We start from the raw sequence: 222,331 nt of genomic DNA, 5'->3' as shown, positions 1-222,331 counted from the left end.
AGTTTCACCATTTGTAAGGTGGTACTATGACCTACTCTCATTGCTTTGTAGAATTTTGAAGATCAAATGACATATTCTATGTGAATGTGCTGTACAAACTAAGAAATTGTTAGCACAAGAGTATTAGTGTATCATATTGCCCGGCAGAGCAGACGTGAAAGTATTGAACTGATTATAATCATCTCCATTACTAGGAAGGACGGAACTTCAGGCAAATGTCTCTGTGCTTCCCAGACTTCCTATCAGAGTGTCTGTACTGCAGAAGCACATATAAAATGGTATTAATCCTAAAAACTCAGTCTAAGGTTTGTTTTATTCTGTACTTTAGGACCTCTGGGCACTGGAGTGGGAGGAAAACCTGATGGAATAGGGAAATTATTCTTTCAGCATTTTAAGTCTTCTTTCCTCAAGCCAATGTCTCAGGTTGGCCACAGATACCTCTAGGCGTTGCTTAGTTCTGCTGGTCACACAAAGACCAAAGTTCTGAGATAAGCACCAATGATTAGACCAGCGCTATCCTCCAGCACAGAAGGAAGAGTCGTTGTCTGCAGGACCAAGAGTGAAGGAAAAGTGAATGCTCCTGTGATCTGCTCTAAGTCAAATTTCTTGGCTCACAAAAGGGATCCTCTGCCAGTCCTTTTACACCTGCCCCACAAGGGACCCACATTTTCCAAAGTTCTTTCACACTAAGGGAATGACACTGCTATTTCATGGAGCCTTCACTTCCTGTTAAGATATGCAGGGGCTGAATGCCTCTCCCAAACTGTGTCGGGACTCCTGCTGACTTCATGCTAAAGCTCACCCCCATTCAGACTTCCAAAGGGCATGCTCTCTGCCTGCCTCCAGAGAAGGGCCCTTCTTTGCAAAGCCTGTTTTTAAAAGTCTTAAAGTCTGTAGATGGACAAAGGTCCGTCTAGTCAAGGCTATGGTTTTTCCAGTGGTTATGTATGGATGTGAGAGTTGTACTGTGAAGAAAGCTGATCGCTGAAAAAGTGATGCTTTTGAACTGTGGTGCTGGAGAAGACTCTTGGGAGTCCCTTGGACTGCAAGGAGATCCAACCAGTCCATTCTAAAGGAGATCAATCATGGGTTTTCATTGGAAGGACTGATGCTGAAGCTGAAACTGCAATACTGTGGCCACCTCATGCGACGAGTTGACTCACTGGAAAAGACTCTGATGCTGGGAAGGATTGGGAGCGGGAGGAGAAGGGGATGACAGAGAATGAGATGGCTGGATGGCATCACCGACTCGATGGACATGAGTTGAGTGAACTCCGGGAGTTGGTGATGGACAGGGAGGCCTGGCGTGCTGTGATTCATGGGGTCACAAAGAGTCGGACATGACTGAGCGACTGAACTGAACTGAACTGAAAGTCTGTAGACTCCATATAAAGTCCCAAATCATAAAGTCCAGAATAGTTCATCCAGAACTTGGAATTAAGAGTTGGTCTTAAGTCCCAGTTCCAATGTGTTTGTGTATGTGTTAGTTGTGTTGACTCTTTGTGACCCCATGGACTGAAGCCTGCCAGGCTCCTCTGTCCATGGAATCTCCAGGCAAGAATACTAGAGTGGGTTGCCATGTTCTTCTCAGGGGATCTTCCAAACCCAGGGATCAAAGCCATGTCTCCTGTATTGCAGTCAGATTCTTTTAGGACCTTTCTCTTTACAACTTTCTCAGAGGACTGCAGAGATTTAAATGAGATAATGTACCTAAAAAGTGCCTTAGAAATTTTTAGAGAAAATTTATTTTCCCTGAATTTTTAGAATTATCATCAGCTCCAACAGACTGTGTAAAAGATATAAAAGCCTTAACTTCTGGCAGGATAGGGCTGTTATGGAAGAGACCTCAGCTACTGGCTGGCACAGTACCAAGTGAGGATCCGAAAGCCTAGTTCATATTCCTCCTGGAGCCAAAGACTGATTTAAATTACTTTTCATTCCACTGGCTGACATAACTCTAATAACATGTTTGAGAACTCAGAGCACTGGTTAACAACTGAAAAGAGTAGCTCTCTGGGGCTCTTTCCTGCCTCCAGGCCTGCCTTCACATATGCTATTTCTCAGAATTCTCAGGGTGCTCTTCACTTGAGCTCCTTCCTCTGCATCCTGCAAACCTCACTTCAAATACCATTTCTTCCTCAAGAAAACCTTCGAGTCACCAGACAAGGTCTCACTCACAAAGCAACTTCTAACTCTCCTTTATACCGTGTGTGCATGCTCAGTTGCTTCAGTCATGTCCGACTCTTTGAGACCCTATGGACTGTAGCCCGCCAGAATTCTCTGTCCAAGGGGATTCTCCAGGCAAGAATACTGGAGTGGGTTGCCATGCTCTCCAGGGGAATCTTCCTGACCCAGGGCTTGAACCTGTCTGTGTCTCTTATGTCTCATGCATTAGGAGGTGGGTTACATACCACTGGTGCCATCTGGGAAGCCCTTCCTTTAAACCACTTTATCCAATTGTGATTATAACTGTGCAAGTCCTGCAATGTGTATATATGCTCTGAGAGGGCAAGGTTCACATCTGTCTGAATCCTTCCATATCCTTGTGCCTTGGATAAAGACAATAAAATGTGCTGAATGAGGCCAGAGCTTTGTGCTTCTTCAATCTTGTTAAGAGCTCTTGTGGCAATGAACATAAAGCATATAAAGAAAACTAATTTAGTGCTGCAGAAAGGGTTCTGGATGGAGGAATGCTTCCTTTGGCAGATTTCTCCAATAAAAAAGAATTTATGGGCTTAATTAAATCATCAAGATTCTTTTCAGAGAAGCAGGAATGGTCAAGGATTGAGCTTGCCCTGAATTATTCACTGTATTCAAGTGGAGCAGCTCTTCTGGGAAGAGCATTTAACATCAACAAGGAAATCAACACAACTTCCTATGTAAACGGACAACGGTCCTTTCTTTCTCTTTGATTGGGAGGACCCAGGAGACAGTTTCCAAGTGTGGAAACTACCTTAGGCAAAACCATACTTTGCTTAGGCAAGACGAAATTCTTCTATATCAACCACACTTTTTCCTCAGTTGTTACTATTTGCTTTTCTAATGCCTTCCTGCCCCTACCTTAAGATAAATTTAAATCAATGTTCAGCTTCATCTAAGAGAAATATCCTTTTTGTTCCCACCTTATCCTGATTTTTGGAAAAAAGGCTTTGCTCCCCCAAAAGTATGACTTCAGACAACAGCTCCAAAATCTGTGTGTGGTTATGTGTGAAAGTATGTGTGTGACAGACCCCCTCTCTTCCCTCTAAAATCACATTTGCTCACCCTCCTTACCCCACTGGCTCTGGGTGGCCAAGTGTTGGTAGATTTGGTTGCCTTAAAGACAAACAAGAAATAGGGCCTGATTTTCATAAAATGCATTACCAAGAAGGAGCCTCAAGTAAGCTTCAAAATCTGTGTTAATAATAATAAATGTCTGTCTGTAAACACAAATGACTGTGATAAGGAGATTATCTCATGGCCAAGCAGTGCTGCCTGGACCAGATTTCCTGGGTCAAGAAACAGCAGGACTACAGCATTTAATCATCAGACAAGTGGCCAGAGTTAGAACTTCCTTACAGCCTCCTATCACTGGGACCTTCTCAAATTTCACTGGGCTGGTTCTTATTAGGGTGACTCTGGGGAGCTTTGGCTTCAGGGATCCTTTTTTATTATCCTTTAGTTATCATTAGTCATTTTGGGTTTCGACAATTTCTGCACGATGTAGGCTTCTTTTCCTCCCTGTAAAAGAAGAGGCAACTCATCGATTCAGTAGCTGGAAAAGTGAATTTCCTGTGGAATGACAGGAATTACACAGAAGCAAGCAATTTTATTTTCCTCAAATGTAGCAATAATTTTAATCTGTACATACATAAAACAAACAGTGCAATTATAAAACCTTGAAGGTGACATGCATACTTTAAGGTGCAGTTGGGGATGGGGGAGGATGTTAGCATCTCCAATTTTCCTTACCATTTTTTTTTTATTTTAGTTCCTTATGCAAAAAGCACTGAGTCAGGAAACTTCATCTGGAATGCTGAAGTTAAAGGTGAACTTCCTGAAGTCTGCACATCTAAGTATCACAAACAAAACGGAAATGACCTCCTAGAACAGTTTGAGAGGGAATAGAGTAATATGGCTGGGCTTTCAAGCTGGGAATGAATGAAATCAGGGATGCATTTTTCTGAAAAACTAAAAGAATGTTTGTAACTGAGTGTCCTGTTTCTGTTTCATTGTTGCTACCCACTTGAGCCCTTCCATCAATCTTTTTATTCAGTATAGGTTCCGAATAGATGCTGTTCAATGTTACTCGTAACTAAGGGTGATGAGATGCAGAAAAGAGGACCTGGGAAAATGGCTTCTTCCTTGATGTCTGAGTCCGTGCTCCTCTTCCATTGTTAGTTGTTATGGCCTTTTCTCTGCCATGGAAGCAGAGGTAGCTGGTGCACAATGTCAGATGTTGTCATCGTTCACAGGCAGTAAAGGTGAGGGACGGGGGGTCTACCTTTGCTTCTTCCACAATCCCTTTTTCAGTCTTTCCTGGCCTTTCAGTTGGAACTTCAAGAACTAGAAAGTCAGTTCACTGGGTCCTTGACTCCGAGGCCAGGATGAGACAAGACGTGGTAGAGTGACAAGACACAAAGGGAAGATGCAGTGCCAATAGCCTCGGAGCAGGATAGAGAGATTTATATTTGCACTGATGAGAATTCAAATTCCCAAAGTCAATCTAAAAAAAAAAGAAGAAGGTTTTTCCTTTGAGTATTACTTTTTTCTCTGTACAAGTGGTCTGTGCACTTCTGGTGAGAATTCCTTGCACCACTCTCAAGTCAGCTGATCCCAGGGACACGCCGGGGCAGGAGGCGCTAGATTCGTTTGGAACGGCTCTTTCTGGCAGTGACATTTTGATTTGAAACCCAAAGTAAATACATATGTGGCGCCATGGTTATTAAAATAATGAAATATTACTAGTCAAAGGTAACTGCAATTCGATCAATGTTATATTTCCACACACAGAAATTTAGAAAAATCAAAAGTATGATAATAAAAACCATAAAATTAAACAGAAGAAAATCAATTTCTATAAGAAATCAAATATATTTACAGTGAGATTTAAAGGGAAAAATAAGCTACTTGATTCATAAATTTAATTTTATTTTAAATAACTTTAGCTAACCTCAGCTGTTAATACAATTAAAGCAGAAAGAACAGGCTGCCTTTTTTTTCTTCCAGATTTAAATCAGAGGATTGTATCTACAATAACTGACATAACTCACTTCTTGTCCTTCACCCATCTCATCAAAAATTATTGCATTTTCCCCCAAAATTATTTTTTTTTTTGGATTCCTCTGTGAATATATTCATTTCGTCCTCGTTCCTGGAGGCATCTTGGTTTAAATCCATCTTTAAAAAAAGGAGAGGGGTACATATGTGGAAACAAAATATTCTCTCGAAGCCAACAGATACAGAGTTGCTAGAAGAAGCTGATTGTACACACAAGCTGCCTGGTTGGGAAGGGGAGGGCTGTTGATTCAGACGTGTGACAGCCTTTGGTGGACGAACACAGGCCAAGCCCCACCGGGCCCTTCTTCCCTGGCAGGGTCAGGACTGAGCTAGCTGAAGTGGAGCTGCATCTTCCCCTTAGAACTCATCCTTCTGGTTCTCCTCCAAAAGTCTTCATCCAGATAAGAAGCCAATGACTGATTACAAAAATAAGAATAATTCAATTTGGCTCAAGAGAGAGATTGTCCAACTGTTCTGCCTTGTTATTTTATCAATATCCAAGGCCTTTACAAAGGAATAAACAAAAACATCTCTCAATCTCCCAACAAAAGTGAACTTTTTTCTTTTTTTTTCTTTTTATTTTGCTCCAAATGCTAGGACCTGAAGAATGGCTGCAGATTGAGATATCAAAAATCTCAGAAAAATATATAATATATTTGTATATCTCTGTAGGTCTATTATTTAAATTTCACATTCCTTTAAAAGTGGTTATTCAGTCAGTAGCTGCTGAAGGAGGCTCTTCTGCTGGGCCTGGGGGGTCTGTGGTCCTGCCGTGGGTTTTTGAGTTCCCAGTGGACCAGGCTGGTTCAGGTAAGGGTCCCCGCCTACCAGATTCACTGTACACTGGACGTCAGCAAACACCTGAACCTGTTGCACCTGCTGGAACACAAATAAAAGATGTGTTTAGACAGAAGGGTCTGCCCCCCCGGCTTATGAGTGGGTACTACTTGAAGTGGAAACTCACTAGAGCATTCCTCTAGTCTGTAGTCACCACAGAGAAGAACTCTTCTGTCTTCTTGTCCTACAAAAAGAAAATCGCTGCACTCATTTTGCTCAGGGTTCTGGAAAGTTCACACTTTAAAAATAAAATCAAAATTGGAATGGTCAAGCCTCCTACAGGGTTGCCATCAATACTGAAAATGAGCATCATTGCTAACATTGCCAAGATTGGGAAAAGCCCAGTTTCAGTCTGGGTATCCAGTGGTGGGTTTAAAAAATAGGTATATTATTTGGAAAACTGGTTATAAAAGCATTCTATGGATGACTTTAGGAGGGTAAAAAAAACCTTATGATGTTAGAAAATTAAGGGCTTTAACCCAGTATTAGCAAAATAAAAACCACCACAACTCAGTAACAGGACATGAGTATTATCAAAATTAATGTCCAGAGGATTTGTGTAGTATCTAATACACTATTACATAGCTATCTTACATATTACCTTTAGAATTACGGCAAAATATTAGTAGAACAATTTTATACTTAACTTATTTTTCCTGACAGACAGTCCATCCAAACGCATGAGCTGAAAATAACGCTAAACTACTAGCTGAGAACAGTGTGAATTTTCCCTTTAACTATCAGGTTGGCCAAAAAGTTCATTCCGGTTTTTCCATAAGAGCTTAATACTTTCAGTAATAATGCACGTATTCCTTTAAAAAGTCTAAGGTTACATAGTTTCAACATTTTCTATCAGGAAAACAAAGCCAGAGTTAGTCTTTACCAACCAGCCTTATTATTAGAAAGTCACTTGTAGAACTGATGAGGTCAGTATCACACTGTGAATGTTCCAGACCAACAGTGGAGATGCCTTCTAAGGCATCCAATGCACCTATCTGTCTCCACAGTTGGCAAACTTGTGCGTGTTTAATGGGTTCAGCAAGTATTTTAGATTAGTGATAGATTTTTTTGGGGGGTCTTTCATCACTAAATTCATGCCAATCATACTCAGCATTTCTGAAAACTTTTCTATCCTAATTGAATAAAAGCTGCTTTCCATCAACCTTAACAGGCCAACTGTCAAATCTCCCGACCGTCCAATTTCTGCATCAGTCTAATGCCTGACGTTCTCTCCTCACGATTCACTTGATTCACTCTCACCTCTACTCCACTCTCGTGGATGATGCTGGTGGTTCCTGAGCCGAGTGTTTTTAGCGTCTGATGGATTAAATCTCCATGTTCATTAGTGTCGTTTCTCTCTCATCCTCCTCTTTACCCCAGTTTCCCAAACTTTGCTTCTTGTTCCCATAGGCTCCCATTTGGCTTTCTTCTTTTTCGGGGCTCTTCCCTGCGTACCTAACATACACCAGCTCTCTGTCTGAGTCTGTTCTGTAGCTGCCTCTGTGCCCTCCACCCACCTTTGTCCTCTGTAATTTCTCATTCCTACTCTTTTCCCTCTAGAGCTCCAACCTTGGCCTTCATCTCTTTCTGTGTTAACAATTCCCCTGTGTTCCTGTTCTCTCCTTTTCCCCATCCCAGCTCTCCGAATGCAGACAGCCCTGAATCTTCCCCTAGTTCTTCTCTCCTTTTTCTTTCCTTTCTCCTTTTCTGTACAACTATCTTTATACTTCTATCTAACTCACTCCCCACCTTTCGTCTGGCAAGTACTAAAACATTAGAGCAAACAGATTTCATGATAAGCCACTATAGAAAGAAGATTTTGCTACTGAGACTTAACATAAACACAAATTACAGTGCATTTAGGCAATGGCTGATTTAAAAAAAAAAAAACACAGAATTTTGTTTATATGTTTCAACATATGAAATACATAAGGTGTTTGTGCCTCTAAACTCAAAAAAATTATTGATAAAGGCATAATAAAACAAACGTGAGAAAATTCTGCTCCTTTAAAAAGAATGCTATATTAAAAAAGATCACTTATTTAGAACTTGTAAAAATTGAAAAGATTAAACCAAACTCCCAAAAGTACATATTTCAGCATTTTTGAATTATTACTTAATCATGGTGCCTCAGACCAGATCTCAAAGGACTTCCGATACTGCTATACCTTCACAGACAGGCAAAGCAATACAAAAAACAAAGCTTATGATTTGCCAGGTGAGAGGGGTAATGTGAGAGCTGAGTCCCAATCTCTTAAGATCTTCTGATGCAGTTTCTACTTCAATTCAAATACTGTCCCAGGACTTAGGAACTTTGAAACTCAGTTGTTTTGTCTTAAGTAATTTGTTGAGTCATCCCAGTATACGTCTCTGTAAGTATGAGACTTTTAAAAAACTTCTAGTGAATGAAGACCTCAATTCCCCAGCACAAAAGCCTCTCTTCACACAGCACACAGGACTCAGATCCTATTTCCTGAGGCTCCAACTATGAACACAGTTCCCTAACTGGTTTTCCTCTTTCAGAGCTGGTTGCCTAGTGCTCCTGCTCTTCCCCTTCTCCCCTTTAAGATGAAGCCTAAACTAGGTCTTTCATCACTGTTCCTCTTCAGGAATGATGCTCCATTCGCAGGACTGAATTTGAATCCCTTAAGAATTTAGCATTCAAGGCCCTTGGAAATTTGCCCCAACCTACTTTCCCACTTTTAGTTCCCATGAATTCTTATTACAAACCCTTTATTCTCAGAGGATGTGGGTTCCCAGGACTATGCTGATATTACTGTTTCCCTGTCTCTGTGCCCTCTAACTTCCAGTCCCCTGGACTTTCAAGCTCACCTCCTTCCCCAGCCTCCAAAACCCACAGTACCATTCTATTCACTTGCTCTGCTAACTGTCCTTCAAGGTTCAGTTCAGTCCCATCTCCCATATAAATGCTCTTCTGACACAATGTCTCCTTTCTTTAAATGCTTATAGGTCTTGTTACTTGTAATCAATTTGCGTTTGCCTTCTTTGGTTATGTAATAATTCATGTGCATGTCTGTATGTTTTATCAGGCCCTAAGTGGTACGGCAAAAAGAGCATGAACTTTGGTGTTAGAAAGACTTGGGTTTGAACCTCAGCTCTGCCACTTTCTTTTCTGTGAATTATATAGTCAAATCTCAGGTTCAGTTTCTTCATCTGTGCAAGAAAAAAGGGAAACTGACTCCTTCGTAGGGTTATAGTGATGCTCACATGAGATGAAGCACACAGTGCCTAACACAATGCCTGGCAAATCATAAGCTTTCTTTCCTCATGTCTTAACCACAGTTCACCTAATAAGCAAACATGTCTCATGTTTCTTTGTTCATGTTTCTGCCACCTTTGCATAAGGCCTATATACTTTTTAAAAATCTTAATTTATGTTAATATAGGAAAGTGGCCACCCCTGTTATTTGTATTGTTCTGAAACAAACTTCTAAAATCAGGCAGAGTACACAATATGCATTCCGTTTTGTCTGAATTTATTGAGCTCTTCTGAGGTATTTTGATTACACACAAGTTTTAGCAATGTGTTTACTTACAAATAGAAATTAGTGATCACCATTTGTGATCCCTTATCCTGACAAACATTCTGAAAGCTTAACTCATTTAACCCTCTCATAATCCTATGAGCAGGTTAGTTCTGCTGGTTACACGGCAACTCAGGAAAGTTCCCTAAAACGCCCAGGATGACATGGCTAAGAGCAGAGCCAGGACTCACACCCAGCTCTGACTCTCAAGGTCATATTCTCAACCATGATGCTATACAAAGTTTCCTGTGTATCTAGATAAAATTTGACAGCTCTGGGCTTAGAATTGTCTTACTGACCTGGGTTCCATCTGCTTCTGTTTTGAGAAGGTCAGTGGATGAGAGCTGGTTGCAGTAGAGGCCTGTGTGTCTCAGTGCTGGATCATTTATCTATTAAAGGAAGTACAAAACCAAATTACAAGCTAGTTGTTTAAGCTGAAGACCAAATTCCTCAATGAGGAACAATCTCACTGACAGAAAAGTAATGGGAAGAGAGCAGGAATAACAAGCTTAGCAATTTACTGTGCTGTCAGAAGTCAGGACAGTGGTTCCCTTCGTAGGAGTAGAGAGAGATGTAAGGGAGTGTGTAAGGGGAGAACCTCTGCGGTGCTGCTGGTAATGTTCTATTTCTTGATCTAGGTGACAGTTATAAAGGCGTGTTCAGTGTATGAAAATTCATCTAGTTGTATACTCTTCTTTATATTCTTATACATGATAACTTTAATACAAAGTTAATTCAACACTCACAAAAGTTAATTAGCAAAACACATTCACCGCCAGGTAAGATTCAGGAACAGGGATCAGATTTATCCTCTGCCTGAATCAACTAAAAAATTGGACAAAAACATATGAAACAAACACATTCAAGACCTTGGACAAAGGCAATGAAGGAAAGTTGTTCCTAAGGATTGGGAAACAATTGAGGTGAGTCCTACCATGACCCTCGCTTACAGAGAATTTGAGGACAGTATGAGGACAAGGAACCAGACAATGCCTGGAAGTCTCACTGAGATGAGAAGATACAGCTAGAATTCATAGGGCAGAATATCAGATGAGAGAGTGCACAGAGAGAAAACCCCAAAGATCTGCAGAGTCCCCTCAAGTCTGCAACTTAGTACTGATCAGTTGATTCCATTAATGATTAATGGATCTTAGGGAACTCCCCAAAGCAGAGGAAAGATTAATCTGAAAAGATGTACATGGAATAATTCTCAAAGATCACAGAGTTGGGAATAGGTCCTGATCCCACCAGCCAGAGTGAAAAACATCATAATTCAGGTAGTATCAAGTAGTGTACTAGAATGGCTTTGCTTCAGTGGTAGGGTAAAATTAGCCCTACATTAAATATTGTTCTAGTTCTACTAAACAAAAAAGCAAGACTTGAAAAAATTCAAACTGTTTATTTCCAGGTAATTTAAACATTTCCCAAAAGAAATCTCAATATTTATAGGAACATAAACAAGGTAAAATTCGCATGTCTGGCATCCAATAAAAAATTACCAGGTGTGCAAAGTAGCAGACTCTGACATAATCATACCAATGTTTTCTTACGTCAGTCTTCCAAGATAACAGAATAAAAAGCAAAAATAAACAAAAAGGAGTTAATCAAATTATAAGCTTTTGTACAGTAAAGGAAACTATAAACAAAATTAAAAGACAACCTATGGACTGGAAGAAAAATGTCTGCAAATGATGTAATTGACAAAGGCTTAATTTCCAAAATATACAAACAGCTTATACAAGTCAATAACAAAAAAAACAAACAACCAAATCGAAAAATGGACAGAAGACCTAAACAGACATTTCTCGAAAGAAGACATACAGATGGCCAACAGTTACATGAAAAGATGTTCATCAGTGCTGATGATTAGAAAAATGCAAATCAAAACTACAATGAGGGGACTTCCCTGGCATTCCAGTGGTTAAGACTCTGTTCTTCCACTGCAGAGGGCACAAATTGGATCCCTGATCAGGGAACTAAGATTCTGCATGCCACATACCACAGCCAAAACCCCCCCAGAAACAAAAAAAACAACTATAATGAAGTACCACCTCACACAGGTCAGAACGGCCATCATTAAGAAGTCTACAAATAATAAATGCTGAAGAGGGTGTGCACAGAAAAGAGAACCCTCTTGCACTGTTGGTGGGAACATAAATTGGTAGAGAATAGATTTGTGGTTGTTAAGGGGGTGAGGTGGTAGGAGAGAGAAGGACTGGGAGTTTGGGATTAGCAGATGCAAATTACTATACATAGGATGGATAAACAACAAGGTCTTACTGTATAGCACAGGAAATTATATTAAATAAACTGTGATAAACCATAATGGAAAAAAAAAAGAAAGTAGCAAGAAAATGATCCACAATTTAGCGAAAAAAAAAAAAAATCAGTCAGCTGGAACCAACTCCCAAATAATGCAAATGCTAGAAGTGACAAGACTATTAACAATTACAATAACCATATTCCACATATTCAAGAAAACAGTGTTAAGACTGAACAAGTTAGAGATATGGAAGATATAAAAGGCGTTCAAAGTGAACTTCTAGAGATGAAAATAGCAACGTCTGAGATAAAAAATACACTAGATAAAATTGACAGATCAGGTATTGCAAAAGAAAAAAATAGTGAATCTGACATTATAGCAATACAATTTATCCAAAATGAAACACATAAAAAAAAAAAAATGACTGGTCTCATATGCCCTTAAAAATCTCCAAACCCAGAGAATCAGTGAGCTGTGGGGTAACTTCAGATGGCCTACAATATGTGTAATTAAAGTCTCTGAAGGAGAGAAGGGGGGTGGTGACAGAAAAAAAACAGCTGAAGAAATAATGGCCAATACTTTCCCAGATTTGATGAAAATTATATACCTGTGAATCAAGATTACTGAACCCCAACCCAAGCATAGAACTATGAATAAAATCACACTAAGGCATATCATAATCAAATTATCTAAAACCAGTGGTAAAGAGAGTAACTCTTAGAAGCACCTAGAGACGGAAAAACATCAATCGTGTCCAAAGGAACAAAGATAAAAGTGATAGCAGATACCTCATCAGAAATACAGTGGAGCAATGTCTTTAAAGTATTGAAAACTACCAACCTAGAATTCAGGGAAAAGAATTTTCAAAGATGAAGGTGAAACAACATCTTTTCAGACACATTAAAGCTGAAAGAATTCACCACCAGCAGACCTGTACTATAAAAAATGTTAAATGAAGATCTTCTGGTGGAAGGAAAATGATACCAGATGGAAATTTAGATCTACAGCAAGAAGTGAAGAACACTGGAAATAACTACATGAGGAAATATAAAAATTACCTACTTAAACCTTAAAAAATATAAATGTTTAAAAGTTTTTAAGTAAAAAATACTAACAACATATTGTAGGGTATATAATATATATATGGTAATGTTCTGACATGACAGACATGATATGTATGACAACAATAGCATAGTAAGGGAGAAATGGAAATAAACTGTTGTGAGATTTTTGTATTTATATGAGGTGATATAATTGCATTTGAAGGCAGATGATGACAAAGATGTATACTATAAACTCTAAAGCAACCACTAAAACAACAGGAATTATTTATAGCTAATAAAGCAACAAAGGAGTTACACTAAAAAAGGCAAGATGGGACAAAGAAAACAAATAAGATGAAAGATTTAAATCTTCAGTATCAACATCAGTAATCACATTAAATATAAATGGTCTAGCTACTCCAGGTAAAAGGCAGAGATTGTCAAACTGCATAAAAAAGCAAGACCCAACTATATAAGAAATACATTTTAAATGTAATATTCTTTTACCTAATTCATTATATTTTTCATTACTTTGTCTTAATATATGAGAGACAATGAATAATTCTAATAACCAAAAACATAATAACAAGGACAAGAAACAATACTATTTAGTTCTTATATTCTGTTATAACATCACTAGATTGTTGGTATTTTTTTTTCCCTGCTAACTTCTCTGGACAATGGGATTTTTTTTTAAAAAAATCAAACCAAAAAGGAATTCTAAAGAAAAGGTAATTAGTGTTTACATGTTTTTATGACTTGCTATAAATTATGGCTATATGGCTATAGCATAGTCACCACAGTCTACTTTGTGGTTGCTAATAGAATAGTAATTACAGAGAGTTACCCAAAGATCTTCTTAAATATCACTTTGAATTTAATCATTCATTCCTTAAAAATCTTTAGGAGACTCCAAGATAACTGGACATTTAGATAGCCTGCAACACCTCCTAAAAAGTTTACTATATAAATTCTGCTCTAACTAGAATATATACATCCCCTCAACATTCATTAGATTTTTCATCTTGAATATTCTTTTCTATTTCTTCCTTTAGGCAAATTTTCGATGAAGACTTTTCTAATCAGACCCTTTGTCTTTTAAATCCTCTGTGGGTAACTGTATATACCCCTAATCTGACAGAAATATATCTCCTACAAAACTGTTTTGTCCTATTATTCAACTAACCTTTTGCTCAGGTTGTACCTTCCCAACTTGTTAATACCGTCTCCCACAGAGCTAACTTTGTATATAGTAAGTACTGAGTTTGTTGAATTGAAAGGCAAAAATGAAGAAAATATGTATTATACATGTATTATTTTATAATAAATCTAAAACAATAAAATCTCATGAGACTTAAATTTTACATGATCTGTCAAAATTATCTTCATAAATAGTAATTATAAAAAGATAGGGAAAGAAAAAGAAATTTGGTTACTTTGGGCAAGTATGAACATAACTGATTTTCTCTGGAATAATGAACTGCAATGTGGTGTGACATAGAGCCGGGTGTGTGTGGGTAGCAAGCGTGCCAGCTGCGCCACTTACCTGCTCAGGGCACACAGTGTTCATTCCTGGCATCTGCAAAGAGCTCATCTGCATCTGGCCCATCATTGGGTTCATGTTCTGAACATTTGTGTTTCCACCTGCCATGGACACCGTGATGCTCATGTTGTTGTACACTCCTGGCTGTGCAGGCGTGGGCTGGTTCTGTATAGCTTGACTGAATACACTGTTAACTCAAAAAGAATCTCAATTACATCCACTGATCATGAATATGGGGATAATATGACCGGACTCTATCTAAATTATCAGATATAGGATTCCAAAGAAAATATTTTACATTCTTAACTGATATGTAAGACTTTATATTATACAATATATAAAAACTAAGAACCATTCAGATGCACTCTGAACTCCACCCAAGGGGTTTAATAACTAAAAAGACCTCATTTTGTTACAATTATCTGGCCCAGTATCAGAGTTGTTAAGCTTCAATTATCTGAATAACCAAGAAGGTTTTCCACTTAAGTAAATCTTGCAGATAACTGAAGTTTACCAATTTAATCATCAAAATCATTCTAAAATTTATTACATCATTTTATCTTCTTAAACAGAGAATATCCTTTTTAAGCAAAGTCCCTTGCATATGTATCAATCTTCAATAAATATGCACTGAATAAATTAACAAAGGAATGAATGATTCAAAGGTAGTATTCTTATACTGTGATTGGGTATATATCCTTAGACTTAAAACTTGAGGGGAGTGATGGTATTTTGTTTCATTTATTCCTTGTCTCTAGTTAACAAGTGACACACAGCAGCAGGCACTCAGTAATATATCATGAATGAATAACTGGGGACATGGGTTATTAGTGCTGTCAACTGATAAAGTTCAGAATGCTTTCATTGGTAGATTTTACTGTATTTATGAGGCTTCCCAGGTGACGCCAGTGGTAAAGGGCCTGTCAATGCAGGAGACATAGAGACGAGGGTTTGATCCCTGGGTCAGGAAGATTCCCTGGAGAAGGCCACAGCAACCTATTCCGGTATTCTTGCTTGAGAATCCCACGGACAGAGGAGCCCTGCTGGCAGGCTACAGCCCACAGGGTTGCAAAGAGTCGGACATGATTGAAGCAACTTGACACGCACGCATTGCGTCTATACCAATGTTTTTTGCAGTGTAGCCCAGAGAAAATCTGCAAGAGAATTCCCTGGTCTTCACTGAAAATTGAGACTCTCAGGCCTCATCCCTTCCTAGTGAATCATATTTTCTGGGGGTAGGTATGGAAAAGCATTTCTAACAACTTCAGTTCAGTTCAGTTGCTCAGTCATGTCCGACTCTTTGTGATCCCATGAACCGCAGCACGCCAGGTCTCCCTGTCCATCACCAACTCCTGCAGTCTACCCAAACCCATGTCCATTGAGTCAAAAATGCATATTAAAATTTGAAAGCCTTTATTCAGTGTCCTACTGCTTATTGTCACTTCTCAAGTTTTCAGCTTCTGGCCTCTTTCAATATGTTATAAACTAAGAGGAAATCAGAAGTGTATAACCAGATATTTTTATTTGGAAAACAAAATGCTTTTGAAGATTTCAATGGTCTTCTCAGATCTGAAGATAGCTTCATGTCTTTTCTAGGAAGCAAGATACAAGAGCAATAATTACGGTTTTCAGAGTGCCTGTTTTACAGACTTCCTTCTTCACCACCAATGTTGAGACTGTTGTTACACCAAGGATCTCAATGTGTTAAACCAGTTTCTGTTAGTAGGCAGAAGAGTACAGAATAAACTCCAAGTAAGTAGAATTTGAAACTTTATATCTGAATGATATAGTGATACAGATAAACACATCTAAAGGAAAATAATATGAATTTTCTTTTTTATGTGTGTCTTTGTGTCTTTGCTAAGTTCTACAAAACACCAAATGTTTTATGATTATCTATCAATTTTTAAACAATAAGCTGCTGGTAAAATTCCACCCATTTTAATATTAATTCTAAAGAATTTGATTTAAAAAATTATTGATTCCATCAATGGCTTTTCTATTCCTTGCTAGCTCTTTGGAGGAAAGCAGGATGTACTGACATTTATAGCTTCCGGTAAATTAAGGTAATCATACTGAAATTCACAGGCTGAGAAACAGCCTATTCGTCATGTCTAAAGAAAAGAAGTGAATTTTCCCTAAGTAATTATAAAACACAAATGCTCGAAGAAAATTATATGCCTAGGAAATGGTCAATAATGCATCTGTGGACCATTAGTGTCTGCAGTGTGTATGCTTGTCAGACAGTGTCCCCACAACTAAAGGTTAGGAAAAAAAACCTATTAGTCTACTGCCCATTTTCTAATGAGAACATTTCTGCCTTAGACAGTGCTCATTTGTCAACTGATACATAAATCACCACTGTGGAGGCGCAGAGCTATGTAAGTTAATGCATGCAGAAGCTTCAAGGACTGCAGTGATGTCATACTTAGTGAAAAAGGTTTAGGATTTAATTTCTTTTCAAATTTCTATTTGTGACTATATATTAGCTTAAGTTCTTTCAAACTAAGCCTGCCAATAGTTCCATTTTGGGTTCTTCCCTCATAGAAAGAAGACCAAGCCCTTTCGCAGCATTAATCACTGTTCCACGGCCTGGAATGGATTGTGGGGTTCACTGGCACCTTAGGCCCAATGCATGGAGGACCCTTTCCTCACACTTTCCTGGACCCTTCCCCCCACCTAATCCCTGACTAGACTCATGGCAGTTACCACAGTTTCCTTAAGCTAGCACCAGGTATTTGGCAGCCCCTAAATTGGAAAAGGTGTATGTCAAGGTTGTATATTGTCACCTTGCTTATTTAACTTATATGCAGAGTACATCATGAGGAACGCTGGGCTGGAAGAAGCACAAGCTGGAATCAAGATTGCCAGGAGAAATATCAATAACCTCAGATATGCAGATGACACTACCCTTATGGCAGAAAGTGAAGAGGAACTCAAAAGCCTCTTGATGAAAGTGAAAGAGGAGAGTGAAAAGGTTGGCTTGAAGCTCAACATTCAGAAAACAAAGATCATGGCATCTGGTCCCATCACTTCATGGGAAATAGATGGAAAAACAGTGGAAACAGTGTCAGACTTTATTTTTTTGGGCTCCAAAATCACTACAGATGCTGATTGCAGCCATGAAATTAAAAGACGCTTGCTCCTTGGAAGGAAAGTTATGACCAACCTTGATAGTATATTAAAAAGCAGAGACATTACTTTGCCGACCAAGGTCCGTCTAGTCAAGGCAATGGTTTTTCCCGTGGTCATGTATGGATGTGAGAGTTGGACTGTGAAGAAGGCTGACTGCCGAAGAATCGATGCTTTTGAACTGTGGTGTTGGAGAAGACTCTTGAGAGTCCCTTATACTGCAAGGAGATCCAACCAGTCCATTCTGGAGGAGATCAATCCTGGATGTTCATTGGAGGGACTGATGCTAAAGCTGAAACTGCAATACTTTGGCCACCTCATGCGACGAGTTGACTCACTGGAAAAGACTCTGATGCTGGGAAAGGTTGGGGGCGGGAGGAGAAGGGGACGACGGAGAATGAGATGGCTGGATGGCATCACGGACTCTGTGGACATGAGTTTGAGTGAACTCCGGGAGTTGGTGATGGACAGGGAGGCCTGGCGTGCTGTGATTCATGGGGTCGCGGAGAGTCGGACACGACTGAGCGACTGAACTGAACTGAACTGAACTGAAATTGCGGGGTGGGGGTGGGGCGGTGAGGGGAGAGATGACAAAGTCAGCCTAAAGTAAGTGTCATAGATATTACAGGTATTAACAAACAGGGAGGAAGGAGTTCTGGGTCAAATAAGTCTGAGAAACAAAGGGTTAAACCACAGGACTTTATCTTTAAAATACTAATAAGGCCTGAGACTCTCCTTTGTGACTAGAGTTACACAGAAACACTGCCCTAGTGCCTGGACAAATAGGTTTGTTTAACCCTTTGTTTCTCTTGCCACCAAAGAGATAAAGAAAAAGATTCACTGTTAGTTATACTGTCTCCAAACTGTATCACATCATTCTGCTTAGTGAGTTTTTGTTTCATGTTTTATTTCTCTCTGACCTACTCCTGTCACTAACTACACTCTAGGTAAATTGACAACAAGGGCTGTTTCCCCCAGTTTCTTGTGGTATCTTGCACTGTGCAAAAGAGACAGTGAGTGATCACAAACTATACGCTGCCTGTGTTGACTAATAAGCTTTTATATATGAACTAAATAAGCAAGTATGAATGTTTGAAAAGTTAGTGATAACTATTTTCTTTCTCAAATGATTTGAGAAAGTCAAAGTTCACAGAAACAGTTAAAGTACAACAAAAACTCAAGTCTATATTTGAATGTGAACCCAAAATATGACCAAGGAACAGGAAATCTGCACTGATTTCTTCAACAAATGTATATTAAGGGCTCATGTGTCTTAAAGGACGGGCATACAGAAGTAAACAGAAACAAAGTCCTTGCTCTTCTGAGGTTTATATTTCAGTTGGAGGAGACATATCATAAAGAGACTAACACACAATATGTCAGATGTTAAGTATAATAAAGAGATATAAAGAAGGAAATGGAGGGACCAAACAGTGGGAAATGGCGTTTAGAAATGATGGTAAGGGAAGTCTAAAATGGTGACATTCAATATCTATGTCTAATAAGGTGAGACTTGAAGCATGAGAGAGAAAACCATGTGGCTACTGAGAGAAGAAGATTCCAGCAGAGGGATTTAAAAATGCAAAGGCCTGAGTATGCAATGTACTTGGCACATCTGAGGAACAGAAGAATAAATAGAAGCCACTACGGCAGAGTGAGTGATGAGAATACAGATGAGGTCAGAGAGGTACCCAGGAGCAAGATTATGCAGGGTGTCACAGGCCCTACATTGTATTTTGAATAGGCTGGCACGTTTGAAGTAAAGGACTGATATCTTACCTTACGTTTTAAAAGCATCACAATGTGAAGACGAAACTGTAGTGGAGCAAGGGTGGAAGCAGGAAGACAGGAGGTCACTGCAGTGGTCCAGAAAAAGGATGATGCTGGCTTGCGCAGAAGTGTACAAGTGGGACAGGTAAAGAGTAAGAGCTGAGAAGAAGCTGATGTGATTTGCTGATGGATGTGGGATGTGACAGAAAGAAAAAAGGTTTTCTTCTGAATAACTGGAAGAATGGAACTGTTTACTGAGATGTGAAAAAAGTATAAGTCGAGCAGGTTTGGGGAAGAATATTACTTTAGTTACTGTCATGTTAAGTTTGAGATGCCTATTAGACTTCTAAGTGGAGCTGTCCATTAGGCTGCTGTATATATGGTATAGTGTTTAGGACAGAAATCTGGGCCAGAGACCTAAATCTGGGAATCATAAACATAGAGATAGGCATGTATTATCAGTAAGATTGGAAGATATAATCAAGGGAGGAAGTAGATATGAGGAAGAGGTCCTACAATGAGCTCTGAGGCCCTAAAGCGGAGGTCCGAGAGATGAGGAAGACCCAGCAGAAGAGACTGAGAATTAGGCGGAGAGTCACCCTTCTCAAGAGAGAAAGCTGTTCCACAAACTAAATGAAGAAAGAGCTTCAAGAAAGACTAAGTGCTCGAATACATCAAGTGCTATCAATGCTCACTGCATTTGGCACTCTAAAGGACAGTAGGGACTTTGATAAGAATACTTTTGGTGGAATGGTTGGGATGAAAGCCTGACAGATTCAATAGGGAATGGAAAGAGAGGAAGGAATTTAACTGCAAAGGTGAGCAGATCTGTCACCATTACTGCGTTTTTTTCCCCTCAAGGCACATTTAAATGATCAGGCGTAGGTATGGAGCAAGCATTTAGTTAGATTCCGTTAGGGAACATTTTGCTAGGCATAAGTGCAACGGAGGGAGAGCTGGGCAAGAGGACTGAGAACGCCTGTTGGGGAGTAATTATAATCATGGGCCATGGAACCTAAAGTGAGTTCAAGAAGCTGGGATTAGAACACACTAGGAGACTAAGTTCTTGCACATCACACAGACAGTTCTATTTCTACCTAGCTGACACCAGTCCTCACGGAGAGCTACACAGTTCTCTAACAGGAAGTTTCCTCTCTCACCTTTCAATGAACTTTGAGAGAATATGGTCTTAAGTTTTCAACATTAATTACCTTACTTATTATGTTGTCAGATCAAACGGCTTCCCTGTCATTTAGAACCAAGACACACCCAAATTAAAACCCTTATAAAACTCAAGTGATGTGTGAAAAGTTTAGCAGCCACAATTTGGGAGGAAAATGACTTTAGTAAGATAATTCTAAGTAAAATGGGTAAAATGAGGCCACTGAAAATCTAGAGATTCAAAAAGCCAGATAAGGCAGAATGACCTTAGAAGACTTAAAACCTTTGCTGTTGCTATGAAATCCTTCAAACATACCAAGAGTGAAACTCACATGCCCATTATTCAGCTCTAGTGAACGCTAATATTTTGCCATTCTTGCTTTAGATTTTTAACTGTTTTTACAAAGACTGATTTTTTAAAAAGTACTCATCCCTACCTCTGTCCCAGGGAAGCTCTGTTACTCATAGGAGTCGAGCGTGTTCTTTAATTTGCACTGGGGAGTGGGACAAAAAGATTTGGGGCCACTACAGTACTTTTCTGTACTAAAAACATGCATATCTGCTTTAAAATTGACTTTAAACTTAAAGGACTTAAAAGACGCTATTTGTCAACAAAAAATTCAGTTCTTTGAATCTGCAAATGGATAGAAGCTAATAATCTTCTATTTGGATTCTGAAGGCGTATCTGTTCTTACGTGCTGTGGAGTATCGGGATGCTCATATACAAAAGCTGCCCCCTTACTTGTTGTTTCCCATTGCTCCTTGCTGCCAGGCCTTCATGTCTGGTGACTGGTAGCCAGAAGTGGGCGGAGTCTGCTGGAGCAGAGAGCTCTGAGGAGGAGGGATTGGCATCGGCACCATGGAGTTCCCAGGGCTTAGAGATGGAGCAAAGTTGGCCTCACCTTGGGGAACCATTCCTACAAATCGACACAAAATTAATTTATGTGAATACACTACACATTTATCAACACCATAAAAAAACAATCCAGAAGGCTCTGTCATAACACAGGTAGAAACAGCCTGTTCAACAGAGTAAGGAAAAGATTTTAGTCTGTCAAGAACAAAACAGGAAATTTTAGTATAAACAGATAAATAAACATGTAAAAGAGATCTGGAAGAACATTTCCATTCACTAAGATATTGATCTGGGTACATGATTACACATGATTTTCTTTTCTGTTCTTTTCTGACTACATGAATTTTTAAGTATCAAAAACAAATCTGAGCGCACACATTTCTTTTGTAATAAAAAATAAGTAGAAAGGCTATGGCAGATGTTCACGAAATTTTGATAAACATCTCATGACATATGTAAGTCAAATCATTATGCTGTACACCTTAAACTCATACAGTGTTCTATGTCACTTGTATCTCAAACTGGAAGAAAAAAATGACTAAGTCCTGGCGATGTAATGTATAGCATAGTGACTATAGTTAATAATACTGCAATGTATATCTGAAAGTAGCTAAGAGAGTAGATCTTGGAAGTTTTCATCATGAGAAAAAAATTTGTAACTATGTACAGTAATGGAGGTTAACTGGACTTACTGGGGTGATCATTTTGCAACACACATAAATATATATCAAATCATCATGTTGTACACCTGAAACTAATACAATGCTCTGTCAATTATATATCAATAAAAAAAATTTTTTAAAGATTAAAAAATAAGTTGAAGAGGAAAAGAGGTAAAAAAAACCCAAGTATGAAATGAAAAGTGAGAAAGTTTTGTTATCTCCTTCTCCTCAGTTGTCTTTATGGGCTCTTCTTCCCTTTCCTCTTTTTGTTTTTCCCCAAGCTTTACTGAGACGCAATATATTTAGCGGGCTTCACTCAGCTGGCAAAGAATCTGCCTGCAAGCAGGAGACCCCGGTTTAATTCCTGGGTTGGGATGATCCCCTGGAGAAGGGATAGGCTACACTCCAGTCTTATTGGGCCTCCCTGGTGGCTCAGTTGGTAAAGAATCCGCCTGCAATGTGGGAGACCTGGGTTCGATCCCTGGCTTGGGAAGATTCCCTGGAGGAGGGCATGGCAACCCATTCTAGTATTCTTGCCTGGAGAATCCCCATGGACAGAGGAGCCTGGCAGGTTACAGTTCATGGGGTCACAAAGAGTCGGACATGACTGAGTAACTAAGCACACACACACATAATCTATATAGCATCAAATTCACTTATTGAATTGCATAAGTCAATGAGTTTTAGTAAAATTATTGAGTTGTACAACCATCACCACCATCCAGCTTAGATATTTTTATCACATCTTAAATTTCCCTGTGCTTGTTTGTGGTGAATGCCCATACCCACCTCTAGCCTCAGGCAACTATTGATCTGCTTTCTGTCCCTACAGGTTTGCCTTTCATTGGAAACCATTCATATACCTGAGGTCTTTTGTACCTGGCATCTTTCACTCAGTATTAATGTTTCTGAGGTTCAACCATTCTGTGGCATCAATTAGTAGTTTGTTCCTTTTTATTCAGGATAGTGCTATTAGCAGCCATTGATATAACTGTTGAAAATCAACTGACCATAAAAGTAAAGGTTTATAACTGGACTTTTTATTGTTACAGTAATCTATATGTTTCTTGTTGTTCAGTCGCTAAGTCGTGGGCAGCTCTTTGTGACCCCATGGACTGCAGCACACCAGACTTCCCTGTCCTTCACTAACTCCTAAAGTGTGCTCAAATTCATGTCCACTGAGTTGGTGATGTGATCTAACCATCTCATCCTCTGCAGCCCTCTTCTTTTGATCTGTATGTCTATACTCCTTCTAATACTACACTGTCTTGATTGTTGTATCGTTATAATAACTTTTGAAACTGGTAGTCATCCAACTTTGTTCTGAACCTGCAAAACTCTTGTGGCTACTCTAGGTCCTTTACATTTCCACATAAATTTTAGCAGAAGCTTGTCAGTTTCTCAAAAAAGCATCTTGATATTCAGATAAGGATAGTGTAATTATAAGATCAATTTACAATAAATTACTATCTTTTCAATTTTTTCCTCTCTGATTTCACTACATATAGTTTTCTATTGTTATATCTTCAAGTTCACTAACTTTTTATTTTATAATGTCTAATCTGCTGCTTATCCTGTCCAGTATATTTTTCATCTCACACACTGTAGTTTTTATCTCCAGAAGTTTGACTTTGGTTTTATTTATATGTTTCATACCTTTAGTTAACATGTTTAAGACTTCCTCTAGATTCATGAACATACAGAATGTATACTTTATAACTTTTAATTCTGTCACCTGTGTAATTTCTGGGTTGGTTTTGATGACTGATTTTTCTTCTTGCTATTGGTTTTATTTTCCTGTATCTTTGCATGCCTGATAATTAAAAAAACAAAATCAGCTTCCAGGGTTTGTGAATTTTACCTTGTTAGGTGCTAGATTTTAAAAAATCCTTTAAACTTAAATTTTTGACCTTTGTCTGGGTCATGGGTAGGTTATATGGTAACAGTTTTAATTCTTTTGGGTACTGGGCCTAAAGTGACAACAGCAAAGTTTAGTCTGGTGCTTATTCTGACTTGCTACTGAGGTACAAACATTTCTGAGTATTTTACTTGACACTCATGAATTTTGAGGTTTTCTATTCTGGTTGGTGGAAAGAGGAACTGGCCCTGTGTGAACTCTGAAGATTTTCCTTCAGTTCTTTTTGGGTGGTTTTCCCTGGCCTTGATTTGTGTACACACACACACAAACACTGATCAGTTCTCAACTGAGGACCTGAGCAGGACCTACTGTATATCCCCGTGGTTCTCTCTCTTTGTGGCTTTCTTCTCTGTGGTACTGTTTTACTCTAGCTGCCGTGGCTTTCCCAGACTCTAAGTGCTACTACCTCAACTATGGGAAACCACTGGCTTCTGTTGGATCTCCCCTTCCTACAGCACAGCCTGGACAATTTCTACAACTATTGTTCAATTTTTGGTTTGTTTCAGAGAGAAGGGTAAAGCTTGTCCCTATTACTCCATGACCAAAAGTGGAAGCTGACAACAATTTAAAAAAGAAAAAATGAGCTGCTTCTTATGTTTTCTGTTACATTAACACTTTGTGCTTTTTTCTTTTTTTCCTGACCAAATATTTCATAGTTAAATACTACTGAGGTAGAGAAAGTTATAAAGGTGCAGAAAGAAAGAATATCACAATGTGATTACCCATAATTTAGTATAATTCATTCAAATCTTCCTCTATGAAGTCTTGCATAATTTGGTGGACTGCTTCTTTCCCTTATCATTATTCCATAAGTATGTTTCTATGCCCTTAAATGTCTCCTTGTAAACATAATTATAGGTTCCTGTATAATATTTTGTGTTCTGTCATTATTAATACAAAGACTTCTCTCTTTGTTTGGTTAATCTGGCCAGAGATGTAGTTACTTTATTCACTGTTGCTTTTTATAGGCTACAATTTTAAAAAAGTATTTTAAATTTTCTGTGAAAGTTTAGTCAACTTTGGACTTTCTGAATTTTTTCTTTCACTAAATGTTTAGTTACTTGTCTTCTTGGTAAAATATAAAGCTCCATATTTTTTCCTTGTTGCTTCCTCTATATATAATCTCTGGTAAATAATTCTTGACTTAGAATATATATAGAAATTATTATTTTCATTTATGACTCTAGAGGGTGGGTTTTCCACACCTATCATCTTCATTTTTATATCGACTGTCTGATTAATTATACATTTTAAATTTTTAACTATTCTAGTTATGATCCTTAAAAAATATTTATCTGTTCCTAATGCATTTTTAATTTTATTTATGCTAAAATAATTTCTTTCAGGAAAAATATTTATGTGAGGGGAGAGATGCTTAACATATTGTGAATATTATTCTGTGGGATCAAAGATAAACAATAAATAAGACTGTAAGTACGTTAGCAAGTTTTTTGACATTTTTTTTTTCTGGCCTCATTTCACATTCTAACTGCCCATGTTTTCTTTATCAGATGACCTAGTTTTAGTAGAAAGAACCAATCCAGTGAATAATAAACTTGGAGGGGTAGAGTTCTGGTCCCAGTTCTGTCACTACACTGGACCTTGGGTTTCATGGACCAGACATCTTGTTCCTTCTAGTTTAAAAATCCTACAATTCTATCTTTGATTATGTTAAGTCTCCCTGATGGAGCGTAAACAGCACCACAGCCATCTGGCAGCAGCAACTAGAATTAGGATTTATTTTTCCCTTGAAAGACTCATTGAGCATCTGCTTTCCCCACCAGACCACTGTGCTAAGCACCTGAGAAACCAAGATTTCAAAGGTCACACTTAGCTCACTCAAGGAAGTGTGAGCTGTTTAAAAAGAAAGGCAGCTGATAAACAAGTAGCTATAAGACAGGGTGGTGAATGCTTATGATTGGGAGTGTCAGGGAGGGTTTCCTAAAGGAGATACCTCTGAGGGGAAGGAGGAACAGGAGTGAGCCAGATGAGGGAAGGACATTTTAGACAAAGGATACACAAAAGTCTAGAAGAGAGAGCAAGGTATGTATTCTTTCTTGAAACTTGAGAGGTTTGTTAAGGTGGAATATGGAGACATGGAGGGAAGGGGAAATGCAGCTGATGAATCTAGCTCTGGCCAAGTTTGGGTCCTGGTGGAAAATTCAAGTATGTCTGTCCAGCAGGCAGCAGTACACATGAGCTGAGTGATTTGGTTTAGAGATAGAGAGTCACTGGCATAAAGAAGTCACTGAAGCCACAGGAGTAGATGAGGTCACTCAGAAGTGAGCGCAAGTAGCACTGTTTACTATAGTTCACAGAAAAGGGAGCTCTGGATTGGCTCTAAAGAGTCCATGAAATAGGTACAAAAGTTTCTTTTTAAATTTCCCTCATATTTTCTTTGGATATTACCACAGGAGATAATATATTTTAAATTTCTAATCCTGTTCTTATGCACTCATTCTTATGGCACAATAGTCTAGAAACATTTTCTGTTTTCAGAAATAAAAGAAAGCATGCTCTGTCATTATTACCTACGTTCCTTCATTTACTTTGGGCCTATATTAAGCTGTGGGATTCCCTTGTGGCTCAGTTGTAAAGAACCTGCCTGTCAATGTAGGAGACATGGGTTTGTCCCTGGGTCAGGAAGATACCCTGGAGAAGGAAAAGGCAACCCATTCTTGCCTGGGAAATCCCATGGACAGAGGAGCCTGGCAGGCCACAATTCATGGGGTCTCAAAAGCGTCAGGCATGACTTAGCAACTAAACAACAATAAACATTAAGTTGAAAGATGCCAAGACAAAGGCCTAAAGCAAAACTAATTTAATCATCCTTTGGTTTTACTATCATTGATTAACACAGGGGTCAGCAAACTTTTTCTGCAAAGGGCTCAGATAGTAAAGATTTTCAGTTTTGCAGGTCATAACGTTTCTGTAAGAACTACTTAACTCTAATGTGTGAAGTCAGCTACAGACCATATGTAAACTAATGAGCATGGCTGTGTTCCAATAAAACTTTATTTAGAAAAACATGTGGTGGGTTTTGTTTTTCTGTTTTTGGAGAAGGCTTGATTTGAAAGGGTTAAAATTTCTCCAGAACTTGAATTTGTACCAACATAAAACCTGGTCTTGAAGCTTTCTACCAGCTTGCTAATCACCTTAGAGCAAGTTTATAACTTAGAGCAATACAAAATATTTACAATATTGCACCTTTAAATGTTCTTATGCTCTCCAGAAAAATAAAAAATTTTTCCTCTGTGCTTTTGTTTTTTCCATGGAAGACCTGAAAGCTCTGCCATTTCATTTCAAAATGCAACTGGATGAAACTGTTACTCTCTCCACTGTACCTAGCTTCTGGGGTTTGTTTGTAGTACAAACACTAACTTTATTTTTGTTTTAAATCTTATTTTGTCAAGAGCATTTTTTGTCAATCAAAAGTTGGACTGGAAGAAAAATCCAGGTACCAGATAGAGCACTTACAATGGGTAGTAACACATCTGGTTACACTGCCTGGAGAAGGAAGTTCCACCCGCTCATTATCTCCATCACTGTGTTCTATATAGAATTTGCAAGAGATCAAAGACGCGATTCACAACCCTGAGGGAAATCATGTCAGCTTCAGAGGAAAAGGGGTTTTGGATCACCACCTTTCCAGGTGGCTTTGTCAAGAAATAGGAGCAGGGGACTTCCCTGGTGGCCCAGCAGCTAAGACTGTGCGCCCACTTCAGGGGGCCTGGGTTTGATCCCTGGTCAGGGAACCAGATCCTGCATGCTGTAACTAAGACCCAGTACAGCCAAATAAATATTTTTTAAAAAAGAAACCGGAGCAGGATAGAAGTCCTCCTTTCTTGGCTTTCCAGAGATGAAGCATTAAAGAGTATAACTGAAAATTTACAGAACTACTGTTTTTTTTCTAATTAGTTAATTTTTAATTAAAGTATAGTTGTATAATTCTATATAAGTTTCAGGTGTACAACACAGGATTCACAATTTTAAAAGGTTATATATTTATAATCATGATAAAACACTGACTAAATTCCCTGTGATGTACAAGATATCCTTGTAGCTTATTTTATACATAGTAGCTTTTGCCTTGCCCCTAACTTGCCCCTTCCTCCTTCCCTCTCCCCCCTGGTAATCACTAAGGGTTTCTACATATGGATTTGGTTTTTCATTGTTGTTCTTATTATATTCATTAATTTATTTTTTTAGATTCCATATGTAACTGATATATCACACAATATTTGTCTTTCTCTGATTTATTGCACTTAGCAAAATATCCTCCAAGTCCATCCATGTTGCAAATGGCAAAATTTCATTATATTTTTTATTGCCAAGTAGTCCACTGTATACATATACCATGTCCTCATCATCCATTCATTTGTTGATGGACATTTAGGTTGTTTCAATATCTTGGCTATTGAAAATAATGTTGCTATGAACACTGGAGTGCATGTATCTTTTCAAATTAGTGTTTTCTTTTTTTCCAGATAATAGATACCCAGTAGGGGAACTGCTGGGTCACATGGTAGTTTTTAGTTTTTTGAGAAGTACAGTAAATACCTTATTTTTTAAAAAGAGAGTTTTACTGGGGAATTTATTAATGTTTGGCTTATCTGTAGCTATTTTTTCCCCAATAAATGAAATAAATCTTTTGATTTAAAGCTCTACAATCAGTATCAAAAATGCTACTAAGAATCTATTTGCTGTTTTGGCTAAATTGTCATTTTAGAAGAGCAGTGGGGAAACTACATAAGACTTCTAATGCTGCCCCACCGGTGACTCTGAGAGACCCCAGCATGCTGGGAGGAGGAGACTGGTCCCTCACCCACTCTGGCCCTCCCTGTAGGATGAGAAACTTCTGTGGGGCACAGAACCAGCCGCAGGAATGGGGACGGGCTGCTCTCAGCCTAGCCCTCAGAACCTCTGGGGCCGACAGAAGCTCTTGGTTTCTTCAATAGGACAGTTTTATCACGTGGATTTTGTTTGATTGTTAGAGACATTCCTGGGTACAGGCTGGTCAGCTACAATTAAAGTTGACTCTTTCTCAGTAAAAAAAAAAAAAAAAAAGACTTCTAATGCTGGAGGAAGTACTTCCGTAGGCTGGAATAAGGTGAAGGAATCACATCAAATTCTTTGCATAGAGAAATCAAAAGATACAAGAAAAGAAAAAAAAAAAGACACAGGAAAACACAACTCTTCTGAAAGCCACTTCTGTTCAGACAGACAATCTTATAATTAAGATATGGATTTATAATCCTTTTCTTGCCCACACATATAGTGTAAGGGATATAAACCAGCCAAAGATGACTTCATTGTCTTGAGGACAAAGAAACTGATGTGGCTTAATTTTGATTAAAATGTCTTAGAGAATTCTGATGCTCTTTGACACATATCTCCCCAGATACTTAATTTAACAGTCAAAAGAATTTCAGCACTTGTTGCCACCAGAATAAAAAGTCTAAATTGATTTGGCTGTCAAAGTTTATAAGCATATTGCCATGTGAAAAAATCTCTATATAGCTTCAACATTTTATTCAAAGTCAAATAGCAGACTTCTCATTGAAATTCATTTTGAAGCAGGATGAAAATTCACTTTTTCTTTCATTTATAAAATAAATGGATTTATTTCAGTTTTTCACAGAAACTTGCCATTATTTTAGCATCAAAGTTTAGTTAAACCTGGTCGATTAATCAAATGTGTTTTATTGCCATGACTAACTAGAATCTCCAAGTGATAGAAAAATTAAAAAAAGATATCATAACCTACGACAAAGGAGTGCTTTCGAATTGTGGTGTTGGAGAAGACTCTTGAGAGTTCCCTGGACTGAAAGGAGAGCAAACAAGTCAATCCTAAAGGAAATCAATCCTGAATATTCACTGGAAGGACTGATTCTGAAGCTGAAACTCCAATACTTTGGCCACTGATGTGAAGAGCTGACTCATTTGAAAAGACCCTGATGCTGGGAAAGATTGAAGGCAGGAGAAGGGGATGACAGAGGATGAGACGGTTAGATGGCATCTCCGACTTAATGGACATGAGTTTGAGTAGTCTCCGGGAGACGAAGGAGAGGGAGGCCTGGCGTGCTGCAGTCCATGGGTCGCAAAGAGTCGGACACAACTGAGTGACTGAACAACAACAACAGGACGAAGGAAATAGGAGAAAGATAGTGCAAATAAAAAATTAAAAAAAGAACAAAGCTTTTGGAAGCCAAAAAGTTGCCTGATATTTCAGAGGAAGAGCTTACAACCTAAGCAGCTAAGAGTGGAGACACCAATGAGAGGTCTGAAATAATCTGTGAAGACTGACAATCCCTATGTAAACTATCAAAACCAAAATTCCAAGATAATAAAAACTCTGTATTAAATTTTGAGCCTATGTATTTATACCCACTGTCTGACATAGACATCATTATATTCTTACAGGGATCCATGAGAGAAAGCAAGACAGTAAAAATGTGTTTTGCAGACAAAATGTTAAAAATTTCAGTGTTAGACAGGTCCACTCAACCATTCGGTAGCAGGAGCTAAGCCTAGAGCTTGGATCTCCTGACCCCTGTGTCAGTGCCTTGCGGGTGAAAGCCCCAGTCCTAACCTCTAGGCCGCCAGGGAACTCCCTCAGCATCTTTCCTCTTCAGCAAACGGCCTCAATATCAGTGAACTGAAAACACACGTGAAGAGAGAGATCTGAGTCTGATGTGGTACAGTCCTCCTTTCATATCCCTGGGGGACGGGTTCCAGGACCCTCATAGATACAAAAATCCACGGACGTTCAAGTACCTTAGATAAAATGGGGAAATAGAACTAATGTGCATCCCTCCATAAATCATCTCTAGACCACTTTTGATACCTAATACAATGTAAATGCTATGTAAAAACAATATAAATAGTTCCCAGGGTGCAGGGAATTCAAGTTTTGCTTTGAGGAGCTTTCTGGAATTTTGTTGTTGTTGTTGGGGGTGGATATTTTCCACTGGGGTTGGTTGAATGCACAGATACGAAATCTATGGCGACCAAGTGCCAACTGTACAGACAAAAACAACATAAAGGTGTAAATCCTCATACCTGATCCTGGGTACTGGAAGACGTTCTGCTGCATCTGAGGACTGATTCCAGTGCCAAACTGCCCACCCATGTTTCCTGTCATGCCTCTGTTCACCATGCTGCTGCGGTTGGCCAAGGGCACCTCGGGATTTGCTGCCAGTTGTGAAAAAGGGCTGGTAGAGGCAGGTGGGGTTCCTGGATTTGTACCATAGTTTGGCGGGTAGGGGAATTGCTGCGGAGCACCCTGAGGAAGACGGGGGTTCCCCATTTGAACTGGCAGTCCAGATGAGGGAGGGAGGTTGTTCCCAAAGCTTTGTTGCCTCATGAGCATGGCTCTTTGCTGCTGTATTAGCTGCCTCTGTCGATGCTGTTGACTATACAACTCTCGCTGGCGCTGTGCCAACATCTGGGCATTCAGGGGTGGCTAAAAAAGAGAGAAAAAAAATCTTCCCTTAGTAACATTATTATGATTACCCCTTACCTTGGAAAGCTTACAGGATAAAGCCTACTAGCTTGGAGCAACAGAATATGCAGCAATTAACAGTGTACAAGGCAAACTAAAACAGAAAAGGAAGAAAACCTCTTAAATAACATCCACAGAAGAGAAAATGAATTAAGTACATTTTACATATTAAAGTCAAACAGGACTGAGAAAAGTCAAATAAAACATATATTGATTAGTACTATAATATAGGCCATGAAACCAGTTAAGAGAAACATGAAAACCATAAAGAAGAGAGAGAAAATGTGCTTGCTGATTTCTATCTTATCTGGCATTAAGTTCGGAGAAGGCAATGGCAAGCCACTCCAGTACTCTTGCCTAGAAAATCCCATGGATGGAGGAGCCTGGTAGGCTGCAGTCTGTGGGGTCACTGAGGGTCGGACACGACTGAGCGACTTCACTTTCACTTTTCACTTTCACACATTGGAGAAGGAAATGGCAACCCACTCCACTGTTCTTGCCTGGAGAATCCCAGGGACGGGGGACCGTGGTGGGCTTCTGTCTATGGGGTCACACAGAGTCGGACACGACTGAAGTGACCTAGCAGCAACCTAGCAGGCATTAAGTTATTAGGGGACTTCTTTTCATTTCTACAGAATTCACCACATTTCTAGTATGGAGAATAGTAGTTTTCTCTTTTCTCATGGAGATCATTTATTCCACTTTACTTAAATGAATAAAATGTGATTATAGGTGATTTCAACTTTCATTATACTTTTATGTATTTTCCAAATTATCTACAATGAATGTACATTATCTTTATAATTAGGAAAACCTAAAAATACCATTAGAAAAGGAAGAATCAGAATTCTAGGATCCAAGGCCAAACAAATGATCACTTAAAAAGAAAATCTTTAAATAGAAACAAAATAATACGCAGAAATAAATGAACCCTGGTATTTTATAGCATTGTTGCAGTATGAGACTGCTCCAGGCATTAGAGTAAGTGTTTTAATAGCTATAATATTATGAATGATGAAAGAAGTGGTAAAATTAGTTTGAAGTCTCCTTTTGGGTTAACTTGCAAAGCAACATGGCATGTCAACAAAGCCTTCCTCAGAAAATGTCCATTCAGGTTGAGGAGCTGATTAAAGCATACAGTTTCATAAAAATGAAACTTGCCAACCAGAAGTAGCCCAATATGGAAGAAACTGACATATGACTTCTTAACAGAAGTTGTCTTTATGTGAATTCCAACAGTGGGGTCTTGTTTCCTTATGACCGATTTCCCCTTGCATCAACTAACCACTGAGACTTTTAAGGCAGAGAAACCCAAGTCTGGATCCATGGAGAAGCCAATATCTGCTGCTTAACAGGAGCTTCTATCAATATTTATCCTTTTGGTTAGTATTTGCCCTCAATCCAACTAGGTCCATTTTATAGAGAAAAGTTTGTCTGAATCCTTTCTAAAATACCTCATCTCCCCAGTTTTTGAGTTCTTGGTTGGGAAACTAAAAAAAAAAAAAAAAAAAAGTGGTTGAGGGAATTCCCTGGCGGTCCAGGGGCTGGGACTAAGTGTTTTCACTACTGTGGGCCAAAGTTCAGTCCCTGGAGAACTAAGATCCCACAAGCCACGTGGTGCAGCCAAAAAAAAAAGTGGTTGAAGCAAAAATATTAAAGTATGTGCAGAAGTAAGGAGGAAAGACTATATCACACTTAGAAGGCTGGTTCTTTTTATGTTTCAACAGCTATGAGCTCACACACAGGATTGTTAAAAATTGGAAAATGCTGATGCTCAGACTGAACAGAGAACACAAGGCAGTTAAGATAACTAAGCAATGTGACTGGGCTTTGATCAGGTTTCAGGTACTGTGCACACAGTTTCATATTCTTGGCTTCTTATTATTGATACTATTCAGGACAGCAATAAGAGTTTTCGACTTAGTCACCTGGTATCTAATAGCAATGACAACAATAACAATAAAACGAAACAAAAACCCCTCAGCTTTAGATCAAATATCAGCAGGGGGTATCATAAGCTGATTATAAATTCATTCTAAAAGAAAGCTACAGTACAAACATCATTAAGAGGTAAGTTCACAGACCATTTCAAAAACACCTAAGTCAACACTCTAAGAAACACAACTTGGGTTAGAGAAGTACTAACAATGCCTGGTTTTCTCACATTACCTGAGGTGTAATTTGCTGCTGCATGCCTGATCTCATATTGATGCCAACAGGAGCGTTTGCTGCAAATTGGTTCAAGATAGCTTGCCGATTTTGGTGTATCAGCTAGAGAAAAATAGAACAATGAGATAAACTTCTACACACAAACATATAGCATGGCCCTTTAGAGTAACATAAACTTTTTATTGATCATGAAGAGGGTTTAGTACTGCAAGTTTAGTAAGATTATTTCCCACATTTGCCAAAAGGTGGCAATTCCTAACATTTATCAAATACTTTCTGCCTACAACACTTTAAATATGGCAGAGCATTTAAAAGTAGAATACACACACAACATAAATATATATACAAGTACATACATGTATGTACATGCACATATGCCTATATGCATATATTATAGGTGCATGTATTCTATTTTTATGCTCTTCCATATTTAGTGTTCTGCAGTATTTATGCACACAAATATGCTTATCATGCTTTCTTTTTGTAATTTTTAAAACTCTTTATCTTGTATTGGGGTATAGTCAATTTTGGGGGGGGGCTCCAAAATCACTGCAGATGGTGACTGAAGTCATGAAATTAATAAAAGATGCTTGCTCCTTGGAAGAAAAGCTATGACCAACCTAGATAGCATATTAAAAAGCAGAGACATTACTTTATCAATAAAGGTCCGTCTAGTCAAAGCTATGGTTTTCCAGTAGTCAAGTATGGATATGAGAGCTGGACTTATAAAGAAAGCTGAGTGCCAAAGAATTGATGCTTTTGAACTCTGGTGTTGGAGAAGACTCTTGAGAGTCCCTTGGATTGCAAAGAGATCCAACCAGTCAATCCTAAAGGAAATCAGTCCTGAATATTCATTGGAAGGACTGATGCTGAAGCTGAAACTCCAATACTTTGGCCACCTGATGTGAAGAACTGACTCATTGGAAAAGACCCTGATGCTGGGAAAGATTGAAGGCAGGAGGAGAAGGGGACAACAGAGGATGAGATGGTTGGATGGCACCATGGACGTAATGGACATGAGTTTGAGTAGGCTCCGGGAGTTGGTGATGGACAAGAAGGCCTGATGTGTTGCAGTTCATGGGGTCTCAAAGAGTCAGACATGACTGAGCAACTGAACTGAACTGATAGTTAATTAACAATGCTGTGATAGTTTTACGTGAAGAGTAAAGGGATTCAGCCATACCTATATATCCCCCAAACTCCCATCACATCTAGGCTGCCATATAACAAGTTCCATGTGCTATACAGTAGGTCCTTGTTGGTTATCTATTTTATATCATGCTTTTAAAAACTCATTAATATTTAGTTATTTCAGACATTATGTGCAATAATGGAGAAAAAAGAAACATCAGCCTTGGTCTTAAAGGGTTGTGAGTAAAAAAGTACATATACATAGGGAACACTCTCTAAAGGTCTGGAAGATGAATGGAAAAGTTGAGGTACTTCTGACTTGGAGGGTTCCTGTCTGATGGGCACGTATTTGGGAAAAATCCAATGTGATTTCATTAGCTGGAGAGAATTATGTAAGAAACAAATGGTCTGAGAAAATGGACTATTTATTTAACTAGAAGAAGTAATTATACTTTAGACCAGCATTTCCCAAATTGGTGTTCTAAAGAACATTGTTCTGCAGGATATTAATAGATGTGCCAGGAAAATAGCATGCTGTGCTGTATTAAGCATTGGAAATAATGGGTTACACAAGGTGAAACAGATTTCTTTAGTGTAGTAATTCTATGAGCCTTCAATTGGCTAAAGCACGTTGTAGAGCTCCAAGAAGGGGATAAACTATGCAATTCATTTATTGTGAACCTTTTTTTCTGACATATAGCCATTTATTATTATTTCCTAGAACAATCTTCTATGGTACACTAGTTTGAAAGATACTGTCTATATCAGGCTCAGGATTCCATATCAGAGGTATGCCTTACCTTTAGCAGGTAATGAAACCTTTAGCAGGTAATGAAACCTTTAGCAGGTAATGAAACAAGCATCCTTAGAAAGAGTATTTCCTGATAAACAATCTACTGCTTCAAGGATTACTTGCTCAATAATTTGATATGAATAAACTGGTTAGGGAGATAATAGTAACAATAATGTCAACTTTGTTTTGTGTTGATATAGTGCTTTAAAATTTATAAATTTCTTATAAAATAGTCAACCTATCAATATATTTTAATATCATTATATTTAATAAATTTTAATATACTATTTACAAACTAGAAAATCTCTGAAAGTTTTATAAGAGAATCCAAAGAGCTGAGAATAGTGATTAAATCTCTCATCTCTAACAAGTTCAATTCTTAACTCTGATTTCGTTCGTTTTTTGACTCCAATTAGATTAAAAAACAAAACAACTTGGCAGGAGAAGCCCAATATAATATAAATATTACAATTATAACTCTCAGGCACTGTGGAATAGGATAAAACATTCAGAATCACATCAAAAATAAAGATAACCAATATTATGGCTCTAAAAGTCAAAGAGGCTCTTAAAAGTATGAAAATCTACATACTTCTTAAACTCATGTCAGATCTTAGACATAAGTTTAAATTAACCATTAGTTTCACAAAGATTTATCAAAAAACTTGGCATATGCAGGATACTAAATAAAATTTGAAGCCTACAAAAGTAAGTAAATTTCTGTTTTCTGGGAATTCTCTGTTGAGTGGCAGAGGTCAATACAAAACAGTGCAATGCACAAGTTATAGGATGAATATATAGAGAGATGTACAGCAGCATGGGGCAGCAACTAACTCAGCCTAGGACATGAAGGCAGGGACCAAGAGCATGAGTGAGCTCAATGGGACCTTGAAAGATGAGAATGTCAGGTGGCAAAGAGGGTAGTACACTCAAGGCAGAAGGAACAGCAAGTCTAAAAACAGAAGACACAGGGAATGAAAACAGGTGAAGAAAAGGAACATTGCCACAAGTGTGGGAGTTGGGATTCCAAACTAACAGCTTTATATATTCTTTGCATTGTGAGATAACGTGAAAATGAAATGGCTGGGGACAGAGGAAAAATGAGAAAACAATGATAAAAATGAAAAAACAATCTTAGAAAAATAAATCAAAACCCTATAAAATAAATAGGTAATTTTTAGAAGTAGAAGGAACTGTTCTAAGAGCAATCTAAAAGCACTTTCTGTTAAATAAAAATGATCTATTCCTACACTCAGAAAAACTCTTCTTTTCCCCTTCCCTTGACTATCTGTGTGTACAACCTAACGCTGTGTACAACAACTTAACTCTGACCTGCCTCTTCTTTCTGATTACTAAAATTTTACCCATTTTCCAGCAACTTCTTCCAAGGAAGTTCTCCTAAAAGGATCACCATGTCCTTAATCTCACCTGAAATCTTAATTTTTGTTAGTTAGGGAGTTGGGAGGAGAGAGGTTGATAATCGTTAGAGCTGGTAACACATATTCAAAAGCCTATAAAGGTCTCGTTAACAGGCTTGTTGTATTACTAAAGGAGCTGTATATGGGGCTTGTGGTAAGTGGAAAAACACAAACCCAGCCTATGTGTATAAAATGCACACATATGCATGCACACACACACGATTCAGGCTTGCTGTCACTTTGTCTGTCTGAATGGATTTTTTTTTCCCCAATGCCTTAGCAAGAAGTCCTCCTACAGTAAACCAAAAAGATGATTATCTTGTCAAGAGGTTCTCAACCAGGGGTATTCTGCCCGATAAAGGAGAGTTGGCAATACATGAAGACATTTTTGGTTATCACAACTTGGGGAGGGGCTGCTCTTAGTATCTGGTGGGTAGAGGCTCGGGATGCTGCTAAACATCCCCCAGTGCACAAGAAGCACCCCCTTAACAAGAATTATCCAGTTTCAAAATACTAATAGTGACGAGGCTGAGAATCCTGATTCAGTCACCATGTAAATTATTGCCAAGACAAAGATTTCCTTAAGGAAGCTTATTCTTTTATCAAGCAGTTTTTTATTGCCACAAAGCTTTGTTTCTCATCTAGAATTAAAAAAAACTAAAACAAAAAACCTCTTTCTGAACCACAGTTGGTTTAATCTGCAGATGTGGAACCTGAAGATAAAGAGGGCTGACTAAGTTTTGAATACCCCAAGCTGATGATAAGCTCTGAAAACTGCCTCTATCTCTTATTCTTTGCATTCCTCTCAGGACCTGGTACAGTCACCATAAACATGTTCTGTGAAAAATTAAATATAGGGGAGCTGGTAAGTATTTCTTATTCCTGTGCTGTCTGATGATGAATGACAAGTTATAACAAGAAGTAGTTTATCTTAATAATACTCAGAACATATTATTAATACTATACCCTCGCTTTCTCTTTTTTCCTTCTCTTCCCTTAATTTCTCTTTGTGTCTTTTATTTCACACTAGCATTTAAAAATTATTCCTTATTAGTCTACCATTAAAAGTTTTTCACCTTATGCCATCTCTTTCTTTCTCCCTTTCATCATCTTCCTCTTTTTAAGTGGCATGGAAGCACATTTTATATTATTTGTTATATTTACTGAATATAATTTCATAATAATAGCGAGTATTTACTAAATGGGACTACATGCCAAGCACTCTGTTAAGAGCTTTATATTCAAGCTCTACATCTATTAATGGCTTCCCTGGTGGCTCAGGGATAAAGAATCTGCCTGCCGCCTGTAATGCAGGGGGACGTGAATTTGACCCCTGGGTTGGGAAGATACCCTGGAGGAAGAAATGGCAATCCACTCCAGTATTCTTGCCTGGAAAATCCCATTGACACAGGGGCCTGGCGGGCTATGATCCATGGGGTCGAAAAAGAGTGGGACATGACTTAGAGAATAAACAACAACATCTCATTTAATCCACATACCACCTAAGAAGTAAAGGAATTATTTCTTAGATTCTTTTTAAAGATGAGAAATCATAGGCTTTAATAGAGTAAATAATTTTACTATGGACCCACCTCACGTAAGGTTAGAACTAGGACTTGAAACGAGAGCTAACTCTATCATGCTGCCACTCTAATAAATTTAGCTCCTTCTTCCTCTTCCTTCCTCTATTAGTAAGTCTCCAGAGAACTTCTTTAAATGTTTTTTTAAAAATCCAAAGCAAAACAGACATATGGCTGCTGCTGCTAAGTCACTTCAGTCGTGTCCGACTCTGTGTGACCCCATAGACGGAAGCCCACCAGGCTCCCCCTTCCCTGGGATTCTCCAGGCAAGAACACCGGAGTGGGTTGCCATTTCCTTCTCCAATGTGTGAAAGTGAAAAGTGAAAGTGAAGTCGCTCAGTCGTGTCCGACCCTAAGCGACCCCACGGACTGCAGCCTACCAGGCTCCTCCATCCATGGGATTTTCTAGGCAAGAGTACTGGAGTGGCTTGCCATTGCCTTCAAATACAAAAGAGTAATAACAACAGAAGCAACAACCTACATTCCCGGTCCCATTTCCCAGAGGAGAGTTTTAACCATTTGGGTTTCTAGTTCTTAATGATTACCCTTATAACTGCTGCTTATAAAGTCCTAAATATTTATGTCATTACACCTGCACATTATTTGTCATGAGAGAAAATATTTATCAGCAGTATCTCTTGATGCTCTACTTTAGAAATTAAGCTGTGCTTCAATTTTATTAATTTAGTAATTATACGAGATGCTCATCCTAAATATTTTTTAATCTCAAAAAATGGAAGTAAATTGCTTTTAAACTCTTGGTACTAAAGGACTTTGTTATGAGCCAGCAGTCTTTAATTGAATGAGTCTCCCTTACTCTTATCAGAGCAGACTAAGGATGACTTTTTGTGTCATAAAGGGTCTGGGAATGGACTTAACACCTTTAGTGCACTGGGTTGGCCAAAAAGTTCATTTGAATTTTTCCACAACATCCTATGGAAAACCCACAACAACCTTTTGGTTAATCCAATAGCACTTGGGCTGTCTTGTTACACAGAGCTATTAGCACATCCCTTTAAAAAGGATCACCTGTTGAACAAGGGTACTCACCTGCTGTTGTCCTTGCAATCGTTGTTGAAGTTGAAGTCTAAGTTGGTTGGGTGCAGCTGGAGGTCTGTTTAGCGTTTGCCTGGGCTGCATGCCCATGCCAGGTGAAAAAGCACCTCGAGGAGGTGTTACTTGAACAGGCATAGTTCCCAGTGAAGGTTTTTGCCTGACCATGCCTTGGAAAGGACTAGAGAGATTGGCAGTAGGCGAAGGAGAAGAATAAGGCTGGGAATAAAGGTTGGGTCTTTCTTCCATCATCAACGGTGGTGTTGCTTGCTGCGGTGGAAATCTCTCTGATAATACATCTAATCCACCTCCCTGTTGGAAAATAAGCCAGAACATTTTACAAATACATTTCTGCCAATGAATGACAAGCTTCTCTATACAATTTTGGATCTGAGATCATATGAAGCTCTCCAGAAGTTTGTTATTAATACTCAAAGGAATCACTTATGAAAGTTGCTTCTGAAATGGAGTAACAGATTAACTGGGATGTTTAAAATCTCAGTAAAGAGAGATGAAAATATGGTTAAAATAAAGGCCCTAAATCAATGAAATAAAGCTAAATGGTTTGAAAAGAACCTCACTGCAAAGCCTAAGAACCAACAAATGTTAAATTGAATAGACTACCATGAGAAGTAGATTCCTAAAGGAGGGATTAATTTTTTTATGTCAAATATAGAATTCATGTTTTTATCTTGTCTGAAAAAAAATTCATAGCTGACCTAACAGAATGCCATAGATAGATGGCTTTCGAACTTTTTGACTGTTACTTATTGAAAGAAATACAATTTAAATTATGACCTACTGTTTGTGTATGTAACTGAAAACAGAGTTTCATGAAACATAACTTTCCCTTTTTCTGCATTCTGACAGTCTTTATTCTACATTATTCTATCCATTAAAAAAAATGCTAGTCATGATGCACTAAACTGATTTTTTAACTCCAAAGTCTGAAAAATACTAACCCAGAAGTTGGAATGTCATGGAACAAATAGGCTGAAGTCTAGAATGAATGAAGGATAAATTAAGTCCTAAAATAAGAAGTAATAATATAAAATCTCGATTCTGTTCTAGGGAGAGCTTCTAAGATTATGTTCCACAGTAAAAGGCTTTAACTCTGTAACTATTATGACAGGTTTTTTGTTTTAAAAGCCCATTATTTAACTATTATATATTTTGATAACTTTCACAAGGGTAAATTATAAAATAACTACCATACAGAGAGAGTCATACAGAAAAGTCTTGCTTAAAAATAATTTTCTAGCTTTTCAGGGCTGCATCATCTAAAAAATGCCAACTGTAGTAAATACCTGAACAAGTTTGTCAATTCCCAAAGCTCTGTCTAGTTCAGCTAGCTCAGTTTCATCTTTTCCACTGAGGAAGGATACCAGCTGTTCAAGAAGGGCCTTCTCATCATTTCTTCCTTCAACTGTTGTTGGTGGACAGAGAAGTTCATCTAATTGTGAACTAATACACTGTCTGAAGAATCAAAAGATAAGAAAAATAAAGACTGATATAGCAAATAAGTATTCAACCTTAAGAATACAAATATACATACACATATATGCAAATCTAATTCTAGGAAATTGCTGAGATTTGTTTAAAACCAATTCTTATGCAATGAAATTTTCTATACTTAATGTGCAGATATTTATGAACATTCGGTATGCAGCTTGAATATATTTTTCATTATTTTGTCAATCACTGAACTTTGTTTCCACATTCTTCATGTAAGCTTACAGAAATAGCCTGAAAAATTAACCAAACATAGTTAAGAGAAAATAATTTTTAATAGAAGTAAAAAATAAAAACCAAAATCTAAAAAAAATCATTTAATCTAAATAAAATTTTATACTATTTATTCTATTTATATTCTATAGGTGCAATTAATTATTGATAATTGAACCATAATGAGAACAGTACATATTATATATATTACTTAACTTTCAAAGATGATCAAATCATGCTGATAACGTGACGAAATCAAACTAGAAAAATGCTCAGTGTTAACCAACAAATTGTTGATTACATGTAGGAAATACATAGTCTAATCCAATTGATCCAATTGCTGCATAAAGCTTAAAGATATATAGAAAATTACACTAGTACTAATACTACTTCTACCATGATAAAGATTCTTCTTTGGGGAAAGTAAACAAGGCTAGAGGTCATAATTAAGGCTTCACACTCAATGCTACCTAGTCATCCTTTGGTTGCTATATATGAGATGTACTGTATGTGTTGGAATAGAGCTACCTGTGTGGATTAAGAAATCAAATTCTATTCAAGTGGGGATACTAAGCAGATGTAGAAAGTATCTTCCCTTCTTATATATTCTTGCTCCAAACGAAGAGAAAAGCTGAACAAAATAATTATACAACTAAGAACTCAAGAGCAATAGAGTTATTGTGCTGAGGCCAATTCATCTACCAGTCCCAGAAATTTTATGGTAATCAATCAAAGCAAAGTAAGAGATGAAAAATAAAGCTGCATACTATATCAATCTCTAGGTAATTAAAATATACACTAGTCTTGTAGTCATGCAGTAAATAAATCTATTTGATTTGGTGTCCTCCCCCATCCTTTTCATTAAACCTTCACCTTCCATTAATATCTATAAAACACCAATACAAACTGGAATCTAGTTTGGGAAAAGCAATTCTTTGCTGTAGAAGATGGTATCTGTTACTTGATAATATACAAAATGTACTACTCACTCTTCTGGCTTATTCTGATTTACAGCTGTCACTGTATTATTTGTCCATGGAATCTGATCACCAGTTCCTGGTTGTCCAAACTGGTTATCAATTGCTTCTAATTCCAGTTCAGGTAATCCTGGTTAAAGAAGGAAAGGTTAGAAGTCAGGATGTATTAAAACAGAAGAGAAGATGATAATATTTTTCAGAAGTAATATATTATATAGTAGAGTGAGATTTCCCCTATAAAATACTACCTCAATGATACAAAGGTCACTTATTCAGAAATTTATTCTATCTAGACTGTGACATAATAACAGGTAAATGAGAAAGTGAGAAAAGTTCTTTGAATCAAAGAGAATCTGGACTTCTCTGGTTGTCCAGTGGCTAAGACTCCATGCTCCCAATGTGTGGGGCCCAGGTTTGATCCCTGGTTGGGGAACTAGATCCCACATGCCACAGCTTAGACCCAGCACAACCAAATAAATAAATAAGTAAACAAAATACATACAAAGAAAATGTGATGTTAAAGGTTTTTATACATTACCATAAAAGAATCACTTAGAACTTCTTCAGAAATTACTGATTTTAAAGACGATCATAACAATTTCAGTTAACTGCTTTTTCAGTCTATACCCTATTTCAGTTCAGTTGTTCAGTCGTGTCCGACTCTTTGCGACCCCATGAATCTCAGTACACCAGGCCTCCCTGTCCATCACCAACTCCCAGAGTTCACCCAAACTCATGTGCATCGAGTCGGTGATGCCATCCAGCCATCTCATCCTCTGTTGTCCCCTTCTCCTCCTGCCCCCAATCCCTCCCAGCAGACAATATGCTATAAGCAGGGGCAGTGCTACTGTCATGAAATGTTTGAGAGATGCAAGTGAAAGATAAAATATGCTCTATAAAAGGCAGAATCAGAAGCTAAAGTGCACTGCAAACTGGGGCCATTTAGTAAATGGACAAAACTCTACCGTGGTTAACTGAGAATTTAGCTGTACAATAATGGTATGATAATTGTTGTCTATAATGATGACAAATGAAAAAAATGAGGCTGAACTTTGCTTTATGGTGTAGTGGTAAAGAATTCGCCTGCCAGTACAAGAGATACAGGAGATGAAGGCTTGATCCTTGGGGCGGGAAGATCTTCTGGAGTAGAAATGGCAACCCACTCTAGTATTCTTGCCTGGAGAATGCCATGGACAGAGAGCCTGGTGGGCTATAGTCCCTGGGGTTGCAAAGAGTCGGGCACAACTGAGCAGAGCACTACAGTACAATGGAACATGGCAGTATGTACAATTTTTTTGAAAGCTTTGATTACTTCTGTACTACTTTTATTAGGGAAAAAACTGTAAAGAACCTAAATTCCAGAAATTTATTGATTAATGGATTATGGTATAGATATTTATAACATGCTGATAAATGAAAAATGAAAAAAGTATAATCCAAGACATTATATTCAGGATGAGTCTATTCTTATAACAGAATATTATAAAATTTCTATATATTAATAGAAAAAATCTGGTAAGCTATATATTCTTGGTAGATTTTAGGTTGTGAGACTAAGGATTACTTTATTTTCTTTTAGTGTTTCTGATGGCTATTTGTAATCTTGAAAAGGATAAAGTTTATATGTTGATGCCCTAACCCCTAGTACTTCAGAATGTCATTAAATTTGGGGACAAGGCTTTGAGTGAAGTGATTAAGAGTTGTCAGGGTGGCTCTACTTCAAACACTTCAATATAACTGGTGTTATAAGAAGAGGTGATTAGGACACAGATGACTCAGACAGAGAGATGACCATGAGGACACAGCAAGAAGGAAGCTATCTGCAAGCCAGTGAGAGAGGCGTCAGAAGACAGCAAACCTACTGACCCTCCTCAACCTGAACTTCCGTCCTTCAGCTTGTGAGAAAATACACGTCTATTGTTTAAGTCACTGGTCTGTGGTATTTTATTATTATGGCAGCCTTAGTAAACTAACAAAAACTAAAAATACCTTAGTGGCTTAAGAAAATATACAATTAGGTAGAATTCCTCATTTTAATGAATGGAGATAAGTAGATTTAAGGATGCCCCTCAAACTTATTTAATGCTGCATACTGATCATTATTAACTGCATAAATCATGTTAGGCTCACTTAATCTAACTTGACTACATATTGAAATATATTCAATATTTAGTATGAATGAAATATAGGAGTGCACATAAAAGCACATTCACTGCTAAATACAAAAAATTATAGCTTGCAATTAAACTTGTCTTCTCTAGCATGACAAATGATACAGAAATCAAATTCAGTATGATTCTGGGGGAAAAAAAGCAAAAAAATACCAAACAACAACAATAAAAGGTGAAGGGAAAGTAATCACTTAATTCTTCTCATTATTTCAATCAGAAAGTTGATCAGAGAAGATTATCTGAAGTTGTCCCTTTGCTCTGCTCCACACAATAATTCCTGTCTTATTCCATTTTAGAAATCTAACGTAAACAAAATCATTATATTTAAGAGTTAAAGAAAATTTACATGGCTGTCTACCATCAAGACTTAGTATCACAGAATAGTTTGACTCAGTAACAGGACATAGTATCTCACAGTAGTCGTGATGGGAAAAAAGGTTAAGAAAACAAGTTGGATAAAATGTTTTCAAAATAAAGTAAGATTATTGTGCTAAATTTGGTGACTAGGGGAAAAAAACCCAATCAATCACTGATTCAATTAAAAGTTTTGTTTGCATTGGCTATATACTTAAAAGAAGTTGGTTTTTATCCTAAAAGTCACTTTAACATTTTAGGACTTCCTTTAGAAACTGACTTCTTTAAAAAAAAAATTTGATTTGCTGGAATGTTGTACAAAATACACAATTTGTCTCTCTTTATCCAGGGAAAAAACCTACTCCTTTTGGTCATGTTTGTGTCTCTGTTGCAAACATGAGTAAGTATGTATATTTCTTACACAAGATAGGCATAGTGAGTTTTAAAGGGACACATTATTGTGTTTACTAGTCTCTGCTGGAGAGAGGCAGCTGACGTGGGGGTAGAAAACAAGCTATTAGGGACTCCTGATCAAGCTGTTAATTTTTTTAATAACCTGTGCAAAGGGCTCAGCATCATATTTTCTCCATTTTAAATACGGTTAAAATAAAATCTTATATCCCCATTAGCCAAAGTGATTTCAGCTAAAAAAAACAAACAAACACTTATATTATTAAAAATTTTAAAAACTTCTTCTGCACACAAAGTAGAAAGCACTGTTAAATCAAGAGGGTGGCTTTTGCACATTTTACTCCACTAAGAGTTGATTCAGCATCTAGTGATTCTGATGTCCACAGTTAATTTTCTTCAGCTGTTAGTAAAGAGACTGTGGTTCAGTTTTGTGTTACATTTGGCTGTTAACTATGCACAGCAGCTATAGTGTTTTCTTCGACTGATTTCTCTACTATACAAAAAGAACTATAAATCAGTAAGATAAAAACTGAATAACCCAGTAGATAACAGGTCACAAAAAAGCACTGAAAAGTGATCAACCTAATTTCACAATGAAAGAAATACATATTAAAACTACACTGAGATACTTAAAAAACTCATCAGACTGGCAAAGATGAGAAAGTGCATAATTCAAACTATTAGAAAGGATGTGTAGAAAGAAGAACATTATCACAGTGTAAACAGGCATAAGAAAGGCCACTTGGCAAAATCCATCTATGCTTTGATCCAGCAATTCCGTTCAGAATTTACAGTTCAGATATACTCTGAGATGTAGTCAACTATCTGTACTATGTAAGATTATTAATTAAAGTCCTGCAGTAGCAAAAGATGCCTACCAATAGTCACAACACACTAAACACAACCTCAAAAACAGGGAACTAAAAATGGATTTTTAAAAATATTGAAAATGTTTTATGTGAAACATTTAGGGTTATGCAACACTCAGTGTATAACAGATTAATAAAATTAAAAAAAATTTTAAACCTCAGAATGTGTATGTTCACAGAACAAAAAAATGAGCAGGAGGTCATTCATTCACTTCAGTAGTGTTGCCAGTGTTCAAATATTTTTGGAATTCTTCTAGAACTGTCTTATCTAGTATACAAGCCCTTCAAGAAAATACTTCTAACTACATCTAACTTTGATTCTGTTTTTTTTTTAAAAGTATTATTCTTTTTGGATCAACAAATTTGGCTCCAAATTACTTCACAAAACTTCAAAAGTCAAACCTTTAAAATATAGGAATTTGAAGATGGACAAAAAGACATGGCAGAGGTTTTGAAGGTACTGCTAAGGAGAAGGCAATGGCAAGCCACTCCAGTACTATTGCCTAGAAAATCCCATGGATGGAGGAGCCTGGTAGGCTGCAGTCCGTGGGGTCGCTAAGGGTCGGACACGACTGAGCGACTTCACTTTCACTTTTCACTTTCCACTTTCACACATTGGAGAAGGAAATGGCAACCCACTCCAGTGTTCTTGCCTGGAGAATCCCAGGGACGGGGGAGCCTGGTGGGCTTCTGTCTATGGGGTCACACAGAGTCGGACACGACTGAAGTGACTTAGCAGCAGCAGCAGCAGCAGCAGCTAAGAGAGCACATTATATGTTTTGATCAAGATCTTCCTAAATTCTTTTAATGTGCTCTTATAGTACATTTCTAACAAAATTATTTAAGTCACGTGGTCACACTGCATGGGAGTGTGTGTGTGTGCCTATAAACAATGTGTTTTGAAACCAGGCAGGCTGAAATTTAAATTCTGGTTCTGCGTACACTAACTGGATAACTTTGGGCAAGTTTTTGTCTGTGTGTGTGTGTGTTTTCTTTCTTTGGACCTTAGTTTTCTTGTTCATAAGTAGATCTACGGAAAACTTTTGGTTCAATGTGACAGATTTACCATCTCTATTTTATTCTACACCCAAAATTTTCATGGAAATAAAGGAAACTGAAAGGGGACAATAAATCTACAGCTGAAGGAGAGGTAAAAGAAGTAACATGGTAGCTGGCTAGAACAATGAAAACAAAACAGATGGAAAGATAAAACTGATGGAGAAGTTCACCTAAACTGAAAAACTTACATTAGGACAAAAGGGGAGATTTTCCAAAAGAGGGAGTTTACTCAGAGGGACACCAGAACAACTCCAGGCTCAGTGGTCATTTGAGCAAGTAAAGGAACAGGCCACGGGTGATTGCTGGGATAATTAAAGGACAACTGAACAGCTGTTACCAGGCCCTGCTCTGAGTGCAGCTGACTCTGGCGTCTGCCCATGGGATTAAAGTGGTGAGGACATGACTAAGTGTGGGAGTTCTGCCCAGGGAATCTCCAAAGTGGGTGCGAGGGCTGCCATGAGGGATTTCCCTCTCACCAGCCCCCACTCCTTCACAACAACAACTGAACATCAGGGCTTCTATAATCAGAACCTACATTCACTGCCAGAGCAAAAGGGCCTCTCACTTTAGCTGAAGAGATACTCTAGCTACCGCGGTGTTTCATTCTAGGTCTTTTTCAGCACAGACAGCCCCAGTTCACCAAACCATTCAAGAAAAGTCCACAGCAGGAAGGAAAGATGGCAAATTTAACAAAGAAACAAACTTTGAAGAAAAAAGGATTGTTACAAAAAATGGATGAACCCTAAAGTATGCCAAATTTATCAATACACAGATTTAAAAGTCTATCATATATATAAAAGGCAACAGACTTCTATGAAAAAAATTTCCACACACATGATTGCTACAATTTAAAGAACTCAATAGATTGACTGAGGAGCAGGATGGATATGGTTGAAGATTCAGTTTTGATCTGGAAAACCTGGCCTGGAGACTCTCTCAGAATATAGTGCAAATGGGCAAGGGCAAGGTAAGTGTGACAGAAAAGATAAGTGACATGGCAGATAGATCCAGGAGTTCTAATAGGTGGTGAATAGTTCAACTGTCCTATGCGAGACCTTTGGGTACAAAGTTAAGACGTGGAATCAGCCATCTGATAATGGAGTCTGGCTCATGTCAAAGGTAGTGGTGGACAGTGTAGAGGCTAGAGGTGGCAGAGACTCAGAGGCTATTCTCTTCCCTTTGTGAGTTATTATATTTTTGTCCTCATCTTCTTTTTTCTTTCTCCAGTCCTTTGTTCTCTTTTCCTTTCTTTCCTCCTTGTTTCTTTCTTGTTTGCATGGAAACACGGTCTGCAACGATCACCTTCTCCTCATTTACCTCATTTCACACCTCTGTTTCTGGCTTTCAGCAACACTGCAGCACAAGGTTTAACAGATTCTGGCCTCAGTTCAGTCAGTTCAGTCACTCAGTCTGAATGGAATGACAACCTACTCACATCAGTTCAGTCACTCAGTCGTGTCCGATTCTCTGCAACCCCATGGATTGCAGCACGCCAGGCTTTCCTGTCCATCACCACCTCCCAGAGGTTACTCAAACTCATATCCATCAAATCAATGATGCCATCCAACCATCTCATGCTCTGTTGTCCCCTTCTCCTCCCACCTTCAATCTTTCCCAGCATCAGGGTCTTTTCCGATGAGTTGATTCTTCACATCAGGTGGCCAAAGTATTGAAGTTTCAGCTTCAGCATCAGTCCTTCAAATGAATATTCAAGACTGATCTCCTTTAGGATGGACTGGCTGGATCTCCTTGCAGTCCAAGAGACTCCGAGAGTCTTCTCTAACACCACAGTTAAAAAGCATCAATCTTCAGTGCTCAGCTTTCTTTATAGTCCAACTCTCACATCCATACATGACTACTGGAAAAACGATAGCTTTGACTAGACAGACCTTTGTTGGCAAAGTAATGTCTCTGCCTTTTAATAAGCTATCTAGGTTTGTCATAGCTTTTCTTCCAAGGAGCAAGCGTCTGGCCTATTTACAAACTTTTCCACGTGGTGCTAGTGGTAAAGAATCAGCCTAACAATGCAGGAGAGGCAAGAGACGCAGGTTCAATCCCTGGGTTGAGAAGATCCCCTAGAGGAGAAAATGACAACCTATTCCAGTATTCTTGCCTAGAAAATGCCACAGAGAGAAGAGCCTGGTGGGTTACAGTCCATGGTGTCTCAAAGAGTTGGACATGACTGACTGACTAAGCACATGTACATAAAGCTGTATTCAGGGGAGGAAATCTCAAGAGAGAAAAAAGAGCTATCTGACTCAAGACAGATTATGAATGAAAAACATTCCACTTTCACAGACTGGAGAGCTAGAAGACACTTTCTATTTTTATTAACTTTAATTTTCATCAAATTAGCACATATACAAAACTTTAAAGTCAGAACCAAAAGGTCTACGAATAAGAGTAGTTTTCTGTCTTGCCCCTTCTGACCCTTTGATTACTCCCCTTTCAACAGAGACAACCATTCACAACTTGTTTGTTTTCTTTGATATCTAATTATTTCTAAAATATCTCCATTTTAAGTTTCTGACTCCCCATCACGATAGATGGGGTTTCAGTTCTCTCACATCTACCACTCTTACTACCTCTTATGCTCTCAATTCCCTAACAGAGATCACTGCTTTTTTAAAAATAAAATGTTAATATTTAGATTCTTCAGTTCATTTCAGTTCAGTTGCTCAGTCGTGACCGACTCTTTGCAACCCCATTAATCACAGCATGCCAGGCCTCCCTGTCCATCACCAACTCCCGGAGTTCACTCAAACTCATGTCCATCGAGTCGGTGATGCCATCCAGCCATCTCATTCTCTGTTGTCCCCTTCTCCTCCTGCCCTCAATCCCTCCCAGCATCAGTCTTTTCCATTGAGTCAACTCTTCGCATGAGGTGGCCAAAGTATTGCAGTTTCAGCTTTAGCATCAGTCCTTCCAATGAACACCCAGGATCGATCTCCTTCAGAATGGACTGGTTCTTAGGACTATGCAAATATTACTTACTGCTAAGTCATATTGTATACAAACATCCCTTCTTATATCATGCTTTCATTTTTCTTAACAGTTTATTTTTTTCATTTTCCTACTTTTCTAGGAGGCTTTTTCAGATGCTTCAACATTTTTGACATAAATCTATCAATAATCTTTTCTATAAACTCAGAGAGAAATTTCATTTCTCCCCTGGAGGCTGTCTTTTCAGAAGACTCAGGCCTGCTACTCCAATTTACATGTGTTGTTCTCTAATCTGGCTGATCACCTATCATTCCTGGACTTCTTTTCATATCCTCTGTTCCCTGGACCCTGTAAGCCTCTCTTTTTTGGTTTTCTCCATTTGTTGAAGTATGGGTTGGCGAAAAAGTTTGTCAGAAAATCCGAATGAACTTTTTGGCCAATCCAATATATCCTCAAGGGCCTTAACTAGAGAAGGTAAACATACTATGCAAGTATTTGTGCCCTTTTATATTCAAAAATGTCTTTATTTCAGATTTCACAACTACTGGAAGTTGGATGCCAGGTCAGAAATCATTCTAATGTCTGGTATTTCTAAAGTAAATTTTATTAATATAGAGTTTACAATATGCACTGACTTTCAGTGTACAGTTTAATGGTGGCTCAGAGGTTAAAGTGTCTGCCTCCAATGCGGGAGATCCGGGTTCAATCCCTAGGTTGGGAAGATTCCTGGAGAAGGAAATGGCAACCCACTCCAGTACTGTTGCCTGGAGAATCCCACGGACAGAGGAGCCTGGTAGGCTACAGTCCACGGGGTTGCAAAGAGTCGGACACAACTGAGCAACTTCACTTTCACCTGATACATAATCTTCCACCTCAATCAGGAAAACAGAATATTTCTATCACCTTTAAAAATTCCCTCAAGCTCCTTGGCTATCAATCTTCCCTACTTTTACCCCACCACTGGCAACCAATGATCTTTACTTTATTCATTCATCATATTTTTGAGAATAATTCATGCCCTGTACTAACAGTCCCTTCCTTTTCACTACTGAGCAGTATTTCATTTTATAAATGAGCCATTTCCTTGTCGATGAACATTCAAATTGTTTCCAGTTTGAGACTATCATGAATAAAGCTATGTGAACATTTGTGGTCAAGTTTTTGATGAACACATGCTTTCATTTGGCTCTGTCTCCAATAACTAAGAGTTGAATTGCTGGGTCACATGGTAAAAGCATGTTTAAGAGAAATGGCTGAACAATTTTCCAAATTTGTTTTACCCTTTTCCATTGCTACCAACAAAGTTCAAGCTGCCCCACATCTTTGCCATCATTTTGTTTTGTCAGTTTTTAAAATGTTGGATATTTCAATGAGTATGTAGCAGTACTGCATTATAGTTTTAATTCACGTTTCCTTGATAATTAAAAACACTGACCATCTTCTTATGTGCTTACTTGCAACTTTCAGATCTTCTTTTATGAAGTATATTTCAAAATTCTTTGCCCATTTTTTTAGATTAGGCTGTTTCCCCTATTATTAACATCTTACATTAGTGTGGTATATTTGCTAGAATTGATTAATATTGGCACATTTTCATTAAATAAAGCCCACAGTTTACATTAGGGTTCCCTCTTTGCATTGCTCATTCTAGCGGTTTTGATAAATGTAAAATAACATGTATCCACCATTACAGTATCATACAGAATAGTTTCACTGCTCTAAAAATTACCCATGTTCCACCGATTTATCCTTCTCCCTGGCAATCACTACTCTTTTTACTGTCTCTAGTTTTGCCTTTTCCAAAATGCCATGCAGTTAGAATCTTAAAGTATGTAACCTTTTCAGGTTGGTTTCTTTCACTCAGCAATATGCATTTAAGGTTTCTCCATGTCTTTCTGTGGCTTGATACCTTCCAAGTTTTGGTCATTACAATTCACTGTATACAATTCACATCTCTCTGCAAGCTTTTAGAATCTTTATCTCTGATGTTTTAGAATTACATGATAATAAGTTTTAGTACAGGTCTTTTGTGTATGTATGTGTATGTGTGCTGAATACTTGTTGAATCATTTCACTCTGAAGAATTATGTCCTTCAGTCCCTGAAAATTGTTTTTTTTTTTTTGGTTTGAAAATATCTTCTTTTCCATTTTCCCCCCTCATGCATACTGCATGCTAAGTCACTTCAGTCGTGTCTGACTCTGTGCAACCCTATGGCCTACAGCCCTCTAGGCTTCTCTCTCCATGGGATTCTCCAGGGATTGAACTCGCTTCTCTTGTGTCTCCTGCACTGGCAGGCAGGTTCTTTACCATTAGTGCCACCTGGAAAGCTCCTTTCCCCCCTCACTGTTTCTGAAATTTTTGTCAATTCTATTGGCCCTCATAGGTCAACCTAACTTTTTCTTGCCTACTTTCTATTTGTCTTTTGCTTTCTCTGAAAGATTGTCTCAGTCTTATTTTCTAATATTTCTCTTGAAATTTAAAAATTTTGGATATCTAATTTCCAAAAGTCCTTTCTTGCTTTTGTCTTTTTTTTCTTCTGATGCTATTCACGGATGACGTATCTTTTCAAAAATTGTTAGTCCATACACTCATTATATATTTCCACTGTATACTCTTTTTGTCTGGTTAATTTGCTCTCTTTTATGTTACAGGCTTCAAGTCCTGATGGTCTTTGGCTGTGTTTGTTCTAAACAGATACAGTATTCTAAAACACTGACTGGTTGGGTTCTGTGTAAGGCTTGTGCCTGCTTGTAGCCTTCACTGTTGGACCCTTATTACTGTTACTTTATTTATTTTTATTTTTTGGTAATGTCATTTGGCATGTGGGATCTTAGTTCTCTGAGCAGGGGTCGAACCTGTGCCCCCTGCATTGGAAGCACAAAGTCTTAACTACCGGACCACCAGGTAAGTCCCACTGTTGGATATTTAAAATGGCAGCATGACCTTTGCACTTTAGGGATTTCCCCATAAATACCCACATCCCAACATCTTCTTTTGGCCATGTGGTATCTCTAAAGATAACTCCTCCTGTTTCCCACATCAGAAGGGGAAGGACCAGGATCGAACCAATGAATTCACAAACTCTTATTTTATCTCCTTTTAGCCTTGTATCTCATTGTTTTCCCACCTGTACCTGATATACCAGAGTCTGGCGTCTAATTTCAATTAGAAGACTTCTGAAATCATTTCATCTAATTCTTATTTTATAATAATCAAAGAGCTGACTCATTGCAAAAGACCCTGATGCTAGGAAAGATCGAAGGCAGGAGGTAAAGAGGACGACAGAGGACGAGACAGTTAGATGGCATCACTGACTCAATGGACATGAGTTTGAGCAAGCTCCAGGAGATAGTGAAGGACAGGGAAGCCTGGTGTGTTGCAGTTTGTGGGGTCACAAAGAGTCGGGCATCACTTAAGCAACTGAACAACAGCAAATCCTTATTTTGTAGATAAAGAGAATGAGGCTCAGAAAATTCATTTGCTGAAGGTATAACTGTTATTAATAATAAATGGGAAAGGTGAGACTTCAACCTAGGCTCCTGTTCTCATCTCCTGTTCTGGTCAGCTGACAAGCTGCTTCCCGAAATGTCAGAGATGATTTGAGATTTTTCTTTCCAAATGCCTAGAAATCTTGGTAAGTTTTCAGGAATTGTGTCATGATAGCTAAAAGCTGAGGTATGACTGAAATAAACAAGCCCCATATCTGGTCCCATGAGAAGAGGGACAGGCAAATTTTGAAAGTGAGCTGGTTAGCTTCCTTTACTTTCAAGGTCACACAATGGAATTATCACCACTATTTTTTTCAACTTCAAATGTGACAGGTGAAAATAATCTGATAGCTCTGTCTTCATGAACTGGAAATATACTATTCAAAATGTCTCTTAAGTAGGAAAATATTAACATGGACAAGAGCAGTCATGACCTATTTCAACACAGTTGACTCCAAGAAAAACTCATTCTGTGGGGTAACACATATTACCTGACAAAAGGAATTCCATAATCAAGAAAAATTTGGTAAATGTTGGGTTAAAGAAATATTTAATTTAAATTTAAATCATAAGATAGGCAACAAGGATGTATTATACAACATGGGGGAATACAGCCAATATTCTATAATAATTGTAAATGGAGTGTAAACTTTAAAAAATGTGTAATTTTTTAAGAATTAAAAAAGAAACTGGCATGAAGATAAAGCAAAAAAAAAAACTAAACTAGTTTCTCTAACACAGGACTTCATAAAATCTCTAATATACACTAAGGAATGGTATATATGTCATGAAGCATTTACCCAGTGTATGTCAGCACAAAATACTTTTCTTCACAATTTATGGAACTAGTGTTCAAGAAAGACACTTTGGAAACATAATCTGACCCAACATTATACTTCTGAAAGTCCTACTATGGAAGGGTTCGGTAAGAACATAAAATTACTCTTCTTAATATCAACTGCTCACCTTAAAATTACCTATCAAAAAGTAGAGGCTATACTATAACTTAAAATTCATATATCTAAAATCAACTATATACTACTTACTGTGGCATTAATGAAAAGATACTTCGCTCCCAATAAACAAAAGGTCTGTGCAATAATTATGAGAGACAAAGCTCTAATCCATATCATCATTAAACATTTAAAATGAAGTTCTGTCCCCAACACATACTGTTCAGCCTGGAAGTGGGCCTGGCAGTGGTGGACTGAAGTGCAGATGGCAGGATCTCTGATTTGATGGCCACATTGGTGACTGCACCATCCATCCTCTCTGTCTCACATAAGCCTGGCAACTGTGGTGCTTTCTCCAGCGTGGGTAGTAACTGATCAAACTGGTCAAGGTCAGCTGTAAACTAAGAACGGAAACCAAAGTTAGAGGAAACACATTCTACACTTTCACCTGAAAGAAAGTAGAAAACAAGTTGTTCCTTTAAAAAACATGAATTGAGTGTGACTATGAGAGAATGAAGAAAGAAATAATTAGCAAGACTGGGGCCTCAATGAAATAGCATGCCCTAACACTGGAACAACATGTGGAAGTTTATGGCACTGATATACTGCAGGATGTAACACAACATACACACGGTGCTTATCTATTATATTTTGGTATAAAATGTACACACTGGAAAAAGATTGAACTGGAAAGAGATATCGAGAGTACTGTGTTATGACAATAACATCATGAGTGATTTTTTCCTGTCATATTTTTCAAAATTTTATAAAATGGCTTACTTTATGAAGGAGTAAAAAATACAATTACATTGACATATTTTTTAAAAATAATTTCTTAAAGTTTGTGAAATTTTTTTTAATGAATATTAACTTCAAATATCCCAGAAAGGTCACTTCCCATTTAAAGACTTAACAGAGTAGGAAAAGTATTTTCTATTATAGGTAGGGAGTTCCTACATCTGTCTGTGGCTAGGCACAGGAGAAAATTGACATTTCACAACATTATTCCACGATGGTTATCTTAAGATAATTCATAAACATAAAATGTCTAGTTGTTTGGGTTTTATTACTTAATTCAACTAAAATTTCTTCCTAGATTGTAGAATTATATGTACATATTTTTTTAAACGTCTGGCTTCTTTCACATTACATTTCTGAAGTTTAGACATGCTGTTCTGGTAGTAGTAGTTCATTTTATTTCTGTTGCTGAATAGTATCCCATTGTATGAATATGCTACAATATATATTTATCAATTCTAGTGATGGATTTGGGAATTTTTCTGGTTTTGGGCTAATATAAGTAAAACTACTATGACTATTTTTAAACACATCTTTTGTGGCATGTGCAAAAGTACTAATCAAAAAGGAAAAAATTGACAATTTGGAGTCTACATTAAAATGAAGAACTTCATCAAAAAGCACCATTAACAGAGAAAAAAGGCAAAGCACAGTATAGACAAGACATCTGTAAATATATAACCAATAAATGACTCACCCAAAATGTGTAAAGTACTCTTACACATCAATAGGCAAAATACAACATACTGGGGAAATGGGCAAAACACTTCGACGAACTATTTACAAAAGAAAACATCCAAATGACCAATAAATATTTATTGTGTGCTAAGTCACTTCAATAGTGTACAACCATTTGTAACCCTATGGACTGTAGTCGACCAGGCTCCACTGTCCATGGGATTTTCCAGGCAAGAATACTGGAGTGGGTTGCCATGCCCTCCTCCAGGGGATCTTCCCGAACCAGGGATCAAACCTACATGTCTCTGTCTCCTGCAATGGCAGGAGGGTTCTTTACTAGCGCCACCTGGGAAACCCAGATATTTATTAGGGAAAGGCAGATTAAAACTATGAAATATCACTACACAGATCCCAGAATGGCTAAAAGTTAAAAAGATAGACAACACCAAGTATTAATAAGGACATGGAACAACTAGAAGGAATTCTCATACCCTGGAAAAGCTGGCATTATCTGCTAAAGATGAACACACACATATTTTATGATCTTGTAATTCCACCCCTCAGGTATAAACTTAGCAGAAGTGCATGTATGTACACCAAAACAGATGTGCCAAGATAGTATACAATGGCATTTTCTTATAAAGCTGTTAGTTTTGAAGTCAATTTTAAAGACTGACAATTTTAATGTAGTTATTTAAAGCTATTATTCAGCTTAGAAACATGACATTAGTTTAGCTGTACCAAGAAACATAGGACAACCTTCTCAAACAGTACATGTGTAAAGAAATAACCAAAACAGTCTTATAACAAATAGTAAATAGAGACAATACAGAGACTCTGAGCATTCGAGGAAAAGAATGTCTAACTAGAGCTACTGGGGGAAGCTTTACAGAAATGATTGTGTATTGTGTGTGAATGATTGTGAACTGTGTTTAAAGGATGAGCAAAAGTTCAGCAGACATAGAAAGGAGGGCAAGGCAGAAGATGCTTAGAAGAGACACGGCTTATCCCAGGAATAGGAAGGGCTTCCATGTACCTAGAATGTAGTATGCCTGAGAGAAGAGAGAGGCTTCTGGGAGATGAGGGCAGAAAATAAAGCTGACTCAAGAAACTCTAGGATCTATACATACTAAGTGTGAATTTGGTTTCACAAGGAAGAATCTTATTAATAAACTGCTTTGTAAATACATTTTCAGCTATTTCATGGATGTCTATACTCTGTCTAAATAATGTGTAAGCTTCTAGCGGGAAGGAATCACATTTTCTGCTTTTCTTAAATTCCTTCAGAATCTACTGCAATTATTCAATAAATGAAGCTGCCTATTACTTTTCACCACCCGCTGCTGCTGCTGCTAAGTCATTTCAATCGTGTCCAACTCTGTGTGACCCCATAGACGGAAGCCCACCAGGCTCCCCCTTCCCTGGGATTCTCCAGGCAAGAACACTGGAGTGGGTTGCCATTTCCTTCTCCAATGTGTTAAAGTGAAAAGTGAAAGTAAAGTCGCTCAGTCGTGTCTGACCCTTAGCGACCCCACGGACTGCAGCCTACCAGGCTCCTCCATCCATGGGATTTTCTAGGCAAGAGTACTGGAGTGGCCCAGCCTAAATACAGAAGTTCCTGATCCATAACAATTTACACAAAGGTTTACCTGTATTTACTTCTGTTTCAGAGCATGTTATATACCGTACTATCCGGAATACTCAAAGTCTCCATCTGATGGGGGCTGGGGGTTGAGAGTGGTTAGAGTGAGAAGGAAAATTACTTCAGAAAATGTTTCAAAGGAAATTAAATAGCAAAGCAAGCCAGACTAGGCACCCGTGTCCACCTCCTCACACTTCTCTCTCATTTCATTTACATCGGAAGTTCCCAAACTTAGTTACCTATCAGAGTTCTCTGGGAAGTCTTTAAAATACAAGTTTCTGAGCTCTATTCTGGAAGAGCTGGATTTAATAGGTGGAGAGATGAGAGGAGCGGGCAGGGAAAGTATTTTTTCTAAAATCTCCAAAGATGTGAACTCTGATTTTATCGAAAGAAACATCTACTTTCTTAGAATGCCACACTAAATATTGTAGCCCTTCAAAGTTCCAAAGAGAACTTTTGAGGGCATCCTGTGGGTTTTCAACCACTGATACTAATTTTTTAATATGTGCCCAACAGATAGGGCAAAACGTAGCCTGAATTCAAATATAGTCTATGCATGGAACAAAAGAAAAGAAAAGAAAAAAAAATAACTAGGAATGCTCATTCTATAAAGTAAAGAATTACCTACCTGGCTCTGTGACTCCAGTTTAATTTCCTCAGGAGCAGGTTTGGTCATGGGGGCTGGGTTTGTGTTACAAGGATCCATCTGTTCTTTCTTTTCCACCTTCACCTTTACATCATCCAGGCTCAGGTTCGGAGTGGATCTTAAGTCTTTCTCATCTTTATCTAAAAGGTAGCGTAGGAGCTGATGGTCTTTTGATTCTTTTTTCTTGGAAGCATCCAGTTCCAGTTTTACACTGGAATTTCCCTGGACCTGTCCAGTCACTGACACAGAAGTAGATGCACTGTCCTTCTTATCAGGCTCCACTGACAAAGTTGTGATATCTGAGGGACTACCCTCCTGTAAGAGACGGTGTAGGATTTTGTGCCGCTCGGTCAGTGAACTATGAGAGGAGGGGCAAGAACCACTTGAAGAGTTAGTAGAGGCAGAGGTGGAAGTGCCTGTGCAAGACAGCACCTCTTTGCAACTTGTGTCTATATCAGCATGCCGTAACTGCTGCTCTGCAGTCGTTGTCAAAAGCTGCACTAGTTTGTGACTGGTTTGAGAGTATTTATTGTCTCCATCTGAGAGTCTGTCATTGTTATGTAGAAGCCCAGAATCCAGAGGTTTGCTGTCATTAGAGCTGTTGTCAGACTGAATCATTTCATTTAAAATGGATGCAATCTCTTTGTTATCTTTGGATTCAGCTTTTGCTGGTTGTATATTTAATCTGCTAGGTGAATTCTGTGAGCTCATCTGCCTGAGGACTGGAGAACTGGCAGAGAAGCCAACAGAGTTATTGGGTCCTTCATTCATACTCTGTAAAGGTGTTACTGGGATGTTTGAATAGGATCGGTTACTATTATTACAGGCAGTACTTGTCATGCTAACGGGGGAGCTTAATGTCGGAATATTAGCAGGAAAGGAATTGTTTGGCATCCTGGGCCTTGTTGCCAATCCAGAACTAACTTGTCTCCTTGGAGACATGAACTGTGCAAGGGATATTCCTGTACCTTCCATAGGGGAATTATTGAGGTTTAAAGGGGGATTAGTGCTCTGGGAACTGGCCTGTCCCTGGTTTAAGGCAACACTGGCTACAATCTGATTTCCAGGTGAGCATCCAAAACTCCCCTGGCTGTTGCTAGAATTGCTATGACTGCTGCTATGAAGGTCTGAGCTCTGTTGGCGGTTTACTCTGGTGGGTACCATGTTGCTGCTAGATGGTGGCAATGTAGATGAACGGGCCACACCGTGAGCTGGAGAGATACTGGGATTGACGGAAGGGTTTACCCGGGGCACTGACATTCCAGCATTAGTGTCATCTTGAGGAGAAAGACCACTGTGTTCCCTAGAGAGGGGAAAAGACATTCAGACATCTTCACTGGTTTCCATTATAATATTTTATGAAGCACATTATAAAACAAGACCATTAACCTCAATAATGTTGCAAACTATCAAGTAAAAAGCTTCTGTGTTAAACTAAAGAAAACAGTGAACTGTTAGTACCATGGTGAAATGTTAGAACACTTCATGGGAAAATACTGTTTAGGATACTGCACATTTGATAATGGTTAAATGCGCAAGAAATCTTTCCTGGCCTTGGAAAACTTCCAATATATGTACTTTAAAACTTTATAAAATTTAATACAAATAATTAACACTACATCAGACTTTTGGTGGAAAGAGAAACTTCCCACACTTCTGGTTACAAAGTATTTACTCATGACTCCCTTCATTATAGCTTTTAAGTACCTCAACTCCAAAGAGGAAGACTGGGTAAGGAAAATACTGTGTCACTGATGTAAAAATTAAAAAGGGTGACATGCAGACATAGCAGATGTTTTGAAAGAGAAATCACAATATGAAAAAAAGAACTGTGCTAATTCCACTCACAAGCATAAATTAAACTAAAATTAGAAAAAGCAGAATACTGAATTCAGATTTTCATCAAGTTCTTTTACTCAAATCCATAATTACGACAACAGATTTGTGACTGGTATTACCATGTTCCAATAAGCAAATATATCAGATGAGGGAAAGATGAAGTGAGGGAAAATGTTTTTGTTTAATGCTAAATTTTAAATAGTTGTAAATGTAGAGTCTTGAATAATTCATAGGATAAAAGAATGGTTTCATGAATTTACCATATATAATAGTGTAAAACACATTTTGAGAGGAGAACAAATTACAGGCAGTGACATTCAAATATCTCAAGTTGATAGTTAAATAATTTGTAGCTTGAGAAACTGTCAACTTGAACTCAGGAGCCACTGAGTTTTGCCTTAATGAAAATAAAGCACTTTTAAAATTAAAAATAACAATACTAATAAACTTGAATCTTTTATAAGACCATAAGTTTATAGATGGAAAGCTGGAAAGTTTTAGCCACAATTTTGGTTTTTACCCCTAAAGCATATATTCAGCCACACCTTTCCTTTCTCCCTTTTTGAACAACAAAGCTATTGTTAGGCGACAAAACTATAAAACTCAGTATGGATATATTGATTATATTCTCATCATGCTAGTTAAATGCCTAATGTAAAACTGGTTTTCTAGCCATCAAGAGTATAAAACTTTCTTCTCTAAGAAGAGATATGTGAACTGACTTATTTCATATGAAACTCTCCAAATAAGTAGTACCTGTCGATGATATGAATTCCCATGATGAAAGGTTGCATGTCTGGACTTTGAGGATAGCAAAGTTTACACTTGGTGTGGGCGCTAAGCATTGTCCCATCATTCAATATGAATCTATAGGATGGGCTGGAGGCAGTGCCACGAGTCATCACTGTTTCAAACAAAAGAGAAACCTAGTTAAAATGCTGACACTTACACTTCGGGCAGAGGAGAGTTACCAAGCCTTATTTCTACCTAGAACCTCATTTAAATGTCCTTCCAATTGCTACCTGGTCAGACTCAAAGTATGGTTCAGATAAAGCAGATATCTGAGGGGGAAAATGATTCAGGATGAAATATACAGTCTGAAGACAAGTTTTAATTCAGTTCTACTTGAATGGATGCCTCCTCACAGAAGTTGTGATTATGAAGAAACCACAAACCACAAAAAAGTCAACCTAATCTTTCCCTATAATGGGGCAGCTTCTTAAATTTATTAAGTGTTCATTAAAAAGACCAAGAAGTAACTTTCTCCCCTCTCCTTTTCAGTATTATCTCTAACAACCTTTTCCACCCCTTTGCTGCTAAGTCACTTCAGTCGTGTCCGACTCTGTGTGACCCCATAGACGGAAGCCCACCAGGCTCCCCGGTCCCTGGGATTCTCCAGGCAAGAACACTGGAGTGGGCTGCCATTTCCTTCTCCAACCCCTTTAGCTGGCTGATTTTTAAAAACAGCTTTATTGAGATATCAACAAAGCACAAAATTCACAAAGTTTTGATTAGTTTGAAGAACTCTTTAACTGAAATTCAAATTTAATTTTTCACTCAGGAATGCGAATCAATAAGATCCACCCCGACAAATTATTATAGTCATATATGTTATTTTTGAATTTAGTTTACTGCTAAGTAAATTAATAATAAAGGCTCTGATTACTAATACAGAATAAAACCTAGGTTAAGGCAATTGAATCACTATATACACAACACAAGTTACTTTTGTCTTAAAGCTTTATAAACAGCAGATGAAACTCTAACTCTTTTATTGGTAAATATTTATGAAATACGTAAAGGCTATACCAGACTACTAAATAAGAAAATGTCATCAGTGTTTCAGTAATACAATAGAATTCTTTTTTTAAGGAAGATTTAATAGGTAGATTCAGCTATACCAAGGTTAAAAACCATATCCACTTAAATACAAGAATTACTACCACAAATGACTAGTATAATTTAGCCTGTAATAAGTGTTAGTCCTATTTTTCAAAGACATTTTAGAAAGCTTCAATCACACTTAAAAGACATATGAAAAAGACAAAAAGACCAACTGATAATTTTTGAAGCTACATATTACTTTAGGCAATGAGAAGACAGGCTCTATTTTACTGTCTTGGTTGGCCACTTCATGCGACGAGTTGACTCACTGGAGAAGACTCTGATGCTGGGAAGGATTGCGGGCAGGAGGAGACGGGGACAACAGAGAATGAGATGGCTGGATGGTATCACCGACTCGATGGACATGAGTTTGAGTGAACTCCGGGAGTTGGTGATGGACAGGGAGGCCTGGCGTGCTGTGATTCATGGTGTCGCAAAGAGTCGGACACGACTGAGCGACTGAACTGAACTGAACTGAATTTGGAAGATGCTAAATTAATGAAACTTCCAAAATTGAGGAATCTCTACTAACTTAATACAGGAAAATTATTACAAGTTTTTTTTTTCTTTTTACAGTTTAAGTTTTGAAGTTAAATGGTTTATTTTGGATAATAATGTACAGAATAAGAATCAGCAAAAGGAAAGCAGCACAGAAAAGAATAAAAGCCTAGGAATCAGATTTAGGTATGAACTCTGACTCTCTCATTTACAAGTTTAGGACTTAATAATACAAATTAACCTTTGTCCAGTATCACTAAATGTAGCCAGTTTACTGTGAGATAATACCTAGCAAGGAGCCTGGTACATAGCAGGTACTGAATGAATATTTCCTGAATAAATACCAAAGAAAAAACAAACAACAAATACGTAGCTTCCAAAGTACTTGTGTCCTGAGTCACACTCATATTCGGCCAATACCAAGATACCTCTTATACTACTAGCTTCAACTCTGTATAGCAATCTATAATTTTGAATTAAGATGTGAGTATTGGAGCCATAGGGCTTCTCTGGTGGCTCACACAGTAAAGAATCCGCCTACAATGCAGGAGACTTAGGTTTGATCCCCAGGTAGGGAAGATCCCCTGAAGAAGGAATAGATTAAGAATAGGTGGCAAGAATACACTAAAAAACTATACAAAAAAGGCTTTAATGACCCAGATAACCACAATAGTGTGGTCACTCACCTAGAGCCAGACATCCTGGAGTGTGAAGTCAAGTGGGCCTTAGGAACCATTACCTAAAACAAAGCTAGTAGAGGTGATGGAATTCCAGCTGAGCTATTTCAAATCCTAAAAGTTGGTGCTGTAAAAGTGCTACACACAATGTCAGTAAATTTGGAAAACTCAGCAGTGGACACAGGACTGGAAAAGTTTAGTTTTCATTTCAATCCCAAAGAATGGTAATGCCAAAGAATGTTCAAACTACTGTACAACTGCACTCATTTCACATGCCAGCGAGGTAATGCTCAAAATCCTTCAAGCTAGACTTCAATAGTACATGAACCAAGAACTTCATGTTGGTACAAGTTGGATTTAGAAAAGGCAGAGGAACCAGAGATCAAATTGCTAACATTTGTTAGACCAAAGAGAAAGCAACAGAATTCCAGAAAAACATCTATTTCTGCTTCATTGATGATGCCAAACCTCTGACTATGTGTATCACAACAAACTGTGGAAAATTCTTTAAGAGATGGGAATACCAGACCACCTTATCTGCCTCCTGAGACCTGTATGAAGGTCAAGAAGCAACAGTAAGAACTGGACATGGAACAACAGACTGGTTCAAAATTGAGAAAGGAGTTTTCAAGGCTATTATATTGTGACCTCACAAATTTAACTTATATGCAGAATACATCATGCAAAATGTTGGACTGGATGAATCACAAGCAGGAATCAAGATTGCCAGGAGAAATATCAACAACCTCAGATATATTACATAAACCTCAGATGATACCACTCATTAGGCAGAAGAGAACTAAAGAGCCTCTCAATAAGAGTGAAAGAGGAGAATGAAAAAAACTGGCTTAAAACTCAACATTCAAAAGAGCATAAGATCACAGCATCCAGTCTCATTACTTCATGGCAAATAAAAGGGGACACAGTGGAAACAGTGACAGACTTTATTTTCCTGGGCTCCAAAATCACTGCAGATTGTGACTGCTGCCATGAAATTAAAAGAGGCTTGCTTCTTGGAAGGAAACCCATGACCAACCTAGACAGCATATTAAAAAGCAGAGATATCACTTTGCCAACAAAGGTCCATATAGTCAAAGCTATAGTTTTTCTGGTAATCATGTACAGATGTGAGAGTTGAACCATAAAGAAAGCTGAGTGCTGAAGAATTGATGCTTTTGAATTGTGGTGCTGGAGAAGAGTCTTGGGAGTCCGTTGGACAGCAAGGAGATCAAACCAGTCAATCCTAAAGGAAATCAACCCTGAATATGCGCTGGAAGGACTAATGCTGAAGCTGAAGTACTTTGGCCACCTGATGTTAAGAGCCAACTCACTGCAAAAGACTGTTTCTGGGAAAGATTGAGGGCAGGAGGAGAAGGGACAACCGAGGATGAGATGGTTGGATGGCATATCCATACAATGGACCTAAGTTTGAGCAAACTCCAGGAAAGAGTGAAGGACTTGGAGTCCTGGCATTTTGTAGTCCACGGGGTCACCAAGAGTTGGACATGTCTTAACAACTGAGCAACAACGAGAGCCGTAATTCTTTACAGGACTGATTGGTTAAAGTATTGCTCTACACACCAAATTTTCTCCATAAAGGAAGACTAAGGAATGGACAAAACTATTTGAAATTTCATTTGATCATAGATCCTGATCTTGTTTTCTGATTTAGCTTTGTCAGGTTTTGATCCTTGACCCCTGAGTCTATTTCTAAAAGTTTTAGAATACTTAGTGAGGAGGGATGATACTGATGTGGTATTACTGACACCCCAGAAATTCTTCAAAGAACATAGAAACTGGTTTAACAACTGTCCCAAATGAATGCTATCAGGCACCTTAGGGAAGCATTTAACCTAGACGTTTTTCTAAAAGAATGATTCTGAATTGAACTGAACTTAGGAAGCTTTTCGAAACGATATAGCTACATGAACTTCCTCCCAGTTTAGGAAGTTCCTCAGGTGACCCTGATACCCATCAAGCACCCCTCACCTCCCAGTCTCAGTGGTGAGGTTTATCCTGCAAGATCCCACATACTGTTTCACTGAAATGTGTTTTCAATTTTTGACTATGGAAAATAAAATGGTCAACACTCTTTAAAAGCAGTCTGTGAGCTGTCTCTGTCAAAAGCAGCTGAAAAACTAAACTAACAACTTAAGTTTTTAATGCATATTAGGATTTTATACCAGCTGCTGCCTTTAAAAAGTAAGCTAAAGGCAGGAAAAAAGACAGATGGAGGACCAATTTTCTTGCCTAAATATCAGATATGCAGATGATACCACCATTATGGCAGAAAGTGAAGAACTAAAGAGCCTCTTGATGGAAGTGAAAGAGAAGAGTGAAAAAGTTGGCTTAAAGCTCAACATACAGAAAACTAAGATCATGGCATCTGTTCCCATCACTTCATGGCAAATAGATGGGGAAACAGTAGAAACAGTGGCCGACTTTATTTTTGGGGGCTCCAAAATCACTGCAGATGGTGACTGTAGCCATGAAATTAAAAGATGCTTACTCCTTGGAAGGAAAATTATGACCAACCTAGACAGCATATTAAAAAGCAGAGACATTACTTTGTCAACAAAGGTCCATCCAGTCAAGGATACGGTTTTTCCAGTGGTTATGTGAGAGTTGGACTATAAAGAAAGCTGTGCACTGAAGAATTGATGCTTTTGAACTGAGGTGTTGGAGAAGACTCTTGAGAGTCCCTGGGATTGCAAGACGATCCAACCAGCCCATTCTAAAGGAAATCAGTCCTGGGTGTTCATTGGAAGGACTGACGTGGAAGCTGAAACTCCAATATTTTGGCCACCTGATGCGAAGAGCTGACTCATTTGAAAAGACCTTGATGTCGGGAAAGATTGAGGGCAGGAGGAGAATGGGACAACAGAGGATGAGATGGTTAGATGGCATCACTGACTCAATGGACATGAGTTTGGGTAAACTCCAGGAGTTGGTAATGGACAGGGAGGCCTGGCGTGCTGCGGTTCATGGAGTAGGATACGACTGAGTGCCTGAACTGAACTGATAGAGGTTTTACATTTTAAAAGTTTTACAGAAAATCAAGGATACAGTGGCATAAGATTATGCCACCAAAGAACTATTAGTGATAGTTCTTTACACTATCCCTAGTGGAAAGGCAGCAAGGAAACTGCAAAGGCTATTTACATCTCTCTCCATTCTTAGTAGACCAGCAGTTCTCCAACTTGATGTATTTAAGCATCACTTTCAGAGCTTGTTTAAAATACCTGGGCCCTCACCTGAGATTTTAATTCAGTAGGTCAACATCTTTAACAGGTGATTCCCATGTAACTATTTCATGGACCACGTTTTTCTTACCAGGTTAGATACTGCTGAACACACATATAAGAAAAAGATGCGCTCAGTTCATAAATGCCATTTGGCAAGTTGTCCAGAATCTCCGTAACACTAGAGTCAGAGTCATGTGAATTCTGGGCAATTTAACTCTAAGAAAAAAGTCATTTCTATTGAGAATTTTTTTTTTTTCTTAAAAAAGTAGAAGAAAAGGACATTAAGACATGACTAATGGAGAAGAGGTGTTGAATTGTATTTTTTTACATTTCTCTCTAAATTGTTCCACTTCATATGTTAATGATTACTTATTACACTTTAATCAATCTATTTTATAGAGAATTCCAATGGTTTAGAAACACATGCTTTAAACCATGGCTCAATCACATATATGGGAAGCCTAGGCATTTGGACAATGAGACAATAATCTAGACCTGCTTTGCCTTGGTTATAATGTATACAAATTATAGGCAAGTAAAATTAAAAGTCTTTTAAGTAAGCCTTGGAAGGTTTAACCTATAAAGTTAAGGTAAAAATCAAACAGAAGAAAATCATATACCTCAGCACTTGAGGGAGTAAGTGGAGGCAGTGCTCTGAATCTCCTACTTTCACAAAAGTCAAGTGCTATAGATAGAGGGAGTCACAAAGTTTGCAACCAGTGGATGGCAACAGTTGCTTTCTGTAATTGTTTCCAAACTCAACTGTACTTCAGGATTGCCTGGGGAACTTCTTGGTCATATCCATTGAAACACCATCTTTGGGGATGGTAAAAGTAAGAGGCCCACTGAAGAACCATTAGTCTGTACAAAGCTGTTCCAAAAGTAGACAGACTAGTAAGATTCATACAGATGGCTTTCTGAAAAAAAAAAAAATCAACCTGCTTCCTTCACATACCATTAGGAAGCAGCTGACCTAAAACGTAATGGATGAGAAATCATTTGTAAACTGAAGAAACCTAATATAACGGGAAAATGTTAAAATTAAGAAAAGTGGTGGAATAATGAAAAATATTTTTTAAATTGTTTTTCAGAAATAGTCATACAAAGAGTTTCTTCCCAGAGAAATTATTTACTTAGAGATCAGAGAATAAATTACAATGGGAAAGGTATATTAGGCTCCCATAATTTCATGACAATATTTTAAATATATCAAAACTCCCTATCTTTGAATCTTTATAAATTTTCTGGCCTTAACTCTCAGCTAATTTTCCCTATCTTTCCTAAAATACTGTTAAGATCCTTAAGGGTGGGAATATGCTTGTTTCATATTCCCATAGTATTTACTATGACATAGCAGTTGTTCAATTATTAATAATTTCATATGACATAATTTTAACTTGAAACTCCCATATGAGTCAGGAGATCAGTTCAGTTCAGTTCAGTTGCTCAGTCGTGTCCGACTCTTTGCAACCCCATGAATCACAGCACGCCAGGCCTCCCTGTCCATCACCAACTCCCGGAGTTCACTCAAACTCATGTCCATTGAGTCAGTGATGTCATCCAGCCATCTCATTCTCTGTCATCCCCGTCTCCTCCCACCCCCAATCCCTCCTAGCATCAGAGTCTTTTCCAGTGAGTCAACTCGTCGCGTGAGGTGGCCAAAGTATTGGAGTTTCAGCTTTGGCATCAGTCCTTCCAATGAACACCCAGGATTGATCTCCTTTAGGTACTGTAACGGTCATGAAATACAGATCTACATGCATGATATAGATCTGTACTATCTAAAAGCCCTCTGACATGCCTGTTCTGCTGGGAGTGATTTTCTAAAAGCCAGACAAAAATAGCACTTCCTCTCTAAAGCCATCCCTGATTCTCAAGTCAGAATTAATTTTTTTCTTCTTTGGTTTTATCTTTATTATTATCGCACAGGCCACATAGATCTTTAAAACAGTCATATATCCTCCCAATACAATAGATTTTGAGCTCCTGGAAGCCAAAACCCTGCTTTACCATCCTTGTATCCCTGGCACCTTACATAGTGTTCTATGTATGTGAAGAAATCGATATATGTCTGCTGAATGAATGAATGAATGAGTGAGTGACCACCACATGATACCCTGTTCTTTAAAATGTGCATCCCAAAATTCAGTATCCACTCATGAATTACTTTGCTTACCCATTTCTTCCTTTCCTAAAACTGATTATTGCAAAAACTAATTTGCAATACTTGATAAGAAAATACTTATCAACCCATAGATTGTATATATGTTGCTGCTGCTGCTGCTGCTAAGTCGCTTCAGTCGTGTCCGACTCTGTGCGACCCCACAGACGGAAGCCCACCAGGCTCCCCCGTCCCTGGGATTCTCCAGGCAAGAACAGTGGAGTGGGTTGCCATTTCCTTCTACTCAATATTAATAAAGATAAAGTTTAATGAAAATAGCTGAGAGAAAAAAACCTTACCTTCTTGAAATAGTTGTCTGGCATAAGATGGCTCTCTGCCTTGAGGTTGGAAAAAAGCATAAATGCACTTTCTCACTAAATCTTCCCAGCCAGTTCTGCCAGCAGCTCTCAGGGAACTAGTATCAATAGAGATGATTTTACCTATACAAAGAATGAAAGCTTACATGTATGACAGCCTCCGGATATGTCATTCACATTTCAAGACTATCAATTGCATTTAAAAATATTCTGCTGCCTCTCAAGTGCTTAATGGACAAATGCACTAAAAAGCACTATTAATTTTTATTACATACAGTAACAGAGTATATCAGTGACATGAAAATACAAAATTGTTTTGGCCTTGGAGTGTGTTGTATCATATCATAAAATTCAATACCAAGCACGTATTAAAGTCATACCATAAAGACCCAAAGCTATGGATACTAATGTAGGTCAAACTTTTCTGGGTTGCTCTTTGGATCCCGCTATCTATATACTAATGACTTATTGCGGATGGAGAGGCAGAGATGAACTATATTATTTTGGTTTAAATTAATTTCCAGTAATTAGGTGAAGAGACTATGAGAAAGTAAGCAAGTCTTTCCTTTTCTACCTCCTCTTGAGCTGTAGACAATATTACACTTGAGAGTAAACAAAGACTGAAGACATAAAAAAGTTAAATCAGAAAAAGATAAGTGAGAACATTAAGATCTGCTAGGCTATCTGCAAACAGAACATATGCTTTATAAAATTTAGTGGTGATTTGATACTGTTATCACATTTAAACAAGTTTCCTGAATGATTATGGAAAAATTAAGGCAAATTATTCCTTAATTGGGGGCCATTTAATCCAGTTGGTGATTTTTCAGATCAGTTTTATTTTCTATAAATCTTGTATTCATATAAGATAATATAGGGGAGATATATACATATATGTGTATGTGTGTTATATTATTAAGGTGAGACCTACAAAGCCTCATCCAATTTCAGAACTTGAATATTACCAAGGTCATCAATATCATTCCATTAAGTGTGTACTCCACACTTGCCACATCCCTCTGTCTTTATATTCTCCTGTCAATCTAGGCTGTTTCCAGTTTTCTGTCATTACAATCAATACTACTATGAATATCTTTCACATTTTCCATAGTGAATGAGGTACATAAGTAGGAATAGAACTGTTGAGTCATAGGTTACATGAATGTTCAATTTTATATTAAACTGTCTCCCACAAACTTTTATAAGCGTTAATCCAACATCCTCTCCATCATTTGGTTCTGTTGGGCTTCTTTATTTTTTATAATTAGCAGGTGAAAAGTGGTTATGGTCTAACTTTTGTATTTCCCTGATTGATAAGGCTGAATGTTTTTCATGTTTATTCACCTCTCAAGTTTCCTCTTCTGTGAACGCCTGGTTGTCTTTTCTTCCTCTTCACATTTTTCACACAATCAACTCAAATCTACTGTACTGTTTGTGCCTCTTTAACTCATCCCTTCTTCACATATTTCTCTTGGTTTGTTTGGAAATAAAATATTTATTAGACCTCTATAAAGTAGGGTCTAGAATCTAATATACCCAAGTGTGTCAGATCAGGTTGTCACCCAAGTCTTGGCATAAATGCAGAAAGAAAATAAATAAAATTTTAAATGAGGGAATTCTTGTTATTTTAGAACAGTTTGGGGACAGCCTGGTGAACACTGTGATTGAAATTATAGATAATTTTGGACTTCCAAAGAGTTTCAGTCACTCAGTTTTTGTCTCATCACCTCAGGGACTAAGAATTGGTTATAGCAGAGAATCCACTGTTATATAATCTTCAAATGCAATAATACTCCTCATATGCAGTGACAAAGGGAGGCCTGTGTGTTTGTGCTTATGTGTTCAAGTTCAGTATTAGGCCACAAGAGATCAAGGAAGTCTATAATTGTGGAACTAGAGGGTAGAAAGTAATTAAATTATCAATAATGGCAACAAATGATCAGTAATGTGATGAGTATCTTAGGAGGGAATTATAAATTGGCTGACTTAGAATACTTCTGCTTGCTAGAGCAAAGTTTAACTAACAAACCAACCAAACCACTGTTCAACATTTCCAGGGAGAAAACTTATTTTTTTTAAGGGACAAGAACCACTTCATGTAGAATTGGAAGTACTGCTAAAATTTAAGGAATTAAATATCTAATACTTTTTATAACTAGTTTATGATTTTTTATCTAAATCAACCCCATGATATAATGCTAATTTTATATTTTAAGAATACTTCATATTATTTTGGTATCTTTATATTTTCTTTATACTTTATATTTTCTCTGGTATTTTTTGTGTCGTAACTGTGTACAGAAATGCCCTTTTAATAGTGCACTGGTGGAAGAAAACACAATATAAAGAAAGAATCCTATTTTAGGGCCTAAAGATATCTGTTCTCAGTAATTAGTTGCCTGATTTTGGAAAAGTCACCATTCCCTCATGTGTAAAATGGACAGGCTGGATTCTATAATCTCTGAGGTTCCCTCTAGATTTATAATTACTTCATCATTCAGAGCTTTTAAATTTTTACAGATTTATTCTAAAATCAGGCATATTAAGATTTTAATGCTGGGTCCTTGGTCAGAAACAAAACTTCCAGTTATATCATTGTTCCTATGGAAAAATACAGTTTTCTTTAAAACAATCTAATTTAGGATTCAGTTTATAGAAATACAAAAGAAGAAAAGCTGAACTATATTGTTCCTAAATTATCCTCATAATTTTTAGGCCTCCCCTGTCTTCCACATTTATTCTGTGGACTATCACCCCTTTCCTCCAGCAGGTTTTTATTCTGCTATCTCTCAAGCCCTCTTTGGTTTTACTGACACAAAAGACCAGCTATAATTTTTTAACAGACCCTATTTTTCCTTCATGCAATAATATTTTTGGTTTTTCAATAAGGGTTTATTAAATTTTTCCAGTGTTGTTCACTGGTAGAAAGTAATGCCTACATGCTAGACTCAAAAAGGGAAAGGAAAGGTATGCAAATTGATCATTACTACACTTAGATGCTGTATATCTAAGCTCCCAGACATTCTCTTCGCTGTATTCTATTGTCTGTGCCAATGTATCCCACCTACTACTCTTCAGTAAAAGCAGTTGGGAGTTTACCTTTAAAAACCAAGAATAAAGCATACAACATAGGAATATTAGATTTCTGGGGCTAAAACAATAAATATTGTAAGAGGATCTTATAAACAATGGCAAAGTAAAAAAGTAAGCGCTCACAAAGAATAAAATTTAGTAGAAATAATTTTTAAAATCTTGGTCTGCTATAAAAACCTATCTGTAGTATCTATCTCTATTTTAAAACCAGAGTGGTGAGTGATACACATACAATTCTCACTGATGAAAGCCTAACAAAGTGACAGAGTGACAAAGTGAAGATAGGATTAAACAATATAGGGGAATTCCCTGGTGGTCCAGTGGTTAAGGCTCCATGCTTCCACTGCAGGGGGTGCAGGCTTGATCACGGGTGGGGGAACTAAGATCCCGAGCATGCCACAAGCCACAGCCAAAAACATTTTTTTAATTAAAAATTAAAAAAATATATTAAACAGCATATGAGAAATTCTTTATATTAAACAAAAGTAACAATTTGTTTTTGCTGAACATCAAATCTGAAGGTCTTTAAAAAGAAGGGCTTATTTCAGGCACTCACTCACTCTGTGGCTGCCTCCTGTCCTCCTTTCAGTTCTAACAGACGTCTCTGTGTTAGAACTTTCTGCAGCTCTGTTTCCTCAATCAGGAGCACTCATTCTGCACCATGACCCTTCCTCAATGCACCTTTCCAACACTCTTACGTGGCACAGTTGGCATCCTTTGGGGCTTAATTGTGTGGTATCAGCTTGACAAGCTTTATGTTAATCAGCTGATTTTTAAAACAGGACCTCCCTATTAGCTTCTCTTATACCACTTACACCTTTTCCATCAAAAAAGTACAAATCTGTATCGTATCATTGCTTTTTGCTCAACCATGTATACCCAGAGCAATCATACAAATGACAGGCACTTTCAGGCATTTGATCAGTATGTGCTAAATCCATTTAAAGGAAAAGAATAAAGGAAAAAAGAAACAGATACATTTATGCACAATATTAAAACCACCCTTTTGTATCTATTTGTAAGCAAATATATTAATATCGACACTGCCAATTTCTTTTCATGAATTTGAAGAAGTAATTTATCATCAACAAATAGAGATATGTGAATAATTATAAAATAATTTCCTCTCCAGCACCTTCCCATAACAATGATGACAGTATCTAAAATGCACAATATCAAGACCACATCTGAAATGTTTTCTGCAGAGGACTAGTGAACAGCAGCTGAACAGCAGAGAAGAGAGGGACACAATTAGTTTTAAGGGGATAGTCACATTCATTAATGCTGAAAGAACATTCTGAACTTTGCAGCTAGTACCTGTAGTATCTTGCTTGGTCATAAAGGATTCTACACCCGTAATAGCTGGAGGCCGAGGTAATCGCCGTGCAATACAAATCAAACATGACTGGAAATCTGCCCAAAACAAGAAGGGGAAATTGAAGGAAAAAAGGACAGAAAGTGGTTCACATCTATTACCTACCATTAACGGTTTTTGTAAAAACAATACATGTTGTAAGATCTGACAAAATACTGGAGTGACTCTGATCTAACAGTATAATATCAGAATTAAAACTGCTTGCAACCAAACACTAGCAGCTCCAGAAAGAGGTCTAGTTGGAATCAATTATCCCTTCCCATGAATGTTCTTAGATAAACTAGAGGAGACAGAAGCATCTCAAGTACTTGGCGGATAACAATTTGAAGAAGTAGTTTTGGCTAGATTCAAGCAACACAGTGGTTTTTAAAATATAAGTTCATAATTTCCTATATCCATTAGGGCTACAAAGATTATTCCTATAACCACTAAGCAGATCACAAACTATCATATGAAAAACAAAAAACATTTAACTGTTTCTGAAGAAGCATTATTTTGCCCTTGACAGAAGACTTTTACGTTCTTAGGACCTGTAATTTTCTTGAATGTCCCACTTCCATTTTTGTGAGAGGCTGCATACAGTGTCACACAGCTAAACATGAATTTGAATCATGTAAGACAGGCCTGCATGTATATTCTGTAAAAAGTCCCAAGCTGACTGCTGTACCCTTTCCCTGGTAGGACCCACTACAGACAAGCCTTTTTGCATCTGACTGACTTCTCCACAGCTTCCTTCCCTGTTCCTTACTCCACCAATTTGTGGTGTTCTTAACTTAGTTCAGTTTAAGCATGCATGGAAAACTCATCCACTGAAACGTATTTAACTAATACCATGTTCATACCCTGTTCCTATTAGAGCTTCAGCTGTGTTTTCATCTGCTCATAAGCTTTCTCCTTATAAATTACCTTGTATGGCCTCAAAAGTGCTAGCTCTATTCTCCAGTGTTCCATATACGCTAAGCTTGAAACTTTCTAAAAATCAGAGCTGTTCAACAGCCTGCTGCATCTGGTACATTTCCAACTGGCAGCAGTGAGTTACAGCTCTTATTTCTAGGCAGCAAGTTGGTTTGAATGTGACATTTTAGTGGGAATGTCAGCTACAACTGAGAATTTGGGGGTATTTTAAAGGGGGGTAGTTCTAGATGTTAACAATTTTTTTCTTAAGTATTAAGAAATATATTAGCAAATTGAAGAACCACTAAGATATATAATATAGTAACCAAAAATATTATCTGAAGAAGGCAGTTTATAATCAATTTCCTTTCTGTTTCTAAAACCATGGGGAAAGCGATCGAACACCTTAAAACCACCCTCTGTTTTACCTTCTCCATCCTCCTGAATCGATTTCGGCTGTGACACAGTGAAACACTGCATCACTTCATACCGCTGGCAAGCTTCCTGGTTCTCAGGGCCAGGCTCATCTGGACGGTGAATTAGCATCCTGCAGTTAAAGGTATGGCTGTTTCGGCGTGTTGCTTCTTGAGGCCAAGGAACTCCATTCACTGTGAAAGAAAAACTGATTATATGCCTGTGAAGGAGATGAAAAGGTACAAACTCTGAATATACAAATGACATACCTTTACTCATCTGCTTAATTAGACACTCAGATTAAAAGACAGACCCCTTCAGATCTAACATTATCCTGAGGCAAAAAGAGACTTACCTTCCTTTGCAAATCTAATCCTTTTACCAATTAGAGAAATGTAAAATTTGCAAGAAACTGTATAGGATTTCCTCCCTCAAAGATAAGGCCTTACAAATACCCTAATTCATTAACAGACAAAGACAAAATTAAAAATTAATAGCTTCAAGCTTTTTGCTCAGAATTTTATAACAGTTAGTTAATAAGCTTTTCCACTTGCTTCCTGCTATACTCTGGCATTGAAAAAAAAAAAAAGATTGACAATCATAGGTCTTACTAAGCAAGAATTTTAACCTGGAAGGCATGGATGCTTAAGGGATGGCTTGAGAGTATGTTGTATGTTCCTCCTTCTGGTTGGAGGAATCAAAGTTTTTCAAATGTGCCTGTCACTCAAAAAAAATATTTAGAATAGACAGAGACCAACCTTGGTTTTTAAATCATTTTTTCTTGCTCTTTATTTTATTTGCACAATCTGCATGCTACAATGCCTTAAATATAGCAGATAATCATTTTACTTCATTAAAATGATTGCTAAAACAGAAATGTTACTGGATTCAGTGTAAGAAAACTGAATTCCATTGTAGAGCAGATATTTAAACATGTCAAGTGAGAATCACTGTGTAGCGAGTCACTACTTTCCAGTTACAATATTATATTCAAGCCATGGTGACAGACAGGGTTTTTCAGGCTGTTCTCTCACCATTCCCAACAGTTTTCTTACCATAGCCTTGCTGTTGATTCTCCTTCCTTTTTACTGTCTCATCACTCTACAACAGTTAGAGGAAATCACAGAAATAAACCTATACTGCAGTAAGGAGTCTTGGTTCTTCGAACTAGCTGTGAGGTTTGGGTTAATAACTTAATCTTTGCCTCATGTTTAAAATAAAAGAATCCACTATATTATCTCTCAAGTCACTCACACTCCACATTAAAACCCCTTGATAACTCAAGTATCAAACTAGTGATTTTAATAGTAACAATCATTTCAGGCTTCCAGTAAACACATACTATCTTTTCAAAAAAGAAATAACACTTCCATTTCATCAAGTGAACAACACAGAAAATAAAGAGCTATGGATAACATTTTATTTTCATGTTTGATTTAGTTATACAGGATTTCTAGCCAAGACTCTCCCCCCAACTTCTGGAGCGCCTACAGGTTAAGGAGCAGGTACATGGCTTACTGAATAGAACCAAGGCTGGAAGTCAGCCCTATCTAACCTCTCAGCTAGCCTCCTCTGGCAGTGAACAGCCCATCCAACCACTGCATGGAACTCCAACCATGCTTGGAACTCCTGAGTTGAAACCACTTACATCAAAAAATGTTCATTTTAATAAGTATGTAATATGAACAGTATTCCCTCCTCCCTCCTTCCTCTTTTCTCTGAGCAAGGTGGTAGGATAAATTACATACATTTGTCTCTTCCTTAGACATAATTAAAATTCAAAACAAAAAGAATTTCAAGCAGAAGCTTCTTGTGGCAAGACGACTAACTGTTCTGCTTCCTAACTCTGTCACAGAATTATGGCAAAATCTAGAGGAAGAGGATAAAAGGAATGTTCTCTATCAGCAATTTGATGATGTTCCTCCTTCATATTTAATCTCAGGCTGAAATTAAATTTTAAAATATTTAAAATATATATGACATAGAATAATACCATATATTACAAACACAATAATAATTATACTCTATTGAGGGGAAGCTATAGAGAGCGCATATTCTTTTTAAAAAAACACATTCCTTTTACCTAGTGATTTTGGTAGCAGATTCTTCACAAATTCTGCATGATCACCCACATGCAATATGCTGTAGACACTAGTATTCATTAATTCCTCCTGATTGTAACCCAAGTAGCTGGTCACATTTTCTGACACAAATACAATCCTCCCTTCACAGTTCACAACAAAGAAAAATCCATCCAAAGCCTGTAAAGAAAAAAAAAAAAGGAGTAAGAGGTCGTGAGGTTAAAAAGAGAAGAAAAATACTCAAATATGTTTCTCTATTGAAAAAGATATTAGAAATATTTGTCAAGTTTAAAAAAAAGGGTACTGAATAGAAGATTTAATATTGCATGTTCTCTGTGGAGGGAACAGGATTTTAAAACAGACTGTACACTTATGTTTCATGTAGGCATGAATGAATATGTCAAACTTCTTCCTCAGAAAGAAATTTTATGGCAGTAATGTGAAGTAAGTGACTGACCCATTCAGTCATAAACATCTCTAAACTGTGGGTTAAGACCTGGTGTCTACCCTCAAGGAACTTGTGGTACAGTGGAAAGACATAAGCCCAATAAAATGCCAGTGAGAAATGCAGTATGAAAGACAAACACAGACTATTCTGTGAGTATAAAGAAGGATGCTTATTTGGGGTCAAGGTGGGAGGCAGAGGAAGGCTCCTTACAAGCCCTGAGCTGAGTTAGAAAAGGCACAGTGGAGGAAAGGAAGAGGAATGAGGGAAGAACATTCTAGGCAGAGGAGAGAGCATGGCACATAATGGAACAGAAAAGCAGTTTGGAGCTGCTGGAGCACGGCACAAGACAGGCAGTGAGTCTGGAGAGGCGGACAGGAGTCAAGTCACAGAGGGCTTTCTATGCATGGAGATGGAGCCCAGGAGCTCCAAAAGATGTACATGCCCCAAGGGGAACATAATATCCACAGAGGTGTGGCAAAAAAGTCAGAATCTCTATGTATAGAAAAATCTAAAACAGAAGGAAGAAATTATGCTTTATTAACATATCGACACCCTGGTGCCTCACTCTGTCCGTATCAATATCTGAGAGAGGATCCAGAATGGAGATGATGACAGTGGTACCTTATTTATAATGCTTCTGCTGATTGCAACATGTTGCAGTTTACTTGTTAAAAGCAACAAGAACAAGTCCTTTAAAAAGCAGAATATTTACAGAATTTTGTAACAAGACGTAACCACCCTTGGTATTACACATGATTTGCTGGTTGCTTGTGGCAAAAGACTTAACAAAGCTGTCTAATAATGTTGATGAGCTAGTCATTTTTCTTTTTTTAAAAAAGGGAAGTGTCCCAAGTTTGCTGACCTTTTCTATGATGATGCGTGATAATGATAATGTCTACCCAGCAGGTATTTTCCAAATAATATACACACTTAATTTTGTTCCTTCAGGGTAAAGATGAAATTTTAACAATGAAAATAAACTGCTTTCAAAATGACATGTTATAGAGACAGTATGTGAAAATGGATGTTTTGAAATGTTACCACAGTTATCATTTTGTTGCTGAAAATGATGTAAATCACTTATAAAAATTATCTTCTCAGTTTAAACATTTAGAAACAAAACCTTTTCACTGCTCAAGTCTTCCAGGTTTGGTGGGCTTTAAAAACACATTTTTTAAAAAAGGAGAAGGCAACACCTTCTGATTAGTTTGGAGAATCACTATCTGAGATTTTTAAAAAATGGAATTTAGGGAATTCCTTGCTGGTCCAGTGGTTAGGACTCAGCACTTTCACTGCTGGGGCGTGGGTTCAAGCCTCACCAAAGATGCCTCAAGCTGCATAGTGTGGCCAAAAAAAAAAAAAGACGAAATTCGAAGAAAAACTTATGGTGGTAGGTAGAATTTCAAAATGAGTAACGTGACTCAGAAACTCATCCAATGATACATTTTTCCATTTGTATCTACCTCATTTTTATGAGGTGTCTTGAATTTTCAGGTGATTATTTAAGCCAAATACTGAAATAAACCGAACTTGAAACTACATCTTAAAATCACTGCATTCCAAAGCATTCAATCAAGATTTTAAAAAATAATGAAGCACAGCATTGTTCTCATGAAAAATACTGCTAATATCTTCTTTAACAAGAACAAAAAGAAATAAAACTATTTTTATTCCACCTGACTGTTGTGACTATTTTTCACTTAGTTCATAATGCAAAGAGGAAAGGGATGTGATTAATAATCTAAAAATCTCAACACTAGACAAACCTTTCACTAATCTATTTTGGATTTAGATGAGCACAAGAAGGCACTCTCATATCCAATTGTTTTCTTAAAGTCAGAGTAGCTATAGATTAGATCAGAGTAGATCATAACAGGTGATCAATATATGTATTTTTTCTTAAAGTTTATGTGAAAATAGAGATAACTGAAATACAAACGTATCATTTTCTTGGAAGAGCTAAAAGATTTTTTAAAATGTTCACAGCTATTAACTGAATCAGTGTAAATACAATTTAACTTTTATTTTTTTTCTTTTTGGCCTCTTAAAAGAGTTTAATAAAAAAACAATTTGGGCTTCCCAGGAGGCACAGTGATAAAGAACCTGCTTGCCAATGCAGGAAGTGTAGAAGATGTGGGTTCAATACCTGGGTCAAAGGGACCGAAGAAAGATCCCCTGGAGGAGGAAATGCCAACCCACTCCAGAATTCTTGCCTGAAAAATTCCATGGAGAGAGAAGCCTGGCAGCCTATGGTCCAAGAGGTCACAAAGAATCGGACACGACTGAGCACACACGCATGCACAGGTACAACAAAGTATCTCAGAGCAAGAAACAGGATTGATAAAGAAAGCAGGCAAGTAAAAAACCTTGGCTATTTCATGGCAAATCATTTCCAAGGGACACACTACCCAGCTTCCAAATCACCACCTTATTTTTCTGTCTAGCTTTCAGGGTGTCCTTCTAGGACACTACCTACCTACCGACCCTGTCTAATTTCAAAGTCAGTAAGCTTCTCCCTTGCTTTTTTCACTCTCCAGATCTATCTCTAGGTCTGGAAGTTACTACCCTTTGTCTTCAGCGGGGCTGGGAGAGACTGAGACCCACTTTTGGGCTCATCTCTGCCCATTGTGTTGACTGGCCAGTCGTGGGCACAGAGGTGGTGTGTGCAGACAAACCTCAAGCACTAGCAAGGTCCAGAGAGATTCACCTGGACTACACAGTGCAATTATTTTTAAGGCATTTGTGAAACCCAAAGGACTTTTAAAAGCTCTCCTTCCTTGCAATAGGTCTGTAGTCCTTGCAGGCTCCTGTTTTCACACTTTCTGGGACTTCTCCAGGCTATCCCATTGACTGCACCTGACCTCACTGCCAGCTGGGAAGTTATTCTAGTAGCTGGCCTCTGGAATATTCAGTTGGTCAGCCTTACAGGGAATACAGAACTTTCACCAGGTCCCTGCTTGGCCTCGGTTACATGGACTCGTTTCCTCTAAGAAGTCTGGAGCATCATGTTTCTTTTGAGCTTCCCCAGAAAAGACTGGCTTGGAAACAGGTCGACAAAGGCTACCCCATGGCTGCAGAGATGTCCTGCTGACCTTCTCCTGAGATGCAGACAGCCTATCCTGGGCTGGATATGTGTATTTTTTTTTCATTGTTTTCTAAATTAAAATAAAATATATACTTGAAATTTTAAAAAATATGACAATTAAGTAGATAGTATAAGATCTGCCAAAATCCTATTCCCAAGAGATTGGTAACATTTCAAGGAATCCTTTGAAACTATTCCTATGAAAATATAAACATTTTTAATTTCTAAAAGTGTATCTAATTAATATAACCTGCTAATTCTTCTTCTTATTCTATAAGCTTCCTTCATGTGTTGTGCATATAATTACTTTCCAAGTACGCTGCTGGGAAGGAATCTTCCTATTTCTCCAAGTTCTCACAGCTTGGATGACACTGAGCTACATACAGGGGATGATAACAAATGCCACTCCATTCAGTATAGCATCATCAGTTGGAAGAGTTTTTTTTCTCTTCCCAGGATATCAGCCTTTGAAGAGGACCACCCTGTGTCTCAACGCAAGGTTCGCACTGGCCAGGGCTTCTCACAGGGCCCTCACTTTAAATGATTACACAAGCTTCCCTGAGTATCACTAAGTGTCAGTCACTGGACAAAGTTCTGGGAATAAAACACACATTCTCAACAATTTTATAGTCTCTGAGGGAAAAAGACAAGTACACATAGTCACAGTGTAGTACAATAGAGGCGTTGACAAAGGTTACGGGCAGATTCCAAATGGGCAAAGGAATGGTTGTTGTGGGTAAAGTTTCCTGGGAGGAGGCTCAATGACACCTGAGCCAAGGCCTGAAGGACACAGAGCAAACATTCAAACAGAGGAAACGGCTCAGAGGTTAAAAAAAAAAAAATCACCTTGTACACACTTGTCATATTTGTGTTATACCTAACAATAAAAAGTTATTTTTTTTTTAAGCTTCCAAGTAAAGCACCATTACCCCCCCAACACACACACACCAAAAGCCATGGGGATTATTTTGAAAGTAGTGTTTCTAAGCAGGAGAGTGACATGATCTGCTTTAACAAAGATCCTTCTGGCAGTGGGTGTAGTATGTGGACTGGAAGTAGGCAGACAAACTGCACAAACTGCAATGCTATTGTGATACTCCAGGTCAAATGCAAGCCTGGATCAAGGCAATGGCAATGGAAGTGACAGAAGATAAATCTACAGATGCAGAACAAACAGCATCTGGGGACCTCTAGCAGCTGTGGAAATAAGCACAAGGGGTGATCCTTCATTAATGACTTCAGGGTTCTGGTAGATATGTGCCTTTCCTAGACAAAGGGGACTCAAGGGGGGAAAAAACCAAGTTTTTAATTTTTTGACTTTTTTTAAAAATAGGAGATATGGGGATCGATTATAAACTTAGCTTTAGGAATGTCATGTTTTGAAATGACTGAGGAACTTTCTGATGGAGATGCTGAAAAGGCAATAAGATATAATGAAAGGGAAGCTGTCAAAAGAGAACTGGGCTAAAGATATACCTGTGTGACTTACAGGTACATATCGTATCATTTGGTTTTTGCTTATTTGTTCTTAACTTTAATTACCTTTTCCCCTTTCACAGAATGTATGATTTCCTTTGAGAAGTTACTTCTTCCCCATTTAGTAAAGTCTCATGGGATTCTTAATCAGGCCATTGGGAAACTTCCTCCCTAAATGTGAACCTTGAGAAGAATTACAATCAGAATGTACATGGCTGGAACACATTCATTCTGGCAGCAGGGCACTGTCCAGAGGGGTCTTTCAAAGAGACCATTTGTATAGTTTCTGCTTTCTAGCCTCCTTAAGATGCCTTGATGATTTAGTTGCTAGGTTGTGTCCAAATCTTCTGTGAACACATTAGACTGTAGTTCACCAGGCTCCTCTGACCATGGGGTTTTCCAGGCAAGAATACTATAGTGGGATGCCATTTCCTTCTCTAGGGGAATCTTCCCAACCGAGGGATTGAACCCGGGTCTCTTGCACGGCATGTGGAGTCTTTACCAACTGAGGTACCAAGGAAGACCAAGATGCCTTGGTTTCACCTTATTTCTAAGCATGGTTCTGTGTATCGAAATAGCAACCCAATGAATCACATTTGGTTAAGTGAAAGTTGCTTAGTCGTGCTGGACTCTTTGCAACCCCCTTGGACTATGCAGTCCATGGAATTCTCCAGGCCAGAATCCTGGAGTGCGTAGCCTTTCCCTTCTCAAGGGGATATTCCCAACCCAGGGATCGAACCCAGGTCTCCCGCATTGCAGGCAGATTCTTTACCAGCTGAGCTATGAGGAAAGCCCACATTTGCTTAACTTAGTCAGAATTGGCGTCTGCTGTTTCAAATCAGAAAGCCCTCATTGGTATTTTAACAGACACACACACATACAAAAACATCATATAGACAAAGATACAGATGTTGATAAAATGGTCCAGGAAATGTGCACAGAATAAAAAACAAAAGGAAAAGAGCCAAAAGAACCTGGGGGAAGCTAACATTGAAGAGGCAGATCAAGAAAGAGGGTCAAAGCTATGGTTTTTCCAGTAGTCATGTATGGATGTGAGAGTTGGACCATAAAGAAAACTGAGCTTTTGAACTGTGGTGTTGGAGAAGACTCTTGAGAGTCCCTTGGACTGCAAGGAGATCAAACCAGTCCATCCTAAAGGAGATCAGTCCTGAATACTCATTGGAAGGACTTATGCTGAAGCTGAAACTCCAATACTTTGGCCACCTGATATGACAAACTGATTCATAAGAAAAGACCCTGATGCTGGGAAAGATTGAAGGCAGGAGGAGAAGGGGACGACAGAGAATGAGATGGCTGGATGGCATCACCGACTCAATGGACATGAGTTTGAGCAAGCTCTGGCAGTTGGTAATGGACAGGGAAGCCTGGCATGCTGCAGCCCATGGGGTCGCGAAGAGTCAGACACGACTGAGTGACTGAATTGAACTGAACTACAAGAAAAAGAAACCTGAGAAAATAAGGCTGAGCAGCCAGAGAGAAAAAGAGATGGTTTTATAAAAGAGGATTATGAAGAAGTTTTATAAAAGAGGGAATGCTGAGAATATTCTCAAATTAGTGGTGTTGGTAGAGGGAATTCTATTTACTATAAAAACAGAGGATTAGTTTGGGTAATAGGAAAAAATGTATAAAGGAGTTAGAAAAGTAAGAGACCTATACAAGTCTGAGTTGTTAGCAAGACTTCACCAGAAAGAAGGACCTTGAGGTGGGACAGGAAAGAAGAATTTATATTATATATATAAATACATGTATGATTTAAATATACATATTTATAGCTATGTACATGTATGTACATAATAAATATAGATATATAAAAAATAAAATTAGGCCGAGAGATAGAAAAGCCTAATTTGTGGGGAATAAGTGTATATATACACACGTTTGTTTTTAAACATTCATGCATGGCAGGGAGCACTTAAGGTGACGAACCTGCTTGGAAACAAAACATTTGTGTTGAGAACGGAGGGAATAAAGATTAGATGTGAAAATTATACAGCAACTACAAAGTAATTCAAGATTAAAAGTTCTTCATTTTAAAAAGTGTGACAGAGAGTTGTTAAAATAGTAAGTTCCCTTACAATGGTCACATAAATCGTTTAAAAATTCTTAGTCAGAAAACATCTACTATAACAAAGCGAGGCATCCCTTATTCGAAGTAAAATCCCACAGCAGAACTGGACTTCCCTGGTGGCTCAGGTGGTAAAGAATCCGCCTGCAATCTGGGAGACCTGGGTTCGATCCCTGGGTTGGGAAGATCCCCTGGAGGAGGGAATGGCAACCCACTCCAGTATTCTTGCCTGGAGAATCCCCATGGACAGAGAAGCCTGGCGGGCTACAGTCCATGGAGTTGCAACTAAGCAACTAAGCACACAGCACAGTACAATTAGCACTAGCTAGCTAAATAATTCCAAAAGTTTTATTTCCCCAACTAGTCCTAACTACCATAAAAAAACAGCAAAGACAGTTTTCTTTAGTTTTCCACGTGACCATTAGAATGCCTTTATGAAAATTTCTCATGTCCATTCCTCGCATTTGATTCTGAAATAATAACAACTGTCAAAATAATTTATAAGATAAAATAATCATTAAAAGTTATTTAAAATTTTACTTTGTTTTATAATTTATTAATTGGATGTAAAATGTAAGGAAGATAAAGAAAAAAATCAGATTGGCTAGAACAAAGATTCTGATCACTTTCTGAGTCAATGAGAACACCTACCTCTAAAAGAAGAGGCCCCAGGGATTCCTTTTCTATCACTCCTTGACTGCTCGATGAGATGTCTGACTTCTGTACTTCATCATCAGTTGTTGATTTCTCTGCAACAAAGAAACAAAAAGTCACACATCTGAAAGGAGCTCATTTCCACAATGTCAAGTTTATGAAGACAAAAATTCACCTAATTTCAGATTCAAATAACATTTACTCATTATCTAGGCACTTTCACATTTAATCTTAATTATACTCATTTTGCAGATGATAAAATGGAGGTTCACAAAGGTGAAGTAATCTTATAGCTAATAAGTGGCAGCAGGAAGATTTGAATTTTCTAACCTATCAAGTACAGTGTTTCAACAAATAGAAAAAATAAATATATAACCTTTAAAAAAAAAAAGTCTACACCAAAAGTTTTTTTTTTTTAAAGGGCAAATTGTAAAAGAATAATTATTCCCATATTTTTCTTTTTCCTTTTCTGAGCTGATCAATTGCCACTGAAGAGACAGTGAAGATATGACTCTGTGAGTCTGCATGAACTTTCATCTTCATGTCATGATGATCTGACTGATAAAACAACAGCTGCTAAATAATTTGGAATTCTTCTCTGTGGAGATATTGAAAAGTCCAACCATTGTCTTAAAGTAGCAAGAATACTTATATAAAAGTTTCCAATCTGTCAGACTGGTTAGCTCAACAAAAAACCAAATATGGTATTACTGAATACAGAGATTCATTTTTTCACTTTAAAATATAAAATATTTCAAATACTACAAAAAATACACAAAGTGACATAGCTACATTCACAGAGCCATCATTCATTTTTCACAGATGTAAACATTTGCTTCAGGTCTTTCTTTTTTAAATAAATAAAATGCTACAAACAGAACTACACCTCTACCACCATTATACCTCTGTCCCTTTCCAGAAGTAACGTGTTCTGAAGGCAGTACAACCATTTCTAAGCATGTTTTCATACTTCAACTACATATGTATGATCTTACAAATACAGTACTGTTTTGTGTCTAATGTTTATATAAAAAAATACAGACTTTTTCAACTTATTTTTCCACTCAATATTACGTTTGAGATTTAACTATACTGATACTTATAAATTTGATATATTCATTTGAACTGCTGCATGAATAACCCACAGTTGACTTCCTTGTCCTCTACTGGCAAGCCTTTTGACTACTACAAACAGTGCTATAATAAACTATTTTTTGTATTTTCTCTTTGGCATATTTGTGACAGCTTCTTTAGGGTAAATACTAGAAGTGAAATTGCTGGATTGCAGGTCCTGTATATTTTCAACATTACCTAAGTTTGACAAATTACTCTCCAAAGAGGCTGTACTACCAGAAACATACAAGTGTTACTGTTTTTCTGTATGTTGATACTTGATATCAACACAGTTTTTAATTTTGGGGAACCTAAGATTGCTGGGAGAAATATTAATAACCTCAGATATGCAGAGGACACCACCCTTATGGCAGAAAGTGAAGAGAAACTAAAAAGCCTCTTGATGAAAATCAAAGAGGAGAGTGAAAAGGTTGGCTTGAAGCTCAACATTCAGAAAACAAAGATCATGGCATCTGGTCCCATCACTTCATGGGAAATAGATGGAAAAACAGTGGAAACAGTGTCAGACTTTATTTTTTTGGGCTCCAGAATCACTGCAGATGCTGATTGCAGCCATGAAATTAAAAGACGCTTTACTCCTTGGAAGGAAAGTTATGACCAACCTAGATAGTATATTAAAAAGCAGAGACATTACTTTGACAACCAAGGTCTGTCTAGTCAAGGCTATGGTTTTTCCCGTGGTCATGTATGGATGTGAGAGTTGGACTGTGAAGAAAGCTGATCGCCGGAATTGATGCTTTTGAACTGTGGTGTTGGAGAAGACTCTTGAGAGTCCCTTGAACTGCAAGAAGATCCAACCAGTCCATTCTAAAGGAGATCAATCCTGGGTGTTCACTGGAAGGACTGATGCTAAAGCTGAAACTGCAATACTTTGGCCACCTCATGCGACGAGTTGACTCACTGGAAAAGACTCTGATGCTGGGAAAGGTTGGGGGCGGGAGGAGATGGGGACGACAGAGAATGAGATGGCTGGATGGCATCACCGATTTTATTCTGTGGACATGAGTTTGAGTGAACTCCGAGAGTTGGTGATGGACAGGGAGTCCTGGAGTGCTGTGATTCATGGGGTCGCAGAGAGTCAGACACGACTGAGCGACTGAACTGAACTGAACTGAATGGGCGTAAAACATTATCTCATTTAGTATTTATAATACGGCTTTATTATGCTATGATTCACACAGCACACTATTCAGGCATTTAAAACATACGATTCAATGGTTTTTAGTATATTCACAGAGTCGTGCAACCACCATTACAATAAATTTTAGAACACTTTCATCACTCCCAAAAGAAATCCCACACCCTTAAGCAGTTATTCCCCATTTCCCAACATTCCCAAGCCCAAGACAACCACCAATCTATTTTCTATTTCTACAGATTTGCCTAGTTTGGACATTTTATATAAATGGAATCATATAATATGTAGTCCTTTGTGCCTGGCTTCTTTTGCTTAGCATAATGTTTTCAAGATTCATCGATGTTGAAGCATTTATCAGTACTTCACTCTTTTTACTGCTAAATAATATTCCAATGTACAGGTACACCTTATTTTATTTACCCATTGATCAGTTGATAGATATATAATTTGCTTCCACTTACTATTTATGAATAATGCTGTTATGAACCTTTCTGTATAAGTTCTCAATTATCTTTGTTATATACCTACAAGTGGACTTGCTGAGCTACATGATTATTCTACCTTTTTAATATTTTGAGAAACTTCTAGACTGTTTTCCAAAGTGGATGCACAATTTTACACTCTCACCAGCACTGTATGAGGGTTCCAACTTCTCCCATCCTTACCAACACTTGCTGCTATCTGTCTTTTTGACTCTAGCCACCCTAGCAGTGTTAAGTGGTATTTGTATTGTAGTTTTGATTTGTATTTTTCTGATGGCTAATGAGTATGTTTTTCCTGTGCCTCCTGGTCATTTGTATGTTTTCTTTAGAGAAATTTCTATCCAGAGCCTTTGCCCATTTATTAATTGGGTTTCCTTGGTGGCTCAGAGGGTAAAGCATCTGCCTGCAATGCGGAAGACCCAGGTTCAATCCCTTGGTCGGGAAGATTCCCTACAGAAGAAAATGGCAACCCACTCCAGTATCTTGCCTGGAGAATCCCATGGACGGAGGAGCTTGGTAGGCCCCAGTCCAAGGGGTTGCAAAGAATTGGACACAACTGAGCGACTTCACTTAATTGGGTTATTTATTTTTAAATTATTATAGCATGGGAGTTTCTTATCTAGTTCTAAGATACACTTCCTTCATCATTTTGTGTATTTGTAACATTAAGACAGGTTTCTGTGTTGTTGTTGTTGTTTTTAAAAAAGAAACAGTTCCAAAAAAACATAAACTTTCAAAGCCAAGTACATTAAGCAACTATGCATGAAAAGCAAAACATAAAATTTTAGGCAAAACTTAAGGCAGGAGTGGCTAAAAGTGGCTATATCAACCAGCCTAAGGCATGTGAACAAAAGTGACATGCAATTTCTGAGTCTTGTCCTTAAAGAGAAAGAAGCATACCTTCCAGTTTTCCTTCCCCTTCTTGTCGTCTGGGACGTGCAAAGATGAGTCAAGTTTGACATGGGTAAGGGCAATACCCTAGGAGTGGCACAGCCCAAAAGATGGAAGGAATCTGAACCTCTGACACACACCTAGACTATCTTGTTAAAGCCACTGTACAAAATGCTTGTTGCTTCAAATGCTTGTTGCATTTGAAGTGCTAGTTACAAGAAAATCAAATACCTTCAATGTATAAATGCTATTAAGTTTTTAAAGGACTGAGGAGTATAAGTAAGTTTGTTTAAAGAAATTTAGTCTGTTCAACTTGAAAAAAATAAATAAATAAAATTGGAGAAAAAAAAAAAAAGCCACTGTACACTGGGTTTCTTGAAATAATAGCCTTGCCTGTATCCTAACTAATACATTCTTTATTTTTCAATAACATGATTATTTGCTATATCCTGATTGTGTCCATGTTAGATAATCTACTAACATGCTATCATAAAAAGCAAGAACTTAATTTACTTACTTCAACCATCCAGACACACACTTCCCCTCTTTCCATCCTCCTAATATAGTTACAATAATTTTTAGAGTAGTCAGTATTTAATATCTTTGTTATTATGGCTACATACAGTCCACAAATGAGTCAAGGCATGTACTATAATTTACAATTCTTATGTTTTATGTTTTAGTTTTTCTGTGAAGTCTGACTAATCTCTAAACTCTCCACCGGACTGAAAAGTTCCTCTCAATTTGCTCAGTCATCATATATTTCTATGAGTCCCATTTTTTTTTCCCATGGAAATATTCCTCCTGGAGTCCTCTATTTGCCTCCTCCAATTGGGACTGGCTAATTCTTTAGTCCGCTGCTCAACTGTAACCCTTGGTTTCCTCTTACCTTTCTTCTGTTATGATTCCATGGTTTCCCTGGGTTAAGATCCAATGCCTTTCTTTCTTGGTTTACTACCTTGGTCTTGACAGATATTTCTTTTTAATTTTTATTTTTTGGTTGCACCATGCAGCATGTGGGATCTTAGTTCCCTGACCAGGGATTGAGCCCACACTCCCTGCACTGGAAGTAGAGCCTTAACCACTGAACTGCCAGGGAAGCCCTTGATAGATATTTCTGAAAAAAGTACATAGGAGATAACGTTTTTGAGCCTTTAAATGTCTGAAAATTGTCTCTATTTTGTACCCATACTTCATTTGGATGAACGCATGATTCTAGGTCCAGGATTCTCATTTTCAGTGTTGTTATTTAGAAATATGGATCCTTCTGAAAGTAATTCAGTTATGTGTCTGTTTTTTACCTTTCTCTTGTTTTTTCTCTCTGGTGTCTAGAAATTGTGTATTGGTGTGAGGCCTTCTTTCTTTTTTAGTCATTGTGCTGCACATGACATGTATGCTTTCCATCTGGAAACCCATACCCTCTAATTCTGAGAATTTTTTTGTTTTTATATTACTTCTTATAATTTCTTCCCTTCTAGTTGGCCTGTTTTTTTCTTCCCCTGGGACTAATGATATGTTCTACCTCTTATCTTTCTCTTGCTTTCCTTTGCTTGCCTTTTTATCTTACTTTCTAAGGGATTTCTTCAAATTGTCTTTCAACATTTTATCTTTTTATTCAACAAATACTCACTGAAAGCCTACTATCTGCCCAGGAACTGCTTTAGGTATTAAGGACACAGTGGTGAACAAACAAAAACCTTTGCTCTCATGAAGCTCCAGTGAGGGTAGGCAGACAATAAAAAAACAAAATGTATAATATGTTAGATGTAACAAATACTGTGGGGAAAATAAACCAAGGAAGATGTAGAAAGGTGTTTATGTGTATATGCACACATATGTATGTGTTAGATAGGTTAGTGAGGGACAAGTTCACTTAGAAAAAATATTTGAACCACGACATAAAAGGGATACAGAAGTAAGCTTTATGTACATCCAGGGAAGAGCATTCCAGACACAGAGAACAGCAAGTGCAGAGACCTGAGGCAAATATGTGCCTGGAATGGCTGCAGGCGACACAATGAGGAGGCAAAAAGTAGAAAACAAGGTAACGGGGTAAAGTTTTTATCAGCAATCCTGATTTTAAGTTCCAAAAGTTACTTATTTTGAATGATTCATTTTATAGCATTTTATAGATGATATATCCTCCCTTTTGTCGGTAAAAGACTGTTGGATGGCTTTACATTTTTCTTTTGCTCCCTGTATCATTGCTGCTTCCTCTGAGTTCCTTTCTTTCCCTTTTGTTTGCTTCCTTTATTCTCTTTTATATTACAGACTTTTCTCAAATACCTGGATTTTTATTCATATTAAAGAGTAAGGTACTAAAATCCTGACTGGCAGCTGTGTGAAGGGTGTGGACAAAGCAAGGAGCTGACTTTTTCATTTGGGGAACTATGCTGGGAGAAATATCAATAACCTCAGATATGCAGATGACACTACCCTTATGGCAGAAAGTGAAGAGGAACTCAAAAGCCTCTTGATGAAAGTGAAAGAGGAGAGTGAAAAGGTTGGCTTGAAGCTCAACATTCAGAAAACAAAGATCATGGCATCTGGTCCCATCACTTCATGGGAAATAGATGGAAAAACAGTGGAAACAGTGTCAGACTTTATTTTTTTGGGCTCCAAAATCACTGCAGATGCTGATTGCAGCCATGAAATAAAAAGACGCTTACTCCTTGGAAGGAAAGTTATGACCAACCTTGATAATATATTAAAAAGCAGAGACATTACTTTGCCAACCAAGGTCCGTCTAGTCAAGGCAATGGTTTTTCCCGTGGTCATGTATGGATGTGAGAGTTGGACTCTGAGGAAGGCTGATCGCCGAAGAATCGATGCTTTTGAACTGTGGTGTTGGAGAAGACTCTTGAGAGTCCCTTATACTGCAAGGAGATCCAACCAGTCCATTCTAAAGGAGATCAGTCCTGGATGTTCATTGGAGGGACTGATGCTAAAGCTGAAACTGCAATACTTTGGCCACCTCATGCGACGAGTTGACTCACTGGAAAAGACTCTGATGCTGGGAAAGGTTGGGGGCGGGAGGAGAAGGGGACGACGGAGAATGAGATGGCTGGATGGCATCACCGACTCTGTGGACATGAGTTTGAGTGTACTCCGGGAGTTGGTGATGGACAGGGAAGCCTGGCGTGCTGTGATTCATGGGGTCGCGGAGAGTCGGACACGACTGAGCGACTGAACTGAACTGAACTGAACCAGTGTCAGTGCCTATATGTCCTTCCCTTAGGACTACTCCATTTCCCCATCTTCGGAATCCTCCCATCTTCGGCTGAGGGAGGATGAGCCAGCCTGTCAGAGTGTCCACATCCAGCAGGGAAGGGGCCATACAGCCTCTGGGTGGCTCTCCCCTCTGAAGGAGAGAATACCAGTGTCTCTTGTCTGCTGAATCAATGGTCACTAGACTACCCAGCCCCTAAAATCGTAAAATCCTATCACTTTAACCATTTTAAAACAGACTATTTGTTCAGTCTTTTCATATTGCTGCTCAAAGAGTGAAGTTCTTTGGGGTCTATTCCTTCTGTTTGTTGTCTGTGTTCTTACTCACTGCAGATGATTTCTTGTGTTATGTAAGTTTAGAGCACACAATCTCCCTCAGGAGCACTTTTTCCTCTGGCAATCTGATGGGGTGTGGTATGATGATGTTCCTTGAAAGTGCTTTGCCTTTGTTTCTGGTGAGCAACCCAGGGGTTGTATGGTGTGAGGTCCCCAGTAAATACAAATAGTATAAACATGAGCCATAAAAATAAATCAGGGTTTTCTCAGAGCTTCCCTGGTGGCTCAGACAGTAAAGAGTCTGCCTGCAGTGTGGGAGACCTGGGTTTGATCCCTGGGTTGGGAAGATCCCCTGGAGAAGGAAATGGCAACCCACTCCAGTATTCTTGCCTGGAAAATCCCATGGATGGAGGAGCCTGGCAGGCTGCAGTCCCTGGGGTTGCAGAGTTGGACAAGGCTGAGCAACTTCACTTCACTTCTTCACTTTCTCAGGGAAGGCCGTTCCCCCCAAACACAGCCCAGAGATAAGCTTAAATTCAGGTGGAGGGGCTCTCCTACCTCTGAGCTGCTGTCTTTCAACGCTATGCAGAGCCTTGGGTCCAACACCACAACGTGTATCTCCTGACTTAATCCCATATGATTGCTATTGTTGAGTCACTAAGTTTTATCTGACTCTTCTGAGTTTCAAAAGTTTCAAGGCAACCAGTTCTCAAGATAACAAGCCACTTTGTGGTAAAAGAAGGGTCTCAGATTCACATTCTAAAATAAATAGCATCTACACGAAACTGCTTCTTTAATAAAATTACAAAATTAATTCCATTTCTTAATAATAAAAAGTAAAATCACATATTGTAAATGTCTTAATAACAAAGAACACAGCCAGAGGGTTTTTCTGTTTATTTTCCTACCTTGTTCCATTCTCTTCATTAGTTGTATCTGATCGACTGTCTTCTTCAATATCTTGCATTTGTCTGGTTTTACACTTAAGCTGTCAATGTCACTGATGTTGGCAGACAGTAACTCAGCTAGCTCTTCCAAATATTTATTTTCTTGCTCCCTGCGCCTCTTTTCAGTGCTGTTACACAAAGAAAATCCAGTTACTGTACATTTCTACCACTATATTTCCTTCTCTGATCAAGTATCTGATATTTACATATTTATAGCGATTCCTATTTTCATCTAGAATGTAAAGCCAGATTTAGAAAAAAATCTAAATTTGTATTTGAAAAACATACTACAAAATACCAAAGAGAAGAAAACAATTCTGGCTAAAATACATAAAGAGAATGACTGCTATCACAGATGTATTCCTCAATGATATATATACACTGAATCTTTCAAATAACCAGTAAATACTAGATAGTAAAAGAGGCAGATAGTACATATACTAGTTGCATTTGAAATTATTAGGCATTCTAAATAATAATTCCCTAAAAATAGAAAATCTGAATTTTCAAATCAGTTTGTTGTAAATTAAGCAGGCTGACTACCCAGATTTCAAAGAAATTATAATTGGAAATCTGATAAAATCTTGATTCCTATAATAATCAGACCATTACTTGATCCCTATCAAAAGGAAAAAAAAAATTCTTCCAAAAAGTAAAATAAAAAGAATAGTAAATCATTAATTAGAAACAGAGGTACAAAGAACAATGTCTCTCATATACTGCTTTGTTGTAAAGAAATAGAGAAAAAAAATCTGCTTATAAGCTCTCACTATATAGTAAAATAAAATCAAACTCAATTTACCTTAAAGAAAAATAATTAGAATAAAGGATAACCGTGGAAACAACTAGCATTTTACATTCACTCAAATGTAGTAAGTGAATATTGTCCATTTCTGTTTTCTCGTTCTTACCCCTTGTTTATTTAACCAAGTCATCAGGCACTTAATTAACACATACAAACACAATAAAGCACTACTTTAAGTGAAATTTTCTATTATCAAACTAATATAGAAAGAAAATTTGCTTACAAGTAGCTCTCAGTTTTATAAGCATCAATCAAAATCATTTGATTCCATATAAAAATGGTATTAAAAAAAGAGGTAAAAGAGGGAAAAACCAGTTGCCAAATAATTCTTAACTGGCAACAATTAAACTATCACGTACTTTTCATAATTTAAAAAACTATAAAAGCAATAGCATTTACATAACAGCATGGTTAAGTTGAAAAGAACCAAGTTAACAAAGGTCAAATGTATTTATCTACATAAGACAAAACACTACAAAATGGTACACATCCCAAAATAAAACCAAATTTTAAAACTAGAACAATAACACATTCTCTCTTTAACTTGTAAATCCTTCATTAAGGAATTAATACTATTTTACTCAGTAAGACTTTATCTTACAATGTTCAGAGGCAAGTATGTACAGTGAGATATTTTGACAAATTTCACAACAAGGTATTGAAAATGAGGCATGAAGAAAATGAATAACATAACACACACACACACACAGAGGGTTTTAGAGAATTTCACAAGGTATTGAAAACGAGGCGTGAAGAAAATGAATAACATTAACACACACATACTCTCTCACACACACAGGGTTTTAGAGAATCCAGCTCTGTAAACTAATAATATTTTGAAGGACATTTGATTTTACCTTAGAGAAACTAATTGACACTAGGTTTACTTAGCAGACTCAGTCTAAAGTATGACTTACTTAAATCTCTTGGTCTAAATACCAACTGGAATAAATTGGACTCATTTCGTGGAACTCCCAAATCTGTTTTTAACATTAAGTTTTATGTAAAACTGAAGTTCTGGAAACCACAGTTGAGTAAAGGAAAAATAAAAGTAATAGAATTGGGGAGGATCAGACAGAGAGATGATAAAGGAAGCAAGAAGCTAAAAGTAATGAAATGGTAAGGTGTCTATAAAATGAGCTAAGAAAGAGACTAGGAAAATCACCATGAAATGAAATAACTAATAAGAAGAGAAAATGAGAACAGATTTTTTTCAAATAACGTGAAAAACTGAAGGAATGGTGGAGATGACAAAAAGAAATTCTACCTTAACAGAAAAGACATCTTCATTACTTTGGGCCACCTACATTTCTCCTCTCACTAACCCACTTTACTTCCACTGATACTATGCTGCTGCTAAGTCACTTCAGTCGTGTCCGACTCTGTGTGACCCCATAGACGGCAGCCCACCAGGCTTCCCCGTCCCTGGGATTCTTCAGGCAAGAACACTGGAGTGGGTTGCCATTTCCTTCTCCAATGTGTGAAAGTAAAAAGTGAAAGTGAAGTCGCTCAGTCGTGTCCGACCCTTAGCGACCCCATGGACTACAGCCTACCAGGCTCCTCCATCCATGGGATTTTCTAGGCAAGAGTACTGGAGTGGCTTGCCGTTGCCTTCTCCGATGCACATGCTAGTTAATGCTACTACAAGTTAACTGCTCAAGTATCGTATCTTTTTTTTTTTAACCTCATTAGCTTTTTCAGCAAATGCTCCCATACTTCTATCATGTGCCAGATAACCAAGTACTGTGTCCTGACAAACCAGGAGTAAATCAGATGTAGCCTCCAATAAGTGGGAGAACAAAGAAGCTATTTTGTGACAAATTTATACTACTATAGAAGCACACAGAGAAGGCACCTAGATCTGGAGAATGAGATGTTTCTTATGGCAGAAAGTGAAGAGGAACTAAAAAGCCTCTTGATGAAAGTGAAAGAGGAGAGTGAAAAGGCTGGCTTGAAGCTCAACATTCAGAAAACAAAGATCATGGCATCTGGTCCCATCACTTCATGGGAAATAGATGGGGAAACAGTGGAAGCAGTGTCAGACTTTATTTTTTTGGGCTCCAAAATCACTGCAGATGATGACTGCAGTCATGAAATTAAAAGACGCTTACTCCCTGGAAGGAAAGTTATGACCAACCTAGATAGTATATTAAAAAACAGAGACATTACTTTGCCAACAAAGGTCCGTCTAGTCAAGGCTATGGTTTTTCCCGTGGTCATGTATGGATGTGAGAGTTGGACTGTGAAGAAAGCTGATCACCGAAGAATTGATGCTTTTGAACTGTGGTGCTGGAGAAGACTCCTGAGAGTCCCTTGGACTGCAGGGAGATCCAACCAATCCATTCTAAAGGAGATCAATCCTGGGTGCTCATTGGAAGGACTGATGCTAAAACTGAAACTCCAATACTTTGGCCACCTCATGCGAAGAGTTGACTCACTGGAAAAGACTGATGCTGGGAAGGATTGGGGGCAGGAGGAGAAGGGGACGACAGAGAATGAGATGGCTGGATGGCATCACCGACTCGATGGACATGAGTTTGAGTGAACTCCGGGAGTTGGTGATGTACAGGGAGGCCTGGCGTGCTGTGATTCATGGGGTAGCAAAGAGTCGGACACGACTGAGCGGCTGAACTGAACTGAAACCTAATGGTAGGGAGAGACTTGTTTCCTAAAAGGAAAAAACAGCTTTTTCAAAGGTAAAAGTGAGAGTAAAAATAAGTAGCTCAAGATAGTTGAACTATAGATGATTAGAAACAAAAGGGCAGGATCTGAGGTCCAGTCAGTTGAGCACAGGAGACTGCTTACAAACACAAGTTCAAACTTCCTCTGTCATTTACTAAGTAACCCTGGACAAGTTACTTAACAGCAATTTAACTTCTCTAAGCTTCCATTTCTTTATCTGTAAAATAGGAATAATGACATTAATTACCTCCTAGGGATTTGTGAGGATTAAAAAAGATGATATTATACATAGAAATGTTCTGCGGAGTTCCTGCCACATACCGTTAGCTCAACAAATATTATCTATTATCATCACTTTGATTATGATTATTTATTTTCAGGGTAAAGGAGAGCCCAGAAGGGTTTAAAAAAGAGAATGAGTGGCATGTCTAGATTTGTAAGCTCCTTGAAGACAGGAAACATATTTCACACTTACATCCTTCAAACATCAAGCACATGGTGCTGGCTGAATAGTAGGTATTTAATAAAGCACTTGCTGAATTGTTAATGTTAAATAAGCACTGCCCACAGCTGCTGTTGCTGCTGCTGCTAAGTCACTTCAGTAGTGTCCGACTCTGTGTGACCCCATAGACGGAAGCCCACCAGGCTCCCCCGTCCCTGGGATTCTCCAGGCAAGAACACTGGAGTGGGTTGCCATTTCCTTCTCCAATGTGTGAAAGTGAAAAGTGAAAGTGCTACCCATCATTTAAAAACTGGCATTTTAATTCTCATTTCTCCTAGAAGAATTAAGAAATGGAGAGGTAACAGGAAGGATATTTGGAACGTCTCACCCCACCTAACAATTACTGAGAAACTGCCCTAGCTAGAACTCCTGTACACAGGGCTGGCAACACCCTGAGGTCTAACATATGCTCTTTATGATTAATTAGTTCGCAATCTGTTTGGAGTGACAGTGTACAATAACAGAATCAAAAGAAACATTATATGGTGGTAATCATGCACAAACTCATCAATTTCAAAATCACAAAATTTTAGTTAACTAAATAAAAAAAAAATCAATTAAAATTGAGCTCATACTTATAAACCTGACAAAGATTATGTTTTCAAATATTTTTAAAGCAAATGTGCAAGGAAAATAATTTTAAGACAGGAAGAGAAATATATGCATATATATTAATAAAAATTTTGATATTAATGATGTGATTATAGACACACACACACACAAATCAAAGACGATCTGTAGATAAAAGCCATTAAAACAAATAAGAAAGCTTAGAACAATGGATGGATATGAGATCAAAACTCCCAAATCATTAGCATTCCTATACACGAATAACTGTCAATCAGAAAATGCAATAGACAAAATGATATTCCTAAAAGCAATAAAAATCCTATGGTACCCTGGAATATATCTAACTAAAGATGGCCTGACATTCAAAGGGGAAAATTATACACTATTATTTAAGAACAATGAAGAACTGAATAAAGGAGAAGCCTTTATATTCATAAATAACAACACTCTAGAATTTACAAAATAACGCTGTCAGTTCTCTCCAATTTACAAAAGCAAATGGAATTCTAATTCAAATCCCAGCAAGGAAAAAAATCAAGGGAAACAAAAAACTGACTCTAAAATCTGTACGGGAGAGTAAAGGACCAAGAACAGGAACAACAATTTTGAAAAATAACAAGGAAGAGTGACTTGCCCCATCAGAGAGCATGGCCACTATCATATGAAGGCTCAGATCAGATCCCTATCTATGCAGGAACTTGCTTTCTGATGAAGGTAAGAGCACAAAAGCAGGGGATGGATATGGTTATAGCCACTGACATTCCATATAGGAAAAAAAATTTAGGTTGTTACATTTTTATCCCACAAAAGTAAATGCTTGTTTATTTAAAATTCTAAATGCATATTAGAAGAAAATGTATAAAAATACATTTAAGGCCTTGAAATAGAGGGAAAAATTCTTAACAAGACCCTAAAAAGCTTGACATATGAAAATCCTAGGTTCTAAGGGATGTCAACAGATTGGGAGAAGATATTTGCATCAAATGTAAGCAAAAAAGAGTAAAAATTTAACTAGAAAATTAAAAATAACTCTTATAAATAAAAAAAGGAAAGCACAAACTACCCAGAGGAAATATGGACAAGAGATACAACCAGGTAATTCATAGAGGGGAAAATATAAAGAGCAATAAAAACAGAAATCATGATCAACTTATCTACTTATCAGGGAAATGTATTTAAAATAATAACCTCACACCCATCAGGATGGCAAAAACTTAAAGTGAGGAAAAAACAGTGAGATAAAGATGCAAGAAAAAAGGCAACTCTAAATGACTATCATTTGAAGAATAATCTGGTAAGTACACTGCTAAGTCACTTCAGTCGTGTCCGACTCTGTGTGACCCCATAGACGGAAGCCCACCAGGCTCCCCCCTCCCTGGGATTCTCCAGGCAAGAACACTGGAGTGGGTTGCCATTTCCTTCTCCAGGTAAGTACACAGTTAACATAAAAATGTACACAGATTCTAACGAAAGTTTTATGTATAAAATAGTAGATATGTACAAGGATGTTCATGTTTGCTGTAGGGCTGGCTCTAAGAATGAAAATTTGTAACAAAAAGGCTATTTACCCACAGGGAATGTCTAGCTATTGGGAAATAAGATTCTTCAAATATGGTATTTCATATAATACAATATTTATCAAAAGTTTACAGAACTGAATAAATCTCCATATTTTTATGTCTAAAGAAAAATATATACAGTATTATATAATATATAAATTTAACAAATATTCTATATTGTTCATGGATATTTATAAATATGCTGCTGCTGCTAAGTCACTTCAGTCGTGTCCGACTCTGTGCGACCCCATAGAGGGAAGCCCACCAGGCTCCCCCGTCCCTGGGATTCTCCAGGCAAGAACACTGGAGTGGGTTGCCATTTCCTTCTCCAATGCGTGAAAGTGAAGTCGCTCAGTCGTGTCCGACTCTTCATGACCCCATGAACTGCAGCCTATCAGGCTCCTCCGCCCATGGGATTTTCCAGGCAAAAGTACTGGAGTGGGTTGCCATTGCCTTCTCCGACTTATAAATATACATAATCATTAAAAACAGACTGAAAGAATTAGAGACAAATCAGTTTAATCATTAACCATTTTACTACTTTTACTTAAAACTGCAAATACAGTAATATATTAACAAAATACTAAGAATATGACAAAATATTATCAGTTACATGTGGTGGGTAGTTTCCCAGTCTCTAATTTTTTTTATAGATTAAAAATTTCCCCCCAAATAAAAATTTCAAGTAAAACACAATAGTGGAAGTCACTCAGTCATGTCTGATTCTGCGACCCCATGGACTATACAGTCCATGGAATTCTCCAGGCTAGAATACTGGAGTAGGTAGTCGTTCCCTTCTCCAGGGGATGTTCCCAACCCAGGAATTGAACCAGGGTCTCCTCCATTGCAGGCTGATTCTTTACCAGCTGAGCTACTAGGGAAGTCCTAAAACACAGTAGTTTTATTTATTTATTCTTAAATTAAGAAGGACTGACATATAAGAAATAAACAGGAACATTAACTCTGACAACACAGGCTTGATTATGAGTACTCAGGTTACCATCGCTCTATAACAGTTCTCTGAATTCATTAACAGAAGTAGTCACTTTTCTTTCCCCAGCCTGAAACCCTGGCCCTCTCCTGTAAAAATTCTTTCTTGGTTCCCCCATGAGAAAAACGCATGTAATCCAATAAGAGAAGAGTCTTCTGCTGTTTTGTACTCTGATCAATGATTATCAACTGGGGGGCATACTGCTTTCTCTGTCCCCAGGGGTATTTGAAAATGTTTGGATTATCATTTTTGATTATCATAACTGGAAGGATATTTTGGTATCAAAACTGATATAAAAATTCTATTGGTGTCTAACTGTGCAGAAGCCAGGGATACTGTTAAACATCCTAAAACATACAGGATAGCTTCCCACAACAAAGAATAATATTGTCCACAATGTCAATAGTGTGGAGGTTGAGAGACTTTGCTCCAGATGCTCGGAGGTGAGTGGAATAAAATCCCCACTTCTCTCCGGTAGGAAGCTGCTGTTTTGATCTGACTGGAGTTCTATCTTTATCTGGCATTTATTAGAGCCTCCTTAGCAATAACTCTCTTTTGCCTATTTCAGATGACCATGTTTCTGTTAAAACAGAGATATTTAATTCCAAAAATACTCATTCTTTAAAATCCTTATATTAACAATTTATTTCTTTGTTCCACTAATACCATAATGTACTGAGATGGCAGTTAAAAGATGTACAGTGGGTTTACTTATTCCTTTGCCAAATACTTTCTGTGGCCTTACTATATATAAGCTACACATTGTGCTGGGATAATAAAATGGTGAGCAAAGACAAAGTTCCTACAGCAACACAGCATGCAGCAGAGAAACCATGGAACTCATTAAATAAGTATACAAGCTAGTAAAACCCTGAAATTACGGATCATAGCTCTAAAAATACATGTGAAATACATACATGAATAGGGGAGGTTTGACCTAGTAGTTATGGAAGTAAGAGAAGGCTCCCTTTTAAAAAATAATGACTAAACTGATATTTGGAGAATGCACAGGTGTTGAATACAGGAAATCTAGAGGGAGCAAACCAGCCCTAGGGAAGGAAGAGAACACGGCGAATACGAGGGACTCAGAGAAGGCCGGTAAACTCACAGATGAAGCAAGCTGTAAAGTGATAATGAAAATGCTAAAGCAGCTCTGCCAGAAATAAGACTAAGAAAAAGAGAGCTCCTACCTTGACGCCAGTGTGTCACATGGTGACCCTTTTCTCTTATGTGAGTCTGGGTTAGCAGGGTCAGATGAACTGTCCCCAAGGCCACTCATGTTGAAAAAGTTCACACCTAAAAAGGAAGGAAAATGGTAAGAAATCTACCCTAATGAACTTTCCAACCGTAAGGGGAGAGAAAGCTCCCTTTATGTCAGAATATATCTATACACTATAGTTTCCCAGTGGATAATTACAGCTATCATAAAAGCATCCACATTTATATAAAAGCACAGGAGCCATCAGCTATTACTGTTTCTACACTTCCTTCTCCATACCTGTAAAATAAAATTAGTCACCCTTTATAAGACCATAGAGATCAATTAGGATGAAAATATTGCTAGAATAATTAAGTATCCAATAAGATGTTTTTAAGAGAAAAATAACTTCACACGTAAATGCAAAAAAATGACTCTATGAGAATCAGAAATTATTTATTTTAGACTATTCTGAAAAGGTCTTAAAGCAACTTTTTACTCATAAGGTTTGAGGTTTTATATTGAGAGAAAAAGAAATAACACATATATAAGTAAAAGTTAAAGCGATGAACTAGATTTGGATTTTGAATTGTACTTACCAACTTTGAATTCTATACTTCTAACCTTGTGTTTATGCAGCCAGGCGACAAAGATCAAGTGTTTAGTCTATGTTAGGATCTTGGTATAGATGCCAGAGAACACAGAGTCATTTCCCCTAGCATGCCAGCCAGGTCTCTCTCTTACATGCAATGCCGGCTAGTGACTGCACTCAAAGATGCCTTCTGATCTGTCCTTATCAACACTATTCTCTATAGAATCTCTAATAAAACTCGGATCCTGCCTCTGGCCTTATGTTTATCACTGCCCTTAGACTTTATTAGTGCCAAACAATACACTGCTCATTCTCTTCCACTCCATCTACCCTTGAGAAAGGAGAGGAAGCTCTTGTTAAATGGGAAAAATCTATAACTTTTCCTTAAATTCTAAAATAATTAAATAGCTACAGTGTTGCATGTTAGTAGTCATGCTTGTAAAGTTGAGATCCCTAAGAATTTCTCACATGGCTTTAATTAATGTCTGAGTAAAAGACGCTTGCTCCTTGGAAGGAAAGTTATGACCAACCTTGATAGTATATTAAAAAGCAGAGACATTACTTTGCCAACCAAGGTCCGTCTAGTCAAGGCAATGGTTTTTCCCGTGGTCATGTATGGATGTGAGAGTTGGACTGTGAAGAAAGCTGATCGCCGAAGAATCGGTGCTTTTGAACTGTGGTGTTGGAGAAGACTCTTGAGAGTCCCTTATACTGCAAGGAGATCCAACCAGTCCATTCTAAAGGAGATCAATCCTGGATGTTCATTGGAGGGACTGATGCTAAAGCTGAAACTGCAATACTTTGGCCACCTCATGCGACGAGTTGACTCACTGGAAAAGACTCTGATGCTGGGAAAGGTTGGGGGCGGGAGGAGAAGGGGACAACCGAGAATGAGATGGCTGGATGGCATCACCGACTCTGTGGACATGAGTTTGAGTGTACTCCGGGAGTTGGTGATGGACAGGGAGGCCTGGCGTGCTGTGATTCATGGGGTCGCGGAGAGTCGGACACGACTGAGCGACTGAACCGAACTGAACTGAAATCCTTTTTGTCTCCCTAGTCCTAAAACTTACTTTGTCTCTAGCTCTTTCTCAACACCAAAGATTTTCATATCCCCTTTTCAGTATAAAAATACTTAAGAATTCTAATCATAAATTTATTATTCCATGTAACCAAAGAGGTACATTTTTAATTTCTCCACATCAGATGTAAAGGTCATGAAAATCTCCAGCTTCTAGGACTGCAATCTTGTAGTTATTCTTACTTTTCTTTTTTACTCCTCATTTTGTATCAATGTCCTGTCAAGTCTTTATTAACAAAGATCCTACAACGTCCCCTCTTTCTTCATTCTCAAATACAGTTTTGATTTTTTTCTTAGAAGCTAATACCTCATTCTAGATTCATGCAAGATCCTTCTATCTTATTTCTCATTTCCAGTCATTCTCACTTCTAATGTGTCCTATAAACAGCAGCAAAACCATTCCTACTCAAATGTCACTTTCAAGGTATCACTTCCATGATGAACAATCAGCCTGATTCTCCTACTGGAGCATGGTAAAAGCATGGGCAATAGGGTCAGAAAGGCCCTGTTAAATCACTACCTGCCTATTCTTGGCAAAACGCCTAATCTCCTTAAACCTATTTCCTCATCGGTAACTTAAGAATAATAACTGTATTTTGTTGCTGTTGTTCAGTTGCTCAGTTATGTTAGATTCTTTGAGACCCCATGGACTGCGGCACGCCAGGCTTCCCTGTCCTTCACCATTTCCAGGAGCTTGCTCAAGCTCATGTCCATTGAGTCAGTGATGCCATCCAACCATCTCGTCCTCTGTCATCCCCTTCTCCTCCTGCCTTCAATCTTTTCCAGCATCAGGGTCTTTTCTAAAGAGCTGGCTCTTCGTATCAGGTGGCCAAAGTACTGAAGCTTCAGCATCAGACCGTCTAATGAATATTCAGTTGATTTACTTTAGGAATAACTGGTTAAATCTCCTTGCAGTCCAAGGGACTCTCAAGAGTCTTCTCCAACACCACAGCTCAAAAGCATCAGCATTCAGCCTTCTTATGGTCCAACTCTCCCATCCATACCTGACTACGGGAAAAACCATAGCTTGGACTTTTGTCAGCAAAGTAATGTCTCTGCTTTTTAATATGCTGTCTAGATTTGTCATAGCTTTTCTACCAAGGAGCAACTGTCTTTAGATCTGCAGTGAGGACTGAATGAAAAGTGCATGAAAAAGCTGCACTAAGTAATTGTTGGCTATTGTAATTATCTCCCCTTTAGACCAAGAGCTCCATGAGGGGTAGTGTTCATTAGTGGATAACTCATCCCATACTTCCTCACTGAAAAATACAATGGACACTTTTCATTTCTTCATTCACTTACACTAACTATTATCACTATTACTTTACTGGGCTGCTCGGAGCAGTATCTGAAACTGTTTCCTTCTGGAAACATTGTCACCCATTGACTTCTGTGATCCCACACTGTCATCACTTACTTAATAAATAAATCAAGCATCTATCATATCTCAGGCACTGTGCTAGGAGTTGAGTAAACAGTAGATAGGAAAATAAAGGTTTCTGCCCTCATGAAGTGGAAAACACAAAATAATATGTAATTTTCTAAAATGATAAAAGTCATAAAGAAAAAGAATAGGGTTCATAGAGAAAAACAATAGAGGAGACCTATTTTTAACTGGGTGATCAACTGAGGCTTCTCTGACAAACTTATGTTTAAGCCATGACCTGAGAAATTAGCAGAAGTAATGTGGTTTTCTACTTACCTTATTCTCAGGGCTTTTTGCCTAATTGGATTAGATTGTGTTAGATTTCCTCGAGGCTCTAATGACCTACTCCTCTTTTCCCCTCATATTATACATTATTTTGGGGGGATATCACTCACTGAATAATGGTTTCAAAAAACATTTCTAAACTAATTACTCCCAAATCTCTATCTCCCAAGCAGATCTCCTGGGTTCTCAGACTCACAACCCACTCTGTGCTGGATAACTCTATCCAGATGTCACACAGACACTTCAAACTCAACTTTCCAAAATGAACTTAATATCTCTTCTTCATGTATTTCTTTTTCTCACAGTTGGTACACTGGAGTCATTCCAGCCACTTCTCTCACACCCCACATGCAATCAAACATTAAGATGTGTCAATTTTTATTTCCATCCTATACTGACAGTCTCTTCTCACCTCTCATGGAACTATCAAAATAGCTTCCCAGGTGGTCTTCCTAAGCCACCAAAGTAGGCTATCAAAAACATAAGTCTGATCAGGTCAATCTCTTGCTTAAAACTCTTCCCTTAATCTTCACTGTCCACAGGATAACTCTAAAGCCCCCAACATAATACACAAAGATTGTACCAGCTCCCATCTATTTTGTGTCCATAGAATTTGGTGAATGAGTGATTAAATGTTTGTCCAGTCAACATTAGCCCAATATAACCTATGTATAAACAAATTATATATATATATATAACATACTACATAGAGTCCCTCTAGACACATATAGATTATATATGCTAATTTTAGTTTCAATACTAAGGAAAGACTTTAAAAACCTTGGTAATATCCCAACCTCCCTGCAAAGATAAACTCTAGTCAGAAACTTTACACTGACGTCAGTGTGGACAGCCTAACTTAACCCAGCAACAAGTATTTATTGAGCTCCTATGCTGTGTAGTAAGTCGCTTCAGTCATGTCTGACTCTTTGCAACCCTATGGACTACAGCCTGCCAGGCTCCTCTGTCCATGGGATTCTCCAGGCAAGAATACTGTAGTGGGTTGCCATGCCCTCCTCCAGGTGATCTTCCTGACCCAGGGATTGAACCTGTGTCTCCTGCATTGGCAGGAGGGTTCTTTAACATTAGAGCGACCTGGGAAGACCCACTGAGCTCCTACTATTTGCCAGCTTCTGTTCTAGGTGGTGGGAATACATCTGTGCATGAAACTTATAAAAATTGACTGTCTTCATAAAGTTTCATTCTACTGTGAAGGAGAGAGAGAAAGTGACAAAGTTAATTACAGAGTATATGAAAAGGTGGTAAAATGGAGGAAAATAAGGTAAAAATAGAGGCTTAGCTTTATGGAAGGAGTAGGGCAGCAATTTAAAGTACAGTAGTTAGGAAGCGCCTTACTGAGAAAGTATTGAAGTGTGTGTGCTCAGTCGTGTCCAATTCTGCAACCCCATGGACTGTAGTCCTCCAGGCTCCTTTGTCCCTGGAATTCTCCAGGCAAGAATACTGGAGTGAGTTTCCATTTCCTTCTCCAGAGGATCTTCCCAAACCAGGGATGAAACCTGGATCTCCTGCACTGCAGATTTTTTACTGTCTGAGCCACCAGGGAAGCCCTAAGAAAGTGAGATGTGAGCAAAGACTTCAAGGAGGTGAGGAAGAGAGAATGACCTCTGGAGGAAGAGTGCTCCTGGCAGGCGAAGAGCTGTAAAGCCTGAAGGGTGAAACGTAACTATACTTTTTGAAAAATATGAAAGAGATCAGTGTGGGTAAAACTGGGGAGTGAGGAGCAGGAGGCAAGGCTGCATCATGCAAGGTCTTGGCTGAAACCATTTTAAAGACTTTAGCTTTACTCTGAGTGAATTAGCCAATCACTGGAGGGTTAAGAAGAGAAGAGTAACAAGGTCTGATTTTCATTCTAAGACTTCCAGGACGAAGGGCAAGCATCATCTTCCTGATCTCAGGGATTTGCTATCTAAATAAGTTTCTAGCTGCTAAATGGACATTTCCATTTGGATATTCCACTGTCACCTCAAATTCAACATGTATAAACATAATGGACTTTTAAGTTCTGGGTTTCTATTAACGATAAATAAATAAGATCAGCTGCATTATGGATTGATGTCATCAGAGGAAAACATTTACTAAAGCTCCCATGGTGGGGGAGAGGAAGGATCTATAGGACAAGGAAAATAATTACAATTGAAGGTAGACAACCTCAATGCAAAGATAAATATACCAGACTTGAAACCACAACCACAACAAAAAAAGATGTTGACAGACCTGACAATGGTTTTGTTAGCATCCATTCTCAAACACAAAACAAGAATAATCAGTTAAGTGACATATTATTATAATGAATAAGACAGCTAACATCTTTTCCTGTGAAAAGTCACAGAAACACAAATGAGGTTAACCAGATATCACAGAAGTACAGAAGTCACTGAATTTTATTTTTACATAGAAATAAACTACATTTCAAAATTAAAACAAAAAAAGAAATCATGTGATAAATTAATAATGAAGAATTATCAACTCTAAACTTTTCAACGAAAGTAGAAATACAAGAGAGAAGACAATGATGAACACAAAAGAAAAATGAAAGAATTTAGAGTCTGCTAAAATCCAAAGTTTACTAACTCTTACTTAAAGCTCAGTTTTACTTAGCTGCTCATCTTCTCTGTTACTTAAGACATTGCTGCTGCTGCTGCTAAGTCGCTTCAGTCGTGTCCGACTCTGTGCGACCCCATAGACGGCAGCCAACCAGGCTCCGCTGTCCCTGGGATTCTCCAGGCAAGAACACTGGAGTGGGTTGCCATTTCCTTCTCCAATGCATGAAAGTGAAAAGTGAAAGTGAAGTCGCTCACTCGTGTCCAACTAGTAGCGACCCCATGGACTGCAGCCCACCAGGCTCCTCTGTCCATGGGATTTTCTAGGCAAGAGTACTGGAGTGGCTTGCCATTGCCTTCTCCGACTTAAGACATTAGGTTCTACCTATTTACGAATCAACCTATCTGAATTCTACTGGCTTTCAAAATACACCTGGGTATATATTTCTTACGCTTATATGCCGTAAAATTATAATTCTCTTGCTTGTCGCCTCTTTTAGATTGTGAACTAAAAAAAAATTACTAGATCTTTTTATTGTATATCCAATATGTAACATAATGTCTAAAAGTTACAGAAGCCAAAACAGGTGATAAATTAAAAGTGAGTTATTTTACTAATATGACATTTAAATTTTTTAAAGAATGTTTAAGATTTTTTTACAATTAATATTTTCTGAAATCTTTCCTAATGCTTTGGAATTCTTTTCTGTAATTGAGAAATTGAGCTTTCTTGAAATCCTCTTTCCCCTGTTTTCAGTGGGGAAAAAAAAGAAATTTGAGAACATCTCTTCTAATTCTGAAAAGGTTAATAAGATCTATTTTGAAGAAACCTTCTACAATATTTCACAGTACAATAGAGACACAAAGATATGTTGTATTTACACAACTGTAAACATAAGCAATATAATCTCATAGTTTGGACAATTTTGAGCAACAAATAAATCTAGATTTAAACCAGATTCCCCATACCATGCTACTACTGGCTGGAGACTGACATCTGCTAAATTTATCTGAAATTCTGGGGCTGAGGAAACATCAGACAACAATTCAACAGCAATTCAATAGTATGAGAAAGTCACCAACAATTTGCTGATGATGTGATTCTGGTATTAACTACTTTCTATTTACAAAACACAATAAACAGATAGTGGAATGCAAAACCTCTGATGAGTGAAAACTTTTATAGCTGTTCTATTTGTGGAATGGCTTTATATCAGGCAGTAGGGAACTTAAACAAGATTCATTAAGAAAAGAAATGCTGGTTTCAGGAAGCCAATTTACATATCACCTTTTAAAAAAAGAGGTACGGTTTCTAACTAAAAGTACCCTGTTGATTTAAAAGAGTTGCTAAGTTATACACAATCTCATGCACTCTCTAGAGAGCAGTTTTAGAAACCAGAAACCACATTTACCTCTGTTCAAATGGACCAGACTAAACCAAATAGGTGAGGCTGAAGAAATAGGTCAGTGCTTTATATTTCAGTTGAATTATACATTTCTACATATGAAATTTGTCACTCATCTCCCAGATGAAACTGAGGATTGCATAATCTGAAAAATAACAATTAATAAACAACACTAACAATGTACTTTAAAATGCTAACAAACAATTAGCACAGAGCACAGACATGAAGGGACACTGAGTTAAATCTCTGCAAAGGGTAAAGAATTTGCCTGCAATGCAGGAGACTTTCAATTCAGGGTTCAATTTTGGGGTTGGGAAGATCCCCTGTGGAAAAAGGAATGGCTGCCCTCTCCAGTATTCTTGCGTGGAGAATTCCATGGACAGAGGAGTCTGGTGGGCTACAGTTCATGGGGTCGAAGAGTGAGACATGACTGAGCTATAAGACTGAGCAACTAACGCTTTTACTTTCCTTCAGCTGATAGTATCACACAGGAAAAATCATGATAAATAGAGAGTTCCTGCACTGGGTAACTGCCATAAGGAATATTTCTTAAACTGGAGTCCTCAAATACCTAAGATTCTCTTTAAAAAAGTTTTCACTTTTGTCTTTTCATTTCAATGACAATTGAATTCTTTCTCGTGTGATAAAAAAAAGGATGGGGACTTCAGGATTTCTATTGCCCTTTTTATGGCTGAGTAATTTCACATGTTTGGATATAGCACATTTTGTGTACCTACTCATCAAATGATGGCCACTTAGGTTTTCCATTATTGGGGCTATTAAACAACAATGCTACTATGAACATTTATGTGCAAATTTTTGTGAACACGGTTTCAATTCTCTTGGACATGAAACTACCAGGTCATATTTTATTGATAACTCTAACTTTTGGGGGAACTGTCAAACTGTCTTCCACAGTGGCTGTACCACATTAAATTCTCACCAGCAATGCCCAAGTGTCCAATTTTTCCACATCCTTACCAAAAATTGTTATTTTCTGTTTTTTTTTTAATTTTAATTACAGCCACCCCAGTGTGTGTGAAACGGTATTTCAATATAGTTTTGTTTTATATTTCCCTAATTACCAGTGGGGGCTTCCCTGGTGGCTAAGTGGCAAAGAATCTACCTGCCAATTTAAGAGACATGAGTTCGATCCCTGGGTCAGGAAGATCCCCTGGAGAAGGAAATGGCAACCCACTCCAATATTCTTGCCTGGAAAATTCCATTGATAGAGAAGCCTGGTTGGCTACAGTCCACGGGGTTGAAAAGAGTCAGACATGACTTAGCAACTAAACGACAACAACTATTAATGACTAACCATCTTCTCATGTGCTTACTGGCCATCTGCATATCTTTGGAGAAATTTTTACTCAAGTCCTTTGCCTATTTTTAAATTTGGTTGTTTTTTTATTGTTTGTGTCATAAGAGTTCTTTTGTCATAAGAGTTCTTTTGTTATAAGAACTCTTGTGTCATAAGAGTTCTTTGTATTCATGTCTAGATCCTAATCTGATATATGATTTGCAAATATTTTCTTCCATTCTGTGAATTATCTTTTCACTTTCTTTATAGTAACTTTTTAAAAAATTAAATTTATTTTTAATTGAAGGACAACTGCTTTACAATATTGCATTGGTTTCTGCCAAACTATGGTAACTTTTGATGACCTAAAGTTTTCAGTTTTGATGAAATCTGACTTATCTACTTTTTTACTTGTTTGTTTAATAAATACAATGTCTGAGCTTCCTCTACTCATGGCTATTTTCCCTGTGTATGGGTCATACTTTTTTATTTCCTTGTATGTCTAATTTTTTGTTTAAAAAAAACAGATATTTCAAAGCTAATGACTGAGCAGGGATGTCCTTAAACATCTGGAAACAAAAATTCTCTCTGAACCCACAAAGCAGGAACCAAAACTCAGACAGTGGCTATCCCTGGCCCAGAAAAGAGTCCTGGCTTCTTAAGCTTCTGACATAAACAACATGCCCATATCTTAATCTTTATGGCCAGGAATAAACAGCAAAGGCAAAGAAACAAATTCAAAGAAGCAGAGTCTTTGAATCAGACTCATTTTATCTTGTTTCATTTATTTTATAAACTACCAGACTTTTTAAACTGTTTTTTATAAAAGAAAATTCTGTGCACATTCTTTTAAATTTATTACACTAATAATAAAGACATTAACAAGGACTTGGCAACTTAACTTCTAAAACTATATAATGTTTGAAACAATGTATTTAACAAATTTATGTTTACCACTAAAAGTTTATTCTACATATCAAGAAGCAATGTTTCCAACCTTTGCATTTTTTTCCTAGATGGAAGAGAATAAGTTTGGGGAAAGGGTAAAAAGCATTTTTTTGTTTTCTATTAGCAAACAGATAAGAAGAAGAAAACAAAAAAGTTTTAAACCCAATATTTTAAATTCCTCATACTTAATTTAAAATTTAATTTTTTAACATAAGAAATAAATACAAATGCATTTGCCTTGTGAAAATACTCTATTTAGGGAAAATAGCACATATGTCTACAGTAGCTATCTTATTAAAACAATTTGGCAAAAATACCCTCAAATACCCTCAACATTTCCTTGTAGATCTGTAAAACTAGATGATTCCATTTATCTTAAAAGAACATGGGGTAACTGTAGATACACTGTACATGTCTTCCAAAAATCAGTTTCACATTGTTCTAACCTGTGAAAAATACATTGGCATTTTTAAAAAATAAAGATTAAAATCAGTCTTCCTGACTACAGCTATCTTTAAACAACAAAATAAGTATTTGATATTCACTTGCCTGTGCACAGTAGAACAGTTTATAGTAAACTAGCAAAAAGGCAACAGCTTTTAAAAAATTAAGTTATGGTCATATAGACAAAAATTAAGTGACAAAAATGGCAATGTCTGTCTCTTTCCACGAAACAAAGTTCTTTAAAAACAGAGTTACAGTTCCTACCTGGGAGACTTCTTTGTTCATAATGAGTCCTCAAAACAGATATGGTCAAATATGGTGCTCCGCAGGGTAGTTGCCAGTGGAATGGGGGAATCCTTTTCCAGAGATGGCTCTAGTAAGTCTCTTCACTCTTACCTCATTTAAGGCCAGTTATGCAAACAACTAAAACAAAGGAGACGCAAGAAAATAAAAGCAAAAAGGAGGTTAGATCGTTATTTTATTTTCTAAGAAATAATAAAGGTCAGAAATGTTAAGTTAAAAAAAAAAGACACAACTTTTCAGGTCAAATGGAAAAATACTTCCAAAAAACAATGGATGAATATCTGATTTCACAACTGAAGTCCTTCTGGTAACTAAATATATATTCCTATTTAAGACTGCTGCTTAAGTAATACATAATTGCATTCTGCCCTTAATGTTCTGAGAGGCCCATTTATATGTCTTTTAAAAAAATTTTTCTGGCTGCATTTGTATGTTTATCTTTCTTTCTACCTATAAATTCTAAGTTTTAATGTTTTCAGTTTGCATTTAATTCTTTCATTTCTGTAACACTTCCAATTATATATTAAAGTTACTATGGTATTTTACTTTCAAATCTTTTATTGAAAAAGTGTACAAACTTTTTATATTCGTAATACTTAAAAATAAATTTCACTGACTTCTGTTTCCAGTAAGGATGAATGATCTTGTATTGGACTAACTTGCCCACAGGTAACAATGACAAAAAACTCTGGACAAAATAAAATTTACTCAAAGACACAGAAAAGTGACCAAAAGCAGGCAGAAATGTGGGAAATCTGATAACTGAAAGAAAGGAATCATACTGAATAAGATCTATAGTCAGAGAGAACTCTTCCCAGTATACCCCTAAGTACTACAGGGAGGCCAGGCCTAAGGAAGAAAACCACTGTCTCTTTGGCTTGAAGCACTGGAGAATGTAGTTCAGAGCTGACAGAATGCTAGCTGACAAGAGGAGAAAATCGTGGTAAGAAGGGCAGCAGAGCAAGGGGGTGGGGTACCTTAAATCTGTATACAAATGTTCCCCAAATCCTTGGTTGATCCTCTGAACTGCTCAGGCACAGGGAGACTCCAAGTAGCTCCATATAACCATACCACAACTGAGATTCCCTTTTGCTGTTTATAATCACACACTCCTCACTCCCTTTTTCTTAACTCCTTAGTAACCACTTATCTGCCCCCATTTCTATAATTTTGTCACTTTGAGAATATTACAAAAATTGAATCAATTCCATACTTGAATCAAGTATGGAAATATTTTGTAATGCCTTTTTCATTCAGTATAATGCCCTTGAGATCCATCCAACTTGTTGCATATAAAAATTGTTTGTTCACTCTCCGACATAAATCACAGCAGGATCCTCCATGACCCACCTCCCAGAATATTGGAAATAAAAGCAAAAATAAACAAATGGGACCTAATTAAAATCAAAAGCTTCTGCACAGCAAAGGAAACTATAAGTAAGGTGAAAAGACAGCCTTCAGAATGGGAGAAAATAATATCAAATGAAGCAACGGATAAAGGATTAATCTCCAAAATATACAAGCAGCTCCTGCAGCTCAATTCCAGAAAAATAAACGACCCAATCAAAAAATGGGCCAAAGAACTAAACAGACTTTTCTCCAAAGAAGACATAAAGATGGCTAACAAACACGTGAAAAAATGCTCAACATCCCTCATAATCAGAAAGATGCAAATCAAAACCACAATGAGATACCATTTCACACCAGTCAGAATGGCTGCTATCCAAAAGTCTACATGCAATAAATGCTGGAGAGGATGTGGAGAGAAAGGAACCCTCTTACACTGTTGGTGGGAATGCAAACTAGTACAGCCACTATGGAGAACAGTGTGGAGATTCCTCTAAAAACTGGAAATAGAACTGCCATATGATCCAGCAATCGCTCTCCTGGGCATACACACCGAGGAAACCAGAATTGAAAGAGACACATGTACTCCAATGTTCATCGCAGCACTGTTTATAATAGCCAGGACATGGAAGCAACCTAGATGTCCATCTGCAGACGAATGGATAAGAAAGCTTTGGTACATATACACAATGAAGTATTATTCAGCCATTAAAAAGAATACATTTGAATCAGTTCTAATGAGGTGGATGAAACTGGAGCCTATTATACAGAGTGAAGTAAGCCAGAAAGAAAAACACCAATACAGTATACTAACACATATATATGGAATTTAGAAAGATGTAAATGATAACCCTGTATACGAGACAGCAAAAGAGACACAGATGTATAGAACAGTCTTTGGGACTCTGTGGGAGAGGGTGAGGGTGGGATGATTTGGGAGAATGGCATTGAAACACGTATGTTGTCATATGTGAAACGAATCACTAGTTCAGGGTCAATGCATGTTATAGGATGCTCGGGGCTGGCATGCGGGGATGACCCAGAGGGAGGATAAAGGGAGGAGGGAGGTGGGAGGGGGGTTCAGGAGGGGGAACTTATGTAAACCCGGGGCGAATTCATGTCAATGTATGGCAAAACCAACCAATATAATATTGTAAAATAATCTGCCTCCAATAAAAAATAAATTACCAAAAAAAAAAAAGAAAAAAAGAAAAATAGCATTGAGTTACATATAAAATATATTTTAAAAAAAATTGTTTGTTGCTTTTTATTGCTCCATGGTTTGAAGGTACCACAGTTTCTTTTTCACCATTCACTGTTGAGGTACACTTAGGTTGTTTTCAATTTGGGGCTATTATGAATAAAGCTGCTATAAATATTTGTGTACAGGTTTCTGTGTGAATATAGGTTTTCATTCTTCTAGGATAAACATCCAGAATTGCAACTGGATTGTTCAGTAAGTGTGTATTTGCTGCTGCAGCTGCTGATGCTGCTAAGTCGCTTCAGTCATGTCCGACTCTGTGCGACTCCATAGACAGCAGCCCACCAGACTCCTCTGTCCCTGGGATACTCTAGGCAAGAATACTGGAGTGGGTTGCCATTTCCTTCTCCAAGTGTGTATTTATTAGCCAGTAATTTAGTTGTCTACTAGAACAAAAATCAATACTCTTCAGAAAAAAAAAACAACAACAATCCACAATAGTATCCACAACATCCAGTATAGAATAAAACAATTACTAAACATGCAAAGAAGCTAGAAATTGCAATTCAAAATCAGGGTAACAAAAGCAGGGGTCAACAGAAATCTATCATAAGATAATCAGTTGAAATTAGCTGATAAGGATGTTAAAGCAGTTATTATGAGTATGTTCAAGATGTTATAATAAGTTAACAGATGGGAAATACTGGGAGCAAATGGAAACTATAAAACAAAAGTAAATGGAAATTGAAGAACTAGTTCAACATTGAAATTTTTCAATTCACTGGACAAGCTTAACAGTAGATTTGTGATGGCACAAAATTAAGTTGGTGAACCTGAAGTCAAAACAATACCAAATATGAAGACCGGACAACTGAAAAAAATTTAAAACCAAAAGCCGACGTTTTGAAAAGATAAACAAAATTATTAATACTTGAGGTAAGACTGAGTAAATCTTTTTTCAGGGGTTCACTAAGACTCAATAGACTTAAGATGTAAATTCTCCTCCAAATTAATTTATATACTCAAAAATAAAATTGTTTACTTTTTGCATATCTAGTGCATTTTATGATCAAAGATTATAAATCTATTTTTGTTTTATTATATATTTATAATGGGGGTTTTAAATGCTTGAGGCTTTTGCTCTTTAAATAAAGACTATATTTTCTCTTAATCATGATTTCCCCCAATGATGAATTTCAGATTAAAGTTGAATGTCTGTCTAATGTTAGAAAATTGGATGATTCTATGACTGGATCCAAAAGTGCTTACCTCTAATAGTCCCTCTAAATTAAACTAAGTGCTTTTCATATTTTCAAGACTTTTTTCCTTCTTTCCTTGATTTAAACGCACAATTTGAAAATGCAAAGAAACTTGGACTGGCTCCTCACATTGACATAGTTTAAGCTATTAAAGAAAGGAATTTATAGTTAGGTTAGTCTAATTTACATTATACTTAGTTGGGTTTTTCTCACTGTATATATCTCACTAGCTTATTTGTATTTGTAATCAACAGTGCTATAAAATATTTCTTGGATGATAAGATTTCTCATGATTACTACTTTGTATTCTTTCATCTTTGAATCAATGTATCTTTGAATTTCCCTAGGTAAATCTGCGTAAGAATTGGAAAGTAGTAATCGAATATAACAAAGGCAGCATTTTTTCATCTAGTCAACCACAAACCCAGGTTCTGTCATTTTCTGCCTTTCAAGGAAGAGCACTCCCCAAAAATCATTTGTGTAGTTAACACTAAAGATAAAATCTTTGTGAAATAATGCCACTGTCTTCCATAAAACCTGAGAGTTTTTACAGGTACTTTTTTAAAACCAGGCAGTAACTGAAGCCAGATGGATCCTGCTAATGACTGAGGGTCCTGATGACTCATAGCCAAACATGTGAGGGAATACAGAAACAATGCTGAGAAGGGAGGCTGAGCATACTCACTCAGCGACTACATGAAGACAGAAAAGCACAAGATAAATCCATACTCCAAAAAGATATGTAGACAATTAGAAGAAAAAATATGAAAACCAAGAGATAGGTAATACACTGAGAGCCAAAAAAGACAAGAGGAATATGAATGAATAGGGAGAAAAAGAGTAGTGCTGATGATCTGATGTTATTATGAAATTAATAAGTTTACTGTTCTTAAAACATATCTCTCTAGTGTTTATCATGTATTATCTGGGCTATCCAGGGCTCAGTATTTTAAGTCTTTTCTCACCCTCAGGAGCCCAAAGCAGGAGATCTGATATGGATGCTTCAGTTCAGTTCAGTTCAGTTCAGTTGCTCAGTCGTGTCCGACTCTTTGCGACCCTATGAATCATAGCACGCCAGGCCTCCCTGTCCATCACCAACTCCCGGAGTTCACTCAAACTCATGTCCACAGAGTCAGTGATGCCATCCAGCCATCTCATTCTCTGTCGTCCCCTTCTCCTCCCGCCCCCAATCCCTCCCAGCATCAGAGTCTTTTCCAGTGAGTCAACTCGTCGCATGAAGTGGCCAAAGTATTGGAGTTTCAGCTTTAGCATAAGGCCTTCCAATGAACACCCAGGACTGATCTCCTTTAGAATGGACTGGTTGGATCTCCTTGCAGTCCAAGGGACTCTCATGAGTCTTCTCCAACACCACAGTTCAAAAGCATCCATTCTTTGGCGATCAGCTTTCTTCACAGTCCAACTCTCACATCCATACATAACCATGGGAAAAACCATAGCCTTGACTAGGCGGACCTTGGTTGGCAAAGTAATGTCTCTGCTTTTTAATATACTATCTAGGTTGGTCATAACTTTCCTTCCAGGGAGTAAGCGTCTTTTAATTTCATGGCTGCAATCAGCATCCACAGTGATTTTGGAGCCCAGAAAAATAAAGTCTGACACTGTTTCCCCATCTATTTCCCATGAAGTGATGGGACCAGATGCCATGATCTTCGTTTTCTGAATGTTGAGCTTCAAGCCAACCTTTTCACTCTCCTCTTTCACTTTCATCAAGAGGCTTTTGAGTTCCTCTTCACTTTCTGCCATAAGGGTGGTGTCATCTGCATATCTGAGGTTATTGATATTTCTCCCAGCAATCTTGATTCCAGCTTGTGCTTCTTCCAGCCCAGCGTTCCTCATGATGTATTCTGCATATAAGTTAAATAAGCAGGGTGACAACATACAGCCTTGACGTACTCCTTTTCCTATTTGGAACCAGTCTGTTGTTCCATGTCCAGTTCTAACTGTTGCTTCCTGACCTGCATACAGGTTTCTCAAGAGGCAGGTCAGGCAGGTCATCTCTTTCAGAATGTTCCACAGTTTTTTGTGATCCACACAGTCAAAGGCTTTGGCATAGTCAATTATGCAGAAACAGATGTTTTTCTGGAACTCTCTTGCTTTTTCCATGATCCAGAGGATATTGGCAATTTGATCTCTGGTGCCTCTGCCTTTTCTAAAACCTGCTTGAACATCTGGAAGTTCACGGTTCATGTACTGTTGAAGCCTGGCTTGGAGAATTTTGAGCATGACTTTACTAGCCTGTGAGTTGAATGCAACTGTGTGATAGTTTGAGCATTCTTTGGCATTGCTTTTCTTATGGACTGGAATGAAAACTGACCTTTTCCAGTCCTGTGGCCACTGCTGAGTTTTCCAAATTTGCTGGCATATTGAGTGCAGCACTTTCACAGCATCATCATTCAGGATTTGAAATAGCTCAACTGGAATTCTATCACCTCCATTAGCTTTGTTCGTAGTGATGCTTCCTAAGGCCCATTTGACTTCACATTCCAGGATGTCTGGCTCTAGGTGCGTGATCACACCTTTGTGATTATCTGGGTCGTGAAGATCTTTTTTGTACAGTTCTTCTGTGTATTCTTGCCACCTCTTCATATCTTCTGCTTCTGTTAAGTCCATACCATTTCTGTCCTTTATTGAGCCCATCTTTGCATGAAATGTTCCCTTGGTATCTCTAATTTTCTTGAAGAGATCTCTAGTCTTTCCCATTCAATTGTTTTCCTCTATTCCTTTGCATTGATCACTGAGGAGGCTCTTAACTCTCCTTGCAATTCTTTGGAACTCTGCATTCAAATGGGAATATCTTTCCTTTTTGCTTCTCTTCTTGTCACAGCTATTTGTAAGGCCTCCTCAGACAGCCATTTTGCTTTTTTGCATTTCTTTTTCTTGCGGATGGTCTTGCTCCCTGTTTCCTGTACAATGTCACGAACCTCCGTCCATAGTTCATCAGGCACTCTATCAGATGTAATCCCTTAAATCTATTTCTCACTTCCACTGTATAACCATAATAGATTTGATTCAGATTATACCTGGATGGTCTAGTGGTTTTCCCTACTTTTGTCAATTTCAGTCTGAATTTGGCAATAAGGAGTTCATGATCTGAGCCACAGTCAGCTCCTGGTCTTGTTTTTGCTGACTGTATATAGCTTCTCCATCTTTGGCTGCAAAGAATATAATCAATCTGATTTCGGTGTTGACCATCTGGTGATGTCCATGTGTAGAATCTTCTCTTGTGTTGTTGGAAAAGGGTGTTTGTATGACCAGTGTGTTCTCTTGGCAAAAGTCTATTAGCCTTTGCCCTGCTTCATTCTGTACTCCAAGGCCAAATTGCCTGTTACTCCAGCTATTTCTTGACTTCCTACTTTTGCATCCCAGTCCCCTATAATGAAAAGGGCATCTTTTTTGGGTGTTAGTTCTAAAAGATCTTGTAGGTCTTCATAGAACCGTTCAACTTCAGCTTCTTCAGCATAGACTTGGATTACCGTGATATTGAATGGTTTGCCTTAGAAACGAAGAGTAGTAATAAAGCATTATCAAGTATGGACTCTGGAGCCCAACTCCACCATTACCAACTTTCTGACCTTAACCTCTCCATGCATCAGTTTCCTCAACTACAAAAACCAGGATAATATTTGTACCTACTCCACAGCTGTTCATTTAATGTTGCTGTTGTTTAGTCGTTAAGTCATGTCCGACTCTTTCTGTGATCCCATGAACTGTGCCCCACCAAGCTCTTCTGCCCATGAGATTCTCTAGGCAATAATACTGGAGTTGCTTGCCATTTTCTTCTCCCCAGGGATCGTATCTTAATGTATATTAATTTTGATTACTTGCTCCCCTTAAAAAAGGGGAAAAACACCTGAAAACCAAAACTGTGTGTTTAAACACCCTGCATATCAACTACTAACTCTAAAATATTAATGACTCTTATATCTACTTTTATACTCACATTAAAGAGATAAATACTGAAAAGCCTATACCAGTGGATTTTAATACTAATAATTCTTATAAATACATCTGTTTTGGAGATACACTATTTTCAAAAGAATTGCTACCAGAATCTCAGTTATCACCCTTGAAATCTTTTTCACTCTCATACACTGTGTATGTTACTCACCAAGCCCCATCTAGTCTATTTCAAAAATAAATCATCAATCAATAGACATACAAATCTGATGCCCTATTCCTACTTAGACCCTTTCCATGAAGTTTTATCTCACATATGACAAAACCCAAAACTCACAATACATAGCACGCTACACTAGAGCCACACTAATCTGTCCTTAATTTCCTCTCCATTCCCCAGTCTTTTTTCCCCATTTTACAGCCTTCACTACAGTACAATCTCTGCTGTGAATAATCCCTCCTGTTTTCTTCACCTGCTCAATTCCTTATTCACTGTTCAAGCTCTAACTCCAATTCAATTTCTCTTACTCCAGTAATCAAAATCAGCCCTCCATGACAGTTTCAACTTTTTCTTCACAGAATTAAAAAAATATTTTTCACATATTTGTTTGTGTGATTATGTATACCACTTACCTTACTCATTAGACTGTAAAACATCAGGTGTATATTTTTAAACTGGCACAGAGTAGGTATACAACATTTTAGAAGTTTAATTTGTGGAATTAGTGAATATGTTCTAATTCAAGAATGGCATGGAGTTGAAAGCTCAGAGAATGAGGATCATTAAACTGGTCAAAGGACATTACAAATCTTTCTAAACAAATTCAAGAGGAGTATGAATGGCATGAGGGGGACAAACTAGATTATTAGCATAAGGGATTAGGCAAAGGTTTGGTGGTGAGAACACAGGGAGGAAAGAAAGATGAAAGTAGTAAAACTGTTAGATTAGTCTCTACTAATTGGAGAATGCCTATTTCTGTGGCATCATTCTGCAACATAATTTACCTCTCTGCTTTTGTCATACTGCAAGAGAAAAGACCAGGGTTTGGAAAGAGTCCATATTCAAAGAGCTAAAAATGAAATGTAACACCTAAACTACAAGAGTTTAGTTTTTTCCTAAAGAGCAACTCTACTAAAATGGAAGAGTTTGGGGGAGAGAAGATCAATAAGAGATGAAGATTTAGTAGCTTAATGAGAAACAGGAAAGTCTGAGAAGGAACAAAGATATTTAAAATCAACTGAGGGGAACTTAAGTCTTGCTGGATGATAGGGGTAAACTACCCCTTTCACTCCAATAAAATCTATAGGAATGGCTTGGTTTTATTCATCACCAAAAAAATAATGTTGGTATTACATTTTTTATGTTTCTTACTTGTTTTCTACTTTGCAAGAACTCTTGAAAAGAGCTCCAAGGACAGAGAATGGTAGTCTAAGGAAGAACAATTTGTCCCCCCACCACACAACAACTATATTATGAAAACACATAGGCAGTTAAACTGAATGACAGAGTATTCTATTTTTTATTTAAAAACAACATTTCTTCAGGCCAACTAACCAGTTAGCAAACTGGTTAATATAAGGCCAAAATGAAGTCAAGGATTATGGGTCTGGATCTCTATGATCCATTAATATTTCCATTCCGAAATCAAAGGCTATATGCCTAATCTTTGGTAAACTGCCTTTCAAATGAGAGAAGCTGGATAGTCCATTAATGGCAGACAAGAGAGTATGAATAGACAAATGAAAGTCATCACTATCATTATTAGCAAAATTTAAAGTATACGTCACACTGATTCCGAATCCAGGGTCATATTAGTTTGTGAAAAAGGTCAAAGAACCTTTGAAAGTTTGGAAAATAATTCTATTTCGGTCTCATGTAAATTCTTTCAAGAAAGTTCACCATGTAATTTTAAGTCTAAAACAAATCCAAGTGAATGCTTTCCAAGAATAAATTAAGGATTACATTAAAAAAAGAAATGACTACTTATAAGGTAATTATCTCATTTTAATGATGCTTAAATTAATTAAACAATTTAACAGAGGGAAAGAATCTATGAAAGGTCCTGTTAAGTGTTGACCATAGTAGAAGAGTTTTTTTTTTTTTTTAAAAAAAAAAAACACATTTTGTTTAAATTCCTCTCATGTTTAGATCTAACAAAAGCAATAATGTAAGTAGTAAGTAACATCAAATTCCTAATCATAATTGAAAAGACAGTACAAAATGTCTACTCTTTCCTATTTAACCATCTGGAACATGTTAGAGACTCCCTGAAAGCAAGAAAAATCTGCAAGTATAATTACACTCTGGGACTATTAGCATGACATGCTTCAATAAATACTCCTAATAGGATTTGTTGATATAATAATTGGCACTAAAATGGATGGATTTTCTTTATTTGGCTATTTGTTCTTACTGACTAAATACTCAAAAAAATCAATAAATTGTCCTTCCAATAGTAAACAAACAAACAAACAAAAGTCCAAAAGCAAGGACAAAGTGTGACAGGTTGCACAGGCAGAACATAAGGGATGAGCAAAGAGCAAAGATTTGCAAACACCTGAGTTCAATTTTTATTTTCCCTCCCACTGTTTCCCTTTCTTCCTCCCTTCCTCCAACCCCAATCTGGCATGACTATCTGCTCTCTGGTTAGAAGTGACTTGGTTAGGGTTAAAAGAAAATGTTACATGCCATCTTGGAGCTGGTCAAATTCCAGTAGGCTGAAGGCCTTCAGACAATAACACAGGAAAACATTCAAAACTCACTCTACTCCTGATGGGTTTGGAGATGAAACATTTAGTTACCTAAACTGGAAAGGTTAAGCAAAGGAAGAACCCAACCAAGATGTTCAGGAAGACAGTTCTGGCAGCTGAGCAACAGAGTGAAGGGGGCTGTTGTGACAGGCGAGTTCTGACACATTGAGCAGCTGAACCAAGGCAGCAACAGTGGGGGTGAATGAGACACTGAACTAAACCAACAAGAGGAGGAGGAGAAAAAGAGAGCTCCAATTGTCAGCAGGTATGAATTATGAAAACAATTCGTGTTTTCTGTACAAGTCTAGGAAATACACGTAAATAAAAAAAATAAAAACCACCCACAACTGTTTCATCTGGAATTAATCAAACATTTGTATATACAGTCTTCTACAAATATAGAATACACATGTTATTCTTTATAGTTTTGTTTTAATGATCAGTGCACATATTAAGAGCAACTTTATTCACTAAATTTTTAACATAATTTTCTTTATTATTAATTTTATTTATTTTTGGCTGTGCTGGATCTTGGTTGCTGCATGCAGGCTTTCTCTAGTCGCAGCAGCAGAGGCTACTCCCTAGTTGTGGTGCTCAGATTTCTCATTGTGATGGCATCTCTTGTTGCAGTGCAAGGACTTAGATAGAGACTTCAGTAGTTGAGGCACATGGGCTTAGTTGCCCCATGGCATGTGGAATCTTCCCTGAGCAGGAACCTAACCTGTGCACCCTGTGTTGGCAGGCAGATTTTTAACCACTGGACCAACAGGGAAGTCCACTAAACTTTTATACACACAACTTCTCATGTTATTAAAATATTCTTCTACATTGTCTGTAAAATATTCTTGTGTGTGTGTGTGTGAGAGAGAGAGAGTTTTTAAGCAGAGTGTAGGACTTTAGTTCCAATTTTTTGCTATTAAAAACAATGCTATGATGAGGCATCTTTCTGGCTAAAACTTTATTTCCACTCAGGATTATATTTTCTAAATAAGTCCCACAAACACCAAGTGTCCTGTAAGGGGAGTCTAGGTGTATATTAAAGACATTTAGCCAAGACTGAGTTTACAGGAGATAACAGATGTCTGTGAGAGAAGCTAATGAATTTTCAGTTATGTACACATTAATTATGAATATGACATCCAAGTAGATCTGTCTAGCTGACTTCCAAAGTAGAGGGATATAAAGGTCTTCAGAATCAATGACATACTGATAATAATGGAACAGATGAGAGGACCAAAAAAAGTATGAAGAGAAGAGAATGGATTACTCTGGAAACATTCCCATATTTAAAGAAGGGAGCAGTTACAGCCAGAAGATCAAGTAACAAAAAGAAGAAAAGAAAGAAAGAAAATTAATAAAGATAAGAGGAAAACCAGAAGTTGAGAGCAGAGAGACCATAATGTCCATTTTCAAGAATTATTTTGAACCTGGCAAAACAATCACAATCCCTTTGAGGGTAACAGCAACACACATCTGTCAGATACCACATACTGTTTCACAGTTACAACAGTAAATCATACTGCATTCCTTCTGATGACCTCTTTTTGTTGTGAATCTGAGTTTATGGTAGGTGCTGTGACAAAAAGCAAGCATCATGTGGAAATCAACATGAAACAGAAAATGAGGGTCGCAGTGCCCAAGCTAAGCCCAAGATGTGAGAAGTTATGCAGTACTCTCAGATGCACACATCCTATTAGTAAGCAACTGTGGCTATTTAAGAATAAAATGAAAATATTACTTCTTCTTTGAATTCATGTGTATTATTTTTTCAAACAGCTGCTAAGTTGCTAGCACATACTTACTAAGTTTTTTGACCTAACTACTTAATAAATGTATCTTTTAGGTATTCCTTGGATCAAAGGACACTATGAACTCATAAATAGTCGTTACATCCTTACCAGACCCTTAGTTACATCCATTATACCCTTACTATGAATATATTCAAACTAAGAATCAAAAAAAAATGTAGATAGTGAAAGAAAACTTTTATTAACAAATGAATGGGAGATTTATCAATCTGAGTTTACACTAGGAATAGAAGTATGGAATAGGAATATTCCAAAGATATAATAAATATTATTATAAATATTATTCACAAATAATTCATAAATATTATTTACAAAATTAACAGATCAAAGGAGAAAAGCCAGGTGATGATTCGAAAAGTTACTGGTAAAACACCTGATTAACTTCAACATTTCTGATAAAATTTTTAGAAAAATCATTAAGATTTTTAACAAACACTTTACTTTATAAAGGATATCTAGAGAACACAAAATACTATAGATAACTATGAAATATATGAAGCATAAACTTTAAAAATAGAAACAAGGACATTTACTAATCACCCCCTGTATTCCACTTGTTCAGGGAATACTTAGTCTTTATAGCATAGTATATATAAGGGGAGGTGAAAGAATTAGTATGAAAGAAAACTTGGCCAGAAATGGGAAACGAGAAACTAGATTATCACACATGGCATAATTTTGAGGACTAAGCCTGAAGGTGGCATACATTACTTCTACTCACATTCTAGAGACTAGAACTCATTTAAGTCGACATTTCTAATGCAAGGGAGGTGGAAAATACAACCTAACTCTGTGCCCAGGAAGAAGAGAAAATTTTTAGTGTACATCTAGCCACCCTGTGCAACAAACCAAGCTGGAAAACAATTTAGCACTAAAACTGAACTTGCTAATTTATACACTCTATGACCTAGCAATTCTATCCCTAGGTGGAAATGCCTGTACTTGTATATACCACTAGACACCGTAAAAAACTCATTGAAGTATTGTTCATAATAGCAAAACAAAAATAAGGATAAAGCAATTCATCACATATTCATAACTAGCTATGAAAATAAATGTGCTACAGAGCAATGCAAATGAATCTTAAAAGTAGATCTTAAGAAGAACACATACAATATACTGCTTTTATCCTGTTCAAAAATAAATCAATCAATAGAGTATGTGTGTGTGTGTTAAGTCGCTTCAGTCATGTCCAACATTTTGCAACCTTATGGACTATAGCCCACCAGGTTCCTCTGTCCATAGCATTCTCCAGGCAAGAACACTGGAGCGGGTTACTATGCCCTCCCCTTCAGAGTATCTTCCCAACCCAAGGATCGAACCTGCCTCTCTTATATCTCCTGCATTGGCAGATGGGTTCTTTACCACTAGGGCAACCTAGGAAGCCCCAATAGAGTATATTACTTAAGTATAGATATATATATATAATGTATTTTAAATTAAAAAATAACAGTCACAAAATTCAGTATAGTGTTTACATGTAGAAGGTGACAAAATGAGGGACTGCTGAGAAAGGTTTATTTACACTGGGAGTTTCCACTGTATTGGTAAAATTCTATTTCTTAGGCTGATATTTATACTACTGCTTGGTCCACATTAACATACTAAACAATATTTTATGTCTACTTTCTAATGGAAGGCAATAAATTTTTATTAAATGGATTAAGGAGATTATAGAACAGTATTTTATGGAGAATAACTTCAATGTTTTCAAATATTCTAATAACCCTATTTCTTTCCTTATTTATCAATCAAAATACATTGTCTTGATTACCTAGAGAACTATTCAAGAAACTACTGGTTATCACATAAATGTAATGAAGAATTTAATTTAAAAACTTTTAGCAGTTAACCATCCAATTACTTCCCCAATCATATGACCATTCAGTAAATTCTAACTGACAGCCACGTGGAAGTCTCAATGCTCTTCCTGAATTGTGACCACAGAGGTTATTTTTTGAAACTACAGAAGTAGTAACAATGAACAATTAAGTGGGGAAGACATAATAGCTCTAAGCAAGATTAGAGTACATGCAAAGGAAGAAATACTTGCATTCTGCCCTCCTGAGTAAAGGTGGGAGAAAGGAAGAGTTGTTTTCCACAGAATGATCTCCAGAGGAGTCCCAATGACTGAAACTGTAAGGGCAAGAAGTGGGATTAGGATATTAAGGAGCTATTAAATCCTTTTCTCCCAGCATTGTTTAAAGTGTAGCTTCATTGTCTGATTATAAATCAACAGTATTATTTTTTAAAATATTGATGCTACAGAATTATGCAAAGTTTTCCATGTATATTGTACATTTTAAATATTCTATCTCTGACTAACTTTGTGACAAACCTTAACAATATCAGATACCATTTTTGTACTGCAAGATGATAACTTATACTGAAACCTTGAAAACACCGACTACCTATAAAGAAAAATCATCTGACTGGATGAAAACTCAGATACCCAATATTAACTGAGGTAATGGAAAACAGTTTTATTTCAGTAATTCAAATTCTATGCATATCATAAAAACTGCTATAAATGCAATCCAAAGAAGAGATTTACCATGGGAGTAATAACAGTAAGAGGCAATGCGGTTTGGAGAAGAGAAATTAGATGGGGCTTGAAAAGCAGGCATAAGAAGAATTATCATCATTTAAAGAAGCTCCTATCTGGAAAGAAAGCAAGAGAAGATAGGCTCAAGTACAATGACAACAGTAGGAATATTTGGCTCTGGACCAAGAAATATCCCAATTAATGCCACTTGGGACTAGGGGCAAATCAAACTAATGAAAACAAAGGCACGTATAGTGTAATGTCAAAATAAAGAATGACCAAAAGGAAATAACAGATAATCTTAATGCTACCTCAAGAAGTGACCAGTATTTTCATGAATTTTTGACACTGACAGATTAAAGTAGAGAATGGGAATTAAGAGGGGAAAAAAGGTAAATTATACAACTGATGATCTACAGTTGCAGGTCATATAAAAATGATTATATATAATAAGCAAATAAAAGCTGTGTGTAAGTTACAAGATATCCAAATTAACAAAGTCTTATTTAAAATATGTAGTACCTTTTAGTCATCACTAAACCTCCAATTTGTGGGGCTTTCCATTTGCCCTATTATCCCCACTATGTAAAACATTTCAAATCCTATATATAAGAGCTTAGATCTGATACCTGCCATAAACTCTTCCCAGACAAGTCTTAAACACCCTCTCACTTTGAACTTCTACCAGTTTTCATTGTCTTTGTTACAGTACATACTAACTATACATGTGATGGTTAGAGATGATTAACCAGTAATTTCATGTCTGATATCGTCAAATATTAAACTTCAGACTATAAAGTTTATAATAAAAGTATGCTGGTTTCACCAAGTAGAACAAAATTCCTTAATAAGAAAGTACTATATTTTATGCCTCACAGTAAAATATTAGAATATTATAGTACAGTATACAGTAACTTTTATCCTATTGAATACCCCTTGAGACTTATCTATATATCATTCATCATATTCTACCTGTCCACTTTCTATATTTCCACATCACTGTCAAAATTAACATTATTCTCATGGCACCGGACTGCCAATTTAGACAAAATTAGTGTATCTCTCTTAAATGTGTCTCCAACATTAAATCACAAAGTTCTGTCAATTCTCTTATCAGTCACGAAGAGATCTGGGGATTCTCTATTTACAAATCTTTGCCAAGGTTCTTACATTAATGTACATGGGTTTATAAACCACTTTAGTCCATTATACACACAGAACAGTACCTTAAGAAATGTTTTTTATTTACTTACTTTCCTCCTAATTATTCCTCACAAATTTTTGTAATTGCCCAGCTAAAAAATATAAAATGTATATTCAAGGCCCCCCTTCGGTTTTTCCCTGTCTTTTCTTCTCTCAGCTTCTCATAAGGCTTTAATATTCCAATTACTGGGATTATCCCCCAACTCCATATATATGCATAGCCATACACTTTCTTCAAAATTTGATCAAAATTTCTATTCTTTAAGAATACTTGCCTTCAACCCTATTCTGATCATTGTTTCTTGCAAATTTTCTATTATGTATTATGTTATACTTGTTCATATGCTTTGTTTTCCCATATTGCACTGACATAAAAATTCTATTATACAAATATATTCCTAGCCACAGCCATGGATGTTTCTTTTTAATTTTAACTTGGTATTTCTTACACTAATTTCAATTTTTATAGCTAATTTATGAAAATACTAATGAATCTTTTTCTCCAACTGAAATTAATTACTTACGTGGTACCTATATGGTTAATTTTATGTGTCAAATTGGCTAAGTCATAGTGTCCAGATATACAGTCAAACACAAGTCTAGATGTCGCTGTGAAGGGTTTGTTTGTTTGGGTTTTTTTCCATGACATTAACATTTAAATCAGGAGACTTTGAATAAAGCAAATGACCCTCTGTAATGTGGGTAGTCCCTCAATCAATTTATTCATTTAAAAACATATACTGTCTGCTGCGTGCTATCATACATTCTGAAGATTCAAAGTTGGTCTAGATCCCTCTCCTCAAGGACTTTGGAGATGGGGCAGTTTAGTTGAGGAAACAAATAATTAAAATAATGTAATAAATATTATACGGTTATGAGCTCAAGATACTATTCATGGAAGCACAGGGAAGGGACTCATATATTAACTGAAGTTCCTGCATCAATTGAATCTTAAATGCCTATTAATGAAAATATCATTCATCATAGAGTCACCTTTGGAAACCAGTTATATACCTTAAAAATACAGAAATAAAGTAAAAACATTTTAAAAGAACAGAATGTGAAAACAAGCACAATATAAATACTACATTGTTACTATTCCTTTGGAGTGATTACTTTATAAGAACTGGCTAAGGAATCTTAGAAGAGTAAGATTTAGAATGTTGAAGAATCTTTTTCCAGTTTAAAAAGCCAAACTGATTAACTCGAATTGGAAAGACACACAAATCTTGCAGTTGATAAATCTCAAGCACACTATGTAAAATAAACATTGTAAAATGGGATTAGTCTTTTGATCTTTGAAATACATATGAAATCATAAAATCCTTATTTTGAAAGCACCTTAAGTACACATGAAGAGTGACTGAAATTTAAGTTCATTTAAGGATACTTTCACGCATTGGAGAAGGAAATGGCAACCCACTCCAGTGTTCTTGCCTGGACAATCCCAGGGACAGGGGAGCCTGGTGGGCTGCCGTCTATGGGGTCGCATAGAGTCGGACACGACTGAAGTGACTTAGCAGCTGCAGCAGCAAGGATACTTCCAATTAATTTGCCACACATTTGCCATACACTTTTTTCCACACTTAAAACTACACTACCATATATTACCAAGTAATAAAAAAATTCAGGATCTATGTTCACAATGTAAAATATGACCACTAAATTTAAACTAAATTTAAGTTAAAAAATTATCTTAAGAATAATAGTTAAATCTTTATCAGACAGTGTAACATGGTAAACGAAACAAAATCTTTTTTCTCCCCCTGCATTGGTCTTATATTTAAACAAGCAGATCTCCTTAATTACCAGTAGTCTGAGAATTTATAATACTTCACAACTCTATTAGATTGGTGTACTAATGACCATTATATAAAATGGCTGTCAATATTATTGTACAATATTTTTTTCTTTGGGTTAGTAATTAGAAAGGAAAGCATCTTCCAACATTAATTAAACTGGTGATATTATTAAATGAACACAATCTCATATTTTATCACAAGCATTCTTTATCAACTAGTTAAACCTATAGTCCGATAGTGGGCACATAATAAACATGAATGAATGAACAAAATGTTAAAATGAATGAACAAAATGTTCACAGGCCTGAGATTTCTTAGTCTGAAGTCTCACGACCTTACTCCCATATTTTCATACGAACACGACTTTTTCATGAAGACTCAGAGATTTTCCTTTGGGACTTTAGGGGCCCTCCATATATAGATCCTCTACGAAACTACATGAAGAGTATCATGCTAATGTTTCATGAAACAACTGGAGCAAATTATGAGAGATCTCTATTGCACCTATAAATAAGCTTTGTATTCAAATATCTTGCTGCCAAGTTGAAAGTTCAACAACCTTCGTGTATAGGCTGGAAGGTTAAAAAAGTCCTAAGAAATCTGTCAGGATGCCATAAGAGCCCTAGAGGAACCCAAGTTAATTAAACAAAGATTTAACTACAATATCCTTGAGTAAGTCACTTAACTTCTAGGAGCTTCCATTTCCTCACCTATGAAAAATTGAAGTTGGTCATGCCAAGATTCTACAGAAAGCAAAGCAAATTTACCTTCACTATTCCTTTGGAAGGCAAGAAGCTTCTAGAAGCCTTATTAAAAAATGCTTTTTGATTTGGGTGATAGACAGCTTTCAGACTTCAATAAAAAGCCAGACACTTTACCTCAAAATAATTTTCACAAGGACAAAACTTTGTATATAGTATCAGAAAGTTTAATGACCTGCTGAAGTGGTCCAAGGAAAACATGTTATAAATTTCTGTTCTGTAAATTTATACAGAATTCAATAAACTGGGGACATGTTAATAAGTTTGGAGGGAAAAAAAGCACTTTGTACCTAAATCTTTTGGCTTTTTAACAAATGAAATTTACTTTAAATTTCAAGTAATAGCAAAGAGGAATCAATTACTTCTATGACTATCAAAGAGAAACCTGGTTTTGAAGAACTGAAAACTACTAGCTTAGATAATTAAGCTATGCTGGTAAATCAAGAGTTCCAAATTAACTGACACCCAAACCCATTATGATTATATCTCAATCTCAGTTCTAATGAACCAACTATAATAAAAATATTTACTTAGGAATTCCAAATTTAAACAAATAGGTGTTCCTTTTGATTTTTTATTTGGACAATCCATTTGGAGATAGGTCTTCAATAAAGATATAAATAAAATACAAAATATTTAATGGCTAAAATGGCTTAAATTTCTGAAAGATTAAATAGCAATCATGTATTTTGAGTTTAATGGTTTCATCACATCATAATTTATAATTAAGATAGGTTAAGTCTATTAAGCTGCAACTTAAATTTGCTCATTATTTTACATTGCTAAGAAAAAAAAATTAACTTTTCCAATGTAAAAAGAAAGAAAGTAGAGGGGCCTGACTTAACACACAGAGGGAAAAAAAAACAATTATACAATTCTGTAGCGATTAATTAAATACATGCATCTAATATTGGTGTTGCTGCTGCTGCTGCTGCTAAGTCACTTCAGTCGTGTCCGACTCTGTGCGACCCAATAGACAGCAGCCCACCAGGCTCCCCCGTCCCTGGGACTGTCCAGGCAAGAATGCTGGAGTGGCTTGCCATTTCCTTCTCCAATGCATGAAAGTGAAAAGTGAAAAGCGAAAGTGAAGTCACTCAGTTGTGTCTGACTCTTAGCGACCCCATGGACTGCAGCCTACCAGTCTCCTCTGCCCATGGGATTTTCCAGGCAAGAGTTCTGGAGTGGGTTGCCATTGTCTTCTCTGAATATTGGTGTTAAGGTTTTACAAATCATCTTCAGAATAAGCCAAAAGGATACTAATATCTGCTCTTACAGTAGAGGTTCCAATGTAGATTTTTGTGTGTGTGTGCATGCTGCTGTTAGGATTTCTCCTGTCTAAAATGGGTCCCTGGGGAACTAGCAAGAAGAAATTCTATTATTATTTTCTGATGCAATAAAGGGAGAGGCCTTTCCAGTACTGAATTTAAGGAAAATACGTAATGACTCTGCCCCAGTTGTTATGGCAATATCCCTATCAGGAATATAAAAGTATACAGGAATATTAAAAAAAAAAAGTATCAGGAATATAAAAGGCTACAATTTCTGGCATATTCCTTTTTGTATTTTTAGTTAAACAATATTTAATTTTCTTAAGGAAGATTTTTTCATTAGATCATGAAGTCATAAATTAAACTGTTTTATTATAAATTACAGTTTGTACAATTCACAAAAGAAAAACATTTAAACACAATTACATACTCCACTTATAGCAACAGGGATTCTTGATTCTACAATGTTTTACTTACAAATTACTGAGGAATTACTGTGTTTACTTGAATAACTTGCATATTTCCCAGCAAATATCTGGAACTTAATTTACAGTCATCCTTACAAGCCTAATTTATCTTCTAGTTTATCAAAGATTGGTACACTTACTAAAAATGATAACCAGTAGCAGAGTTAAATTAGAATCTAGATTTAGCACTTCTCTCCTCTTTGGTTGTTTCTTTAGATTTCTAAGAAGATTTCTTAGAGCTGCAGATATATGGGTGAGGGTAGACTTCATATGTAAATGCCTCTATGCAAGACAGCAGGAAATTAGTCAAAAAATCAGAGCTTTATTCCCAGGATTTCCAACTAACCTGCTTTTGTGACATCAGGTACAGGATAAGTTCTTAGGAACTCGGTTTCTGGAGTCTGTAAAATAAGGATATTGGAGCAGATGATCTCCAAGTTCATTTCCAATTAAAACCATTAAGTTTACATTTATGGAAGTGTAGGAAACAGAATTGGAGTTAAGTCCATTTGAGGCTACAGACAAGGCTATGTACGTAGGAACAGAAGATGGCAAAGAAATGTCGAAAACAAAATACAAAGATCACATGTAAAGTTTCCTCTCACAAGCTAGGTTTGGGCTTACGACTGAAAATGGCCAGAAAGCCCACCACTTTTATCCAAATCCCCAGCATCGTCCCTTCAAGATGCCACTATTCTATGTCCACAGGAGTGCAGCCTATGAGTGTGTTTCCTCCCAATATAACCCTTCCTGTACCTGGTCCAAGAAGAACTGATCCAGCTCATCTAGATCAGGGGTTAGCAGATTTTTCTGTAAAAGGCCAGACAGCAAATACATCAGGTTTTACAGGCTATCCAGTCTCTATACAGGATAGCAAGTACTCAATTCTGCCTTCAACAGCAGAAGCAATCATAGACTACACAAAAATGAATGGGCATGGTGGCTATGTTCTAATAAAACTTTACTGAAAACAGACTGTAGACAGGATCTGGCCCACAGACTGTAGTCTGCCAACTCCTGGTCTAGATCGCACCAAGAAACACAATGGTATAAACATCAGCTATTCTAAATTTTTCAGAGTCCTTTCACAGCCTAGAGTAAGAGATAGCATAATACAGTAGAAAGTACTAATGCAGGTACTTCATGGGTGTGTGTGTGTTCATGTGTGTGCATGCTCATGCACACTCAGTTGTGTTCGACTCTTTACAATCCCATGGACTGTAGCCCTCCAGGCTCCTCTGCCCATGAGATTGCCAGGTAAGAATATTGGAATTGGTTGCCATTTCCTCAGTTCAGTTCCTACTCCAAGGGATCTTCCCAATTCAGTGACTGAACTCATGTCTCATGGGTATCCTGCATTGGCCCATGGATTCTTTACTACTGTGCCACCTGGGAAGCTTCAGATGTACATACTAGATGCTTAATAAATATAAATTTCCTTTCTCTTCTCAATACCACCATCCCTCAAAATTTACTTCTAGAAATCACTTATTCTGGGCCTCTCACAAGAGGTGGTCCTTGGTCCTAACAAATATGCTCCTGGTACCACTATACCACTGGAGAAGGGATAGGCTACCCACTTTAATATTCTTGAGCTTTCCTTGTGGGTCAGCTGGTAAAGAATCCGCCTGCAATGTAGGAGACCTGGGGTTTGATCTCTGGGTTGGGAAGATCCCTGGAGAAGGGAAAGGCTACCCATTCCAGTATTCTGGTCCGGAGAATTCCATGGACTGTATAGTCCATGGGGTGGCAAAGAGTCGGACACAACTGAACGACTTTCACTTCACCATTGTACCAAGATTTTAGTGCTCCTTCACTCCTCCCCTTACCTACCCCATTAATCCAAAGCTGCAACTTCATAACCTTATCCATCTGGGTCTCAAATGTCAGTATTACTTCACTCACTACTGGCCCTGGGGAGGTGTAAAGAAATAGAGAAGAGAAGAGGGTAGAGAGGGAGGAGATTCAGGTGGAGGGCAGGTGAGTGGTAGCATTACCTCCCTTTCCTGACTCTAAAAAGGAGCCAGGTGCTAGCCTACTGTTAATTTAAATGAAAACATGGTCTACTCTGGTGGGAATAAAGAACATTTCACTTTATGTGAAGTGCTCCCCACTGAAAGAACTCAGTTCCAACAGAAGGAAAAAAACCACAGTCAGCTTTTTTCTTCTGCTTTTATCTAGATCACTCTACCTCCAGCTGTGAAACTGACTAATGTTTTCAAAGCTCCAAGGAGCTTACTAGTAACCATGGTTACTGCTTCAAAACAGTACAAAAAAAAGTAGGAGGGGATAGCAATTTGAGGAGAAAAACAGTTTTCCTGATTTTCATCAAATGAAGCTAGGTAAAGTAACAAGAGATAGATAGACTGATTGCTGGACAACGGCCTCAAGACTGTAATTGAGGTGCTTAATCGCTTAGCCCCACAGATCGAGTACCTCAATGGATCAGTTTATCTTATCCAAGAGTGGTCCCCAAAAAGCTAATTTAGTCCTTTACAATGAACAGTATCTTATAAACTCAACTAATATCCTTTCCAGGAAGTCAGTGAATTTGCTTTCCAGCAGAGCAGTTTACTTGGGAAAAACAAATTAAAAGCATAAGGTTCCTTAGAAGTATTTGATTTGAGACTAAGAAGGTACGTACAGCTTTAATATAAAGCTGCCCAACTTATTCTTCTTAACCTTCGTTAGTCAAAAGGTTTTCATCAAACGTTTCTCTTTTCAAACTTCTTAGCAAACTTCTCAAGTTAATTAATTCATACATATGCAGTGTCTATCAAGTTTCAGGCATTGAATAAGACAACTGGATACATCACAGTAAAGATGCCTTTATGAAACTTAACATCTAACAGAGAAAAGAGACATTAAATACACAATTGCAAATTCTGTTAATGTGCTATGAAGGAAAAATTAAAACCTAAATGGTATATCACTGGGATATCAAGAAAAATATTCCAAATAGTAATAAGGTGGGAGCCACCTTCACTGAGCCTTCACCAAGTGCCAGGCAGTGTGCATTTTTAAGTTAATATGCTTTGTCTCACACATGTCTCAGAATGATCTATAAGAAAGGTAGAATTATTCTTGGTTGCAGAGGAGGAATCTGATGCCTGGGAGATCAGATCACTTGTCTACATATACCTAACTACTGATTCCTTTTTCTTACCCATAATCACACATCTTTCCTACCACATATCCAAATATCAGTATTAATTATTAAATTTTACTCAAGAGTTCTCAATTCTTGTTCCATCTCTACAAATAACTGACCCTGGGCTTAAATCAAGTCATTTCACCTTTTGGTCATTTCCCAAAATGAGACAGAATTAGATGATATTACAGTTTTCCTAGCTTCTGAACTCTACAGTTTTATGATTACATAAATTTATTCCATATCAGCATTTATACCTATCATATTTTATGGATCATACAGTATAATTCAGGCAAGTATCTAAATATGAACAATTCATTAGTTAATCATTCCACAAATAATCACTAGTCACCTCTGTTCAGGTACTCTTCTAGGTGTTAGAAATACAGTAATAGGCAAAACAGTTAAAAATCTCTGCCATGGTGGCACTTACAATTTAGTGAGAGGAGAGAGATGATAAATAAAACAAGTAAATAATGTAGTCTGTTAGAATACAGTAAGTACTATGGAGAAAAATAAATCAGGGAAGGAGTACAGGAAGTGCATTCCCCCAAGCCTCTTAGGAGCAGGAGTTTGTTAGGCACTTTCGGAGAAGGCAATGGCACCCCACTCCATTGTTCTTGCCTGGATAATCCCAGGGACGGGGGAGCCTGGTGGGCTGCCGTGTATGGGGTCGCACAGCATCGGACACGACTGAAGTGACTTAGCAGCAGCAGCAAGGCAAATAAAGATAAGCACTACCTAAGTCCCTGCCCTTGACCTGATCCACCCGAGTAAATACAAATATGAGGAATTTTAGAAAAAACAAATAAACAAAGTACCATGGGAACACACAGGAAAGAGCCACAAAGCAGAAGCAACCAAGTTGCAAACTGGATTTTGCTTTCTTACACACACACACACAAACAGAAAAAAAAATCATGTAAAAAAGAATATTAGCTCTATATTTTAAAGTCATGTTTCAAAATTTTACAAACCTTACTGATGACTGTTTCTTAAAGACAGGAAAAAATATAGACAGATTATTTTCCTGTTTGGGAAAATTATTATTAAGATACAAACTGATCCAAAAATTACAGGCTTAATATAAATCAAATAAAAACTAAAGTATGTTTTAGAAATATAGTCATATAAGAATCTATACCACAATAAAAGGGTATAAGAGTAAATGTATAAGGAAAAACAAGGAAATTTTGAAAAAGAAGAGTAATGAGGGTAAGTAAGTAAGTTTAGTTGCTCAGTTGTGTCCGACTCTCCACGACCCCATGAATCACAGCACGCCAGGCCTCCCTGGGTAGATATACCTTAATGATTAGGAAAACAGTTATATTTTCTCCTATTTGCATTTCCTTCTTTTCTACTGTTTTACAAGTAGCAACCACTTCCTTGGAGAAGTTTAGATACATAAGAAAAGAATATTTAACATTTGCCTTTTCAGTTAAAGAAAGGATTTTGCAGCAAGATAAGTCTTGAAAGTCTGGTTTTCCCAAAGAAAGACATTTTTTACACTAATGTTTTCTGACCAAGCTTGAAAGACTCAAGAGTGCAGTTTCTTTCACTTTGGAGAGCAGATATCCCTTTTGCTCATGACAGCTAGAACATAATGCCTACTACCCAGGGAAGAAGGAGGATAAAACCGAGAGACTGCAAATTAAAGCCTCAAACTCCCGATTCTGGGGCTTCCCTGGTGGCTCAGTGAAGAATCTACCTGCCAATGGAGGAGACATGGGTTCGATCCCAGGAAGATCCCACATGCTGCAGAGTAACTAAGCCCATGGGCCACAACTTTTGAGCCTGTGCTCTTGAGCCCCAGAGCTGAAACTACTGAGCCCATGTGTCACAGCTACTGAAGCCTCCTGGTCCTCGAGCCTGTGCTCCCCAACAAGAGAACCACTGCAATGAGAAGTCTGTGCACTGCAGCTAGAGTAGCCCCCGACTCAAGGCAACTAGAGAAAGCCTTCACAGAAACGAAGATTCAGCATAGCCAAAAAAAACCCCACAAATCCTGATCCTGGCCAAAGGACTGTGGGATAAAGACATTAAGACTGAGACAGGAGAAGCAAGTGATTACACCAGTACTTCCTTTACCCAATCCAGGTGGAGGCTGCAAAAGCAAAGGAATGTCTGAAAGACTGAGGAAATCCAGGAGTTAGAATGGTTTCTACTCTGCTTCTTGTTGCTGCTGTTGCTGCTGCTGCTGCCGCCTTCCAGAAACATCCTGTGTACCTCCACTGCCCACCCCCACCAAGCCAAAATCTCCCCTCATACACACCCTGGGCTCCCCAGGTGGCGCTAGTGGTAAACAACCTGTCAGCACACGCAGGAAACACAAGAGATGTGAGTTTGATCCCTGGGTAGGGAAGATCCCCTAGAGAAGGAAATGGCAACCCTCTCCAGTATTCTTGCCTGGGAAATTCCACGGTCAGAGGAGACTGAAGACTACAGTCCAAGGTGGCCACGGGGGAGGGGCCAAAGAGTCGAACACAACTGAGTGACCAAGCACATACCCACTGAGCACGAGTTGGAGCGAGCCACACCAGAGCATACGCACGGAAGCCCAACCCGACAGAGGAAGGATGTGGGACCCTGCTCTGCTCTGGGGTCTCCTTTTTCTCCTGTGTGCCATGAAAGGCTCTGGGAAATTCTAAATTAGTGCAGAAAGGTATCTTAAGATGGTGATTTTAAGTCTGCCAGAAGAGGTCCCTGTAACAGGGGCAAAGCGGCTCCACAGCAGAGGCCTGGAAAAGAGACCACCTGGCTAGTGAGTCGATGGGAATCCCAAACCAGACCTCAGGTTATCCATGACACCTGGGCAAATGGCAATAGATCCCAGGAACCAAGAGAACAGATCGAGAGTAACATTAGTTGTAAACTTCAGCTTCAGACATTTGAAGAATACTCTAGGACAGTGCTGGTAGCACCACAGTAGTCACAATTCCAGGAAATAGCCTGACCAGTTACTTTAAAGGAGAGACCAGTAAGAAACCAGAGAAAACAGCACATGGACTTGATGGTTCTGGTATCCTTCCATGACTGTAAGGTCACACAAGCATCCAAAAGCCCAGATTCCATTGTGGGAAAGTGAGAGAAAAGAGATGACACCTGAATGACTAGTATCCAAAGAGATCAATTTAAATTACTAGATATGACTTAATTTACCAGCTTGGAATAACACTGGTACTCTTCCTCCAGTTACCCAATACCAGGGTTCATCAAAAGACAGGACTTTTAGAAAAATAGAAAAGTTGTATTTTTTTCATATACCTGAGTCAGTAGGAATAAGTTATGATCCTGCTACAGATTTTATGATGTTTGTTTTATGTAAGAATTCAAAAGAAACACTTTTTGGCATACTAGAAATCAACATCACTTTAAAAGTAACAGTGGATTTCCAGTTCAAGATGGCAGACTGAGTATCCACTTCTTCTCAAACACCTCATGTCAAGCCACAGAACAACTAAGTGAAAAATCACCAAAGATAACCAATAAAAACTCTGATGATAAACGGTAAATGCTGACCACAGCATTTACTGTGGGTCTAAAGTCTTTGTCAGAGGACTTATAGTATGAACTTTGAGTTGGAGATAATAGCAGGTTAGGGACAATCTCAATAGACTGTGATTGAGGGAAGACAACGCAGAACTAATCAGAACTCTCCCTGTAGATAAATCCCTTCCTTATAGTGGAGGCTACCCTCATAGCTCAGCTGGTAAAGAATCCGCCTACAAAGAATCTGCGGGAGACCCTGGGTCAATTCCTGGGTCAGAAAGATCCCCTGGCGAAGGGATAGGCTACCCACTCCAGTATTCCTGGCTTCCCCTGTCGCTCAGCTGGTATTCTCCTGCAATGTGGGAGACCTGGGTTCAATCCCTGGGTTAGGAAGATCCCCTGGAGAAGGGAAAGGCTACCCACTCTAGTATTCTGGCCTGGAGAATTCCATGGACTGTATAGGCCATGTGGTTGCAAAGAGTTGGACATGACTGAGTGACTTTCACTTTCACTTACAGCAGAAGTTTGTTAGCCTTGTCTTTGCAACTGCAAAAAAAAGAAAAAAGGAACTCTACATCCCATTTACCACAGCAAGTGGGAAACCACTTGCAGAGTCATGTGGTCAGAGATAATATTCAGTGGAGAATACAATTCTCTGAAGAGGAGAACTGACCTTTACAGATAACCTTGGTAACCTTTACAGTTACCAAGATGTTACCAGCATCAGAATTACCTTAACTGTTTGGATGCTCCACCAATACATACTGAATCAGATGTTTTGAGAATAAGGCTAGGAATCTGCATTTAAACTTGGTCCCCAAGTGACCGTTACATATACTGAAGTTGGACAAACACTGGTTTAGACCTTCATTTAAAAATACTATAAATAAGAATAGCCAAGAACTGATGCTTTCAAACTGTGGTGGTGGTGAAGACTCTTGAGAGTACCCTCGACTGCAGGGAGACCTAACCGGTCAATCGCAAAGGAAATCAACCCTGAATAGTCATTGGAAGGACTGATGCTGAAGCTGAAGCTCCAGTACTTTGGCCATCTGATAAGAAGAGCAGACTCACTAGAAAAGACCCTGATGCTGGTAAAGACTGATGGCAGGAGAAGGGGGTGACAGAGGATAAGATGGTTGGATGGCATCATCAACTCAATAGAGATGAGTTTGAGCAAACCCTGGGAGATAGTGACAGACAAGAAAACCTGGTGTGCTGCAGTCCTTGATGTCGCAAAGAGTCAGACACGACTGAGTAACTGAACAACAAGCCAAAAATCATCAGCTACTTAATAAAAACTAAAAGAGGCACTAAGGTGAAAAAGCAAAGCACAAAGACCCATAAAAAAAAAAGGCAACAAAAAGAAATAAAATGTTCTTAACTTTAACTGGTATCTTCAGAGAGATTCAGGACAATATATGCATAAAATAAGAAAACTGTCATAAAATGTAGTAACCAAGGAAAAAGAAAGAATTTTTAGAAAATAAAAACAAAAATTATTTTCAAAATGAAATATCTTGACTTTCAGTGAAGGCCAAGATGGAGTAAAAGCCCATTATATCTCTCCTGCTGATTACAATTAGTAAAAAACTCTGGAGAGAATCCTAAAAGCAGCTACCTGAGAACTCTGAAAAATAAACAATGGCAGGCAAACTGGGGAGGGAAGTCAAAACGTGAAGAACAATCAATCTGGCAGTGAGTTCACGCTATTTTAAAGATCCTTTCTTGTTTACCACTTTGACATGAGGGTGTGTCAGAGTCCCAGAATTACGCAGCAGGTGCACACAGCAACAACTGTAAGAGAAACTCCCTCGTTCTCACTGGAATAAAAAGGGTTTCTGCAAGCTGCAAAGTGTACATGTTTGGGATGGGGAGTTCACAGCTCCTTTTCTTTTTCTCTGCTGACCCGCTCTGAAGCCAGTCCAAGTCATAAAGTTGTACAAGTGAGGAGGGAAACTTAAAAGCCTAAGAGAAAACTGGCTCCAATCTCCTAAGAAACTAGAAAAAGGAGCCTGGGTGGCATGAAGAGTATTGGGGTTGGGGAAGGCAGCCTCACTTCTCCGTTTTCCCCCTTATTCCTTCACCCGAGGAGGGCTCTGGTGGGTGCAACTGTGCAACACTGAGGCGTGGCGGGTGGGGGCAGGGATGGGGACGGGCAACATTATTGAGAGAAAGAAAACTCCGCGATCTAGACAGAAAGCCAGGGAAAGGCTCTTGGGAGCCAGACAGCGTAAGTAAAGTCCCCAAGAGTACAGAGACAGGGAAGATTCCACTAAGGTGCATAAGTATAGATAATAAAGACATACTAGTTTCCCCCCAAATCAAGACAAACATTTTTGAAAGTCTAGTAAGAGAAAACTTAAAAGCTACTTTCAATAATATAACATTAAAAGAGTGTGGTAAACACACAGCAATACAGAATGAGATCAAAGGAACATTATACAAACACATATAGAATATATGGCAATTTTTTATATGATAAAGGTAGACTTCAAACAGTGGGTAACCAAAGAAACATTCAATAAATGCTACCCAAATGAATTACCTAATTGAAGAAAAAAGATTTCTATATTGCATCATTATGCATTATGCAGATGATCAACAGGCACAAGAAAAGATGCTCAATACTACTAATTATTAGAGAAACGCAAATTAAAACTACAGTGAGGTATCACCTCACATCAGTCAGAACGGCCATCATCAAAACGTCTACAAATAACAAATGCTGAAGAGGGTGTGGAGACAAGGGAACCTTCCTACACGGTTGCTGGAAATGTAAACTGCTGTAGCAACTATGGAGAAGTGTATAGAGGTTCATTAAAGAACTAAAAGGGCTTCCCTCATATCTCAGTCGGTAAAGAATCTGCCTGCAATGCAGTAGACTTGGGCTCGATTCCTGGTTCAGGAAGATCCCCTGGAGAAGGAAATGGCAACCCACTCCAGTATTCTTGCCTGGAGAATCCCATGGACAGAGGAGCCTGGTTGGCTATAGCCCCTGGAGTCGGACGAGTCGGACACGACTGACTGACTTTCACTACTACTACTAAAGAACTAAAAATAGAGTTACCATCAGTTCAGTTCAGTCAGTCGTGTCCAACTCTCTGTGACCCCATAGGCTGCAGCACACCAGGCCTCCCTGTTCATCACCAACTCCCAGAGTTTACTCAAACTCTTGTCCATTGAGTTAGTGATGCCATCCAACCATCTCATCCTCTGTTGTCCCCTTCTCCTCCCACCTTCAATCTTTTCCAGCATCAGGGTCGTTTCAAATGAGTCAGTTCTTCACACCAGGTGGCCAAAGTATTGGAGTTTCAGCTTTGGCATCAGTCCTTCCAATGAATGTACAGGACTGATTTCCTTTAGAATGGACTGACTGGATCTCCTTGCTGTCCAAGGTAATCTCAAGAGTCTTCTCTAACACCACAGTTCAAAAGCATCAATTCTTCGGCGCTCAGCTTTCTTTATAGTACAACTCTCACATCCATACATGACCACTAGAAAAACCATAGCTTTAACTAGATGGACCTTTGTTGGCAAAGTAATGTCTCTGCTTTTTAATATGCTGTCTAGGTTGGTCATAACTTTCCTTCCAAGGAGCAAGCATCTTTTAATTTCATGGCTGCAGTCACCATCTGCAGTGATTTTGGAGCTCAAAAAAATGAAGTCTGTCACTGTTTCCACTGTTTTCCCATCTATTTCCCATGAAGTGATGGGACCAGATGTGATGATCTTAGTTTTCTGAATGTTGAGTTGTAAGTCAACTTTTTTACTCTCCTCTTTCACTTTCATCAAGAGGCTCTTTAGTTCTTCTTCGCTTTTTGCCATATGTGTGGTGTCATCTGCATATCTGAGGTTACTGATATTTCTCCTTGCAATCTTGATTTCAGCTTGTGCTTCATCCAGTCCAGCATTTCTCATGATGTACTCTGCATATAAGTTAAGTAAGCAGGGTGACAATATACAACTTTGACATACTACTTTCCCAATATGGGACCAGTCTGTTGTTCCAAGTCCAGTTCTAACTCTTGCTTCTTGACCTGCATACAGATTTCTCAGGAGGCAGGTCAGGTGGTCTGGTATTCCCATCTCTAAGAATTTTCCAGTTTGTTGTGATCCACACAGTCAAAGGCTTTGACATAGTCAATAAAGCAGAAGTAGACGTTTTTCTGGAACTCTCTTGCTTTTTCGACGATCCAACAGATATTGGCAATTTGATCTCTGGTTCCTCTGCCTTTTCTAAATCCAGCTTGAACATCTGGAAGTTCATGGTTCAGGTACTATTGAAGCCTGGCTTGGAGAATTTTGAGCATTACTTTGATAGCATGTGAGATGAGTGCAATTGTGCGGTAGTTTGAACATTCTTTAGCATTGCCTTTCTTTGGGACTGTAATGAAAACTGACCTCTTCCAGTCCGACACTGTAAAGAGCAATATTGCATAGGAACCTGGAATGTTAGGTTCATGAATCAAAGCAAAATGGAAGTGGTCAAACAGGAGATGGCAAGAGTGAACACTGACGTTTTAGGAATCAGCAAACTAAAATGGACTGGAATGGGTGAATTTAACTCAGATGACCATTGTATCTACTACTGTGGGCAAGAATCCGTTAGAAGAAATGGAGTAGCCTTCAGTCAATGAAACAGTCTGAAATGCAGAACTTGGATGCAATCTCAAAAATGACAGAATCATCTCTGTTCGTTTCCAAGGCAAACCATTCAATATCACAGTAATCCAAGTCTATGCCCTGACCAGTAATGCTGAAGAAACTGAAGTTGAACGGTTCTATGAAAACCTACATGACCTTCTAGAACTAACACCCAAAAAAGATGTCCTTTTCATTACAGGGGACTGGACTGCAAAAGCAGGAAGTCAAGCGATACCTGGAGTAACAGGCAAATTTGGCCATGGAGTAAGCAGGGCAAAGGCTAATAGAGTTTTGCCAAGAGAACGCACTGGTCATAGCAAACACCCTCTTCCAACAACACAAGAGAAGACTCTACACATGGACATCACCAGATGATCAACACCAAAATCAGACGGATTATATTCTTTGCAGCCAAAGATGGAGAAGCTATATACAGTCAGCAAAAACAAGACTGGGAGCTGACTGTGGCTTAGACCATGAACTCCTTATTGCCAAATTCAGATTTACATTGAAGAAGGTAGGGGAAACCACTAGACCATTCAGGTATGACATAAATCAAATCCCTTATGATTATACAGAGGAAGTGACAAATATATTCAAGGGACTAGATCTGATAGACAAGAGTGCCTGAAGAACTATGGATGGAGGTTTGTGATACTGTACAGGAGGCAGGGATCAAGACCATCCCCAAAAAAAGAAATGCAAAAAGACAAATTGGTTCCCTATGGTAATGGTTCCATATTACCATATGATTCTGCAATTCCACTTAGGGACAAAACTCTAATTTGAAAAGATACATGCACCCCAATGTTCACTGCAGCACCTTGTACAACAGCCAAGACATGAAAGCAACCTAAATGTCCATCAACAGAGGAATGGATAAAGAAGATGCGGGTACACAGATATAATGGAAAACTACTCAGCCATAAAAAAATAAAATAATGCCATTTGCAGCAACATGGATGAACCTAGAGATTATCATACTAAGTGAAGTCAGAGAAAGACAAATAGCATCTTATATAAATGTAAAAAAAATTATATGAGCTTCTTGAGAAACAGAATAATAAATGAGCTTATTACTGAAAAACAGAAACAGATTTGCAGACACAGAAAACAAATTTATGATTACCAGAGGGTATAGCATGGTGGGGGAGGTGGATAAATTAGGAGTCTGGGATTAACAGATACACATTACTATATATAAAATAAAAACCAAGGACCTACTATACAGGACTGATATAGGAACAATATTCAAAGTCTTGTAATAACCTATAATGGAAAAGAATCTGAAAATAAACATATATATCCATATACATATCAGTTTAAGAAACAATGGTGTGGGGAAAAACTCAATGTGATAATGTGGTGAAAAGGCATGCTCATTTCCTGCCAGTGAGGAAAAGATAACTCTACCTTATTAGGAAGCAATTTGACAGTAAGTACCAAGAACCTCAGAAAATGCTGATGCCCCCCTGAGAAACTGTCACAATTTGGAAAGCCTTCAGTTCTAGACTCGCATTTCATAGCTACACGACTGGGTAAGTCACACACCACTGTGAGCACCGGTTTCATTATTAAAGATGAATACAAGCCACTAATCCTCAGGGTTGTTGTGGTATTTATTAATAAAAGAACAACAAAGTGTAAAAGTGTCTTAAAAACTACAGAGCAGACACTTGACCCAAGGCCTGTGAACTCTGGGGGATTTCAGAAGGTCCTCAAACTCTCTGAATATCTATGCATGTTTGTGAAAAGTGACAACAGCTTTACGCAAACCTTCCAAGGGCTCCCGATCCAAAAGAAAACTGAGAGGCTCCACAAGCAAAGAGCAAAATCAAAGTGAGAACACTCTCTCCACTCAATGTGTCCAGCTTGATGCCAGACGCATAACAGATCCAAATCTGGAATTCACTAGAAAAATCCAGGTAGTATTTAAGATAATATTAAACTTAGTCAACTTATTTCTAAACCCCTCAGAGCAATATTTAGTGATTTCTTAGCATATTAATTCAATCTCTGATGTAGTTGTAAAGAGAACCTGAAATCAGGAAAATAATTAAACAGTCAGTTGTAGCTATTTGGATTAACTGCATGAAATGAATGTAATCTACTAAGAAAATGGAAGTGGGGGTGGTAGTGACGGTAAATAAATGTAATATATTTATTATTATTTTTTTTTTTTTACGGTTTCTGTGTGGGAGCAAGGCCAAAGATTCCTATGTATCATAATACAAACAAAATTTGTGAAGAGAGGCACCTGATTTACTTCTGGTAGAAAAAAAAACAACCCCAAGGTAGAAACCATACCTTAAATCAAACCATACCTTAAATCATTTATCATACCTTTGATATATTTAAAGTAGTATTCTAAAAAATAAATAAATAAATAAAAGTAGTATTCTTTATTTATTAAGATATATATAATTAATACATAAGCCTTCTTGGGACTTCATCTTTAAGCAAAAAAACCCAGAGATTTTATGTATATATTTTTAATAAAATGAGATATAGAAAATTGTTGCTCTTCCTCCAAAATAATTAAGACTAAAAGATTAATTCTAAAACTTCTATTTCTATATGATAAGTCATACTTCCATTAAAAAAAAATTTAAAGCCCTATAAGTGAGGCACACTGATAAAATTCTACCCAATCAACAGATGGCAAACAGACTAAAAGGTACTTTAATTACATTGAAAATTAAACAATTAAGAATTTAAAGTACTTAAGAACTTCCACTTCAGGGAAGACAGAATTGATATATTTTCCCCCGTTCTTCCCACTAAGTAAAACTGAAAAGTTCTGGACAACAAATATCGATATAACAAACATAAGTAGACTCTAAAGTTGTAGATCAGTTAGAAATCACCAGATTTAAGGAAAAAAACATGGTGGTGAGTTCTATGGATTTTCTTTTATGCCATATATGCTCTAGACTTGGAGCTGATGAAGCCTGCAACCTAGAAATATCAACAGACCCAGACCCTTCAAAACAATCAACCAAACAGAAAAAATCCTGTTCTCCCCAGCCAAAAGATCAGGAAAGAGCCAATCTAGACAAAAAGCTGTTATACCCAGAGAAACCTCACAGAACAAAACTGTGGACCAAGCTCTACCAGCAAAGGTAAAGTGGAGAACATAGCCTTCTACCTTTTCCAAGCTGTAACAAGGTACCCCACACCCCCTACCACAGTGGTGTCAGAGAAGGCCATTTGGAGTTGGTCCTTACCAAGTGACAATGAGACAATGTGTCAACAAGACAACTGAGACAAAGTGACAATGGTGTCAGTAAAGGCCACATGGAGAGCCTGGGTGTCCACCTGGCAGTAAGAAAGTGTACTTCCTTTTCCTTAGTGCAGGCTGGTGTCAGAAGAGGCCTAGTGGAGTCAGGCCTTTTGCCACTGTCCAACAGTAAAGAGGCCCCTGTGGAGGACATGCGGGGAGCAGGGCTGAGGCATACCAGCCCCTCCCAGCTGGGGAAGTCAGTGGAGGCCAGACCTTCCATCTCTGAGCAGCAGTAGTGAGGGTCCCACAAACTTGAGAGTCAACAAAGGCAGAGTGAGGAACTTGGACTTTTATTCCCACTAGGCAGAAATGCGGTAGAGCACACCCCTCCTTCCCATGCTGGAACAGTGCCAGAAGAAGCCAGCTAAATAAGAACGCTTAAATAAGATCCAGTGTCTTAGAACATAACATCCAAAATGTCCAGGTTTCAAATAAAAATCACTCATCATAACAAGAAATCTCATAACTCTTATCACAACAAGGAGTATGTCAAACTGAATGAAAAAAGACAATCCACAGACACCAGTTACCAAGATGATGGAAGTCCTAGTGTCACAGTGTTAAAGAAGCTGCCTGCCAATGCAGGAGATCCGAGTTTGATCTCTAGGTCGGGAAGATCCCCTGGAAAAGGAAATGGCAACCCACTCCAGTATTGTTGCCTGGGAAATCCTATGGACAGAGGAGCCTGGCAGGCTACAATCCATGGGGTCACAAAGAGTTGGACATGACTTTGCAACTACACACACACATAACATTTACTGAACATATATTAATACTATGCGCTGCAGTTCAGTTCAGTTCAGTCGCTCAGTCGTGTCTGACTCTCTGCGACCCCACGAATCACAGCACGCCAGGCCTCCCTGTCCATCACCAGCTCCCGGAGTTCACTCAAACTCATGCCCATCGACTCGGTGATGCCATCCAGCCATCTCATTCTCTGTCGTCCCCTTCTCCTCCCGCCCCCAATCCTTCCCAGCATCAGAGTCTTTTCCAGTGAGTCAACTCGTCACATGAGGTGGCCAAAGTATTAGAGCTTCAGCTTTAGCATCAGTCCTTCCAATGAACACCCAGGATTGATCTCCTTTAGAATGGACTGGTTGGATCTCCTTGCAGTCCAAGGGACTCTTAACTAATGCTATAAACATATTTTACATATTAACTGTACCCTTACCATAATTCTGTGAAGCAGTTACTAATTAGTTATTAGTCCCATTTTACACAAATGAAAAGCAAGGAATACAGAGATTAGATTAGAGATTAAAACCCCAGAGGTTGCCCAGCTTCATAAAGTTACTGAGAAGCAGATTCTGGATTAAAATCCTGATGGCCCCACTTTGAAGTGGACATTATAAAAATGTCTCCAAGAGCAATTATTCACATGTGTGAAACAAAAAAACAGGGAGTTTCAACTAAGAGAAAAATACACCAAAAAAAAAATTCATAACTGAAAACATGCAATAACTGAAATAAAAAACTCAACAGATGATAACAACAGTCGAATGAAGAGGACAGAGGGAAGAATCACTGAACTGGATGACAGAACGGAAGAAACTACCCCCAGTCCACACAATAGAGGGAAAACACCGAAAAATAAAATAAAGCAGGGCCTTGGGGAACCGTGGAACTACAACAAAAGACTTACATCCCATGTCTTCAGAGTCCCAAAAAGAGAGAAGAAAGGGTAAGACTAAAAAAGTTCGCAAGGAACAAAAGCTTGTAACTTCTCAAGCTTAGAAAAACACACAAGTTTATAGAAACCACGTGAATCCTAAACAGGATAAGCTCAAAGTAATCCACACCAAGAGAGTTTACAGTTAAGCTTCTGAAAACTAAGGACAAAGAAAATATAATGAAAATAGCCAGAGAGAAACAATGCCTTACCTATAGGAAAAAAAAACAATTCAAATGACAGATTTCTCATCTGAAACAAAAGAGGGATGAAGGAAGCGGCACTGAAGTCCACATCTGATCATCTGTGGTTATATATGTGTTTTCCTCTTGTTCATAACTCTTGGCATGCCTGAAATCTGGAGACTGAATGTCAGAGAGTGCATCATAATAACTGTAGAGGCTGTGTCTTGATATCTTTTTCAATAGATCTGCTTTAGTTTCTGGTTGGTAATGGGACCTAATTCCATTTAATCAGACGTTAAGCTAATCTGAAGACAATTTTCAATCATATCAAGACCTATGAACATGCACCCAATGGTCATGGCAGCATTATTTACAATAGCCAAGATATGGAAACAATCTCAGTGTCTAGCAACAGATGAATGAACAAAGAAGATGTAATATAGATACATGTACACACACAACACACTATGGAATACTACTCAGCCATGAAAAAGAATGAAATTTTGCCATTTGTAACATGGATGGACTTGGAGGGCATTATGCTAAGTGAAATAAGTCAAGACACAGGAAGACAAATACTGTATGACATCACTTATATGTGGAATTTAAAAAATAAAACTACTGAATATAACAAAACAGTAGACACATATATAGAGAACAAATTAGTGGTTGTAAGTAGAGAGAGGGAAGTGGGGAGGGGCAGAGATTTAAGAGACACAAACTATTATGGCTGGGGCTTTCCTAGTGGTACAGTGGATAAGACTCCACCTGCCAATTCAGGGGACACAGGTTCAACCTCTGGTCTAGGAGGATTCCACATTATGCAGAGCAACCATGCCCGTGTGCCACCACTACTGAGCCCACGCTCTAGAACCCAAGAGTCACAACAACTGAGCCCAAATGTTGCAACTACTGAAGTCTGAACACCTAGAGCCTGTGCTCTGCAACAAGAGAAGCTACTGCAATGAGAAGTCCGCACACTGCAACAAAGGGTAGCACTCACTCGCTGCAATTAGAGAAAACCCATGTGCAGCAACAAAGACCCAGAGCAACCAAAAATGAAATAAAATAAATAAATAATTGTTTTAAAAATCTACAAATATTGGGACTTTCCTGGTACCCTAATGGTTAAGATTCTGTGCTCCCAATGCAGGGGACATGGGTTCAATACCTGGTCAGGCAACCAGATCCCACATGCTGCAGTGAAGACCTGGCACACCCAAATAAATAAATAAATATATATTAAAAAAAATATGGATATACTGTACAACGCAGGAAATATAGCCAATATGTTATAATAACTATAAAGGGAGTATAACCTTCAAAAATTGTGAATCACTATATTATACTCCTGTATAATATATTATACATGAACTACATATAATTCAATTAAAAAAATTAAAAGACCTGGTCTTCTCTGGTTTATGCTTACTGTTACAATATAGTTATTTATAGATCTCAACTGAAAGCCTAGGATATCTACCAGGATTTTTCTATCTCTTTAGTACCATGAAACTGCTGAAAATTCTGCTTAGCTTCTCAACTTCTTAGTAGCCACCTGTGGTTCAACTTTTCTGCCTGTTGGCTTGTGCGGTTTAGCAATCTGCAAAAACTGGTGGAAACATGGTTCAGACTTTCGGCTCTCCTTCTCTGTGCTTATATCCTCTCTAGGATCTTGGTCATTCAAGCCCTAGATGTCTTGTAATCCTGAAGTCCAACAGTCTCTCCACCCTTTAAGACTGCCAAAAGCTCCCCTCAGTTTCTGTTTCTTAGCAACCACTATATGTTCAACTCCTCGCTCTTGATGGCATCATCTACAAAATGGTGATAACTCTCATAAATATAGATTATTTATGTGCCTTTTCCATTGATAAAATTCAAAATCCCCAGATAAAAACTTTTAGCAAAGTAGGAACAAAAAGTGAATGTTGTTAAAATCTATCAGAAGCCAATAGTAAACATTGTATCAATACTTAGGAATAAAGTAACAAGTGAATTCTCATGTATGTTAAAAACAAATACTGAGGGAAATCACACGAACTATTCAACACAGTATTGGAAGACTTAGTTCAGTTCAGTTCAGTCGCTCAGTCGTGTCCGACTCTCCGCGACCCGACTTAGTCAAGGCAATAAACTAAGGAAAAGATATATTAATTCTAGAAAGGAATTAAAGACTCCCCAAAAGTCATTATTTGCATAAAACATGAAAAATTCTCCTTATAAAACTCAAAAGAGAATATAAAACTCATAGAATTCATACCAGTCCTCAGTATGATGTCAAGAGATAAAAAGATAGATCCCTATCCTTGTAAAAATTACATTCCAGATTTGGAGAGAGAGAAAGGAACACAGGTAGTAACAACACACATAATAAATAGGTAAATCATCAAGTCTGTGAAAAGGTGACAAATGCTGTGAAAATGTAAAGTAAAATAAAGGAGGGAATGGGGAAATCAGAACTGGAAACAGGTAGACTATGATTTGTTTTAAAGAAATCAGAACCACTCCATTCCAGAAAAGACAAAATTAAAAATCAGCTAGGAATAAAAAAATCTGTGGAATATGAGCAAGGTGTTCAAGTAGAAAACAAAGTTTTCAAAAGTGAACCTTATCTGGATCATAATTCAAACAAGTAAGCAATTTTTTTAAAATGGAGGAAATGTTTCTCACATTAAATGTTTCTGACATTAAAACAATTTAAAATTTGAATACTGACTCAATATTCAAAGATACTAAAGAATTATTGTTAATTTTCAAGTGTGATTTTGTTGTTCAGTCACTCAGTTGTGTCCAACCACTTGCAGTCCCATGAACTGCAGCACACCAGGCTTCCCTGTCCCTTACTATCTCTCAGAGTTTGCCCAAACTCATGTCCATTGAGTGGATGATGCCATCCAACCATCTAATACTCTGTCACCCCTTTCTCCTCATGCCCTCAATCTTTCCCAATCAGGTCTTTCCAATGAGATGGCTCTTTGCATCACATGGCCAAAGTATTAGTGCTTCAGCTTCAGCATCAGTCCTTCCAATGAATATTCAGGGAATGGTATTACAATTTCATTTTTCTTAAAAAACCAAAAAGACCTTATATTTTTCCAGGAACACATGGAATATTTACAGCTCAAATGACATAGTATCTGGATTTGTTTCAAAATGTGAGAGGAGATAAAGTGAATGAGAGTACAGATAAAACAAGATTGATAACTGTTGAAGGTGAGTAGTTCATTCTTCTATTTTATCTACTTTGGCATAAGCTTGAAATTTTCCTTAGGAAACATTTAAAGTTCATATACCATCAGTTCAGTTCAGTCGCTCAGTCATGTCCAACTCTTTGCAACCCCATGAATCACAGCACGCCAGGCCTCCCTGTCCATCACCAACGCCCTGAGTTCACTCAAACTCATGTCCATCGAGTCGGTGATGCCATCCAGCCATCTCATCTTCTGTCATCCCCTTCTCCTCCTGCCCCCAATCTCTCCCAGCATCAGAGTTTTTTCCAGTGAGTCAACTCTTCGCATGAGATGGCCAAAGTATTGGAGTTTCAGCTTTAGCATCAGTCCTTCCAATGAACACCCAGGACTGATCTCCTTTAGAATGGACTGGCTGGATCTCCTTGCAGTATAAGGGACTCTCAAGAGTCTTCTCCAACACCACAGTTCAAAACCATCAATTGTTCGGCGATCAGCTTTCTTCACAGTCCAACTCTCACATCCATACATGACCATGGGAAAAACCATAGCCTTGACTAGACAGACCTTGGTTGGCAAAGTAATGTCTCTGCTTTTTAATATGCTATCTAGGTTGGTCATAACTTTCCTTCCAAGGAGTAATCGTCTTTTAATTTCACGGCTGCAATCAGCATCCGCAGTGATTTTGGAGCCCAAAAAAATAGTCTGACACTGTTTCCACTGTTTCTCCATCTATTTCCCATGAAGTGATGGGACCAGATGCCATGATCTTCGTTTTCTGAATGTTGAGCTTCAAGCCAACTTTTTCACTCTCCTCTTTCACTTTCATCAAGAGGCTTTTGAGTTCCTCTTCACTTTCTGCCATAAGAGTGGTGTCATCTGCATATCTGAGGTTATTGATATTTCTCCTGGCAATCTTGATTCCAGCTTGTGCTTCTTCTAGCCCAGCATCCCTCATGATGTACTCTGCATATAAGTTAAATAAGCTGTACAAAAAAGATGTTCACGACCAAGATAATCACGATGGTGTGATCACTCACCTAGAGCCAGACATCCTGGAATGTGAAGTCAAGTGGGCCTTAGAAAGCATCACTATGAACAAAGCTAGTGGAGGTGATGGAATTCCAGTTGAGCTATTTCAAATCCTGAAAGATGATGCTGTGAAAGTGCTGAACTCAATATGCCAGCAAATTTGGAAAACTCAGCAGTGGCCACAGGACTGGAAAAGATCAGCTTTCATTCCAATCCCAAAGAAAGGGAATGCCAAAGAATGCTCAAACTACCACACAATTGCATTCATCTCATATACCATATGGTTCTGCAATTCTACTTCTTTTTATCTTAAAGCAACTATCATGCAGGTACATGAGAAAGTACATACAAGATACTCTGACTCCACTGTTTGTAGTTTTAAAAACTTATAAACAATCTGCAGTAAAAACCTTGAGGCCCCAAATAAGACTAATATAGCCAGAGTATAAAACACAATGCAGAAAAATAAAACAACAACAAAACACAGATCTAAACATGCTGCAGAGTGGAAAAAAAAAATCAAACTGCCAAACTATATAAATATACCACTTACAGAAAATAATCCACACAATACATTTCCAAAAATGTTTGTACATATGTATATGTGTGTATATATAAATCACATATGTATCACCATTAACTAAAAAAAAAAAAAAAGGTTATTCTCTCTAGAACTGCTTTTGCAACTTTATAAAAAATCAACTGGCCATATTTCTGGGGGTCCCATTTCCAGACTGTCTGCCTGCCTGCCAGATAAGTCACTTCAGTCATGTTCAACTCTCTGTGACTGTCTACTCTGTTCCAATGATCTAAGTGTCTATCCCTTTGCCAATACCACATCATCTTTATTTCTGTTCTGACATTCTTTGGGTACCTCCAATATGCTATATGCTCCTTCCTTACCTCAAGAACTTCAGATAAGCTGGTTCTGTCTGCCACCACATTCTTCCTTTCTCACTTAGTATTAATAACTCCTAATTCAACTTTCAGATTTAGCTAAAATATTGCTTTCTCAGGAAAAACTTCCCATCATGAAAGTCAAAGAGTTTTCAAGAGAAAAGAGAAAAAAGTCAAAATGCATCAGTCCAATAGGGCATCCAATTACCAACTCAGCAAAAGTCAGAGACTACCTATGGCTTTAAGAAGTTGTTAGGATTTCGTAAGCTTTGTCACACTGTGTTTATTTCTGTCATGACCAGCACTCCTTCTCTACCACTTCCTCCTTCTATCTTTCCCTAAAGCTTAGCTGTAAAGTCCTAAAAGCAAAAAGGGAAAATAAACTTGTCATCCTGCTGGCAAGCAAGGGGGAGCTGCCAATTCATCATTCCACTTCTGCTCTGGATAACTTTTAGAGAAGATTCTCTAAGATACAGAAGAAAGTGGATGAATTCTCTCGGACCTAGGACAAGGTGAAAACCAATCTAGGTTTAATAACAAAAAGGTCCATCCCCCAACCAAAAAGCTAAGTCAATACAGAGGAACCGGCTGATCTTTGTATTAAGTAATCACAACTTAGAGAACTAGTTAAGGAAGGAAAGTTAAGACTGCTTTTAAAGAGCCTCTTCCCTTAAAATGTCAAGTAGATGACAGTAATGATTTAGATTTTTCAAAATTATAATCAGAAAAAAGAAAAGTAAAGGTAACTAATATTTTCTGAGCACTGTTACATGCCAGGGATTGTGCTGGATATTTTAGATATGTGTTCTCATGTAGTCTTTGTAAAGAATCTGTGGGGTAGATATTATTATTTCTACTTTATTTTTTTTTTTTTACAGAAAAATGTTTTATTTTTTAAATGCCAATAAATACAACATGTGTACAGTATGATAACAAAAGCTCCCCTCAAATATCCCAATCCCTTCCCCAAATATACACACTATTTCTACTTTATAGAGAAAGAAATTCAGTTTACACAGCTAGACTGATTCTATTTCCTCTTTATTATCATTCTCTTAATTCATTTTTATCATAACTATACTCATGAAAAAAATAAAGCAATATACGAAAAACTGCAACTTAAATGAGATAAGACAATTAACAGACACCAGTACTGACATGACAAACATATTTGAATTATCTAACGATGATTTTAGAGCAACTATCAGTAAAACAAACCAAAATCCAACTGTAGACGCTACTGAAACAAATGAGAAAACAGAAAGTCACAGCAAAGATACAGAAAATACAGAGAATCAAATGGAAATTTTAGAATTAAAAAATACAATAGCCAAAATTAAATTCAATGGATGGATTCAACAGCAGGATGGCAATAACAAAGAAAAAAATCAATATTAAAGCAAGTGAACTTAAAGATCGATCAACAGAAATCATAGAAAAGGAACAGACTGAAAAAAATAAATGGAGCCTCAGGGACCTCTGGAACAATTACATAAGATCTAACATTCATGTCATCAAAGTCCTAGAAAAAGGGTAGAAAAAGCATTGGCTGAAAAATTATTTGAAGAAATAACTGCTGACACTTTCTCAAATTTGGTTAAAATCATAAGCTAACAAAATTCAAGAACAGCTGAGCAAACTGCAAACGGGTTAAATCCAAAGAAATCCAAACATACTCACATTTTTAAAAAGTTTCTGAAACAAAACACAAAGAACTAAATCATGTATGCAGGCAGAGAAAAGCGATGCATTATCTACAGGGGAATTTCTCATCAGAAAACCATGGAGGCCAACTGTACCAATTCCAAAACAATGCACGAGTACTTGATTCCCTATGGACTACTTTATTATAGTTACTCAATAAGTACAAAAAGATTATTCACTATTGTTTCAGTTACCCAGGAGGATGAACTCTTTTCCTTATGTTTGTTTATTCTATGTAAACTCGATGCTGACCTACCAGACACAATTTTATCAATGTACTCACCAGAATCTTTCTGTTATAATTATTTTTTAAATATTCGTGGTTACTTTAGATAGTATTTAAGGTCAAATTTGTAAATATCTTCCATTTTGTTATTTTCCTTTTAAATTTTGTGTTGGTTTTTTCACTTAGACATACTTAATTTTTTAGTCTTCTCACTTTGGGTTACTATTTGCATAGCTTCAATAGTTTTTCAGTTTTTAAAAAGTTAACTACATATTTGCATATGGACAGGCTCAACACTAATTTTTCTAACTGCTACCTGATCAGATCAAAACTTATAATTCTACCACTTGTCAGACTTCTGGATTATTGTATACTTATTTCCTAAGTCATATTTTCTCAATTCTAAAGATGCTTGTTTCTCGTAAAACAATATTTTTAGGTTTCTGAAAACAGAAGTATCAGAATTAATGTTCAGAAAAACATACCAGTAGTTAAGCAAGAGTAAGTTGTGATGTATGTAACTGCTTGCTCAGGTGTAAAACTGTGAGAAACACTTTCCCATAGGAAGTATCTGTTTATCCAAGTATCACCACAGCTGAATTATCTGCATGGGTAAACTCACAAGCTATAGAATTCTAAGTTAAATCCCAAAGCCTAACTGTTGCTTGAAAATGTTTTCAGAAAGCACTGAAATAAAAAGCTATTGTGATGCAAATATTGTCTGTTGTAAGACAAGCAAGAGTAACTACAGGCAACAGAAATTGCCCAGTCCTTCAAAATAGATCACAGAATTATCAGAGCTGGGAGACACTGATAAGTCCACTTTACATTTTATAAAGTACTATTACCCAAGTGCTGGATATCTGTCAGAAGTTTCCAGCTGACTCAAAAAATAAATTATTTAATTCACAGTTTTTCTATAGAAAAACTGAAACTATGAATTTAGCCAAAAAAGAAAAGCAGTTAAATTCCAAACATTCCCATATGACTCAAAACTACACTGACAATCATAATGTGTAAAAAGGCAATAAAAGGTGAGGAAAATCAGCATGTCAGAATGAAAAAGGATTAGACTCACTCTTGTATTATGATTCCAAAGAAGATGGTATCGGAACTCTATGGATAAATGTATGCTTCTGTCAGTTAATTTCTAAGAAGTATTTTAAAAATAAATTTAATGTTTCTTCTTTCTTTAAAGTATATTAAATCAAGAGTATATATCACAATAATTAATCTCAGAATAGAGAAAATGCACCCTGTGTATATATGTGTATATATTTACATACATCTATTCAGTTACTTGGGCTTCCCTTATAGCTCAGTTGGTAAAGAATCTGCCTGCAATGCAGGAGACCCCAGTTCAATTCCTGGGTCAAGAAGATCCACTGGAAAGGGATAGGCTACCCACTCCAGTATTCTTGGGCTTCCCTTGTCGCTCAGCTGGTAAAGAATCTTCTCCCAGTGTGGAAGACCTGGGTTCAATACCTGTATTGGAAAGATCTCCTCGAGAAGGGAAAGGCTACCAACTTCAGTATTCTGGCCTGGACATTTCCATGGACTATATAGTCCATGGGGTCGAAAAGAGTTGGACACAACTGAGCAACTTCCACTCACATTCAGTTACTTATCTATCTGCTCATTCATTTCTGGGTAAAGGAAAGCAAGAAGAGAAGCAGGACTAAAACTAAAGATAATAATGCATAAAAATCAAACCCTTCAAAGATCCTAAACGTTACTGTGATGCAGAAGAACACATGATGAAGTAAATACAATCCAGTGAAAAATGACAACCATCTAGACAACTATCTAGCCAATAACATAATCAAAATAAGCTGATACAATTAAAGGTAATCGCAAAATGAAATAGCTGAGAAAAAGTAAGTAAAAGTAGGTCTTAATCCAGTTGAAAGAGTATTAAGAACTTAATAAAACTATGCAGTACCTAACCAGGGCTTCCCAGGTGGCTCAGTGATAAAGAATCTGCCTGCCAGTGAAGGAGATGTGGGTTCAATCCCTGGGTCAGGAAGATCCCCTGGAGAAAGAAATGGCAACCCACTCCAGTATTCTTACCTGGGAAATTCAATGGACAGAAGAACCTGGCGGGCATAGTTCATGGGGTTACAAAGAGTGAGACATGATTTAGGGACTAAACAACAATAGTACCTAACCAAGATTCAGAATACCATAATTCTTGACCAACCACCCTACCACTGCAATAGGTTCCAGAGAATGAAAGTGAGAAGGAATGTACCAGGTGAAACTGTTTATTATTATCAAAGGGTTTGGACCACAGGCAACCAGGAACCCCTCTGCCTCAGTTCAGTTCAGTTCAGTCTCTCAGTTGTGTCTGACTCTTTGCAACCCCATGGATTGCAGCACACCACACCTCCCTGTCCATCACCAGCTCCCGGAGTCTACTCAAACTCATGTCCATTGAGTCAGTGATGCCATCCAACCATCTCATCCACTGTCATCCCCTTCTCCTTCTGCCTTCAATCTTTCCCAGCATCAGGGTCTTTCAAATGAGTCAGTTCTTTGCATCAGGTGGCCAAAGTATTGGAGTTTCAGCTTCAGCATCAGTCCTTCCAATGAATATTCAGGACTGATTTCCTTTAGGATGCACTGGTTGGATCTCCTTGCAGTCCAAGGGACTCTCAAGAGTCTTCTCCAACACCACAGTTTAAAAGCATCAATTCTTAGGCGCTCAGCTTTCTTTATAGTCCAACTCTCACATCCATACATGACTACTGGATAAACCATAGCTTTGACTAGATGGACTTTCGTTGGCAAAGTAATGTCTCTGCCTTTCAATACGCTGTCTAGGTTGGTCATAACTTTTCTTCCAAGGAGCAAGCGTCTTTAATTTCATGGCTTAAATTTCAAGCATCTTAAATTTCATGGCTTCAGTCACCATCTGCAGTGATTTGGGACCCCCCAAAATAAAGTCTGCTACTGTTTCCACTGTTTCCCCATCTATTTGCCATGAAGTGATGGGACTGGATGCCATGATCTTAGTCTTCTGAATGTTGAGCTTTAAGTCAACTTTTTCACTCTCCTCTTTCACTTTATCAAGAGGCTCTTTAGTTCTTCACTTTTTGCCATAAGGATGGTATCATCTGCATATCTGAGGTTATTGGTATTTCTCCCCGAAATCCTGATTCCAGTTTGTGCTTCATCCAGTCCAGCGTTTCTCATGATGTACTCTGCATATAAGTTAAATAAGCACAGTGACAATATACAGTCTTGACATACTCCTTTTCCTATTTGGAACCAGTCTGTTATTCCATGTCAGTTCCAACTGTTGCTTCCTGACCTGCACACAGATTTCTCAAGAGGCACACAGTTAGTTAAGCCTAATACCTGAAACACTCAACTCAAGCCAATGGTTTCTTGATTTCTTTTATTATACTTAGGTCCACATCTTAACACAGAGAAAAGAAGGAAAAGAAAATCAAGTATTTCTATAAAAAGCCATGATGGAATAACAGGGATCTGATAAATCCTTCTGGATATACAACCAGAAAACTGGGATAAAATAAACAATAGCTTTCAGATATTGGATAACAGTCAAAGCAGGAGTGGGACACCTGTGAAAAGGGGGAAAAAATTAGGTGAGCCCTACAACTGCTTCACCTCACACACCCTGGAAGCAGTTTCCAGGATACCGGGTAAAGAGGGAAAACTTCAGCAGAGCCTGGCAGTCTCAGACAACTGAGGAGACAAGAGACTGGAAATGTTCAGGGAGGCCAAGGTGGCCAGAACCTGTGTTAAAGCCTACCAAAGAGAAGGGACCTGCAAACACAGAACTCTGGAGATGTGCAGAGGCCTCCCCTCAAGCCTTCGGCAGGTCATCTATGACAGGAAACTACCGGAGGTTGGGGAAAGGGAAAGGACCCATGAAAAACAGGTCAAAGAATTTCTGAAACTCATACAAGCGTAGGGAGAATTTTTATTCCCACCAAGCAGAGTGAAAAGACCTCATAATAGATGAGACATTAAGTAAAGTACTCCAACATTATCAACTCTAAATTAGCTCAAATAAGGTTGCTTGGGACCCAGCCGACCAAAGCTTCCTCAAGGTACATTTTCCCCTAAACTGTTCCCACCACCTCATTCCCTACTCAGTTCAGTTCAGTTCAGTCGCTCAGTCGTGTCCGACTCTCCGCGACCCCATGAATCACAGCACGCCAGGCCTCCCTGTCCATCACCAACTCCCGGAGTACACTCAAACTCATGTCCACAGAGTCGGTGATGCCATCCAGCCATCTCATTCTCCGTCGTCCCCTTCTCCTCCCGCCCCCAACCTTTCCCAGCATCAGAGTCTTTTCCAGTGAGTCAACTCGTCGCATGAGGTGGCCAAAGTATTGCAGTTTCAGCTTTAGCATCAGTCCTTCCAATGAACATCCAGGATTGATCTGCTTTAGAATGGACTGGTTGGATCTCCTTGCAGTATAAGGGACTCTCAAGAGTCTTCTCCAACACCACAGTTCAAAAGCATCAATTCTTCGGCGATCAGTTTTCTCCACAGTCCAACTCTCACATCCATACATTCCCTACTAGAGAAGTATTATTTTGGTATCCAACTCTCTCAGTAACCTTTCTCAAACTCAGAGTATTATAATAAAAGTGTCTTACAGAGAACACAGAGATTACTCATTATACCACCACAGCACATTATCAAGTTTTTCCCACATGTCCCAGGCCTAGGGCTTCTTAAACTAACTAAACCATATTCACTTCTCCCCATTTAAAAAATTAAAGAAATAACAATTTTTAAACAAAATTATGAAGGAGTTTTCTCTCAAACATGTGCTAATAAATGCTTTGCCTAATTTTATCTCATGTAACCTATGTAAAGTTCAATGAGAAGTAACTGTATAACAGGTATGGAGGCTGGGGGAAGAAAGAAGTAATTTTATCAGAGACACAAAGAAATTCAGGAAATGAAACCAATAGAATCAACAAGTAATTCAAAGTAAAATGAACCATGAATAGGCTGCTTACTGATCAAGAGATAAAAGGAACTGTGAAAAAAGACTAGAAGCTGTTACTATATACTTTGTTCCTTTTTTAAAAATGAATACAATTGATTTACAATGTTGTGTTAATTTCAGGTGTACATCAAAGTGATTCAGAAATACATATATATATATATATATCTTATATGTATTCTGAATATAAAAAATATATGTTTTTTATATAGAGTCATATGTATCTGTTAATCCCAAATTCCTAATTTCTCCCCCACAACTGCCTTTCCTCTTTGGTAACCATAAGTTTATTTTCTATGTCTGTGAGTCTATTTCTGTTTTTTAAATAAGTTGATTTATATCATTTTTTAGATTCCACATATAAGTGGCATCATATGACATTTGTCTTTGTCTGACTTACTTCACTCAGTATGATAATCTCTAGTTACATCCATGTTGCTACAAATACCATTATTTCATTCTTTTTTATGGCTGAGTAGTATTCCATTGCATACATGTACCACATCTTTATCCATTCATTTGTTGATGGACATTTAGGTTGCTTCCATGTCTTGGCAACTGTAAACAGTGATACACTTTATTCTTTGGCTTCCGGCTACATACTAAGTCAATTATTAGTCTCTTAGTGAGCACCATGTATTTATATAGGAATAAACTTGACTCTGGATTCACTAAATATTAAGACAACTTCCAAAATCAAAATTCAAATGAAAACTGCTATTTAAAAGTTTGGCTGTTTGGTTCTAACTCCTACTTTTTGCAGCACAATTCCCTCAGCATGAGAAACACCACCAAAAGAGTTGGCCTTCAGGGCTGTGCCCAAATGGGCTTTCTTGTATTGTTTATCATGCTACTTCTGGTCTCATCGGTGGCTACGGAGCTTCCTACCAGTACGAAGACCGTGATACTTGCCTGTCCTGCAGGGCCACGGGCCTGAGCAAAAGAGCTACATTTCTTTATATATTCTGGGATGCTGAAATTATTTTATAATAAAGAATTACTAATAGCCAGAGAAAGAGATCAGGGTTGAAGGAAAGGAGACTGAGAGCAAAGGAGTGAGGGGGAACCTTTAATGTTGTTAGAAATATTCTGTATTTTGATGGTGGTGGTCACATGATTTCATACATTGTTAAATATAGAAGAATTATACACTTAACACGGATGACTTTTATTATATGTAAACTGTATCTTCATAAAGCAAATTAAAAAAAATTTTTTTTAATACCAAAAAAAAAAATAAATAAAAAAATAAAAGTTTAAATTCTAGGCAGCACAGTAAAACAAAAGAAACAGTACAAGGATTGGAGTGGAGGGATTAAAAATAAAATTTATAAGGAGAGACATAAAAACCAGTAAAGTACAGACTCTAGGGCTAGAATGCCTGGGTTCAAAACCCAGGTGTACCACATACCAGCTAGGCAATCTTGGGCAACTTAATGTCTACTTCACTGGGGCTTTTATAAGAACCTAATGGATTAATACGTGCAAGTGCTTAAAATAGAGCTTGGTAAACATTAAGCACTATACAGTAAAACTGTTCTTTGTAGGGAATATGATTTTGTATACAGAAAACCTTTTTTGTATACAGAAACTCAAAAAATTATCAGAAATAAAAATTTGTCAGGTTGCTAAATATACATAGTTCAATTGCATTCTTACAAGCCAACAAAGAGAAAATGTAAATTTCTGAACCTTTTCCTTATGGGAAATCTTCCAAAAAACTCAGAGAATAATATCAAGAATCATATCACCACCACCCCCCAACACCACAATTGCCTAGTATAAACAATGATCAACTCATGGCCAATCTTGATTCGTCCCCACCCACAGCCTCCTCTCTACTCCAGATAATAATAAAGCAGATCTCAGACATATCCTTGCATCAATCAACATTTCAATATGTACCTGTAAAAGATAATGACCCTTTTTCAGTATAACTACATGCTGTTATATCATATCTAAAGATTAATAATTTAATATAAAATATTCAGTGCTCAAATGTCTCTGATTATTTTACATTTATTTATTAAAATCTGGACCCAAATAAAGTCCAAACATCACTATTAATTTCAGTTTTCTTCTTTTCTCTTTTTTGTTCCTCACAATTTGTTTAAAAAAAAAAAAAATTGATGTCCCGAGGACTTACCATAGCCTAGATCCTGTTGACTCCATCTCCATGGTATCACGTCACTGTTTCCCTGTCTCCCTGTAAATCAGTAGTTGGAGCTAGCGGCTTGATCAGATTCAGATTCAAATTTAATTTTTTTGGCAAGGATACTTCATAGGTAGGATTACGAACTTTCATTAAGAGAAACCTAATGTCTAACTGTCTTTATTCTTGTGACCACTGATGATCTTGCTTAAGTCCAGGAATTCATTAAGAAATGGTGATGTTCTATTTATCATCCCTTAACTGTAAATAGAACACTAGTCATGTATGGATGTGAGAGTTGAACTGTGAAGAAAGCTGATCGCCGAAGAATTGATGCTTTTGAATTGTGGTGTTGGAGAAGATTCTTGAGAGTCCCTTGGACTGCAAGGAGATCCAACCAGTCCATTCTAAAGGAGATCAGCCCTGGGTGTTCACTGGAAGGACTGATGCTGAAGCTGAAGCTCCAATACTTTGGCCACCTCATGCGAAGAGTTGACTCACTGGAAAAGACTCTGATGCTGGGAGGGATTGGGGGCGGGAGGAGAAGGGGACGACAGAAGATGAGATGGCTGGATGGCATCACCGACTCTGTGGACATGAGTTTGAGTGAACTCCGGGAGTTGGTAATGGACAGGGAGGCCTGGCGTACTGTGATTCATGGGGTCACAAAGAGTCGGACACGACTGAGAGACTGAACTGAACTGAGAAAAGAAACTTCCTCTCTTCAACTATTCTGTTACCTTCAAGTATAGTTGGTTTCTTAGCATACTCCAAAGAAAACAAATGAGTTTTTTAAAGTATCACCATGAACTCATGAATTTAAACATATTTGATGTGATTATGTTACAATTTTACATACTAATGCTCAAACTGTCTCATCTTTGGTCAGACAGAGCCCATTCAGTTAAGCACCTTCGTTGTTTTATCACACCTTGTGACTGTTTGATAATGTCCTTCCTTGTAAGATGTTCAATGCCCCCAGTCTGAAGCAGCTTTAGCCATACTTTGTTTTCCCTTTCAACTAGCTCCTTGCTTATTCTTTATTTCTACTAAATTAAAAATGCCTAATTCCTGGGACTTCCTTGGTGGTCCAGTGGCTAAACTCGGTGCTCCCAATGCCAGCGGCCTGGGATCAAACCCTGGTCAGGGAACTAGGACCTGAATGCTGCACCTAAATATACCGCATGCCACAACTAAGACCCACCGCAATAAGATAAATAAATCTTAATTTTAATTATAAATCAATTGTGTTATATATTCTGGATATTATGATTGAATATGGACCCAGAAATTACAAAAATATTTCCTTCTCAGTTCTACTTTCAGGATTCCATTGACTGCCCCCACCATAAAGCATACCTGACTCAAAATTAAGATGTTAAATGCTTCAGTTTGAAATGCTTCAGTTTGACAGACCGGAGCAAAAGAGTCCTAATATATTCTCTATTGGCATTTTAGCTCTGCAAAGTATGTCTTCATGTTCTATGTCAAAATTCAGATATGGGTTTTAAACATGTATAATAAAAATTCATTTCTTTGATAAATTAGTAAAATCATCAAGTGTAGGAAAATGGTCAAGCTTCCAGACAATTATTCTATAATTCAAACTTTTATAAAATCCTTATGCTTCATCCTTAACATTGAAACTCATGATATGTGAATACAAAAGTTTTAAGTTCTGACTATTTCAAAAAGTAAATGTAAGTTTATGCCTCCTTGAAATCACAGAAATGGCATTATAAGTAGTAAAGAAACATTCATCTTAATTTACTAAAAAACAAACTAATAAACATGTAAAGCCCTGTCACAGTACACAGTACATCAAATACATCACTGTAGAAAAGCAGAATCTTACACTTGCTGACCATTTCTTCACCAAAATCCTAAAAAAAACAGTGTCAGTGGCCAAAAATTGCTTACATCCACAATTTTTACTGTTTTTTTTCAAACATTAAATCACAACCAGAAATCACATTACTAAATGCCAATTTTCTTCTCTGAAAAAAAGGATATAAATGTATAACTTGGTGCAATGTCTTTTATTCACAGACCAAGTGTACCCTCTCCTAGCTAAGTTGTTGAAGTTTGATCAGAGGAACCAGTACAACTTCTCCAGGCAACAATGGCTTAAAAAAAACTCAACCAATCACTACCACCACCACCAACAACAAAAACAACAAAATAACAGTAACAACAAAAAGCTCTTCTGCTGGTGCAAATTTCTCAGTGAGTAAACAGAAACACATCTCTATGAAGTGCTGGTATGTCCTCAGCACACCAGTGCTTTCATCCAACTGAAAAACAAAAAATTCTACTAGCATGCACATGACAGTAATTGCTTTTTCAGATGGTATGCCTTTGATAAGGGATTTTTGCCAAAAGCTCGTTTTACTTTCTCTCCAAGCATAATATTTGTCATTAAGTTTGAAACTGGTTTGACAAGCTTCTCAATAGTAGTGTGAGCTGACCTGTTTTTGGCTAGGAGGATAACTGTGAATGATACTTCAGCAGTGTGGTCTTCTCTGTCTTTAGCAACAACATGCATTCATATAACACTGAAAAGCATTATTTTATAAAATTTTATACATTTGTTTCATTTTCATCACAACTCTAAAAAGTAATTATTATAGAAAAGGAAACTAAGACAGAAATATTCATTCAGTTCCTCACGGTGGCATGAAAGTCAAAGAGCCAAAGCTTGTGCTCTTTCCATCCCACCACAGAGAAAATGACGGCAAGGGAATCATCTATCCCCTCAATATACCTGTTGAAATGTTTCTGTGAGTCCAAACAAAGTATTTTTAAAAGGCATTATTTTAATTTAATGTAAACTATAAGATGGGCTTCCCTGGTGACACTAGCAGTAAAAATAAAAAAAACTGGCTGCCAGTGCAGGAGACATAAGAAACATGGGTTCGGTCCCTAGGTTGGGAGGATCCCCTGGAGGAGGAAATGGCAACCCACTGCAGGATTCTTGCCTGGAGAATCCCATGGACACAGGAACCTGGAAGACTACAGCCCACAGGGTTGCAAAGAGTTGGAGACAGCCGAAGCAATTTAGCGTGCGCGTGCGTACACACACACACACGTGCATGCATAATCCAAGACATAACCTTACAAATGTTCTAGGGCCTTAAATCACTCACTGATTTTATTTTGTACAATAAAAATACAAAAAAAAGAAAGAAAGAAAGAGGAAAAAAAAAAAAAAACTCCCACAATCTCAAAATCTTAAAAACCTCTCAAAAATTTTTTTGAAAAATCTTTAAGAAAATATTCTCAAAATGTAATATATAAAACTTCTGAGTGCAAGTTTGTGAAATTTTTACTTCATTTTTGAAAGGGGAAATGACAAGTATCAATAGGAGTATCACGCTGTGTAAGCCTGCAAATGAGTGGGGCAATATAAGAAACTAATGAATTAGAAATCCCTAATTTAAGGATTTAAGCAACTTAATTTGGTTATATCGCACTTTCACAAGTAGAACCATAAACAGCCAATAGCCACATCCAATCAGTCACAAAATTCAATTGATCAGAATTTCCAATTCTCTAATCTTTTTGTTGATATCTGAATATAGAACTTAACTATATTACTTAGAAAAGAATACTAAACTAGATTTTATGTGCTCATTTCATAATTGATTTTAAATGGTTTTTAGATGACAGTGTTTAGCCTCCCTAGCCCCAGAGTAAAACATTCTGAGTGAAAGAGGTCTTCAACTTCACTCATAATGAAGTTATAGAATAACCTATATCCTTCCACACATTTAGAATTACTCTCTACAAAGCTTAACAATTCAACTAATGCTGTTATATGAAAGCAAGCAGGAAAGGTATCTTTAAAAAATAAGTTAGGGACTTCCCTGGCAGTCCAGTTTTAAGACTTGACTTTCCAATGCAGGGAGCGTGGGTTCAATCCCTGGTCAGGGAGCTAAGATCCACATGCCTCCTGGCCAAAAAACCAGAACTTAAAGAACAGAAGCAATACTATAACAAATTCAACAAAGACTTTTAAAAATAGCCACATCAAAAAAAAAAATCTTAAAAAATAAGAGAAATGGTTATGGTAATAAGTTAAATTACATATTTAGTCATCATTGCCATTTGATTCAAAGTGACACCAAAAAGTTTTCTAAAAGTTCAACGTATCTGCTAGTTGCCACAGAGCTTTTAAAACTTCTCATCAAAACAACCTCTTTTTCATCTGCTATTTGATTCAAGGTAATTTTTCTTTGATAAGAATTGCTCAATTACACCCCCCTTTTAGAAAGCAATCCATTTATTTTAACTGAAGCAGTCTTAGGTGTTCTATTATGGATTCTTATATTTTAGAATTTACTGCTTTACAAGTTCTTCTTTGGAAACAGAACAAAATGAAATTTAAATCCAAGTAATAAGTGATACATTTTTTTTAGATTTTTCATCTGCTCTACAAATACAGAGAAGCAACCAACTCTGTCACTGAAAATAATTATCTTTCCATAATTTCTGCCTATTTGGAAACATACAATTAACAAGAAAATATTTTATTTTTAAATAAACACCAAACTAACTATACCCTCTTTGGATTTTATACTATTTTAGAAAAATAAAGAGCACTGTGTTTTCTGTTGATACTATGTTTCCTTTGATTGTTTTCAATTGTCTTATGTAGTCTTTAAAGTGGACAGCCACCCCCTGATTTGGAAGTATCATTTGACTCTTTAATTACACATCTGGCTTTTCTGATCCAAGTGAAACTAACCCATCAGATTCCAAAGGTTCTGAAGGGAGTCTATGGGGAGTATAAGTGACACTTCTTGGTAAATAGAAACCCCTTCACAGTAAGTTTAGGAGAATAGGAAAGAGAAGTTTCTGAATCAAAGCAAAGGACAAGGTCTCTTGTATCATGGAAGCACGTGCTGAATTCAACTGTTCATCTCAGAGGGTCATGACATAAATAAAATAATAATTAACTTTAGGCATTTATTTTATTCCAGTTCTTCTACACTGAATCGTAACCTGCACTCAGTATATTTCTAATAATTGACATGCTTTTCTAATTATAAGGATTACCTCCTTTTAAAATCTGAATCTCGTCTCAGATTTGGGGGAATGTGGGGAGGGGAGTGGATGTGTCCCTAAAAGCTAACCATTCTAACATAGAAATTTTTAAACTTATAAAATCTATATAGATAGAAATCAACATTATACACTGACTGCCAAAGAGTTAAAGCTGTACCTTGAATACCTTAGAATAAGCAGAAGTTATAAATGTCGGTGTCTTCATTTGGAAGCAAAAATTCTTAATGCCTGATCTTGTCTGATGGTCCGTGATTTTTATCATCAGAGTCGGTTCCAGTCACATCCCATTAGTATGGATGGATCTAAAGTTGAAAAGACATTAGATTTTAGATACTGTGACACATCATTGTTTCCCTATAAGCATACAAAGACTCTCACACAAATGCTTTAGTTTTTCAAGAAATTCTAATTCCCATTCTTGTCCCTATCACAGATTTGAAAAACTGAAAATAAAGAATAAAGATTAAATAAATAAACAGATAAAGTTATCAGTGGTAATCAGTTACTGGCTTTAAAAAGGTTCAGATACCCAAAGGAGGAATGCCACAAATTAGGCTTCATATGGATAATTTAAGGAGGTAAGGGACCTAAGCTTCTGACTCACTCATCAGAGTTGCTGAAGTCACCCCAGCCGCAGTGACCTCAGGACCCAGTTTCAGGTAAAATGCAACAGTAGGAAAAAACAGGATTTTCATCAGAAGATACCTCTATGACAAAGAAGCGCCTGATATGATGGCTATCATTCATTCCTAGGTCACTGGTAGTGGAAACGTGACAAATGGCCCACCTTACTAAACGAATAGTAGTGCTCTATCTTCCCATTCTACCTCAAAGTTAACTCCAAATAGTGGGACTCTGCAGACATCACAGAATACTTGAGAAAAGTGAGCCCTACTGGCTTTCATTAGTTAAAGCCTAACTGCTTTAGTTTTGACCACCCAGGGTTAAGCTTTTCACTAATACTCCCTTTAGACCACCAAAACATGGTGGATCAGGCTCCAGGAACTATCTTTAGACCACAGATCAACTCAGGAATCCTGCTAGTTACTTTTACCTGTGGCTCCCATCCCTGTCACTCTTGGGCTTTATTCAAAACATAAACTATTGTGACTGACTACCATCTCTCCTGTTTTCATGTCCACAGTGTTCTCTTTGCTCTCTCACCTACTGCATGTGTTCCCCAACTGTTGTCCTTCCTTCCAATCTTTTCCACAGGGATCTCTGGAAACCCCTTTTACATAGTAAAACAAATGACCTCTATATCTTCAGCCTTATCACTGAACTGAGTTTCAACCACTGGGCTAAATCTGCCTCTTGAAACAAACCCTCCGGAGTGAAGACTAATAAGGTCATAGGAATCATCTCTGTCCTTAGTGACATTTCCAGACCCTAACTCATAAGCAATCCCAACCCGTCCCTCAGATTCATGCAATCTGACTGTCCTACCCTCTTCTTGTCTTTGTCATGGACTATTCCACTCTTTCGAAAAGTTTCTAACCAGGGTCCAGACTCAATCCCTCAGATGCACTCTACCTACACTCATCTCTCCAGTTGTGTGTTGTCACCAATCTCAAAATCTGGGTTGTCACCACCCAGGCTATCAGTCCACCAACTATGTCAGTTTCTTTCTTCTACTTCACCACTCTCAAATTCCTAATCCTGGGTCAATTTAACCACGTGCTAATGAAAAGACACACAACCATGTGGACTAATCCTGCTATAACACTAAGGTCTTCAAAGTTTAGTCAGACACTGAATGCCATCCATGTTATTAATCAGATCCTTCTTCCATAACCACACTGCCTCTTTTGGCAAACGTGCAACTCACTCTTCCAGCCCTACATGGGGTAGAATGGGAAAGCGGTTTTATGTCTTCCTTAACCATGTGTGTAGGTTATTTATATTGTGAAAACACCATTTTTTTCATCTACTTTTAACATTTTTCTCAGTCTACCACTGGCTTTTAATACAAAAGTTTCTATTTTCTATTTTTCATTTCTCTTATTATTTCTTTGCTTAGAAATTTCTTCCCCTTCAACAATAACAGATAGATACTGATTTTCACTTTTCTGTGGGCTATTTTTGAACACTTCATTGCAAATGAATGGAAAGAGATTTAATTCTAAACTGACCTGTATTTCAAATTGCCAGTTTTCCTAACAACTTTAAGTAATTAAGTAAACTTCTTTTTGATTTATAAATTTCTTCTTATAAATTTCATTTGTCTACAACAAGGTTGATTTCCCGGCTATCATCCATTTCTGTAATGTAATTATTGTTTCTTTTTATGCTGTAATTTGTGATAAGAATATTCTTTAGTATTCTCATGTTCTATTCTTGACAACAGTTAGATACATTTTACCAGTTTCCAAGGAGATGCCTAGTAGCCTCAGGAGTAAGAAATGGTTTCCCAGTCCACTCTGAGTGGTGTAGTTGTTACAGTTGCTGTCTGTACACAGTGCTCCTTTGTGCTTTGAGGGATCATCCTTATTGGATCTAGACCCAAAACCTCCCTAATCATGTTAGAAAACCAGCCTTTTTATGTATTTATCTATCTAGAGCCAGATTCATAAAACCATGATCTTTGCAATTCTCCATGCTTTGTATTTACCTTTTCATTTCTGAAATCTACTTTATGTAAAAACAGAAGTATCTCACACACAATTTTTATTTCACAGGCCAACATTTTTTATCAGTTCCAACGGATTTTTCAAATCTTCCTGTTATCTTTTAAGGTTCACATAGTTATGTCTACTAACTTTAATTTTTAGGAATATATACTACATTCACATGAATAAAAAATTAAGATGATGTAAAAAGAAACATATTTGAGAAGTCTCATTTCTCTATCATCCACATGTGGTTTCCTGTCCTTGCTTACTATATGTCACCACTTTTATACATTCTTATATGTATATGCTTCCAGTGATTCTTTATGCAAATACACTTAACTGCAAATATAACCTTATTATTCCTGCCTTCTTACATAAAATATTTAATTTTGCATGTTATCTTTTTTCGCTCATTATATCCTGCAAATTTTCCATGTTAGGATATGCTTCCATGATATTTCATTGTGTGAACATACAGTAGCTTGCATAACTAAGCTCACAGTTTTAAAAAATTAGATTCTAAAAATTTAAGTCTTATTTCTGAAAATAATTTCGTTTAAGAGCAACAACTAAATAAACCAAACAGCACAAGAAACTATGTGATGTGATTTCACAAAATTTTATTCCATTAATAAATATAAGTTCTCTTGTATATTTCTTTATCTTTTTATCTCAAGTTTACTTTATGATCCTATCTAAAATCTATCACCCATAATAGTCATAAATTTTGAAAGCTTAAGGACAGTTCTCAGGTTGAAAGGCCTCAAATTCTGAAAGCTGCCTAACCTCAAAGAGGGTTTCAATGGGTCTGTAAAAATCAAATATAATTATACAAGAATCAAAAGAGCTGTAGAAGCAAAAAAATGTTCCATTCTACTTAGTAAGATCAGGGAAAGACTCATGGAAGAAATAGCCCCTTGGGTTCAATCCTGAATAACCAAGTGCTCAAGAGACAAAGGCAAGAGAAAACAAGGGGAATCAGAAAAAGCAGCAGTTTGAAATAGTAAACTCTGTCAAGAACTCTTAAGTAGTTCTACTTCCACTTAGAATGCAGAAGGCCACAAAAGAGTGTTTTCCCACCCTAGTGAGAGAAAGCCAGATACATAAAATCAAAACTTCTCTTGAATCTAATAAAGAATTGAAGTCAGAAGGCAACCAAGTAATTCAATTCCAAAGAGGGAAAGTTCCTCCAGGGAGAGACTGTACCAACTGTTTTACCTCTGGCAGGTTCCCAGAAAAAGAAGTGGCCCTCATACAAGTACACAGAGGGAAAAAAAAAATCAGTTAAGATTTTAACAAATTCTAAGTGACCAAATATGAACTACTACATCAGTTAGGAATGGCTAGAAACCCTAAACACAAGGGGAGTTTACACTCAGTTGCAAGTTCTTCTACATACCTCAACCAGATTCTCACAAGAAAGATCAGAGGTAGGATAGGAAACCAGAGAAAGCCTCTCATCACTGAAGCGAGTGTGTATGAGGTGACAAGTACGGGTCTGAAGCCTTGCCTGATTCCCCAGTCTATCCCCAACACAGACCAAAAGCCTAGAGCCACTGGGGGAACGACAGAAAACTCTCTCACACCAGCATCCAGGCAAAAATCCACTGCTTCAGAGACAGAAGCAAATGCCTCATCCAGACAGGGAGAAAACACTCTTAAGCACTCAGACACAGGCAAAGATAGACTGGTGCTATGAAAATATAGAGGCAAAAAAACAACCCTCTGCCACTGTAGAGGAGGGGGGAAGGAAAAGTCTTGGGTCAGGGATCCTGCACTAATAACAACAGAAATGTACTACTACAAGGGAGGAAAAGGATATTCCTGCCCAAGAACAATCACAAATGTATGATGGTGTTTGACCATCAAAGGGAAGAGAAAGCAGGAAAGCTAAGAAAGTCCTACCACGGATTCCTGTAGGGCCTGATCAGGATTGAGTTTGAATCAGAACAAAAGAGAACCCTGCCCTGTCCCACAAGCACATCTCTGGGTAACAAGCAACAATAATCTATCACTGGGAGAAAGACAGTAACATGAAATCTCTCTGCAAACAGATGTGCAAAGACTGTTGAAAGATGGGGGTAATACAGCATCACAGAAAAATTCTGTCGTACCACACACCACACTCACAATACAAGGCAACACCAGCCAGTCACTTGAAAACTTTGAAGCCCACTGAGGGTAAAAATGGCCACAAATTCCAAACCCAGCTCCTTTCAGGATTAGGTTGACTCAATCTCTGACACAAACAACCTGACAGGAGAGAATCACTTCAATCTCTCCTACTCTTCTATACATGATGACAAGCATTAAATTACAAATTATGAAGCATCCACAAAAGCAAGAAAAAATAACTCTTTGTTAAGAGATAAAGAAATCAGCAGAATCAGGACTGATTCATTCATTTAAATTATCAACCATTCTAAAATAAGTATGCTAAATGATCTAGTAGAAAAGATGGACCAGCATACATAAAAAGATGGAAATTTTCAACAGTGAGATGAAAACTTTAAAAAAGTAAAATAGAAAAGCTAGAAACAAAAAAAAAAATTGTTTTACATTAGAGAAGAAAATTTTCCTTGGCAGCCTCAAGAGTAGCTTGGACACAGATGAGGAAAGAATCATTGAAATTAAAGACATTAGAAATAATACAAAATGACTATACAGCTTAGAAAAACGAAAGGAAAAACACAGCTCAAGGCATCCAAGAGGTGTAGTACTATATCAAAACGTATTACATCCATTTAATTGGAGCCCCAGGAGAAAAAAACAAAAATAATGAGATACAAGAAATACACGAATACGACAATGGCCAAGAATTTTCCCAGAAAAATCCAAGACAACAAACCAGAGAGCAAAAAATCCCAGAGAACCCCAATCAAGATAAATACCAAAGCACACACACACAAACAAACATACATGGGTTTATCATAGTCAAACTGTAGAAAAACAAAAATAAAAATCTCAAAGAGAAAAAAAATAAACACTACATACAAAAAACAAAGATTAAAATTTTCTTCAGAAAATTATACAAGTCAAAAGACAATACTGAATATAATACCTTTTAGGTACTGAAAGAAAAAAGAAAAAGCTGAACACAGAATTCTATAATCAGCAAAAAAAAATTTTTTTAATTGAAGGAAGACAAAAAGAATTTTTTACAAATAAAATGAGAGAATTCACTGCCTACAGGCACCAGAAATGTTAAAGGAAGTTCTTTAGGCAGCAGTGAAAATTACCAGGTGAAAATTTGGACCGACAAAAAGGAAATGAAGAGCATTGGAAACAGAAGGTAAATATACAAGACTACTTTTTCATATTTTATTGTTTGCACATGAACTAAAGTAAAAAATTATAATGTAGGGTTAATAACATATAAGGAAATAAAATTTATGACAACAAAGTATAAAGATGGTAGGTAGAAAGCTGAAGCATACTGTGTATAAGGTATTACATGACACATGTCGTATAGTATTATTTAAAGAAAAAATGTAGAGAAAAGAATATAAGTTAAGATTTTTAACATATATCTTTTTAAAAGATCTACCTTTTAAACCTGAACGTAGTGATTCTCAACCAGGAGCAGTTTAGACCCCTCAGAGACATAGAGCAAAGTCTAGAAACATTTCTGGTTGTCACAACTGAGGGCAGGAAGTGGGTGCTACTGTCATCTAGTAGATAAGAGACCAGGAATGTTAAAAATCCTTCAGTGCACACAGGATATCCCCGCCATGACCCAACAACAAAGAATTATCCAACCAAAAAGACCAACAGTACCAAAGTTAAGAAACCATGACCTACAGCAACCACTAAAATATGTGTGTGTGTATATCTACAGAATACGCCAAAAGTAAGATAAAATGAAATTATGAAAAATGATTAATTCAATAGAAGGCAGAAAAAGAGGAAAAAATAAACAAAAAGGATTCAAATAGAAAATAACTAGAAGGATGGAAGGTTTAAATCCAAACTTCCCAAATGACTACATTAAATAGAAATTATCTAAACACCCAATTAAAAGGTAGAGATTATCAGAACAAATTTTTAAAACATAATCCAATCATATGCTATCCACAAGACACTTTCTGTACAAAGACATAGGTTAAAAGTAAAAGGTTGGAAAGGAAAGAAAAGATAGCATGACTGCATTAATATCTGACAAAGCAGACTTCAGAATACGGAACATTACCAATGATAAAGAGGAACGTTAATGATAAAGGATCAATTCATGATAAAACTCTAAGGAGATGAGACAAATCCATAATTACACTTGTAGACATTAATACACCTCTGCTATTAATCAAAAGAACAAGAAAACAGGAAATCACTAAGATATAGAAGACTTGAAAACGCTATCAACTGACATGACCCAATTGAACATTTATAGAACATTATACACAACAAGAACAGAAAATGCATTATTTTCAAGGCTACATAGAGCATTCACCAAGAAAGACCACTTTCTGGGCCATAAAACAAACCTCAAAATATTTAAAAGAATTAAAATTAAATAATACTTTTTTTCTGACCAAAACAGAATTAAGTTAGAATCAACAACTGAAAGATACATTAAGAAATATCAAAGGTTATAGATTAAACAATATATTTCTAAATAACGCAAAAGATTAAAAATTAAGGGAAATTAGAAAAAATTTTAATTGAACTAAAAGTAAAACAGAACATACCAAAATTTGTGGGATACCACTAAAGCAGTTCTTAAGAGAAAAACTTATAGCATAAAACATAAACTGCTAATATTAGAAAACATAAGTTTTGCCTCAATAATCTAAGCCTCCACCTTAAGCAGAAAAAGCAAATTAAACACAAAGGAATTAGAAGGAAGAAACGAAACTGAAAACAAAACTCAACACAGAAAATTTATGAAACTGAAATCTACTTCTTTGAAAATTTCAATAACACTGAATAAACTTCCGGCCAGAAAAAGAGAGAAGCCACAAATTAACCAAGAATGAAAAGAGGACAGCACTAGAAACTGTACAGATATTAAAAGAATAATGAGAGACTATTACAAACAACTTTATGGCAATAAAACTCTGTAATTCTGTTAAAATGGACCAATTCCTTGAAAGTTTGAAAGACAAACTACCAAGTTTACTCAATAAATTAAATAACATAACTCTTAATAAGTATCAAGAAAATTTAATTCATAATTTAAAATCTTCCCACGAAGAGAGGTCCATGACAAATGGCTTTCTTGGTAAATTCTACCAACATCTAAGGAAGAAATCATATCAATATTACATAAATTTTCCAGAAATAAGAGTAAACATTTCCCAATTCATTTTATAAGGACAGCATAACTCTGATACAAAAATCAGACCAAATATAAAAAAGGTTTAAGAAATATAAATTACAGACCAATCTTCTTTCATGAAGACACAAAATATCTTAACCAAATATTAGAAAAATGAATCTAGCAATATACAGAAAGGAATATATATAATGACCAAATAACATTAATACCAAGAATATAATATTTGTTCAAAAAAAAAAAAGAATCAATGTAATCCAACATATCAATATAAGCAATCATCTAAATAAAATTTAGGAAAACCCCACAACCGTTCGTGATTCAAAACTCAGAAAACTAGGAACAGAAGGGAATGTCCTCAGCTTAAGACATGAATTTACAACAAATCTACAGCTAATGTCATAAATAATCATAAAAGGCCAAATGCTTCCCCTCTAAGATCAGGAACAAGGCAAGAACATCTGCTCTCATAACTCTATTCAGCAATACATGTACTGTCAGTACAATAACGTAAGAAAACGAAATAAAAGCACAGAGGTGGGGAAAAAAGAGAAAACAAAACTGTCTTTTTTTCCCACAAGTGCTAGAGTCTATACAGAAAATCCGAATGAATCTACTACTAAAACTAAATTTGCTTTGAATCCGGCAAAACTTCAGGACACAAGGTCAACACACAAAATTCAGTTGTATTTCTCTATGGCAGCAATTAATTAGAAATAAATTAACCAAACAGTAGCAATTATACTGGCATCAAAAAGAAAGATTTAGGATAAATATAACAAAATAAACAGAAAAGTCCTGTGCTCAAAAATACAAAACAACAAGCGAGAAATCAAAGACCTCAATAAATAGAGGTATACTGTTTTCAAAAATCAAATTAATCAACATTAAGGTATCAGTTCTCCTCAAACTAGTATATAGATTTAACATAAATCCCAATTAAAACCCCACCTAGCTTTTTTGGTAAAAACTGGCTAGCTGATTCTAAAATGTATATGGAAATGCACAGAACCTATACTACTAAAAATAATTCTAAAAAAGAACATTATTGGAAATTTTATACAACCTAATTTCAGTACTTTCTTTTTCTTTTTTAATTAAGGTCTTTTTATTCTCAACCTGAGTTGGGGGGAGGAAAGGGGAGGGAGGGGCACCACTCTGCATCCTATGATTACTTAGTTTCCAGACCAGGGATGGAACCCAGGCCCCCTGCAGTGGGAACACAGAAGTCTTAACCACTGGACTGCCAGGGAAGAGCTTCAATACATTATATAAAGCTATAGTCATCAGGATATTGTAATTCTGACACAAGGATAAACATACAGATCAGTGGAACAGAGGAGATATCCAGAAACAGATCTACATATTAATAGTCAATTGATTTGATCTTCAACAAAAATACAAGGGTAATTCAATGGAACAAGAATTGTCTTTGTAACAACTAATGCTAGGACAAACGACAATCCATATGGGGAAAGAAAAAAAAAAAGAACCTCAACCCATACCTCACATCTTCTATAAAAATTAATAGACTTAAATATTTAAAATATAAAACTATAAAATTTCTAAAGGAAAACATAGGAGAAAATTTGGGGGACACTAGGTTAACCCAGAGAGTTAGTTCGGTTCAGTTCAGTCGCTCAGTCGTGTCCGACTCTTTGCGACCCCATGAATCACAGCACGCCAGGCCTCCCTGTCCATCACCAACGCCCGGAGTTCACTCAAACTCATGTCCATCGAGTCGGTGATGCCATCCAGCCATCTCATTCTCTGTTGTCCCCGTCTCCTCCCACCCCCAATCCCTCTCAGCATCAGACTCTTTTCCAGTGAATCAACTCGTCGCATGAGGTGGCCAAAGTATTGCAGTTTCAGCTTTAGCATCAGTCCTTCCAATGATCACCCAGGATTGATCTCCTTTAGAATGGACTGGTTAGACCTCCTTGCAGTCCAAGGGACTCTCAAGAGTCTTCTCCAGCACCACAGTTCAAAAGCATCAATTCTTCGGCGATCAGCTTTCTTCACAGTCCAACTCTCACATCCATACATGACCACGGGAAAAACCATAGCCTTGACTAGACCCAGAGAACCTAGTGAGAAACCCTGAGAAATCTGTATGCAGGTCAAGAAGTAACAGAACTGGACATGAAACAACAGACTGGTTCCGAATTGGGAAAGGAGTACATCAAGGCTGTATATATTTTCACCCTGTTTCTTTAATTTATATGCAGAGTACATCATTCGAAATGCCAGGCTGGATGAAGCTCAAATTGGACTCAAGATTGCCAGGAGAAATATCAATAACCTCACATATACAGATGACACCACCATTATGGCAGAAGGCAAAGAGGAACTAAAGAGTCTCTTGATGAAAGTGAAAGAGGAAAGTAAAAAAGCTGGCTTAAAACTCAACATTCAGAAAACGAAGATCATGACATTTGGTCTCACCACTTCATGGCAAATAGAAGGGGAAACAATGGAAATAGTGATAGACTTTATTTTCTTGGGCTCCAAAATCAAGTGACTGCAGCCATAAAATTAAAAGATGCTTGCTCCTTGGAAGAAAAGCTATGACCAACCTAGACAGCATATTAAAAAACAGAGACATTACTTTGCCAACAAAGGTCTGTCTAGTCAAAGCTATGGTATTTCCAATAGTCATGTATGGATGTGAGAGTTGGACTATAAAGAAAGCTGAGCACTGAAGAATTGATACATTTGAACTGTGTTGTGGGAGAAGACTCTTGCGAGTGTCCTAGACTGCAAGAAAATCAAACCAGTCAATCCTAAAGGAAATCAGTCCTGAATATTCACTGGAAGGACTGACGCTGAAGCTGAAACTCCAATATTTTGGCCACCTGATGCGAAGAAGTGACCCACTGGCAAAGACCTTGATGCTGAGCACGATTAAAGGCAGGAGGAGAATGGAACAACAGAGGATGAGATGGCTGGATGGATGGTTGGATGGCATCACCAACTGGATGAGTTTGAGCAAGTTCTAGAAGATGGTGATGGACAGGGAAGCCTGGCGTGCTCCAGTCGATGGGGTTGCAAAGAGTCAGACACAACTGAGCGACTAAACTGAACTGAGATTAACCCAGAGGTTGGCAAACTTTTTCTGTAAAGGGTCAGACATTAAATATCTTAGGCTTTGTGGGCTTAACTCTGTCCTGCAGCAAGAAAGGAGCTATAGAGAACATGGAAATAAACAAACATAGCTACACTCCAATAAAACTTTAATTATAAAAACAAGCAGCAGACTGAACTAGCTATAGTTTGTCAACCCATGAGTTAGGCAGAATTTTTTGATAGGACACAAAAAGCAGGAACCATAAAAGAAAAAACATGAGATATTGCACTAAATTCTGCTCTTCCACAGACAATGTTACGAAAATGTAAAGACAACACAAACTTGGGAGAAAATATCTACAAGACGAGTATCTCGTAAAGAACTTGTTTCTGGAACATAAAGAACTCTTAGATACAATAAAACAACAGTTCAGTAAAAACAAGGGCAAAGTATCTGGACAATGCAAAAATTACAACTTTAACAAGCAGTCTGCTGACATGGTACATGTGTTTATTAACCTTTCCTACCGGCCTTTAGGCTCCTATCTGAATGGCACAGCCAACATTCTGCCTTATGTAAGAAGATAATCAACAAATGAAATAAAGCTATCAGATTATTTAAGCTGATTTTTAGAACAGTTAATACACATACCTGTTATTAAAAAGTAAACTGTACTAACAGGTTATGATGAACAGAAAGTCTCCTTTAGTCATTCAGCTCCTTTCCCTTGCTTATTGTGTATTCACTGGTATTCTATATATTAAAAAGCATTTATATGTATTTTTAATGAAAATGATGGCATATTATACAGCTTCTCATAGTGATTTTTTAACTTAATGAGTCTTAGAACTTACTTCATGTCATTCCTTAAAGAATTTTCTCATGCTCTTTTTCTTCTTAGCAACTTCATTATATTATACATGAATACATCATAATTGTCTAACCAGTTTCTCATGGACAAACTCATATTATTTCCAATATTTTTCCATTATTCAAAATGCTCTAAAAAATGTGTACTCATAAACTAGAATTACTTTCTGAGTCAAAAGAGTCTGAATTTAAATTATGATACTTATGATACCCTTCACTAGAATTTTGTTTCACAAAGTTTATCAAGGCTTAAAAAAAATATATGGATATGTGTCAGTAAACCTTCCAGATCAGAGAAACTAAGATTTTCAATCCTAAGTAATCCAAGACACTTGCTAAGTCAAGATAAACTCAGAGTGAGTGATAACAAGAGTGAGACTTAGCACGGCCCCTCACTACCCCAAATTTTTTCTACTTAATTAAGGTAATATTTTTTACTTAATATGTATAATCTAACCTCTAAGAGTGCTCGCTTCGGCAGCACATATACTAAAATTGGAACGATACAGAGAAGATTAGCATGGCCCCTGCGCAAGGATGACACGCAAATTCGTGAAGCGTTCCATATTTTTACAAACTGAAATCATAATCACAGGAAACTAGCCGATCTGATCACATGGACCACAGCCGAATGTGGTCCACTGGAGAAGGGAATGGCAAACCACTTCAGTATACTTGCCTTGAGAACCCCATGAACAGTGACAAAGGGCAAAATGATAGGATACTGAATGCTGGATGGCATCACCGACTCTGTGGACATGAGTTTGAGTGTACTCCGGGAGTTGGTGATGGACAGGGAGGCCTGGCGTGCTGTGATTCATGGGGTCGCGGAGAGTCGGACACGACTGAGCGACTGAACTGAACTGAACTGAACCTCTAAGAGGACTTGAACTGGTTACAAGTTAAGATACAATGTAGAGAGGATTAATCACAATAAAACTTTGTAAATAAAATTAAAAATTAAGATACTGTGGTAGTTGGTTGATACGGCCACAAACTATCCTCCAAAGAGGGCAGCCATCAAGTCTTTACCAGTCTGTGTGCATGTCATTCCACCCATGAGGATATGATGCTTATATCCCAGTTCTTTGAATCTTGGCTGGCCTTTTGACTTGCTTTGACCAACAGTGACCAAAAGTGACATACTGAAGCTTCAAAGATCTGCAGGATTGACAATTTGCCCTTTCCCTTTTTTGGAAGCTAGAAGCCATGTAAGAAATCGGAACACCCCAAAACTATCATGCTGTGAAGAGGTCCTGTGGAGGCACACCAAAGTGCCAAAACCTGTAAGGGAAGTCTCCTTAGACTATCCAGTCCAGCCCAAGCTACTAGCTGAGTGAATGAAACCAGCTGATGCCACACAGAAAAGAAGAATCCCCTAGCCAAGCTGTAACCAAATTCCTGGCACACAGAACCGTAAAATAATAAATCAATGTGGTTTTAAGTCACTAAGTTTGGGAGTGATTTGTTAAACGACAACAGGCAACTGAAACAGACACTATCAAGCTCATAATATCAGTGAGACAGTGATATTATGTGTCACTATTGGGTCCTGAGTGTCAAAATTGGGTCCATGTTCCCAGGGTTTTAAGTTTTCATTTTTGATAAGAAGGAAATATGTAAATTTATATCTGAACAGTATGTACTTGTAAAAAGAACAATGAACCTAGTAGACTATAGTTTCAAATATAATTTTAGAAAATGCACATCATTCAAAATGATATATCTATAAACAGATGGCACATCATCAAATCAGAATATGGTACAGGCATTTTTACATTAGGGGAGACTAAGAAGACATGATCTTACTATTTTTATTCTCTGAAGACCTGATACAAGAAATCAGATGACTATATAATTAAAATATTCATTAAACTATCCTCTCATATCTGATATTTCCAGTGAGCTTTGGATAGACACTTATTAACTGTCAGTCTGTGATTAAATCTTCTAATCAGAACATAAAGAACAGTCTATAAGACTGCTTAAGATTAGAGTCATAAGCATTTAATAGCCCCAAAATCTACGATTCCCCTACAACAGCTCCCACTTAGATTACCAATATTCTTTAATGCTATATCCTATGAAAATACCTTAGTCTTTAACTTATTTAACCTTAAGAGCAATCTATTCAGTTCAGTAGCTCAGACATCTCCGACTCTTTGCGACCCCATGAATCACAGCATGCCAGGCCTCCCTGTCCATCACCAACTCCCGGAGTTCACCCAAACTCATGTGCATCGAATCGGTGATGCCATCCAGCCATCTCATCCTCTGTCGTCCCCTTCTCCTCCTGCTCTCAATCCCTCCCAGCATCAGGGTCTTTTCCAATGAGTCAACTCTTCGCATGAGGTAGCCAAAGTATTGGAGTTTCAGCCTCAACATCAGTCCTTCCAATGAACACCCAGGACTGGTCTCCTTTAGGATGGACTGGTTGGATCTCCTTGCAGTCCAAGGGACTCACAAGAATCTTCTCCAACACCACATTTCAAAAGCATCAATTCTTCGGTGCTCAGCCTTCTTCACAGTCCAACTCTCACATCCATACATGACCACTGGAAAAACCATAGCCTTGACTAGACGGCCCTTTGTTGGCAAAGTAATATCTCTGCTTTTTAATATGCTATCTTGGTTGGTCATAACTTTCCTTCCAAGGAGTAAGGGTCTTTTAATTTCATGGCTGCAATCACCATCTGCAGTGAAGAGAGATACACCCAAAGAGCTATCAGTTCAATTCAGTTCAGTTCAGTTCAGTTGCTCAGTCATGTCCGACTCTCTGCGACCACATGAATCACAGCACGCCAGGCCTCCCTGTCCATCACCAACTCCCGGAGTTCACTCAAACTCATGTCCACAGAGTTGGTGATGCCATCCAGCCATCTCATTCTCCGTCATCCCCTTCTCCTCCCGCCCCCAACCTTTCCCAGCATCAGAGTCTTTTCCAGTGAGTCAACTCGTCGCATGAGGTGGCCGAAGTATTGCAGTTTCAGCTTTAGCATCAGTCCTTCCAATGAACACCCAGGATTGATCTCCTTTAGAATGGACTGGTTGGATCTCCTTGCAGTCCAAGGGATTCTCAAGAGTCTTCTCCAGCACCACAGTTCAAAAGCATCAATTCTTCGGCGATCAGCTTTCTTTACAGTTCAACTCTCAGGGAAGCCCTAAACAGCATCTACCAATACATAAATAACCATTCCCTTCAGTTACTATGTGAAGCACATACTCAAAGGCTAGGGAGTTACAGTCCACCTCCTTGAAGGAGAGAAATGTATGCATAAACTATCAGGCGTTCTTCTGTATGAGATAAATAATTGGGGGGTGGGAATACCTTTTTATTCAATCATTTAATCAGTGTGGATGGAGGGATATTCACTTTATACTTCACATTATAAACTGATCCAGTTTTGGTGTCTGGATGCTCTTTCAGGTTGTTTCCTATATTTTTTTGCCAAGCCCCATACTTTGGCTTTTGAGTATGTTTACTCACTTTCTGGCTCTACAAAATGTTCCAGGTTCATCGTGCATATTCCCTGCTCCAGTCCTAGAATCAGCCATTTTCTAAGAAGCTTTGTTCTTGTTACTGGAGAATTGTATTAGAAATCAAGATCTGAGTGCTAGAAGTGCACAGTGCTAATGGGGTGTCACTGCTTCCAAGCACTTTTATCAGTAGAAGATAGAAATAAATGTCTATCTAGGAAATAAATGTCTGTATTTTTGGCCACATATATTTCCCTATCTATAATTGTTTCTGTATCCATATCTACATTAACTTAAACATGAGTTCATCCTGACTTCTCTAACCCTAATCTAGTACCACATGGTTTGTTCTAGCCTTCTCCTTGCCAGAGTTATCTGTAATCTCACTCACCAAAAGTGAGAAACCTGGTTCCCACAATTCACCATCCATTTACTTATTTAATATGAGGGCACATGTATAACAGTTTCAGACTTGTTAGCCCACACACTCCTGAATTTTTTAAAATCATTATATAAGTTTTGGGTGTATCTCCTGAATTTTTGTCCTCCTTTTTTAGCCATTCCTTCCAAAAGTCTTATTAGGAGAATCCTCATTTTAGATGTGTGTGTTCAAAGATCTTTGATCTAAATCTCTTTCTGTACCTTCTACCAGGGTGATCTTTCATATCCACGCAGTCTTGCACGGTAACACTCAGTAAGCTGTAAGAGCATTTTTTATTATGAGGCTTTAACACTGCTAAGATGAGGCTATAAAGAAATCTGATATATAAGAAATGCCCACAAGACTTTGGTTGCATAGCAATCAAACCCTTTTAAAAGATACCCTCTATTTAAAACATTCTTTTTTCTTTCTTTTCTTTTCTACTTCAAGACATTTCTCAGTCCTTCCTTTTCCCTACCAGTGCTAAAGAGATCTGCAAAGGTCCTGTACATCCAAATCTAAGCACACATGGACTCTGGACTTTTAACATTTCAAAAGAAGTACTGAACAAAGTAAAAGGTAAGTATCAAGTAACCTGAGACAGTGAATGGAACGGTGGCTGTATGTTGTTAGGTTTAATTTGCATAGAGATGATAAACTAGTGGGAAGTAGCTATGTGAAAACAAAAACTAGATTAAGAATAATGGGCCTCAATAGGGAAAATAAATCACTAAGTCACCTGAGAGACAAAATGGACAAAAGCCAAAAATCTGAAACACAGACCCCAAACCGTATTACTACAGAAGTATAAAAAACAGCTTTTTCTGCTCATCAGATGAGTCCTTAATTCCCAAAATAAATAACTCTGATTAGCCAGAAATTTCAGTGTTAGTCACAATAAAGATTCTCACGACAATGTTATTACATAAATAAATGGCAAGGTGAATGTAATTATTAAAACAATTATCCTTCTCTAGCTCTTAATGGTGAGCACATTGATCATTTTTGTTTAAATCAAAACTGTATTAAATACGTTTTGTCCAAAACTTCTTCAGATAGTTCTGCTGACCACTAGAAGACTCACAAATGTGGCACCAAAAAACTAAGCTATTGTTAATGCTAAAACCGAAAATCTTTGGTTGCAACTCTAATGAACTTTGCAATAAACTGTTAAATAGACTATCGAATAAAATTCTATTTCTAAGAAACAGTAATCTTAGCTTGTGCTGAATTAAACTGAGGACTAAAAAAAGAAAATCTGAGAAATTTAAAACAATTTTTAAAAATATATAATATGCTATTTTACCACTAGCTAAAATATCTAAGAGTTTGTTGCATCATTATCCTAAATACGGCTAATTTTTTTTTCAAAAAATTAGCAAACAATTTTCATAGCATAACAACAAAAAATTAGGTAGGTTAATTAGGAAATTTAGTATTATCCAATATTCACTGGAAGGACTCATGCTAAAGGTGAAGCTCCAATACTTTGGCCACCTGATGTGAAGAGCTGACTCACTGGAAAAGACCTTGATGCTGGGAAAGACTGAAGGCAAAAGAAGAGGGCCGCAGAGGAGGGAGAGATAGATAGCATCATTGACTCAATGAACAAGAACTTGAGCAAACTCCAGGAGTGAGTGGAGGACAAGGAAGCTGGGCGTGCTGCAGTCCATGGTGTCACAGAGAGTCCGACACGACTTAGCTACTGAACAACAACAAAAGAGAACATGTATCTGATACTGATCTTGTAAATATCTTTCTAGAGAAAAAAGGATAGAAAGTTAAGTGGTAAATGTACTTCCAGGCAGAAGAGAAGCTAACTATAAAACCTCCACCCCAGAAAATGCCAATTAAGCACTCAGTATCAGACTTTATATTTTTGGGCTCCAAAATTACTGCAGATGCTGATTGCAGCCATGAAATTAAAAGACGCTTACTCCTTGGCAGGAAAGTTATGACCAACCTTGATAGTATATTAAAAAGCAGAGACACTACTTTGCCAACAAAGGTCCGTCTAGTCAAGGCTATGGTTTTTCCAGTGGTCATGTATGGAAGTGAGAGTTGGACTGTGAAGAAAGCTGATCGCCAAAGAATTGATGCCTTTGAACTGTGGTGTTGCAGAAGATTCTTGAGAGTCCCTTGGACTGCAAGGAGATCCAACCAGTCCATTCTAAAGGAGATCAATCCTGGGTGTTCATTGGAGGGACTGATGCTAAAGCTGAAACTGCAATACTTTGGCCACCTCATGCGACGAGTTGACTCACTGGAAAAGACTCTGATGCTGGGAAAGGTTGGGGGCGGGAGGAAAAGGGGACGACGGAGAATGAGATGGCTGGATGGCATCACCGACTCTGTGGACATGAGTTTGCGTGAACTCCGGGCGTTGGTGATGGACAGGGAGGCCTGGCGTGCTGTGATTCATGGGGTCACGGAGAGTTGGACACGAATGAGCGACTGAACTGAACTGAACTGATCCAACAATGAGGGCGTCCCAGGTGGCTTGGCAATAAAAAAAGAAAAAGAAAAAATCCACATGCCAAACCAGGAGATGCAGGCTCGATCTCTGGGCAGGGAAGATCCCCTAGAGAAGGAAATGGAAACCCACTCCAGTATTCTTGTGTGGAAAATCCCATGGACAGAGGAGCCTGCTGGGCTACAAATCTTGAAGTCGTAAAAGAGTTGGACACAACTTAGCAACTAAACAACAACAACATCCACCAATGAACAGGGCTGTGATGGCCTGTCTCAGTGCTCAGCCTCCAGCTGCCCGGTTAAATTTTTTTTTTTCAATGACTTGCTCCAATAATTCAAAAACTTCTTCATCATATCTGTTGATAACACAAAGCTGAATAGGCTACAGAATGCAATAAATGAAGATTAAAAGTGGTAAACGGTCTAAAGGGTAGAACACTGGGTTAAAAACAAACTAGATAAAAATGAGTTTGAAGACATGAGTTTGAGTGAACTCCGGGAGTTGGTGATGGACAGGGAGGCCTGGCGTGCTGTGATTCATGGGGTCGTGGAGAGTTGGACATGACTGAGCGACTGAACTGAACTGATCCAACACTGAGGGCTTCCCAGGTGGCTTGGCGATAAAAAAAGAAAAAGAAAAAATCCACATGCCAAACCAGGAGATGCAGGCTCGGTCTCTGGGCAGGGAAGATCCCCTAGAGAAGGAAATGGCAACCCACTCCAGTGTTCTTGCCGGGAGAATCCCAGGGACGGGGGAGCCTGGTGGGCTGCCGTCTATAGGGTCACACAGAGTCGGACACGACTGAAGCGACTTAGCAGCAGATAAAAATTTAGGGTGAGAAGCACATGAGAGTTTGCTGTATAGTATTCTTTACCAAGTACGTACTTTTAATATATTATTTTGCATTCATTAAATGTTTATTTAAAATTTAAGAGTAAATAAAGCACTAGGATAAAGCATATTAAAGTTCCTTCCCTAGATTATTTCATGTAATCCTCACAACAATCCTACTAATGAGGTAGCATTATTCCCATTATATTTTTTTTAAAGTCAAGTTAATCCAAGGACCCTTTACTAATAAATGGCAAAACCCAATCTTTCTGTTCCTAGAGTTCATGGTTTGATTTGCTATACCAATCTCTTCTTTATTTCGCAGTCAAAATGAAGAAAGGAAGACTCTGCATAATAGCCAATTATAAAAATAAGTAAATATACAAGCAAACAAATCTACAGGCTTACATGACCAAAGTTGTTAATGGGAACACAAAGAGGGATATACTGTCATTTAAAAAAACTAACTGAAAACTTGAACTATTTTAATCACACTGCTAAAATAGACCCATTCTAATCTGAGTTGATGAGAATCACACTTAAGCCATCATATGAGGTTTTAAATACTATGATTTGAAAGATTTAAGGTTAGAGAACATCTAGGGTTTCCAAGAGTCTGAATATAATGGTACAGAAGAAACAATTAGGTTACCAAAATTATTCTGGAAAAGAGAAGTATCTGGAAAGACAGATAGCTATCATCAAATAGAGGCATCAAAGTAGTCATGAAATATCCGAACCCCTGATGTACCAAAATGGAGAGCGATTTGTTATACACAGCTTCGAAGAGTAGAGCTGAGACCGATAAGTAGATAATATAAAGAAGTAAACCTCAGATCACTATTACTAAAGCTAGTCAAGCAGAAGAGAGACAGACTAAAAAACCAAAGATCCCTTACAAACCTCAGATTCTATTTCCCTAATCTTTATCCTTCATATGAAGTCTTTGTTCTTGACAACAAATTACAGCCTTGATTTTAACTGTATGTTAGTCATTTCACATTTTATATGCATATCCCCATAAAATAAATGTCACAAATTATGGCCCAAATGACAGGTCCAAAAACTTATTTTACAAAGCTGTACTACAACATTAGAGTGCGATCACTCAAACTAGTCTCCCAGATATGAAAATAAGACTACCTTGAACAATCAACTTGAGTTCTGAGTAAGTGAGCAGGAGATCATCAGAACGAGGCAGACTTAAAGAAAAACGTCCTTTTTCCCCTAAAATGGTCACTCCCTAAACTGACAACCTTAGTAATTTTTCTAATAAAACAATTTGTCTTCCGTAAATCCCACCATTCTGCACAGCATTTTCCACTCTCCTCATTCCTAACTCCAGTATGTACAAATTACCCCACACCACAGTATCCTACTCTAGCCCTACTCTGGGCTGCTTCAATTGACCATGTATTGACAACTGACCAACTCTGATGTACAAAATTACGTTTCTCCCTTTTAATCACAACTAGGGATGGAGAGATAATCTGACTAGAACAAATTATAAAAATGATTGTAAACTCTTAACCTATCTAGAAGTATCTAAAAAACAAGTATTTGTCCATCCAAATTAATGCTTAACAGACAGAAATTCAGATAAAATAATAATGAAATTAAAAAATCATCAGACAGTATGGGTGAAGATACTTTCCATCATTAGCCTGTCTGAAATCCCATAAGTGGATTCTGTTCCACAACTTTTCTCCTCTAGCGCAGAAACCTTCAAATTCTTTAAAAGGCAATGGTTTCCAAGAATTATAGCCCTGGTACAGGGAGAAGGGAGACCATTTAACAGTAAGTAGGACTGGGGTCGCTAAGGGTCGGATACGACTGAGCGACTTCACTTTCACTTTACACTTTCACACACTGGAGAAGGAAATGGCAACCCACTCCCGAGTTCTTGCCTGGAGAATCCCAGGGATGGGGTAGCCTGGTGGGCTTCTGTCTATGGGGTCACACAGAGTCGGACACGACTGAAGTGACTTAGCAGCAGCAGCAGCAGGACTGGGGAAAATGGTACTCAGTACTTGTGTAGACAATTAAATGGTAATTGGAGAAAAACCTTAAACAGATAAATGAAGTAATAAGCAGGGAGTTATAAAAATTTTAAGACGGAAGAAAATGAGTCTTATATACTTGTCTCAGGCTTACATGACATCTGCTCTCTCATTATGACCCACCGAATGTCAACAAATATGTTAGAAAGACGAAAGAAAAAATCTACTTAACAGCTTTAAAAAAAAAAGATATAAATGATGATTAAAAAAAAAAACTAGTCAGATGCAGTAAAAACAATTGGGAGGACAGAAGGATATAGTCAAAGAAGATATATTTTGGAATAGATGAATAATCCAAATGCAAATAATCTACCTACAGATAATCATGGCTTGCCCATATATATACAACCAAATGTAAAATATATTATTCTGAATTAACACGTGTAAAATGTTTACAGCACTGCCTAGTATATGATAAGCTTTCAAAAAGTGTTCATTTCTACAACTATTATTTATAATACCCACTGTTTGCAGCTTAAAAGAATTCTAAATACTCAATCCTACCCTCTCCTAAGAGTATGAGTACTACGTATTTTAAGATAATTAAAGGTAAATGCATTACCCCTTTCAGATCTTTAAAAGCAATAATCTTACTCCAGTGATGCATTAAATTACAGATTACTGCAGAATATTATTCTATTGCTAATGATTAAGGTTTTACTTCACCATTTTCATCTTTAGCAATCTTAAGCCCTCTTCCAATCTACTTTAATACCTGGGCAAAACCATCCCTCATGATTACTGCATCTTATTCAAGTATCCTTCCTCTTCCTGTTTCTACACCATCTCCAAATCAGAACCCAACCTCAAACTCCCACAGAGTTGTGTACTACATCTTGTATACTCTTTGTACCTTCAAAATGCTTCTCATGTGTGCCCTTATCAGGTATCATTATAATAACCGTTGATGTTATCTACTGCCACTATAGTCTGAGAACAACGTCCATGTTTTCCTCATCATTATGAGGCTGGCACAGGTACTTAACACTAAAGGCTGCTAAATGTTTGCTGAATGAATGATTCCATCCTTCAGAAATAAACTAGATGACAAGAAATAGCTTAATAAATTACAGCACAATTCAGTTAACTGAGTCATAAAAACAAGTCATTATTAAAACTCAATAACCCACTCCAGGGTTCTTGCTTGGAGAATCCCAGGGACGGGGGAGCCTGGTCGGCTTCCATCTATGGGGTCACAGAGAGTCAGACACGACTGAAGTGACTTAGCAGCAGCAGCAGCAGAGAGACTGTGTATCACAATGATTAAGAACATAAGATTTGAAGTCCATCCAGCTTTTGTTCATCCATTCAACAAATATTTAATGAGAGGCTACTTTAAGCCAGGCATCCTTCTATCCTGCTGCGTAGAATTTACATTCCAGTGGGGAGAAGCAAACTATAATCACAATGAAATAGGTAAATAATACAGTATGTTAGAAGGTAATACATTTGCGAGCGGGGGAAACAGAGATGGAGACTCAGAGGAGGGGAAGGGGAAAACTGTGATACTAAATAGGATGATACAGGTAGACACACACTCCCCAACCCCCCGCTTTACTGGAAACAAGATTTGAGCAAGACTTGAAGGAGTTGAGAGGGATATCCAAGAAATGGCCAGAATGTTTTCAAAAGTAGCTGTACTATTTTACATTCTCACCAGTAGTGTATGAAACTCCTGATTTCTTCCAAGTTCCCATCAACACTTGCTATTATCTTTTTAATTCTAATCATCACAATGGGTATGAAGTGTGGTATTTCACTGCGGTTTACATTTACTTCTCTGATGACTGTTTTTCCATGCTCTTCTAAGTGCTGGCCACTCAGTCATGTCTGATTCTGTGCGACCCCATGAACTGTAGCCTGTCAGGCTCCTCTGTCCATGGAATTCTCCAGGCAAGAATACTGGAGTGGGTTGCCATTCCCTTCTCCAAGTTTCGTGCTCTCTATATAATAGTTCTTAATTTTGATGAAGTTCAATTTATCAGTTTTTTCTTTTACAGATCATGCCTTTTGTGTTGAATCTAAGAAATCTTCACCTAACCCATAGTCACAAAGGTTTTATACTGTGCTTTTTCTAGATGTGTTAAAGTTTTAGGTTTTACGTTTAATTCTATGATCCATTGGGAGTTAATTTTTTTTTTTTAATGTGGTACAAACAGTGGATCAAAGTCCAGTTTTCTGCATGTGGATATCCAACTGTTCCAGCACCACTGGTTGAAAAGACTGCCCTTTTGCCACTGAACTGCTTTGGTACCTTTGTTAAAAAACAATTTAACACAGGTGTATGGAGCTCCTTCTGGACTGTCACAGAGAGTATACTATAAAAAATATAAATTCAAATCCCTACAAGAACCAAAGAATTAATAACAAAAGCATATAAATGGGGCAAGTTTAAACCAACAGGAAGAAGTGTGGCCTATATTTTACTAACTTAACAGATAGTAAAATACTGTGTAGCCCCAACAAAATGGTATGAATATGTAGTTGAGGGGAATGTGTAGGGAAAAACACTGGTATTAAAGATATATTCTTAAATGAAAAAAGCTGGACAGAAATAGGAGAGTAAACTGGGGGGAAAAGGTTAGAGAGGCAGTTTTTATACCAACAGATAAAACAGAGGGAGTAACAGAGAAAAGGAGAAAGACTGCACTAACAGGCTGGAGAGAGAAAAAGGTCAGATACCAGACTGAGAATTAAAGGGAATTAGGTCAAGTTTGTTTTTTTAAGTTTATCTCTACTATTATCATTATTATTATTTCACAAGGGTAGCCATTAGTGTGGCTCAGTTAACAACAGTGATATATAACTATCTGCATTCACAGCTTAATGAACTTTTGTTTTTGCTCCCCCTCAATTAAAAAAAAAAAAAAGCAAAACCTATTCCTAATCATAAATAGTAAAAAAATACATTTCCTAGGTCAGGATCCATGTCATTGCTCCTTTATAACGTGCAAAGCAAGGCTCAGCCTATTCACCATGAAGGGGCTGGCACACAGGAGGTCACACTCAAGCAACTCAGAGAGGAACTGATTACCTGCTGGCTGAGTGGCTCTGGCTATTCTTCAGTGATAGAACTAAGAATTACACTTTCTTTCCAGGAGATTCACTGAAGGTTTCTGTTTGTTGTTTGTTTTGTGTGCGTGTGTGTTTAACTCTTCATCCAATGAATGAAGGAACAGTTACTTGCTTTGGAAAAGACACTTCAAAAATCTGAATAAAAATATAAATCTATAATTTAAAATCTATAACTTGCAAAAGTTCACCAAACTATTAACAGCTTTTGTCTAGAGACAGGACTATATATGGTTAGTTACTTGCTTGTTTTACTTGCTCTGTGCTTTTTTTTTCTCGCTTTTACTTTTTAATTCTTTCCCTATTTTCCTCAATAGTCCATTTTCCCTTTGTAACATAAGGGGACAAAAAAAAGCATCAAGAAACCAAGAGAGCAAGACAGCCTTCCTCTAAGTCATATAATATGAATCACCTCTAATCTCTCAAAATACCAAGGAGAAATAAATTTTAAAAAGCGTGCCAAAATAAATGTCCCCCAAATAAATTATTTCTATATGCACCTTCAATAATTCAGAAATTTCACAAGAAACATTTTTTTTAATACTAAATATTTAAAAATAAAAGATAAGCTCTTTCTCAATGCTAAATTAGATTTGACAGCTATAACTTATTCTGATGCCCAGAGTTCAAGCAAGGGTCAAGATGTGATAAGCAATCTTACTTCTGGTTTGCACACTTGACTCAACCCAATGAATCTGTACCATCCCTGTCTTTAAACTGTAATAGTTAATATAACTACTCTGCAGATTCATGTGACACTCATACTATTTATATATATTAATGCATGTACTATACTTAGTTATATTTACTTTGTATTAAATGACCATAGATGTCTTTCAATGTCAAAATCTTAACTCATTAAAATTTAACTACTTGTATCTACATTTTATTATCAAATATCTTATACTAATTTTATTAATCTGTTTATATTATTCATTTGAAGCCACAAGTGCCAGAGACTAGAATCTTGCTTACCTTACTTGCTCCACATGGAGTTAAATCAAGTAAAATATAGGCAATGAAGACTATGGGATTCCCTGGTGGCTCAGAGGTAGAGTCTGCTTGCAATGAGGGAGATCTGGGCTTAATCCCTGGGTCAGGAAGATCCCCTGGAGAAGCAAATGGCAACCCACTCCAGTCTTCTAGCCTGGAAAACACCATGGACGGAGGAGCCTGGTAGGCTACAGTCCATGGGACTGCAAAGAGTCAGACACGACTGAGCAACTTCACTTTCACTTTCAGTGAAGATTATTACCAATGCTCATGTGACGACAGTGTTATTGTTTTAAAAAAATTAAAATCTGCTATTTTTCAACTAAACTGGTCAAATGAACTACAAGTGGCCTTATAAGAATACGTTAGCCACAGATCCTGAGCCACACGGCTTCAGGAGCCTTTTCATTTGACAGTATGTATAAATGTTTCTTTACCCATACCAAGTGCTTCTAGAGCTGGCCAGAGAAATTGCTGAACCCAGTAAATGCTTACCATGTAGAACCTGATGAATTCCATTTTAGATAATGCTAAACTTGGTGGAAGAAAGGTAAGGACAGTAAAACTCTTATACTCTTAACAGTAATGTCTAAATTGGTATTCTTTAGTAAGTAATGTCATATTACTTTTCAAAGTTGAAGAGCCATATACTATTCAACCAGTGGTTCCAATCCTATACAAACACACATACACCCCACATTCTCTCTACAGAATCTCACACATGCTCACAAGAAACATGTTCAGGAAAGTTCATTGCAGCATTGTCTAATGATTTAAAAAAAAAATTGAAAACTACCTAATAATCAACCAAAGGAGAAAAGGTAAATAAACGATGGTGTAGCCAGGCAACAGAAAAATGTTGAGGTAAAAAAAATCATACTGCAAGAGTGCACTGCAGTATAGTGTGTATCGAAAGTTTAAAAATATGCAAAACAATTACATTATTTCTGGAAACAAACACATTCAAGATAGTGTTTACCTCTGAGGATTGAAGGGGGCTGGGAAAGAAAAGGGTACACAGAGGGTTCAACTCCACAGTGTTTTACTTCTATTAAAAAATATATATATAAAGCAAATAGAGGAAAACGTTAAGATCCAAGAACCAGTTAAGTTATAAGTTGGATGGATAGTACATGGAATGATTTTTCTACTATTCTTTACTCTTTTCTGAATATTTGAAATACTTCTTATCTATTCAGAATATAGAGAGATCTGAACTGGGTGGACTCTATTCAACAGAGTTAATACCTGACCAAGAGTAAGTAAAGCCAGTAAAGCCTGTGACAGAAGACTGTTTTCACAAGACCTGTTTCCATCAGGGAGTGTGAGAGCCATATGCACAAACCATCTAATTATATCCCTAACAACACTGCAAAAATGGAGGTATTACTCCCATTTGGCAGATTTTAAAAATTAAAGTCAAAGAAATTGGGTGACTTGGCTGTGGTCACAGAGCCAATAAGAGAAGAGCCCACATAATCTGCAGCTGTAAAGCAGCGTTTATAACAACTCTGGTGTTTCAAAGAAATGGGACATGCAGACTAGTAACTCTTGTTAAACAGGTGTTTCACCTGATCACAAGCTCAACAGGAGCTCCAAAGAGGATATAGTTACCAAAAACAGCTTAATTGTGGGTTATATTAAATAAAGGAAAAACAAAAAATTATCAGTCAACCATACTTTGTACTACTACACACGTAAGTGAAGTACTGAGTTTAATTTTAGACTCCAGGTTTTTAAGAGGACATTGATAAAATGAGGACTTGTTACCAAGGGCAAAATTCCAGATGAATAAAAGAATAAATGTTGTAACCATTAGAGCTTTTTAAAGCTAAACTGAACTGCTTTAGGAATGTAAGTATTTTCCTACTGTGCTGGTGGATACAACACTCCCATTTAACCATAAACACTGTGGGCTATGATGTGCCTTAGATTACTCAGGCTGCTGTAACAATATACCATGAACTGGGTGGCTTCACCAACAAACTGGCAAGTACATGTGAAGGTTCCAGCAGATCTGATATCTCAAGAGGGCCCTTTTTTCTGGTTCATGGACGTCTGCCTTCTTGCTATATCCCTTTACACTAGGAACAAGAAAGCTAGCTTTCAGTTCTTTTCTTATAAGGACATAATCCCATGGTGAGGACTCCACCTTCATGGCCCCACCTTCTCATACCAAAAGGCCCCACCTTCTAATACCAACACACTGGGGGGTTAGGGCTTTAACATAAGAATTTTGATGAGAGACAAAAATTCAGTCCTTAACATGATGTAATCACCAACACCTTTCAACTTAAACTGCTACAGGAAAAACAACTCTTTAAAACAGTCAAGGCTCTAACTGCCTTTTCCCTCTGGAACATTTTTTACTTATAAAATTACTTTTGATTATGTAAGATTTCTTAATGTACCTACTTCTCTATAGTACAACACACTCGTGAACTAACCAACTCTGAGTCGAAGAGGAAACTGAAAGCTCTTCTTTCACAAACACTGAGGGATCTACTCTGATAAGAGGTTGGACTGTACAATCAATAAGCCTCCCCCTAATTCTCACAGTCTGTGATTAGTGCAAAGATTAATATGGCTTTGTTTAAAAAAAAAAGAACTACATTTAAAACCAACAAATACTCATTAGCAAGGAGTCAGAGGTAAAACTAATGAAGTGGCAGAAAATCATCTACTAATTAAAATATTACCCAGTGAGGTGAACCACAAGGTCCTGCTGATGTGTGTAAAGATCAAGAGCTTTATCTCTACTGCAAAAAAAAAAAAAAAACCTTGGACATATATCAAACCATATAGAAAAATTAGCTCAAAATGGATGAAAGGCCCAAATGTCACTGCTAAAACTAGAAAACTCTCAGGAAAAAAACAGCATAAATGTTAATGACCTTGGATTAGGCAAGGATTTCTTAGCTATGACATCAAAGCATAAAAGAAAAACTAAATAAATTGGGGGTTCATCAAAATTAAAATTTTTTGTGTTTCAAAGGAAACCACGGAGAAAGCGAAACTACAATACACATGATGGGAGAATATATTTGCAAATTGTTTATCTGATATAGGACTTGTATCTAGAACATATAGTAGTTCCCCTCATCTGAAGGTGATGTGTTCCAAGATCCCCAGTGATGCCTAAAACTACAGACAATACCAAACCCTATATATATTGGGTTGGACAAAAAGCTGCTTCAATTTTAAATAAAAATAAAAGACACATTTATCACTTTTCACCAAGAACTTTATTGAACAACATATTCCAATTCGCCATTTTGTTCCACTACCTTCTGTCATTTTCCAGGCAACTTTATAATTCCATCTTCCCAAAACTTTTTATCTTTTTGAGCAAAGAACTGTTCCAGGTGCCTTTTACAGTCTTTCAGGAAATTAAAATTTTTTCCATTAAGAGAATTCTGTAAAGATCACAATAAATGGAAATCCAAAGGTGCAATGTCTGGTGAATCTGTCAGATGAATCAGAACTTCCCAGTTAAGCTGTAACAGTTTTTGCCTGGTCATCAAAGAAACATATGGCCTTGCTAACAGTCTTCCTGATAGAAGATTATGCGTTTTCTGTTAATTTTGGACACTTTTCATCAAGTGCTGTTTTCAGCTGGTCTGTACTGCAGGCAGTACTTATTGGAATTAATCATTTAGTTTTCTGGAAGGAATTCATAATAGAGGACTCCCTTTCAATCCCACAGTAAACATAACATCACCTTTGGATGAAGACTGGCCTCTGGTGTGGTGGGAGGCAGTTCATTTCGCTTGCCCCACGATCTTCTCCAACCCACATTACTGTACAGAATCCACTTTTCATGGCCTGTCACAAGTTGCTTTAAACCAGAACAGTTTTGTTACATTTAGTTAGAGAATCACATGTGGAAATAGCATCAAGAAGGGTTGTTCTGGTGGGGTTTTTTTTTTTTTGCGTAACTTATGTGGAACCCAAACATCAAAGCTATGAACATAACCACAAATTATTTTCAATGTTTGATTTGGATATTTTGAGTATGTCCGGCTATCTCTCATGTAGTATAACGTTGATTGTTCTCAACGTCTCCATTTGATCACTATCAACTTCAACTGGTCTACCTGACAGTGGAAGGTCCTGACCGTGAAAGGTCTCATCCAGTGAGAAATCTCCAGCATGAAACTGCAAACCACTTCTGAAATGTTCAATCAGTCACAGCATCTTCTCCATATACTACACAAATCTTTTCTTGCATTTCAGTTGATAAAATAAAGCATAATATGCCAGAAAATGTAGCTTTTTTCCTCTCATCTTCACCATTAAAATGGCTACACAGAAATTCACCAATTTTGCTAAGCTTTCTTTTTCTTAATGCATACTGTTATGACAGCTGTCACATTACAATCTAACAAAACTGTTTCTAATGAAGTTAAAGACAACTAAAGATTATTAGAGTCATCTTATGGGAAAAACCAAATGAACCTTTTGGCCAACTCAACATTATGTTTTCTCCTGTGCCTACATATCCATGATACATAACCAAGATAGAGTTTTAATTTATAAACTAGACACAGTAAGAGGCTAACAATAACAAATAATAAATTATAATGATTATAACAACATACTAGAATAAAAGTTATGTGAATATAGTCTCTAGCTCTCAAAATATCTTACTTTACAAATGTAATTCCTTTTCTACCTTAACGAAGCTTTTATCATCTACTGTGGCTGCAACTTTTGCAATAAGAGGTGTGACCCCAAAACCAGCAAGAATTCCTTTTTCCTTCTTTACAGTTTTACAGATAGGAGATTTATTCTTATAGTATATCTTCACAACATCGGCATTTTCTTCTTCTTTCCTCATTAGGTGAAGAACTTCCATGTTTTCACTTAAAGGAAGCACTCGTGGCTTCTCTCTGGCATGTCCAAATTGCTAGCATCCCTACTCTTGCACTTTGGGGCCATTATTAAGTAAAATAAAGGTTACTTAAACACAAGCAACAGTCAATCCGATAACCAAGGCAGCGACCAAGTGACTAATGGGTGGGATAATCTGGACAAAGGGATGATTCATGTCCTGGGCAGGACAGAGTGGGACAGCACGAGATTTCATCACACTACTCTGAATGGTGTGTAATTTAAAACTTATATGTTGTTTATTTCTGGAATTTTTCATTTAGTATTTTCAGACGAGTTAACCAAACGTAACTGAAATTGCTGAAAGCAAAACCATGATTAGGAGAACCACTATGTAAAGAACTCTTAAAATTCAATTATAAAAAAAACAACCAAGTTTTTAAACAGGCAAACGATGTAGCAGATATTTCTCTGAGAAAGATTTACAAATGGCCAATAAGCACATGACACAATGCTCAACATTTTGTCTTCAGGGAAGCACAAATCAAAATTATGAGATGCCACTTCACATTTACTAGGATGACTAGAATCAAAAAGGCATATAATAATAAGTATTTGCAAGGATGTGGAGAAACCAGAACCATCATACACTGCTGATAGGAATGGAAATGATTCAGCTACTTTGGAAACCAGTTTTGTAGTTCCTAAAGGTTAAACATAGTTACTATATAATCAAGCAATTCCACTCCTGGGTATATAAACAAAAGAAAGGAAAACATATTTCATTCAAAAACTTGCACATAAAAGTTAATAACAGCACTATTCACACTAGTCAAAAAGTAGAAATAACTCAAATATATATCAAGCATGTATGCCTACACTCTGCGTGTCTGGCCCAGGCAGATGTCAGTCATCAATTCACCCTCTGCCATGGAGCTGGAAATGGCCATAGATCTCTTCTCAACACAGTTCTCCATGTACTCAATACCTACTTATTGTAATTGATAATGAATTACTGAAGGAAGGACCCAAAGGAACTAATTTCACATCTATTTCTCTCAGTCTATTACACATGCAATTATTACTGTTCAGTACTTTAGTGGTGTTATTAATTATAAAATACTTCAGGCATACAAAAAAGGCATTCTGCAAAAAATAAGTTTAACATACATAACACCCGCACTATCCAAGTAAAGAAATATAACATTACAAATTCAGTTAATGCTTCCTCCACTTTCAATAAACATTTAACCTCTTAGAAAAAGAAATGAGACTACACTCTTGTCTCTCAAGTTAAAAATATCTGTATGAAGCCTATACATGTGGCCCTTAGAGTAAAATCAAGATATCACTATTCACCCAGAGACTCTTAAGTGACCTCTGACATGTGACATTTACCACATATGAAACCTCTATCACTGTCAATTTTAAAAGAGAAAAGGAAATTCTACCATGTGTCAACAGCCATAGTAATGGAAACAGAAAATGACCAGACGGTTCTTTCCATCCAAACTTCTATTACTTGTTGTTCAGTCACTAAGTCATGTCTGACTCTTCACTATAACCTTTCCAAAGGGAAAGGCCTCCACTGTCCACTTTTCCCTGTGTATTGTTAGTCCAACACACTTCTCATTTTTACATCTATATTTCAAGACACTTTCACACACAATATCTCGTAAGTCCTACAAGATAGATAAGGCAGCTATATTTATATCCCAATTTACAGATATGGAAGAACAAAGCAATTAAGAGCACAAGATTGGAGTCACGCAGGGCTTGAATCCCTGCTTCATTACTTTTCTCACAAAGTGAACTGCAAAATAAAGATACCTGGCTTACAGGGTACTTATGAGGATCAGATTACATGACATATATAAAGCACCAAGCACAGAACCTGGTGTAAAATAAGCAATAAATGAATGGTAGTTGCTGCTAGCATTATTGCTGTTATTAATTATGCGAGATTAAACAGCTCCTAAACAAGGAACTCAAGACTGAAACCTAGGTCTTCTTTGATTCTTCACAACAACTGCTTCATTCTCAAATGATCACCAGGAGTGCTATCTGTACAGAGTAGGTGTAACTATTTCCAGGCAATGTTTCCTCTTTCTACCATGGTGACTACTTCAGGATTTTAAGAACAGAAAGCCAACAGCAATACTCACAGCTGATAACATCACAAAAAGACAACTAGACATTATGTGCGTCTCATAATACCATCTATAAAGTCATCTGGTATTCTCCCCAGATGAAACCTTTATCAGTCTTCCATATCAAATAACCAATTTACAGGATGGAAAGAGGGTAGAAAAACATGTTAAACTCAATAGAAATTCAGATTGTAGGAAATTCTAATAGGACAAACCACCCAGGTTCTTCAACAGACAAAAAAGAGAAAGGGGAAGACAGAAAAGGATACAGAAGGAATCTACAAGTAAAAAAAAAAAAAGGAGTTAAGATATTTTAATCAATCCTGAAGTCAAAAAAACGTTTTAAAATTCTCTCTCCAAAGAGGCAATAGCATCAGCCCCATTATACATCTCTGCCTGAGGAAGAGAATACACTAGTGATATCACCAGAATATATGGGAATATTTTAGGCTTTGGGACATTTCTTTTTTTTCTTTGTAAATCAATAAACCTGGCATTCTTTTTTAAAAAGATCAAACCAACACATATAGCCTTTACTCTTCCTACACTACATGTATGATAAAAGTCTCATTCTGATGTGTATTTTTAAAGACTACAAGTCTACAAGTTCTTAAAATGATCCTCCCCCCTCAACCCCAACCCCCAAATCTACAAAAGAAGGCTGGAGCAAAGGTCAAGGGAAAAAACAAACAAGAAAAGTCAGGAAGGAACACTTTTGTGACTAAAGTTTAAAAGAATACCCACACCATCAACAGGATTAGCTGTCAATAGGGACCTCCCCAGAAGTAACCCTATGATGTGACTGGAGATATCTTAATGAGAATTAGAGCACCTCCCTGTCATCAAGAAGCAGTCCTGCTTAAGGTAAATGAAATGAAAATTTGTCTGAAGTTTCAACATGGGCACACGCTGAATGAAGATTTCTTGTTTATTTCCATATTATTCTAAAAAAGATTTGAGACAGCTGAAAGAATGCATTAGAATTAAAAAGAAAGAAGTGGCCAAGAACGGGGCAAAGAGAAAATGAGGGAGGAAAACAGATAATGCCAGAGGTAAGTTTATCACACAAACTGTGTGCCACAAGGTCTTATACAGCCGTGAGGGAAGGGCTGCACACCTGACTGAGCTACCTTGCAGAGAGAGAAATATCAAGGGTTGTAAGAGTCATGATGACTATGTAATACAGGCAAACTAGCTGGTCAAAGGAAACGCAGCTATTCCTGGTACCCAGACGTGAGGGGAAAAAATTACTACACGTTTTTACATGGGTTCTAATAATGATGATGATAAAAATGACAGCAACTTAAGCTTTACTTTTAAAAATGGTTAAGATGGCAAATTTTATGTTATGTACATCTGACACAATAAAAAAGGGTGGGGGGGTGGACAACAGCACCTCACTTTCTCTGCATGTGTCCTGGGCCAGGCATGTTCTAAGCATCTTATATGCTTAAAGTCACAAAATTCTCACAAGCACCTTGTGGAGATAGGTACAATTATTATCCGCTTTTTATAGATGAGGCCTCAGAACACTGAGGCAGCAAGAGGCTAAATAACACACAACTAGGAAGTTGCAAAGCCAGGATTCAAGCCCAGTAAATCTAGCTCCAGGGCCATAACCATGACATCACCCCTCATCCATAAAGTTGCCTCCCTCTGGGTAAAGGAGAGGCAATTGCCATCGGCCAAGAGCAGTATCTGTCCATTAACTATCAGTTCAATTTGTGTTCAGTCTCAGTCCTCCGGATCAGCAGCTAACATTAACAGCAGTAGCAAAAGTTACAACAACATCAAAAAGGGCACTGAGACAGAGGAGATAGAATTCACAAGAATTCTACAAGAGGAGCACTTGTAGATTGCAAATTTCATAAAACTGATTTTATGGCCCTCAATAAAGGAAGACTGCATCACACCAATAATAATTCTGTAAAAGTGATTCTACCCCGGTCTAAAACAATGCAATCAATATATGTGGCTCTCTGGTATTCTGGCTTGATTCAAGTAAAGATTCAGTTCAGTTCAGTTAAGTCTCTCCATCGTGTCCGACTCTTTGCGAACCCATGAATCACAGTACACCAGGCCTCCCTGTCTATGACCAACTCTCGGAGTTTACCCAAACTCATGTCCATTGAGTCACTGATGCCATCCAGCCATCTCATTCTCTGTAGTCCCCTTCTTCTCTGGCCCCCAATCCTTCCCAGCATTGGGGTCTTTTCCAGTGAGTCAGCTCTTCACATGAGGTGCCAAAGTATTGGAGTTTCAGCTTCAGCATCAGTCCTTCCAATAAACACCCAGGACTGGTCTCCTTTAGGATGGACTGGTTGGATCTCCTTGCAGTCCAAGGGACTCTCAAGAGTCTTCAACACCACAGTTCAAAAGCATCAATTCTTCAGCGATCAGCTTTCTTCACAGACCAACTCTCACATCCATACATGACCACTGGAAAAACCATAGCCTTGACTAGATGGACCTTTGCTGGCAAAGTAATGTCTCTGCTTTTTGATATGCTGTCTAGGTTGGTCATAACTTTCCTTCCAAGGAGCAAGCATCTTTTAATTTCATGGTTGCAATCACCATCTGTAGTGATTTTGGAGCCCCCCAAAATAAAGTCTGACACTGTTTCCACTGTTTCCCCATCTATTTCCCATGAAGTGATGGGACTAGATGCCATGATCTTAGTTTTCTGAATGTTGAGCTTCAAGCCAACTTTTTCACTCTCCTCTTTCACTTTCATCAAGAGGCTTTTGAGTTCCTCTTCACTTTCTGCCATAAGGGTGGTGTCATCTGCATATCTGAGGTTACTGATGTTTCTCCCGGCAATCTTGATTCCAGCTTGTGCTTCTTCCAGCCCAGTGTTCCTCATGATGTATTCTGCATATAAGTTAAATAAGCAGGGTGACAATACACAGCCTTGACGTACTCCTTTTCCTATCTGGAACCAGTCTGTTGTTCCATGTCCAGTTCTAACGGTTGCTTCCTGACCAGCATACAGGTTTCTTAAGAGGCAGGTCAGGTGGTCTGGTATTCCCATCTCTTTCAGAATTTTCCATAGTTTATTGTGACTCACACAGTCAAAGGCTTTGGCAGAGTCAATAAAGCAGAAATAGATGTTTTTCTGGAACTCTCTTGCTTTCTCCATGATCCAGAGGATATTGGCAATTTGATCTCTGGTTCCTCTGCCTTTTCTAAAACCTGCTTGAACATCTGGAAGTTCACGGTTCACGTATTACTGAAGCCTGGCTTGGAGAATTTTGAGCATTACTTTACCAGCGTGTGAGTTGAGTGCAATTGTGCGGTAGTTTGAGAGATCTTTGACATTGCCTTTCTTTGGGACTGGAATGAAAACTGACTTTTTCCAGTCCTTTGGCTACTGCTGAGTCTTCCAAATTTGCTAGCATATTGAGTGCAGCACTTTCACAGCATTATCTTTCAGAATTTGAAATAGGTCAACTGGAATTCCATCACCTCCACTAGTTTTGTTCGTAGTGATGCTTTCTAAAGCCCACTTGACTTCACATTCCAGGATGTCTGGCTCTAGGTGCGTGATCACACCATCGTGATTATCTGGGTCGTGAAGATCTTTTTTGTACAGTTCTTCTGTGTATTCTTGCCACCTCTTCTTAATATCTTCTGCTTCTTTTAGGTCCATACCATTTCTGTCCTTTATTGAGCCCATCTTTGCATGAAATGTTCCCTTTGTATCTCTAATTTTCTTGAAGAAATCTCTAGTCTTTCCCATTCTGTTGTTAGGGAAAACCACTAGACCATTCAGGTATGACCTAAATCAAATCCCTTATGATTATACAGTGGAAGTGAGAAATACATTTAAGGGACTAGATCTGATAGACAGAGTGCCTGATGAACTACGGAGGGAGGTTCGTGACACTGTACAGGAGACAGGGATCAAGACCATCCCCATGGAAAAGAAATGCAAAAAAGCAAAATGGTTGTCTGAGGAGGCCTTACAAATAGCTGTGAAAAGAAGAAAAGCAAAAAGCAAAGGAGAAAAGGAAAGATATTCCCATTTGAATGCAGAGGTCCAAAGAATAGCAAGGAGAGATAAGAAAGCCTTCCTCAGTGATCAATGCAAAGAAATAGAGGAAAACAACAGAATGGGAAAGTAAAGATTGATTGTGTCTAAAGCAATGGATTGAATGTGTGTTATTTAAGCAATTTTCAGAGTCCTGTTTCTGACTCCTTGGTGTTTGGTAAGAATTAGGCAGCAACGTAAGTGAATTCATACTTGCTGGAGTGAAGCTATTCTATACTGCCAATTACAGGTAGACTATATACTTTCATAGTCAATCAAGTACAGAATTAGGTTAATATTCTCTTAGGAAAATTAAGGAACCTAACCACTAAAGACATCTAAGTTGCAGCTAACCCAACTCTCCATGGAGGTGAGCCAAGACACTAGTTCCTCATAGGGTCAAAATTTTCCTCTGAAAGTGGTTCTGATTCAGCACCAATGTATAATGGGTGAGTGCCCAAATTCCATGCAATCACAAATCACAAACCGATGATTTGGACCTGGAAAATTCTCCAAATAAGAGTTTCTCAACTTTTTACTTCAGCCGTAAAATTACCTCAGTTAAGTACCCACAGACCATCTATTTGAGATGTGTACCCTGAAGCTCCACAAACGAACTGGGCAGCTATCCAAAGTCATCACATACAAACCAATTAAATATCCAGGGATATCTGTTAATAAATAAGACATGGGTTTTGGAGTAGTAGATATCTCACATCTTTCTTTTTGAAATAACTAGGAAGCAGAATCAGCAGTTTACCAAGGCCATCCCTCGTTAGTATAAAATGACTACATCATGAGTATACTAGGAAGCGATTTTAAAAGACAAGTAGCCCAATAGAACATGAAAAAAATATGAATAAAGAAAGTCTTAGGGGAAAAAATCCAATAAACAAACATAAGAGAGATGATCAACTTTATCAATAGTCAGGGAACTTCAAATACAACAATGCTTTATACCATTTTCACCCATCAGACAGGGCCAAAATAGAAATGACCATTAATATCCAAAGCTAATAAAGTCAGGGGAAAGCAGTGACTATCATATACTCTTGATGAAAGCATAAATTGGTAGAGCCTTTGGAGAAATGTTTTGAAAGGACATCAATTTTTTAAATATGCATAACTATTAATTCCATAGGTATGTTCTCATACACATACAAAAACAAATTCAAACTAGGATGTTTACCAAAACATATCTTGAAACAGAAAAACTAGCTATTTAAATGTCTATCAAAAGAGGAATGGTTAAATAAGCTATGGAAAATACATCTAATGCAACACTATGCAGAATTTTATGTAAAGTAAAATGGCTCCTTCATATTCTAACACAGAAAGATTTTCATGACATTAAGTTTTTAAAATCCTGTAACAATTCAAAAAGCTTGATCCTGTGGGTAGAGGGGAGGGAAGGAGAGGGAAGCTGACAACAGGGGTCTGAACTGGTCAGGACTCTTTCAATTCCAAGAGATAGAAATTCAATACTCAAACTCGCACAAGTTAGGCAGTTGAGTAGCTCGTTTAACCAGAAAATACAAAGTGGAACTACTTTAAGGTTCAAGTGGAGCCAGAGGCTCCAACGACTCCATGCTTACACATGCAAGCATGTAAGACTGTATGACTGTGCATCTGTGAGTGTGTCTGTGGTCACTCAGCTTCAGTCTTTATGTTGGCATTCTTTCCTATGACAATAGGTTTCTTTACTTGGCCAAGCACACGCTATCTCACCTTAGCAACTCCAAAGGAATGAACCTGTCCCATGTCCAATATCTGCTTTTCAATCTCAAGGAAGTGGGGTCTGAACCTGCTTTGGTCATATGGCCATCCTGTAGCAATCACTATTTCCAGAGAAATGGAGTGTTAATAGACCAAGCCTAACGCATATGCTCACCTCCTGGCCAAGGAGTAGGATACAGCAACACCTGGAAAGGGGGGAAAGGGAACACTACACAGCCTAAATAACTAGCTATCAAGTTCACTATGGGGATTTTCACCTTTTAATTCTACATACTCCCATTTCCTTGAATTTATTATTTGAATATACTCATGTATTACACATGATTTATTTTTTAATTTAAAAAGGAAAAAAATACTAGAATGCAGTCAGAAAGAAAGCCTAAGGTCTAGAAAGTTCAGGATTGGTGACTTTAGAATTAAGTCATAGGGAAAATAAGCCTCATGTATAAATAACAATCTGCACTTCTGAATCCTGGACACTTGGCCAACATTTTAACCACCAGCCAGTCCTTATCAAACCAAGCATTAAAAGACAAACAGAAAATGGAGAAAACATATTTTAATTAATCAGCAACAATATGTTGATAAGAGAAAAAGACCTCCAGGACCTGTAAAGAGAAATTTTAAGAAATCCTCAGACAGTACATGGCAGAATCTGAAAGCTCTTTATGTCCTCTCTCACTTTTCTCACCTTATAATCTTAACAGTACATGCAGAAAAATTCTGGGTCAGTTTTACTGAAGCCAAATAATCACTTTCTACCTGTTTCAAATACCTACTCTAAAGGTGGTAGCAAACAATCTAAACTAAAACAACTTATAGTATCTACTCCTAGAGACATTAGTAAAAATTTCTCCTTTAACTGTCCCAAGAGCTACCATTCAAAACTACAAGTTCTTTTCACAAATAAATTCAATAATAAAATGCCCATTTAGACTGACACACAAAAACAATTCTTCTTTATTTCAATGACTCCAAGCAGGACCCTACCAATTCTAGTATTCATGGCTCTGAAAAAAGCCAATTCAGCTATACTGTAGTGGGGCAAAGATATTTACTATCACTGAATATTCATTTCTTGCCCACACTGCCTAGCTCCACAAGTAGTGCCCTGTGACTACTTCTGGCCAATGGGTTATAAGAGGAAGTGACATGGGTCACTTCAGTGCCAAAGGCATAGTAACCAAGAAGATTTCATGTTCAGATATTGCACCAAACATTGTACTTCATTATTTTAACTACAGAACCGCCCCCCCCCCTTTTTTTTTTTAACATATTCCAAGGGACGATGCTACAAGTATCATTTCAAATCCTAGAAATCTAACTGAAATTCCATTTCCTGCAGGAAACCTACCCAGATCACGTTCCTTGCAATGTTGGTAACACACTTACATGTATACTACAGTGAAGGACTTGAAATGCACTGTGGTTCTGGCATATATAACTAATACAATAAATGGTCTCTACTTCCTATTATTTACAATGTGGTTGGTAAGAAAGTACATCAAAAGAGAAACAAGTATAAATGATAATAAATTTCAAGAGAGTGCAAAAAACAGTAAGTTCTAGAGGAGTTCCCCATATCTCATCTGGCAACTAAGTAAACTAGTTAGTTATATACTCCCTTATGACATTTTTTATTTTTTTTTATTCATGTATGACTGAAAGCAAAGGAGACTCCCTATAGGAATTATAATCTCCCTGAAGGACAGAAACTCTAAGATACAACTACCTCATGGTGCCCCTTACACTCAAACAACTCGTATTCCATCAAACTTTATCTTCTATTGAGGAGAATGTGTTGAAAAATTAAAACAGAAATGTAGTATTCCTCAAGATATTAGGAATCTGTGTCTCCAGCAAAGTGAAGGAGAAAGCTGAACACACACAAGGTTTTCCATTATCCAAAGCAAGTGGAGCAAGACACTGGAGAACAAAGAGTCACCAGGTTACCCCCAGACTTCTAAACACAGCCCTTGACAGCCGACTTCTTGTGCTGTAGGACTTACAAGCCCTCTGAGCAATATCTGACTTCTAATTCAATTTCCCAAATACTCTGAAACCAGGAAAGAGGATTCCTAGATACGGTGTATGAGTATGCCAGTGTGTTAGTCACTCAGTCGTGCCTGACTCTTTGCAAACCCATGGACTGCAGCCCACCAGGCTCCTCTGCCCATGAGATTTTTCCAGGCAAGGATATTGGAGTGGGTTGCCATTTCCTTCTCCAGGGGATCTTCCCAATGCAGTGATTGAACCCAGGTCTCCTGTACTGCAGGCAGATTCTTTACTGACTGAGCTACAAGGGCTGCTGCTGTTAAGTCACTTCAGTCGTGTCGGACTCTGTGCGACCCCATAGACGGCAGCCGACCAGGCTCCGCCATCCCTGGGATTCTCCAGGCAAGAACACTGGAGTGGGTTGCCATTTCCTTCTCCAATGTGTGAAAGTGAAAGTGAAGTCGCTCAGTCATGTCCGACTAGTAGCGACCCCATGGACTGCAGTCCACCAGGCTCCTCTGTCCATGCGACAAAAAAGGCCTATTTCTCTAAGTACATTAATAAGTACTTAATAAGTACTATCATGATTTAAGCAATGTAATCTGTCAAATATTTTAATATCTACAAGACACTGCAGAGGACAGAATATAAAACATGATCCCCTTTGCCATTCTCATACCCTAATTTGGGAGACAGGACTCATGAAAACAAAAAACTCCAGAGTATAAATGCAGTATAAAGTGTCAAGTTAATAATAAACAAAATAAATATTAAAAGAGTTCATTGAAGGAAGGGATTATTTTCAAATTTTACAGTCTGAACACTTAACAAGCAAGTTGGAAACTGAGCTGAGCTTTAACGAATATGCAGAATTTCACAGGATAAGGGAGAACATTCCAGAGAAAGGAAAAATAAAGGGTGGCAAACAGAGAAGTCCAAGGGATGTATAAGGGACAGTGCTGACGATTTTACTTTGAGCAGTTCATTAGGGCAGACTAGTGGGAAATGAGACCAGAAAAGCAAGTTGGTGCCAGACACTGGAAAGCTTTAAATGCCAGACTAAGGAACTTTATGTTGACAGTAATGAGGAGCCATTGAAGGGTTTAAACAAAGTAATGCAATGAAAATAAAAATTAGGATGATTGTTCCAAAACAAAATTTAGGACAGACTGAAGAAGCAACTCACAGGGGACAGTGAGACCATTCTGGGGTACTTTCACAAATATCAGGCCTATATTGGAATGACAACAGTGAGGAAAAAAGAAACAGATCTAAAAAGCTTATAGGACTTGGAAAGTGTTTTTAGCATATGTCAAATCAGACCTTAAGGACTCTGAAGAGCTGAGATTCAGATGCTACAAAGAGGTTAAAACCACAGCAACTGCAAATTCCAGCCTCAGCAGAGTGTCCCTATACATGTACAGATACTGCGCTTCTACACATTCATGCATTGCCATCTCCAAACTCATACAAAAGATCCACTCTTTTTCACTGGGATTTTGGGGGAAAAAGTGGGAAATGATATCTAAAAGCCGTTAAGTGATAAAGGGCCAGGTAGTTGTACAAGAGATAGGAGCTCAAACAACTGTAAAGGCCAAAGGCACTGCAATCACATCTATTGCAAAACGGAAAAACAGACTGCAAATCCAGTCATACTGCAGGCCTGAGTAATGACATCAGATATATCCATTAAACTTGGCAAAAGACTAAGACTGGATGAATGGAGTTACTGAGGTCCCAATCCTTAACAAAAGAGGTTCTTAACCTTTGGGGAGGTCATGGACCCTTTTGGGATCTGATGAATTTCTCTCCAGAGAAAGACTCACAGAATTTTGCATATACAAAATTTCAGAATGTTCACAGACACCACTCACCCAAAGCCTATCTAAAGACTCTAAGTCCATGAATTCCAAGGGTTCTTAAGAACTCTTCCTAAAACTAGTGATTAAGAATTGATTATCTATTATAATAAGCATATTGACTAAAAACGATCTGACTTAATAGGTCATGTATAATTATTAGTGTGTCCTATGTAATATTAATTATGTATGTTGTACAATAGGTATCTATGTGATAAAAATACTATGTATGCCAAAATAAATTAAAGCAATAATAAGGTCCCCAAAGAGATATACAAAAATGTAATAAATGTAATTTAAACACTTTTAAAAAATGGTATGTATGGTAAGTCATTTTACATGTTATGCAACACTTTTAGTTTAATGGATGTGCTTATAAGCATGGGGCAAATAATGTACGATTAGGGCTTCCCTTGTGGCTCAGCAATGCGGGAGACCTGGGTTCGATCCCTGGGTTGGGAAGATCCCCTGGAGAATGGAAAGGCTACCCACTCCAGTATTCTAGCCTGGAGAATTCCACAGACTGTAAAGTCCATGGGGTCACAAAGAGTCGAACACAACTGAGCGATTTTCACTTTCACTTTCATACATAGTATATATTATGTAAGATAAAGCACATGTGTAAATGTATTTTGATTAGGTAGATCATCGAATGCACAAAATACATAGCAATGGGATTATTTAGCATATACTTATGTGCAGTACTAGTTCAGCACATGATAATAATGTTTCACTGTTCATGTGTAATTTTTCAAGAAACAGTTTAAGTAGAATTTCAACTTTGGGTGCTGGTGGTGGAGTTGGGGCTTCTCTTAAGTTTTAGGAAGAGTGTTATCCTCCTTTACTGATTTACAAGACCAGAGTAATAAATACTTATACTACAAAGAAAAAAAAAGAACCCCTCCTATATAACTGTGGTAAGTATTTTTACCATATATCCCACAGTTAAAAAGGTTTTGAATGAGAAGCCATATAGGTATATTTATCTATAATTTATATACATTCCCCACTAGACCAACAAATTATGTGCCTTATAAAGCATACATAAAAATGGAACTATAAAAGAATGATGTTTATTACAATAAAATTTACCATTTTTAAACATTTACTTTACCTATTGATAACACAGCTTGTGCTATCCCTAATAAATACTATTAATACTACCATTTTTGTTAAGAATAACATGTGAAAAGCTAAAGTCACTCAGTCATGTCCCACTCTATGACCTCAAGGACTACACAGTTCATGGAATTCTCCAGGCCAGAATACTAGAGAGGGTAGCCTTTCCCTTCTCGAGGGGATTGTCCCAATCCAGGGATCGAAATCAGGTCTCCCACATTGCAGGCAGATTCTTTACCAGTTGAACCACAAGGGAAGTCCAATAAGAGAGTGGCCCATAGGAGGAATAACATAATGAACACTAAATTACTTTTTTAATTTTGCTTTCACATTTTGTAATATAGCAACTTAAAAGTCTGGTTCTAAATTCAGTTCATTTTCATAATAGGTAATTGTTTTATTTGGTTTTAATGGTAATCATTGCCAAAAAACATACTTCACAAAGACGAGTAAGACAAAGGGAAGAACTGCATCACACTTGCTGCACTCAGTAAACCACCACATGATACTCAATCTTCAATCCTGTTCACCATTTATGCAAAAGTCTTTGCTAAAATTCAGATAGTGCACTTCCATATTTCCTGATGACAATCAGTTTTTCTTACTAACTAATCAGATAGTAATGCCTTTTTAATTAATATATTCTCAGTTTTTATTAGATTTTTATACAGGTCAGAAAATTCTGTTTTCAAGTGTACATATAAAAATATTCTTAAAGTTTTAAGATCATATCATCTTCAGCAATTAAATCTAATAATGATGGAAATAATTCCAAATATCCATTTTGGATGTTTGGAATTGGAAATATCCAAATATCCATTCCAAATAACCTCTCTTCATAACACTGGATTTCGTCTTGAAAGGTAGTTACTTTTCGGGTCACTATTATGAATTTACCAATCATCCCAAAGTGACAGATTAAGTGTGTTAATTTTCATAAATATCAGCTAGGTAGTATACAATTCACAGACACCTGTGAGAGGAAAATGTCAGCAAATTTCAGACATTTGTATCTGAAATTTGTGTTTTCGTGAAAGAAAAATTAGTAAGTCATCTTCAGATTAGACAATGCTTAAGTCCTTTGCCTCAAGATGACCAGTTAAACTGGATGAAATATTTCATAAAAGATCTGCATGGTAACTTCCTATTGCAACAATACATGTTAAGAGTCTACTATTTAAAATAATAAATCTAAAAATCTAATTACCCAGGCTCCTATGAACTAAAAAACATCACAGCTGACTGAAAATAAAGAATCTTTCAAACAGACCTCTGGTATTTCTCCCATTTCCCAGATAATTTTATATAAAGCCTACTGTAGAGACCACTGCTCTAAATGTGCCTGGGCTCCCAAGGGTCAAAGCCATCCATGAGTCCCTTCCAACCAATTTTCCTTACATGCTCTCAAAGTTCAAAGGATTTATCCTTAAAGGTAGTCTAATTATATTGTATCCATCTCTGAATCACTACCAGTTGGCAAAAGACACAACTGCAGCACATTCTGTGACACCAGTTGTCTTCAACACTGTTCCCTCAGTGTAATGTTGGCTAGCGATTCAGTCAAATAATAGACAGGGCTCGAACAAGGTCCAAGACTTCTCATGACATATCCTGCCTTAAATCCTTTCTGGAACATGGCAGGGCATAAATAAATCAGTAAAATAAATCATGAACTATATTCAGAGCCAGGGGCTTTCAACTTGCATGACCAATCTAACTTATACAGTGACATATATTTACATAAGGAGATGACATTTTTACACTTGAAAAACAAGTCTGCTGTATCATCTTAAGAATGCCAAATGATAACACACTGTTTAAAGAAATAGCTACTGGGAAAAAAAAAAAGCACAAGCCAGTGAAAAAGATTTTGTACTAACTTCTACCAAGAAAAGGGGGAAAAAAAGTCTGTTCTCAAATATACATAAAAATGAGTAAGTTCCCAGTGTGGTAAGCCTTACATATGGAATCATTTCAAAAACTATGAAAATATAAAATTTGGGGTGTAAAACCTGCCAAAAAAAGATCCACGTAGATTTGGAAAACTGGCACTTTTCATTTTCTTCCAGATCTACAAACTTCACTGTTCCTCACCACCTCCCTCCATTAAAATCCTTTAATGTCTTACAACTGCACCTAGAACATCTGGTTCCTTCTCCCACTTCAGCGGGTGCCACGTTCCTGCTTACACTTTCCCCCTTCATCACTCCCAAAATAACCCCAAGCTTTTCTGTCCTTTCATCTTTGCTATTTAATCTTCCTGAATATACTGTTCTCCTCCTCCTCACTCACAAAGAAATCATCCCCTGCCTTCAATGTTCCTGTCCAACAACAAGCGCTCCACGAAACTTGCTCTGATCTCTTTTAAATGAAAATAATTGCTTGCTCTCCAGATTCCTCAAAGTATACTATTTCAGTACCTCTCTCATCGCACTCATCACATTTAATTAGTACTACAGGTATTTGTGTGTCATCTTATCACCTCTCTTAGGTCATAATCTCTGTAAAAACAGGATCTATATCTTATCATTTAACTTTTCTATGTTTTCACAACACAGCACCTTGAACAAAGTAAGTACTCTTATAACTATGTCTTGAATGAATGATTGAGTACTCCCTTCGAAATTCTAAAACAGATTTCCTGTACCATCTGGAATGGAGAGGGAGGTAGGACTTAAGACTCTGCAGAACGAGTATCTTTTCCCTAGTTTCCTCCAAACAAACTCAGCACAGTAAAGCCAGAATTACACATACAGGTATTTTCAAAGCCAAGGACACTTCATCCTTCAACTATTTGGTCAAATATGATGTGATTATCTGTATATATACAAACACACTCACAACAGAATATCTTCTGTTAAACAATTGAATCTGTGCTTGATAATAAAAGCATGTAAATATTTTAACCATATAGGCAAACTAACAATGCAATGTAGTAAAGCTATCAGATTAAGACCAACCATTCAAAATACAAGTGGAAACACAGAGAATGACCAAGCAATTTATTCCAAATGAAAAAAATACCCTAAGCTCTAGCTATTCAAATACTAACAAAACTTGAGAGGCAGAATTGTATTGCTAAGACTCCAAACCAACCATTCAAAGATAAGCTTACCTAGACCAGAAGCACCAAAGAATCAACATTATTAAGTACAAAGGTGAGATCAGAAACAGCATGAAAATCTTAAAGTGATACTTTCATTAAGTAACTGCTTCATGGTTCCTGGGTCATCAGAAAGCAATGGAGACTACAGCTGTCTCTACTGCACACGGAGACAACAGAAAGGAGTCCAGTCAAGAACAGAGGGGTACAATGTGGTCAAATGTGGCTAACAGGATTGGAGAGAAGCCAATTTAGAGGTATGTTGGAGTTTTCAGGTCTGAAGACCTGGACTCAAATGTCATCCCTGATACTGACAAGCTGTGCAGTCTTATAACAGCCACTTGCGGGAGGAGAAGGGGATGACGAGAGAATGAGATGGCTGGATGGCATCACCGACTCGATGGACATGAGTCTGAGTGAACTCCGGGAGTTGGTGATGGACAGGGAGGCCTGGCGTGCTGCGATTCATGGGGTCGCAGAGAGTCGGACACGACTGAGCGACTGAACTGAACCTTCCTTATAAAATGTAACATGTAGAGCAAGCAAGATACCTGGGTATAGTGTGTCTCAATGTGTCTCAGAGACAGTCCTCAATAAATATTTACTGGCTTTAAAGGGTGAGGGCCACACAAGAAAAGCATATATTTCTCTCCAGGCACTTCTGTGCTTTTTGAGAGAGCAGCCTTAAGTAATTTCTGGTTAATACCTTATTATAATATCTGACAGACAACTTTCGGGCAAAAAACAAAAATATTCCTTTCCTCTTACCTTACACATTACTCAAAATCTTACTAAAATTATTAAAATTTTAAATCTTTTTGTAATAACTTTCAAACACAAAGAGAAACTCTCATTAAGAAGACTGGGAGCCGAATACCTGGGTTCCTGCCCAAGTAAAGACATTATGGTACCCATGAAAATTAACATATTTGTTTGGCCTTAGTCTTCTTATCTATAATATTATTAACAAGGTTATTCCAAATTACCATTAAGGCCTCTTTGCACTAAATCTTGTGGTTCATGCTATCCCAAGGATTTTCTAATCTAATTAGGAAAACCCATTCAACATACAGTAATAAGAGAAACTCTTTAAAAATAAATAAATAAAGGAGGAAAGGAAGAAAGGAATTTATTTATAGAACTGAGTAATTGATGCTAAAGGAGTGTGATAAAAATCAAGCTTTCGAGAGAACATACCAGCTTTGACTGTTTTTGAAGATCAAAAGATAAAGATAAAGGAAACACTTTAAATAAAGAAAGGAAACATGTAAAATCAAAGAAGCAAGATATCTACAAGTGATTGTAATACTTTCTTGTATCGCACTTTACAGTTTACAAAGCATTTCTGCATACACCATCTGCAATAAATTTACTGGAATAAGAAATACAAGAACAGTTTAAATGATTTACATTTGATAAATTTGTCCACAGAGTGTCCATTAAAAACAGTAATATAAAAAAATAATTCAGAAAAGAATTGTTTCATCATTTATATGTAGGATGAATTAGTCAGGCAAATGCATGCAGGCAAACAGCTATAAATCTACAAATCACAGAATTTCAGCACAAGAAGAAATGTGAATTCAAACCAATGTGCTCATTTAATGATGAAGACATTCCTTTAACGATAAAGGCCCCTAATTACTCTATATGCAAAATGACAGGACCAGACTGTAGAGGCAGAAATAAACAGAGAAATCCAAGAAACTGTAAAGAAAAGAATCAAATAATCTGATGATGTGTTTAGGATATGGAATGTAGAATAAAGTCTTAGTATGTTCCAATATTATCTTTTTATTTGATATAAATTAAAGACCACAACAATATGAGCTTAAGTACATTATTCCAATTTTAAGCACGAAAATCTGAGGTTTACAGTGGTTAAATAACTAGCGCAAGGTTACATCCACTAAGTAGAAGAGCCAGGACATCACCCTGTCTGAAGTCAAACATCCATTCTCAAAAGAAGCTTAAAAATTGCCTCAAAGTTGCAAGCCAGGCAAAATTACAAGGCAAAAATGAAGCACCATTCTGGAAACACTGGATAATTCAGTGTTATTAGAATTCTTGTCCTGTTAATAGGTGTATTTCACCTCTGTACTGGCACCTAGTGTTATCGATCTGGCCTGTGCTATCCTGATCCTCAGGTCCAGTACTTACCAATAAAGCCCAACTTCTCCACCCTCCACATTGAAACATATCCATGGGGAGAGATTGCCGTTTAGTCACTGAGTTGTGTCTAACTCTTTGCGACCCCATGAACTGTAGTCCTCCAGGCTCCTCTGTCCATGGGATTTCCCAAGGCAGGAATACTGGAGTGCGTTGCCATTTCCTTCTCCAGGGGATCTTCCCAACCCAGGGATTGAACTGGTGTCTCCTGCATTGCAGGTGAATTCTTTACCATTCAGAGCCACCTGGAAAGACTGGGGAGAGATTAGATCAACTATATCTAAGATGAGGGTGACTAGACTGATTAATCTGAAGTCTTCTACAACTCCTCCAGTGATTGCAGCTTCACCTTCTAAGTATGACAACTATACTAAGCTTTTCTAAAAGTCTGTCATTTCAAGGCACCTCAGCCAGTACTGTGTTGCAGACGGGGAAATGGAGGAGGACACACAGATAGAACAACCCACTCTACTTGCATTTCAAGAATTGGACTTAAATGTTGGAATCAGTGTTTTGTAATAATTCTTCTTTTTCAACCAAGTATCTTGCAAAAATATAAAATAATCATTGGTATGTTAATCCAAATATGGTGCACCCACAAAACATCATCTAGAATTAAAGGAAAAAATCTGCACCTCTTCCTTAAACTAAGCAACCAAGAATGGCACACAGTTGCTATTAGGCTATTTTATGACCTCTGACCCCATATGTTGAGAGGCACAAAATCTGACTAAAACAAAAAAGGGAGAAAGAAAGGTTTGAATTGACTAGACCTCATCTCCGATGTTAAGAAAAAAGGTCAGAGACCACACGGTCCACCCATAGTGACCAATAACCAAGAGCTAAACTACTGGTTAATCTGGGAGAAAAGCACTAAAGAAGTCCTTTCCTAAAGTCTAGTCTGTCCCAACTTTTAGGAAAGCTATATGAGGTGGGGAGAAATCTGTATGGTTCTGCAGCCCAAACTAAATACAGTGCTCTGCTATTCAGTTCCAGAAACACATGTACTTCACCCAGTCCCACACTCTTTGGCACCGATATCTGGAGGTAATGTAAAAAGGAGCCCACCACATGTTTCCAGACCTCTGCAAGTAAAGCAGCTGATGGCCCCCTGAGAAACCCTGATTATCATACATAGAAAGTGAAAATCACGGCCAAGGGAATAATGAATGAGCATCTTGGGATTTCCTCTACCCCATGACTTAGAGGATTCTATTCAGTGGTGTGTGCCTGTGTTGACCTCCCATTCTTGCCCTAAAATGAAAGCTATTTTAGGCCATATGGTTTAAGACCAACCAACCCCAAAAGATATGTAACATATTCAAACAATGTGGAGTCCCTGGGGGATAGGGCAATAAAGACAAGCTAAAGTGAGGAACGAAGGTAATATCTAAGAGAAGGTATGTGAAATTGATGACAACGGAGATGTTCTTTAAAAAGAATTATAAATCATACTGTGCTGTGATATATAGTCCAAAAGAGAAAAGATTTTCAAAGAATGTCCAATATCCTTTCTTCCCCTCTCCAGCTTTCAGCACCTCTACGCCACCCTCATCACTTACTCAACATTTAGTCCTGATAAAGACTGATCAGTGGATTAGCAGGATCAAGAGTAAGTACATGAAGAGAACATTCCATCCTGGGAAAATCTTTAAATTATTTAAGCGTGTTTACCACCATTTCCTATAGAGTAAAAGCATGAAAATTTGTGAGTGCTTTCACAATATGTACCAGTTAGCACCAGAGCAACCCAATCCTCTGCCCACCAAAAGATTAACACATACAAAGAAAACAGGAAATTCAACAAAAATTAAAGTTTGACCCTAGACTCCCTCAACAGTTACACTGTCTTAAATATTGGCAGTATCTCTGTACCACACCCACTTCATGCTACCCTTACAGCTTCCTGGCATAAGCAAGTTCTTGGGATTATACAAACTGCTGCTTCTGTTTCCATCCCAGATTTCTAGAAACGAAACCCTGGAATTGAAGGAGAAAGAAAAACAAATGTTGGCAGAAATAGGGAGGAAAATGCATTGTCTATATAATCCCAGTTTAAATGGAACAATCACCATTAGTCCCATCAAGCACTTTTTTTCAATAAAACCACTTACCCAAAAATGCAGATCTAAAATACTCCCTTGGCTTAAACCACACAAAAAGCAATTTAAAAGATACAATCCTACAGATTTTCTCAGAAAGATATGAAGAAAAGATTAACTATAGACTATGTAAAATTCAAATTTTGCACCTTAAAAACCAAACTTTATCATGAGTTAACTAAATGAAATAAATCATCAGTGCAAAACGTCTACAAAAATCAAACAGAACGCTTGTTCTTATAAGCAGCACCCGTTTTTCCCCTCCAAACCATATATTCCCTATTCAGGCCTCCTTTTGAGCCATTGTTTCCAAAGCATAAATTCTGAATAAGAAATAGAGGGAAACCATTTCCAAACCTATTTAACAAAACCAAATTAGACCCACAAAGAACAGGAGAGATAAAAGAAACATTTGCAGTTGCAAGTAGTTTACAACAAATAGTTCAAGGAATGCCTATTTATTAAGCTAAATCAAATCCCACTGCTACCTTTAACCCAAAACTATTTCTAGTTCAGGAGCCAAAAGACCCAAGCAAATAGTTTCTTTTCACATTATTCTCAACATGAAGAAATCTGACCCCCTTCCTACTACATCGCAGCTTCTGTGAAACAAGCTGAGAGGCCCCTTTGGCCAACTTTTTTTTGAGACTAACCTTCAACCAATTCCAGAATTGAAGACAAACCTCAAATTTAACCCCTGAAATCCATCCCTTCAGCAGTAGAGTATAATCTAGGCTACTCGGCAGCAATGTTTTACACAGACACTTGAAGATTTCTTAATCACTGAAGTGTAAGCCTCAGCCCTCACAAATCATCGCCACAGAGATTACTCTTGGCATCAACAGAGGGTGCCGGGACTGCAATTCACTCAAGAACCCTTCATTCACCACCACCATACTCGACATTAAAAATTCACCATCTCAAAAGAAAAAAGAAAAAAGTCACCTTCTCCACAAGGACACCTGCCTCTTCAACGCCTACAGTGAACGAAGAGAGTCAAGTCTGAAAAGCTAAAAGATCCTCCAGCTTAAAGTTTTCCTCCCCACCAAACTCTGCAGCCACAGCAGCACGGACTGTCCTTGTCACACACACAGGCTTTATTGTCAAACCCTCCGTCTCCCTCTAACACCGTCAACTGAGGCAGTGTCTACAGTCCATGGGAGTGACTGCTTTAAAAACAAACAAACAAACAAAAAAACATAGCTGGGTAGTAAGAGCGGGGACCCTGGTGTCCGGTTTCTCCCATTACTCTTCCAAGCGACTAGGGAAAGGCTCGAGTTCGGTCGAGCTGACCATTAACCCATCCCACACCTCAGTCGTCCAGCCGACCTGTTTGCCCCCCTACTCCCCACTTCCTACGTCCTTTCAGCGGAATCCGACGGTGGGGACCAAACCCTAGACACAACAGGGAAAAAAAAAATCTCACTTATCCATCCCATTTCTGCCTCCGAAATCCCTCTGTCTGGAGACGGGAAAAGCAAATGCGCGGGGGGTAAAACAGAAGCACCGTCGAAGGCTGAGACTTACGGGAAGGCTCGCCATGGTCATCCCCATTTCGCAGTCCCGGCAAGCGAAGACTCGGAGAGGTTACCCGGCTTGCCAAGGTCACCGCGCTCGCCCGGGCCGAGGGGCGCCCGCGCCGACTTCCGGCTCCCCCTCTCGGCGGCGGCGGCGGGGAGCGCCCGCGGGCTCGGGGCGCCGCTCCCCACGCCGGGCCGGCCGCCGCGAGCCTCGCGCACCCTCCGCGGATGCTCGCCCGGTCCGCGCTAACTAGGGCAACTGGGAAACCCGGGCAAGCCAAAGTCGCTGCTGCAGCAGTTTCCCTCCGCGGCGCAGCCCCCAGCTGGTGCCCGTGACAGCTGCGACCTCCGCCCCCTCCAGCCGCGCGAGGCTGAGGGAGAACTCGGGGAAAGTGGGAGGGGGGACGAGCGGAGAGAAAGGAGAGCGGGGGGCGGAGGGGGCGCCAGCTGCTCCCGCCCCCTAGGGCCTCGGCGGCCGCGCGGCTCGTGACAGCTGCACCCACCGGGAGGCTCGGCGCCCGCCGCCCGCCACTCACCTGCCGCCGCCGCCTCTGGGCCGCGCTGACGGGCGCCGCGCTCGCCCGCGACCGTGGCGGCGCCGCCGCGGCCTCCGCCGCTGCTCGGGCCGGGAGCCCGCCGCCGCCGCTGCCGCCGCCGCGGCTCTCCGGCCCCCTCCTCCGGAGCCAGGGGGTCCCCTCAGGGGGGATGCAGAACGGACCCGACGCAGGCTCCGCTGGACGCAGCAACAGGGAACAGGGCGGCCGAGGCGCTGGAGGCCGCCGTCCGGCCGTCTAAGGAGAAGGCTTCGAGAATCGCGTCAGACTCCCGCTCTCCTGGCCTGAAGAACAGGCATTTCAGCCGCTCTGCGCGGCCGCCATGTTCTCCTCCTCCTCCTCCTCCTCCTCAGCTGCCGCCGCCGCCGCCACCGCCCCCCGCTCGCGGCCCCGCCCCCTCGCGCCCCGCCCCGCCCCGCCCCGCCGGCTCCCGGCCGCCCCGCCCCGCCCCGCCGCCCGCCGCCCGGCCAGGCGCGCTGCCCCTGAACCCTCAACCCGGTCTGGCCGCCGCGACCTGGTGCCCGCGAGCCCCGACGGCGCGCCCGGGGCAGCCAGTTCCCCCGCCCGCGGGGCGGCGGACCGAGGAGCCGCCCCGCGCCCCCTGCCGGCCGCAGGCCCGAGGGAGAGCCGCTGCGGTCCCGCCCCGGCCCGCGTCCTAACGAAGTGTGGGAAAGGAGGCCCTAACTCTTCCCCCTCCCCTCGGGGCGTTCCTCTGACTGCTAGCGGGAAGCCGCCTCGAACCCCAGGGCGCTTTCAGCTAGGCCGCCCGGCCTGCAGCCTCCCGCTGGCCCAATCCCGTCCAGGAAGGTGCGGAGCGGCGAGGGGCGCGCGATAGACCCGGGAGGAATCGGGTCTGGCCTGTCCCTCCGCTGATTTCTTGTATTACTTCTAGCGAGGCGCCTCCGAGGGCCTCGTTTTTTATTCTGAAAAATTGGGAGTTGGTTGCCTGGATGATTTCACAGGCTATTAGATAAGGGAAAAGAAAGATCATCTGCCCCCTTCGTTTTACAGATGAAAAAAAAATAAATGTGACTGGCGCGTCTGGCTGTGCAATTCATGAATTACCCAAAATGTCTGTCATTGACAGAGCTTTCCCCGCAAAGAGGGTTTACACCTTTCTTCTTTTCGACTCGCTTTTTTAAAATTTTATAATAGAAGTGCTACTTCCCAAAGTAGAGTGTTCCTTGTCACTGGAGGAATCAAAGAGCGGCTAAACAGGCTTTATGAGCCGTGATCGCCTTATCACGTGAAAGCACCCCTCACTTCTAGAGGCTGGCAATGTAATACCTATCTCTTTCCTCGGTTGTCCCTAGGATGAATGAGTCGCTGGCTGCGGAGGTGTTTTGTAAAGCAGCTATCCTTTCCTGCACTTCTGTTTCCAGGTAGCTGTCGGCGCCTCCCTCAATCCAGTCCTGCTGTTTCTGTCTCCCAGCGTTTTCTGCTGTTTCTCTCTCAGTGTTTTCTACCCTAAAGCAACCTCTAGAAATCCTTAAGACCTTCACACCCCTTCTAACTGAAATCTGACTTTGCATTGAAAACACCAACCTCCTGGACACCTCTCTTGAGTCAGTGAGCCATTATTCCTCCCAGAGGCAGGTATTCCATCCTGCGATCATTCACTGCCGTGCCCTCAATCGGATCCTGCTCGTAAAGGAATCTTTAGCCCACACCCCACATTCATCTTAGGCTCATTTCATTCTTATTCCTGGAGCTCTAGGTGCATTTCATTAGTTCTTGCCCTCAGCTGATTTTGCAGAACATCTCGCCACCTGCAGAGTCCGCAATAATCCTGAAAATAGCCAGAGCTATGTATCTCTTATTCGCCCGGTTAATCTGCTTGTGTAGGACATACCTCCCAGTCTGGTCCAATCCAAACTGTGTGAAGTCTACAAACGCACCACTTGTGTAGGTAATCCTGTCTCCTGGCGGGGCTACCCTTTGCTCACTGCACATTGCCAGATCCGGATTCAATGCCCCTCCCCACCACCACCCCCTTTATAGGGCCTTACTTGATACTGCAAAGTCCTCCATTTGGGAACTCTATTCTCCTCCCCTCCCTGTCTTCTACACTATCCTCCTCTCTCCTTGCCTGATTTCTGAATGTCCCTTCACTGGCACTTTGCTTCGCTGTTCCTTTTCCACAGAGCCATATAATGGTAGTGGTATCTTTAAGGTTTGAATATTTCCCCCCACCTCTCCTCTCACTTAGATTGACTTGGTTTTGTTTCCACTGCTTTAATTGTTAAAAACACCTGCATCTCCTTTTCCCAGCCCCTGCCCCCCATCCCACCCACTCTGCAGTCCAGTGTCTTAGCTTTTAAACATCCTCAGGGAAGGCAGTGCTGAGATTTTGTTGGATGATGAATGAAACTTAACGTATTATTTATCATGCCGTCCATGGACACTAAAGAGGACTTTTCTAGGGTGACATTCCTTCATAAGTAAGATCCTTTGACTTTCTTCTCTTTCCTCTACATTCTTAATCACTTGCCAAAACAGTTATAACCCACTTTTTTTTTTATTGTGTTGAAGATCACATAACATAAAATTTACTACCTTAACCATTATTAAATATGTTGTTCAGTGTGTTAAATATATTCACATTGTTGGGCAGCTATCAGTTCCATCCCCATAACTTTTTTCATCTTGTAAAACTGAATATCTTCACTTATA

At 37.9% G+C, this 222,331-nt stretch overlaps 1 protein-coding gene and 1 non-coding gene across 12 annotated transcripts; one reads left to right on the top strand and one right to left on the bottom strand.

Annotated features, from left to right (window-relative positions):
* Positions 1-3,788: 3,788 nt before the first annotated feature.
* On the bottom strand, positions 3,789-219,979 carry NCOA1 (nuclear receptor coactivator 1). 11 transcript variants are annotated; one of them, XM_088841224.1, is made up of 24 exons: positions 219,641-219,979; positions 167,497-167,641; positions 132,005-132,059; positions 125,666-125,748; positions 111,290-111,448; positions 100,975-101,080; positions 92,637-92,803; positions 84,577-84,674; positions 76,833-77,010; positions 74,764-74,943; positions 73,384-73,479; positions 68,956-69,096; positions 60,948-61,095; positions 58,335-59,655; positions 54,809-54,989; positions 42,352-42,469; positions 40,945-41,113; positions 39,635-39,949; positions 33,663-33,764; positions 31,052-31,454; positions 21,296-21,470; positions 14,494-14,677; positions 9,941-10,030; positions 3,789-6,138 (listed from the first exon to the last, which is right to left on the bottom strand). In XM_088841224.1, exons 6-24 carry the CDS (start codon positions 101,061-101,063, stop codon positions 5,968-5,970), a joined length of 4,326 nt encoding a protein of 1,441 aa, XP_088697350.1. In that variant the 5' UTR covers positions 101,064-101,080; positions 111,290-111,448; positions 125,666-125,748; positions 132,005-132,059; positions 167,497-167,641; positions 219,641-219,979; the 3' UTR covers positions 3,789-5,967. The 11 variants fall into 11 exon arrangements, with proteins under 11 accessions (XP_088697350.1, XP_088697349.1, XP_055255606.2 ...); XM_088841223.1 differs by having other exon boundaries at positions 167,506-167,641; XM_055399631.2 differs by lacking the exon at positions 125,666-125,748.
* Positions 179,626-179,732, top strand: LOC129540162 (U6 spliceosomal RNA). The gene has a single exon (XR_008682613.1). It is a non-coding gene; the product is annotated as a U6 spliceosomal RNA (small nuclear RNA).
* Positions 219,980-222,331: the final 2,352 nt, after the last annotated feature.

The sequence above is a fragment of the Moschus berezovskii genome, chromosome 11, assembly GCF_049115385.1.
Source record: "Moschus berezovskii isolate FMDL1 chromosome 11, NW_MosBer_1.0, whole genome shotgun sequence".
Taxonomy (NCBI): Eukaryota; Metazoa; Chordata; class Mammalia; order Artiodactyla; family Moschidae; genus Moschus; species Moschus berezovskii.
This window is presented reverse-complemented; position numbering and strand designations above follow the sequence as displayed.

What these genes read in the sequence shown, in the direction of transcription:
- NCOA1 (XM_088841224.1), bottom strand. Translation starts at nt 101,063, where the DNA reads ATGAGTGGCCTTGGGGACAGTTCATCTGACCCTGCTAACCCAGACTCA. An exon ending in GAATTGACAAACTTGTTCAG is followed by an intron (nt 39,950 to 40,944) that starts GTATTTACTACA and finishes ATTTTCCAACAG; the next exon opens with GGAGGTGGATTAGATGTATT. An exon ending in GATTGCAAGGACAACAGCAG is followed by an intron (nt 33,765 to 39,634) that starts GTGAGTACCCTT and finishes ATTTTTCTCTAG; the next exon opens with CTGATACACCAAAATCGGCA.